The sequence below is a fragment of the Lygodium microphyllum genome, chromosome 26 (assembly GCF_053477565.2).
Source record: "Lygodium microphyllum isolate KBCC chromosome 26, Lygodium_microphyllum_v1.1.10, whole genome shotgun sequence".
NCBI classification, from domain to species: domain Eukaryota; kingdom Viridiplantae; phylum Streptophyta; class Polypodiopsida; order Schizaeales; family Lygodiaceae; genus Lygodium; species Lygodium microphyllum.
Genome location: NC_141160.1, coordinates 71023306 through 71311663, shown reverse-complemented (window position 1 = coordinate 71311663; position 288358 = coordinate 71023306). Strand labels below are relative to the sequence as shown.

Below are 288358 nucleotides of genomic sequence, written 5' to 3'. Positions count from 1 at the left end.
AATTCATGAAAGGTTTTTTTTTTCGTTACTCAAATTACTAGGAAGTTATCATTGCTAATTGCATATCTTAGCAAGGAAAAGATTGTTATTTGGCATGGGTTTCGTTTGCAAGGAAAAAGGAAGATTAAATTGAATTTACCAACTGAAAAATCAATTGTCACAAGGATAACAAATCGTGACGAGGTGATCAATATTACCTTCCAAAACATAACTAAACCAATCTAAACTTAGAAATACCATGATGCAAAAAAAAAAGCCTCGGAAATGATTTAAAGACCAAAGAAACTTTTATACTTTAAGCACTTGACTACTTTCCCTGATTGTAGGGTCAATAAATTCGTAAAGATAAAAGAGCTAGGGTTTATTCCTGAGGTTCTTAAAAAGAGACCCTAGATCCGACATACATCAGCTTAAAGAAGCTAAAACGGATTATTTCATTGCAGGACTTGCGCAGCAAGTACGAAGTCATATAGTCTTGTGATTAATTCACAAGAAGAAAGGGTAAATACCCTCAACAAGGATGGCAGAACCTTACGCAAGTTATCTTGCAAAAGGATGTATTGTTGGATATCCTTCTAAATAAGGAAAGTTATAAACCGGAAACTAAAGTACCCAATGAAAGTACGCCCTAACCCGGAATATAAAGGATATTGTCAAGTTGCAAGACACCTTGGAATGAGTGCTGATACATTCGAATGGAAAGAATAATCCCTTAGCAGTTTGCCAAACAACAAGGTCGATTAATGGAAATGATTGTGCTTGCTAGAGATTTTAGAGCACTATTTGATTTTATGAATTACAAATTAAATAAATACCTAAACTTCAGGTTGAAGGCCTGAAGGGAGAGGCAGTTTCAGTTACCCCCGACTGTCTGCCTAACCCTAACCAAGGGGGTTGTTGACCGCGCCGGGAGCGTGCACCAAACCCGTCGCGAGAGGTCTCTCCGTTGAGCTCTACTTGGAGCAGGAGGACACTTGGGTGCCAGGGGGGCTCTGGCCGTAAATCCCTCGCCTTCCGGGTCCTGCACAAGAGGCTAACGTGACTCAGGATTGGATCTCGAGGCCCGCATACTAGTTTACGGGCGGAAGCTTGGAATAGTGATCCTTGTGGTTTACTGGATAGCCTTCGGGCGGATTATGGACAAGCCTACGGGCAGAACTCCTTGTATTTCAAAGATAAAATGATGAAATGTTAATAAAGAACTTGTTTGATATTGTTTTTCTATGTCACGTGATAAGATTACGTGAAGGAACCAGTGCTTAACGGTTTAATTAAAGAAGCTGGTTGTTACATGTCCAAATTAATGTGTTAGATAATTACATAACTAAAAACAAATTGAGGAAAGTGCAGAGGATGGGCCATGGGCCGTCCTACGGTAGGGTGGTCCCGGTTAGCCGGGAACTTTTCTCAAAAATCTCGAAGAACAGCGGGATGATCGTCAAAACGAATAACGAAAGCGATGACCTAGAGTTATGTCTTACCCGATCTACACTGTTTTAGGGGAACAGAATGGGACTATGCCTAATGGCAGAGAGGTTGAGCTTTGCATCCCTCTTGTTTCCCATTCTCCTTGAACCAAGTGTAGCATGAATCCGCTTCGGACCTGGCGTTTCTGCGTAAAGTAGTTCGCTTGGGTCCGATGCTAGTTGCTGTTAGGTAATGACCAATCAAGAAAACCCTAATTCTAGTCGATCCTAAGTGGGAATGGCCAGGATACTTTCGCTACGTGGCAGACGCGGGAAGACCTAGATCGCATGTCCCGTATCATTCCATGGGAGTGCCGAGCTGAGCTTTCTAGACATCCTTTTCGATGGACTGCTAAGACGTGTCCTGGATGATACTAGCGGACACGTTAGAGGTGAATTCGATTAGTTAAACCAATTCACCAATTAGCCAAAGGAAGTGGACAATATCATAGATGGATATATGCTCAATCTGCTACAATGAGAAATATGTTCCCTTATGTAGAGAATGCTACTATTGCCAAAGTCCTAAGCAAGGATATGGTTAAAAATGCATGGAAAAATCTTAAATTCAAGGACATTGTAGATGTGTCACAAGTGAATATCTTAGGGATGTGAGCAACTTGTTTACTGCTGCAGATGCTCAAGGATTATGTGACAAGGTGGAAATGAGTTCTAAGTCATACAATATACTATATCAACAATTGGATATAGGTTTTAAGCAAGTCTTCAAAACTAAGCGAGTAATGACTCTGCCAAAACCATTTGACGTGAAGAAGGCTCAAAAACAACTAAATGAGAAAGTTTTAGAACTAATTAGCGAGCCTATGCATTTGGAACACACACATATTGATGTGTGGTTCCAAAGAAGTTGCCTTTGTATTGAATGCATCCAACAACTTTTTATTGGATATATGTAGGGTTCAGATTGCCATGGTCAAGTTCTACAATATGTCTATGGAAGAATGTAGAGGCAAGCTTAAGTTTGTCCTCAAACTTGATGAGAGTGAGATTATCAAGGGGTCAAAACTTGAACGTATGAGTATAACACTTATGAATCGAGCATTGGATCTCAACATCGATGAAGACCATCATTTATACTTCAGTGTGCAATCAGAGAATGAAATATGGTTGCTTGCAATATTTGAAGTATCAAAGGAGGACCATGAAGTACTTAAATTTTTTTAAACCTTAGTAATATACCCAGTGTTATTCAACAACAAAATAATGGAGCAATTTTACACATTGAGGCATTTGGGGACTATCAAGTGGAGTGGCATCTTGTAGGTGATTTAAAAACATTGAAGTGTGTTTAGTTTATCAAATGCAGCGAATGCAAAATTTCTGTGCATATACTGCATGCAAACTAGGAAGAAAGAGAAAGATGGAAATAAAGAATGGCTTGCCAAGGTAGGACAACAAGGTGCTCCAACACATGATCAAAGAGTCATGAGAAATGGAATGCTAGTTCCAGTGGATCCAAATTGGCGCCTATTTTGGAAATGCTACTAATAAGGGTTCACTTTTGCACATTGCATTGTTTGGTTAGAATAATTGAGAAGCTAGTATATGAATATATATTCTTTGCATACAAGACATAGCCCGTGTCAGAAGCTAATGCTACATGCAAGAAGATAGAACAAGTCCTCTCTGAAGTTGGATTGCACGAGGGCCAAGTAGAAATAAAAAGGGCAAGAAAAAATCGGGGCAAGAGTGGAAATATCTCTTGTAAACCATGCTTTAGCAGACCCAAGGCTAGGAAGTTTATATCTTCACCTCGACATGAGGAAGGAAATATACTTGTAAAACAACGAGAGAAGTATGAAGCATGGAAAAAGTTGCACCTTGCTGTTCTGGATTGGAGCAATGGGGGATGAATGAGAATTGTGAAGGCAAAAGTGTGGATGCACCTAGATAGATTAGTAGCAGCTCTCCTACAAAAGTTGAGGTTTAGGGATGGTGATGCCAACACATTTAAAGAGACAGTTGCTAAATTTCATAATGAGGCAATTATTCCAATGGTGGTATAGGAGATTAGAGATATGATACAAGGAAAAAGAAAAGAAATCCAAAACCTCTCAAGCAGAACTTATAAGTAGGGAAATATATAAAGTGAGAAAAGCAAGATATGAAAACATCATAGCTAGACAACACCACACTGAATGGTGAGAGAGAGATGGCAAGAAATGGAGACCTAGATAAAGATAACAATTTTGATGCATTTAAAGTCCATGAGAGAGCACAGGAAAAAAGGATATGACACATCAATAATCCTATCTTTAACATGAGATGTCTTTCAAATTTTGTTTAAAATTTCGAAGGTTTGTCACTATGTTTTCAAAGTCAATTTCAAACTATGTTTTTAAATTATGAAAAGTCGATTTCAAAATCCTAAGACAAAGATATGAAAATTCCAAACCTTGGAACATTCACTGGCCTAGAGAGAGAGGGGCATGAGGGGGGTGGCAAGAAGCAAAGAGAGGTAGGGATGGGGTGGAGAAATGAAATGAAATGATAATTTTAAAGTTCATTTACACCACAATAAGTTTAAAAGTTTCATATTTAAGTCAAGTCTCTCCTTTTATTTTTTTTCCCATTATTCTTTACTCTACCCTCCACCTTTTTATCCTTCATCATCACAACCATGGCACATTCCAAGCTTTCTATCAAGAAAGTGCCTACAAGAGCAATAGCTCAACACTCTTCCGAATCTAGTGAGCGTATTGTGAGTGACAAATGTACCATGGTGTGGCCGACAACAATGGCCCTACTATAGCTAATAATGGTGGCACTACTATGGCCAACAATGGTGGCCCTAGTGTGGTCAATAATGATGGCTCACCATTGTCCAGAAATAGTGATCCACATGCTCTAGTTGCTCCACCTCCCACTACTAGTCTAGCTAGTAATACACATCCTCCAACACATAAGAAGTGAAGATGGAGACCAAGCATAGCTGTGCTACATGAGATAAGGAAATTCGAGAAGAGTGCCAACTTGATTATTCCTAAGGCATCATTCTCTAGGTTGGTGTGAGAAATACTACAAGATTTGTAGTCAGGGCATCATCACAAGTTCTTTAAGGAACCATGCAAGGAATGTGGGGCGATGGTCAAGCCAAGTCTTGCTTACTCTTGAAGAAGCAGCTGAAAGCTACTTGATTAATCTAATGAGTGATTGTCAACTTTTAGACATTCATGCATGACGTATCACTATTAAGCCCATAGATCTGGTTCTTATTCGTAGGATCTGCAAACAACAAGGATGCATTTAATCTTAATGTCAACAATATGCTTTGAGAAGCTATCTTGTAATTGGATCTATATTTTTAGCTCAGGTTTGGTTGTAGATTGTAAGGAGCTTAGTTTCGGGTTATCTTTCCAATAGACCTTCAAGTGTTTGATAGCAGTGGCTTGCAAAATGGAGCTAAATTTTGCCTAGCTCTAGTTGTACTTGGTGCAATGCACTATCTACCGTGTATTTCATGGTTTTGTTGTGATATTCTATTTTGACCATGATTTGCATTGTGCGAATTTTCAAGTTTCTAATTTTGTAAGTAGTTTCATTGAGGATAAATTCAATGCATAATCAGGCATACGCCAGATCAGTTGTACATGAGCCAATGCACTATATCTTTATTGTATTTAGTGGTTTGGCAACACTGTATCCGATATGTGATATTCCATTTTTTCCATGTTTTATTTTTTGTGAATATTAAAGTTTCCAATGTTTCACGCAGTTTGGTTTTGACAATACATTTAATATGCAATTGCGCACACTCGTTTGTTGGTGAGTTTTTTTTATTATCAGTGAAGTATAATCCAATTAATACATTTTCATAAAAAGATTGAACCATCAATTTTATAAATTGAAATCTATTGAGACTTCACCCACATGTGGGGCATCATAAAAAATCGTGTATGTTAAAAATGTTGTCCCATTAGAAGTCTCTGGGTGTAACGTGCCCGCTGTCTATTGGCTGTCCAAGCACGTTTTTGGCAGTCCATCGAGAAACGAATCTAAGTGTCGCCGCTCGGCACTCCCACGAAATGTCACGGGGTTTGTCGCCTCAGGTTTCCCAAGTTTGCCTCGCAATGGAATGCTCGTGGCCAAACCCACTAGGATCGATTTGAATCTTGAATCCCTAGTGGTCAAGGTTTCCTAGTCATTCTACTAGATATGCAGAGTTACCCAATCCAAAGCAAGTCCATACCCCACTTGGTTCAAGTAGAAGTAGGAACGAGAGGGATGCGTCACTCCACCTCTCTGCCCATAGGGCATAATCCCCATTCCAGTCCCAAAAACAGTATGAATTCGGGTATTAACCTGCGCTGCCCAAAGGTCGAATGACGGTAAAATCTTGTGAGAAGCCTCCTAGTTCTCTGGGACCACCCTACCATAGGATAAACCCATCGAGGGTTCCACCCACCCGCTTCCTTGAATAGGCGTACTTTAGTTATCTAATAAGCCCTATCACATTTATGTGCAACACGTAAAAGCAACTTCCTTAATTAAGCCTCTTAGGGAACATGGTTTGTTTACATAACCTTGTGGCATTGACACGAAAACAAATTCACACTAGTTCCTTGGAAGTGAACTAAATATTAGCATTTTATTGGAGATACAAGTCTTTTTCAAACGAACAATATCCGCAATCCGTGAGGATGCACTTTATTTCCTCCAAGATTCTGCCTTGCACTAGTAACAAGGACCCTTGAGAATCTATCTCGAGTCACGCAGATCATTTGAGTAGGACCCGAAGGCAAGGAATTTACAGCCAGAGCCCCCTGGCATCCAAGCATCCTTCCACGTTCCCATCACGGCTATTTAGAACCCCATTGGCTAGCTAGGGTTGGCGGCCAGCTAGGGGTGGTTTGGCGTGCCCTCCAAAAAATCAACCTGATTTATTATTCCCATTTTTTTATGAGTTTGGGTTTATACAATCTTTTACAAGTGGTGTTCCTAAACTTACAAGCACAAACAATGGTGCAGGCGAGTGCTTGGGACATCTCTTAAGGTGGGGTCCCTATCTTTGATGCTTGGCATTGGTCCTTCTTGCCTTGGTGGAAATTCCCAATATCCTCCGAGGAATAGGGAATACCTTCTTTCCTACCTCGCTCCTGTGTGATAGGAGCGAGCAATTATGCAATTGGTTCTATATCCGATAGTTCTTAGATGGTAGTTGTCTTAACTTGCAAGTCTCTAATCCAAGATTCTTGTCTTTGGAAGAAACGACACTCGAACTTTCTTGTATTAATGACAGATTGCGTCATGGTTAAAGGTGATATCTTCAAGGTTGTTTCAGCTTTATCGAGGCCAGAATTAGAATAAAGACCAGTGAGTGTTTTACTTGTCTCATGGTCCCCCTATGAACTAACAATAGATTGGCTCAATTATCTTTAATCCCTAAATAAGTCGAGTTAAGCCCTATATAGGATTTATCTCATTGAACTACATGAGCAATTAAGGTTAACGCTTCATATGCATGTCTTATAACTATCTTTAAGATGGATCGCTAGGAGTGTAGCTGAAACCGTTCGTGATACCACGTAATCTAAATGCGAGTCCTTCTAAGGACAATGATGCAATGCGGAGTTCTACTCTTGGGAATTTCTTTTCAATGCACTTATGCAAATCATAAATAGAGGCTTGTATTTTTCTTTTGTACAAGGAACACGAAGTCATCAGGCCTAATGCATGTGCGAGCTACATCTCTCTAAAGGATTATAGGAGCCCAATACCCGGCTTATTGTTGCAATGACCTAAACATACTTAACCCATTATTGTAGCACTCACGATTCTCATGGACTTGATTCAAGCTTTCACTCCTACCTTTTCAATTTAACCAATTTCGTGATGCAAAAAAAAAGTATGATTTCCACTTATGGATGGGTATGCTTTATCATCCTGATAACCCATTTTTCAGTTTCTTTTACCTCTTATGCATGCCAAATGCTAGTGCATAAATCTAATGCACTACGAGTTCAAACAATAAAGTTCTTGATTTCAATGTGCACAAATGCAAAATCTTTAGTGCAAGTTGTTTGTTCTAAGTCATGCCAGAGTGCAATAAACACTATTTTTCAACATGCTTGAGTAATGCAACCTAATTGGTGGTTAGTTAACATAGATTTTTACCAGAACACTTCCCCCTTCCCAAAGAAGTTGGTCCATATTTTTTTAAGAGTTCCCACCAAAGTAGGATTTATGGGGCACACCTGGTTACCAAGTGACGCGGTTCCTTGACCCGCAGCTCCATCAATTGAAGCAGGATTCGTGCTTGATTGGACCTTGCTTTGCTTGGGAGGCATTGTATAATTTGGCTTTTGCTTCACGGCTACGCACCTAGGCTACAAGAGAGATGATTCCTCATGGGAGGAGATTGTTCATGAGAACCCTCTCTAAGAGGGGGGAAAGAAAGACGGCAAGCTTGGAAGCCTTCAAAGAGGGAAAAACTCCCTCCCTCTCTCTCTCTCTCTCTCTCTCTCTCTCTCTCTCTCCCTCTTTTCTCTTACTCTCTTTTTCCTCCCTCTCTCTCTCTCCCTCTTTTCTCTTATTCTCCCTTCCCCCCCCCTCTCTCTCTCTCTCTCTCTCTCTTTTCTCTTACTCTCCCTTCCCCCCCTCTCTCTCTCTTTTCTCTTACTCTCTCTCTTTTCTCTCACTCTCCCTCTTTTCTCTTACACTCCCCCCTCTCCCCTCTCTCTCCATTAGGGGAGTTTTGAGGTCTCGAAAATGCCCTGTAAGAGATCCTAGAGAGAGAAAATAATTTACGAAATAAAATCATTTTATAGAATTTTTAAAAGGTTTATATTTTGGTAAGTTAAAATATCAAAATTCGTTAATAAGTCATTGTCGTGATATTCTCGTGGTCACATCAAACCTAGAAATCTAGGTCGCCATGAAGTTGGCAAGGTTGTCATAATGAAGATCTTACCTCTCCTCATTAAAGTGAAAAGTAATATTCAATTTGAATTTTGGTGGATACTCGATTGCCTCCCTCCATCGTTTCTCCATCGTTTCTCTCTTCTTTTTTTCTCCTCCTTATTAGTCTCTTCTTTGTTTTCGTTCTTGCTTCTAATCATATCCTTAGCTATGGATCAATCACCCAATGATCTCTGTAACTCAGCTATGGATCAATCATCTAATGATCTCTGTAGCTCTCATAAAAGACCTCTCTATCATCTTCATATTGAGTTGGACAGTGAGTATGAACCGATAAGAAAGAGAACAAAATCTATCACGGTTACAGAGTCTATGAAACATATACTGAGGTTTGAAGGAAAGAAGAATATTGATCTTTGGTTAGATGGAAAGCTATATCCCAAAGATCCTAGCAGAAATAGCACTCCTCCTTTCTATAATAGCTCGTCATTAATGAGGTTTATTGGTGATGGCTACAATGGATTTTTAGGTTATACACTTAATCTTGTTGCAGAAAAGGATATCCTTGGACTAGAGAATCATCTTTTGATGAAACACAATATAGAGTTGTTGCAGAAGCTAGAGGATTGTCAACAAAAAATTCATTCATCGGAAAAGCGTATCAAAGCTTATCAACAAAAGCAAACTTTATTAGGCCTTCGAAATCGACAAAGAGCTCTTAAAAATATTGAGAATCTCAAACGAGGAGGAGGAGGCTGTGGTAAAAGAATCCAAGTAGCAAGGTATATTTTTTTTCACTTGAAAAATCTTAAATATGGCTTTATTTAAACTACTTGCATTGATTTGTGATGTTAATTTTGCTTAGATCTCTTCTACAACCAAATGCAAGTGAAAGAGATTCTTTAAAAGCAGCTCAGTTTTATTATCATCTTCTTCCTTCAGTGGTTTCAAAGGATATTTTAGAGAAGAAGAAATTTAAAAAGGCAAAGAAACAATGCTTGGAGTCATTTGTGAAGGATCATTCTTTGGATTCTGAGTTAGTACAGAAGACACTGGATAGTATTGGTATCAGTCGAGATGCTTATATGCAACTTTTCCAACTTTTACAATCAAATATGAAGCAAGGACAGGTACACAATTGTATACTTCCGAAACCATTTGTGGTTAGAACTATCAGACAGAGAGTTAATAACAAAGTGATGGAGATTCTAGGTGAGCCTTTTTATATCAAGGCTAGCTTCAAGGGCAAGAAAAAGGAGGTTACATTCAATGAATTTAACAATATTTTCCTTGACTTGCCCACCCTACAATGCTTAATGATCAAATACTTCCTTGGGCATGGCATCTCTATCAACACTCTTTAACTCCCTCTACTACAACAAAGATGCAATATAATCATCATTACTTCTCTAGGTTTCCAAAGCACAATCTAGTTTAGCATTCAATTCCATACATGTAGTCTCTAGTTCATGAACTTTATGTGTCAAAGCTTCCTTCTCCTATACCAAAGAAGCATCAACAATTGAAACAAAGGAATATTTGAGCATCTCATAAGGCTGAGAGATGACTCCAATAAATTTCTATGCCATGGTCTCCGAAGCATTCTTTACCTTAGCTAATAAGGCATTCCTCGTATCACGAAGCTTTGATTTAAATAGAAGAGTTTCATCCACCTCCACTTCAATATTCTCCAAAATCTTCTTCTCCACAACCAGCAATGGCTAGAATATCTCAAGCAACAACCTATGCTCAACCTATAGTTGAACATATTTATCCATAAATGCATGAATTTTAGCCATACATTTCATTTGAAGCTCATTAGTCTGCTTCTCAAAGAGAACTGCACGAATCTTATCCTTCTCAATTACATAATGCAACTCTACAATCTTCTCAGCACATTGCAACTTTAATGCTTAACTTGTAACTATTGTGCTAGACTATCAAACCTCTATTGCTGTAGAACCAACTGAGCCTATAAACTCTTGTCAAATGTATGTTTCATGACACTACCTCTATCATATTACTATAAATACCCCAAGAGTTTATGCATTACTTCCAATATGTCTGACATACTAGTCAATGTCAAGTCTTGAACCATAGAATTCACAGAGGCAAAAAAGGAACATTGCTCATAGTGGCATCCACATGAGTATCCATACAAGTTTCACATCAAGCATGAAAATCACTAGCTTTTGAACCACAATGTTGCAATGTATCCTTCTCATGTATGTTATCAATCTAAATTTTGCCAATTTTAACCTTCTTCCTTGCATGAAGCTCATCACCCTATTTACCCTCATGCAAGTTGTACTCTTTCATAATATCCATGAAGGTATCCAATGCAAACTCGAAAGCAATTTTCTTAGTATACATTGCATCATATCCCACTTGTACAAGATTCCTATAGATGGCTTGCTTGGCTTGATCCCAATCAAACATATCCTCTACTGCATCAACATGTCATTCCTATTCTTTTGATCATCCACACTAGCATCCATATCAATCACATTACCCTTCATATCATTATAAGTGATCGCAAGAGAAATTCAGGAGTAAGCTTGGGATATAGAGATCTAACATACTTATAAAGAGCAGCCAAGAAACAACCCATCCTTGATTTTTGAAACAACTTTCTTGATTTAGACACTTTAATCTCTCCCATAAGCCTATGCAACAAAAATCCTAACTAATTTGGCATGGCCACATGCTCAGCATAGTATATAATCCCATAAGTTTCTTATCCAATGTTATTAGTCTTGATAAACAACATAAACCTCTCCATAAACCAATGAAGTTGCAACTTATGAATTTAATCAATCTTTTTCATGACATAAATATCTCTTGGCCCTGTGGGATCCCCAAATACCTCGTGCGTTTGCTCCTCAAAACATCTCCAACTGGTCGGATTAGAATTCAAAGGTAAAGCAAATACCTTGCATAATTTCCATTGTCAAGTCTATCTTGCCTACAATCCGACCATTGGTTTGCCTAAGAATATCCAACTTGATGGATGCATGGATATTCATTGACCATTTTGCCCATGGAAAACAAGCATATGAAAATAGCCCAACTTTCTCCAACCATTCACGGTTCATGCTGATTACAAGTGTTGAATCAACAAATGCAGTTACCATCTTGGTTGTGCTAGGAAGAATATTGGCATTATTTGGTGTTACTTTGCCTTTCTTGAGATATCCCTACATCACCAAAATCATCATCTTCTTCATTATCAAAGTCAGCTCTGGCATGTTTAGACATAGCCAGCTTATGCGCAGATGATCTCTTGGTATATGTGTCATGGCGTCAACAATACTGCGGACCTCCAAAGGTGATGTGAGAAGGAGAAACAAGAACTCTCATGATCCATTTTCTTTGCCAAGTCCAAGTCTAACTGAAAGTTTTCCCCCTTTGTGCCAAATGTCACTTCACTTTCATAGTCTTGTGCCTCTTCACCCAAGTGTATGTCCTTGTTTGAACCATGACCCCAACTAGGAATAATGAGATGAAAAGGGATATAATATGCTTGTACCATTCTTTTCAATCTAAACCCATTAATAGCAAGTTTAAGGATATTACCCTTCAAATCCTTCAACAAAAATGTTCCTTGATCCAAATCTTTAAACATGGTAAATGGTCAATTTTAGTTTACTAGGAAAATTTCAAAGTCTTGAGTTATACACCACACTAACACTTGGTCCTCTTCCAACTTCAGGAGCTCTTCTAGCTTATGTTTCATTGATCTTTCAGGATCCATCTTATGCTTTACAACAATCCTTAAGCAGGAAACTACAAACTCCATGGGCACAACAACCTCTATGCCATACACCAACCTTAAGGGTGTGAGTCTAGTTGTAACCTTATATGCAATCCTAAATGCCCATAATGTAGAGTCCAACTTTGCATCCCAATCCTTTCTATTATCCTCAACTATTTTCTTCAAGATACAAAGCAGAATCTTATAGGAACTCTTTGTCTGCCCATTAGCCTATAGATGGTTTGGGGTATACTTCTTGTGTAAAATCATGTGTATGGCTGTCAATTCCTGAATGACCTGATTCAAAAAGTACTTGCCCCTATCACTAACTAGGGCATCTAAACCTAGTCATGAAGTATAAATATATAAAACCTGGCTACACTAACTACCTAATTGTCTTTTACAGCCTAGGATTCTACCCATTTTGTATAGTAGTCAGTGCTATACCCCAAAATATACTAATTACATGTCCTCTTTGCAACTTGCTTGATAGGTCCAAAAAAATCTATCTCCCATTTTTGAAATGGCTCAAATAGTAACATAAGATGATCCTACATCCTATCCCTATCAAGAGGTTGACTCTCCTTCAAACATTGCAGACACTCTTTACCATATTGGTGGACATCCTTTAAGACAAATTTAGGCCACCACAAACCTTCCTGTAAAATTTTCTTGCATGTAATCTCTCAAAAAATGTGACCTCATGATAGTCTCTAGCGGCATGGGCCTCATGAAGGACTACTAGCTGTTCATACTTAGCCACACACCTCTTTGGTACATTGTCAACACCTCTTTTGTACAACGTATTCATGATAAGTGGTAAGGGGAGAACAGATATGTGATAAATAGTTCAAGTATCTACTATGTCACTTCACCTAGCCAACAAATCTCATGACTTCCTACACATTTGATAGAGCTTTGGTCTTCTCTATTGCTATTATATTTTTGGGATCTACTAACATACCTTCTTCAAACATGATATGGCCCAAGAGCCCTTCCTTCTTGTTGCAAAAGCTGACTTGAAAGGATTTAGGGACATGCCAAACTTCTTGACCTCTCAAAGCAAAGCCTAAGATGCTTCAAGTGCTCATTCCTCTTGCCAAAGTCACAAAATTTGTCTATAAACACTGTCATGAAGGTCGTCAAGTATGGGTCAAATGTCTTGTGTGCAACTCCTTGGAACTTTGAAGGTCCATTCTTAAGGCCAAAATTCATTACAACACCAACATAGGCTCCCCATTCGATGATGAAAATAGCCTTATCCATGTCATCTAGATGCATCTTGATTTGATTATATCTTAAAAATCCATCTAAAAAACTATACCTCTCACATCCTGCTACACCATCAAGCAAAGAGTCAATAAACAGTATCAAGAAAGGATCTAAAGTTGTGGCTTCATTTAGCTTCTTGTAGTCCACACATAGTCTAATCTTCCCATTCTTCTTAGGTACCACAACAATAGGAGATAACCATATCACTTCATTAATTAGCTTGATGAAACCAACCCTCAACAACTTCTCAAACTCTTCCTTGACTTGCTTAGCATAGTTTGGGTTCATTCTATACTTCTTTTGGATGATTGGCTTTGTGTGATATCCCGACTTTAATTTAAAATCTTCCGACTTCTCGCAGACTGGACTTAAAGGACTCCAGAATCATTAAATAGAGAAGATCTTGAGCAAAAAGACCCAAGGATCCTAACTTGAAATTTTCTTGAATTAACAAAGACGGTAGCCATCCATCACAGAAGTGACCGCGTGAACGAGAGTTAGGAGCTATAAGTCTAATTTGACTACACACATTTAAAACTTGGTAAGTAGAGATAAATCACAAAAGCTTTAAGCCTCAAAGCTTAAAAATCTTGAGAAAATAGAAGAAAGAGAGGAAGATGACGACGATCTGTCCCCCCCCCCCCCTTTTTTTAAATGAAAAAACGGTGCACTATCCCCCCACCCCCCCTCCCCCCCCAATTTGGCATCTCCGATTCTGTATCTAAAAGCTTGAATTCAGCTCTAGAGATTTAGCAATTAACTCCAGCAATCTCCCCCTCTTCTCAGTTCGACGAGAGGCTTGGGGATGAAGCAAGATCATCTGAGAGCCAGGTGAATCAGTCATGGCATCTCTAGCAACCTCTTTGGACCTCAAAAATCAAATCACCACCAACATCAGATTGCATCTTAAAAGCTTCATATTGCTGATTTTGCCAAGATCCCTTCCATAAGGAGCTCTTCTTCTTAGCCACAACCCTTCTTCTTCAATTTAGCTATAAATACGAGGCATGGGGAGCCATTGAGGGCAGTCCGAGCAAGAGGGAAGAGGCCCTTCTCAAGAGTATAGAGCAAGAGGGAGTGGGGTAAGAGAAGCATGAGCATGGGAATTTCTTGTCAAGAAGATAAGGATGATACTCCATGAGCTCTCAAATTCAATTTTTCCATCCCTTTTATCCTATTCCCCTGTGGAATCAAGACTCTTCTCAATTTCTCAAAATTCTTGGTGATCGCCTTCCCCTGCTGTCAATCTAATTACCCCCAAGGTCCTTCACCAGATTTCCCTTTTGTGATCTCACAATTAAAGACCATGGCCTCAAACAAGAAAGTTACGAAGGTCCCAGAAGTAGGAGTTTTCAATAATGATGCGAACACAATTACTACAAACGGAATGGCGAGTATGGGGATTACAAACAAAGCTGTGAATACCATCAACCAAGCACCTGTCACATGGATCCTCAAGTACTATTTTTCTTAAATAAAAATAGTTAGCATGCCTTTATCCCATGAACAGGCAACAAAAGTTGCATACGTAAAATAAGATTTTTATTTTATTCCCATATATAATCTCTTTGAGGAATTCTTAACTGTGAATTCCAAGGGGTAACTTGGGTTTGTACAAAATGAACCTAAGCGAGTACAAGGAAGGTACTGTGTCCCTAAAATATTTAATATTTTTAATTTTTGTGTTGATCAAATGAAATCTCTGATGGATAATCACAGACACTAATCCTTGGTATATAAGAGACCTTGAGATGAAATTACCAAAGGATATTTTTCCAAGATTTTCTTTTATTGTGGGCAAGGACCCACAAAAATCCAAGGGATTTATTCTCAAGTATGAAATTCTTGTTTAGATTCAATCCAAACTAGTCCCCAGGGAAGGGGAAATCGAGGAACACTATTGTAAGGTATTGCCACTTACGCTAATTTTGTCACTTATGCTAATTTATCTCGATGTTATTAAGTATTGCCACTTACACTAATTTGTCTTGATGTTATTAAGTATTGCCACTTATGCTAATTTGTCCCGATGTTATTCATTAGGGGAGTTTTGAGGTCTCGAAAATGCCTTTTAGGATGTGGAGAGAGAGTGCTCTAGACTAATAAGAGCAAAGCCTCCGTAACGGAACTTCTATTTAAAAAAATTAAAAAATCATTTTACAAAAATATATAAATATGATAATATTACGAATTTGTATTTTTATTATGTATTTTTAGTCTCTTATATTCGTGATTATGACATCTTTTGCATTAATGGCATAGAGTCTCGGCTACTTTTATTTAATGATGTTTCTAGATTAATGATAATGACTGATGTAATCGAAATTCAAATTGGTGAAAAGCATGGCGCTCAGTTTTTTCCCTCCTTTCTTTTATTCCTCTATTGTTTTTCCCTCCGTTATGATAGCCTAGTCCTCTGTGTGTGTGTGTGTGTGTGTGTGTGTGTGTGTGTGTGTGTGTGTGTGTGTGCATGTATCTCTCTCTTCTACCATGGATACAAAAATTCGACCTTCAACAAGGCGTCCAAGCTCCCAAATCACATCCATATCAGTGTTTAACTCATTCCAAACTGATGGAAGATGGATTCCTACTATCATTATCAAAGGTAGTTGGATCACCATGCAACAAGCAAAACGTGGAAAAAGGCAAAGACATGAGAGCTCGTTTATCTCTGCTTGGAAGGGCAGAATCTGAGATTTTAAGCTTGGAGCAAATAAGAATAGTATCAAAGAGGTACTAGTGCAACATGTGTTCATGCATAGAGAGCTGTGTTTGAAACCTGGATCTTCAAAGCTTCCAATGCATAGACCAAATTGTAAGAATTTGATTCTTAAAGTTTTTCCTTTCTTAAACATGGTTTAGGTTTTTCCATTATAATATTTGTTTGTCTTGTAGATGTCTATCCCTCTAATCTTGAGGAATGGCAACCAGTGGAATCTATTATTGATGTTATTGATGTTATACATGGTTCAATTGGAGAAGAAATGTATAGAGGTAGAAAGAAGACAGAGCTTGCAGAGAATGGAATATTCTTTTATGACCATTCTTATGTTATTCCTATGCGGCGTTGCCAATGGGGATCAATAAAACTCCTTCCTTTGCCAGATTTTTCAAGCTTTGAGTGGCCTTTGCCAAGTCCAGCTACTAGTGAGGGCTATAGATGTAAGATATTTTCTGAGATCCAGAAAGCACTAAAATCTAATATCTCAAGTAGGCTAAGCAAAGATACTTTATTTATGCCTATTAATATATTTATTGATTTCTTCTCTAATATGGAGATAAGAATAACAAAAACCATGCTTTCAGTGAAGAGACTAACATATGATCATATCATACAATTTGTTGATGAAGGATGGGATACAAGGACAGAAGGAAAAATTATATGTAAGATAGATCAAGACTCTATAGCTTGTAAATATATGATTGCTACTCAAAATTTTATCCGTAGCTTTTACTATAGTCGATGGCATTTTGTTGGTAGTAGTCTAGTTGCTTTAGACCAGAATCTTAATGATTTCAGCAAGGATCCTATTGTGGATCTTGATATTTGGTTCAACGAGGATATTATTGCAATCTTAAAGATCAAAAAATCATGTACGCTACATCAAGTGAGGATGGATTTACAAAATGAAGACATTGAACTACCATGCTCCTTTGTATTCCAACTTGACAAGAAACGAGTAAGTTTTCACATCATATTATATCTACTTAGATGTACATCAAGATCTCACTTTCTAACTAACAAACATTTGTAATTTATTTTTTGCAGATATCGAAAAGGAGAGAAAATAAAATACACTGCAATGACATTCAAGAAAAGATATCTTTACTATCAATATAAAATACATGTACAAATTTTGTAGCAGATGTCTATCTGCCATCTCTATGAGATATACAAGGGCTGAAGGGCAAATTTCTATATATGAAGGCCTACAAGGCGATATGGCAAAGCTATTTCTTTTTTGGAGAACTATCCTTTCTAGGAGTCCTTTTGCCTTTCTTTGATGTCTTCGGTATAGAAGGTGTTGAAGCTGTGGATTTGCCTTCCGTGGTTATAGGCACCGCATCTCCTTCATGGTGCAAATCCCCACCAATCTCTGTTGTTGGTTGTATACAATTGACCATCATATACTTCAAGAGCTTTGCTCTGATGTACCAAATATGCTCAGATGTATAGCAATCCTTCGAAAACTGTCACACATTTATAGAAAAAAGAGTTTTAGTTCATTATTGTTCTTACAATAGACTACATTTTTATCATCAATGGACTATTTGCAATTAATATCTATCTTAAAGTTTAGCATCTTTCATATTACCTTTACATGTTTATCATCATTAAGATAAACAAAGTTAACCATTCTTCTAGCATTTGCAATCACCCTCCAGCCACAAGAATGGCTATCATCATGATGGGGACACTGCAACCACCAACACAAAGTAAAACTATAAAGAGGACGAATGGTAGTTCATAGAATAAACTCATGTTTCAATTATTTTAATGAATAACTTACCGCAACTTGTCTATATTGCATTGTTGCAAGCAAATCAGATGGCATAGGGGGTCTTTTCTCTAGCTCTTCAATTAATCTTTTGGCACCTCTGTATATAAAATATGTTGAAATTTAGAGTACTTACAAAAAAAAGAATTGAAATATCAAGGAGCCCTTGGATAATATAACTTACCATTTAGCATTTCCATGGCTTCCTTTCATAGAGTTGATTAAAAAGCATTGCTTATCCACAAGGTCTATTGCAATCAAGCTCCAATGAGAACTAAAAGCAATCATATCTCAACAAATTAGTAGGATAAAATCTCAAAAACTCTAATAGAATATTGAATCACTTACTTTTCATTATATGGAATTATAAGCAGCTCCAAAGTATCGAAGTCAATCAAATTGAGCCAGTGCTCAATAAAACTTGCATCAAGCTCATTCCTCATAAAGAATGAGATAGATGGATCAAAAACCTCAATTTTTTGTTGTATATCCAAAGGAAACTCATGCATTATACACCTAGAAAAGGCATAGAAATAGTGAGTATAAACAAGAAAAATCTTATTGCTAAAAAAATATCAAAAAGTATAAGTAATTATGGATGGACATACCTTAGGCCAGCAAGAATAAGACTGTCATTTACTTCTCTTCTTTTATCCTTAAGAATCTGAACACATGCAGCATCAGAGATAACCTCAGTTCTTTTGCCTAAGTCACCAGGTAAGAAACAAAACACACTGAATCCTTTTGGATTAGTTGCTTCAAGAAGGGTGGCTAGCTCATTTTCAAAGGACTCTCGTTGCTCTATTTCCCTTTCTTCAACCCTTTGCCTCCTATACTCTCTCCATTTATCTGCTTGTTCCTCTTTAGCCTTCTCCTCTTTTTCATGTTGCCTTGTATCCTTCTCATGGGTGACATCCTCAACCCTGACACCAGAATCATCTTTCTTTCTTCTAGCTGGGGGCACATTAAGGATATTAAATGTCTTCATATCAGTGAGGGGAATTGGCTCAAGGACCTTTGAAAATCTATATCTTAGCCTCCTAAGAATTACCATGCCCTTGTCCATGAGTGTGAGCCTATGAGCATGAGCAGCACAAATGTAGGCATCTTGGAAAAACTCAATTAGAAAATCCTCTATGGCTTCTTGTATACAGTTAAGAGCTGTTCTTGTCCATCTGAAACTATCCAAACTATATCTGTCACAAATTTCCCTGACAAGCCTCTGAAAAGACAACTTTGGAATTGCATTTCAAGAGCATTTACTGCCTTCCTAATCTCCCTTAGACACCTGACATTTTGAGAAAACCTTCTCCTTGGCTTTGACTTTCTAGAGAGCTTCTGAGGCTTTGAAGACTGATGAATCTTTGATGCTAAATCCCTAGGATCAATCTTCTCTTTTCTTGCTGTTGCCTTAGTCCTAGCCATCTGCCAAAAAAACATATGTTACTTCTTCTCCAGCATGTAAAGCAAAACGCGAGTCCCAGACAAGAGTTATCTATGCTGCATGGCGTTTTCTCGTATCAGCTGAATTTTTCTCGAGCTGTCTAGTGAAACGCGAGTGTCAAGCAAGGCGCCTCCTTGCAGCTGCTTCTTTTCGTGTTTCACCGGACTTGTTGTCCATTGTGTCCAGTGAAACGCGAATTTAAGCCAGGAAACCTGCTTGAAGTACCTTATTTTCGCGTTTCACCGGACAGCTCATGAATAGCATAAAAATTGACAAAACCAAGAAAAAAGAGCTTTGATCCAAGGAAAGCTTTTAAGATTACATAAAATATCCACAGAATTAGGGAGGAAATTTGAAGATTTCCTTAAATATCCACAATATTAAGGAATGCTTTTACTGTGGAAAAAATTCTTTTGTAGTGGTCATAAGCTAATAATAACATAAAGGATTAAGGAAAAGTATCAAAACAATGCATTGAATGGAGCTTGTTATTGAAAAGCAAGATGCAGAAACCATACCTTCTTTTTAGCTTGTTCTTCACAATCTCAGCCTAAAGATGACAATATGCTCGAATGTTTGCTTTGTTGGGGAAGCAGTGAAATGCTTGGAGATTGGAAGGAAATGCTTGGAGACTGGAAGGAACACCAAAAACAAAGATGGAGTAGCGATGAAATGCGATGAAATGTGAAGGCGGTGAATTTGCATGGACTCAACGTTCTTTGCAAAGTGTTAATAACACACGTGTGACGTACTCTCGCTTACCGGAAATTTTTATTTACTTGGAAAAGGATTATTTAACACACGTGTGACATATTTTTGGAAAAAGAGAATGCGCACGTCTTCTGAGGAGTTTATTACGCTGTGTTAAGTCAGACACGTGTACACATATTTTTCCATTATTACACAAACTTTTTCATTGGAACTATCACCACATGCTTAACGGTCGATATAAAAGCATTTCAAACCCATTTCTTTGACATTGTCTTCTTCTCTGCCAAAATTTCGTCTCGACTTCCCTTCAAGGTCCTTGCTTCCTGTGTGGAGAGCAGTTCAACAATCTTTGATAGGTAATAATTTTTTTTATTACAAGCATTTTAACAAAATAAATTTGATTAATATAGAAAGAATGTTTTATAACACTTGAACAATTAAAGATGTTATGTGCTTTCTATCTTTCAAAAGCAGCATAGCTTTTCCAAAAATGATTTTATCATCAATTTGTGTGTTTCGATAGAATTTATTTATTGTTCATGTTTCTTTTCTTCATTTGCAATTTTTGACCAGTGAAATGCGAAACAATGTCTCTGTTGATGATATTTTGCTTAGTATCGCGTTTCACCGGCCACATATTAGAATAATTTTTGTCTTCAAGCTAGTGTCCGATGAAACGCGATTCCTTCACAGACATTTGCCTTACACACTTGAATTTTCGTGTTTCACCGGTCAACTAAAAAAATTCTCATTTTTTGATTTTTTTGTCTTGGAAAATCAATGTTGGGGCCTCTTTCCATGGTTCCATCTTGTTTTATTGGATATTGGTTCTATTCTGCTTTTTTTTTCAGGGATAAATATTTTTCTGGTCAAGATGACAAAGAGGAAGCTATCTCTGGAAGGAATGGATGAGGAGGAGATAATTGAGACATCTGATGATAGGCTCTTTGATTTTTTACACACCACTGGAAATTCTTCCAAGTTTTGCTATATCAGGGAAATTTTCAATGTTCCTTTTGATTTGAAGGAGTTATTGGAGGATCTTGATGATAAACTTAAGGAGTACAGATGTTTTTATGATAGACATGTGCAAGGTTTGGAAGTCAATGGATTTGTTCATTATAGTGATGTCATGGGAGCCACCAATACATCCAGGTCAACTTTGCTCGGCAGGTTCAACCTCATTGATGAGGAATTCAGAAAGAAAGAAACATGTTGCCCTTTCCATAGGTACCAACACCAATGCCTTCTGATCCACAAGGACGTTGGATTTATTGTGTATCTTCAGTACATGGAAAATTCTTCTCCAGATATAGACCAACAGAGAAAGCTGAGGATATTGCAAGTATGGATAAGGAGGTCGAAGAGAAGGAGGAGATGTTCCAAGAAGATGTTGAGAATCAACTTGTCCAAGGTTTTGATGTAGGTTTATTCAAGAGTGACAATATCACAATGGTGGAAGAAAAGGAGATTGAGCCAAGTGCACAGGTTGATGAAGAAGGTCCTCTTGCCTGTGTTCCAACATTTCCCGCTTATCTTATCAACAAGAAGAGATATGTGTTGCTAAATGATATTCAACATCTTTTTGATCTTAGAGAAGATTATTGCTTAGCAATCCTTGCAGGTTGGGGCAAAAATGACATGAATTTTATAGGTTATGAACAAGAACCACTAGCAAGTCTTGATGTTGAGGGAGAGAATTTCCAAGATAGCTCTATAGCCTTACATACATGTATTAATCAGATCATAGAATACGAAAAGGGGGGCTACCTACAGAAGAAGAGTTCTTGCAGGTCCAGAAGAAACTTCATATTGATGATGTAGGGTATGAAGAGAGATTGAAGTCTCCATCAGATGAGAAGCCCAAGAGTTCAATAAATCTTTATGATGATAGTCTTCTTGAAGAAGATGAACACCCTAAGGTATGAAATATAATTCGAAGTTACCCATTGAGTTTATGTTAGACTTTATTATGCATTATAGATAAATATCTTATATCTTGTACTGTTGTGGTTTGTTCTATAGATTGAGATTGAAGATCTGGACAACTTTCTTGGAAGGGTCAAGGGCTCTAGGCCAATGAAGCTTGGAAAAAATCAAAGCCTTGGCCATTATATTGGAAACTTAAACAATCAAACAATTGTAATATATCATAGTAGATTGTCAAGCTCTCCAAGTCTACCAATGATGGCTTTGAGAGCTATCTCAAAGGTAATTGGATCTCAAGTTTTCAGCAGAGGTTTGGACAAGATCATTTTGGTGGAGAAGGAAGAAGCCATAAGAGTTTTTGGCTTTATGCCTGGATGTAGTGGATCTAGAGCTGGATATTTTGGAGTTCTTGGCTCCTATTTGCTCTCTTATGTAGGAGATAGTAAGAATTTGAAGCTTCTTCCAGGCTATCGGAAACAAGAGTTTTTGAAATACAGAGGTCTTATTGAGTGGGATGAAACAAAAGATTCCTCTAGAGGCCCTGTCGAGCTACCTGAAACCAAGGACTCCACTGAAGGCCCTGTTGAGGTGCTTGAAACTAAGGACTCTTCTGCAACACAATCAGACTAGAAGATGCCAAAGATTAAGGGTTTCTTGAAACCCATCTTTTCCTAACTCTTTGTTTGGTTTGTAACCATTCTGTAAATCTTTGCTTTGCGCAAGAATTTAAATATCTATCTTTTCTTCTTTGGGTAACAATTTGTATAGTCCTTGCTAAAGATGATGTATTGCTTGATGTGGTTGTATCTTTAAGCTTGAATTTATGCCAAATTTGTCGATAGAACCATTGAAAGACCTCTAATAAACTGTTGGCTTTGTGTCTTCCACCTCCATGTCTTGTCTATCTGAAATATTTTGTTCTTGCTTGATAATGTGATTTTTCCATACCTTGGGTTGACCAGATAGATAGAGATCCATATTGTTTAATAAAGTATGGAGCATGGTTGTATAGAATATGCTGCATAGTCAACAAATAAGGAAAGTTATTAAAAAACATTATATGAGTTCGACAATGAAGAAACAAACATATACAAACTTCTTACCATATAGTGAATAAAGTGTTGATCACCCCAAGCTTCTGTCATCGCCTTTTTGAAAAGGTTCAATTGGTTTTTAAAGTCTTTGAGATCATCATCATTCCATTCAGTCTTATCACAATAAAAAAACACTTTGTCTAGTGTTTCCCAAACTTTAGCTTTTCTATTTCGAGCTTGTCCATTATCAGTGTGATCCTTAACTGCATTATGTAGGGATTTCCACTGATTAAATTTAATAGTTGAGCCACCATTTCTCGAGTTTATCTTGCCAAGTCTCCCATGAAAGCCTAGAAACCTTCTAGCCTTCACTCCACCAATAGATGGTTTTTTTGGGACACAATTACCATCCTTAGACTTTTGAAGATCTGGTTCAATAACAACATTGCCACCATGCAAACCAATTGCAGAGAGAACTTTTTCAACCTTTGTTATAGCATCTGTTCTAGTTGATAATGGCTTCAACTTCCATGCAAATCCTATATAGAGATGAACAAGCTTTTCGATTATCCTGCAAAGTGCATGAAGTGTACAAATATGGGCATTCGCTAAAGGAATGTCCAAGACTGGTTTAAACTGTGGATCCTTATTGTGCCTAGAGGGAGCTCTATTCCAATTGCTTGAGTTTAACTCTACAGCTGGTGACATGCAGTATAAGCAAGGAGATCTCGAGTTAGCTCCCTTTGATACATTATACATACATTTGAGTGTCTTTAGGTCACCAGCTATGTGCCACTCAATCCTGTAGTTCCCTAATCCTTCAACAAATAGCTCTTCTCCTGCTTGTTGCCTTTGAATAACATTAGGTATTGATGTTTGATGAAAAACCCAATATAGTATATCAAAATTCTCAGTATCTACCTCAAATGCTCCTAGCCACCAGATGTTATATTCAGATTGAACACTAAATGATGTTGAGTGATTGCAATGACTTGACGAAAGTGCTCTACTCATCAAGGTGATAGAGATTCTCTCCAATTTTTTACATTTCAGAATCTCACTTTCATCAAGTTTAATCACAAATCTAGCCACTCCCTGTGCCTCTGCTACTGACAAGTCATAAAATTTGATCATTAAGCATTGTAGGGTGGGCAAGTCAAGGAAAATATTGTTAAATTCATTGAATGTAACCTCCTTTTTCTTGCCCTTGAAGCTAGCCTTGATATGAAAAGGCTCACCTAGAATCTCCATCACTTTGTTATTAACTCTCTGTCTGATAGTCCTAACCACAAATGGTTTCGGAAGTATGCAATTGTGTACCTGTCCTTGCTTCATATTTGATTGTAAAAGTTGGAAAAGTTGCATATAAGCATCTCGACTGATACCAATACTATCCAGTGTCTTCTGTACTAACTCAGAATCCAAAGAATGATCCTTCACAAATGACTCCAAGCATTGTTTCTTTGCCTTTTTAAATTTCTTCTTCTCCAAAATATCCTTTGAAACCACTGAAGGAAGAAGATGATAATAAAACTGAGCTGCTTTTAAAGAATCTCTTTCACTTGCATTTGGTTGTAGAAGAGATCTAAGCAAAATTAACATCACAAATCAATGCAAGTAGTTTAAATAAAGCCATATTTAAGATTTTTCAAGTGAAAAAAAATATACCTTGTTGCTTGGATTCTTTTACCACAGCCTCCTCCTCCTCGTTTGAGATTCTCAATATTTTTAAGAGCTCTTTGTCGATTTCGAAGGCCTAATAAAGTTTGCTTTTGTTGATAAGCTTTGATACACTTTTCCAATGAATGAATTTTTTGTTGACAATCCTCTAGCTTCTGTAACAACTCTATATTGTGTTTCATCAAAAGATGTTTCTCTAGTCCAAGGATATCCTTTTCTGCAACAAGATTAAGTGTATAACCTAAAAATCCATTGTAGCCATCACCAATAAACCTCATTAATGACGAGCTATTATAGAAAGGAGGAGTGCTATTTCTGCTAGGATCTTTGGGATATAGCTTTTCATCTAACCAAAGATCAATATTCTTCTTTCCTTCAAACCTCAGTATATGTTTCATAGACTCTGTAACCGTGATAGATTTTGTTCTCTTTCTTATCGGTTCATACTCACTGTCCAACTCAATATGAAGATGATAGAGAGGTCTTTTATGAGAGCTACAGAGATCATTAGATGATTGATCCATAGCTGAGTTACAGAGATCATTGGGTGATTGATCCATAGCTAAGGATATGATTAGAAGCAAGAACGAAAACAAAGAAGAGACTAATAAGGAGGAGAAAAAAAGAAGACAGAAACGATGGAGGGAGGCAATCGAGTATCCACCAAAATTCAAATTGAATATTACTTTTCACTTTAATGAGGAGAGGTAAGATCTTCATTATGACAACCTTGCCAACTTTATGGCGACCTAGATTTCTAGGTTTGATGTGACCACGAGAATATCGCGACAATGACTTATTAACGAATTTTGATATTTTAACTTACCAAAATATAAACCTTTTAAAATTTCTATAAAATGATTTTATTTCGTAAATTTTTTTCTCTCTCTAGGATCTCTTACAGGGCATTTTCGAGACCTCAAAACTCCCCTAATGAATTTTTGGAAAGAAAAGATTTTTCTTGGAAATAAACCTATTAGAAGTTTAGGTATAATGCATTCGAAATAAAGATCTTTGTGATTGCATGCTAGGTACTGATCTTTTCTAAAATCATTAGGCTAAAAGATGGATGACTGAGTATAGATCACCGACTGAGGCAATATTCGAGTGAGCACAAAATGCCGACTGAGGCAGTGTTCCTAATGGCACTAGACCTCCCCAAGGCCAGCATGAATAAAACCTACTCCAAGGGGTTTTTCTCTTTTGTTTTGCATTAGTGAGAATAGACCAATCATGACGTGGAAGGTCTTGTCGTAGGGAACTCTAGTCGGCAGGAGGAGGAGGTGAGGATACCAAGGGGCTCTAGTTACAAACTCCTTAGGCTCTTACAAACTACCAACCACCCTTCAATTCCCAGACTGTGTCTTGGAAGTTCCAATATTAGTTAGGGAACGAAACTTGGAGAGAATAATACTTTGAACAGAAAACATTGTAAAGGTCTTTATTTTTCTTTTTGAAAAGAACTATTAAGAAGAAATTGTTTTACTCTGTTTTTGTGTCGTGAATTAAAAGCGTGCAATAAATTTGTATCAGGAGATAATTCAAAGAAGATGTTTTTATATGTTGAACCTAAAGTGGTAGGTAATTAGATAACTAAAACTACTCTCTCGAGGGAAGTGGGAGGATGGACCCCTGACGGCGGCAGATCTAGACCTATGGTTAGGCGGTCTCGGTAAGCCAAGAGCTTTCCTAAGAAGGAATAAAAATCGCACTTGATGAACCATTAGAAACCAGAAAGCTAGACTCGCATCACTTTAGAATCCTCTTATACTAATTAGCTAGTAGTAATAGATTTGACTAGAAAAAATCAGGTCAATCCTCGTGGGAGCGGCTGGAACTTCCACTACTGCGGGGTAGACTCAAGCAAGCCTAGTTAGCAAACTCCAAGGGTTTTATCAAAATCTCAGACGATGCTTCCTAAGACATCTCTTGATGGGCTACTAAGAACATACCGCCAAGGAAAGCTCGGGCGTGGCACGTTACACTTAGCATCCTTCTTTAGATCGATTCTTCATATCCATATAGTTCCATGCAGAGATATCCTGAAACTCTTTGCATAGCTTAATGAGATCTTCCTTGAAGCTCTAATCCGCATGTATGCTGACCTTGATATGTTTAGGCTCTCCTTCCAAATTTAGGTTAACTTCCTACATTTCATCCTTCACCACTCTTGCATACTTACTCATGATGTGTTCATATCTTTGCTTAGTTTGAATAATATCCCTCTATTCTTCTTCATCTTGTACATTAGAATTGTCCATACATTAGTTCTCCTCAGCTTGCTGAGTAGGTTTCCCTTGCTACCTAGATCTAGGATGGCTAGTTCTAGGGTCTTGAACCACCATAAACTCCTCACTTCTTGACCTATCTTGAAACTTTGATAGCTCTTCACCTACAAAAAAACCTTCAAGCTGTTGTACTCATAATTGGATTTGATCAATAGGTTGAATAGTGTGATGTTCAAAAAGTGTAGTTCTAGCAATTCTAAGGTGTGGCTAATACCCCTGAATGATGCTCTCAGCATCTATCTCAAATACTAGTACTAATAGTTCCTCCTCCTCATCTTCCACTTCTTCAACAAGATTGATGTTCTAAGCTGCCATAGGTGTAGAAGTATTCCTCAACATTACTTTATTAATAGTGGATAATATGATCTCTTTGGGTCCTTTGGGATGCATACATAATCATCCCCTCAGTCCTACCTCAACTTGGAAAGTTTGAACCATGGTCTTCCTGGGAGTATGTGGTAAGAATCTTCAATTTTTTACATTCTCAATACAACAAACCTTACCATGAACTTCAGGCCATCCTTTGGTCTGCCACCTTCACACCTAGAATGAGGCTGGTAACAATTCTCCCTACTTGCTGACTAAATATGTCTCTTTAGGAAGTATCTTCGATGTAAAACGACCATCAAGAAGGACATCAACATGCCTCTTTTCTACTTATTCAACTTGGATAGTGGGAGCTTGATAGTCCATAACTTCCTTTTGTGTGGCTATTATTGCCTGACATTCAGGAATTGTTTGATCCTGAAACAATTTGCCTTCAAGAATCTCTTGTTGCTTTTGTCAGATTTTAAGGAGTAGATTTTATTTAACCCAAGGATCAAATCTAAGATCTAATCTAGAGTTACTACAAAGAACATCTTGCTAGTGCCTGAAATAACTCTTCCAAACCTACTTCATGAATCTTTCCTGAATTCCTATCTTCAGGATGTTGATTGTCCTAACCAGGATTCAGGGTACCTTGCCACTCTTGATGACCATCAATCTCCTCAAGTACTACTTTTCCATCCACTTGACTTGTTGAGTTGCCCTTTTCTTGGCTTTCTCTTATTCTCACCAATCAAGTTTCAAACCAACTTGACTTCTAGTAATAGCTAGTACCATAGCTTCTTTAGGACAATCTTCCACTTTAATGCAATTAGAACGGTCACATTGAACATGCATACTTACAACACTTAGGTTACTTGACAACTTTTTTGCCCTTTCTTGATCTTACACTTGAGTTGAGGAGGTTTCCTTTGCTCATCTTGGTTAGGTAGCTTTATGAGGAGTACTCCTACTAGGGCAAGTGGATGTTGTTGATGAGGTGCTCTTGCAAGTCTTCCCTCATTGCGGGTCCTTGCTAAACTGGCATTCCTCTCTCAATCCTATGCCTTGCCCATACTTCATAGTTTGGCTCTACGAAGTGTCATTGATCTCCACAATAATGGCATGCTCCTATTTGAGTAGTTTGTTGTTGTGCTTGACAATTTCCCCATGGCTATCTTGCTGGCATTCTTCTAGGTACCCTAAAGGGTCTTTCATGCATTGTGTCAATAATTACCTAATTAACTACCGTAGGCTGCATAACTCTTAGCCTAGGCTACATCACTAACACTTGTTGTGCCATAAAAAATTGGGGTAAGTTCTAGCTTCATGACCATTCCTCTAACATATTTCATAGTACTTCTCCTTCCTCTTAATGTCAGAAAGACTTAAGTCTTTTTGTGCTTAATCTTCTTATCCAATCTATTGTCATTTGGCTTTGTCTTATTTCTCTCCTTTGCTATCCTCTCCTTGCTCTTTTCTAAGTTTGTTTTCTTCTTCTTAGGCCTTTTCCTACTCCTCTCTTCATAATCCAAATCATTGGAATCATTTTTTGATTTTGAATTTGAATCACTATCTGCATCCTCATTATCATTGTTTGAGTCTGCATCTATACCTTATTAAAGAATATTCATTCTTCTTGCTCCTTGAATGAGAAGTACCAATCCTTCTTTCCACACTTATAGTAGCTTTGATCATGGTATCCAATATGTCATAGGTGCTAACTCCACATTAGCTATAGGGCCTCTAATCCTTCTCTTCAAGCCCTTTATGAAATAAGAAACCTGCATCTCTACTAATGGTGTATTTTCCTGATTCAGTCATTTCATCAGATTCCTAAACTTTTGAGCATAGTCTTCAACTAGCACATTCTTTTGTTTGATATCTTTAATATTCCCTAATATATCCCCTTGAGTTTTATATTTCCTAAACCTTTCCAAAAATGCCACCTTTAGATCATGATATGTATTGAAAGTAGCCATATTATATTTCCTTAACCTTCCCAAAAATGCAACCTTAGATCATGATATGTATTTAAAGTATCCATACCATAATTGCTAAACCAATCCATGTCTTTACCTTGAAAAGTTGTTGCAAATGGTTGTTTCTTAACCTAAACTCCATATAGTTGATGGAAACCACTAGCTGTCCACCTTGTTTCAAATTGGGAAACATGGCAAATCAGGATTTTCCTTCTTTTTACCTAAAAACTACTGGCTGAACCTTAGGGTTTGTGGTGGTGGTATTTGAGTTGACATCTTCTTCTTTGTTTTAGCACCAAGTCCCAACGGATTAAATGACAACTACCTCTATGCAAGCAGACCAAAAAGAGAAATTCCTACTAGGAGGACATCCGGTACTTTCCTTTGAAATCATCAAGGGTGTCTGAACATCTAGATCCAATTCAAGATTGGCACCAGCCCCCTTGATGATGTACTTATCGAGGGAACATCTTTAGGAGCAAAGTCTTCATGTGTTGCTTGATACTCCATATCTTCATCAACTTGCACCTCTACTTCTACCTACACTCCATCCACTTGTACTTCAACTTCTACCTCATTTTCCCTCCTCAAATACTCTGTGAATTGATGGGGTCTTGCTCTTGTTACAATCCAATCCCCTTGGTTGCTGAGAGTATTGCCTTGACATAAATGCTCCAACTCCAAAGCACTTTTGTCATGATCATTCTTGAACTTGACTTTATCGAGTCCTAATGCCTAAATCATGAGTAGTATACACATGAAACTAGTAGGAGTGCAAAAGTGTAATGGTCCTTCATGACCAAAGAACACAACAATCTGCCTACAACAATCCTAGTACAACATACAACTTCCTGAATTGATTTACAGCCACAATTAACATTTTATTTTTAAGATTGATATATGAACATATAGTATACATCATAATCATTCATAGAATACCAATTTCTTGAAAAATATCAATGAGATTATTCCTAAATAGATAACTCAATCATAGACATCATTAAATTTCATGAAACAAGAACAGAATGATAGAACTAGACATTAGCGACCCCGGTGGGTGCTATCCTAAAGATCTTTTCATTTCAGATAATGATAGATATGAAAAGATACAAGTGAAGTAATAAAAAAAGTTTCCACCTTTCAAGTGAAGTCACATGACATATAAGGGTAACTTTGCATATGCTGATTCCATGTAACTATATGCATGCATACATACTAAGGTAAAAGTACTAAAGAAATGGTGTAATCCGAGCCCTAACATTCACTAATGAATAACAAGGTTAAATATTCTTTGTAATTTGAAACCATTGACATAAAGATTCAAATTATTCTTGGGGGGATGCACCTATAATAAATCATCTATATAACATGTGTTCGAAGGGTATTAAGAAATACCCTTTCTTTACGTGCTCTAAAGCCATAAAATGTCCCCTTTTACTTTATTAAACTTATGGATTTTTTTCAAAATTATAATTAAAAAATATATATATTAAATATTATCTTGTAAATTTTACTAAATAAAATACCCTTTCTTTTTAATTCACATGGTATCTTACATGTTTCGTAAGGTGCATCTTCGAGAAATTATTATCCTTGAGGTCTTTCAAAAGGAATGTTCCCTTGTCCCAAGTCTTTGAACATTTCAAATAGGCAAGCATACCTCAACTTTAATTTTCCAATAAATTCACATAATTTGGAATTGTAGAACATAATTTAGTCCCCCATTTTAAAATTTTCTTCTTAATATGCCTATTCACCTAGGCTTGTTTCTAGGTTGATGCTACTCCTAAAACATAAGTTACCAACACTCTATCTTCTTCAAGCTTTAGTGGCTGTTCTAATCGGTATTGCATAGACTTTTGAGGATATAGCTTGTGTTCTAATATACTTCTTAGACTAGGTACCACAAACTCCATCGAAACTACAGCTTCAAGTCCATACACCAACCCGAAAGATGTTAAACCTATAGTTACTTTGAGAGCTATCTGAAAGACCGCTATGTGGAGTTGAGCTTTACATCCTACTCTCTCTTATTATCTTCCACAATTATTTTTAAGATTTTGAGCAAGATCTTGTTGGAAACCTTCACTTGACCAGATCATATGCTTAGAGGTCACACTACTTGGCCTCACTACTTATTGTATTGACCATCAAAGCTTGTTCCTCCACCCATTTTGTGCAATAATCCATGCAAATCAAGATTTATTTGTTTCTTGTCCTTTGAGCAATAGGTTTAATGGGTCCAATAAAGTCTACTTCCCACTTTTGGAATGGTTCCAATGGTAAAACAGGGTGTTCTTGCACTCTATATTCGTCCAATAGTTGACCCTTCTTCAAGCACTATAGATATTCCTTAGCATATTGGTGGGCATCCTTCAGGACCATTAGCCACCACAATCTAGCATACATCATCTTCCTCATGATTTAACTAAAAAAATGACCACCTAATAAACCAACATGGGCTTCATGAAGTATAGTTGGTGGCTGCTCACACCCAAGGACACACCTTTAAGGATGTTATCCAGCTAAGAAAGCTATGTGATTTGGAGAGATGGAGGTTGAAGACCACTCACTAAGCAAGAAGTTGGAAAGTGCTATGCAATAAAAAAGACATAATGAAGAATATGTTATGTAGTTATTGCAGCAAAGAGTGTGCTAAAGAAGATGGAAAAGATGATTAAGTCAAGGAAGTTATTTTGGCTATCCAAAATGAAGTCTTGGATGCAAAGTATGGGCATAATGGTACAACAATTCATGTTGCAAGGGTATAGCTGTAGATATTAATCTATCATGGTTCTTCTTCATTAGTTGCAAATCACTTGGATGTGGTTTAGTCACATTCTCTTTCACTTTTATGTATAGCTATAGTGCCATTTTCTCCATCTTAATTTATATGATTAGCAAACTATCTCTTGTAGCTTTTTGATTTTAGTTAATTCATAGCATCATAGTTTCTATAGATTGTCACTTCATTGTTCTGTATATTGACTTCTAGAGCCTATTATGCAACTAGATTGAGACTAGATTAGAGGGTCATGAGCATCCTAGAGGGGCTCTACTCATGATTACTCAATGTGGCTTGTTGTGGGGTGAAAGGCCATTGGCAAGGCATAATGGTGTTCTTTAAGTTAGTTTCCACCATCAGGTCATCATAGCTAGCTATATGTGGGTTCAAGTCTTGACTCTATCCCAATCATCCACTAGACTATGCTAAGTATTGATGTTTGAATCACACACTTTAGAACCTTAATACTTATGCTTATGTATGGTTTTTGTAAAGTAGCTCTTTATTTTTAGCAAAAAGGTGCCTTTCCAAATGCAATTTGTAACGTGTCCACCTATCAGCTGTCCAGGCACATTTTTAGAGGTCCATCGAGAGACGAGTCTAAACAACCCCGATTGGCACTCCCATGGAATGTCACGGGGTTTTTCGCCTAGGGTTTCTTGAATCCGCCTCGCAACGGAACGTTCGCGGCAAACCCACTGGGATTGACCTGAAATCTGGGTTCCTAGTGGTCAATCTCTCCTGATAGCATTCTAGCGTTGGGTCCTAGACACCCTACTTCATGTAGAGATACCCAAACCAAAGCAGATCCATGCCGCACTTGGTTCAAAGAGAATGGGAAGTAAGAGGGATGCTCCGCTTAAGGTCTCTGCCAGTAGGGCATAGTCCCATTCTGATCCGCTAAAATGGCATGAATTGGATTCTAACCTAACACTTTCTAAGGGTTGCGACAAAACCTTGTAAGAAGCCTTTCAGTTCTCTAGGACCATCTTGCTGTAGAACAAACCCGTCGGGGTTCCATCCACCCACTTCCCTTGATAGCTTTATTTTTCTAATTAGGTCCTATCACATTTATGTGTGACATTCAAAATCAACTTTCTTAATTAAGCCTTTTAGGGAACAGGGTTCGTTCGCGTAACTTAAAGTATTGACACAAAAATAGAGCAAGCAGTCCTTTTTTATAAACAAGTTCCTTAACTTATCTTCAAGTTAATCTTTGTCTCTTGCCCATACAAGAGAAATTATATATCCCTTCTGCCTTGTAGAAGTACCCGGTCCAAATCACATGGCACTATAATTTCCATCATTTATCTAGAATGGGATCTTCCAACGCCTTAGATGTTGGGCTCACGACAGTCTTCAACTCCATTCCAGACTAGGCAAGGGGTGTCTAGAGCTCCACCTGACCCCAAGCGGCCTAGGAGTGAGACACAATTTCCGTGGTTGGCCTTTTCACCACTCGACCTTCGACCTGTGAATCAAGCAGTGCCCTCTCAGATTAATCCACAGTGCGAACTTGGAGACAATCCACCCATGCAAACTATCATTTCCTTAATTAATTCATTTAAAAATCAAGCACAAACAAGGCATTCAACCCAATATCATTTTCCAAGAAAACATTCATTTATTCCCATGGAAACTTGTCATCACAGACCCCTGCCATGAATTTACCATCAATCACAAGCACTTGGAATAATCATCCAAACCACAATCCAACAATCAGTTGAATGTAAAAGCATTTAGGGTGTTGTTCGACCAACCAACAACCAATTGTATCTCTTCCAAACAATGTAATAAATAGTTGCGATAACATTTTCATCGCATATCCACTCTCCCCCTTGGGGTCAAGAGTGACACCATGCAAAATTTTACTTGACACTCCCTTCCTTTGGCTAAGGCATATGTTAAGGGTTCAAATATTGTACACGGCATAGGTTCCATAGGTCACTCACATTGGTCGATAACCCAACCTTATTTCCAAAGGGTATAAAAGTATTGGTCTTTACTTTGTCTCGGGTTTTCCTAATCCTTGAGCTCTCCACTTGCCCCCACTGAGACCTAGAGTTGTTGTTCGTGTCTACTCTAACCCTGAATTGACTTGATGAAAGTAGTAGTTTCAAACATATTTCAAGATATCTTAGCTTTAATCTTATGATTAATTTCGTGTACTAGCTCTTAGTCAAGCCATGAAGCAAATAGGAAATTATTCCCGTATATCAAGCATGTTATATGCATAACGTCTAAACACTTGATAAGATAAGTGCTAGATGATCTCAAGTAACTAGACTCTAACAAGCCTTGCATTGAGCTAGAATCTAGGTTTTCTCAATATTTGGGCTCTTGGGCTAAGTACTTTTGAAGTATCCAAACTTTAAATTAGGACTTTTTAGTCACGATTCTTAATGTTATATTCCTTTAGCAATTGTGATATTTGTAACCCTTGACTATGCTTTAACCTAGCACTTGTATGCACAATCTTTTAATGTCGTTCTTTTAATGAATATACCATTCATAACCCTTGACTAATTCTTCATTGTAATTGCTCTATCATCAAATAAGCCATATGCAACTAAGTGGGGTTAAAAGGAACAATCAAAATGCCAAATAATAACAATAGGAATGAATTCAAGCTACTCCTTTACATGAATTCATGTGCATGCTCAAGTGATATAGCCTATGACTCACGAATAGGGAAGATGGCAATTTGTATCTAGGTATTCGGGGATGGCTTAACCATACCCAACCTTGCATTCATATTGATGGTAATGCCCTGACTGGTGGCTCCACTGCTGGACGTGAGATTTACATTGGTGCGTGTCACCCTCTGTTTTGGGGCCATACTTTTAGCTTGTAAATCTCTTTCTCCCTTCCTCTCGTTGGAGAGATGGCGTGCCAGCGACTTCCTTCTATCGCGATGGAAGGGTTAAGCTCGGAGATAGGAGGGAAATGATAAACGCATGTGGCCACCCTCTAAGGAGGGGAAGGGAAGGAGAACCTTTTGGAGGTTTCTCTCTATCACTCTCTCCCTCTCTCTTTTTGCGTGTTGAGCCCTTCGAGCCCTCTTATTTACATTGCGATTGGGGGGGGGGATATAACGGGGAGGGAGGTTATTATTGGGGTTCTCCCCACCTCCACTTGGGCAGGCAGGAATGCCCTGCCACCATGTAGTCAGCATGGGGAGGGGGGTATTTAGCCATGTGGCCTCCCCCTCCATCAACGACGTCATCATCTTCATCTTCTCCATCGTCACCATCTTCTTCCTCCACTTCGTCTTCCACTTCTTCTTCGACTTCTACCTCCATTTCAGTGACCTCTTCCTCATCATCAACTTCCTTCCCCCCTACGTCATCCGCCACTCCCTCTTTCTATTGGCAACGATAGGGGGGAGGAGAATTTTTAAAAAATGATTTAATTTAACTAGTTTGGGGGGGTGGAATATTACACACTTCATTTTGATTTGACATTTGGATTCTCAACATTATACAATATTCAAGATAGCGACTCTTTTGGGCTTTCAATGATGCAACTTGAAAATTTGTGCCAATTTCTTGAAGATTAGTTGCTATTTTTCAATTGATTTTTGATTCAAAAAGTGTACATGCTTATTTAATGTAGATGTCCTTGTGTATTCAAGTATGGATCTATTTTGTTGTTCTTAATTAAAGAAAGCATGCATGGGAAATGATTCATAAGTGGCCTAGGTTACTTCCTTATGCTTTATGGAATGATTTTACTGCACATAGTACAACTACTAGATATATGTGTCCTAAATCAATGTATGGTCATAGACCTATCATGCCCATTGAGGATGTTACTGCCACTTGAAATGTGTGGCCTTGGAAAGGAGACATGAGTAGGGAAGACCTTCTTGCATTGCAGTTCAATAATTAGGAAGAAGACCTGAAGCTACTAAAATTATACTAATGTGGTTTAGAAAAGACAAGTTGAAAAACAAGGATAGGTTTAACAAGAAGCACAAGCTTTGTTCTAGACTATTGGAAGAAGGAAATTGGTGCTAGTTTATGATAGTAGTCTTGATAAGGCACTATCAAGTTTGTTTCAAAGAGTTGGTTTGGACCATGCACTATGAAGCATGTACATGATAATGTTATATACTCTCTATATGAACTTGATGGTACTAAGTTGAAGGTTCTTATTGTAGGAAAAGGAATTAGGTTGTTCAAAAGAAGGAATGCCAATGAATCCTATGAAGAAGAGTAGCAAGACCTTGAGGATGTTCATAACATCCTGGAAGATGAAGAAGACAATGAGGATAAGGAACTCAATCTTGCTTAAGACTAAAAGATATAGCATGTGGGTGCTGAAGGATATATAGATTTAGACAGGGTGGATGTTGTATAGTTTTGAAGGTAGGACATGAAAAATCAATGAGCAAACATATTTGGAAGATTTATCATGCTTGAATGATGTTGATCTTGTTTGGTGTACATTGCTTTTGGCATTGTTGTTGACGTACAGGACTTTGGCTTATACATATTTGGACTCTTTTTATGTGTGAAAGTGTGCCCATTTTCAAAGATGCGATGGTTGAAACTTTTTAAAAAATAGTCAATTGAAGGATAGTAAGAGGGGAAGATATAATTATAAGAGAAAGTGTGAATTGAAGATGGAAAGAAATCATGTTGTAGGACATCAATTTTTTCAGTCAGCAACACAAATTGTGAGAGCTAGAAACATAGGGGAAAAATGGAACAATTATGCCTTCTATAGTGAGGAGTCTATGGTGTGATGAAGGAAGGAAGATCAAAATAAACAAATTTGAGATATATAGGCATGATCAAAGGGGCTAGATTATTATGAATAAGAGACCTACAATGATGAATTTAATCAAAAAGGGGCTAAGCTATTATAAAAAGAAGGACATGCTTGAACTATTAAGAAGGTGATATACATTGCTATCCTGAATCAAGAGGATCAGTGGATTAATCTAGAATAAGAGTATTCTACTTTGTCTTGAAACAAAAGATGGATGTATTGGGCTAATCAAGAGGGTTACTCTTGATCAAGTGCAAGGTAAAACAAGATAATAAGAGCAAAACAAGAGCAAGTATATTCATAGACAAGAACAAGGTTCTTCTTGAACAATACAAGCATATATGATTGTCCATAAACACATAGGTTGTTCATAAATAATCAAGCTATCATAGCATGGGATTTGTTGTACATAAGCCTTAAAAAGCCAAAACATATGCTTTTTTTTTTGGATACATTTGTGATTCTAAACTCTTTTATCTTCTCTTCTTCATACCCTAAAATCTAGCTCTTCCTAAGTTGGACTTTCATAGTCTGAGACCCAATGTCCCAAGGTATTAATAGATGGGATACTTGACTCTCATCGTTGATTTGCTCTAGCATAAGAAACTCTACAAGAATATTAACATAGAGGTGAGAGGATTGATGAAGGGGTGCATTCCTCTCCTCTGTAAGGACAAATGTAGATGGTGGTCTACCTTAGCTCATTACAATGGTAACAAACTATTGGGTCTATATGTAGCTCCTTCCCTCTGCAATAGATGCCTTGATGCCTAAGGATTTGGCTAGTAAAGTAAGATTTAGCTTGAGAATCTCTAGATTGTGATTCAATTTCTCTATCATATTGGATAAGAGTTCTCCATTGGGAGTTGGTGAAGAACTAATTAGGTGAACACTGGATGAAACCACCACTACCATAGTTGTATTTTTTTTTGTAACTCCAAACTAACAACTAAGGCAATTATCCTATAACATTCATCATAAATTCTAAGCTTTTGGTCTTAGCACCTTGTAATTTGAAGAAGATAGCTTCTTCTTTTGCAAGAAATTTTCTCCTTAAGGGTGGGTTCAGGACCTCCTCTAGAAAACTTCGTTTAATTGCCTCAGGATCCATCTATTCCAAATATATTGGAATCGCCTTCAAACTTCGTGAAAGACTCATTCAAACATAAAAAAGAATTCCATGGGTATTTTACCTTCTCAAATTGTTTAAATTTCACTAAGAATTCCCCTTGAAGGCTAGCAAGATCCTCATCACTATAGCATGTACCTTCTTGTACCTAATAATAGCTTCACTAATGAGAACATACTCAAAAAGAGGTAGTCATTCTACAACAAAATCATTATCCTTGAGGACACATTCAAGTCAGAATGATTCAAAAAAGTGCTTCATGTCCTTTTAGTATTTCTTTGCAAATTTCTCAAAAGTTTTGGCATCTTCAACCACGCCACGATCACTTTCAAAGGTCTTCACTATGTAGCAAAATTGTTTATGCACTTGTTCTATGGAGGCACCAATTTTGTGACTCCAGTTATCTAGAATAACAACCACACCATGGGCCACAAAAAATAACAAAGTATGTAAGTCAATACACCAAATGCACATACAAAATGACCTTATTGGATTTGAAGACTATCTCCATGTAAAACATAGATGTTGATTGCCAACCACCAACTCATAGATGATAAGCCGAAAAAAAAATCCATGGAAAAAAAAAACTTATGAGTAAGATTGATATTATAGAATGGAGGTTCATTGGTTTTATGAATTCATGGACAAGAGAGGGCTATAATGAAAGCTCTCTAGTTATGTAAGGGATTGCAAGAGCTCATTTAAAACTAAAAGAGCACAAGGTGTAGATTAATGCTACAAGAGAAGAGAGTGGAATGATATGGCTATAAGTGCTAAGGACAAAATTATATTCATTGAATCTAGCACTCTCCTATATAGGCATATGAATGTGTGCCTTAAGGCACAATCTGTGGCATTAGGATTAATGTGCCTTCATTGACAAGTTTGAAGTCATCGATCTTCATCAACATAATTGCTCTATCTTTGGAATCTTTATCTCCAAGGTTTGTACTTATGGAAATTGTGTCATTGTCCAAACATAAACAATAGGTAGATTGTGGGGCCCACAAATGATATTAAAAATCATGGAATTCATGTTGATTACATCGATGTTGCAACACGGAAAAATTCTAATGAACAAAACCATGGGGCCACCTTCGAAGTTTGAGTTTTCCTCCTGGCACTGTGTCATATGTCTTGGGACTTGTAAAGTATGACCAAACCACAAGGCCAACCTATTGTCCATAAATGTAGTCTAATGTTGTCTATGCATGTTTGGATATCATTATATGTGTGCTAAATAGGATAATGTCACACTAGAAACCTACATCATATCCATCATCCATTAGCAAAAAAAAACACATATATAGACTCATAAGTGCATGCAAACTAGAATCCAACATATATGTATGATCATGCTCTATGTGCAATAAACTTGTGGTTTTGAAGTAGATTTCATGATCAAAACTTTGGACAAAAATTTGAAGGTCAAATGACTAGAAATGTAAACCTTATGCAACCACTTTCTTCTCTTATTTTATACAAGTTGCTTATCGATTGGTGAATGTCCCTTAATGATTGTATTGACCAAAGTGGACCTTATCGAATAACAACACTAAAGACCTGTATCATTTATGCATCTATACTATTAGTTAAGGAGAGGTGGGGGGTGGGTGCCACGTGGCAGCCCCCCACCTCCCCCACAAAAAAAAGAGAACGTGGGGGCGGGTGCCACGCGTCCAGCACCCCCCCCCCCCAAAATCGCGCCCGCTCTGGCGCGAAGCCGGGGCGAGTCTAGGCGCGGAGTGCCTAGTAGTAAATTAAAGCCTAGGATGGCCATCCACTTTGACAATAAGGGAAGGCACCTCTTGTATGTTTGTAAAATCCTTGAGAGAATATCACGTGCAACACCAACATTTTCATATTTTTCTATCAGCTTTATTTTGTTTATTGAAGCGAATGCACTTAGTTCCAATCTATCATGTAAGGGTGATCATGATTTAACATAACATTAAATAGAGCAAGATCCTCATAGCACTACTAAAGCACTCTTATAACACAAACGTAAGTCTTACAAGTGTCCCTACAAAACACTTGTCATTCACCAATCATACTAGAAATGTCTCACGCATCTCTCATGTACACATAATAAAGTTGAGATTCAATGCCCAATATATGAAGTCCCTAGGGACTCAACCTTTTAGGCATATAAGTTAACAAAAAACTAGGGGGAAAAGCAACTACTTTTGTAAGGTGATATGGGGGTCTTATGCGCTCAAACAAATCAAATGGTGGGAGGTGTTATTTGGTTGGTATAGGAGGCCTAGAAGTTGTTCTAAGTTTCATCGAAATGGAGGTGGAGCGTTCGTGAAAGAACGTGCGGGGTCGTGAGGGGGGCGCTAGGGGAGAAGAAGTAATCGTACCCACTTATAATGAACGCTTCCTTCTCACCCACTTATAATGAACGCTTCCTTCTCCAGGCTTGAGCAAATCCATTCATCAGACAAATTCCGTGAGGCGAACTAACCTCGCTTCAACATCTGCGTCGAGTGGTGGATTGAGAAGATAGTGGTGGTCCAGAGGGGGAGGGGGATCTGTCTGTGTGTCTGTGTGTGATATATATATCAGGTGAATCCTCGTCATCCTGAGAGAGGCATGATGATGAGGCGCAGTATGGATGCTGCGGCGGCGGCCATGGCAGCTGTGATGATAACAGGCTGCCTCCTGCAGGCGAGTGTGGTGTTGGTGGCGGAGGGGGCTCAGTATCCCGTGGGAGGCAACGATGGCTGGACGTTTCAGAACACCGCCACTTACTACACCGACTGGGCGCAAAGCAAGAAGCTGGTGGTGGGCGACTCCTTGTGTAAGTAAACTTACCTCATTTGGTATGTTACCAGCCTTAAAACCGCTTCTAAAGTCTTATGCGAATGAACGTTTACTTTTGTGCAGACTTCCTCTACGAGGCAGGCCTGCACTCGGTGATGGAGGTGAGCGAGGCCGACTACCAGACCTGCACCGTCAGCAGCCCCCTGCAGACGTGGAGCGAAGGCAACGCCGAGGTCACCCTCACCTTGCCAGGCTGGCACTACTACATCTGTGGCTTTCCCGGCCACTGCCAGGCAGGCATGGCGCTCGCCGTCAATGTGCTGCCAGCTGGCGGTGCCCAATCCCCATCGTCTTCTGCCACGTCACCGCCTCTTTCGACCACGGCCTCTCCTCCCATCAACACGCCACTTGCACCACCCCCATCAACAACCACGGCCTCCTCCCCCTTGTCGTGGCTGCCGCCATCGTCCTCCACGTGGCTGCCACCCGCATCCAACGCCCCGAGCGCGTCTGCGCCCTCCTCGCCGGCGTACGCCCCTGCGCGTCCCGAATATTCACCCGTACGCGCCCCCGTATATTCGCCCTCCGCGTACGCGCCGGTATATTCTCCGGAGTACGCCCCCGTATATGCTCCCGAGTATGCGCCCGTATACTCTCCGGAATATGCTCCCGAATATGCGCCCGCGTCAGCCCCTCCTGCGCCCCCACCAATGTCTCCGGCCCTTTCTCCTGCCGATGACGTCACCTCCGCAGCCCCCGCCCTCTCTCCCATTCTCTCCTTCCTCTTAGCTTCAGTCGCGGTGCTCGTCTCTTCCTTTCTCTAAAAGACACTCATTCACATTCATTCACACGCCTTTCCCAAACGCATCCATTCTTTATTCCTCCTCTCTACTCGAGGGAATTCAACAACACACAATAAAGGACCTAGGCTTGTTCTTTTTCCACCCAATAAATACATATTCATAGTGACACTAGTCTTAGTGTGTGTCCGCGTGACTCTAAACAAAGTCGAGACATCAACACCACCAACTAAGACACATTACCCTCATTACTTAAGTTCATATGCCACGACACGAAACAACTTCCTTCACTTTACTGGCCTCCCTTGTTGTGCAATGATTGGTGGGTTCAATCGCTTACAATGGCCTTCATCAAGTTTGGTGTGAATGGCAAGTTAAATCTCATCTTATATAATCAATCAATTGTCATTTTCCATTGAGAGGTTTCTTAGAAATCATGATCTTGCATTCCTAACTTTATATTAAAAAACAAACTATTTGGTATTTCAATATTTAAAACATAACAAACTAAGGTACCACCAACCAACTTTGGACATTTGGCCATTGACAAAGGGTCAAGTCCTACTTTTGGGAAGTCGTTGGTATGTTACCTTAAGAAAGGTTAAATGCCTTCTCCATGCCATACAACAACATCGATGTCCTTGTTAGCCATCCTCCCATTAATCCCTAGAACTGTATAACCACCTATATAGTTTTGTCTCATCATTGCCTTTATGTATAAGTTCAGGAACCTTGACTCACCTCTATCTACCAAGTGTAAAAGCATGCGGGTAGTAGAGTAGTGTTCTTCTCTTGTTCTTGGCTTCTCTACTATTAAGTGATCCTTCTTTATGCGAGTTGCACTAAAATGAGCTAATAAATATTATCCTCCCCCCCACCCCATTGTATATCATCTCTTTAAAGGGATTTTGTTGGTCTCAAAATATAATTTTGCAATTGCTTTGTAAAGCTCTCTTTGCTTTTATATTGTTAGCACAAGACCAAAGATAGTTACATGATTAGAGGTCCTAAGCATCTAGATTTATATGTTAGCATTGATGTGTGGTTGATGTTGACACTTTGTAGTGTTTTTTCTACATAGATAAAAAATATATATATTTATTGATGAGGCTAGTTTATGTGCATGTTGTGTCAACATAGAAGATGCGACATGCACATTCTAAATTATAGCTCGCTTATTAGTTGGACATAAATATCTTCTTGCAATTAATGCATGCATGCATTACAATTTCAAATCCAAAACGATCGATGTCAATTCAAAGAAGGGATTAAAAAATTATGTGATCATGTACGGGCAAAACTTTTTATGTTAATATTTTTGTGTTATTAAGACCTTCATCACAAATCAATTGACAGTGACCTAATGGCATACAAATAGTTCACATGGAATGTTCAATTTCTCGCTAGAAGGTTAAGGGTTTAGAGATCAATTTTGATCCATTGTCATATTTTCAACAAATTGGGTTGTATGGTCTCTTCTAGGATAATATAATTATTGTAGTTGTCTAATCATTTTTAATATATTAGTGTGAACTACAATAAGTAAAATTAAAATAATTAGTAAAAAGTGGGTTAAATGTTTGGATCCATGTTGTTTATTCTTAGTATGATGAGTCATTCCTCTAACTTATTAAAAAACATTATTCTGACTCTAAATTGATAATAATAGTAATCTGATTTCATGATTTTTGCATAATATGTCATCTAAAAGATCAAAGTGAGTGAGGCCATATGCATATGATGGCAATGTTTTGGAATTTTGTAGTTAATTTGGCTAGGGTTTAGACATATGAGCTTGGCACATTTTACTATGTATGTCGTCCCCCCCCCCCGCCCCACTTCTTACATCTTTGCATTCACTTTCTTTACATGCGTGCACGTGTGCACACACACACGAGCGCGTGCATGCTCTCTCTCTCTCTCTCTCTCTCTCTCTCTCTAGTTTCTCTCTTCTAGTGCACTATGTATAGGCTTTAGGGGCTCTTTACATGTGCACACTCTCTTCTAGTGCACTCTCTATTGTTATATACACGCTCTTTACACTCACAATCCATTTACACTGCACTTTCTATCTATGTGCACACTCTCTTTACACTTTCTTAGTTTGTGCATTCTCTATCTCTATGTTTTCTCTACTCTCAGTAAGAGTGATTTTGTAGTTATCGTAAAAGCATGGTACTTGCAAACATTGCTACCTTAAACTTATGCAAGGAGGAACAATTAAAGATCTTGGTGAGAATACAAAGCTTCCAAAGAAGGAGTTGGCAAGGTAACATGGATTTTTGAATCACACCAATCATTCATGCTTTACTAGACAATATGGTGGTCACTCACACAACCAGGATCATACATTGTGATCTACATGGTGAGAATATAGTGCTTGACTTCACAAGAAACCATAATCCTAGAGTTAAAATGATCAATTGAAGCCTTATGTTAAAGGTGAGTGAGACTAGAACACATTGTAACTATATCTATAGGCTAAAGTGATGTTAGAGGCTTTATATGATGTGAGAAAAATCCAAAAAGTTCAAAGAGGGCGATTTAGGAAGTGAGTAGCTCCAAAGATGGTGGATCCCAAATGTATTAACACCTACTCTAAATCCTTTACTCCCTTAGTTTTCTAATAAATAAAATATTTACTTTTTGAAAAGATATATTGGATGTGTACTTGAAAATCAATCATTGTAGGTATGCTGAGTTCATTTGGATTTCTTACATCATTGTATATCCGAGTTTATGTTGATGAGAATAATGATATCAATGCTCGATTATCAATGACTAGGCAAGTCATAGAGCCAAGCATTGAAACGTATCCAGAGATCTTATATGTTTTTATATCACTCATTTGTAAATGAAGTTATCCTCATTGTATTAAGCATTGTTGAATTTATCCTTGCAATGATCCTTGTTCACTTCATGGGCTCTAGTTTCTCATTTCTATATTTGATCTATTGTAATTATTAGTTCTTGTTTCATTGAAGTTATCCTTGGAGTGGGTGTATTTATGAAGTGTTTCTATCAAAGTAATGACATTCTTGAAGCTTGTGTATTTACAAAGTTGTTTCTTACTATCTAATTCTAGTTTTTAAGGTCATGTGTGCCAAAATATTTTTTATGTCATAAATACCTTGTTATTTCATTATGTAGATGAATGGGTTCACCAAATTAAGCTTAGATATGTATTAATATGATTGATCAATAAGATTAGAATAAAAACAAAGATAGAGGCAAGAGATTTGTGTATGAGAATAGAGATGAGCATAAGATACCAATGACCAAAGAGGAAGAGGAAGAGGAAAGTATAGCAAAGGAGAAAGCTAATGTTTGTTAGAAAGAATGTGATTGTTAGGTTCTAGAAATGGGCCAAATAAAAGCATAGCTAAAAAAGGTTTGGAAAGAATGTGATTCTTGGTCCTAGGAATGGGCTAAATGGAAGCATCTCATGTCACTACCAAGTCTAGCAAGTGGGAGTACTGTGCTTCCCTTTAGTAGAAATAGGTTTTTAAAAAAATATATACAAAAAATATCCATGCAATATGGGTAGCTCCTACTAGTGAATCATGAAAGAGATTATTGAAGGTTTAGAAATGCACCAATGCATATATAAAGGTAAATGTAGAGAAGATTTAACTATAGGTGTTTAGACACCCTCTTCATCATATTGGCTGTTCTTTGTTCTTCACCAAAATTCATTGCTTGCAATTTATTTGAGGAAACCATATTGGTTTCAACTCTAAGGAGATAGTAAAAGATTTCTACTTCATGAAAAGAGGCATGTGCTTAAACAAGCCTCTTAGAGTTCAAATGTGTCCTGGTTCTTTCCACACCATTAGATGAGGGATAGTGACTTTCACAAGAGAAGAGCTCAATCTTGTCCTTTAATAAGCCTCTTAGATTTTAAATACATCCTAATTATTTTCTTGTAGAGATTGAGTCAACATGAAATTCAAGTAAAGAGATAGCATGATTTTTCTTGAGATTCAAACTACAAAACACCCCTTCCTAGTCTACATAAGTCCAGTGGAGTAATAATGTCAAGGATAGAGAGATTGTGCCCCAATAGCATAGATAAAAAGCATCATGATATGATATCATGAGATACATTCTTCTACTTCTTCTTAATAAATTTCTAAGCCAATGGAGTCATGGCATAGTGCTTTGGGTGTGGGTTGAGTTAATAAGGGTGTGTGAGTTCAAACCTTGTGCATCACATCCCCAAAGGCAAAATAAAATATCTATTTGCTTCTAAATTTTTAAGCTCATTTTGCACACTCTCTTTTTAGACTTCCTCCTTTTGATATGGAGCGCAACTTGCATATTATCTTTTAGGGTCAACTTCATCATGTAAAAGTAGCTACAAAACTTGTTTTTTGCCCATAGCTTTAACCTAGGATCCCATGTGGATTTGGTAGATATTTTGGACTTATTTATGGATTGAGCACAAATTTGTCTATCCAATAGAACTCATGAATATGGTCTCTAAGTCATTCGGTGCCATTGCTCTTGTCCTAATCATGCAAAACCAAGTTGACATTGTGTATATTACGAATGCTGGTGTAAATGTTTGGACATACTATTTGTATTTGTTTTCCAACAAAAATACACTTCTTACAATATCCATCACCATCTACATCACTTTTGTTGCCCCCACACTTCCAATTGGTGTAGTTATAATTCTTAGAATATAAACACTATCCTTTATTTGGCAAAAACTATCAACAACTCTCAAAATAGTTATGTTGATAAGTGGCCAATGCTGCACATTGGACCAACCATCACTAATAATAGCACATTGTGAAACATTCAAATTGTTTAAGATCACTTAGTTTAGTTGTACTTGACCGTTCCATAGCATTTCACTTTAAAAAAGATCATCAAGTCATGATAGTATGGTGGAGAGAAGCTAGGGTAGAATTCATACATTTCCTTTGAAGTATGACTGCATTTCTCCCTCTTGATCATTGATAATGATGACCCTATAAAGAATACCGCCTTTGCAAGTGAATATTGAACATCCTCCAACAAGGTTTCGTGAAAGCTTTCATGTAAGGATGTTTACAATAGTTATGGGGGCATTTGAGTTATAGCAAATGCTTTATTCAATTATCGAATTTCAAGTGCATGTGGAGTGGCACTTTGAGAAGGCTTTGTCTCAAATTTTCTTTCAATATTAACTATAAATACTTCATTTTGCATATTTTTCTTTTGTTTTCATAAGCTTTGTCTGTTCGTGTAGCAATAGTATTGAGTCTTGTGCCTTGATGACACCCTTTTTTCTTCTCATCATTATTGTGGTTTCCTCTCTAACACTTTTTTCTAATCTATCTCTAGTGGGATAAATATGTATTCCAATTGAGTTTTTGTGATTGCTTGCCCAAGAAGTGGCCTCTAATGTGTACCCATCATAATACTCTTGCCAAATTACCATGCATGACCTAGCAACTTCTTTTTTGGTTCTCGAATAATGATGATCTAAAGACTTGCAATAAGCATGACAAACTACCTTCTACACTATTACTACCAACACCACCCTCCATCATTTTAGAGAATCAAAACCATTTATCAATCAAGAGTTTATGATTGGCCCACAATCACATTTATAACAAGAAACCATATTTTACATTTCTTACCTTTTACAAGACAACTATCTCTTTTAGCTTAAAAGATTCAAATATTTAACTAATCTTTACAACACCAAATTTTTTTGTTTCATTTCTTAGAAACCATTAGATAAAAAGCTAGGCATGATTTGATACAAAGCTAAAGCTATTACAAATCAAATATCATACAACCACAATGCATGATACCAGTGCTCTCCAAAATCTATCTTAGTTTATATTAAGAGAAGTAATACAAAAACAAACACACATAAAAGACAAGTGCACATCAAATAGGAAACACAAATACAATAATTAGTTTTCCTTAAGGATTTATACTTTCTAAAACAAAGCTACATTCCCAAAAATGAAACCACACTTGACAAAACACAAGTGCAACTAAGACAAATGGATTCCTCAAGGATTATGATTTACTAATCATCTATAGAAGGAAAACTAACCCAATATTTATCCATTGATGACAAATCCTTTGTATCTACATGCAAGCACAGCTCTTGCAACAATAATAGGACTAATAGCCCACATTACACAACAAATAGCACACAATTACATGCCACATATATATCTTGATGAATGTTGAAGGTCCATGCAATATTACATATCAAGGATTATTTTTTTCCAAATGAATGACAAATATGCAAATATCTACAATAGAGTAAGTCTCAACAACACATGCCCAAAGAAAAGTCTATATCAAGGATCAACCAAGCCCAAGAGTAAGATGAACAACCTAATCAACAAATCATTTTTGAGGTCTTTGCTAAGGACAATGAACAAAGTGTTAAAAAGGGTGTGCTCCCCTAGATTTGGAAGGCGTGTTCTTTCATAAAAGATTAACCTCATTGGGGCTATGCTATTATATTGTTGGGCTTGTTAAGTTGTAGTAATACCTCATGAGGTATGTCAAGCTCTCTTCATACCCTATAGGGCTTGGCAAGATATGAAAATAAATTGGCAATATACATTAGCATAATCACCAATAAATTTTTATACATGGTATAATAATATTGGCAAATCCTAACATTTTCAAGATGAGTCATCAATGCAATTGCTCAATATTGATGTAAAATAATCAACTGCACACAATTAATTAACTTGTTAATGCTTCCCCACACACACATGCGATAACATGATACATGTTCGTAAATCATGCACATGCATCCTAATATGAATACATGCACAATTGCATATAGATTTGCATACATATGCACATAGCTAGTACTTAGTTTTACTTTATATCTATGCATATAGGTAGATACATACGCACACACATGCATACCTTTCTCGAAGACCCTAGTTGTATCACCAATGCATGTACATACTTATCTTAAGGACCCCAAATGTATTGTCAATGTAGATACCTCTTTCTTATATATGCATTATTGACTAGGAAAAAATCTAGGACTATTTATCTCAACCACAAACCTTGCATTAAAACACACTAATCACCCCATACTTGGTATTTTCAATAAGTGTGAAATCGGGTCAACAAAAATTTGCTCCATAAAGAACAAGATTTGCATGTGAATCCTCAACACCAAGAACATCATCCTTGGTGATATAGTATGTTTTTTGAAGTGTGCTTTGTAGAATGGCATGCACTTTGGGCAATGAGGCACAACAAGACCTTTGTTAATTTTCTCAAATAGAGAGATTTGTGCCCTGTACTCTTTGTATGCACTTCTAGAAGCACATCATATATATGATATGTTATTTTATGTTAAGCTTACAATTTCAAAATTGCAATAATTTGTCATGTTTTTAAAGTCTTAATAAGCATAGAAGGGCATCATCATCTCAAGGGGTGTATTGTTAAAAAACTATCCATATAATGTGCATTCAACAGGTATTTAAAAAAAACCATCTACTTACATATTATAAGGTAAGAGTAACCCCTTTTTATTTAGAAAACAACTTATTTTTCCAAATCACAATTAAAAAATCCCATTTGTAAATATAATCCTATAAATGTAATCCCTTCAAATAACAATTAAAACATCCCTTCCATAAATATGATCTTGTAAAATTAATCTAAATTTTGTTGAATAAAATAACCCATTTTTAAATTGCACATGGTATACTTAACAGTTTTTGAGGTGCACCCTCAAAGATCATCATATTATAATCAATTTTGTCATTGAACTTTTTCAAAGATTAGTTTTTTCCATTGCAAGCATGAGACGAGATGATCATTACCTTAATTTCCTCAGTTGTGATGTACAATTGCATGATGGCAAAGGAGAGTTCTATCTAGTATTAGACTACGTGAAATCTCTACCAAAAGACATTTGTCAATATAATTAGATCATGCATTATGTTAACAACATTTTTTGTAAAATCATCTTCTATATTATCCTAATACAAATGCCCTCACAATAAAGCTCACTTCATATTCAAAATCATGAGCAACTCTCCATTATATGCTACAATATGAACTAGTTTCAACTACCATTCAAACCAAAGACAACACTTCATTGACTATATTCATTAACAAGGAACTTTAAAAACACTCACAACTAGGGAAAAGGGACAACATTGTCACCTCCTAAAATAAACTGTAAAAATAGTCACAACTAGGGAAAAGGGACAACATTGTCAAGTCCTAAAATAAAAGATAAAGGCAAACTAGAAATACTACTTTCTTAAATTCCACATTTACCTAAGCACCATAACCTTGATTAAGCTCTAGATCCATGATAACTCTTTATTCATATTCTTGTGTCTAAAAGACCTATTTTTGTACTAAAAACTAATATCTTTAAGCCATTTTTCAAGCTTAGTACAAAGAGATCTCACCTCCATAAATTCATAGGAAAGATGGGAAATATCTTTTCATGCCTCCCATAGAGTAGGAAAGAAGAGAAACATGTAAGTCATGTCCTTGGGAGGTAGCTTGTATAACTTGATTTTCCATAAAGTTATTTATTTGATAGGATAGATTGTCAAATACTTGACTGTCTAAAATTTCAAGTTCTTAACTTTCCATTGATTTCTTCTAGTGCTCCAAGTTTTTAAAAAGTACTAATTATTTAAGCTCCCAAAATCATACTTATGTTTAGAATGCAACATTGCTTTTCATGCGTGGCTAGTCAAAAACTTGCATGGATGCTCTTTATATGACACTATTGAATGGACAAATAATCCCTTTGTCCCATCACAAACCTCGGCTACTCATCTTGGTGGGATAAAGGCTAATGTGGCTAGCCATGCATCTTACTTACTAACCCTAACTATAAATGTATAAATTCATTATTCTTGGAGTGATAAGGCAATAACATGTCGCTCACAAAAGAGCTATTAAGGCACCCAGAAATAAGTATATTCTCTCTCTCTCTCTTTCTCTCTCTTTGTGCATTCTCCATGCTCCACATAGTTGCATCAACTAGTGTCAGAGTTGTTGGGAGTCTCCAACTAGTGTTGCCAATAGAAATCTTCATGATCTCTATTTTGGATGAGATTCAATATATGAGAAGAGGTCGACAAATTCTTGGGGTTAGCCCATGAGGTCTAATGTGCTCTATTTTTTGATTTGAGGTTGTTTTAGGCTTCTTTTTTTTTATGTATAAGTGTTGCAAAGACTATTTTGTCTTTTTCTACAATTTTACATATCCTGTTGAAAACCTATAAATCACATCACATGCTAGAGTGTCCATTGTATGAACACTATATATGAGTTATTGAATTAAGATAACAAATTACATGTTATTGGATAGAAGCTATATTGAGTTGCAAACTATTTTATAGAGGTATTTTTAGTTTTGGGTTTTGCTATTAGTTGTTGTTATTATATGTTGCCACTATTTATTGGAGAAGAGATTGTGATGCATGTACTATTATAGTGTACCATCTAGATATACTGTTAGTTTTGACATACAATCTATGATTTTCATAGCCTTGAATAGTATTACATTCCTCATTGCTCATGAGAGATTCATTTGGCTTATTCTTAATTTTGGTTATACTAAGCAATTGCTGTAGAACCTTTGTCAGTTTTTTGGTGAGTTTTTTTGACTTTTTGGTTGCTTCTTCTTAAAAGTTAGTTGTAGTTGTAAAAATGGCTTCATCATCCTCTATGCATAGGGAACTCTATAACATCAAGAAGTTTGATGGCACAAACTTTAGTTTATGAAAAGAGAAAATCCAGGACATCCTAATACAAAAGAAGTAATTGAGGCTAATAAGAGGCATAGATGCAAAACTTGTAGATATATCTCAAGATGATTGGATGGAGTTGGATGAATTGGCTAAGTCCACTATAAGATTACACTTGGTAGAATCAATGGAATTTAATGTTGTGAATGAAACCACTATGCATGACTCATGGAAAAGTTATGTGAAGCATATGAGAAGAAGACTATCTCTGTAACATACCCCACCAAACTTTCCTTGGCTTATACGTTCTTAGTAGCCCATCAAGAGATGTCCTAAGGAAGTGATGTCCGGAATTTTGATGAAAACCCTTGGATTTTGCTAACTAGGCTCGCTTGAGTCTACCCCGCAGTGGAAGTTTCGACCATTCCCACAAGGATCGACCTGAGTCTCTCTGGTCAAATGTATTATTAATGGCTGATTAGTATCGACGGTTTGAGATTCCACTCCCTATAGGAATTTGCTAATTGAAATGAACTTACGTTGTGCTGGGTTCAGGTGAATGGGTGAGTATGACATTTTAATCCCTTCTGCTCGGGATTCTAAAGTGATGTGAGTCAGGCTTTCTGGTTTCTAATGGTCTATCAAGTGCGATTTTTATTCCTTCTTAGGAAAGCTCTCGGCTTACCGACCACCTAGCCATAGGTTTGGATCTGTCGGGAATCCATTCTCTCGCTTCCCTCGACAGAGTAGTTTTAGTTACCTAATTACCTACCACTTTAGGTTCAATATATAAAAATAGCTTCTTTGAATTATCTCTTGATACAAATTCATTAGACCCCTTTAATTCACGACTCAAAGACAGATTAAAGTAATTCCTTCTTAATAGTTCCTTTCAAAAAAATGACTTTTACAATGTTTTCTGTTTGAAGTATTATTCTCTCCAAGTTCCGTTCCCCAACTAGTATTGGAACTTCCAGGACACTTTCTAGAAATTGAAGGGGTAGTTGTCAGTTCTTAAAAGACTAAGGGGTTTATGACTGGAGCCCCTTGGTATCCTCACCTCCTCCTCCCGACTAGAGTTCCATACGACAAGACCTTTCGTGTCATGATTGGTCTATTCTCACTAACGTGAAACAAAAGACAAAAACCCCTTGGAGTAGGTGTTAAGCCTCACACAACAAGGTGGAAAAGCAAGAAAATCTAAAGCAGAAGAAATGACCAAGGGAAAAGTGAAATAGAAGATGAAGGCGCGCCAAGAAGAATCTGGAAACACAAGAAGTGCAGAAAAGACCTAAATCAAGGAAAAAGGCGCATGAGAAAAAATGCAAGTCTATATTGCTGTAAAAAAGCGCAAGGTGCACCATGATTTATTTTAAGAGTGCCGGGCTCTCACCCATGCAATTTGTAAATGTAGACGGGCGGTGGAAAGGAAGCTAGGAAGATAGGAGGACAATGGAAAAAAGGGCCTAGGCCATGGCCGGCCATGTAAAAAAGGGGATAAGGGGATGACCGCCCAAAAGGGATTTAGGGTTTTGTATATAAAGTTAAACAGTGAATGAGAAGCTCATTCTTGTGTGTGGCAAAAAGCTTCTTCTTCTTCTTCTCTTCTTCTTGCCTTCTTGCTTGTGCTTGAGAGAGGGAGTGAGTGCGTGTGAGGGAGTAAGTGTGTGAGAGTGAGGGATCGAGGAGAAGAAGCTCCCCATCTCCTCTCTTCATCTTCTTCTCTTCTCTACTCTTCTCTTGTGAGAGTGAGTGTGAGGGAGTGAGTATGTGAGAGTGAGGGATCGAGGAGAAGAAGCTCCCCATCTCCTCTCTTCATCTTCTTCTCTTCTCTACTCTTCTCTTGTCTTGCGTGGCTATGGAGGATGGAGCTTGTTGGAGAGGGATTGAGGCTGCTTGAGCTTGCCTCAAGGATCGTGGAGCTATCGTCGTGCACGAGAGAGGAGGGTACTCGATCGGGCATCAAGGTAAGCTCACTACACCCCATAGGTAGGGAGGGTGCATCCGCTATGTGAGAGGTAGCCATGGCTGCTCGGCTTGAAATGCTTGACCAATAAGCGGTCCGCAGGTCTCGGGGTTGAGCTTGAAGCTCCCTTCATTTTGGTTCTGTTGCTAGGACTGACGGAATCGAGCCTTGAGCGTCGCGTGCTTCGAATCGAGCATAGAAGTAGGGTTTTCATCCCGAACCAGTGCTTGAGATAGATAGGAGATTTAGGTGGTTTGATCTTTCGAACAAGTGAGTATTTTGGTTTTTTGTTGAGTAGGCAAGTAGGTAAATCAAGCTTAGCCACTGTTTTTCATTTTTATTGCGTTAGGCTAGGATTAGGACCAAGGAAACAGGGAGAACAGAAGGGTTTACTGCTATTGAAAACAGGCTGAAAACTGGGAGAAAGGGGCATAAAATCTGAATCTTGAGTAGAGGGTGTAAGAGGGGCAAGCATAAGGTTGAAGGAGACTTAAGTAGGGCAATAAGAGGCTCAAAAGGTCAAGAGAAGCCTCATTTTGCAGTCATACATTGAGAGAGAGAGAAGCTTGAGAGAGTGACTGTGAGTGCAGGTACAGAAGGGATTTGATCCGGTCATTTTGCTGTCGCCTAGCCATCCCAGGTATTCCTTGACCTTCTCTATATTGTACTTGTTTGATCTAGAAAGTTGGAGCTTGTACCAGGACCCCCATGCATGGTATTCACCATTTGCGTCCTCGAGACTCTGTTGTGGCAAACACAGACGGACCAGGCTGCAGGTGTCCGAGTCCCAGAATCGGACACTTGGATTGTCCGACTATACCAGTCGGACCACAGAATCGGATACTCGGACCATCTGACACCACCAGTCGGACCACTCGTCCAGTCAGACCACCCAGTTCTCCGTTCGACTCTGCCAGTCGGACCCTGCCACATGGCAGTAGGACCCATTTTTAGACTCCGACCCGCCCGTTCAATCAGACCAACGTCAGACAGTCAGACCAGGATCAAGACTAGGATCATACCACCCGGTCTAATCAGACAGTCTGACTTAGACAGTCAGACCAACGGTCCAATTTTGGTAATCAAACCTACTGGAGCAAACTTGGATTTTTTTTCAGGTATTGGACCTATAGACCCCGAAACCGACACAGAGGCCATATAGAGCCAAAAGCACATCATAGATCTATTACTAGACTGAAATCTAGAGCAAGTAGTTCAAAACTTGGCTACAAACGGTCCTTCAAATTGCGCATGGTGTTTACCGTAACGGCCCTGCGGGCTGGGGGGGGATTGCCCCCCCTCCCCCCGGACCCCTGCAAAGGGTTTGCCCCCTCCGCACCTCCCCCAAGTAGATTGGAGAGAAAAAATGTGCCGTGACGAGTCCTCTAACTTAGATCCTAGTGTAGTAATGGCCCTTCATAAGCATGGATTCACACTTGCAAAAGAGCAACCAAAAGCCCATACCCAAATAAAGACAAATAGAGATCCTAGAAACCTGAATGGGCCAATCTAGCCAACAAGGGCAAAAAGGCCACACGGCAAAAACACGTATGTGTTGCATTCGGACTGCATCTAATCAAAGCAGAAAGCAACAACATCAAGCTACAACTACGAGGATGACTAGATATGACAGTCCTGACGATAGGTGCACCTTGAATAGCATTGCACTGATGATCCAAGACATGAGTGGAGAATCCACATCTGGTCATGTAGCTGGGGACTCAAGGGCATTTGTCAGAAGGCTTAAAGTTATAATCCAAGACCCGGAAGATGAAGACATAGTACCACCTTCTTATCTTAGGGTCAAACTCACTATAAAAAGGGAGCACCGTGTCGATGCTCTCATCGATGAAGGAGCTGATTTTAATATCTTGACCTATGAAGCATTGACTCAACTAGGCCAACCAGAGCTCACACCGACTAATGCAACTCTTAGTCCTTACGGGGGACACTCACAAGCACTTATAGGGAAGTGCAAAATCCTTGTAACTATTGAAATGGAAAGCTTGCCTATTCTATTCCATGTTCCTCCAAATAGTGCTAATTGCAGAAAAGAAACCCTCCTAGGATGACCCTTCAAAAATGCAATGAAGTGTGAGGCCGATTATGTAGCACAGAAGATACACTTGATGCTACCACAGGTGAGGGTAATCACAACCTTTAGCAAAGGTGACCTCATCAAACCTCGAGGGAAGAACAAGGAACATTCTGACATACTAGGCAAGTCTAGTGATGAGAGCAAGGACTTGTTGAAAGAGTTGATAGAAGCAATGGTTGAACAGAGAGAACTAGTGAGCAAGGCCAGGCTTGAAACAAGAAGGTCAGGAGGCAATGCCAAGGACAGGCTTTGGAATTACAAATATCGTAGAAGAACACAAGAGAAGCCCAAGCCTTATAGATGAAGGCATCGATGGAGAGCCAACACAATGTTGAGATGGATATCCAAAGCAAGGACGTATCAAGAGCGAAGAAGCGCAGGAGGAAGTCTAAACAAAAAAACAAGTCTCTAGTCAAAAACATTGAAGTGGTTGAGCCCCTCACGATTGAAATCAAGAAACCAAATGGGACTATTCGAAAGGTAGATCCTCAGCCTAGCATGCTTAACAAGCGGACATCAGATGTAACTGTTGAGTGTGCATAAAGACCATTGGTGCCCAAGGACCCTTTGTCTTTCCCAGAGGATAATGAGCATCATAGGCAAAACGCTGCTCATGATAAGGCCAATTGCTCAATGAAGCAAATGGCAGAATCATCTAACAACCACGAGCAAATATCCCAACCAGTGTTAAAGCCACTTAGGATTCCCAAGTCTCCTACACCCTCTTTCCCTAAACAGACATAGGAAGCACAGCAGCAGTCATCAAGTGCGGCTGCTCAATCCCAATCTCTATCTCCATCCAAGCTTCCAAATGTCCAAGAGGTGGGACATGACACCACCCGTCGCTCTTGACCCAAGGATATGACTGTGCAATCTAGTGTGACTAGATCAACTAAGGCTCGATCTGCACAAGTGAATGCTCAAAGGGCAACAAAAGACACAACCACTTTTGATCTGCTTGAGGACCTGACACCGCAATCTACTAACAGTAAGCCAGTCCACTGAACTAGTCATTACTACTTCCAATCAGGAATCACAGCCTTTGGCTCTGACGATGCCCCTTACGGAATGTGTCCTTAGCCATTCACCTATGAAAGAGGTGTCACAACCAACATCTTTGACACCCTTGGCACTACCAAAGCACCTGAAGCCTAGGCTTGAGGAGAGATCTCTTGAAGAGGAGGCCAAGGAGAGGGCGCATCTGACCAATCAACCTAGCAAGGCTATTCAACAGGCCATAGCCATGCTCCATAAGGACACACTAGAGAAAGAGAATATTGTGACCCAACCAAATACATGAATGGTTGGCCTGGTTTAGGGTCTTGAGTCCTTAAAAGACGCATTGCAATTTCCCAAGAAAAAGAGGAGAAGAAAATGGCAATTGCTAGTGGTTAAAGATCCCAAGAAGATTGAGATCAAGAGTGCCGAAGAGCTAAGGAATAAAGCATCGAGTCCACCCATGAATGAACCCATTGCCATCTCTCCTAACAGCAGTGAAACCTCAGACATCCGTGTGCTCTGAAAAATCAAAGCAACCATTACCATCAACGGTTGCTTGAAAAAATCAATCCACCGACAACAGAACTCGCATTGACCAATCAATAGTGGATACAACACTGTCACAACAAGATGACAAGACTATACCAGTCACTTGCTAATGGCTAGATACGCCCCGCAGTCAAAGCAGGACAGATATCATCACGAGGGTCGTCCCTCTACAACAAACATTGCATGATGCTGAGCTCACCCCTCCTTGTCATGTGCACTTGATAATCCACTATTTAATCCCTTTCATGCAAATAACTCTATTCTGCTTCAAAGCCTGACCTTGGTTCACATTTTGTAGATTTTCCCACAATAGTCGTCATGGAGCACACAATGCAGATGGCATGCAAGGAAGCTCTCCTTCGTAGAAGGGAGCATAAGGCAATAGTGCCTCCACCAGAACGCTACGTTCCTACTCTAAAGAGGTACGTGCCAAAAAGAGGCCCCAAGAGACATTGCCTAGGATGCAGGACGAAAACTCCCCAATCTAAGAGGACAAAGGCTCAAGGGAGCACCCAGGGTGAAGCAACACCGGACATGCAGGCCCCCACCAGACGCTCGGGCACCATGTGCTCGAAAGAGGAGAAGGTAGCCAGAAACAACCAGGAATTTGATGAATTATTTAAAAGCATTCTTGAAACAACTGCGGCTAGAGGCTACACCATTTGGGTCTCGACTGATATCTTCCTTGCCCAACCTGCTGGGATCCCCTCACTGGCACAGCCCTAGTCACCCGACCACCCGAACTCACCCCGTCTCATACAAATAGAATAGCCCCTATGCTATATAAGCTGCTTTAAAAAGGACATCTTGCCATAACTTTTTGTTATTCTGTGGTTAAAGGGGCAGGCTCCCCAACTGTACAAACCTCCCTTACCGACTACTAATATATGTCACGTCTTTAACAAGCACCGATGATATGCATCGCAGTCAACACCATAGGATTTAGAGAAAGTAATATTTCTTGCGTTGCATTTGTTCATTATAATTGACGCATGTGACTTGCATATACTCTCACGAAGTGTCAAGTGGATGCACGACGACACATGTCTTTGTACGAAAGTGTTCAATGCCCAAGTCACCACAAGACCACCAACCTCACAAAGAGCCCATATGAAGCCACACCGTTGAAAGTGAAAATCACCCTTGTCGATCGTCCACATTGCATGGCCCAAAGCATGATCAGTGTGGCCACTCTCTTCTTCTGGGTCAAACTCGACACCTGGCACTCACAGCAGCCGTTACCTCAATTGTACCAACATCGCATGTTTCAAAGAGGTTTTGCAAAATCTTCAATGTATCTCTCCATCTCAACAACTATTCCTCTAGCAACAAGGCTACGACACAATCATCGCTGTAATATCTAGTTTTGCAACCTTTGAATCTTGATATTCCCCAATCCAATTGAAAGGCTAATAGCCTCAAAGTATTGCAATGGTTGTACTTATGTTATTCTTTAATTTTTTTTAAAAAAAAGAAAAAAAGAAAAAAAGAAGCACTCGTGATCACAGCACAACACCTAGGGGTCCTCCAATTAGGTACACTCAGTGACCTTGGTCGGCTGGCTCGGTCCCTAGTCCCCTAGCCCTCTACACATCCCCCACAATTGTTTAAGGCACATCAAGAGTTGGACATACCTAGGGAGCTTGTCTCGCCTATGGTTAGACTTGTCGCCCTAACCCAATTGCATGATTCCTTTTTGCATCTGCCTTAGTACCATTGCAATCGATCGTGGTAAGCACCGCACGAATGGCCATGAAAAGTACACGATCCTCATCAGGCAAGCCCAATAGCTACCAGCTACCGAAAGTTCAGTGTCCATATGTTCAATTATGCTACATCGTGGTGTCACAACGGAAAGGATGTCTCATACACCTTTAGGTGTACTTCTCCTCAACATGGACAACTTTGCTTCATCCACACATTGTTACGAGAAACCAGCCCATGGTCTTCTAACTACGTAATATCTAAGTATGCATGAGCACTCACATAATATCTGCACCAAAATATATACAGAGTTTGGGTCCTCAAGTGTAGGACAATACTCTTAGCTTGCTTAGAGTTCGACCTGTTTCCCAAACTAATTGAACTGTGTCTTGTGCACGGTAAAGAAGACTAGCACTACCCCGAGGGAGAGACCACATATGCGAGGTTTTCAATTGCAGATATTGCAGACTCCCACGAAAGTGTCATTTTCCCTTCATCACCACTCAACTCTGAATTCCTATTCTTTAGCATCATGCAAGTCCCCCCAAGAATCATTGGTTGCAGAATCCCCAAAACATCAACACTTGTGTCCACCCATGAGTGCGACCCCCAGACCTATCACCACCAACATGCCCCCAATGACCTTCATCCACACCACCACCAAAACTCCACCAGGAAAACCACATATGCCCTTTCCACCCATGTCTTTGGTGCATGCCAAAGCCTGCTACCTACGATGGTGAGTACCAACCTACGATGGTGAGTACCATGGGATTGGCACTTGTCTAGAAGGGGGGTAATGTTAACCCTCAAACAACAAGGTGGAAAAGTAGGAAAATCTAAAGCAGAAGAAAAGGCCAAGGAAAAAGTGAAACAGAAGACGAAGGCGCGCCAAGAAGAATCTGGAAACACAAGAAGTGCAGAAAAGACCTAAATCAAGGAAAAAGGCGCATGAGAAAAAGTGCAAGTCTATACTGCTGTAAAAAAGCGCAAGGCGCACCATGATTTATTTTAAGAGTGCCAGGCTCTCACCCGTGCAATTTGTAAATGTAGACGGGCGATGGAAAGGAAGCTAGGAAGATAGGAGGATAATGGGAAAAAGGGCCTAGGCCAAGACCGGCCATATAAAAAAGGGGGGGATGACCACCCAAAAGGGATTTAGAGTTTTGTATATAAAGTTGAAAAGTGAATGAGAAGCTCATTCTTGTGTGTGGAAAAAAGCTTCTTCTTCTTCTTCTTTTCTTCTTTCGTTCTTGCTTGTGCTTGAGAGAGGGAGTGAGTGAGTGTGTGAGAGTGAGGGATTGAGGGGAAGAAGCTCCCCATCTCCTCTCTTCATCTTCTTCTCTTCTCTATTCTTCTCTTGTCTCGCGGCTATGGAGGATGGAGCTTGTTGGAGAGGGATTGAGTTTGCTTGAGCTTGCCTCAAGGATTGTGGAGCTACTCGCGTGCACAGGAGAGGAGGGTACTCGATCGGGCATCACGATAAGCTCACTACACCCCATAGGTAGGGAGGGTGCATCGGCTGTGTGAGAGGTAGCCATGGTTGCTCGGCTTGAAGCACTTGACCAATAAGCGGTCCATAGGTCTCAGGGGTTGAGCTTGAAGCTCCCTTCAGTAGGTTTTATTCACATTAGCCTTGGAGAGGTCTAGTTCCATTAAGAACGCTACCTCAGTCAGTGTCCTGTGCTCACTGGAATACTGCCTCAGTCGGTGATCTGTACTTAGTCATCCATCTTTTTAGACTGATGATTTTAGAAAATATCAGTACCTAGCTTGCAATCACAAACATCTTATTTCGAATGCATTATACATAAAATTTTAACAAGTTTATTTCCAAGATAAATCTTTTCTTTCCAAAAATTAATAACATCAAGATAATTTAGCATAAGTGGCAAAAATTAGCGTAAGTGGCAATATCTTTCAATAGTCTTCTTGGATTCCCCCTTCTTTGGGGATTAGTTTGGACTGAATCTAAACAAGAATTTCATACTTGAGAATAACTTCCTTGGAGTTTCGTGGGTCCTTGCCTGTGATAAAAGAAAATCTTGGTTAATTTAATTACGAACAACATCCTTTGGCAATTTCATCTCGAGGTCTCTTTTATACCAAGGATTAGCATCCGTGATTATCTATTAGAGATGTTGTTCAATCAACACAAATAAAAAATATTAAATCTTTTAGGGACACATTACCTTTCTTGTACTCACTTAGGTTCATCTTGTACTACATACCCAAGTTACCCCTTGGAATTTGTGGTTTAGAATTCTTTTAAAAAGATTATGTGAAGGAATCAAATAAAATTTTATTTTACAGATTTAGCTTTTGTTGCCTGTTCATGGGATGAAGGCATGCTAGCTGTTTTTATTTCAAAAAATAGTACATGAGGATCCATGACGGGTGCTTGGTTGATGGTATTCGCGGCTTCGTTTGTAATCCTTGTACTCATCATTTCGTTTGTAGTAATTGTGTTCGTAGCGCTATTAGCAGCTCCTGTTTCTGCAACCTTTGTAACTTTCTTCTTTGGGCCATGGTCTTTAATAGCGAGATCACAAAAGGGGATTTTAGCGGAGAAGCTTGGGGGTAATTAGATTGACGGAATTTTGATTGACTAGCAGAAAGGCGATCACCAATAATTTAGAAAAAACTAGAAGAGCCTCGATTCCACAAAGAGAAATAGAATAGAAGGGATGGAGGATTCGAATTCAAGAGCTCACGGAATATCCTCCTTGTCTTCGACGAGAAATTCCCATGCTCGCGCTTCTCTTACCCCATCCCCTCTTGCTCTATATTCTTGAGAAGGGCCTCTCCCCTCTTGCTTAGACTACCCTCAATAGCTCCCCATGCCTCGTATCTATAGCTAAATTGAAGAATAAGGGTTGTGGCCAAGAAGAAGAGATCTTTATGGAAGGGATCTTGGCAAAATCAGCAATCTGAAACTTTCAAGATGCAATATGATGTTGGCGATTTGATCTTTGAGGTCCAAAGAGGCTGTTAGAGATGCCATGATTGATTCGCGTGGCTCTTGGATGATCTTGCTTCGATCCAAGCCTCTCATTGAACTAAGAAGAGGGGGAGATTGCTGGAGTTGATTGCTAAAATACTGGAACTACATTCAGGCTTTTTGTTTTAGAATCGGAGATGCCATATTTGGAAAAAATAGTATACTATTTTTTCCATGAAAAAAGGCAGGGGAGGGGGTGGCGGTTTGTTGTTCATTGTCATCTCCCTCTCAATAATTTTAAACGTGTTTGGTCAATCTTTGACTTATGGCTCACAACTCTCGTTCATGAGGCAACTTTTGTGACAGATGGCTACAGTCCTTGTTAATCCAAAAAAATGTCGGGTTATGATTCTCGGGTCATTTTGCTCGAGATCTTCTCTATTTAATGTTTTAGAGTTCTTCAAGTCCATTTTTGCAAGAAGTTGGGAAGATTTTAAATTAAAGTTAGGATATCACATCCTCTCCCCCTTAGAGGAATCAAGATATCCTCATCTCGAATGAAATCGGGATATTCATCACATAGTGATTCATGGTCAATCCAAGTGGCATCCTCTTCAAGGTAGTCTTTCTACTAGACGAGCTATTCTCTAAGTGTTTTGCTTCTTAGAGTCTTCTCCCGCATGTCGAGTATCTTTTCTAGTTGGATTTCGAGGACTCCTTAACTGGGCATTATAATTTGTTGGTTGTTAAGTACATGGTCTGGGTTAGGAACATAAGCTTTCATCAATAGACTGACATGAAATACATTATGTATTTTCAAGTTACTAGGGAGTTGCAGCTTGTAGGCATTTGGTCCTAGACACTTTAGCACCTTATATGGCCCACAATACCTAGGACTTAGCTTCTTGAATTCCCCTAAAGATAAGGAACTTTTTTTTGGGCGAACTTGTAGGAAAACCATGTTACCTTCTTTGAAGATGCGTTCTTGCCTTCGTTGATCGGCATATGCCTTTTGTCGATCCTTGGTGGCTTGAATATCTTACCTTATAGCTTTCACGTTGCTGATCCATTTCTTCCATCATTTGCCTAGATGCTTCTACTTGTAGAGTAGGATCGGAAAAATTTAATGATGTAAGACAATCTTGCCCATATAGTGCCTGAAAAGGAGTCATTTGAATACTTTGATGGTATGATGCATTGTAGGTGAATTCAACTAAGGGTAGGTATTGGATCCACCCTTTGGGTTCCCTATTACAATAAGCTCTCAGTATATTTTCAATTAGTTGGTTGATCCCCTCTGTTTGACCATTGGTTTGGGGATGGTAAGGAGTACTGAAGCAAAGCTGGGTTCCTAGAGCTTCAAACAAACTCTCCCAAAAGTTTGAGGTGAAAAGAGAATCGTGGTTGCTGATGATTCTTTGGGGTAGTCCATACACTTGAAAATTTCCTTGATGAAAAGCCTAGCGATATCAAAAGCCTGTGGTTTTTATAGGAATAAGGTGGGTAACTTTTGTTAGCATATCAATGACTACAATTATAGAGTTATATCCTTGTGTCGGGGGGGTAATCCAACTATGAAGTCCATGTTGATATTCTCCCATTTTATTTGAGAGATGTCAAGTGGCTAGAGTTTTCTTGGCAGCTTGACATGCTCGGTCTTAATCCGTTGTTAGCAGTTTAGGCCCCGTGACATACTTGAGTACATCACCCTTGAGTCTTTCCCAGTAGAAGCTTCTTCTAAATGTATTAAGAGTCTTAGCATAACCAGGATGACCCAAAAATGGAGAATCGTGAGCTTCCAAGAGTATTTTCCTTTTGAGTTCATGACTTGCAGGAATACATAGTCTTATCCTGTAATAGGAAAGTTTCTCATTTATGGAAAAATCCTAATACTTAGTCTTGAGTTTTGGATGTCTTGTCCTGTAATAGGCAAATTTCTTGTTTGTAGAAAAATCTTGATACTTAATCTTGAGTTTTAGATGTCTTGTCCTGTGATATGCAAGTTTCTCGTTTATGGAAAAATCCTGATACTTAGTCTTGAGTTTTGGATTTGAATCCTTAACAAAAATTTCTCTTAACAAGTTCTGATAGATTGGATCCTTCACTGCCTCTTCTTTAGCCATTTCTATGAGAGGGTTAGTGGGCATTGAAATCATCATGACAAGAGTTCCAGCCCTAGAGGGTTCTTCTAGGATTAGAGTATTAAGGAATGATTTACGGCTTAGGGCATCTGCAATCACATTCTCCTTCCCTGGTCTATACTTGATTTCAAAGTCAAATTCTTGCAAGGTCTCAATCCATTGGCATTGTCTCATATTGAGATCCGACTGAGTAAAAATCCACTTTAGGCTTTTATGATCAATGACTAGAGAAAACCTATTACAAAGCAGGTAAGGTCTCCATAGTCTAAAGGCATGAATCACATGAAGTAATTCTAGATCATGTGTAGCATAGTTTCTTTCGTGGATCTTTAATTTTCTTGAAGCATTGGGGAATGGATATCCTTCTTGCATAAGCACAAAATCCAAAGAAAGAGAGATTGCATCAGTTATATGACTTCGAATTCTTTGCTTAGGTTGGGTAGCCTTAAGATCGGGGCGGTTACCAAACTCTACTTAAGCTTCTCAAAGCTAGATTGTTCGTTGGATGTCCATGTAATGGAAACCTACTTTTTGAGAAGGTTGGTTTTGAGAGGTGCAACGATTGAGGCATAGTCTTTAATAAAGACTCTATACCAGCCCGTTAGTTCTAGAAATCTATACACTTTCTTGACCGTTGTTGGGGATGGTCAGTCTTGTACATCTTGGACCTTGATAGGATCCACTGAAATGCCATCTATCGATACTATGAATCCTAGATATTCAATCTACTTCTTGAAGAAGGCACATTTCCTTTTTTTAGCATACAGTTTGTGGGCCCTCATTGTTTCAAGAACTATTCGCAGCTATGGTCAATGGTCTTCTTCATTCTTGGAATATGTTAAGATATCATCAAAGAAGACGAGAACGAAGTCGTCAAGGTAGGGTTGGAAAATGTCTTGCATCAATCTGTTGAAGGTGGCAGGAGCATTTGTTAACCCAAATGACATCACAATAAACTCATAATGACCATACCTTGTGTTAAAAGTAGTTTTAGGGATATCATCCTCCCTAATTCTTATTTAATAATATCCTGATCTAAGATCGATCTTTGAAAAAAACTTTGCTCCTTGGAGTCGGTCAAGTAAGTTATCTATCTTGGGAATTTGATATTTGTTTTTCACTATCACCTGGTTTAATCCACGGTAATCGATACAAACACGTAGTGTTCCGTCTTTCTTTTTCTAAAATAGAACATGGGCTCCCCACGGTGAATTACTTGGTCAGATGTATCCCTGGTCTAATAGCTGCTTGAGTTGTTCTTTTACCTTAATGGATTTAGGAATTGACATTCAGTAGGGCCGTTTGGCGACAGGGGTAGTGCTTGGAATGAGTTGAATTTCGTGATCTACTTTCCTTGCGAGTGGAAGCTCTGTCAAGTCTTCTGAAAAAACATCCACATATTCTTTTAGCCAAGATGGTTGATCCTTGGCTTACTATTGTGCTTGGCCTTGTTGAGTTTAATTAGATAGACAGGTAATCCTTTCTTCAATCCCTTTACTATTCGGGAGGCTTTAGCTAGCTTGAACCTTAGGGTTTCCTGCTTCTCCCTGAGTGGTTACTTGTTCTCCCTTTGAGTTTTGGAATGTGATTTGACCCTTTCTATTAAAAAATCCATTCCTAGCACGCATTTATAAGTCCCAAGGTTCATAATTTGGAGGTCTATTTTAGAAGAATTGCCACCCAAGCTAAATTCTACCTTGCTAGTTTGTTGTGTTGATAGAACTTCTTTGCCATTTGTTAATCCCACAAGCAATCTAGGTGCAAGAATAGTGTTTATGCCTAGCCTTTTTGCACATTTTGGTGATACGAAAGAGTGTGTACTTCCACAGTCGACTAAAATTCGAAAGAGTTTACCTTGATAATCTGTTGGTGTTTGAATTACTAAGAATTGGCGATTTGGACCCTTCTTATTGCGAGTGGCATGTACTGTAGCTCTTTCCATATCCGATTCCATTGTGGGATATTTATCCTTATTGATTTCCTTTAGGTTTATTCTAGTGACCTTTCCCCCGGCATCTTGGCTTTGCCCTCGAAATTGACCTGGGGCACTGCCTCTTGAAATGTCATGGTTCCTTGCAATAGAAGCATCTTGGAGTCTCATTGCCCCTTCTGGTGGATATAAAGCTTCCCACTGCATTTGATTTGGCCTTCTTTGTCATGTTTGGTTGGTACTGTCCTTGGGCTCTTTTTACATAACCTTGGAAGTTGCTCTTATTCTGATTGTTTATGTTGCAAATTTTTGCATTCCTTGGCCTTTGTTTGATCTCCTAAACTATAGGAGATGCTCGAATTAATGCATCTTGTAAATTCAATGGTCTCATTAATTCAAGACGTGTATTCATGGGCAGATTTAGACCATTGTAAAATTTGGATACTTGCTATGAAACATCCATCGTGGGTGCATATTTTAGAAGTGTTATGAATTTAGAGTAGTAGGCTTCTAGGGTTAGGCTTAACTGCTTTAGATTGAAGAAATCGTTCATCTTCTAGGCTTGATATGTGGGCGAAAGATATCTCCCACGTACCGTGTCCTTAATCTTGTCCCAAGTGATAGCGCTTTCAGATGTTCTTTGGTCCTTCCACCATTGTTTTCACCAAAGACGTGCATCTCTTGTGAGTTTTAGTTTGGTGATCATGGCTTGATTTGATGGTGCAGTCCATGCAACAGTGAAATAGTCTTCCATAGATTCTATCCATGTTTCTACTTCAAATGGAATGTCCCTCCCTTTACCATCAAAATCCGGTGGCTTATACTGCTTGAGAAGAAACTTCTTCTCTTGCCGTAGTATTGAGATTCGAGGTGGCATTCTAAGGAATTATGTAGTTTTATGATCAATTTTCTCTCCAACCATATTCGAAAAAAAAAGTTTACTTGCTTACTCTATCTCATTAATTTAGAAAGGAAATTATATACTACTTGTCCTTCCAATAATGATCAGGGTTTATACTTCAAAAGAGAGTTTTTTTTAAATCATAAAAATCTAATCAAATAGATAATATCTTTTCGCTATTTTTTATTATCAAGAAGACAAACGGATGGGCAAAAATAATCCTTTATGTCAATAGGAAGGGTATACATTATTCGAGTAGTTCGGGAGCTCATATTATTCCTAGAAAAGATTTTTATACCACAATCTAGGCATGGCATTGCGATACATCCATTGCATAGTAATTAGGATTCTGAGAATATATATCCAGAAAACTATATTTTAGAGGAAGATTAGGTAATTCGTCTTTCTTGTAGTTGCGGCAACTGGAGCATCCTACAACCATGACTCGATCAGTCGGTATAACCCTTGTAACCTCCTCATAGATGTACCGGTTTAGTTTGACATGTCACCCTCTAGTAAACATGTTTGAGTTTACTCTGGCCTCATAGAAGAGATAAATCTTGGCAACCTTAAGGGATTCCATCCACCTTAACCTCTTTAAATTATTATGGAGGTAAGCAAGATGGTTTGCATCAATGTAACAATACCCTCCACTAAACATCCATCACCTTTCCTAATACAGGGGTGAAGGATTGTATATCTAATCTAATATCCACATCATCTAATTTCTCCAGTTGAAGCTAAAGGAGTGCATTGCTGACAAAAACATAACTTGGAAAATCAAGAATCTTTTCCAAGGCTCATATTTCTCCCATGAATCAAGAACATATATCAACAAGAGAAGATTTCACTATTTAAGGGAAAGATATTTTATGCTGTAAATATAACTACATTTATTTACTTGTGTCATATCCTACATCAATGTGTGCTTTTGTACCAGCTGTAACGTACCCACCCCCTGAACTTTCCTTGGCATATACATTCTTAGTAGCTCATCAAGAGATCTCCTAGGGAGTGCTGTCCGAAATTTTGATAAAAACCCTCGAAGTTTGCTAACTAGGCTCACTTGAGTTTACCATGTAGTGGAAGTTTTGATTGTTCCCACAAGGATCAACCTGAGTCTTTCTGGTCAAACCTATTACTAAGGCTGATTAGTATTAGCGATTTGAGATTCCACTCCCTATAGGAATTTGCTGACTGAAATGGGCTTATGTTGTGCTGGGTTCAAGTGAATGGGTGAAGCACGAATCTTTAATCCCTTCTGCCCAAGGTTCTAAAGTGATGTGAGTCGGGGGCTTTCTGGTTTCTAATAGTCCATCAAGTGCGATTTTTATTCCTTCTTTCTCCTCTCCGCTTACTGAGATCACCTAGCCATAGGTCTGGATCCGGTCCATCCTCTCGGTTTTTTTGAGAGAGTAGTTTTAGTTACCTAATTACCTACCACTTTAGGTTCAACATATAAAAATAGCTTCTTTGAATTATCTCTTGATACAAATTCGTTACACGCTTTTAATTCACGACACAAAAATAGAGTAAAGCAATTTCTTCTTAATAGTTCCTTTCAGAAAAATGACTTTTACAATGTTTTCTATTTGAAGTATTATTCTCTCCAACTAGTATTGGAACTTCCAAGACATAGTCTAGAAAAAGAAGGGATAGTTGGGAGTTCGTAAGAGCCTAAGGAGTTTATGACGAGTGCTCTATGGTATCCTCACCTCCTCCTGCCAACTAGAGTTCCCTATGACAAGACCTTTCGCATCATGATTAGTCTATTCTCACTAACGTGAAACAAAATATAAAAACCTCTTGGAGTAAGTTTATTCACGCTAGTCTTGGGGAGGTCTAGCGCCATTAAGAACACTACCTTAGTCGGCGTTCTGTGGTCATTGGAATATTACCTCAGTCGGTGATCTGTACTTAGTCATCCATCTTTTTAGCTTGATGATTTTGGAAATGATGAACCTAGCTTGCAATCACAAACATATTATTTCGAATGCATTATACATAAAATTTTAATAAGTTTATTTCCAAGACAAATATTTTCTTTTCAAAAATTAATAACATCAATATAATTTAGCATAAGTGGCAAAAATTAGCGTAAGTGGTAATACCTTTCAATAGTCTTCCTGGATTCCCCCTTCTCTCAAAATTAGTTTGGACTGAATCTAAACAAGAATTTCATACTTGAGAATAACTCCCTTGGAGTTTCGTGGGTCCTTGCCTGTGATAAAAGAAAATATTGGTTAGTTTAATTACGAACAACATCCTTTGGCAATTTCATCTCAAGGTTGAGGATTAGCATCCGTGATTACCTATTAGAGATTTTTTTCGATCAATACAAATTAAAAATATTAAATCTTTTAGGGACACAGTACCTTCCTTGTACTCACTTAGGTTCATCTTGTACAAATCCAACTTACCCCTTGAAATTTGTGGTTAAGAATTCTTTTAAAAAGATTATACGAAGGAATCAAATAAAATCTTATTTTACGGATGGAACTTTTGTTGCTTGTTCATGGAATGAAGGCATGCCAGCTATTTTTATTTAAAGAAATAGTACATGAGGATCCATGATGGGTGCTTGGTTGATGGTATTCGGAGCTTCGTTTGTAATCCTCGTACTCATCATTCCGTTTGTAGTGATTGTGTCCATAGCATTATTGGTAGCTCCTGCTTTTGTGACCTTCATAACTTTCTTCTTTGGGGCCATGGTCTTTAATAGTGAGATTGCAAAAGGGAATTTTGGTGGAGGATCTTGGGGGTAATTAGATTGACGGAATTTTGATTGACAGGGGGAAAGGCGATCACCAATAATTTAGAAAAATCGAGAAGAGCCTTGATTCCATAAAGAGAAATAGAATAGAAGGGATGGAGGATTCGAATTCAAGAGCTCGCAGAATATCCTCCTTATCTTCAACGAGAAATTCCCATGCTCATGCTTCTCTTGCCCCATTCCCTCTTGCTCTATATTCTTGAGAAGGGCCTCTCCCCTCTTGCTTGGATTGCCCCCAATGGCTCCCCATGCCTCGTATTTATAACTAAATAGAAGAGGGGTTGTGGCCAAGAAGAAGATCTCTTTATGAAAGGGATCTTGGCAAAATCAACAATCTGAAGCTTTCAAGATGCAATTTGATGTTGGTGATTTGATCTTTGAGGTCTAGAGAGGTTGCCAGAGATGCCATGACTGATTCACCCTGCTCTCAGATGATCTTGCTTCGATCCAAGCCTCTCATTGAACTGAAAAGACGGGGAGATTCCTAGAATTCATTGTTGAATTACTGGAATTGAATTCTGGCTTTTTGGTTCAGAATCAAAGATGCCATGTTTGGCAAAAATAATGCGCCATTTTTTCCATTAAAAAAGGGAGGGGTGAGGCCATGTTCGTCGTCATCTCCCTCTCAATGTTATTATTATTATTATTTAAAGCATTAATCTTTAAAGCTTAAAGATTTTGTAACTTACCTTACTTGCCAAGTTTTAAAAGTGTTTGGTCAATCTTCCACTTATTGCTCACAACTCTTGTTCACGCGGTAACTTCTGCGATATATGACTATAGTCTTTGTTAATCCGAGAAAATGTCAGGTTACGATCCTCGGGTCATTTTTCTCGAGATCTTTTCTATTTAATGTTTTAGAGTTCTTTAAGTGCATTCTTGCAAGAAGTCAAAAAAATTTTAAATTAAAGTCAGGATATCACAATCTTAAACAAAGTGTACCTAATGAAGCGACTGTTTGAGTTACAAATGGAGGGTGCCAGTATTGCCTCCCATCTCAATGAATTCAACATAATATTCGGACAAATGCAATTCTAATAATTTAATTTTGAAGATGAGGCTAAGGTGATCTTTTTGTTATGTTTCTTACCTACATCATGGCATGCCTTTAGGACAACCATTAGTAATTTAGCTCCAAATGGTGAGTTGAAGTTTAATGATATTGAGGGTAGTTTATTGACTGAAGAAATACATAGGATATCCATGGACCAAGGCAAAAATGGTAATGTATTGGCAATTTAGGAAGAAAGAGGCAAAAACACTATAAAGGCAAGAGCTAGACTGGGGGTGGTTACCCAGTAAATTTGGGTCTAAGAAATATATTAAATGCTTTCATTGTGGTGAAATAGGTTATATATTAAGAACGACTACTATAAATGGAAGTGAGAGCAAAAGGACACGAAGAAGGATGGAAAATATACTAACAAGAAAGAGAGTAAATGCAAAGTAAAGATCAAGGAAGTGAATGCAGTGAAGATTGAGGAATTGAATATAGTAACTATGCATGAAGATGATGGTGAAGTGATATTTACTTCTAGTATTCCTACAAATGTGTTAATTACACCAAATCACAACACTTGAGCCAAGATTCCCACCTTGAAAGTAATTGTGTGTGACATAGTTGGTGCAGGAGATGTGTAGTTTTCATTTCATAATGGCTCTAACTTCACTCTTAAGAATGCACGATATGTACCGAAGATCATGCAAGATTTACTTGCCTACCCTTTATTGCTATACTTCATCATTGAGAACAAAAACAAAATCTTTCTTTATATACGAGAGAGCTTGATTTTTACTAGTATGCTTGATGACTTGGGGTATTCCACTACCTTTGGCAATCATTCATGGAGAAGTCTACAAGGGCTCATTTGTTGTAGCTAGAGGAGCCAAATGTGAAACCTTATATCTGCTTCATGTATCCACTGTAAAAGATCATGTAATCGTAGTGATTGATTAGCCAAGTGTATACTTGTGGCATTGCCAATTATGTCATATGTCTAAGAAAGAAATAGAAATGATATTTCGTTTGGGTTTCTTGTCAATTTTTCATTTTTTTGATTTTTCTATATGTGAGCATTGCATACATGGTAAGCATGCTCATTCAACTCATAAAAAGCACTTAAACAAGAAAAAGAGTGAGTCACTTGACTTACAATAGGAAAGATGATGCATTGTCTTGTTTCCATACATTTTTGACACTTCAAAAAACTAGTTTGGAAAGAGACTAAATTTCGGACTAATGATGATTGAGTGTAAAATATAGAAACTTTTGTCAAGCATGTGGCATCGAGAGGGAGCTCACTATACCTAGTAGTCTAGCAAAAAAATCATGTGGCAAAACACATGAATAGGGCGATTAATGAAAGGGTATTAAGTGTGCTTTCAAATGCTAGTCTTACTCAAGGTCTTTGAGCTGAAGTTATGGTGATCATTGTATATTTGGTAAATAGGTCACCAAATACTACACTAGATAGTGGTACTCTTAAGGAGGCTTGGACAAGAAAGAAATCTTCATATGATCATTTAGGACAATTTAATTATTAAGCTTATGTGCATGTGCCAAAAGATAAGCACAATAAGTTGGAGCCTAAGTCAAGAAAATGCATCTTTATAGGCTGTGCACATAGTAGAAAAATGGGTTCTTACCTTTGGGATCCAAAAGATAGGAAGATCATATGTAGTAATGATGTGACCTTCAATGAGAAACGGATGCATAAATAGCTCCTCAAGGAAGTGAAAAAAAAATAAGGGTTACTTTTCATGATGCATTGCTATTTGTTGTATTGCCAAAAAGAGCAAATGCTAGTATACCAAGTGTGTGGAGAGAGGGCTTAAGTTGTGCTTTTGCTAGTGAGCAAGAAGCATGTAGATTTGGTGAGCAATAGATTTAGAGCCCTATGGTGTCTCATGATGAGGAAAGAGTGGAGGCTAAAACTCCCACTCAAAGTCAATCCATTGTGTTACGGAGATCTACTTGTGTCTCTTGTCTCCTTGAGAGATTTGAGCCTAGGGTTGACTATGTGATGCTAACAAATTGTGGGGAGCAATCTTGCCATGACTCATGATGAAAGCTTAAGTGGGAGCTAACTATGTAGTCATAAATGGATTCTATCATGAATAATACAACTAGGGTGTAGTGGGAGCTCACGCTCATCCACCAAGACCCACGGACTGAGCATTTCAAGCAAGCACAAATGGCTATCTCTCACCTAGGCGACATTCCTTTAATCCTACGGGGTGTAGTGAGCTTACCTTGATACTCGAATGAGTAGCCTCCTCCCTCAAGCAAACCGGTAGCTCACAATTCGAGATGCAAGCTCAAGCAACCTCAAGCCTCCACCTCCAAACTCCATCCTCCATAGCCATGCATGAGACAAGAGAAGAGAAGAGACAAAGAAGAGAGGAGATGATGGAGAGCTTCTTCTCAAGATCCCTTGTTGAGGGTTAAAATGACGATTTCTTGGTTGATTTTTGTTGTTTTTGTGGACTAAATAGCTAATTTTGATGGATTTTGAATGATTTTTAGTTGTTTTAGAAGTGTTTGAGAGTGTTTTGGATGAGGTTGATTAGGTTTGAGAAGACTATGATGTTTTATAGTAGAGATATGATGTTTTGATATGTTCTGTTGATGTCTTGTTAATGTCTGATTAGTTCTATTTAAGTCTATTGAGCTTATATTTTGCTCTGTTTTCCTTATGTATGAGGGGTTAGAATAATGATTGATGAAATTTGAGAGTGTTTTGAAGCTTATTGATTGATTCTTGATGGTTTTGAGTGATTTAAGTGAGCTCAAGGCTTTTTGATGACCTTTTGTATGGTTCTGTAAACCCTCTGTTGAGTGTCTGTAGAGCTTCTGTTTCTGTTCTGTTCTATTCTGTAAGGGTGATGATGGATGAATGTGTAGTTTGGGAAAGTTTTCCAATCTTGGAAAGAGATGAGTATAAGTTCAAGCCTTTGGATCATTATGTGAATGCCTATGCATATAAACTAGGTACCAAGCAAAGTGAGCCGTCAATCTCATTGAAGGATATGTAGACTTAGAATGTTATTGAGCAAAATGGAGATAATTTTGATACACTTGACTGGCAGTCATTCACTCCCCTGGAATTAATGGCCAATTAATCTAAGGTCCAATAAGAGAATTATCTTAGCTCCATCCTTGTCTTCTAGGAATCTTTTGATCAAACATTGCATATCCACTAACCAACTGAGGGGGATGAGGAATAGAAGTGGTAGGAGATGGAAGAGGAACTGGCAAAAGAGGATGAAGAGATGGGTAGGAAAAATCATAAAATGAGTAATGAGCTAAAGAGGGATTAGCTGAAAATTTAGGAGAATTTTTTTAAAAAAATGTTAATTGATAGGTAGGAAAAGTGGAATGAATATATATAGACAGGGAAGGACAAGAGGGAGAAAGGGAAAAGACACGATCTTCAATGAAAGAACAATAATTAAAGATCCGAATTTGAGAGGCACCCTGAGGTTGAAAAAGGAGAGGTAAAATAACTTTTGAGTTGGATTTATAAAGGAAAAAATAAGCATAATATATATGGGCCATTTGTTGATAATAAGATAAGCTAGGAATTGATGGACCTAAAGCGGATCATCTATGGTAAGCATCAAAGAAAGATGAATCAAATGGATGTTGTTGGAAAGATAGGCTAAACGATCCACCCTCAATTGGTTAATGTTCTTCACATGAATAGAGGCTTTGTTTTTTCTTTGATTCAGGATCACAAAGTCAATCATTGTATGCCATGAAGTTTCAGGGCACTTAGCCACTTTGGAGAAATAACACTGAAACATCTCATCTATCCACAACTCCAAATTTTGGACATACAAAGTAGCTTGTAATGCCACATACCCAACATACCAAGCTAAATATTCATCATCTGGAATCAGCAAATCACCTCTCAAATACAAGTCTGCAGGGGAAAAAGAAAGAATTGACTGCATAGTAGGACTCTGTTAAGAAGAACGTGACTGAACCAAGTGATAATTAAGTTACTGAATTTGAATGTTGCTTTGTTCTAGGGTAGTGTTAGCTAATTTAAGCTCCTCTGTTTGGACAGCTATCAAAGCTTGAAGCTCTTGAGATTTCTTCAACAATCTATCCCTCTCATCAATCACATTAACCACTTGGGATTTAGTGTCAGCCAATTGAGATTGCAAACTAGAAATTTCCATTTTCTAAGCATCAATGATCTTAGTCAGTTGCTCCATATGGGTACAAAGATCATAAAATCTTTCTTGAGAAGATGCTAGCTCATCATTTGCTTTATTTAGCTCTTCTTTGGTCTGTTGAACTTTGTCATAGCAAGAAGAATAGCTTTGCTGGATACAGGTAGCCACTGAGAGCTCAATAGAACTCTGGATATCTTTGCATAAGAAGGGAATTGCATCTTCTGCTACCAAGTGTTGTACAAAAGGAATGGATATCTCCAGAGTACCATAATGATGCGCTCAAAAAAGATTCAGTGTTGTGAGGAAAGCTGGTGGTTGACTACTAGATTGAACAGGATTGGAGACTAGAGGAGGAACTGGGACTGCTTTAGCCACTTGTTTAAGGCATTTCATCTAAATTACCACATGAGGGATGGGATCAAAATCCTCAATGAGAACATCAATGCTTTTAGTAGGAGGAAGAACTTCTGGTGGATCAACGCAAGGTAGGAACTTCCTTTGGAGGGGCAGCATATGCCAAGAAGATAGAAAGGTAGGAACCAAATGTAACATTAGTTACCTTACCCCTTGTAGCTCTGGCAAAGTGTTGATCCATCTTTGACAAAATATAGGAATTCTAATCAATAGTTATGCCTTTCAACACCATTTTGGAAGCTGTGAACAACTCTGAAAGGTAGTTAGAGGGTGTCTCGGTAGGCATAAACATGTCCTGAAGAAATTGGCATACCTGCTTCTACACAAGATTAGAGATCGTAGAGACAATGATGCCTGAGGTAGTAATAACCCTCTTAGGGTCCAACACATCTTGTGGTTGTTTCTGCAACAACTTAAATGTATCCTTGGTTCGAGAACAATTATTGAGTAGTAGGGAAAGAGTCTCCTCAATAAGGTAAAGATAGAGCCTTGACCAAGCTTTTAGGTATCAGTTGGATAATTGTTCCTCTTACAAGACCAGACCTCTTACTATAAGAGGCTAGAAACTAATCACATATATCAGTATCCTTCGAGATAAGCGGCAATGAAAGTGCTACGAACTTGGCTAAGTCGGCTTTGCTGATAAGATCCGAATCCAGTAATAAAGAGTAGTCATGAGATACCAACGAAACATACTGAATTGGGGGAGGAGTATGAGGTGCCATTCAGATGGTTTACACATGCACCACACACACAGACAATCACAACAAATGCTTTCAAAACAATAGGATAGGAATAAGATATCAATTAGAATAACTCACATGAACTTGATCAACTAACTAACCACCCCAAGTAGTCCACATCCTAAGAAAAATCCGGCATGACCTCTACACACATGCGACTGAAAGCTTCATGTGATGTAGATAAACAGACACCTTGAATCCCCATATCAGGAAGAAAAGAAAAAGAAAAATACATACCGTACCCTAACTCGTCAACACGAGCAAAAAAAAGAGAGAATCTCATAAGGACTGGTCATATCGACATGCCACTCAAACTATTTACCACCATCGACAAAAGGGACTAGACAAGACTCCTCCATTTCCATCCCCATGAATCACGTTTATTAAAAAGGAAATGCGTAATGTAGTGAAATTAAATATAATGAAGTATTCATTTTAATAAAGTTATTAATAATGGGTGAAATTTTATTAGGTTATAAACATTTAAAAGAAAACAATAGTTCCTTGTTATCCTTTAGTTAAAAATTATTAAGTGTGAAACGATGCTTTTTAACATACCTCGAACTTCAAACCTTGAGTGGAGGTCTTTAAATGCAAATTCATTTATTAAAAATTATGTGTTTAGTACTTTTTATTTAGTGCGTGCACTTGTGACTTGTTATCCTTTAGTTAAAAATTATTAAGTGTGAAACGATGCTTTTTAACATACCTCGAACTTCAAACCTTGAGTGGAGGTCTTTAAATGCAAATTCATTTATTAAAAATTATGTGTTTAGTACTTTTTATTTAGTGCGTGCACTTGTGACGTCAGGTTCATTTTTAAATAAACTTAGATGTATATGTAGCGTACGAAGTGCATGCTTAAGTGAACGATGGGTTTACTTTAATCTAAAAATATGTGTGTTTAGTGAGGACGCGTGTAAAAATGTGTGTGGATTAAAGTTTCTTTTAATAATTAATCATGGTTTTGGAAAAAGTAAAAAAAAAAACTTGGCAAGGGTGTGCATGCAACTAAAAACTTGGCACACTTGTCCACTGATGTGATGCTAGCACTGATTGAATGCAACCATAATGAAAGCCAACAAGCAGGTCAATTGGCTGAAAAATTGAGGACATAAGCTAAAAAAATGAAACACCATGTAAAATATTCAACATGTGTTTAATGTGGTAATTAGATTTTCAATGACGGATCCATGGATGTGGTATAAAATGTGTAGACTTAGATTTGGGTTTGATGTTGTTGTTACAATTATTGGTTTGCTTATTTGTTTGTTTGTTTTTTATTTTTTAAGGTTTTTAAATTTCTAAATTAACTTTTTAATAAATATTAACTAATGTGGTTGATGTAGGTATATTTGTGTGGAAGTTGGAAGCTTTTCATTTGTTTGAATAGCAAAAGTATGGTTAAAATTTAAAAAAAGATCCACTTGATTTTTCATAAATTTTGAAAAAATTTCAACTATTTTTTGGATTGTTAAAAGAATTTTGTGAAAAATAGACTCATTTAGGAGTTAATTTCTAATGGAAATAATAGGCTTTCAATGTGTTTTGAAGGTTTCAGTTCATCTCAACTGACCATAATGAAAGAGGGAATTTTATGAAATTTATGAAAATTTCTTGGGATTTTTTGCTAAATTTTAGCATTTTTAAGGATTTTATGCCATTTTTATGAAATTATATGGTTCAATGAGATTTTTTTTATTTTTTCTATTTATTTAATGGCATTATAAGCTGTTGGAAATTGTACGAATTTTCAAAAACATTTTCAAGATTTTCTAGCTATTTCTATGGAAATTTTCTCATTTATTTTTTATTTTTGAAATTTTCTATATGTTTGAAATGGTAAAAAACATGAATAAATTTGTGTTATGGGATTAAAATAATCAAAGTTGGGACAACAAGGTACTTGAGAGTAGTTGCGTATGAATGGCAGCTCCGCGGCAGCGGCAAAACGAGACCCGTGTCCTCGCGCGCGAACAAGTGCTTCCAGATGCAGAAAATCCAAAACACTCACTTGCATGCAAACGATCGCAAGAATGACGCCACGGAAGATCAACATAGAAGCAGGAGGTGAAATGCGGGGTCAAGAGGATACACGGTATGAAAGGGGGCCTGCAGAGGGGTGTGGCGTTGTGTTATTCTTTTTTTGTCTTTGGCTTTGTGGTTTTGGTGGGAAAGGGGGCAGGGTAGGTTTCTGTGGGGGGTGATGGAGGGTTGTGAAGAGGTGGTGGAGGGAGGAGGAAGAAGGTGGAGGTGAAGGAGGTGGAGGCAGAGGAGCATGGAGGCGAGGGACGTGGAGGCGAGTTCACAGCAGCGGCGAGGCGGGCATGCATCAACGGAGGTGGAGTGGGGAGGAAGCGACAGAAGTGGAGTGTGGAGGAGGGCTCGCAGGCTATGGTGGAGGGTGCAAAGGCATTAGACGATAGGGAGGTGTGGCCACAATTGGTGGCAGGGAAGGAGATGGAAGAGGAGGAGGAGGAGGAAAGAAGGAAGGAGAAGGGGAGCGAGGAAGAGGAGGAGGAGGAGGAGGGAGGAAGCAATAGCAAGTGGAGGAGGGTGGGGAAGGAGGAGGGGAGAGAGAGGGGTCAAGGAGAGAGAAAGAACAAGGGGGAGAGGGAAAGAAAGAGAGAAAGGAGAGAGAAGAGGGAAATGGGGAGGATGAGGGGACGTGGGAGGGATAGTTGGGGGGGATTTTTGTTTTAAAAATGTAATTAACAAGGGTTGTGTGTTTTTTAAAATAAACTATAATAATAATAAATAAAAGACAAACGTCCCCCCATAAAATTTACATGGATGAGAACGAGAGAGGATGCGGGAATGTGCATGGATGGAGGACAGTATGACGAACGTGACACGCATGTCAAAAGATGGAAAAGAGGGCATTTGTGCGCAAACTTGCAGACGTCGGGAAGCAAAATTAGACGAAAATTAATTTTGAAAAATTTGTTAGTTGGAATGAAGGGTGGAAAGAAGGAAAAATATGCGGAACAAGATGCCAAACATGCCTATCACATCAAAATGCCATTCCAATAGAGATAGGACCTGTTCACGTGGAAAAAACTAGAAAAACATACCCGAAATGAGAAAGAAAAATTAATATGGAAAGATCCTATGGTCAAAACCCGATGAACTAAACACGAAAAATATCTGCAAGAACAGAGCGGACAGGATGGGAAAGGTCGAACGTGGTGTCGGGGATGGTAAGGCGTATTTACATGGGAAAAATCACAAAAACACAAATAAAAGCGGGGTTGAAAATTAATACAGAGAAATCAATGCATCGGAACGAAGGGCAACAAAAAGGAAAAAACGGATGGGTGGGTGGGAAAAGAACCCAATCAAAGTAAAATAAGGGTATGGCATATATGCATGATCAGATCATGGTAGATGCATAAGGGTATGCAACATAAATGTAGAGGAGCGTATCCCCATACTTAAGACCTTAATGGAAAGGGTGAACCGAGCAACATAAACGCAGAAGAGCGTATCCCCATACTTAAGACCTTAACGGAAAGGGTATGCAACATAAACATAGAGGAGCATATCCCCATACTTAAGACCTTAACGGAAAGGGTGAATCGAGCAACAAGGACTAAGGCCACACATCAAACCAACTGCTGATGCCCCCACACTTAAAACATGACTATCATTGAAAAGAAACAAAAGATGTAGGATTAGAAAAACTTAGAAAAACTTAGTCCATGTTGCCGAGAATTGAAGTTGATTGTCAATATCACGTGTTGTGTCACAGTCAGTTGCAAGAGGTACCAAAGTGTCTTCACAGCACATGTCCAGCGTGGTAGGGACTACACAACAACACCCAAGAAGACGACTCTGCTGAGGGAATCGTGGAAAATCGTCGATGGCGAAGGCTATTTCTCTCGACTGATAGTCACTCAAATGGAATGAAAGAACAGTCACTCGCCCCACAACGGACATCGCTTGATTGAATAATGATGGATACCCACACCCGGCTTAGAAATCGACAAGGGAGATGGTTCAAAGGGAGTATGCAAGTGTGTACAATTGATGGTGCATTAGTGCATCCAATCCCATTTGGCATAGGTGCAAGTAGGAAAGCCAGGAAGCCTCGTAGTGCACTGTACAGAACAAGGGGACATGTTAGGTGGTGATAGCAGAGACCCATCCCATGTGTGCATAGGAAAACGAGAACGTACCTGACACCATAACATCCCTCAATCCATGCTTTTCAATAAGTCTTTGAGGAAACATTAGCCATGCTCAACCTCCCCCTCTGTCTCACACTTTGTTGATAGATATAGGAGGGCAGCCCATTCCTGAAACCCATTGATGTTATCCTCACTGTCACTTGTGTAGAGAGTATTTGCCTTCTTGTGCATAGTTGATGGTGCAACAGTGCATCCTGCCATGTGTTGACATATGGTGCAAGAAGAAAGGCTAAGGAGCCTTATAGTGCCATACACAAGAACATGAACAATATTGTGCTTTGTGCATTGAGAGGTCCATCCTGTACATGCAACTCTCCATTCACACAGCTTACCTCTCTATTGGATATAAAGGGTAAGGATTGGGGTCACTCACCCCACCCTGTGTCTCACACTCTATTGATGAATATAGAGGGTACCGCATACTCCCATCCCCATCCGGTTAGGATACAATCTCACATTACTCAAGGTTTGTTGATGAAGATCGGTGTCAATAGGTTGCTAATGTCACTTAGATCGATCGATGAAGAGGTATACCCAAGGAAGTAGCCAACAAGGTTGGTACTTGAATTGCATGTTGGAAACTTAGTCTATTGTAGGAATTAGAAGAAGTGATGAGGTTACAAGATCCAGCGCACCAAGGGAGGCGACTCAAAAACTTCTTCTGCAAGTGATTTGCTAGAGATTCGAATGCCCTGGACTATGGGGTGTTACCACATTTTCCATAACCAACTTTCCATCCAAGGGTGTGTGTCACCTTTTCTTGGAACGAGGCCTATTATGACAGGAAAAATTTTCCTTTACTCCCATAACAGTTTTATTTATTATTATTATTATTATTATTTATTTTCTTTTGCCCTAATCCCGAGGGTGTTTTCACATTTTCTCGAAGAATAGGTCGACATGATAGGGATTGAAGTCCTTTTCTCCCATGACCGATATATATATATATATTTTTAAAGAGTAGAATGGCAGGAACACCATGTATCAGAACCATCCTCGCCACCTCTGATGCATCAGATAGAAAGGAAGCCAAGGAGGAGGGGAAGGTGGCTGTGATGGGCTAACAGAACGAAGCCACATCATCAAGATCAACAAGAGGGTTATCTCATCGTTATTATCTTCTCTTAGGAAGGGTAACTTTGGGCGATAAGAGCCACTACTAAAGGAAGGCCTATTCTTCTTAATCCATTTCTTGTAGAGGCTTTTCTTATGACGTGACTCATTAATTAGTCCAAAGCGTACCATAGTCATTTTTTCAAATAGAAAGGGATCTTCTGCTTTTGAGGCTTTATGAACTTCTCGAACTTCTTCCTCATCTCTACCATCTGCAAGTAGGATAGACTCTTCTAGCTTGCTTTCATAATCTTCTTCTGCATTATCACCTTTGTCCTCTTTAGATTTTGTTTCTACCTCTGTGGGGGCTCTGTAAGAGAAGAACAAGCTCTTTATTATGTTCTCTACTTTTGTTTTTGCTTCTGTCGCTGTCTCTGTCTTTGCTACTACCATGTAACAAGGAGAACAGTACATCCACGCTTCTATCTCACTATCAAAGGTAATTTTAGAAGTCAATTTGGATTTAGGCAGCAAATATTCACCCATTGACAAAGACTTTGCTTCCTTCAAGAGTTGGCTTACAATGCCCAATGTCAGGGACTGTGTCTCTGTTTTCTTGGGAAAGATATGTTTGACAGCCTCTTCGTGTCTTGATGTATCATTTGTTACTTCATTGGAGGAGTATGTTACAACTTCAATGGATGTGGATCCATTGCCTTTTTGCGATCCATACAACTTCAGCACCACCTTATTAGGTACTCTGCCTAGGGTTAGGGTTCCTTTGAACCAATCCATCCTTGCTCTTACTTCAAAAAGCCAAGGCCTTTCCAACAGCAGAGGATATAAGGTCCCGTAGGAATTTGGTTTCACCACCAGATATGTCAACCAATAATCTCATCTTGCAAGGGTTGTTCTCACGTACGAAAGAACTAACAGTTTGATTCTACTTTGGTTTGCCAATATGATAAGCCACTGTGTAGGATGCATTCCTTGCAATCCTAGATCCTTCATTGTTACATCCGTCATTATATTTACTGATGAGTCTTCATCAATCAATGTGTTTGCTATAAAGCATCCTTCAATCCACACGCCAATCTCTGGGGCTCCAAGATCCATGAAGGCCTTAGCCATATCCACTTCCTTCATAGATCCTGGGGCTCTATTGGACTTGGTTGATACGGAGAGAGCAATTCTTAGGTCTCTTCTTCTTATCAGTATGCTTTTGAATTTTTTTCGATAGCTAGGAGACAACATCAACAACTATCGGTATATTAAGTTTGGTTTAAAAGTGTCAAGGTCCTTGACCAAGTCATATTCTTTAATAAGGTCCACAGGCTTCTCCAATCAGCTAGGGAATGGGGCCACGCCCACTTTTATCTTCCCTTTTTCTTCTATGAGTGGCAATATCTATGCTTCTTCTCCCTAAGGAGGTACTTCAACATCCTCTATCTCCTGGACCTCTGGTCCTATCTTTGTAACTATCTCTATGCCTATGTACTATATTGTTCTGTGCTGCACTATTCTGATTGTCCCTAGAAATGTTGAACTTCACTGTCTTGGCAAAGGGAACATTCACTTTTGGAAATGTGGATTCTCCTTTTTTTACATATGTTATTGCGATCACTTCCAATTCCACTAATTTGGAAGTAGGTTCTTAGGCCTTCTATTGGGTCTCGGAGGTAGCTTTCACAAGAGCTGGGGACTTGGACAGTCTTTTGCAGTGTGGCCTTCTTCTTTGCATTGATTGCATAAGGACTTGTAGTCCATAGACCTTCTAGGGTTTGGACAGTTTGGTGAGATATGACCCTTTTCTCTACATTTCTAACACTTTACTTCTGATCTTTGGCTATTGTCAGACTGCCATCCTCTATAACACTAAGAGGGAAACCTCCTTGGACCAAAATTAGGACCGAACTCCCTAGGCTTTGGTCCAATGTCATTCGTTGTCATTTTGGATTCCAGCAAGTTGAATCTTACTTCTTCATCTTTCTTTCTTCTTTTACGCATCTCTTTCAAAGAGCAGTTATTCTCTGTATGGTTCTTCCTCAAATAGTATGAGTAGAAGGCCCCAGGAATGGTTGTTTTTTGGGTACATTCAGTGGCTAAATGTCCCCCTTGATGGCACTTTCCACACCATGTATTAGGCCGCATTACATCTCTCCCACCCCCTAGAGGAGTGGATATATTGGTGGTATTCACCTTCATCGTATGTAGATGTTTTGTAATCACATCCATTAGCTCTTTCTTGATACTTGCACGATTGAATTTGACAAGTAGTCCTTCAAATTTTCACCGCATGGAGTACTTGTAGTAGGGTTTTGAGAATCTTTTGTAATCACTGCATATACTGGTTGGGTTGACCTAAAGGGTCATCTATTCTAGTTCTGATTCAAATCTCCTGTTGAGACTTGGGGTTGTTGATTCCAGTGGGTAGGATTCCACTGTTGTTGAGTCGCCATTGGGGGAACTGTTTGAGGCCTCTGCTATTGTAATTGAACAATCATTTGAGGCACTGTCATCTGCGGCCACTGTGGATTAGATGCACAATAATGCGGCACTATTTGCATTTGGGGGTAGGGGTAGGGAACTATCCTTGGGACTGCATTTGGTGGATATACCATTCCTGGCATGGAGGAAGTAAGACTCCTCTTCCTGAGGTCATTCACAACCTTGCTTAAACTTTATCTTACAGTCTTGCACCTTTCACTCCAGCTTCCAGATTGACTAGTCTTCTCAATTCCACAAACTTACGAACTTCTAGTTGTAGGCCTCTAAGAAAAACTCCCTTTTGGATGCCTTCATCCAAGTGATGGTTGGTCCATCTCTTCAATATGGATTCCATTCACAAGACATAGGCTTCTACTTATTCACCAGAGGACTGACTTAGGTTCAGAAACTCCTCTCGTATCCGCTCTTCAAAACCTTCACATCTGAATTTAGTGAGGAAGGCCAACTTCAAGTCATCCCATGTGCCAAAAGTTGCTCCTACTTGTCTCTCATACCATTGAAACGCCCCACCTTTGAAGGTGGTGAGGAATATTGCTAACCAATGCTCGGGGATTCTGGCATTGTTAGCCACAGATGCTACCATAAACTCTACTACATGAAGATCAGGATATTCATTGTACTCTCCTTTAAAAATAGAAAATGGGACTACATTTGTTGGCCTGCCATCAATATTTCTAGGACGAATCTACTGATTAGAAAGGGGACCTTGAGTTTCCATGGGGCTTCTATAAAGAGCACTGTTAGGGCATCAAAGGAGGCTTCTACTGCAAGCTGGTTCTCCACCTTGGTTTTTTCCTTCTCTCTTCTCACGTACCTCTGGACTCCTTCTAGTGCTTGCCTCTTGATTGCATCATTCATCAGGGAGTTGGCTCCACCGAGTTGGTATGTACTCAATCAAAATAGAATCAGAGAGGACTTCAGTCTTTGGAGGACTCTCTAGCCAACATTTCTTCTACTTCTTGCTTTTCTACATCTCTAAATTTAGCTTTCAAACCGCTACAGAGGAGAAGATATTCCGTTCTAAAGGTATCAAAACTCATTCTTCTGAGGATCATTATGGTGCCATTATCATAGTAATGCTGACTTCTGATGGTTTTAACAGTGTATGTTGTGAAGAACACTCTATCTACCAACTTCCAGTGGGTTGCTAATTGGACAAATAGGAGATTTTCAGTACACTATGCGTCCCACATGTCTTGCTATTGAGCATCCATGAACAAATTCCAACTCTTTTCTTTCTTGTTTTCGTGAACTTCCACTAACCACAACTCCTAAAGCTTCTTCATAATCTCCCACCTGATAATATCGAGAAACTTCTTAATAAATTCCAAATCTCCTATGGATGATCATTCTCTCTATTTTTGCACTTCAATTTGTTCCCAAACAGTTTGCTACCAAGATTCATACCTTTGTTACGTCAATAGAGAGGGGAAATAGTCCACCATATAGAGCATGCATCAAGATGGTGATATTTTTTTGCCATTGTGGGATGAACTTCTTGTGAAAAGTGGCTTTGGCAGCAATAAGAATCTCTAAGTTTTTAGTGGTAGAAGGAACTTTGTAAGCATCCATTGAATTCTTCTCTTCTTGACAATGCAATTTCCTTCATTTTGAGCCTCTTCTTATGCTTGTTGATGGTAGTTTTTCCCAACTGCACATAAAAAACATGGACCCCAAAAGGAACACCAAGGAAACATGGTTTTTACTGCAAGAAAATATATCTTGTATAATCAAAAATCATCTTTTTAATCTTTTATGTGATCATAACAAGGAAAACAACACCAAGAACAAAAAATCTTCATGCAGCTTCATAGAAATAAAAAATCCATCATTCTCTTCGTATTCTTCATAGAATTCATTGATAGATATTTAAAAAAAAAAAGAATACTCCACTTTGAATGGAAAGATATCACATATAATTCATCTTTAAAGTTTTCATAGCTTTCTTTCACAATCTCTCATAGATAGATACATTGTTTGGCATAGAATTGACTATCTGCAAAAGTGAAACACCATGAGCATGCATTGAATGGTCTTAATCCTTCAACCTCTAATCCTAGGAAGGATTTTCTCATTTCCAAAGGGGGAGGGGGTAAGGTGGAAAAACATACTTTAAGAAAATTCTCATGGACCTTCATTGGATTGTGTGAATTGTTTATAGGATTGTGCAAATTATGAAGAAAAAATCTATTTATGTACTTAAGCTTTTCATTTTTATATAAGTGCAAAATCACTCTCTACTCGTTATCTTAAGAAAACTAATGGTGAGCCATGGTGTTATGACAGGGATCACAATGGCAGGTCAAGAGAAGAGCAACAAGCTTCCCTTCTCAGAAGAGGAACAAGCTAAATATGGCCTCTCAGTGGAGGCAATGGCCTTCAACTAGTTCAGGTTTAGGCATGTATTGAACTTGGAGGATATGCCCATGGAAGAACAGGTCGTAAAACAGATTATGGAGCAGTGCAATCTGCATAAGTACCTCCGAACAAATAGGAACTGCGACATCGTAAGGGTGCATTAAGAAAATGAAACCCGCTCTAGATGGAGATTGAGCTGAGCCCCGAGTTGGTGTAGAGAGCATTGGGCCTACCCAATAAGGTCGAGACACGGCCCAAAAGAGAGATATATGATATGATGAGGATGGACAAGATCCTAGTCCACACCAACGACGACATTAGTCTTGTCGACATCCCGGATCTAGGAGTCCAGCTGCAAGCAAAGATGGTCCATGTGTCATTCTCCAGTCATAGGTACAATGCACTGATGATCCGGATCAACATGCCTATGTTGGAGAGCATTGCAGCCAAATCCCTAGACAAAGTAAACCTAAACGGCTTCATGCAAAAGACAATAGAAACTTTAGCAAAAGCACTGACCACAGGTGAAAGACCCGCGGGTGGAGAATACTTGGCCTCCAAAAAGCAAGGAAGAAGTCGTCATCAAAGGCCTCAACCATTGGGTCTGGAGGGGTATTGAGATGACCATTGTCAAAGAGGATTTGGGGGAAGCACAAGAAGAGGAGGGAGTTGGCGAGACACTAGACAAATCCCCTCCCCACCAAGAACAGGAACAATCCATTGAGAGGATGGAGAGTGATGAACAAGAGAGCAGGAAGAAAGAGAGAACAGACCTGCAGAGAGCCCGAAAAGAGAGTCCAAAAATGCCAAAGACAGAAGAAAGAGAAAAGAAAAGGAGGAGGCGAAAATGATAAAATAATAATCCAAGAGGGGTGAAGAGGAGAGCAGGAAAGTAGAGGAAGAAGTCGAGAAGTTGAGGAGAGAAGAAGATGACATAGCCTTGGCCATTCGCTTATTAATGGAGCAACCCTAATGGGAAGAAGAGTTGGCTACCATGAGCCCACCTAGATACGAAGGCCCAAATTCTAGCATCCAAGTGCTAGAAGAGTTGTAGCACCGCCATTTACGAAGGGCAAGGGTAAAGGCCTATTGCACCCACTTCTAGCCTGCCTAGTGCCGACCACCCAAACAACCACAACCAACCAGGGCTCTACACCTAAAGTCAATGCCAGTAACATCATGGCATGGGTGCAATTTTTGGTCAACAAAGAAATGGCCCATGAGGGAGTTGAAGGAGTTCTAGTGATGGGGATGAAGAGACCAGCAGCAACAATAGATGTTGAGTCGAGGCATGATCCTAAAAGGCAGAAAATTTAAACATCCACAACCACTACCCCCACCACACTGCCGTCATCCATGAACTATGATAACTATGTTAAGGAACTTTTGTCACAGCTTGAGAGAGCAAAAGAAGAAAAGAAAATAAATGTTGTTAAGTTAGAGGCTAAAAAGGAAACTATGGTATCCTTTCAACTAGAAAGAACCCGCTAAGTGGCCATGTGTCAAAGAGAAATAAATGACCTAAAGGAGGAGCTCAAGGCCAAGGAAGGAGGAGAAGAAAGGTGGCAAGAAAAGCTTGCTAAAGAAGCTAGTAGTGTTGTATGAAGAGCTGCAAGGGGAGATGAAAAATGTCCAAGAGGATGCCATGGAGTTGTTGGAAGCAATGATAGAGGAGAAAGCACGAAGGTATCAAAATGACATAGAAAATTTTAAGAAGAAGGTTGCCTTAGAGCTAGAAGAGTAAAAGAGATTAGAAATGGAAATTGAGGAACAAGAGTAGAGACCGATGATCCTAGCTCAAAGGCAAGGAGAAAGCTTTGAAGAAATGAAAAAGAAGGCAGAAGAATAAACACCCAGAAGTGAAAGGAGAGTAAAAGACTTAGCGCGCCATTTGGCTCCTGCAGAAGGGGACAAGGTGCTCACAAAGAGCAGAGCAGAGGCCGCACAAGTGAGCTTAGAGACCCAACAACATGCCTTCCTCAACACTTTCATGGATGTCACCCAAACATAAGAAGGGGAGGTCGTTGATTCATTGAAAAGCAAGCTGGGGATTGCTCACAGGGCATTGAGACAGGGAGGCCGTTGATTCATTGAAAAGCAAGCTGGGGATTGCTCACAGGGCATTGAGACAGGGGCTGCATATGCCATCACAAGCAATAGGAGTTAGCTTAAGCCTACAAGACTAGAGGAACTATTTGCTGAGGGCAAGCTTGATGATGCAAGAACTGGATGCCTTGGGATTCACCGAAGGAGCACCACAGGAACACAGGGAGAAAGAGGCAGAACACTTTGAAATGGGACAACAAGAGGAGGAGCTAGTCCCACAACCTACTTCTCCACGACCTGAAGAGTTACTACATGTGGACACCCCTATTGCCAAGAAATTCAAGCTAAAAAAAAAGAGAAATTGAATGCTAGAGCAAGCACGAAGAAGGTTGAATGCTCAACTGGCAGTAATGCCAGCAGTGCCCATCCCGCCGAGAGAAGACTACTTCCTAGTAAACTACAATGTTGAACTCATATTCTAGGAGCAAAGAGAGAATAACTGTGAACTGTTCAACTTTGATTTTCAATTCCCCACTGCATTGAGCAAGGCATTATCAACCAAGGTGGTGGAAGAGATGATCAATGTTGAAAGGAGGTTAGAAGATAGGTGGACCTCTGAGAGAGAGAAGAATCCTGCCCAATGGGGAATTGAGCCTCCAGACTACTGGGAGAACAAAGTCTAAGAAGTGCCAAAAATAGTGAAGGCCTATGAGTGTCGCTGAACTAGAGGAGGCACATCTGGGAAGGCAACATAGATGCCTGGATGTCGTTTTGTAACACCCTACCCTTTGAAAGAAATAACCCTACTTTCATGCCATATCTAAGAAGGGTAGGAGTGGATTACAATCTAGACATCCACGATCGATATGACTTCCCCAAAATATACAATGTCAATGCCACCAAGCCTAAGGAAGCCCTCACTTTCAGACTGCAAGATCTATACGACTCCATAGCCCACTTCCTTAACAAATTCACTTCATGCCCAGACCTAGACTTCCTAACTATGTGTAATTATATTAGATTACTTAGGATACTATTAAAGCAAGAGCCTATATCACAAGAGTACTGCCTATCGCCACTCTTTTTTTATCCAAATGGCATAGACAATTGCCCTATGACTAGGTTAATGATGCGAGCTACCCTCATTCCCTCTTTTTACTTAGCTCTCTTAGAAGATATGAATAATAGCCACTTCACTTGTTGTAATCATCCATTTCTTTCCACTAATCCTCTCTAGGCATGAATGAACCTCAAAGAATACATGCAAAGTTGGAGATTCCTTAACAAATCCCTTAAGCCCCCAACTCCTCCCTCTCATGAATTTGATGATGACGAAGACTAGATTTTCATCTATTTCAAAAAAAGAGGAAAAAGAGAAAAGAAAAGAAAAGAATAAGAGATCATGAGAAGAAAATCATAGGAGAAAGCAAACGAATCATCTCACTACATGTAGGCCACAATCACTACACCTAGGGGTTCTCAAGTTAGGTGTGTCTGGTGGCTTCGGTTGGCCAGCTCCATTCCTAATCCCCTAGCCCATTTTGATTCCCCACATCACGCTTAGGGCACATGCAGGGTAGGACATACCTAGGGAGGTTACCCTCGCCTATGGTTAGACCTGTCTCCCTAAGCCACACTCACCGCACCCCCTTAGGCAATAACTGGGTCCTCAAGTGTGGGACAACACCCAATCTTGCTTGTGGTTTGACCCAACTCCTAGTTCCACTAGCATGAGCACAATGCACTATACGATAAGGTAGACATACCCCCTAGGTAGTGCACCTTTCTTTTCTTTATATGTGAATATACAAATAATGTAAACCATTAACTTTGGAGGCCCCTTCATCATCTCAATTCAGTCTCGGCCTCCACCACCTTAATCATGCTATCATCTTCTCCCCATAGGACCAATCCCCATGAGGCCCCATCATCATTCGACTCACATGACCACCCTTCAAAATCATCGAACCCTCATTAGCTCAAATCCGTAAGTGCCATGGGACCGGCACTTGCCTAGGAGGGGGCAATGTTACAAACATGTTATATGGACCATACAGCCCAAAAAGAAGCAGAGGAAGACCAAAGAAGCCCAAGTCAAAAAGTGAATAGAGAAGCTTGTTCTGCCCATGTGAGAAAAGGGGAAGTAAAGGCAAGCTCAGAAAAAACGTAGAAGAGCACTGAATATTCTAGCAAGGTGCACCGAATATTCTAGCCAGATGTATAGAATGCTCTGGCAAGAAAATCGTAGGGCACAATGTAATTTATTTTATAAAAAAGTGTCAGACTCTCTCTTGGAAAAATTGTAAAGTCTAAATGGACATAGGTGAAGGGATAAGGCAACTAGAAGGGAATAGGGAAAGAGGACCTTGGCAAGATGCCCGGTCATGTAAAAAAGAGGATGGGTGCCCAAGGGATTTAGGGCTTGTATATAAACTCAATAAGGGAATGAGAAGCTCATTATTTTGGTGTGTGGCAAAAGTGGTCTCTTCTTCTTTCATTCTTGCTTGCTTATGTGTACTTGAGAGAGTGAGTGTGAGAGTATGAGGGAGTGAGTGTGTGAGGGGGAAATGGATGGAGACCCAAGAGGAGCACCAAGGAAATGGGGAATATACTATAGGAAAATCTATCTTGTATCATCAACAAATATATTTTTCATATTTGGTATGTCCACAATAAGGAAAAGAACACCAAGAACAAGAAATCTTCACACAGCTTCATAGAAACAATTCTCCCACGACTTTAACTTGAACCAAATTGATTAGAAACCACAAAGACACAAGAGATCATCACATAGTATTTTTTTTCAAAAATTCCATAGCCTTCTCTCACAATCTCTCACTCATAGATACATTATTTTGCATAGATTTGGCTTTCTCTCTCTCTCTCTCTCTCTCTCTCTCTCTCTCTCTCTCTCTCTCTCTCTCTTAAATATATAATGAGATAATCAAGAATAATCATTCGTAACCCCTATTAGGTTGTGGATACCCCTCCCAAGAGGTGTGTCTAATATGAAAGGTCACTAGAGCCACTATAGTGTCTCTTCGTAGCTCATCAATGCCACTGTCACTTCAATCTTTAGTTCAAGTCTTCAACAGCTACTTCTTCAACTTCTTTGAGCTATTTTGAACTTATATTCATCTCTTTCTATGATTGGAAAACTTTCATTGAGCTCACTTAAATCACTCAAAACCATCAAGAATCAATCAATAAGCTTCAAAACACTCTCAAACGTCATCAATCATTATTCCAATCCCTCATACATAAGAAAAATAGAGTAAAACAAAAACTGAACATACTTAAATAGAACCAATACATTAAAAGACATCAACAAAACATATCAAAACATCATATCTCTACTATAGAACATCATGGTCTTCTCAAACCTAATCAACCTCATTCAAAATACTCTTCCAAAACAACTAAACAACATTCAAAATCCATAAAAAATCAACCATTAAATCCACAAAAACAACAAAAATCAACCAAGAAATCAAGTCATTTCAACCCTCAACATATCCCCATAATTAATCAAGAAGCGTCCTCGTGACCTAGGAAAAAAAAGATTATAAGTCCAAAATATAGCTCAACTTGATCTTCTTTAGCATCTTCAAGAAACACCATCCAAACACACGACTCCATCTTATAACAGGTATCTAATAAAGAATTGCAATGAAAGGAAAACACCTCAATCCATTATCACAGCTTATAAATATAAAATCATGACAAATTGCTAAAGGATATAAGAGGTTTGTTTTCTTCTGCCATAAGCATCCATCTCATAGATAAAATCATGAAAAACCATGAATCATCTTCTCAATCAACTTCATCTTCATCTTTAACTCCACGAAAGAGGGATAAAACACCATATATATATACCAAAAATATATACACAACTCACATGGACATAAGACAATGTAGTCTAAATGGCACATGCTCCTAAAAACTGAAGAACAATGAGAAATATTTTCATTAAAAATGATCAATACATCCAAGAGAGTGTCCACATGCTATGTAGGATGAAGATATTTTTTCTTGAACTTCATACTCAGCTTGAGACCTTCCAGACTCTTCTTCTCATCCACAAAATGTAGAGGCACATTTTGAAGAAATTGTAAGCAACACATCCTTTCCAATAGGATAATGAATCTAGTAGGAAAAGCTTGTGCAAAATAATACAGAACAACCATTTGAGCAACAGTCACATCCTCATTTGGAATAATCATCAAGTGTGGAATATTCTTTCTAGTATTCAGGTGAGAGTGCTAATGCATAAAAGCAAGATACCAACAAAAATGAGATGCCAAGTGTACCAAAGTATGTTCAAAAGAAGCATGTGCTCTACCAAACTACAGATAAGAAGTGGAACATTGCACCAAAGTATCCTAGGAACTAGGAATGATTGGCCCATTAAACATTGGTCCTATCAAAGAATCTTTCAATGTCCACAGCCATCAACAAAGGATATCACTGTTATACCTAGGAGGGTAATTGATTGGGGAGAAAGATTAATATAATGGGACGGAGATGGTAAAGGGATAATAGGAGAATAGTGAAGAGGGGGGTAAGATAAATTATAGAACGAAGATATCAGATGGGATAATGAGGGTGGAAAAGAAGGGAAATAAAGTAGGAACTTCTGAAGGGATTCCGCTGGAAAAACAGAAGGAATAGGTTGAATAACAGAAGTTGTTTCAATAAGACTAGGTGAGAATATAGGATCGGCAATAAATGGACATGCAATAAAAATTGGAATGTGAGGGAAAATAGCAAGGGTAAAAGATAAAAGAGGGATACTATTTGGATTAGATGGGAGAATAGCAATATACAATGGTAATCGATAGGATATTAAGGAATACGATAGAATATCATGAGGATCATAAGGATAGATGGAACAACGAAAATCAAAAGTTGAGAAGAAATCTTCATTGAATAAAGGGTTGTTAGCAATATGGTTTAACAGTTGGGATCTCAAGGGCTGATATCTGACTTGTGAAATACACTCCGTCAACAACGAGGCTCTAGAACATCATCCCTCAAAGGAGGATGCCAAGCATAGCCTTTACACCACAATGTTTGCTGCTGATAAGTCTTTAGGCCATCAACCAAATTCATTTCAGTAGCTGAATGGACATACATGACTACTTGCAAAATCACATCTCCTACATAAAGGTTCATATCCTCCTCATCAGGGATGTGTAGATCTCCTCAAAGATACATAAAAGATAATAGTTGAGCTTCATGAGAGATCAAGTCAGCAATAAATTTATCAAATATTGCTTTGAGTAAATATGCTAACTACATATTCTGCCACCCATCCCTCTGGAGATTCTAAATCGACATTACTCAAGGAGATATACAACACAAAGAAATGTTGCTAATATTGAATCCAAAAGGATGATGGAGGTGATGCCAATTCAACATAATGGACAAAATCCTCCTAGACACAATTCATGCGCTATTGAAGGTGTTCGACCTTTATAGAAAATCCATCACATAGTTTAGTCTTTTGTTGCAAATGATCTAGTTCTTCCTTGGACAAGAAAGAAGACATCATGGGGAATGGAGGAGGAACATAAAGGGTGGCAACTTTCTGATTAATTTTGTCACAATAAACTTCTTTTGTGACTCTACAATCTCGAGAATGCTGCAACTGACCCTCACAAATACCAAGCTTGCCAGTTGATTCAATCATTTCCTCAAGGGTGGCATCCTTCTCTTTGGTTAAGGACACATTTGCTTCCTCTAAAGTGGCAACCTTAGCTTTGAACTCCTTAATCATGGCCCGATGTGAATCCATCGAAGTCATAGCTACACTCATTTGGGTATGGATATCACTCAAAGCAGTCTTTTCCGAAACTAAATGTGCAAGAGCTTTACTAAGCTGACTAGTCAAAGAATCCACCTTGTCTTGCAACAATACAGTATACACTCCCATATAAATGGTCTGAAGACATGAAATCATGGAAGTCTCCAAAGCATTTTGAACACTAGAAACTAGCTATGACAACATAGATCCAGACAATACTATTTGCAAGGAAGAAGGAATCTGTGGATCCAATTTTCCTTCCCTTTGTGTGGTAAAAAGATTGGTACAAGACAAGAACAAAGGAAGGGAGATACCAGACACCTCAAGGATCGGAATTTGTACCACATGGGTTGGAACAGGTAGAGGATCAAAAGGACTCTATGTGCGGTGCTTCTTTTGAATGATTCTGGTAGGGGATTCATTCGCTAGATTTGAATTGACTTCCATAGGAGGAGAAGGAACAGGTGAAGGAGACTACTGTGGAAGGGGAACACGATTGGGCACGGGAATGCCACATAGGGGAGGTGCCAATTGAATGATTTTCTGTAGAAAAACTCCATAGGACACATTAATGGAGTTGACCTTTTGTGACTCACTGAAAGTGTTGATCCATCTTGGCCAAAAAAAGGTTGTCCAATTAAGCTTAAACCCTTCCAAGGTCCTGATGACAAAGGCCATGAAGAGTTCTGTAGACAAACACTTTGAAATAGGCTTGCCTGACATGAAGCGGTCCTAGAGGAATTGGCATAATTGCTTCCATAAAGGAGAGGTAATATGTGCCACTGATACTCCAGAACTAGTGATAACTTTATGTGCTACCAAAGGAGTAGAGGTTTCCTTTTGCAACAAGGCAAGGACCTCTGTAGTGGATAATAAGTGATTACTACTAGGCACAGGAAAAGCTGCAAAAGGTAAGAATAAGGCCTCATTGACAGTAACAAGGGATAGACAAAATCGAGGGCCATAAACCAAGCATGATTGCTTCTTGTAAGTCTCCAAGAAAGAATAACAAAGCTTTGCATCCACACTGGAGGGAACTTCAAGACCACAAAAAGATGAAGGCTAACCTTTTGAATACATCCAGCATCCAAGAGAAGAGAATAGTCATGAATCGGTAACGATACATGTTGGATAACAAGTGTGAAAGAAGATGCCGTTTAGACCACACTAGAGTACCCACACACACACAAAACCAAGAAAAGAGGAAGGATTCCATTGCGGATGCATGCAAAGTTGTAATCGTCGGTACCACGGCTCACCAAGTCACACTTATTCACCATGGCAGGGACCACATAGCAGCACCCAAGGAGGTAGCTTTGTTGATGAAATGTTAGTTAGGTTATCGGTGGCAAGGTATACATCACTCAATCTCGATTGTCACTCATGTTGGAATGGTAGATTAGTCGCTCACCCCATGACTCATCACTTGAAAAATGATAATTGAAACCCATAACTCACATCCGATTTAGAGATTGACAATAAGAATGGTTGAGAGAGAGTATGCCAATGTGCACAGTTGATAGTGCATCAATATGCCCCACCCATTTGGCATAGGTGCAAGAAGGAAGACCAAGGAGCCTTAATGTGTAGTGCGCCAAACAAAATGAGGTGTATAGCAATGGCAGAGAAGGCCCATCTCATGTGTGCATAAGGAAATCTGAACGTACCTATCTCCAATTGTCAAAACGTTCCTTAATCCTCACCTCTTAGTTGATGAAGGAGAAATAAATGACACTCAGTTTCCCCTCTATCTCACGCTTTGTTGATGATTATAGGAGAGCAACACGTTTCTTACACCCCGTTGATTGAATCCTCACTGTCACTTGTGCAAAGGTTGTATGCATTGTTTGCAAGTGAGGGTGCAATAGTGCATCCCGCCTTGTGCCGGCATCATACGGTGTGAGAAGGAAGGCCAGGGAGCCTTGTAGTGTTGTGCACATGAACATTTTGTACTTTGTGCATTGAGAGGCCCATCCTGTGCATGCAACACTCCATTCACATATCTCACCTCTCTGTTGGATATAAAGGGCAAGGACTGGTCATTCACCCCACCCTATGTTGCACACTTGATTAATGAATACAAAAAGGGTAGCCTATACTCACATCTCCATCCGGTTAGGATGATAGATCTCATTGCTCAAGGTTTGTCGATCAAGATCGGCTTTGTCTGGTTGATGATATCAACTTTGTATCAGTTGATAAAGAGGCTTACCCAGGGAGGTAGCCAATAAGTTTGGTACTTGAATTTGCACATGGAAAATATTGTATGTTGTAGGAATCAAAAGCATTGATAGGATTGCAAGATTCGGCGCACCAAGGGAGGCAACTTTAAAAATTCTTTTGGAAGGGTTCTGCTAGTAATTCAACTAGCCTAGATTGCAGGGTGTTACCACCTTTTCCACAGCTAACTTTGCGTCCAAGGGTGTGTGTCACCTTTTCTTGGAACGAGGATTGTTATGATAGGGAATTTCTTCCTTTTCTTCCATAATAGTTTGGATTTTTTTTCCTTTCCTTTTTTTTCTCTTTTCCCTATTCTCGAGGGTGTCTCCACCTTTTCTCGAAGAATAGGTCGACATGACAGCGACCAAAGTCTTTTTCTTCCATTATCGATATATGTTTTTTTTCCTTTTTTTTTCTTCTTTTAAAAGAGGAGAATGGTAGGAGTACCATGTATTAGAACCATCCATGCCACCTTTGTTGGATTAGATGGAACAGAAGCACTATTGGAGTGGAAGGTAGCTGTGCGGGGTTAACAGAACGAGGCCGCCTCATTAGAATTAGCATGAGGGCTATCATGAGCAATAGGTAAAGTTATATCGATCCACATGAAAAGAATGAGGGAGCTATCAGTGGTGATTGTCAAGATCTCCAGGGAGGATAATACTTCTTGAGACAATAGCCATTAATCTGGAAGGAATCATCAAAAGTATCGACTGTCTGTACTGGACAGAGCCATTAGGATTGACAACAAGTACCTTATAGGGGATCATCCATCTTTGTTGAAGCTTTCCTAGAAACTTGCCAAATCTCAAATCATAAGCAAAGATTAAGTCACCTTCCTTGAACTCCTTCTACTTGATGAAGCTATCATGATAGGCCTTTCTGCGAGCTTGCGTGGCTTCCATGCACTGTAGGGGGCAATCCTACAAGTCTCATCTAGACATTCCAAGTGCAAGAGATGGCGTTGTAGGGACTCATCATCTCCCAAGCATTCTTTGATAGCCACACGTAACGAGGGTAGCTCGAGTTCAACAGGAAATATGGCTTCTATACCATACACCGACAACTGGAAAGGGGTCTATCTTATAGCAGCCTTATGGGAGGATCTGTACGCCTAGAGGGCCTCTGTAAGTTGATCATCCCAATCACGACAATGTGTGGCAATCTTCCTTATCAGGATTGAGCAGAGAATGCGATTGGTAACTTTGACTTGGTCGTTGGCACTGGGGTAATAGGGTGTGGATTTGCGATTGCGGATCTTGTACAGCTCTATCAATTCATCCATAATCTTGTTGAGAAAGTGTGTACCTCGATCACTTATGAGCTCTAGGTGGCTGCCAAAATGAGTGATGATGTTCTTGTACAGGAATAGGGCCACGCTGTTGCAATCATCTTGCACTTAAGAGCTTTGGTTTCACACCACTTTGTCACATAGTCTGTACAGACCAAGATGTGTTTGTTCAGTTTTCTTCTGGTTGGTGGATTGATGGGACCCACAAAGTCAATTCTCCACTTCTCGAACAGATTTAGGGGAATGATGGGTTGTAGTGGCATGGCGCTAGATTTCGTAGGCTTTCCCATTCATTGACAAGTATCACAACATTTGTAGTAGTCATAGGCATCCTTGTGGAGAGTCGATCGCCAATATTCTATGTATAAAGCCTTTTTGGCTGTCGCTTCTCCCGTGAAGTGTCCTCCTACAACACATCTTCACAGGACTTCATCTTTGCATTTCTTGTATAGATCATCACCTAACATGGTGTAGGGGGCTGATTCCAATAGAAGCTTATTCTTCTCATGGCTAGAGATACCAAGGGGATATTGTTGGGTTACCAAGAGGTTGGCTATGTCTGCGTACCATTAAGTAACAGTTTCGACTAGAAACAGGGAAGCATCCAGAAGGTCTGGGTCATCCTGCTTTTCTTCATCTCTTTGAGGGATTCGTGATAGATGATTAGCTGCCACGACATGGGAGCGACCGGGTTTGGTAACCATTTCAAAGTCGACGAACTCCTAAAACAAAAGAAGCCATCTTATCATTCTTCCCTTCACATCCATTGTGTTCATTAGGAAGGATAGGGCCTCATGATCCACGTAGAATTTAAAATGCATCGATAACAAGTAGTGTCAAAACTTCTCCAATGTGAACACCATTTCCAGGCACTCAAGCTCTGTCACCATATAGTTCGTTTCTCGATCTGAGACCTTTTGGCTTACATAATAGATAGGTTGATCTAACAGGGCCTTTTTGGCAAAAGACTGTACCTAGGCCTTCAACTAATGCATCAGTGTGCACATGGAACTCCTTTGTCCAATCAGGAGGCTGCAAGATGGGTGCTTCAATAAGGCACTGCTTCAGGATGTTGAATGCCTCGTCACAATCATTGGTCCATGTGAACTCTGCATCTTTGTTGAATGCTGAAGTGACTTGATTTTTTGATTGATTTTTGTTGTTTTTGAGGCCTGAATGGTTGATTTTTGATGGATTTTGAACGATATCTAGTTGTTTTGGAAGTGTTTGAGAGTGTTTTGGATGAGGTTTATTATTTTTTAGAAGCTCATAATGTTTTATAGTAGAGATATGAGGCTCTTTGGTGTTCTGATAGGTTCTGTTGAGGTTCTCATAGCTTTTGTTTAGCTTTTATTTTGTTATGTTTTTCATGTATGAAGCATGGAGTAATGGTTGATGAAATTTGAGATTTTTCGAAAGCTCATTGAATGGTTTTTGATTGCAATGTTAGGTTGGGTCGGTTTGGAGTCAGCAACCTGCGGTTTTGGCCTATAGACTCATGGAGATTGTATAGGCTTAACAGTGTTTAGCTCTATAAGCTTCGCTTTGTGTGGTCGAGTTTGAGGGTGGCGTTTGAATAGTGTCGCTGGCCCTCTTGGTTTTAGGCACCCATATTCAGGCATTGCCCTCATAATAGCCTTGCACTTGTAATAGGGTATTGGGATCCATCTCGGCTTAACCGTTCGTCGGTATCCATATGTTCTTTGTTGCCTCCTAGGTTTGGAATACGAGTTCCTAGACTTGTGAGGTCGTGGTTGCATGCTCCTATGTAGTAGTCCTTAATGTTTAGGCACCCAATTGAACTGTGGTTCAGGGGCCTTAGCTTTGATCTCAACAGTGTGCTAGTGGTGTGGTGTAGCGGGTTGTGACAAGTCTCGACCCCCCTCCTTAGACTTGGTGGTGGGTTTCTCTACCAGTGGCCTCGCAAGCTCGGACCCTTCACAGGGGACTCTAGCATGGGAGGTTCGTGTAGTGAATGTGTGGGAGGGTAGTACTTTTTCATGCGGCTACCATTGAAGAAGCCTTTGCCATCTCCGTCTAAGGTCTCGAGTTCTATATTACCGGTTTGGTTGATAGTGCAGACTCAGAAAGGCCCTAATCCCCTAAACTTCATCTTTTGTTTATGGCCTTTTATTGAGTACAACAACACTAAGTCACCCTGCTCGAATTCTCATTGCTTGACGTGCTTGTTAAACCAACTCTTATGGTGTGCATTTTCACAAGTCAATGCATGGGTGGCTAAAAGTCAAGTTTCTGATGATAAGCATTCTAGCTCGATTAGGTGCTCTATCCATGCCTCCTTTCTATCCTATCTGTCTTGGATGGCTACTCTCATGCTCGGATAAAGAACTCTACAGGTAGAATGGATTCAGTCCTATAGGTTAACTTGAAGGGATTCTATCCTACTACTATTTTATAGGCTGTTTGATAGGCCCATAAGGTTGCCATCAGTTTCTTGTCCAAGTCCCTGTATGAGGTAGAGGCTACTTTGGTTAGGATGTTCACTCAAATCTTATTAGTAGACTCAGCATGCTGGCCATTCATTTGAGGGTAGTAGGAAGAGGATTTTTTATGGATGATCAGAAAGGTCTGACAAGGGGTGAGTGATCACTTCCTTAATGAAGTGTGTGCCTTGATCACTAACTAGTTCAATGGGGCAGCCGAATCGTGAGATCACCTGCAATGATGATGATAGTCTATCCACTTTATGAGATAGTTCAATGGGGCTTCTATCCACTTTATGAGATAGTCTGTAGCAATGATGATGTACTTGGCCTGTGAATACTGTGCCGTAGGGCTAATTGGCACAATGAAGTCAATTTCCCATTTCTCGAATGGTTATCTTACAATGATCAGACTTAGCTCCCCATTTTGACCTTGCGAACGGGTACCTTGGTGCGTTGGCACTCGTCACAGTGATTTATAAATCGTGCTGTATCTTGAAAAAGCTAGTTGAGACTACAGCACCTTGTGGCCCGTCGTGTCTCCATTGAAGTGCGCTCCTGCGATTTCGTTGTGTGCTTCTATAAGTACGTCATGCATCTCATGTTCGCACACGCATCTACACCAACAAGTGGTATTGCCCTAACCTATAGAGTTATCTTGCTATCAACTAATATGGTTGTATTTTAAGGATGAGTCACCTAAGTCAGAGGCCTTCTCGATGTGTCTTTCAAGTAGTCCATACTCAAGCACTTAGACTATGTCATCTGCCCAGTATGGCATCAAGTTAGCACTAAACAAGTCCCTTTCACTAGACAAGTTAAACAGATATGTGTCATGCAAGTCATATGTGATGCCTTGTCCAGCAGCTTCTCCTGTGGGTATGCGAGACATATGGTCGGCCATGTAGTGTTGCTTCCCTTTGCACACAACCATAGAGAAGTCAAACTCTAGAAGCAGAAGTAACCATTGAGCAATGCATCCCGTAGCAAAAAGGTTTGTTAACAAGATAAAGCAAGGCTTGATGGTCAACAAAGAAGATAAAAGGTGTAGCCAAAAGGTAATGCCAAAATTTCCTTACAGTAAACACCATGGAAAACCCTTCCCTCTCTGTAGTAGAGTAGTTCATTTCAACATCTGTGAGTTGTCTGCTAGCAAAGCTCATTGGATAGTTTAAATTGTGTAACCTAGGCTGGCACAACACAACTCTTATGGCATACTTTGAGACGTCAATGTGAACGTGGAAAGTCATGGTCCAGTTTAGGGCTCTTAGGATTGGTGTTGTGGTTAGAGCCTTCTTCAACTCTTCGTATGCGTGTTGGCATTCCTCGGTCCATTCAAATATCACCAACAATTTGTATAGAGGTCTAGTAATTAATGCATAGTTCAACACAAATCATTGATAGTACCCTGTATGGCCTAAGAAGTATTGAACTCCCTTGTAATCAGTTGGTGGTGGAAGATCAACGATGATAATCCTAACTTTTGAGAAGTCACTGGCAATGCCATTCTTTGACACCACATGCCCTAGGATGCATCAATGATTTACCCAAAACTAGCACTTCAAGGGGTTCAACGAGATGATACAATCTACATATTTCAAAGACTGCTCTCGAAGCTTATCTAGGTGTTTCTTCCAATTAGAGTAAACATATAAATCATCAATGAATACCTCTAACTCTTGCATGAGCATATCTTTGAAAATTGGCACACATGAGTCTTTGGAATGTGGCTGGTGTGTTCGTCAACCCGAAGGGCATGGCTATGTAGACAAAGATGCCCCACTCAATAGTGAATGTTGTCTTATGCCTATCATCAAGATGCACTGGCACCTGATTGTATCTAGAGAAGCCATCCAAAAAACTATAAGTGTCTTTACCAGCCACCCTCTCGAGCATATGCTCAATGTATGGCAGTGGATAATGATCTCTCTTCGTGGCAATGTTGACTTTCTTGTAATTGAAGCACACTCTGATCTTTCCATTCTTCTTTATTTACGATCACTATGGGTGATATCCAATCAGTGTGCTTGATTTCATAAATGAATCCTGCTCTTAATAATTGATCGATTTCCTCTTTGATAGTGTGAGTATGTTTGGGATTCATTAGATACGGTCACTGCTTGATCGGCGTTACATCGGGTGTCATCGGGATGTTATGAGTCACTACACTCAGATCTACCCCTTTCAGTTTATCAAGGGACCAAGCAAATACATCTATGCACTCTCACAAGAGAGCAATAAGAGTTGCATCCTCTTCCTCGATCAAGTCGTCGGTCATAAAAACATGTCGGGGCATCTCAAGCCTCTACCTCTCCCTCTTCCTAATGCCATCACCGACACTAGTCGATAGTCCATGAGAATTAGATTGCTCTCTTTGCCGTACGAGATGTAAGGGTTTATATAAGACTCCTCATCATTGGGCTCCTCCACATAGTGGTTTGGAGCATCGCTCTCGGTGGATGGGTTACGTAATGTCTACGTGGCCTAGGTATGCTTGTGGGATAGATCTCCATCCTAGGGATAACTAGCCTTGCATCGTTAGGTGTCAGAAGGGCCAATGGGATTTCTCTCCCAAAGAAATTCAGAGGCCTATTCCCTAGGTAAGACTGGTTGTAAGGCTACGAGTATGGGAATCTTCTCGGTAATCTACAGTGTATGGTATCTTGGCTGAACTTACCGCAGTTGGTGCAAGGTCGGGACCTAGAGTTCCAACACTCAGCTAGAAGATGGTTTCTGCCACAATACACACATTGGACATGTGGGTGCGTAGGTCTTTTCATCATCTCTTATAGTCTCGGTAGCTCCATTTTCATTTCTGCTAGCTCCTTGCTTGGGTCAACACCCTTCCCTTTGTCTTGGTTGCTTGGGCCTAATTGTCTCTGGGAAGTTACTGTATGTATATCCTCTACATCACATGCATTCAATGCCTATTTATAAATATTCTTATCTGTGAAATTTTCCTAAATAACACATAACCCTTTTCTATTCAATTTGTAAATAATCCCTTTATATTACACCCTTCTATATGTAAAAAATATATAAAAATGGTATTTTAAAAATACATTATTTTAAACCCACATGATACACACATATATTCAGGAGTAACTTACATAAGCTGATTGTTCGCTAGATGTTGTTGCCCTTTCTAGGGTTCTAGAGTTGACTTCGTCTTGATTCGAGCTCTTGGAGCTTCTCTCCTTGAGTTGGTCGTCCACTCGTATTGCCTCTTCAAAGACCCTAGCTAGTGCGTCTCTGTGCAAGTTTAAGTTGCTTGCCAAGGCCTTGTAGAGTTCCTCATTGCGTATTCCATTGATAAACACGGTGAACACTGTTCTCTCAGTGGGTAATTCGTTAGTTGGGATCCTCTTATTATAGAGACTCTGCACGTGAATAACGTAGTCTCTGATGTCCTCTTTGTCCCCTTGGTCGGTATTCAACAGCTGCACTATAAGATTATCTGAGTACCCCGGCCTACGAGAATCTCTTAATGAAAAGACTCGTGAGGTCATTGAATTTGTTGTACTTCGCAACGTCTAAGCTTGTGTACCACATCCTATCCTTATTGCCCAAGCATAGACCAAAAGCTTATGAGCACTGAGCAACATCGATAAGGCAGTTAGCCTCGCAAACCTGCTACTCAAATTGCGCTACGAAACTATATGGCTCGGCTGGTACTTGTCTAGCTATTTCACAACTACGAGGATTCTCAATTGGCTCTTGGAGCCATAGGTAACTCCTAATCCTACAAGTGAGAAGCTCGATCAGCGTTAAATCTGTCTCTAGCACTCTTTTCCTCTTTGTGTTTGGTCATGTTCGATTTCTATTTGCTAGGGCTAGCACACGTTGGACTTTTTACATTTTTATATCTTTCCTCTCTGCATTTGGTCATGTTCGATTTCTATTTGCTAGGGCTAGCACACGTTGGATTTCTCGCATTTTTATGTCTAGCTGCAATCTCCTAGTTTGTTGCTACTGGTTGTATGCCGCCATGCTTTGCAAATCTTTTCGCGCCAGCTCTCTTTTCTCCTCAAGGTTCACTATGATGTTTTCTCTGACAATCTGCTATGGTGGTCTAGCTTGGTTTGTGTGTCATATTCATTCACCATCTGCTGGATTTCAATTAGGAAATCCCCCAAGTTTAGCTCTTCGTTTCCACGGTTTATACTGGGTTCTACCATATCTCCCATCTCTTGCTCCACCAAGTTGTCGATGAGGTTGATCAAGTCAGGCAGTGTCGCACTCCCAATGGTGTCGCTCCTATATGTCTAGCTTTCCATGTTGCGTCTCTCACTTGGTCCTACCAATTGAGGTTCTTGATCACCCGTCTAGGTTTGAGGGTCGTCTCCTATTGGTGGGTTCGTTCTATTTATTAAATCAAAGTGTGTTCCTTCTTATTTACAGACAATCCTAAATTTACGTTCACTTTGTGTACGTGTAGTACTCTTTTTCATACACTGTACGAAATCAGACTTTCAGTTTCTTCAAGTGTTGAAAACAATGTGGGTGCGAATACGAGATAATACATGTAGCTTCCCCACTTCGATCTATGTTTTTGACCGAATAGGGTTTTAGGCTCACTCAGGCCACCCTCAATGGTCCCTAGGGTTTGTGCTATGTTATTCCGCTCGATCAAGGTCCATTGGAGTATGCAGGTCAATTTATGGCTCTAAAAGGGGCTAAAAGCTGACATGACTGTCGGCGGTCGTGTCTAGCCATCTAGCTGTGACTTCTAAGGTCAATTGCACCTGTAAGGCTTTCGAAGCCTTCCCTCATTATGAGAGGTGTTTTGCTTTGTCCCCGGGATAAACTAAATTTGTTAATTTTTCTCCTATCGAAATTTTTGTCCGATTTTGCAATGTCCAATTTTGGAGTGTGTCCGGTCCCCAGAATCCGAAGTTTGATTTTCAATTGTCTAATTTCCATGTGTCAGATTCAGACTTGTCCAATTCTAGCATCCCATTGTGATGTGTCCAATTTAAACTGGTTTGATTATTGTTTGTCCGAGTGGCCGATAGGGTTGAGCGTTCGAATCTGATTTTGAAGGTGTCCAATATTGTAGGCCATTTGAGCATCCCATTGCCTCGAATCAAACATTCGTTGAACCCTATAAGCCCCGTTCGATTTCGGCAATGCGAAAACAACAATGTCAAAAAATCGTATCATTGCAATGATTTTGATTACACAAATACGCAATGAGTTCCAGAACACAAGAATGAACACCAAGAAAAATCTCTATATACCTAGTATGTGCAAAAAACTCATTAAAAACCCTAAATCCCCTATCTATATCAAGCATTGGTTCGTAAATGAAACCCTACTTCGATGCTCGATTTGAGGTGCGCAAGTGCTTAAGCTTGAATCCGTGGTCCTGGCAATGGAACCAAAATGTAGTAAGAGCTCGCGCTCATCCGCCAAGACCCACGGACCACTTATTGGTTCAAGCATTTTAAGCAGGCACAAATGGCTCTCTCTCACCAAGTAACCGATGCACCTTCGATTCTACGTGGATGTAGTGAGCTTACCTTGATACCCGAACGAGTAGCCTCCTCCCTCAAGTAAACCGATAGCTCCATGATTCGAAATGCGAGCTCAAGTAACCTCAAGCTTTCACCTCCAAGCTCCATCCTCTATAGCCGTGTATGAGACAAGAAAAGACAAGATAAGAAGAAGAGAGGAGAAGATGAAGAGCTTTTTCTTCAAGATTCCTCACCCTCACACACTCCCTCTCAAGCACACACAAGCAAGTAAGAAGAGATATTCCCTTTTTGAGTTTATATATAAGCCCTAAATCCCTAGGGCACCCATTCCCTTTTTTACATGATTGGGCATCTTGCTAAGGTCCTCTTTTTCTATTCCCTTCTAGTTGCCTTATCCCTTCACCTATATCCATTTAGACTTTACAATTTGCACAAGAGGGAGCTTGGCCCTTTTTTATAAAATGAATTACATTGTGCCCTATGCTTTCCTTACTAGAGCATTTTGTGCACCTTGCTAAAATATTCAGTGCACCTTGCTAGAACATTCGATACTCTCCTACGTTTTTTCTAAGCTTGCATTCTCTCCTACTTTTCTCGCCTGGGCAGAATAAGCTTCTCTATTCACTTTTTGACTTGGGCTTCCTTGATCTTCCTCAACTTCTTTTTGGGATGTATGGTTCATAACATATTTGTATCATAAGGAGTTAGTTCCTTTGTAAAAGGGCAAGAATGGTTTGCTATGTAAAGGAGTTTACAAATTGAAGGTTATAAATGATAATGCTCAATCAAAGTATAATGTATGTTTGATAGCCAAAGGCTTCGAGCAGCAACAAGACAAAGATATAGATGTTGATGAGATCTTTTTACATGTGGTAAAGATGACTAATTTTCACATTGTGCTTATCTTAATGGATAAGATGTGAAACTTATGCAATGAGATATCAATATGACACTCTTACATTGTGATCTTCATGATGAGATCTATATTCAATAGTTAGAGGGATTTATGAAAAATGACAAAGAAAAGCTTGTTTGCAAAATAAAAAAGAGTCTTTCTGGCTTAAAGCATATCCATAGAAATGATACAATAAACTTGATTCCTTTATGCAATCTCATGGTTACAAGAGAAGCGAGATAGATCATTGTTTATACACTAGAAAGGCTAAGGATGGTAGCTTGATAGTGTTAATCCTTTATATGGATGATATGTTAATAGCTTGTTTGCAAATTAAAGAAGTCTTTATGGCTTAAAGCACGCCCACGGGAATGATATAAGTATTTTTTAATTTAAGTCTATTATTCAATAACACTTTTGACCATATGAATTTGATTCTGTAAGCTAGAACCTTAGCCATGTTATTCAATAATGCTTTTGACAATATGAATTTGTAAACTAGAACCTTAGCCATTAGCTTGTTAAAGGGCACACTCAATTGGGGGCACTCTTAGGCACAAGCAATCATGTTGAGCACTCTTATGCATGCAAGCAAGCTTATGTAGGTAGTCTTGGAAGAGCAAGTTGAGGACACTGTTAGGCAAAAGCTTAGAGGTAGCCAACTTAAATGCATGCAAGCCTAGTTAGGCTAAGCAATAGAGAGATCTTAGTAATAGGTACTCTTGAGCATGCAAGCAAGTTTATGTGGGGCTTAGAAGTAAGCAAGTTGAGGGCACTCTTAGGCAAGCTTAGATGTAGGCAGCTTGATTACTTGTAAGCCTAGTTAGGCTGAGTAGTAGAGTGATCTTAGTAATATGTACTCTTGAGCTTAGCTTAGGGTAGGCTTAGGTAAGCTTAATGGCTAACTTACTGGCTTGGCTTCTTCCTTTATAAAGACTTGGGCTCCCATAGCTTGTATTATTCTCTTCTAGACTATGGAATCGATTAAGATCTCATTAAGAATTGTTAGTATGCTACTAACCATAATTGGAAGTGTCAATGAATTCCAGCTCTTCCTTGCCAATGAAACTTAAGAACAAAAATGTTGCTTCACGACTTGAGGAAATCTGTTAAGATTTTTTATCATACCTTGGACCACAAGTAGGCATGATCATTGTAGAACCCTCCCTTCTAACTTAAGTAACTTCCTCATCTGAAGTGACTTGATTGCATAGTGCAAACAAACAATTTGCACAACATAATTACCGAGACTATTGGTCTTAATGCCACATAGATATAGTCTCTCTTCTCTGCTTTGTCTTCATAGGGTTGAAATAAACCTTTTTAGGGGTGAGTTCGACAAGGCACACATTCATTGGTTGCTCATGATTTAGTAAGCATGCACAATAAGCATGGACTTTCTATCTTTACATCTTAAAAAATATGCCCACTGACTCGGCTGATGTTTGAATGGTACGCTTCAAAAACCCATTTTATGTGGCAATTTGGCCAACCTATCCACTGCTGGTGTGGCAGTTTGGATAGTGCTAGCTTGAGCCCACCATACTAGCTATAGTGTCTTGCAACTTGGCCACCGTGTCCACTGCTGACTTTGCAAACCAGCTAATACCTACCTTCAATCTGTGTTCATTTGTTGGAAGTCTGTACAAGTACGCCAGTTTCCGAGCTACATAAATTGCAGAAACAGCACTCTATCATGTTCATAGGGAGGGTCAGAACTTAGAAGAACCCAAAAAGAAAATAAGCTCAATACAATCTTGAAAGAAACCATTACTCCTCTCACTTACTACTCTACAATCATACCTGTGTGTGCAATGGGTCCATCCAGTGTAAGGCCATCAATGAAACTCAGACTTACAGCAGCATCATTCTTTCCTAGAGTCATCATTTCCCCTAGGTTTTGAAACCTGAAACTTAAAAAGTTTAAGCCTTATAATCTACTGACAACACATGCATTCTCAAATTTCCATCAAGAAAGTCATTTCCAACCATGAGAAGGATTGAACTTTAATCTCGGACCTGAAAGGTAAGAGAGGTCTATTATTGATCCCAGCCCATAAATTCCACCCTACATAATCTGCTTCTTGCAAAGCAACCTGCAATATGAAGAGAGACTTTTCAATGTGTGTTTGCCAAACAATCTTTGTGAGTACTGCTAACAACAAAGGTACATGGGCAAGTTGAGATTTGTGAAAATATCAAAGATGCCTCAAGCCTGAGGTTGGATGCCTATCCTGGCATGCTGCATACCTGGGCCGTTGAAGGCAGTAGCATGCCTGAACTATCCCTCAGGCAAGCTGAGTCACCAATCGCAAATACCCTTGAATGCCCCTTCACTCTCAAGGTTTCACAAGTCTCCACCCGTCCACGACCATTCAAAGGAAGCGGTTGAATATCCATGTTCAGCAATTCTGAAGGTAGGGCAGGCTTAGTACCAATAGTCCATAGGATTAAATCAGCATGTAATGTAATGTCACTAGGACCACTGCGTTTATGGCTCTTATTTGCAGGCCTCAGATCGAGTATGTAGGGGCCTATTTGGGGCCCTCCAGAAGGGTCCTCCTGTAGGGCCTCCTTACGTATGCTGCTTGCCAAAAACCCAAGAATAAGCTGGACATTTCTGGATGCAAGAACCTGTAAAAAGCTGAGTAATCACTATCTGATATAAATGTAACAGGCACAGAAATCCAAGACAAGCAAAAGTCAATTGAACAATATGGGCAACTGTATAATGCTTGCCTTGTCATGCGGCATAACCAGTAACCTCTTGTACCACTAGAACATGTACTAAGAATTTGTTTCTAATAATATCTGTTACCTCAGCTGCATATTCGTGCAAACTATCATGCTTCTTTGTTTATGAAGGCCCAAACTTAATCTATCAGGGCTTGTAAGATACGAGATAAAGCAAAGGTAAAACCCAGGTCAAACTTTTATGATGCTGCATAGGTACTGCTTTAAATTCTTGTGGTAGCGAATCAGTGATCATGTTTAAATAAGATTTAAATAAGATTGACCCGTCTCTCACAAAAAGCTTTTACGAGAACAGAAATTAAAAAGCCTCCACAAGAAAGTAGACTCATATATGTGTACAAGAACCTGCTGGTTACTGTCTAAAATATCTGGAAAGGCTACCATGACAGGAACTATGCACATCCACAGTGGATTGTCTGAGGTGAGGTTCTCCGAGCTTGTCAGACAGTGATGGGATATGGCAGCCCATACCCTCAGATAATCTAGCACCAAGAGCCTAGAGTGGGGCCTTCTAGCTGCACACAGCTTTGTGATTCTATCAACGGACACCCAGGTGGTCCTCCACTCAGTGAGGTAGGTTGTCACCAGAATGTGTTTTTCCCTATCTCAGGATTAACAGTTGATTAACTCCTAGCTCTAAAGCAAGACATTGCATAAGAGTAAAAGTAACAGACTGACGAGCATGATGACTGACACTGAAGACGCCCAAATACTTTAAGCTAGTTTCTTTTCATTCTTCTATACATGAGAATTTTGTAAATGCCAAGATTGACATAAATCATGTTGCTTGATGGCTTAAAGCAACATATATGTAACCTGACAGAATACAAGTTCAACCTTCTGCATGAATTTTGCACAGAAAATGATCCGCAGTAAAACCTTTCTTCATGCGTGTATTTGCTTACCAATATCTAAAGCAAAAAACTCGTACACACATGCAAACTGCTAGTGAATGTCAGAGATTTTGGAAGCACTCACTCCAACTTCTCAAATAAATTTGATCCCACACCATTATAATTGCCTTGGGCTGACAGTGCTATCATAGTGTTTCAAGACACCACATCCGTTTCCTAGCTCCTAGAAAAGACTTCAAAAGCTGACTTTGAACAGGGGCATTTGGCATACATGCTTACTAGAGTAGTAGCCACATGCTCCTCAATGCCAACAGTTTATTTTTCAAAAAATGCAGCTCAACAAGCTGGGGATATTAGAAGCATCTTGGAAAGACTTCAGCTCCAAATGTGTACCATCAAACCAGAGGTAGAAACCAAACTGCTGAACATGATTCCTTCTGTCCATTGAAATGAGTCTTAGTATAGAGTTTGATATTCACTGAGAAATGGGAGATGATTTTGATGAAAAGAACATTCTGATTAGAACATCCAAATTTCTTGCAAGTGAGGTGGGAAAATGAAGTTGGGGGGGTGCAGAGAAAGAAGAGTAGAGAGGAAGGTGAAGGCTGAGAATGGAGGAAAAGGAAGACATCATGTGGAAGATGATAAGGAGAGAGAAGAGGAAGCTGCAAGCACGGATGAGAAGGAAAGGGATCGAAGGGAAGCGAGCAAACAAGGGGGAGATAGTGCAAAGCAAGCTCAGGTAGACTAGGATATCAAGGAGATAATGCAAAGGCAGAGAGCATCAAGTAGACAAAGGTATCCCACACATGCACAGTCTACCTGTCACAAGCACAAGACACATTATCCTAGATATGATGAGCCAAAACATCATAAGTGTCCCTACCTATGGTAGTGGGGAACTTAGAGGATCCCATGCATACATTTTTACTTTATGTATGCAAATGTTCAATTTTAAAAGCCCCCAAACAAGGATATTTCATCATGCATGGCACAAAATTGTCCTATCAGATCGACGTTCATAAGTTGCTCACGCATCAACAACCTCCTCCCATCCCCAGGCAATCTCCTCACGCCCGCCCTGCTGACCACCAGGAAACCCCTGTGCAGCCCCACGCCCCACCTACATGTTCGTGTCAAGAGCTGGCCATCCGTCGAGTCCAGCACCTCCCCCAGCCCCGAAAAACAGCACCCCCCCATTGCTCCCTTCATTTGCAGCAACACTCCCCCCTTCGGCAACACAGCAGCAAGATTGGTAGGTTCTCACTAGGGATGCGCAATGTAAACCTCTGGTTAGACGGCGGTGCATTCTACCAGTGCCCCCCAATCAAACACCTTGTGCGTCGTCCTCTTTGAGGAACAACTCTTAGCCGTCCATGCCACAGAGCTGGAGCTAAAAGAAACAATGATCTTTGGTCAGGTCATAGGATACTCCCCATCCAGCTTCGGGATTGGCTTCACTCCACATTGTGCATTGGCATGACAGAGATCGTGGAGCCGGTTCTCATGGGTCAAGGGATCTTCATGGTATGACACCTCGGCAGATGCAACCCGTGAGATAGTGGCTAGCTCACCCTATGCTTCCAAGAAGGGGGTCATCTACATGGTTCCTTGGTAGAGTGGCTTCATAGTGGAGGCATTCACCCTCCACAACAAATTCCTTAGATATTTGATCACCCTACTCTTCCCTGGACTAGCGGCAGAGTATGGTCAGTTAGTGGAGGACTTTAGACGGCTCTTCGGCGCTGTCCTTCCCTCCTTCGCAGACGCAGTGACAGCCAAAGGAGTCCCAAAGGTATGGCTGGCAGTGAAAGAGACGAAGAATATACCATAGTCTCTGGAGATTGAGACAGGTGGACACTCTTTCAAGCAGCAGGTTATTGTGACTAGGCAGCCAGGGCAGTGCCTGCGTTGCCATGACTTTGGGCATCAGGTAGCAGATTGCATGTGCTTCGAAGCCAAGGCGGCTTTGACAACAGGCCCACAGGTGGACGCGAATGGCTTTACACGTGTCCAGAGACGATAGAGAGGGAGACGGCAGGGGGGTTGCAATCACCCACTCAGACAGCCACGGCAGCAAGGAGCAGGAGGGCGAGCGTCGCCCCCTCAGCAGAGCACCACACGGCCCCCCCCCCTCCTCGTCCCACCCAGCAAGACCAAAGGACTCCACATCCACCTCCCACGAAGACGTCACAGGCTACCTCACCAGAGAGAGCAATTGTGGCCACTCTTTTACCTTCTCTCCACATGCTTTTGCCAATGCCTTTACAATAGGTGGATGACCTATTTTACTTTTTCCATTTCCTTCACGGTTATAGACTGAAGTTAAAGCAAGCTTTATTCCCAACCGTGCAAAGAAATCATGAGCTTCATCTGCATCCAGCTCACCCCTATCTGCAGTAATTTTTCCCACACGGCCATACCTACAAAAGATCTCTTCTAAGAGAAAAGTACACACAACATTTGTTGTCTTAGTACGTAAAGCTCTCCCTTCCACTTGATTAGTCAAGTCTTCACGGGAAAGCACAAGATACCTCATTTGCCAAAGACCTGTAGACATTGTGACCAAATCCACCACCCACTTAAAATGAAGAGACAATGGATATGTGGACTGCAATCCATCCCGATGTCTCACAAATGAATACATTTGACATATCGTACATGTTTTCACAAAGTGAGCAACATCCTTATACATACCCTACCACCAATATCTTTCTTTGATCTTTGCAAAAGTACCCCAAACACCTCTATGACCAGCCCATAAGCTTTCATGAAATTCTTGCATAACATTTACTTGTGAAGCTCTGTCACCCAAAACTCCCAATGGCATACTCTATTTCTTTTTAGCATGTTTCCATAAGTATCCATCTTTTAAGGAAAACCCATACGCTTTCCTATTGATTTTCTTAAACTCCTCATCTGACCATTCATCTCTCTTTGTTAATGTACTGAGGTATTGACCAATTCTCAGCCACTCTCTTGCATATTTGTCTTCCAGAAACACTTCTACACAAGATACAAAACATCTAAAGTGTCTTCTCTTTGTTGTCCAAGCTTCTGTTAATACTGTAGCAACACCTTGCATTGCTAAATTCACTCTTGCAACATCATTTTCAACCATAAGAAAGTCATCTTCTTCATCCTCATCCGTCATCCCATCTTCATTCTCATAGCGCGCCCGAGATAACATGTCTGCCACTGGGTTATGTCTTCTTGCAATATGCTGAAAATCAGGGTTCAAAGATTTGATGTATGCAATCCACCAGAGCATAGCAATGTCCGGGGTAGCACAACTAGTAATCATACCCAATACCAGCAAACAATTAGTCTCAATGACTACATGAGCACCCATAAAATACTCCTTATCACATTTAAGGGCTGTCACAATTCCCCATAATTCTCTTTTTACCTCTGGATATCTTCTCTGTCGTTCAATCAATACTTTAGCATCAAAGCCTCTTGCATATATTTGCCCTTCCTCATCATCTTGCCCAATTTCCCATCCAATCCCGATTGGGCTTGTATCAACAGTAATAATGATAGGCTTTCCATGTGAATAGTCAGCCTTTCTCAATGTAGGAGCAGATTTTAAGAGTTGCTTCAATTTCTTTATTGCTTTCTAATGTTTTCTTTCCCAATGAAATCTCTGACCTTTCCTCAGAAGTTGATAGAGCATCGGCTACATGTGCAAAAGTGAGGAATCCATATCAAATAGAACACACATGCTCCCAAGAATCTATGCACCTCTGATACATTCGTGCATACATTTTGCATTCTATCAATCCCATCTATTTTTGCATTCTATCAATCCTCTTACAATCCACAATATGGTCTGCAACAAACTGTCTCCATCCATGAGCATCCATCTCTTCATTCTTTTCATCCACTGCATAACCTTTTATTGGAATATCATCCAAGAAGGGTATAGTCAATTGTGGTATGAAGTCCCTGAGTACCCTATTCATAGCATTTTTCATGTGTGCCGCTCAGTTTGTTGCACCCTGTGCCAGAGTACACATCCGAACTAACCCCAAGGGAGTCTTCATGGTTGTGATATCCCTGCTTTCAATTGCAAGTTGAAACTTATTATACCCCGAGTAAAGATCACCCAAAGAATAGATCGCTCTGCCTGCAAAAGCCTTTGCAAATTCATCAACCATAGGACCCGCACCCACATTTTTTATGGTCACTTTATTGACCGGTTGTATGTCTTGAATAAATCTCAAAGCCCCATTCTTTTTAAGCACAGTGAACCAACGATTTGAGTACGGGGCTGAAGAAGGCTTCAAGATCATGCGAATCTTTCCATTTAGCAAATCCATCAGCTTTGGCAAGTAAGCTTTAGGCACTAGAATAAGTTCCATGGTACATGTGGCACAGTAAATATGGCCATAGGAGAGACAACATTTGGATCCACACAACCTATTTCACTTGGCTGAAATGCAAATGCCTTTCCATGTCTAGCCAACATCCGTATAAAACAGTCTCTCTCAGCAGGCAAAAGAAACCCTTCTCCACCAACTTTCAATTCCTGTAATGTTTCAGATGTAAATTGATGATCTATATCTTTAGGATCCCGTAAGCCTGGATTTAGCTCAATCTACACGTTGCGTTGTTGTCCCCCCGCCCAACACGCGCGTCCGACTGGTTGCCCGTTCAATCGCGCCTTCTGCTTCGACTCGCCCACTATCGCGCCTTCCCGCCCAACACGCGCGTCCGACTAGTTGTCCGTTTGATCGCGCCTTCCGCTTCGACTCGCCCATTGTCCGACGATCGCACCATCCAACTGGTCGTGGTTGCTGTCCGATTGTCCTGCATGCTGCCCGACTGATCGTGGCCGTCTCTACTCGGCTCCCGCAGCCTTGCCCCCAAGGTGTGTAACGGCCGCCTATTCCCCCTCTTGCCTGGCTGTCCCCCGGGTTGACCGTCTCCGCGCTGAGCATTGGCTCGGCGCAGATCATGGAGGCGGTCCTGTTGGGCCAAGGGATCTTCATGGTCCGCCTCAGCTCGGCAGACGCAGCTTGCGAGCTACTCGCCAGTTCACCTTATGCATCCACGAAGGGGGTCATATACATGGTCCCTTGGTAGAGTGGCTTCACGGTGGAGGCGTTTGCACTCCACAACAGGTTTCTTCGGCACCCGGTCACCCTCCTCTTCCCCGGCCTGGCGATTGAGTACCGCTAGTTAGTGGAAGACTTCGGGAGGCTCTTCGGTACTGTCCTTCCCGCGTCCTTCGCGGATGCAGTGACAGCGGTAGGGGTCCCAAAGGTACGGGTGGCAGTGAAGGAGATCAAGAATATCCCATAGTTCCTAGAGATTGAGGCAGGCGGGCATTCCTTTAGGCAACAAGTCATTGTGATTGGGCAACCAGGGCAGTGCTTGCGCTGCCACAACTTTGGGCATCATGCAGCAGTTTGCACACGGTTTGGAGCCAAGGCGGCTTCGCCTACAGGTCCGCAGGTGGATGCTGATGGTTTCACAAGGGTCCAGAGGCGACAGAGAGGGAGACGGCAAGGGGGGGCGCAGCCAGCCTCTCAAGCCCAGCCTCGTCAGCAAGGTGATGGCGGACGAGCGTCCCCCCTCTTGGCAGAGCACTCCACAGCCCCCCCTACCCGCCCCACTCGGCAGGACCAATCCCCCCCATTTTACCCACATGAGCCACAGACTGCCTCGCCAGACCCCCCACAAGCCCCCCCCCCCCCCCCCCCCCATCCCATCCCCTCCCTCCCTCCACTGACCATGGCCCACAGCCCCCCCTTGCCAGGGTTACCACCCCCTCCCCACACCCACCATGCATCTCTAGCCACTCCACCATAGCGCGATCCAATCCACCCCCATCCCCCCCCCCTACCGAGCACTCCCCCTGATCCGCACCCAGGTCAGGTGAGCCCTCCCAACCCACTCCCCCTCCTCCCACAGGAGGAGATGAGCCACTCACACCTACCTCCTCTGCATACCAGCAGTCCCCCCCGTCCACACAGCCACCAGCTCATCTGCCCCTGTCACCCGCCTTGCCTTCCCGAGACAGGCACAGCTACTGCCACAAGAGTTTTTCGGCAGTGGCCCATGGTCTTACCTGCGAGTTGCGGAGCGCAGAGAGTCCCCACTACCTCTAGAGGTGGGGATCTTCATGGTTCGTAAGTCAAGGAGGGGCAAGGTCCATCTACTAGCACCACCGGATGGACCAAACTACGCTTTCTTCTTCCAGTCATCCTTCTCAGAGGAGTGGACGACTACACAGATTGAGGAGAAATTGAAGAGTCAGGTGGGAAATCACATCTCCCAGTGGATGGGAGATAAGGGACTAGCACTGTTTGCACAACAGTAGCCAGGCTGCATGATGGACATTAATTGGTGGGCTGGCGCTGACGTCCCGCATTTGAGCATTATCTTTCGAGCCCCCCCACAGTGGGAAGCACCGAGGGATGTGATTGCGTGGCCCCCGGCACAGGCGGCCCGCTTCTACCAGTGTACAGAGTCGCGGTTTTCAGCATGGCTAAAAGATGCATTGATAGTACCACCTAGAGCATCTATCACCCCTATGGTCTGGCCAAGCGCCACCATGGGGGACTGGAGCTCACCATCCATGCCAGCGGCAAAACGTACCTGCACGCTTCGCAGTCTCTCCTCCTGATCTGCAACTTCCACGCCGAATAGATGCCTGTTCGGTCAGTCACAAGTTTTCCCATGAGCCTACATCTTGCATCCTGGAATGTGAACAGTCTCCACTACAGTGGGACGCGTGGCTCGAGGAAGTTGATTGTCCAACAAGAGCTGCAGCCTGCCCTCGCCAGACGGATAGATATCTTGCTACTGCAGGAGCACAAGCTCACCCTCGCCCAGGCTCAGCGGGTTGGGAAGGTACTGCCAGGCAGCTCGCATACGTATTGGGAGCAAGCCATAGGTGCCCACGGCAGGAGCGGAGGCGTATGCACATCTATTGGTCCGAGTCTCACCACCTGAGAACGAGACCATCGGACGATAGTGGCAGGAAGGGCTCTATGGATCAGACTGGATATGGGGGACTCATGTGTTGGAGTCCTCAATGTCTATGCCCCTACGGAGGTTAGGGCACGCAGCAGGTTTTGGGGGGAAATTGTAAATGGCCTCCCTGAGGTGGACTCCTGGATTGTTGGAGGAGATTTCAACAATCTGGAGGCTTTGGAGGACCAGCAGGGCAGGGGAAGAAACTACCAGGGCATGGCCGGGGAGGAGCAGGAGGCATGGGAGGTCTTTTTGCTTGCAGTTGGAGCACGGGATGCCTGGAAAGACCCTGCCTTCCACAAGAGGGAGAGGTCATTGGACTTCTCTTGGGGATACAGGTGACTAGGCGGAGCCTTGCTGGAGCGGTTGGACAGGTTTTATGTGGGAGAGTGGGGAGGTTCTCGCGGAGGCCAGATTGAGCAGTTGGCAGATACCACACTATCCGATCACTGCCCGGTTCTCCTCGCACTTGATCCCCCAGCATCCGCCCTAGATACACGATCCTGTCGGATCCCTGACTCAATCTATAGGAGGGAGGAGGTGTCGAGACAGATAGAGCAGATCTGGACCAGAGAGTGGGAGAGGAGGAACAGGATAGCAGAGGAGGTCGCAAAGGTCCTAGCCGAGTCAAGTAGAATTTGCCAAGAAGCAGCCCTACAGGCCAGGCAGCACTGCTGGGAGAAGGAGAAAGCACTCCGGCGGGACTTGGCACCTACGCAGAGATTATTGCAGGAGGCACCAGGGGACCCCATCCTCCACGCACAAGAAGTGCGTGCGCGTGCAGCCATTGCTGGCCTAGAGAACAAGCGTTTGGAGTTCTCTTTCCACAATTCAGCAGCTTTTTGGGCGCGGAAGGGAGACACATGTGTAAGGAGTTCTTCCAGGTGCACTAGCCCCGCACCGTGGGAGAGCAAATACGCAGCCTTAGGGATCAATATGGGAGGACCCGTTCTAGCCTTGATGAGGTGATGGAGATTGCCACCGACTATTACACACGCCTCTTCCAGCAGGAGACTGCTTCAATTAGAGAAAAGAGATGCAGACAACAAGTATGGGATCACATCCCGTCCCTCATCATAGAGGAGATAGGACACGCCCTCCTAGTCCCCTTCACAGAGAAGGAACTAGAGGAGGCTTTCCATACACAGGATGGGCAAAAATGCCCGGGGGAGGATGGCCTCTCTAAGGCCTTCTTCACTACATACTGGGAGGTGGTGAAGGACCCCCTACTGAGGACGTTCCAAGAGATATTCTCCTCAGGACAGATGCCAGGGAGACTATCGGTAGGCCTTATCAGTCTCCTCCCCAAAGTGGGAGACCGGTTGGAGCTATCCCAGTGGAGACCGATCACCTTATTGTCAGTGGCCTATAAGGCTCTAGCAAAGATGATTGGTAGACGATTAAGCCATGTGCTTCCAGACATCATTCATGACACATAGACAGGCTTTATACAAGATAGGAGCATCCTAGACAATGTATTTAAATTCTTTGAGGCGACAGAGTGGGCTCAGCACAGTGGGCAAAGACTCGCAGTACTACTATTGGACTTCGAGAAAGCCTACGACAGGGTGGACTGGGATTTCCTAGAGGGTACCATGGTAAACTTAGGATTTCTCCACGCTTGGATTTGCGGGGTCTCCGGCCTGTACAGCCACCAGTAGGGTTCTCATAGGAGGAAGGCGAGCGGAGGAGGTTCGAATGGAGAGATCGGTCCGAGAAGGTTGCCCCCTAGCCCCATACCTGTTCCTATTTGTCGCAGAGGCGATGTCCCACTTCCTCAAGTCACGTGTGAGTGGACTACGCAGCCTCCGACTTCCAGTGAGAGAGGAGACTCAGTTGCTAGACTCAGAGTACGCAGATGACACAGGACTCTACATAGAGGACGATGAGGTGATGCTGGAAAGAATGAGGTTGGCTCTTGAGGTGTTCTGTGTTGCAGCGGATGCGAAAATTAACTGGCGAAAGTCGGTTGGCTTCCTCACAGACCCGGAATCCAGCACGGAGGGGAGTCCACTTGGGATTTAGATGGGTGAGCAGAGGGCAAACCGTCCGATACCTAGGGTTCCAAGTGGGACTTGATATCACTCCTGCCCAACAGTTTCTTCCGGTTCTAGAGTCTATTAGGAGGAAACTGACATATTGGAGCACGGCTCGCCTCTCACTAGCCGGTCGAGCCCTGGTGGTTAACCAGGTCCTCCTAGCGACGGCCTGGTACATCACCTCGTGTTGGTGTTTCTCCTCATCATGTGCAGGGCAGCTTCGCCGCCTAGTGCGGAATTTCCTTTGGTCAGGGTCTGATGGCTCCAGAGACTCCAAGGCCAAGGTGGCGTGGGCGACCATCATACGACATCGATCAGAGGGAGGGCTTGGGATCATAGACCCAGAATATCAGAGTAGGGCCCTCTTGGGCAAGTTAGTTGTCCGCAGTCTCACACTAGGAGGGCAAACCTAGAAGGTCTTACTGCAGGAGGGCCTTCAGGATTGTAAACCGAGGCTTGGCAGAGAATGGAGGCCGTCCCTGAGATGGATTTTCACTTCAGCCCAGATTACCCCGCCTAGATCACCTTTCTTGCAGAGCCTACTCCGTGTGTGGCAGGGCCTCCGTAAGGCCCTAATCCAGAGCCCCCCAGGCTGCCAAGAGGAAATAGACCGTCAGCCGGTGATCTGGAACCTCCAGGTCAAAGATAGGGAAATATATAAAATACATGCTTTGTGGAGCGCTCACACAAGGCATAGGGGGAGATTGCATCTAATTGGTCTCTTGTTCATGTCGTGCAAGCTTTCTTCATTGGTTTTTGTGTAAAAAGTAGAGTTCTTTTATTCTTGGGGACCTTCTGACGCTCACTACGCGCGCATACGGCGACCCATCTGTGCACCAACATACCATATATATATGCACACATGCATGCATCTTGTATGTATGAGAGAGACATATGAGAGAGAGAGAGAGAGAGAGAGAGAGAGAGAGAGAGATCATTTTCAAATGTACCACATCCAGTGGGCTGGGTGGGAGGCCGGCCTGGCTCGCTCCATCAGGACATGGCGGGAGGTGTACAAGATGGCAGACAAGGAGGTGCTACAGTGAGTATCAAGGTGCTTGAGAGGAGTGGAGTTGAGGAGAAGAGAGATAGATACAACAATACCTCCGGAGTGGCTTGTCCCCCCCCCCCCCCCCCCCGATACAAGAACCGATAGAGACCGGGGAGGTATGGGCAGCCAGGTTCTCTCCAGTAGGCATCCCTCTTCAGGTGGCAAGTAGAGTGGGCGGCGCCCCCCAAGGGACCCTCTTTACCGTTCAGGAAGGGGGACGTCTGGCCCTTGACAGAGGGCAACAGGATGAGGGGATTGCCACCCTCTCATGGAGGAGGATTCGGGTGGTGGGCCTTCAGGGAAAGACATGGCAACTGGACCCCTATGTCTTCTGGATGGAGCTTAAGGAGTGGCGCCTTTGGATCTGGGAGGGTAGACCACTTGATGAGCTGGAGTGGGACCCAGGAGAGTGGCTATGGCCGGCCTCTGCGGTTGCAAAAAAGCCACCTAGGCTCCTAGAATACACTGCCAAGATTGGCAGACATGTACTGATGCAGGAGGATATGGATTGGGCATCATCACACAGCAGACACTGGGCAGAGCACAGCATCACGGAGCCCTTCCGACGGACCTTCTGGCGCTGCTTATGGGATAGCTGGAGGCCGAGGAGGGTGTCGTATTTTTTATGGTTGGTGACACATGGAGGTTTGGCAGTGGGAAGCTGGCTTGCCTAGATGCAGAAGGAAGGAGATTGTAAGCGCTGCACACAGCAGCCTCTAGAAACCCCAAAGCATTGCCTTTGGTCTTGTGAGGAGGTGCAGCTTGTATGGAGAGGAGCATGCCGTATCCTTCGACGTATAGCCCCCAGCCTTGGGTGTATTTCATGGGGAGCTTGCCGTTGGCAGGCAGTTAGCCAGGGATGTCACCTTTTGTATGAGGCCGGGATGCAGGACAAGATTTTCATGATCGAGGCAGGGTCATGTGCAGTGGTTGGTCTGGAGGCTTTACCCATCCGCCAGGTACTAGAGTCCACAGCAGACCGCTCAAAGATGTGGAAGATCATAGGGAGTCTTACTGGATGGCATATTTGGAAGGCGCGATGCCAGGTGGCCTTCGGCGGAGAGAGACTTTCAGCACTTGCGACCTTGGCAGAGCTATGGACCTCTATCATTCACTCCCTCCGCGGCTGATAGGAGCAGGTGCAAGGTGAGTCCAGGGCACGTCAAGAACTCCGTGGACACTTCATGCGTACCTGGGGTGGCCAAGGTCTATTCTTCATGCTGCAGGCAGGCAATCCCGTTTGGCAATATACCCCTCCCCCATGGCTCCTTGCTCCCATCCCCCCTAGACTGCCCTAAGAGGCTTGTATGCATGTAGTGGTGACTTTGCATCAGCTCCAGTTTAATCTGTTGAGCTTGAGCACTTTGTTGTAATCAGCTTTTTGAGTAATATAATTAGCCACATTTTCTTGGAAAAAAAAAGGATCCTGTAAGCTTGCCTGTCTTGACACTTTTTCATACAAACCCTCACTCTCTGGTGGAAGTAGCAAAGCAATTGGTTTCACCTTTTTGTGAACTGTCTTATACTTTGTCTCCACAAGTGCTTCAACCCATTGTAATCCTTCGTGATGAGCAAACAATGCTATAACATCATACATATCCAAAGAACATATTGACAACACTCTGTTTTCAGCCTCATTTTCTGCAAGTATAGTTGCTGAAATTTCAGCCATAGTGTCATTAATATTCAGCCCATAAAAGATACTTGAAATGCCATCATTTTCAGCTAACAACCCCAATGCTCTCAGTTCCTTAGTAGCCCATTTCATAGATATGCGTTCAGCCTTGTACATAGCTTCCATAGGCTTAAGCCAACATGAACTGTTTTCTGTAAACTGAGAATAACCAATAGGAAATACATGCTTCATTTTATCAAGAGGCGAGTACACCCTCTAAACAACACTACTGTAGCCGCATTACAACAATGATTAATGAAAATCCAGGTCTTTGAATTCCCTTGCATTTGGAGCCAAAGGAGACTCTCGAAGTGTATCCCGATTTCTAGGATGATTAACACAAACACTAAGAAATTGGACTGCTTTCCTCCCATCCTTGCTTCTGACTCTTGCATAACCAGAACCATCATCAAGCACCTTTGTTTCCATACGCACTCCTATAATATAGGGCTGTTCCAAAATCACTGTATATGAGGAATTATCTTGTACAAAGAAGTGTTACTCTTCTTGTGCATCACCAATTGTCACTTTTACATTAGGACATGCAGCACAAAGCTCTCCCGAAGAATTATTTGCAGCCCTAATACGCTAACCATGATCAGTATCTACAGGCCATGCACTATTTTCATACAATCCACACTCAATGACATTTATCTTAGACCCATGGTCAAGTAAAGCAACATAAGGAGTTTCACGTTTCCCTATTTCCACTACCGTTTCAGTGGTAGCCCTAGCCCAATGATTTCTTGTGTAGTGACTTCGAGGAATAAATCTTAGAGTCTCTTCCCCATATTGTTGCATCTGCCTTACTCCATCATGCATATTGCTACAAGACAATGCATTTTCAGCCACTTTCTTCTCTTTTTCATATGTTGTCCACTGATTAGTAGCATCGTGCATAGATAACCCAGTACTTACTTCATGCTCATATTCAGCCCAAATACCCAACAAGCCAGTTTCCTCTTCAAATTGCAGCAATGCACTAGTGGTATCACCAAGAAACTGATGCTTCCTCTTAATTGTGTCAATGATTTCATCATGAAATTCTAGCTTGGCAATGCCAAGCATCTCTCCCAAGGTGAATTCCACCCAACTGTTTAAGATCCGTTCTTCAAGAACCTTCTTAAGATCTATGGCTGTCTCAATGTCAGATTGCAACTTATATCTTGGCTGCTTGCCCTTCTTTTTACCCTCTTATTTGTTATCCTATTTTTGCTCCTAACTGACCTCTTCCATAACATGCTCAGGAGGTGGCTGATTTGTAGCTTTAGACTGATCCACACTTCTTGTCATTCTTTTAGATGTCCCTGCAATATCTTCATCTCTTTTTCGTTTTTCTTCCACAAGTACATCCATGTTTTGTACCTTTGCTAAATATGCATACACTGAATATGCATCTACCGGTGATTCCCAACCAGTTATGCCACGAATGTCTTGCTCTGCATGAGACATTTCACTATCAGTGACCTTTCTCTTTTCAACTGCATGCAAAGCATGTGTCCATATTTCAGCCTTTGGACCAACCATCACTTGGTCATGTATTCTATCCAACTGTAGACCAAAAGTAGAAGTATGTACTGCCACATAAGCATTTCGGATAGCCAAGTCTTCCAACAACTTCTGCATACCTCCCTTTCCAAAATTCAAAGCAAGAGACAATCACGTTTCTTGTGCATGGATCTTGCCATCTTTCCAAAAGATGAGCTGTTGTGCCAAGGCCTCCTGATAGGCAGCACAATCCTTTCTCTCACGCTGCAAACTGTCACACTACATACATATTTTTCCTGGCTTAGAAGCTGCTGTCCGTCCCCTTTCCTCTTGTCCGTTTTCATCCAATTTTGCAACCTTCAATTGAAGATCCCGTATGCCTTTGACCAATTCATCTTAGACATCTTCCCTAACAGAGGGAACAATAGCAGGTACAGCCATAGGGTTAGCCACAGAAGTAGGTGGCTTACTGAATACATGAACTGTCTTGCCTGTAACAATGGGCAAGCTAGAGACATGCAGTCTTTCTCTTCTTCTATGCTTCTTCACAAGTGCAGTAACAGCTTCCTTGACATGTCTCCACTCTATTTTCAAACCTGTCTCTGTAGTCTGATCCTCCAGCAAATCATCAAGCTTCTCTTGAAGCTCGGGATCAGCTACCTGTAGAAACAATTCAGTTTTCTAGCTTGCAAGAGCTTGCTATTCTCCAAGATCCAACTACTCAAATCGACTTTCAAATTCTCTTAAAAATTCTGTAGCCACAAGACCCTTATTGAGTTGTAAAACCCACTCTTGAAAAGTCTTGCGCGTAATCATGTAAAATTTTTCCCTTAGTGTCTTCTTGAAAGCTATCCAATCAGTATTTTGCAAGTATAATTCAGTAATCCGTGCTTTCAGTTCATGTACAGTAACACGTACAAAATACCGGCTTCATGCAGGTTGAGCCACTCCAAAGAATTCCATCTTCTAAGCATAGATATGTACATATGCAGATACATTCCTGCCATTAAATAACTTCACCTCACGCTCAACTGCTTGCAAAGCATTCATCACAACAATTTCTATTTGAGCAGAAACTTATATCACCTATTGTTGTTATTGTACCTGCATAAGTATATTCATATTTTGCACCAACTGTTGCAAGACATCACTGGAGATTGTGTTCGAAGGTTCTCCCATCTTGACTTTCCTTCTTCTAACAACCTTTCACGTCAGGTTCACGAATGTCAAAGGGGTTTTTGTCGAAAGGTTGAATCCAGCGGGGATCAGAGATAGAAGGAAGTAGAGATAGGAGATGGAAGAGAAGAAAGAGAATACACAAGTGGTAAACACGACAAAGACAAATCACAATGAATTGAATCAATATGTATTGAAAAAACTTACTACTCAGAAGCAATCTCCACACATTAAATCTCCTGGAGCCTCTTCGTAGAACAAAACGTGCATCAAAATTACAGCTCCTTGTCTGCTGCTCGGAACCCAAATCTAATGGCTCCGTTGGCTCCGAAAGGGGGGCAAAACTTCAGGACACCTCCTCACGAATCTCCCTGATCACTTCTTCCTCTTCTTTCAATTCAAAATGCAATTTTCAATCTGTTTACAGTGATCGCGACGCGCGCGATTTCGTCAATCTGTCTTTTTTATGAAAATCCCATAACTAGCTGAAAAAGCAACTTGCTTTTTGCATGCCATCCTAATCTAGAAGCTTTTCTAACTTTTTCAGACTTTTACAATAAATAATATAAAAAATAAGCTAAAATTATCCAAAAATCTAGTATTTTTGGATAATCCATGCCACAGACACTAGCACTAATGACTTAGATCACATTGACTCTCTTGATTAATAAGGAAGTCAGATGAGGATGCATTCCATGTTTTTTTAACATTGTGTCCACATAGCATCACGACAACGCTCTAAGGCCTTCTTCACTACCTACTAGGAGGTGGTGAAGGACCCCCTACTCCTGGCCTTCCAGGAGATTTTCACCTCAAGACAGATGCCAGGGAGTCTATCGGCAGGTCTTATCAGTCTCCTCCCCAAAGGCGGAGACCGGTTGAAGCTATTCCAATGAAGACCGATCACCCTATTGTCAATGGCCTATAAGACATTGGCCAAGATGATTGGTAGGCGACTTCGCCCTGTGCTTCCAAACATCATTCATGACACACAGACAGGCTTTGTCCAGGATAGGAGCATCCTAGACAATGTCTTTACCTTCCTTGAGGCGATAGAGTGGGCCTAACATAGTGGTCAGGGATTGGCGATACTACTCAATTTCGAGAAAGCCTATGGCAGGGTCGACTGGGATTTCTTAGAGGGCACCATGGTGAGGTTGGGCTTCCCCGGCATGGATCCGCAGGGTCTCTGCACTTTACAAATCGGCTACCAGCAGAGTTTTCATAGGTAGTTGGCGAGGGGAGGAGTTTTGGCTAGAGAGATTGGTCTGGTAGGGCTGTCCTCTGGCCCTATATCTGTTCCTACTCTTTGCAGAGGCGATATCTAACCATCTCACTTCCTCAAGTCACGTGTGAGAGGGTTACGTGGCCTCCAACTTTCAGTGAGAGAGGAGACGGAGTTGTTAGACCCAGAGTAGGCAAATGATATAGCACTCTACATTGAGGACGATGAGCTAATGCTAGAGAGAGTGAGACTAGCTCTCGAGGTGTTTTGCATTGCAGCAGGAGCGAAAATCAACTCGGAAAGTTGGTTGGTTTCCTTATACGGATGCAGACTCTAGCACGGAGTGGGGCGTCCACTTGGGATTTAGAAGGATGTGCAGAGGGCACGAACCGTCCGTTACCTTGGGTTCCAAGTGGGACTCGACATCACTCCTGCCTAGCAGTTTCTTCCAGTCCTCGAGTCTCTTCGACGGAAGCTAGCCTACTGGAGTACTGCTCGCCTTTCCTTAGTGGGCCAAGCCCTAGTGGTTAACCAGGTCCTCCTAGCGACGGCTTGGTACATCGCCTCGTGTTGGTGCTTTTCCTCGTCCAGTGTAGTTCAGCTTCGCTGCCTAGTGCGGAATTTTCTTTGGGCCGGGTCAGACGGTTCCAGGGACTCTCAGGCCAAGGTGGCATGGGCAACCATCATCCGGTATCGGTCAGAGGAAGGGCTTGGGATCATAAACCCAAAGCATCAGAGTCCTACCCTTTTGGGCAAGCTACTAGTCCGTGGTCTCACACCAAGAGGGCAGACACGGAAGGTTCTATTGCATGAGGGTCTCCAAGAGTGTAGACCTAGGCTTGGCGATGATTGGAGGCCATCCTTGAGATGGATCTTCACAATGGCCTAGATCACGCCCCCCAGATCCTCCCTCCGCAACCTACTTCGTATGTGGCAAGGCCTCTCTAAGGTCCTAATTCAAATCCCCCTAGGTTGTCAGGAGGAGATAGATCGCCAGCCGATGATTTGGAATCCCCAGGTCAACAATCGGGATGGGGTACACATTGGCGAGCGTCCCCACATCCATTGTGCCGGCCCAGACTTGTACCATTAGGACATGGCGGGAGGTGTATAGGATGGTGGACTAGGAGGTGTTACAGCGGGCATCAAGTTGCCAGAGAGGAGTTGAGTTGACGATAAGGGAGATTGACACAATACCTTAGGAGTGGCTTGACCCCCCGATAGGAGAGCCGGTAGAGCTTGGTGAGGTATGGGCCGCTAGGTTTTCACCAACAAGTATCCGCCTACAAGTGGCAAGTAGAGTGGGTGGTGCCCCACATGGGACTTTCTTCACTGTGCAGGAGGGGGTGTGTCTGGTCCTTGACAGAGGGCAGCAGGATGAGGGGATAGTTATCCTTTCATGGAGAACGATTCGGGTGGTTGGCCTTCAGGGGAAAGACATGGCGTCTGGATCCTTATGTGTTCTGGGAGGAGTTCCGGGAGTGGCGCCTCTAGATATGGGAGAGCACGCCACTTGATGAGCTGGAGTGGAACCCTGGAGAGTAGCTATGGCCAGCCACTGCGGTCGCCAAGAAGCCACCGAGGTTTCTAGAGTACACAACCAGGATTGGCAAACACGTGCTGATGCAGCAGCACATGGACTGGGCGCCTTCGCATAGCAGGTACTGGGCGGAACACATCATCACGGATGCTTTCTGGCGGACTTTCTAGTGCCGCCTATGGAACAGCTTGAGATCGAGGAGGGTATCGTATTTCTTATGGCTGCTGGCACATGGAGGCTTGGCAGTGGGGAGTTGGCTAGACCAAATGCAGAAGGATGGAGGTTGTAAAAGTTGCACACAACAGCTTCTAGAAACGCCAAAGCACTGCCTTTGGTCGTGTGAGGCGGCGCAGCTTATGTGGAGAGGAGCATGCCGCATTCTCCGTTGTATAGCACCCAGGCTTGGATATATCTCATGGGGAGCTTTCTCTTGGCAGGCAGTCAGCCAGGGCCGTCACCTTTTGTATGAGGCTGGAATGCAGAACATGATCTTCATCATTGAGGTTGGGTCGTGCACAGTGGTTGGCTTCGAGGCTCTATCCATCCGCCAGGGACTGAAGCCCACGACAAACCGCTCTGAGGTATGGGAGATCGTAGGGAATCTTACTGGATGGCACATCTGGAAGGCGCAGTGTCAGGAGGCTTTTGGCGGGGAGAGACCTTCAGTACAAGCGACTTTGGCAAAGCTCTGCACCTCCATCATCCACTCTCTCCGTGGCCGATGGGACCAAGTGCAGGGCAAGTCTCGAGCTCGTCAGGAGCTCCGTTTTCACTTCATGCACACTTGGGGCGGCCAGGACCTGTTCTTCATGATGCAGGCAGGCAGCCCCAAATGGCAATACATTCCCCCCCCCCCAATGGCTTCTTGCCCCCATCCCCCAAACCAGCTTGAGAGGCTTGTACACATGATTTATCTATGACCTTGCACCAGCTCCAGCTAGCCTGTCGAGCATGAGCATTCCATTGTAATCAGTCTTTTCGAGTAATATAATCAGCCACATTTTACTTGCAAAAGAAATTTGTCCTATCAAGTGCAAAGGGTTCGAGGGAAAGATGGAGACATTGCTGGCCTGTTTGTGGGCATTTGGGTAAAAGCCCAGCCCCCAGTATGGAAGGGGGGTAGACCAGATCTTTCATGATTCACTGAAAGTAATAAAACTATCAGTTGCAAAGGCTTCAAGGAGAATGTGAAAACATTTTTGGCATGTCTGTTATAGCTTTTTTTTTTCTCTAATACAACTTTGTGTTAAAACAAAATAATCTTCCAATGAGATTTTCATGCTGTAGTGAGACATTATAGCACGCAATAACTGAGAACTAACCTAAATTTTCAGGATGATAAGTCTACCTTGTAAGCGGTCTCTCTATTCCCAGCTGGGGCAGAAGGGCAAATCTCTGATGCCACATCAACGACCTGCACTTTGCCTTGCTCACCAAGCCTTTCAGCCAATGTTGCAGCAAGTTCAACACCAGAGTAACCAGCACCAACAACAACTACTCTAATAGAAGAGTTCTTCAATCCGAACTTCTGTCGCTCCAAGTGCTTCAACTGCTGATCTACCTCCTGCAACGATGCCACATTCTCATCCAGTGATTTCTACCCAGAAACTATAGAGAAACCACACAATTTTGCTTATAATCCAGTAATTCCACATGGGGAAAGAAAGTATTTCTACATATCCATGAACAAATAAAACAAAATTTTACTTATATTTCAAGAGAAAGCAGAGATTTTACTTGCATATCAAAGCTTACACAAACATCATCCTATCACATTATCATCCACATATTCACGGCATCAAGATGACAAGCAAACATTTACATGTCCGTACTGGAATTAGAAGTTACAAGAGACGAGCATCATCCTTTTAGGCTCACAAAGGTTGTCACCAAAGTATATGAGACATTAGAGGCAGAACCAAAACTCACGAGTGCATCAGTCCACGAAGAGAATGGTAATGCATGTTCTATGGCCCCTGGTACAATGTCCCTCCTGCTTTCAGCACCCAAAGACAGGACCAGCCTGATCCATCTACCAGTTCATCAGAAGTTTGAAATCTTGTTGCACATTCATCTTAACTAATTAAGTGTTCTAAATGAATTCAATCAAACAATTTTGTAATTAATGGACACATCGATTGTGTTGAGCCTTCTTGACACAATAAAAGCAAAAACAGAAATGGGGAAAAGCTGTTGCAATCTGGGCATGGATACCAGAAAAATTTATATCTTCAAGCTCTGTACACATTAGATTGAGCTTAGGATATTCAGAATCAGAAGCCAGATCTAGCATGTAGTACATTATATGCCACCCTAAACTTTGAAGCTTCAATAGTTTGGTATTTGTGAGAGAAGGTATACCTGACAATATTTGCAAAAACAAGTAAACAGAACCATTCCAAGGCTACAATTGCAAATGGACATAATGGTAGAGCACAAAGTTACAAATTCCAAGTCCTCATGTCACCAAGTATTTTGTACTTGAATCTGATTAGGTCTCTGATATGATTTCTGGGACCCAGAACCCCACAGAAAAGCTGGCTGAGTTGGGGAGTGGGTGGTTTTTTTTTCGGTTTCTTTTTGGAGAAAGAGAGAGAGAGAGAGAGAGAGAGAGTTTCTCGGATTTACGAAAGAAAAAAAAGAGAGTTTCTTGGATGACCTGATGGTCTGATGTAACAGAAAGTAAGAGATACAGAGAGATTGCTGACCTGATGGTCTGATGTAAATATTTATTACTTAATTCAATTATCTTCACGAAAAAGAGAGAGAGAGAGAGAGAGAGAGAGGAGAGAGGATCGTGGTCGCGATGGCTCCGCCTGTTCGTTCCGTCCTGCCGTCTGGCGTCTGACCTGTCGGCTCTGCCCGTCGGTCCTGGTCGTCTCGGGCCTCTGCCTGCCCCGCCTTTTCTGCGCCTTGACAGATAACGCCTCCGCGGGTCCCCGTTTCTGTGCGCCCGTCTGGCCCCTGCCGTCGCCTAGACCTGCACAACCTGTCAGCCCGCCCCGTCGACGCCTGATGATTGCCCGCCTGATCCGCCTGTGTTCGCGTGTGCCCGCCTGATCCGCCTGTGCTCGCCTGACGACTGCCCGCCTGATCCGCCTGTGGCCGCTTACTCTGCGTCAAAATACTAGATTTTTGGATAATTTTAGCCTATATTTGATATTATTTATTGTAAAAATCTGAAAAAGTTAAAAAAGCTTCTAGATTAAGATGGCATGCAAAAAGCAAGTTGCTTTTTCAGCCGATTAGGAGATTTTTCATAAAAAAGACAGATTGACAAAATCGCGCGCATCGCGATCGCTATAAACAGGCTGAAAACTGCAGATTGAACTGAAGAATAAGAAGAAGTAATCTGGGAGATCCGTGAACAAGTGTCTTGGGATTTGACCTCCCTTTCGGAGCCAACGAGCCATCAGATTTGGGTACTGGGCAGCAGAGAAAGAGCTGATTTTTCTTATCCACGTTTTTGGTCTACGAAGGAGCTCCAAGAGAACTAATGCCTAGAGATTGCTTCTGAGTAGTGCAAAGATTCCAGGTTCTTTCAATACATATTGATTCAATTCATTTGATTTGTTTTTGTCGTGTTTTCCACTTGGGTATTCTCTATCTTCTCTTCCATCCCCTATCTCTACTTCCTTCTACTTCTGATCCCCGATGAATTCGACCTTTCGACAAAAACCCCTCCGACATTGGTGAACCCGACGTGAAAGGTCGTCACAGAAGAAGGAAAGATAAGATGGGAGAACCTTTGAATACAATCTCCAATGATGTTTTGCAACAATTTGTGCAAAATATGAATATGCTTATGCAGGTACAATAGCAGGTGATGCAAGCTTCACCTCAAACAAAAAGTGTTGTAATGAATGCTTTGCAAGCAATTGAGCGTGAGGTGAAGTTATTCAATAGCAGAAATGTATCTGCATATGTACATATCTATGCTCACAAGACGGAATTCTTTGGAGTGGCTCAATCTGCATATGGAGCCGGTATTTTGTACATGTTATTGTTCATGAACTGAAAGCACGGATTACTGAATTATACTTGCACGATACTGACTGGGTAGCCTTCAAGAAGACACTTAGGGAAGAATTTTACATTGAGAACACCAGTTTGATTACGCGTGTTAACCCTCAAACGAACGAAGGTGGAAAATCCAGAAAAGCTAAATCAGAAGACAAAGACAAAGGCCAAGGCAAAGAGAAATAGAAGACAAAGACGCACAAGGAAAAGAGTCCTAAATAAGGGAGAAAGGCGCACAAGGAAAAGCACAAGTCAAAACTTTTGTAAAAGAGCGCAAGCGCATCATGGTTTAATTCAAGGAGCGCCGCGCTCTCACCCGTGCAATTTGTAAATGTAGACGGGCGGTGGAAAGGAAGCTAGGAAGATAGAAGGACAATGGAAAAAAGGGCCTAGGATACGGCCGGCCATGTAAAAAAAGGGAAAAGGGGATGACCGCCCAAAAGGGATTTAGGGTTTTGTATATAAAGTTAAAAAGTGAATGAAAAGCTCATTCTTGTGTGTGGCCAAAAGTAGCTCTCCTCTTCTTCTTCTTCTTCTTGTTCTTGCTTGCTTGAGCTTGTGCTTGAGAGAGGGAGTGTGAGAGTGTGAGGGAGTGAGTGTGTGAGGGTGAGGGACCGTGGGGTAGAGAAGCTCTCCATCTTCTCCTCTCTTCTTCTCTTCTCTTCTCTTCTCTTGTCTTGCTCGCGGCAATGGAGCTTGGAGCTTGAAGCGGGAGGATCGAGCTTGCTTGAAGCTTGCACTTGGATCGTGGAGCTACCGGAGTGCGCAGGTAGCTCGAACGGCACGGAGGTAAGCTCACTACACCCGTAGATATGGATGGCGCGTCGGTTATGTGAGAGGTAGCCATTAGTGCTCGGCTTGGAACGCTTGAAGCAATAAGAGGTCCGTGGGTCTTGGCGGTTGAGTGAAAGCTCCCACATTTTGGTTCCGTTGCCAGGACCAACGGATTCAAGCCTTGAGCGCTTGCGCGCTTCGAAACGAGCATCAAAGTAAGGGTTTTCCCGAACCGGTGCTTGAGATAGGTAGGAAGTGAGGGGGTTGAAGATGGTATTTGATCTCCTTGGCAAGTAGGTTTTTTGTTTTGTTTGAAGTTTATGTTGTGAGATGGAGTAGTGTAGGTATTTACTTTGTGATTTGGATGCATTAGAGTAGGAGAAAACAAAGAAAAACAAAGAAAATCAGCATTAGGGTTTCTGTTGTCAAAACAGGGAAAGAGGGTTTGATTTGCTTGCCGATTTGCATTTTGGAGTTTATTGGCTATTCCAGGTATATACAACTCTTCCCCTCCATCCATAGCTTTGATCTGGAGATATGTATGACAGGCTGTAACCTGAATCGTGTGATTCGGGCGATTTACCATCGCGCCGACAAAAAATGCGCCGTACTCGGCGTGTCCGAGTGACGGCGATTCTGGGCCGAGTCCCAAAATCGGCCCTTGGCCCACTACCACTCGGACCACTTGACTCGACCCACCTGATTCGGCCCTCGGCCCCGGCCGACTCGACCCAAAAACTCGGCCCGTCCGAGCGACCTACTCGGCCCGGCCGACTCGGCCCTCGGACATCTAGACTCGGACTGGCCGAATTTGACATTCGGACCAGTCACATTCGGCCCTTCCTACTCGGCCCTCGGACGGTCCGAATCGGGCATTCGGCCCCTGTAATTCGGTCCTATTGGGCCAAATTTAGATTTTCTCAAATTTTAACCTGAAGACAGTGAAATTAACCGAGAAACCATACATAGCCGAAACCATATCATAGATCAATCACAGGGCTGAAACTTAGAGCAAGTAGTTCAAAATTGGCTATAAACGGTCCTCCAAATTGCGCATGGTGTTTACCGTAACGGCCCTGCGGGCCGGGGGGGACTGGCTCCCCCCCCCCCCCCCTCTTGGACCCCCGCAGAGGGGGCTCTGCCCCCTCTGTCCCCTCCACACCTCCCCCAAGTAGGTTGGAGAGAAAACGCGCGCCGTAACAGGTCTTCCAAATTGGATCCTAGTGAAGTAATGGCTCTACACAAGCATGGATTCTCACTTGCAAAAGAGCAGCCAAAAGCCCATACCCGAATAGAGACAAACAGAGACCCTAGAACCTCAATGGGCCCATCTAGCCAACAAGGGCAAAAAGGTCACACTGCAAAAATACATAGGTGTTGCATTCGGACTGTATCTAGTCAAAGCGGAAAGCAACAACATCAAGCTACAATAGCGAGAATGACTAGATATGACAGTCCTGATGATAGATGCTCCTTGAATAGCACTACACTGACGATCCAAGGCACCAGTGGAGGATCCACATCTGGTCGTACAGTTGGGGACTCAAGGGCATTTGTCAGAAGGCTTAAATTTACAAGCCAAGACCCGGAAGATGAAGAGATAGTACCAGCTGCTTATCTTAGGGTCAAACTCACCGCAGGAAGAGAGCATAGTGTTGATGATCTCATTGATGAAGGAGCGGATTTCAATATCTTGATTTACGAAGCATGGACTCTACTAGGTCAACTAGAGCTCAAACCGACTGATGCAACTCTTAACCCTTACGGGGAACACCCACGAGCACTTCTAGGGAAGTGCAGAATCCTTGTAACTATTGAAACAGAAAGCTTGCCAGTCCTGTTCTATGTTCCTCCAAATAGCGAGAATTGTGGAAAGGAAATCCTCCTAGGAAGGCCCTTCAAAAAGGCAACGAAGTGTGAAGCCGACTATATAGCACAGAGAATACACCTAACACTACCAGGTGTGAGGATAATCACAACTTTTAGCAAGGGTGACCTCACCAAACCTCGAGGGAAGGGAAAGGAGCATTCTGACATACCAAGCAAGCCTAGTAATGAGAGCAAGGAGTTGTTGAAAGAGTTGATACAAGCGCAGGTTGAACGAAGAGAACCAGTGAGTGAAGCCATACTTGAAACTAAAAGGTTAGGAGACAAGGCCAGGGATAGGGTTTGGACTTACAAATATCGTAGAAGACCACGAAAGAAGCCCAAGCCTTATAGACGCAGGCATCGATGGAGAGTCAATGCAACGCCGCAATGGATATCCAAAGCGTTGCTACGTGCTCAAGGATATTATGCAGGTAACCGATGGATTTGGATACCAAAACCCCCTGTTAAACCTCCTTTGTCGACTGAAGGCCAGATCGTATCAAGAGCCAAGAAGCGTAAGAGGAGATCTAAACGAACAACCAAGGCTCAAGTCAAAAGCAGTGGAGTGACCGAGCCCCTCATGGTCGAAATCAAAAAACCCAACGGGACCAATTGGAGGGTAGATCCTCAGCCTAGCGTACTTGACAAGCAGACATCAGGTGTAATCGTTGAGGATATGCAAAAGTCATTAGTGCCCAAAGAGCCTTTGACTTCCCAAGAGGATAACAGGCATTATAGGCACAACATTGCTCATGGCAAGGCTGATCGCTCAACAAAGAAAATGGCACAATCGTCTAATAGCCTCAAGCAAATCATTCAGCCAGTGCCAAGTCCACCCAAGAGTCCTAGATCTCCTACATCCTCTTTTTCCAAACGGACACAGGAAGCACAACAGCAGTTGTCAATGGCGGTTGCTCACTCCCAATCTCTATCTCCATCGAGGCTTCCAAATATCCAAGAGGGGGGACATGACACTAGCCGTAGCTCTCGGCCCAAGAATATGCCTGTGCAACCCAATGTGACCAGATCAACTCATGCTCGATCTACACAGATGAATGCTCAAAGGGCAACAGAGGATGCGACCACTTCCGATCGCCCTAGGGACCTAACACCGCAATCCACCAAGGGTAGCCAACCCACTAAGCTAGCTACTACTACTTCAAATTAGGGATCACAGCAGTCACAGCCCTTGGCCGTGACAAGACCCCTTGCGGAATGTGTCCTTAGAAGTTTACCTGTGGAGGAGGTGTCACACCCAACTTCATTAACAACTCCAACCCTTCCTAAGCACCTAAAGCCTAGGCTTGAGGAGAAACCTCTCAAAGATGTGGTCAAGGAGGTGGCGCATCGAACCACTCAACCTGACAAGGCTATTCCGCAGGCCACGACTAGGTCCCATGAGGACACACTAGAGAAGGGAAATGCTGAGGCCCAACCAAGCACATCAGTGGTCGACCTAGCCCAAGGTCCTGAGCCATTAGATGCACCTGCGCTGACCAAGAAAAAGAGGAGAAAACAACGAAAACAACAACAGTTGCAGGTGGTTGTGGACCCCAAGAACATTGAGACCAAAAGCGCTGGAGAGCTGGGGAATAAAGCATCAAGTCCATCCACCAGTGAGTCCATTGATGTCTCTCCTAATAGCGGTGAAACCTCAGACACATCCATGTGCTCTGAAAAATCAAAGCAGTTGTTGCCATCAACAGTTGCTTTCAACACTCAATCCACCGACAATAGAACTCACATCGACCAATCAAGAGTGGATACAACACTGTCACGACAGGATGACGAATTCACACCAGTCATACCCAAGGAGAACCATGACGCAATATCGAAGCCTCAAGAGAAACATGGAAACCCCAAGAGCATGAGCAATCCTAGCGTTGACCAATCTTGCTCAATTAGGCCTGAACCCCCAGCTATGCTAAAGCCTAGACAAACTCCTAGAACCTTGCATGAGATGGCAACCGAGCAAGCCCTCGTTGAACATAGAAGTATTGCAGAATGCTTAGCTGAGTTGGATGCTAAGCTCAAGGTGTTCGCACGAGTCTACATCCTTGCGGACGTGGGCACAATCCCCAAGGAGCAACTTGGAGATTACTTGCCCTTTCCTCTATCCTGGGAAGAGCAAGAACATCTTAACGAGCACTATGACAAGCTCCTGCATGAACGCATGCGACTCATCTCTGACGAGGAAGCCGACGAACTGCGCTTAACTGTCACGTTCAATGATGTGCTCTGCCAACCAAATCTCTTAGAGATAGAGCAACTAAAGCGACTAACAGAGGGCCGAAGTCAATTTGAACAGCGTTGGTGTGAGAACCATGTTGTAATGGTCGAACTAGGGGCTCACATCATGATAGTCTCTGAGGAGAGATTGGCCAAATGGCGATCTCAAAGAGACACAACCTATGTGGCACCTTGGAGTGCTGACTGCCATTCGAGGTACGGACTTGGCTGAACCTAGCCAAGAAAACTCTCTGTTTGATAAGGTTCTCACTGAGGAGGAGTTACATGTTGCCAGTAGACTCGGACAAGGGTCCATGCTGCTCGATGTCGCAAAATATCTATCGGTACTAAGTAAGCTGCCACGAGTGCTGGATGCATGCGCCACGCTCCAGTACAACCCCGAGTTCTACAATTGGTTCTTATCCTCGTGAAGTGACATGGATTCATAAGTATGTATATAAATAAACACGGATTTTTGTGTCACCGTGTATAAACAATATCAACACACACAAGCAATGATTGTCAAGCGCAGGGAGAAGAGTTGGGTCTGACAGGCTAAGCTTCTCAAGTCCTCCTCTCATCACGCATTTAAAAGCCGTGTGACCATCCCCACCTCCAAGTGAAGGGCATGCAACCCACATTGCCGCCATAGGAAGCCTTGACCAACAACTTTGATGATGTAGACAGGGTGTAGTCCCTTTCTATACACCTTCTTCCCTTTCCAGTCTATCCTTCCGAGGAGGAGCCCTGCCTAAATCCATGACTGCCAGCCGACGTAACTCGGCATGAACCAAGATCTGCTAATGGCAGAAGGCTAAATATACATCACGGGAGCCATCCCTCTACAACAAGCACTGCATGCCCCACCCCTCCTCTTCTCGTCCTATGCACTTGATAACCTGCACTATAATCCCTTACATATAAATGGTCTTATCATGTGACAAATCCTAATCCTTGATTCGCATCTTACAGGCCCCCCGCGAGGAAAACATGGAGAACCAAGGACAGCTAGCTTGCAAGAACTCTCTCCGCAGTCGACGGGAACATGCAGCACACGCCCCTCCGCCGGTGCGCTACGTGCCCACTCTTAAAAGGTACGCCAAGAAACACGGCCCTAAGCGACACAGCCCCGGACAAAGGCCGAAGAATCCACAGGCCAAGGGAGCGGACGCTCAAGGAGGCGCACACAATGTGGCAACACCAGTGGCACAAACCCCCAACGCCACGCTCGGGCACCAGATGCTCAAGGGCAGAAAAGGCGGCCCGAGACAGGGAAGAATTTAATGAACTGTTTAAAGACATTTTGGAAACGCTTGCGACCCGGGACTACACCATTCATGTCCCGGCCAACATGTTTCCTGCCCAACCTCACGGGAGCCCCGCACTAGCATCGGCCCGGTCGCCTAGCCAACCGGACTCACCCCGCCTAGTACCTATCAACTAAGCCCCTATGCTGTACAAGTAGCTTGGTAAGTCATCATACCATAACTTTTTGTTTTTGATAAGTAAAGGGGCAAGATCCCCACTTGTACATACTTCCTTCACCTACCGTTAATGTATGCGACCTTAACAAGTAATGGGATAGGCATCATAGCATTCTGAAAAATTATGTCTTAACATGATTGCATTGGTCCGATGTACTTAACGCAAGCGAGCATGTACTCTCACGAAGTGACAAGTTGATGCAGAATGACACAGGTCAATGTCTAGAAGCATTTAATATCCAAGTCACCACAAGACCACCAACCCCACAAAGAACCATTATGGAGGAAGTGACAGGAATACCAAGAAACAAAAGCCATGACGGAAACGCCACTGGATGAGAACCCAAGGACACCTCTACAGAAAAAGCACATATTGCAACTGAGCATGGCCAAAGCATAATCATCGATTACCTCCTTCTTCTTGGCCAAACTCTATGTTCGGGCAGGAGCCACGCTCTCAACAAGGGCAAACGTCTCTTCATCATCCAGGATTCAATTCGCAAGATGCTCTGCCCTTATCCATGGACAGCTCACTCCAAGTGCTACCTCAATTGTTCGATGTCTCACATGTTACAAAGAGATTTGCAAAATCTCAAGTGTTTCTCTTCATCTCAACAATAGTTCCTCTAGCATCAAGGCTGGCGACACAATCATCTCTGTACTATCAATTCTTCATAGCCTTTGAATCCCAATATTTCTCAATCCAAATGAAAGGCTAACAGTCTCAATGTATGGCATTGATTGTATTCACTTTTCCCACCAAAAAAAAAAGGAGAAAAGAAAAGAAAAGAAAAGAAAAGAAAAGAAAAGAAAAGAAAAGAAAAGAAAAGAAAAAGAAAGAAAGAAAGAAAGAAAAAAAGAAAAACGCACACAATCACAGCACCACACCTAGGGGTCCTCAAATTAGGTATGCCCAGTGACCTTGGTCGGCTGGCTCTGTCCCTAATTCCCTAGCCCTTTGTACATCCCCCACAATTGTTCAGGGCACATCAAGGGCAAGACATACCTAGGGAGCTCGCCTCGCCTATGGTTAGACCTGTCACCCTGAACCACTTGCCATTTCTTTTGCACTCCATCTCAATGCCATTACAATCAACAGTGGTAAGCAAGGCATGAAAGACAATGGAAAAGTACACCATACTTTTTAAGCACTACAAGTAGTCACTAGCCACCAAGAGCTAGACATCAAGGAGCTCAATTATGCTACATGGCCTTGACAAGACCATAATGATGTCTCAAGCAATCTTCAAGTGTACTCCCCGTCTTCATCGACAAAATTTTCCATCAACTTAGCCCCTTGCTTCACTGACCCATTCCTATACAAGGAACCAGGCTGACAGTCTTCTAACTAAGTAATATCTAAGTATGCACAAGCACTCACATAATACCTGCACTGAAGTATGTACCCAGTTTGGGTCCTCAAGTGCAAGACAATACTCTCAGCTTGCTTAGAGTTCGACCTGTCTCCCAAACTAATTGCACTATGTCTTGTGCACAATAGAGAAGACTAGCACTATCCTTAGGGAGAGACCACATGAGAGGTTTTCAATTGCAGGTGTTGAAGACTCCAACGAAAGTGTCGTTCTCTCTTCATCAACACCCAACTCTGAATGCTTATCCCTTACCATCCGACAAGCTCGCAAAGAATCGTCATGTGCAAAATCCCCAACAAACCAACACTTGTACTGGCCATCAATGCAATCCGAAACACAGAATAGCCCTACCACCAACTCCAACAACCTTCCACCAGCCACCTTGGCCACCAACAGGTCCCCCAGGACCTTCTGCCACACCACCACCAACACTCCTCCACGGAAACCACAGGCGTCCTTGTCACCCACGTCTTCGGTGCATGCTACAGCCTGCTACCTACGACGGTGAGTGCCATGGGACTGGCACTCATTTAGGAGGGGGGTAATGTTAACCCTCAAACGAACGAAGGTGGAAAATCTGGAAAAGCTAAAGCATAAGACAAAGACAAAGACAAAGGCCAAGGCAAAGAGAAACGGAAGACAAAGACGCACAAGGAGAAGAGTCCTAAATAAGGGAGAAAGGCGCACAAGGAAAAGCGCAACTCAAAACTTTTGTAAAAGAGCGCAAGCGCATCATGGTTTAATTCAAGGAGCGCCGGCTCTCACCCGTGCAATTTGTAAATGTAGACGGGCGGTGGAAAGGAAGCTAGGAAGATAGAAGGACAATGGGAAAAAGGGCCTAGGCTACGGCCGGCCATGTAAAAAAAGGAAAAAGGGGATGACCGCCCAAAAGGGATTTAGGGTTTTGTATATAAAGTTAAAAAGTGAATGAAAAGCTCATTCTTGTGTATGGCCAAAAGTAGCTCTCCTCTTCTTCTTCTTCTTCTTGTTCTTGCTTGCTTGAGCTTGTGCTTGAGAGAGGGAGTGTGAGAGTGTGAGGGAGTAAGTGTGTGAGGGTGAGGGACCGTGGGGTGGAGAAGCTCTCCATCTTCTCCTCTCTTCTTCTCTTCTCTTCTCTTGCTCGCAGCAATGGAGCTTGGAGCTTGGAGCGGGAGGATCGAGCTTGCTTGAAGCTTGCACTTGGATCGTGAAGCTACCGGAGTGCACGGGAGAGGAGGTAACTTGAACAGCACGGAGGTAAGCTCACTACACCCGTAGATATGGATGGCGCGTCGGTTATGTGAGAGGTAGCCATTAGTGCTCGGCTTGGAACGCTTGAAGCAATAAGCGGTCCGTGGGTCTTGGCGGTTGAGTGAAAGCTCCCACAACACGCAAGACTTTTAAGGAGTGGGTTATACAATCCAATAAGGGTCTTATGGTTACAGAATTGTTAAGAGAATTTGAAAGTAGATTTGAGCAGTTGGATCTTGCAGAACAGCAAACTCTTGCAAGTCAGAAAATTGAATTGTTTCTACAGGCAGCTAATCCTAAGCTTCAAGAGAAGCTTGATGATTTACTGGAGAATCAGACTACAGAGACAGGTTTGAAAACAGAGTGGAGACATGTCAAGGAAGCTGTTACTGCACTTGTGAAGAAGCATAGAAGAAGAGAAAGATTGCATGTCTCTAGCTTGCCCACTGTTACGGGTAAGACAGTTGAAGTATCTTGTAAGCCACCCTTTCTATGGCTAACCCTATGGCTGTTGTACCTGCTATTGTTCCCTCTGTTAGGGAAGATGTCTTAGATGAATTGATCAAAGGGATGCGGGATCTTCAATTGAAGGTTGCAAAATTGGATGAAAAAGGACAAGAGAAAAGGGGAAGAGCAACAGCCCCTAAGCCTGGAAAAAGATGTATGTGGTGTGACAGTTTGCAACACAAGAGAAAGGATTGTGCTGCCTATCAGGAGACCTTGGCACGACAGCTCATCTTTTGGAAAGACGGCAAGATCCATGCACAAGAAACGGGATTGCCTCTTGCTTTGAATTTTGGAAAGGGAGGTATGCAGAAGTTGTTGGAAGACTTGGCTGTCCGAAATGCTTACGCGGCGGTACACGCTTCTACTTTTGGTTTACAGTTGGATAGAATGCATGGCCAATGGTCCAAAAGCTGAAATATGGACACATGCTTTACATGCAGCTAAAAAGAGAAAGGTCACTGATAGTGAAATGTCTCATGCAAGGCAAGACATTCGTGGCATAACTGGTTGGGAATCACCGGTAGATGCATATTCAGTGTATGCATATTTAGCAAAGGTACAAAACACGGATGTACTTGTGGAAGAAAAATGAAAAAGAGATGAAGATATTGCAGGGACATCTAAAAGAATGACAAGAAGAAGTGTGGATCAGTCTAAAGTTGCAAATCAGCCATCTCCCGAGCATGTCATGGAAGAGGTCAGTCAGGAGCAAAAACAGGATAACAAACAAGAGGGAAAAAATAAGGGCAAGCAGCCAGGATATAAGTTGCAATCTGACATTGAGACAACCACAGATCTTAAGAAGGTTCTTGAAGAACGGATTTTAAACAGTCAGGTGGAATTTACCTTGGGAGAGGTGCTTGGCATTGCCAAGCGAGAATTTCATGATGAGATCATTGACATAATTAAAAGGAAGCGTTAGTTTCTTAGTGATACCACTAGTGCATTGCTGCAATTTGAAGAGGAAACTGGTTTGTTGGGTATTCGGGCTGAATATAAGCATGAAGTAAGTACAGGATTGTCTATGCAAGATGCTACTAATCAATGGACAGCATGTGGAAAAGAGAAGAAAGTGACTGAAAATGCATTGTTTTGAAGCAATATGCATGGTGGAGTAAGGCAAATGCAACAATATGGAGAAGAGACTCTAGGATTTATTCCTCGAAGTCACTACACAAGAAATCATTGGGCTAGAGCTACCACTAAAACGATAGAGAAAATAGGGAAACGTGAAACTCCTTGTGTTTTTTTACTTGACCATGGGTCTGAGATAAATGTCATTGAGCGGGGATTGTATGAAAATGGTGCATGGCCTGTGGACATTGATCATGGTTGGCATATGAGGGCTGCAAATAATTCTTCAGGGGAGCTCTATGCTGCATGTCCTAATATAAAAGTGACAATTAGTGATGTACAGGAAGAGCAACACTTCTTTGTGCAAGATAATTCCTCATATGCAGTGATTTTGAGACAACCCTATATTACAGGAGTGCGTATGGAAACAAAGGTACTTGATGATAGTTCTGCTTATGCAAGAGTCAGAAGCAAAGATGGGAGGAAAGCAGTCCAATTTATTACCGTTTGTGTTAATCATCCTAGAAATCGTGATAAGCTTCAAGAGTCTCCTTTGGTTCCAGATGCAAGGGAATTCAAAGACCTGGATTTTCATTAAGCACTGCTGTAATGCGGGGCTACAGTAGTGCTGTTCATTGGGTGTACTCCCCTCTTGATGAAATGAAGCATGTATTTACTATTGGTAATTCTCAGTTTACAGCAAACAGTTCATGTTGGTTTAAGCCTATGGAAGCTATGTGTAGGGCTGAACGCATATCCATGAAACGGGCTATTAAGAAACTGAGAGCATTCGGACTGTTAGCTAAAAATGATGGCATTTCAGGCATCTTTTATGGGCTAAATATTACTGACACTATGGCTGAAATTTCAGCAACTATGCATGCAGAAAATGAGGCTGAAAACAGAGTGTTGTCAGTATGTTCTTTGGATATGTATGATGTTATGGCATTCTTTGCTCAGCAAGAAGGATTACAATGGGCTGAAGCACTTGTGGAGACAAAGTATAAGACAGTTGACAAAAAGGTGAAACCAATTGCTATGCCACTTCCACCAGAGAGCGAGGGTATGTATGAAAAAGTGTCAAGGCAGCCAAGCTTATGGGATCCTAAAGATATAGGTCATCAGTTTACATCTGAAACATTACAAGAATTGAAAGTTGGTGCAGAAGGGTTTCTTTTGCCTGCTGAGAGAAACTGTTTTATGCAGATGTTGGCTAGACATGGGAAGGCATTTGCATTTCAACCAAGTGAAATAGGTTGTGTAGATCCAAATGTTGCCTCTCCTATGGTCATATTTATTGTGCCACATGTACCATGGAACTTGAGGCCTATTCCAGTGCCTAAAGCTTACTTGCCAAAGCTCATGGATTTGCTAAATGAAAAGATTCGCATGAACATCTTGGAGCCTTCTTCAACCCTGTACTCAAATCATTGGTTTACTGTGCCCAAAAAGAATAGGGCTTTGAGATTTATTCAAGACATGCAACCGGTCAACAAAGTGACTATAAGAAATATGGGTGCAAGTCCTGTGGTTGATGAATTTGCAGAGGCTTTTGCAGGCAGAGCAATCTATTCTTTGGGTGATCTTTACTCGGGTTATGATCAGTTTCAGCTTGCAATTGAAAGCAGGGATATCACAACCATGAAGACTCCTTTAGGGTTAGTACGGATGTGTACTCTCCCACAGGGTGCAACAAACTCAGTGGCACACATGACAAATGCTATGAATGGGGTACTCAGGGATTTTATAGCAATTGACTATGCCCTTCTTGGATGATGTTCCAATCAAAGGGTGTGCAGTGGATGAAAAGAATGAAGAGATGGATGCTCATGGATGCAGACAGTTTGTTGCAAATCATATTGTGGATTGTGAGAGGATTTTGACACGTCTAGAAGAGGTGCATTTAACTCTTTCTGGACAAAAGTCTGTCTTTGAAGTTGAAGAGGTTTTGATTTTTGGGCATATGTGTGGGCCTTATGGGCAAAGACCATCACTAGCAAAAATAGATGTGATTGATAGAATGCAAGATGTATGCACGAATGTATAAGAGGTGCCTAGATTATTGGGTGCATGTGTGTTCTATTTGATATGGATTCCTCACTTTGCACATGTAGTCGATGCTCTTTATCAGCTTCTAAGGAAATGTCAAAATTTTCATTGGGAAAGGAAGCATCAAAAAGCAATGAAGAAATTGAAGCAACTCTTAAAATCTGCTCCTACGTTGAGAAAGGCTAACTATTCACATGGAAAGCCTATCATTATTACTGTTGATACAAACCCAATCGGGATTGGATGGGCAATTGGGCAAGATGATGAGGAAGGGCAAATATATGCAAAACGCTTTGGTACAAAAGTATTGACTGAACGACAGAGAAGATATCCACAGGTAAAAAGAGAATTATGGGGAATTGTAACAGCCCTTAAATGTGATGAGTATTTTATGGGTGCTCATGTAGTCATTGAGACTGATTGTTTGCCGATATTGGGTATGATTACTAGTTGTGCTACCCCAGACATTGCTATGCTCTGGTGGATTGCATACATCAAATCTTTGAACCCTGAATTTCAGCATATTGCAGGAAGAGATAACCCTGTGGCCGACATGTTATCTCGAGCATGCTATGAAAATAAAGATGGGATGATGGATGAGGAGGAAGAAGATGACTTTCTTATGGCTGAAAATGATGTTGCAAGAGTGAATTTAGCAATGCAAGGTGTTGCTATAGCATTAACAGAAGCTTGGACAACAAAGAGAAGACACTTTAGATGTTTTACATCTTGTGTAGAAGTGTTTCTGGAAGACAAATATGTAGGAGAGTGGCTGAGAATTGGTCAATATCTCAGTACATTAACAAAGAGAGATGAATGGTCAGATGAGGAGTTTAAGAAGATCAAGAGGAAAGCCTATGGATTTTTCTTAAAAGATGGATACTTATGGAAACATACTAAAAAGAAACAGGGTATGCCATTGCGAGTTTTGGGTGACAGAGTTTCACAAGTAAAAGTAATGCAAGAATTTCATGAAAGCTTGTGGGCTGGTCATAGAGGTGTTTGGGGTACTTTTACAAAGATCAAAGAAAGATATTGGTGGCAGGGTATGTATAAGGATGTTGCTCACTTTGTGGAATCATGTACGACATGTCAAATGTATTCAACTATGAGACATCGGGATGAATTGCAACCCACATATCCATTGTCTCTTCATTTTAAGTGGGTGGTGGATTTGGTCACAATGCCTACAGGTCTTTGGCAAATGAGGTATCTTGTGCTTGCTCGTAAAGACTTGACTAATCAAGTGAAAGGAAGAGCTCTATGTACTAAGACGACAAATGTCGTATGTACTTTTCTCTTAGAAGAGATCTTTTGTCGATATGGCTGTGGGGAAAAAATTACAGCAGATAGAGGTGAGCTGGATGCAAATGAAGCTCATGATTTCTTTGCACGGTTGGGGATAAAGCTTGCTTTAACTTCAGCCTATAACCCTGAAGGAAATGGCAAAAGTGAAAGAGGTCATCCACCTATTGTGAAGGCATTGGCAAAAGCATGTGGAGAGAAGGTAAAGGAGTGGCCACAATTGCTCCCTTATGCTTTGTGGGCTGACAGAACAACTCATAGTGCTGTTACAGGATATATGCCTGCAGAATTGATGTATGGTCAAAAACCTATCATGCCAATAGAAGAGATGACTATCACATGGAGTGTATTACCTTGGGAGGAGGAGTTGAATCGAGAGGAATTGTTGGCCTTACGCATTAGACAGTTGGAAAGAAAGTCAGAAGACATAGAGGCAGCAACTACAAAGTTAAGGGCAGCAAGGATACAGAACAAGAAACGGTTTGACAAAAGACATAGATTGAGACCAAGAACCATACAAGATGGGGATTGGGTATTGGTTTATAATAGCAGTTTAGATAATCAGCATAGTGCCATGCGTAAAGTTTCCAAAAGATGGTTTGGACCCTATGTGGTAAGACAGGTGTTTGATAATGCTACTTATGCATTAAATGAGCTGGATGGGACAGCCATAAAACTTCCGGTAGCAAGAAAAAGAATCAATTTATTCAAAAGGCGGGAATCTACTGCCTATGAGTTGCCAGAATTGGAAGAAAATAGTGGCCATGATACAGGGGCTAGCTAGGAAGATATTGAAGATGAAGAAGCAAAGGATATGGTTACAGAGGATGAGGAGGACTCAGAATCCGGTGACAACTAGGATTTTGGCACATACCGGAGGATGTGCAAGTTCATAGGGGGTGGATGTCATGATGTTTTGAGGACACAGTGTGAAAAAGTATGGAATGCATCATCATCCGACTTCTTTATTGATCTAGAGAGTCAATGTGATCTGAGTCATTAGTATTAGTGTAAGTTGCATGGATTATCCAAAAACACTAGATTTTTGGATAATTTTAGCCTATATTTGATATTATTTATTGTAAAAATCCGAAAAAGTTAAAAAAGCTTCAAGATTAGGATGACATGCAAAAAGCAAGTTGCTTTTTCACCCAATTAGGAGATTTTTCATAAAAAAGACAGATTGACGAAATCCCGCGCATCGCAATCGCTGTAAAGAGGCTGAAAACTACAAACGGAGCCATCAGATTTGGGTTCCGCGCAGCAAAGAAAGAGCTGATTTTTCTGATCCACGTTTTTGGTCTACGAAGGAGCTCCAGGAGAACTAATGCCTGGAGATTGCTTTTGAGTAGTGCGAAGATTCCAGATTCTTTCAATACATATTGATTCAATTCATTGTGATTTGTTTTTGCAGTGTTTTTCACTTGGGTATTCTCTATCTTCTCTTCCATCCCCTATCTCTACTTCCTTCTACTTCTGATCCCCGGTGGATTCGACCTTTCGACAAAAACCCCTCTGACAATGCAAAACCCGAGACTAAGTGGTTTAAGGAAAATAATGCGATTTTTGGGTTTCTGGTGTGCATTTGCCATTCCCATGGAATAAAATATGCTAAGAAAATTATTTTCTATAAGAGTATTTATTCTACATCTGAAAATAAGTAATTATTTGTAATTTTCTATAAATAAATAAAAAAATCAAAAGAAAATGGAAAATTTTAAGTTTTTTCCATCATAAAAATAAGAAAAAATAAGATTAATGTGTGTGATCATATCATGGAGCTGAAGCATAAGGTTTAGCCTCAATTCAGCCGCATTTCTTTATTAAAGTGTGTTTTTACTACTTTCCATAAAGAAAAATACATAAAAAACCATGCATACACCTATCAATGCATGCAAATTCTTAAACGGTAAGGGATAGGGGGTTGTTGAGGATTGAAGTACATTAAATTCTGATCTTTGATGTCGCATTTCATATAGATTTTGCGGTTGTTTAAATTTAAAGGGACTAGTAACACGAGGAAGCTCGGTGCTAGCTCCAAGCAACGAAGCACTCGCGTAAAGAAGGAAATCATGAAAAGAATTGTCTTTTCACTTTCACGTTGCTGATTTTCAATGAATATTTGTTTGAGCATGATAGTCATATTCACTTTTGCATTGATGCACCACATGGTATCGTATCCTGGATACATAGCACCTGTTTGTATGAGTGATGACCCGACACCGAGAGTATGAGGTATCCCAAGCCGTAGAGCTAGATATTCGGTTCCTCGGGAGTTATTTCGTAAGGTTTATATATCATCTTCCGGATCGTTTTACTAAAAGAGTGGACTTTGTTTCGAAATGGTTTTATGTTCATGGCGTATCTTGGGGCCAATCCCTGAGGTGTAGGAGAGCCGCAGTGGAGCCGTGGTGATTAACCGAGGGGTGCTCCCTATGTGCGTGTTACATGGTGTATAACACCAGCATGTTTAGGGACTCCCTTTGAGGAGTGGGGGAAAGAGTTATTTGTTGGACTACGAAAAATGTACAAACACAGTCTTAGACGCTCTTGGCCGCAAGGCTGTGTGGGATGGTTTAACATGAGTAGTGAGGTCTGGCTAGTGCCTTACCCGTTTAAAGTCCCGACACCATGCCAACCCAAGGCCTGCAAATCATTCTCCGTACAAGAAAGCACTGTAGATCTCTAAGCATTAATATGACAACTTGATGCCAAAGCAAAAAGATTCCACGCAACCATTGTCCGATTAACATTATTGCAATCAGCCTTAAGAAACATAAAGAAATCATCAGCCAAAGATTGACCCACAAGTTGGGCACCACTGGGAAGAGACAAACCAACAATCTCACCTTGATCAGACAACTTATCCAACAATGAGAGCATTTGGTGAGTAACTAAAGCAAATAGCAAAGGGCTGAGAGAGCAGCCTTGTCGAAGAGACTGAGACAAGACAATTTCCTCTGTGATCCCTCCATTAAGTGCAATACAAGCCACAACACCCTGACTAATGATATCAACAAGAGAAATCATGCAAGGACCAAATCCCATGGTAGACATTAGCTGTTGCAAAAAAGACCAACTAATATGATCAAATGCCTTTTCAATATCAAGCTAAAGCATAACAGCCTGCTGGCCTAAAGCTTTGGCATAATCAATCATTAGTTAAACATTCAAAATGTTATGCATTATATTCTGACCCTTAATAAAACCATATTGACATGGATGAACCAAGTGCAGAAACACTTTCTGCAATCTGTTGGCAATGATTTTAGAGAAGATTTTATATAAAGAACCCATAACAGAAATGGGTCTTCATTGTTTCAAAGAGGTCAGAGAGGGAACCTTAGGCAATAACTGAATGACAGCAATTTTCCAGTCTGAAGGCATCATACAAGAATTCCACACTTGCTAACACAAGCGAGTTAATGAGTCCTTAAGCTGCTCAACATGGGCTGAAAACAACTCATTAGGAAGCCCATCCAAGCTAGCGCTTTTCCTTCGAGGCAAATGGGACATCACATCTTCCACTTCCTCTAAAATATCAGCCTCCATCAAAACAACCCATTCTGGTTTAACCTAGTTACTAACCAAATCGCAAATGTATTGACAGGCAGAATGGATAGAATCAGAAAGAATCGTGGACCCAACAAAGATTTATAAAAGTCAATGCACATTTGAATTATAGAAGCAGGATCAGTCACCATAACACCTTGCTCATCCATCAAACGCACAATATTTCCCCAAGCATATTTCTGGCGTAAACAAGCAAAGAACTGATGAGATTGACAATTATTATCATGTAAAGCTTCCGCTCTGGCCAACAATTTGTATTTAGCATATCCCTCTTCTTGAAGAGATTAAACTCTACATTTCAACCATTCAATGCATGTGAGCAAGTCATGAGTGTTATCCCCTCACTAATACAGAGAATGAGTGGGCCAATAAAGATTGTGCATGCTACAATTCAGCTCGCAAAGAGGAAGCATGCTGAATACCATACTGTCGAGACAACGCTCGTGCATTATCCCTAAAAACAACCCATGCTTCCATCCCTCGAGATAAGATTGGTTGAAACGAAGAGGCAAATGAGCAAGGAGAGCCTTAAAGTCATGAACAAGTCTCTGGATCAATTCCAAAACCAAAGGATAGTGGTCTAACAGAACATTTGTCGCTCCACCCACATATCAATGACTACAGGAAGAAAAGAATCACTCTGACCAATGTAGATCCTATCAAGTCTGGCCTAGGTGTCAGGATGCTAAAGAGAATGATAAGTATATCCAAACTGTGAAGGATGCATCCAGGACCACATGTCCTCTTTTAAAGACACAGATGCCAAAGCATCCCAAGCCTGTTGCTCAGGGCCATCCATAACCGAATGCAGTGAAGTCGCCTGATCCGCAAATACACATGCATTAAAATCACCCATAACAAAGCCTTGACGAGCCATGGCAAGGCAATGTAAGTCATCCCAAAGCTAACGACGTTCTCGAGCAGTAGGAGCATACATGACCACCAGCCACAAAACCTCTCCCTCATATAAGATTTCCAGTACCACAAATCTGCCGCGAGGGTCATGAGAATCCAAGTATGGTTGCAGGGAAGATCTAATGGCCACCATTAACTCTAGATTTATGTAGAACCCGACCACAAAAACAAAACTATATAATCCTTATATACATAAGATCCTGCCAAAGCATGTTATTTGTGCTCCACAGCACAAAAAACATTCCAATTCCCAGCTAACACAACTTTCCACAGCCGATATTATTTACTGCCCGAAGAAATGTCTTTAATATTCCATAAAGCAAGTCTCATGATAAATCAAAAAAAAAGAAAAGAGCTGACTCACCACTTACCCTTTCCCTTTAATATCAATAACTTTAGCTGCCTGAAATCTCTCCATCTCACTTTGCATCACATCTACAAGATCTGCCCTCTGCAAATTAGCAATCAAAGCACGAGTAGGAAATTGTTGTTGTTGAGAATAGAAAACATCCTGAGGAGGCACAAGCCTTCTACGTGCATCAAAGCGTAAAGCAGAATTAGAAGCCCTTTTATTATCTGCACCTATTGCAGGAACACATGAAGATTGTGGTTTCATATAAAACCCCTTACCTTTGCATTGAAAATTTTGAGTGATAGGGTGTGGAGGTGGGGGTAGGAGTCGAACGAGAATCCTGTCTAGCATTACGGCTAACCACAATGACCCAAAAATCATCTTGAGGAGGCAAATTCTGACCAACCGAAAGCAATGCACACTCAATACCAGCTTGGGAAACATCCTTCTTTCCATCATCATGTCCATGCTCGACAAGAGGCACAGGATCAGCTTCTGGCTGCTAAACCATCTGTAGGGCATGATGCTCTTGCACATCCATGTCAGGATCCAGAGAACATTGCAATACCTCAGGGTTTCTATCACATTCTAAAATGAAATGGCCCAATTGGCCACATCTAAAATAGTGTCTAGCAAATGTTCCCCATTTAAGCTCATAAACCAATGTTTGCAACCTAGGAACCTCAAAACGAATTTTGGTTGGGTGAGATTTCCTTGTATCCCAAAGCATATAGGCCGTGTTCCTATTGTGGGAGGCCAACTGAGGCTCCACCAACACCTCACCAAGGGTTCTCAAAACCAAAGGAAGAAGTCGCCAAAGATGTGCAGGAAAATCAACCACCTCCACCCAAATTGGGCATGCCTACTTAAGTACCTCCTGAAACTCAGCCATAGGCTTCCATGGGACCATATATACTATCTAACCATCCATGAACAAAGGAATACGTTACATAATGTGAGCACGCACTTCCAGGGAATGAAAAAGGAGCTCAAAAAACCCCCTTGGTCCATCATAGAACAAGAGGGACCTGCACTTTCCCTAAAGTATCATCTTGACACACCTCAAAACTAATAAGCATGGACTGCAACCAAGCACAAATCCTAGTAATCAAAGGAGTCCTTCCCGTAAAGTGAAAGATGGCTACCCTCTCATGGAAAGCAACAATCTGATGTAAGACCAGGTCAGTTCCCATGACAGCAACCACAGGATCCCCTTCCGGTAAAGAGCTCACTTTATCCTCATTGGCATGAACATAATCTGACATAAGATTATTGGCAATGGCAAGCATAAATTGAAGAGACCCATCAGTCAGTTAGCATGAAGCATGAGCATCTTGTTGAGGCAAATTCGGGGCCCATAAAACCGATTCATCAACCGACATCTTGTGACATTTATCCATCTCATCCCCATCCATTAATTGCCTAGAATCCTCAGCCAACAAGTCACCATCTGATTCCGTCAAACTTTATCATCCCCATGCCCTATATGCTGGTTGAGAAAGGCCACATCAATACCATTTGACACCTGCAGATTCGCCATAACAGAAATCTCTCTGTCTCTTTCTCTTTCTTTCTCTCTCTTTGCACAACAGTTTACGACAAACGCTCTGTCATGCCATGAACTGATCCCTGTTCCCCAAGCTGTCTGCGTTAGTATTGAAGCCTGCGCTTGTTGGTGAGAAGGCTGGAATAGACATCGTGGCTGACAGTGGAAACCCTAATCTGCAGGTCTACAACCGTAATTTTGGAGGCACACACGCAGGTAGGTCGATTAGAACACGTTAGATCAGGTCACAACTCAAGGTAGGTCGCCACCCAAGACAAGTCGCACGGCACAGAAGAGAGTCTATTTGTCTCTCTCTCAAGTCTCTCTCTCTCTCTCTCTCTTTTTTTCGTAAAAGGTAATTGTATTAATTACGAAAAAAATACAAGATTACTTGATTACAAGATACATGACGACAATCCAAGCCATCATGTGAAGAGGTGCTAAGTACTACAAGTTACAATTTCATGGCAAGGATGCGGAGGAAATTGCCATATGCCAAGGACGGAAGTCCTCCGTAGAGAGCAAATCAGAACGATGGAGAAGAGCTAACTGCCAATACAAGAGGCCCTTAAGCCTCACAATATGCCGCTGAACATTATGGGCGGAGTCAAACAGAAAAGCATTCCGAATGGTCCAGTTATGCCAACAGCCCCAGTATCGAAGAAAGTGATACATGAGCTTCATATGTGGCTGTGCGGGAGTAGGGTATTTGGGCTGGCCCAAAACCCAATCAAAGGGGCGCAGTGTGATACCAACCACCCCTCGCCAAACGGCCGACAAAAATAACCAGACTTTCTTAGCGACGGGGCAAGAAATAAATCGGCGGCGGGCGGATTCCATAGTAGTGGTGCAAAAGAAACAGATGCCATTGGAGATTCGTCGCTTGGAAAGAGCGGAAGCAAGCGGAAGACCCCCAATCATCACTCTCCAAAGAAAGACTTTGTATTTAAAGGGTGTCTTGTTGACCCAGCCCTCCATCACAGTTGCCCTCCACCATGACCGGGATTTACGCAATCCCCATAAAGCATTCGCTTTAGTAACTAGCCATTGATTATCTTTAATAAGAAGATGATACACTTGGTTAGCAGAAGCTTTGCTCAAATGCAGCCGGCCTTGTAGGTCCCAATCCTGCCAGGGATGATCCAAAGCAAGAGCAGGAAAGGGTTGTCTGCTCTGGAGCACCGTCAAAAGCTGTTCCCACAAAGGCCTATATCCACGAGGGATCCTGAAAAGCCTCCTAGCAGTACGAAACGATATAAGCACATTGCGACTGGCAAGGGTGGCATCCGCAACTGAAGACAAGCCCAAACGTGCCATCCGGTTGAATTGTGGTCTAAGCTCATGTTTACCTTCCCACGAAAGTAAACGCGAGACTACCAGTAATTCCAATTGAAAAGAGTTAGTAGCCAAGCGATCCTCCGTTGGGTGCCACTGAGCCTTTTGAAGGACGTGTTTCCAGGAACACACCAAATGAGTAAGCAGCGATGAAGAAGAACTGGAAAACCGCGAATCAGCATTAAGAACGTGCCACCAAGAACTCCGGAGTTGGGTATTGCCATGCCGAAGCCCATGGCCCTCGAGGAAATAACGGGCGATAGCGACCCACGGATGATGATCATCCGAGCACATGGCGCAGAACAGGGACCAACGAAGTGCCCGCATGTGAGTTTAGGCATCTAAAATAGCTCCGCCACCCATGCGTTTGGGGGTGCACGCATGCGACCACGAGATCCAGGAAATACCTGCATGCAATGAGTCCTTCTTCCATAGCATGAAGCGAATAGACTGAGTGAGAGCATTCAAAGTCGTAGGAGTCCAAGGCAACAATGGCAAGAAATATGTGAGCATTGGCAACATAATTATCTGAGCTACTTTGAGGCGGACATGAAAAGGCCAGGCCTGAGACTTCCAATACATAAACTTGGCCACCATTTTCAGAGAAATCCACTGCAGAAGCTGCTTTGGGGGAACATCAACACCCAAAGGGTATCCAAGATGCCTGACAATGGAACCTCGAGGAACAACCAGACCCTGCCAATCCAAGGACTGCAAATCCGACTCCGTGCAGCTTAGAATGGCTGATTTGAGGACATTGATACGAAGGCCTGACGCCTGCCCAAAGAGACCCCAAACATCCAATGCTTTTCGAAGGTTATCCTTGTCCGCACGCAAAATCATAAAAGTATCATCCGCCAGGGATTGGCTAATGAAGTGTTGTCCTGTAGGAAGCGACAGTCCGGCCAACTGGGAAGAGGCGGCCATATGTGATAACATGGAAAGAACTGGATGTGTCGCAAGGGCAAAGAATAAAGGGCTCAAAGGGCACCCCTGTCTGACAGAACGGACAAGGACAAATGGCTCAATAACGCCTCCGTTCAGCATGACTCGCGAAGACGCCGCAGCACTAATGGTGTAGATCAGACGAGACATCCGAGCACCAAAGCCCATAGCAGACATAAGGTCAGCAACGAAAGACCAGTCCAGATAGTCAAAAGCCTTTTCCAGGTCCAGTTGAATCAGTACCACCTCCTGATTAGAATGCCGGGCATAATCAATGGCCAATTGGGCATTCAAAACATTGTGTAGAATATTTCGGCCCTTAATGAAACCATACTGGAGAGGGTACACAAGGGCAGGGAGATGCTTATGGAGCCGATTCGCCATTACTTTGGAAAAGATTTTGTACATTGAACCCATCAAAGAAATGGGGCGCCACTGTGTCAACTTAGATGGCGAAGGAACTTTTGGAAGTAGTTTAATAAGTCCTTGTTTCCATGAGGGAGGCATGATCCCCGTTTCCCACACCTGCTGAAACAAAGCCTGCAATGGTTTCGCCAGTTGGGTAGCAAAGGCTTCAAAGAACTCATTGGTGAGACCATCCCAACCCGGACTTTTATCTTTGGGCAAGTGTAACAAGACATCCATAACCTCTGCTTCACCAATATCTGACTCCAGAGTAGCTTGCATGTCCTACGGGAGCTGATTGCGGACCAGGTCATAAAAAACCGAACGGGCCTGAGTAATTTGGGCTGAAGGTGGAGAAGCGGAACCGAGAAGGTCACGGAAATAATTCCTGCACATATGCACAATAGTCTGTGGATCCAGGATAAGGTGGCCTTGTGCATCCTCGAGTCGGGTCATATTCTCTCGAGCAGGAGAGGCATGGAGAGCTCGAAAGAACTTATGGGTCTGACATGCACTATCTTGCAAAGTCTCTGTCAGATGTTGCAATTTGGCCTGCTGATACGATTTTAACTGGAATTCTTTAATAAGATCGGCCACCCGCATGGCCAGTGCAAGCAAAAATGCATCATCCAGAGTGTCCACCAGCAGGGAGCGAACCAAAACCAGCAGGTCCTCCGCTGCCTGTCGACGGCGCCGACAAAGAGAGGCATGATAGATCCCATATTGCCGAGCAACCCGCTGCACATTAGAGAGCAATCTTTCAAATGACGCAGTGCCCTGAGAGGAAAAGTCCAAGAAGAATCTGTCAAGCAATTGCTGCATATAGCCCTGAAAAATTGTATGCTTTAAGTAGGACGAGTTGAAACGCAAAGGGAGTCTCTCCAGAAATTTCTTGAAAGGGGCAATGGGTTGTGCAAGCAACTCGAACTGCAGAGGGAAATGGTCCGACAAGACATATTGCTGCAACACTTTTATTTCGAGCATCTCAGGCAGAAAATCATCATTCTGCATGATATATATACGGTCCAACCGCGACCATGTTGTGGCATACTGGGCCGAATGGAAAGTAAAGCCTGGAGAAGACGGGTGTAGCCAGGACCAAAGATCTTGCTTAAGAACAGCAAGAGCCAACTCTTGCCACATACGACTTTCCGGCGCATCCATGATCGAGTGCTCCGATGTAGACTGGGAAGAATCAACACACATATTGAAATCCCCCATAAAGAAGCCCCGTCTGCCAAGTGACAAGGAAGTCTGCAAAGTCTGCCAAAGCTCCCGGCGAGATAACGAATCATTCGGAGCATAGAGGCCAAGTAACCATAGGATTTCCCTTTCGAATAAGATTTCAACCACCAAAAAGCGGCCATGAACATCATTTTTAATAAGAACAGGCTGGTATTTGGCATGTACAATCATGAGCACACCCGAATAATGCATGGCCTGTGTTCCTGCATAGAATAAACAAAAGCCATGGCAATCCACAACTTTACCGGCGTCACCGTGACTCTTGTGCTCAACAGCGCACAGGACATCCCACTGATTCTCATACAATGCAGTCCACATGGCATGTTGCTTGTGGCGAGAACAAATTCCTCGCACATTCCACGTGGCTATCTTCATGTGTATACAAAACACAATCAGGTACGAGGCACAGCTTGCCTCGATTTGACTTTGTCGGCGAGAATGTCCAACACTCCCTCATCCAAGAAATCCGCCAACACCGTAAAAGAGTTCTGAGGACCAGATTTGGAAGTAGACGGCATATCTGCTTGCTTGGGGTTGGAACGTGGGTAACGACGGTCCACGGAGTAATGACGTTGCCTCTGGTATCAAAAGCCAGCTGTGCAGGTGGACCCTTTAGACGATCCGAATACATTTTCCTGGCGGGCTGATGACGGGGAGCTGAAGAAACCATAGCAGGAGCAGAGCGCTCGGAAGACATCATTTCCTTCCTGCGCATATATGTTCGCATGGAATCTTGTGAGGTAGTAGGCACAGTACTCTCCATGCCAGCACCAATCCTGTTGCCTTTTTTGGCACGTACTTCAACCCAATCAGTGGCACGGGAATCCAGACCCGAAACCTGTTGTTTACCTTTGGCCAGAACTTGGGGCGGGTGGATAGTATCCCGCGATGGAGCATCACACACCATATCTTCCATGGGCAGAGCAACATGACCCGCATCTGAAACGTGTTGTTGCTCTGGGCATTCAGCCATAAAGTGCCCCAACTGTCCACAGGAAAAGCAATGGCCTGCAAAATTGCCCCATTTCAAACGAAAGTGTAACGGATGCATGCCAGAGCAATTGAGGCGTAACCAAGCAGGCCGTTTCCTTGCAGTATCCCACAACATGCACAAGCGGTTGCGATTCACAGCCCTGAGACTGGGAGGGACCAGAACCATGCCCACAGCGGCCATAGCATCCTTCAATAGCGGCCAATAAACAGCCGGACAATTTTCCACTTCTACCCACACAGGGCATTCACGTTGCAGGAGGCGCTGGAAATCTGCCATCGGGCGCCATGGAACCACATGAACCAACCGACGATCAAAAAACAAAGGCAGTTTAGACAGGAGAGCAGTACGGTGCGTCTCTGTTTTCAAGAGGACCTCAAAAAAACCTCGGGATCCAACAAAAATCTCTTCAACACATTCCCCTTGTAGCAGACTCTGCAGCCATTGGCGAATACGGGAAAGCAGCAGGATGCGACCAGTGAAGAAGAGTATCACCGCGCGATCATAAAATACCGAAAAGGAGCGTAGGACAGTTTTTGGGTCAACGGTAGCTTCCAGAACATCGTCTGGAGCAGAGTCAGAGAAGGCTTCCTGATTATGTTGAACATATTCACCAAGCAGAGTGTTGGCAAATTCCAACAGATGCTCCCAGTCCACCTCCTGAGAGTCCACAGAATCTGAAGCAACCTGCGCATAGGAACGATCCAGAGTAACACCTATCTCTTCCGGGGTATGCTTGGTACGTTTACCCGCAGGCTGGATGTCAGGACCCGGGGGCAATTCTTCAGTGCACGGAACCATATCCTCCGGTTCCTCAGCATCAAAGTCCGGGCCAAGTGCTGCCACCGTTTGGTCTATGAAATCCAGATCCAAACCAGCCATCGTGTATGACGAGCTGATCTCGAAGAAGGACTGACCGACAGTGCAGATCAGTGTCGGCTGCGTTAGAAAGCTGCACCCCTATAAGCTGGTTGCGCACACGGCGGAGGACGACCCGCAGGACGTCACACGGACAGGTTGCAGGCGTTAAAAGTCGGGGGCGACCACCACGGTGGCTGACGGGCGAGGGCAGCGTCTCTCTCTCTCTCGCTCTCTCTCTCGCGCCTTCTCAAGCAAAACAAGACATGCACTGGAGAAGCGGCTTCAGGCGTAGCCTGTCCCAATATCGCGAGTGACAGGGCACAACCCTGACAGTGCACGTGCAAGAGGGCGAACCACAGGGGGGGCAGAGGGCGGCAGGGCTGGAACCAAGGCAGGGGCGGCGACGTTCAACAGGGCCCAGGTCCGACTGCAGGACGGGCGAGGCAGCAACGGCGCAGGGCAGGGATCAGGCGCGGGCAGAAACCCTGACGCGCAGGGCGGACGGGCGCAAGCCAGGCGCGGAGCCCGTAGGGTAAGCGGACGACAGCGACTGCTGACGAGCAGGAGCCCGACGGGCCAGACGGGCGCAGGAGGAAGCGGAGGGCGAAACAGCGAAGCGTGACGGACAGGGCCGACAGGTCAGACGACCGTCGGCAGGGCGGCAGGGGCAGGCGGCGCCATCACGATCCTTCTTCCCGCCATCGCGATCCGACTCTCTCTCTCTCTCTCTCTCTCTCTCTCTCTCTCTCTCTCTCTCTCTCTCTCTCTCTCTCTCTCTCTCTCTCTCTCTCTCTCTCTCTCTCTCTCTCTCTCTCTCTCTCTCTCTCTCTCTCTCTCTCTCTCTCTCTCTCTCTCTCTCTCTCTCTCTCTCTCTTTTTCATAAAAGGTAATTGTATTAATTACGAAAAAAAGGTACAAGTTTACATGATTACAAGATACACGATGGCTCTAAGCCATCGTGTGTAATCTCTCTCTCTCTCTCTTTCTCCCTCACAAGTTACATGATTACAAGATACACGAGGGCTCTAAGCCAACGTGTGTAAAATCCCAATACTACGCCACAAAAAAGTTACGCAAGTCATGGCAAAGACCCAGAGGAAATTGCCATATTCTAGGGAAGCAAGTCCTCCCGAGGGAGCAAGTCCGAGTGCCGAATGAGATCTATCTGCCAATGCAAGAGACCTTTAAGCCGGGCAATGTGTCTTGGTACACTAGAGGCCGAATCAAAAAGAAAGGCATTCCGAGTGGTCCAATTGTGCTAGCATCCCCAGTATCTGAAAAAGTGGAATAAGATCTTCATATGCAACTGTGGCGGTGTGGGGTATTTTGGCCACACAAAAACCCAATCGAAAGGGGTTAGAGAGGACCCCCACCACTTCACGCCAAACCTGTGACAAGAGCGACCAAATATTATTGGCGAGCGGGCAAGAAATAAATCGATGTCGGGCCGATTCCACAGTAGTGGTACACAGAAGAAACAATTGCCATTCGAGATTTGACGCTTGGAAAGGGCCGAGGCAAGAGGAAGACCAATCATCACCCGCCAAAGAAAGACCTTACATTTGAAAGGTGTCTTATTCAACCAACCCTCCATCACAGTTGCCTTCCACCATAACTGCGATTTCCGCAATCCCCATACAGTATTAGCTTTAACACCCAGCCATTGATGATCTTTAATCAGAAGATGATACACCTGATTAGCAGAGGCCTTTTCCAGACTCAACCGGCCTGCAAGGTCCCAGTCCTGCCAAGGACGATCCACAGCAAGGGCAAGAAAGGGTTGTCTGCCCTGAAGCACTAACAAAAGCTGCTCCCATAAATCATGGTATCCACGCGGGATTCTGAAAAGTCTCCTGGCAGTATGAAACGATGCGAAGACATTACGACTGGCAAGGGTGGCATCCGCAACTGAAGTCACACCCAGACGGGCCATGCGATTAAATTTTGGTCTCAGCTCATGTTTGTCTTCCCATGAAAGTAATCTGGAGACTGCCAAAAATTCCAGTTGAAAGGAGTTAGTATGCAAGCGGTCCTCCGCTGGATGCCAACGCGCCTTTTGGAGCACAACTTTCCAGGAGCCGACCAAATGCAGTAACAAAGAGGAGGAGGGACTGGAAAACCGAGAGTCTGCATTAAGGACATGCCACCAAGAGCCCCAAAGTTGTGTATTACCATGCCAAAGCCCGTTGTCCTCAAGAAAATAACGGGCTATAATGGTCCACGGGTGATGATCCACGCACATAGCGTGAAAAAGAGACCAACGAAGAGCCAGCATATGAGTTTCAGCATCCAAAATAGCTCCACCACCCAAGCGTTTGGGGGTACATGTATGTGACCACGAAATCCACGAAATACCTGCGTGCAATGAATCCTTCTTCCATAACATGAAATGAATGGGGCGAGTGAGAGCCTTCAAAGAAGTAGGAGTCCATGGCAGCAATGGCAAGAAATATATGAGCATTGGCAGCATAATTGTCTGAGCCACTTTGAGGCGGACATGGAAGGGCCACGCTTGCGACTTCCAATACATAAACTTAGCTTCCAATTTCTGTGAAATCCACTCCAGTAGTTGCTTTGGCCGAACATCAACACCCAACGGGTACCCAAGATGCCTGACAATGGAGCCACAGGGAACAACCTGGCCCTGCCAGCCCAATGACTGTAAATCAGATTCCGTGCAGCTGAGAATGGCTGATTTGAAGGCATTGATGCGAAGACCCGAAGCATGACCAAAGAGCATCCAAACATCTAATGCCTTGCGAATGTTGTCCTTGTCTGCACGCAAAATCATAAAGCTATCATCAGCCAAAGATTGGCTAATGAAGTGATGTCCCAAAGGAAGAGACAATCCGGCCAGTTGAGCAGAAGCTGCCATTGAAGATAACATTGAAAGAACCGGGTGGGTCGCCAGGGCAAAGAAGAGAGGACTCAAAGGGCAACCCTGTCTCACCGAGCGTGCAAGGACAAATGGCTCTGTAACCCCACCATTGAGCATAACACGTGAAGAAGCCGCAACACTAATGGTGTAGATCAATCGGGACATCCGAGTACCAAAACCCATACCAGACATAAGTTCTGCAATGAAAGACCAGTCTAAATAGTCAAAATCCTTCTCCAGATCCAATTGAATCAATACCACTTCCTGACTAGAGTACCTTGCATAGTCAATGGCCATTTGCACATTTAAGATATTATGCCAAATGTTGCGGCCCTTAATGAAACCATATTGAAGAGGATGCACAATAGCTGGAAGGTACTTGTGGAGCCGATTCGCCAGCACTTTGGAAAAGATTTTATACATCGGGCCCATCAAATTAATTGGTCTCCATTGTTGCAACATTAACGGCGAAGGACTTTGGAAGCAGTTTGATAAGGCCTTCTTTCCATGAGGAAGGCATGACCCCTGTTTCCTAGACCTGCTGAAACATAGCTGCCAATGGCTTCACCAGTTGGGTAGCCGAGCTCTCAAAGAATTCATTAGTGAGACCGTCCCAGCCAGGGCTTTTATCCTTAGGTAGGTGTAACAAAACATCCATAACCTCCTCCTCACAAATATCTGCCTCCAAAGTAGCTTGCATATCAAGTGGAACCAGATGGCCCTTGAGTCCTCCAAGAAGCTTGCCAAAGAGGGTGATACTTCATGTCTGTATGCGTAGATGTTGGCCAGGTTTGAGCTACATGGCTTTAGCATGGACAAGTTACCCCCCTTCCAGTACTCCCTTGATGCACCATCTCTTAATCTGAGCAGGTTAGAGATTCGCAAGATCATCAGAATGGATCTTACCCAATTGGATATCAGGCGGACATGGTTGATGCCAAGGCAAGAGCTAGGAACAAAGATCGCTTTCTACCACGAGCATTTCCTTCATACTACAGATGATGGATTTATTGCTCGCCCGAGATACATGGACACCCACCTTTCCCATGGGATCAAATGTACTATTGGCAAGTTGCGCACCTACTCACATCAGCTAGAGATTGAGACTAGCAGATATATAGATCCATCCCATCAAAGGAGCGCATATGCCAAATATGCCAATTAGAGCCAGAGACAGAGGAGCATTATATCTGCCGCTGCCCAGCGTATTATGAGGTCCGTGGTCATTTCCACTGTCTCTTTAGAGACGGATTTGGACCACTATCCAGAATCATGGATTTTACCGATCACAGATGCCTTGGCCTCTTTCTTCTTGAGATACGACAGCTTCGTGACATGTGCCTCAAGAGTACAGCTGCTCCAGGACACCAAGACCCTCCATAGAGGTAGCTCACAGACTTCTTTGCAAAGGAGACTCGGAAGACTTCAATACAGTTACAACCACAACCCACACAAGAGCCTCTCTCACCACCACAGTCCACACTACTGATTGATCGAGCCGTTTAGCTTAGTCGATCCAGACGTCCTAGGCCTCAACACAGACACCGACGACACCTTCATAGGCGAATACAGAGGATTATTGCTCGGGCTAGAGCTAGGCCCTCCATACCCACATAAGATTGTACCATTTGGAGCTCATTGTTACTAGATAGAGCTCTATATTTTACACATAGCCATAGTTAGTTTCCTTTCTTATTTTGGGGTTAATGCTAAATGTAAGCCATACATTGTGCATTATTCATGAGATGCAGTATTCAACTGTACAATAGAAAATGTACATTGCTTCAAAAAACATTCTAAGTCACTGTAGATTCCAGTAAGAAAGCTTCTCAGTAAAGTTGCAATAACTGAGGCGAATCTTCCAATTTAGCCTCTTCCATCCATTTGGCATCCATTGGTGAATACTTCTTGAACTTCACCAAAACTCTTCTTATAACTCTACCTTTCACTTTCCTATACTTATGTGCCAGGTTCTGCTCAGGAACTAGAATCTCATCTAATTCCTCTACTTCAAGCCGTTCCTCTTGAACCATATCTTCTAGCACTTCACCAATAAAAGGCCTCAATAGGCTCACATGGAATGCATTTCGAATTTTCCAATTCTCTGGCAATTTCAGCCTATATGCTACGTCATTGATCTTCTCTGAGACTTCAAAAGGGCCATAGTAACGCATACTCAGCTTTGGAAACAAACATTCCTTGCCCTTCTCTTTTCTCAAATGTACCTTTTCAAAACGCAATAAGATCCAATCATTCTTTTTGAACAAGAGCTCCCGATGATGACTATCAGCAGCTCTTTTCTGTTTAGCTTGTGACTTTTCTGGGGCGTACTTGACCTTTTTATATGCTTCTTCCCAATCTTTTACATAACGATCTGCTTCAAAGATGTTATCTTTTGTCTGCAAAATGGGAGGCAATTTCTTTCCACCTTCCACAGTCTCAAAAGGTGCTTTGCTAGTAGATGAGTGCATTCTATTATTGTATGCATACTCAACCAATGGCAAGTAGTGTTCCCAAGAAGTCTTATGATTTGAAACATAACACTTCAGTAGATCTAAAACAATCAAATTTGCTTCTTCGGACTGTCTATCAGTTTGTGGATGGAAAGAAGATGAAAATTTTAGAGTAGTGCCCATGTTTTCAAACAATGCTTTCCAAAACAAGCTAGTTATTCTTGGGTCTCTATCACTCACAATTGACCGTGGCATTCCATGGTACTTGAAGATATTTTGCATAAATATATTTACCATGTGTTCTGACATAATCTTTTTCCTTACAGGAATGAAATGTGTTTGTTTGCTGAATCTGCAAATGATAGTCCAGATTCCATCATTCCTTGAAGATGTTCTTGGAAGATCAAAAATGAAATCCATGGCAATACTTTCCAATAGCCTTTCTAGAATAGGAAGTGGTTGCAAAAATCCTAGTGCCTTCTATCTATCAAATTTGACCTTTTGGCATACAAGGCAAGATCTGACATATGCATCAACATTAGATCTCAAGGCTGGCCAATAGAAGAAAGTCTCTACCGCTTTGATTGTAGCATCAATATCACAATATCCTATATATGGTGGAGCATGACTTTCCAATAAAACTTTTGGCCTTAACAATTTTAGTAATGCATAGTCTTCCATACATCATGATAAGGCCTTCTTTAAACACATAATGATCATGATGGAAATCTTCATCATTAGCATACTGCTCTTTCATATCATCCAATTCATGGTGATAAGGAATTGAAACAGCTTACACCTGTGGTTTGTGAGATAAAGCATCTACAACTACATTCTTCTTGCCTTCCACATGCACTATCTGAAAATGAAACATAGATAGGAAATTTGCCCAACACGTGTTTCTCTGACCATTTAGCCTGTGTGAGAAAGTATCTAAGTGTTTGATGATCCGTTTGGACTACAAAATCAGCACCAAGCAAATAGTGCTTCCAATTAGAGAGTGCATGGATCACAGCCAATAATTCTTTCTCATAAATTTGGTAAGTCCTTTCAATGACAGAAAGTACTCTACTCTCGTATGCCACAACTCGGTCATTCTGCATTAATACAGCACCAATTCTGTTTCTACATGCATCACACTGCGCTACAAATGGCTTGGACAGATCTGGAAAAATAAGTACTGGATCTGTAGTCATTTTCCCCTTCAAACATCTAAATGTTGATTTCTCTTTGTCAGTCCATTGCCATTTGACATCCTTCTTTTCAAACGCATGTAAAGGAGAAGCAATCTCTGCAAAGTGTCTTACAAATCTTCTATAGTAAGAGCATAGGCCAAGAAAACTGCAGACATCATGAATGGTTTGCAAGTCTGGCCAAGAGACAATTGCTTCTATCTTTGCAGGATCCATCTTTAGAAACTATGTGCCCAAGGAAGTGAATCTCTTCCAAAAAGAATTCACTCTTCTTACCATTAATGAGCAATCTGTTACGCTTAAGCTCATTAAAGACTGCAACTAGGTGTTTTCTATGCTCCTCTTCATTCTTTGAAAAGATAATCATATCATCAAAGAATATGCCAACGAAACTTCGATAAGGGCGGAAAATTCTATCCATCATCCTGTTAAACATAACAAGAGTATTGGTCAATCCAAACGGCAAGACTAAAAATTCATAGAGACCAAATGTCGTTCTAAAAGCAATCTTATGGATATCCTCTAGCTTGATTCTAATTTGATGGTACCCACTTTTCAAATCTATGTTGCTAAACATTCATGCTCCTTGTAATTGATCAAGAATGTCATCTATTCTCAGAATCGGAAACCTATTCTTGATCGTGTTCTTATTCAAGGCTTTGTAGTCAATACACATTCGCGAAGAGCCATCCTTTTCTGAACGAACAACACAGGTGAACAAAACGGAGAACAACTGGGCTGAATTAGTCCCTTCTCTAAAAGCTCATTAACCTGTGTCATAATCTCTTTCTGCTGCGCCGCACTGACCCTGTACAGTGGCCTATTGGGCAAACTAGTCCCTGGAATAAGATCTATGGTATGATCTTCAGGCCTCTTAGGGGGTAACTCTCCTAGTAATGAATCTAAGAAATAGTCACTGAATTTATCCGAGAAAGCCCTTCTACATTCATCTAGTACAAACATATTACTATCAACTTCATTTACTTCCTTTGCAAAAACCAAGTACGCAAAAATATGATTTTCCATTACAGAAGTAATTGCAGAAGCAGAAACAACTAGGACAAACTCTCCTTTAAGCTTCACATCTAACACATGAGTCTTGCCCCTATGTACAAGAGTAATCGTTCTATTGTAAGTATCCAAGATAACATGCTTCCTATGGCACCATGGGATACCCAACAAAACATCACAGCCCTCTAAAGGCATAATATGGAACTCCTCTGTGTCCACATAGCTCTGAATATGCATACGAAGTTTGCCAAGAATGGGGGTGACAGGTTCAGTATGTCCTGGGCATGCCAAATCAGCCTGTCCAATAGGTCCCATTTCCTCGGGACGTATACCCAGCTTAACAGCCAATGCCAGTGAGATAAAGTTTGCACAAGCTCCAGGATCAAAGAAAATAAGCACTCTGGAATCTCTGATCTTTCCCCAAGCTCTGCACAATTCTATAGCATCATCAACTGATTGATCTCCCACCATATCACGCACTAAGACAATCCTGGGCTTCTTTTTACTTGGCGCATCTTTATCCTCCGCATCTTTAGAAGATTGCTGTGGACACTTAGAAGCAATATGGCCTTTCTGTTCACATATAAAGCATTTACTAGTCATCAGTAAAGCCTTTCTTTCTTCAAATGATTTGCCAAAAAGTGGCATCTTCTGTCCTTTACCCTGTTTAAAAGAAGTTTGAGGTTGCTGCTGAAATCTTTTCTTCCAAAAAGACTTCTTTGTAAAGCTGGTCTTTTGTGGGAATTGTTTCTTCTTCTTGCCAAGATCCTGTTTAAACTGAGAATCCTTCTTTTCAGTGCCTTTAAAGCTGTCATCTTTTCCTTTCAACAATGCATTTGCCACACCAACGTTTTCAATTAACTGTACCATATTTGTAACCCTAGTCTTGGTACAATAATCCCTAATGGCTTCACGCAAGCTGCAACAGTACTTTTCAATTTGTTCTGACAGGGGTACTCTCCTGTAAGAACTCACGGGCAAAAGTGCTTCCCAAAATTTTTTATTGTACTCTTCTAAATCCATACAATTTGCCGCGTCCAATTTATGCCATACAGTCATGACATCTACTTCAAACGCGTTAGTAAACCATGAGGCTGCAAACAACTGTTTAAAATGGACCCAAGTGGCAGGTGCATATCCTTGCATCAACAATATGTTCCACCACTGCAAAGCATTACCTTTCAAAAAAGTTACAGCCTTCCGCACCTTAGAAGTCTCAGTAAAATTCCCTCTTGTGTAAGCTGCATCAAACTGCTGTATAAATGTCAAAGCTTTCAGCTTATCTTGCATACCCTTGAAGGTTTCAAACTTTATTGCCTGACCACCCAAAAACTTTGGCATCCGAGGATTCTTTACGAGCTGTTCGAAAGAGCCAACCATACTGAGAAGTTGTGCCATAAACAAGTCCTCCTGTTCTTGCTCCTCATCCTGTGGTTCAATGTCGGTTCTAAAAGGTGCTGACACCTGTGTACCAATACTCTCTCTTCGCTGTCTACGAGCAGAAGGACTCTCTTCTTCACGAGGGAGTTTTCTTTTGCCTTTATCCATGTCTGCCATCTCTCTAGTCCTGTAATCTGTGTAAAACTTGTGTATGGCCTTTTCACCCAAAACTATCGGGAGCTTAAATTCTTACAGAAAAGATTTCAAATCCCAAGGATGGAACCATGAAACTGGTCTATGACTCACATAAAGCGGTAGTTCCTTCAATTAACGCCTGGTCTTTACACACACACACATAAGCAGAGACCTCACCGGTGCCCCTCTCGGTATTTCTTTATCAATTAAAAGATGGAAAATTACAAAAATGATAATGTTCCAAAATACATAACTTGTGAACAGTTGGTTTTCATCTCTTCCAAGTAAATCCCAGCTGCATAAGAACAGTACAGCATGTCCAGATCAACATCCCTTTTAGGAAAGCATGTTCTGTGACTAAAACTCAATGATTCCTGTGCAGAATTGCAGTCTGCAGATCTCTGAATTCACTGTTCTTACTATCCAATATGTTCTGAATTCACTATTATTACTATCCAGCATGTGCAAAATTCACTGTTCTTACTGTCTAGCACACTGTTCTTATTGTCCAGCATGTGCATAATTCATTGTTCTTACTGTTCAGCATGTAGCCAAAACTCAATGATTCGTGTGCAGAATTACAGTCTACAGATCTCTGAATTCACTGTTCTTACTGTCTAGCATGTCCTGCATTTTCTGTGACCAATACTCAATGATTCATACGCAAAATTTCAGAGAAAACACAAAATTGTACCTTCGATGGAATTAGCCCATCATGCGAAGCATTTCCTCTGAGAATAGAGAGAGAATTGATCAGAGGGAGCAAGCTTTACCTTCGTACTTGAGTCAGAGACATAGAAGTACTCTCCATGGCTGATTTTCTTGCACCAATCTGCCCTCAGCTCCTCAAAACTTCATTCTTCCCTCTGCCCCTTATGCCTATTACGTTTTTTTTAATGCTTTCTCTCTCTCTCTCTCTCTCTCTCTCTCTCTCTCTCTCTCTCTCTCTCTCTCTCTCTCTCTCTCTCTCTCTCTCAGAAATTTGTGCCACATGGCATACATGTAACAATTTTCCCGTTTAAACCTTCTGGTCTAGAATTCTCCATGATCTGTGCAAAATTTGATCTCGGCACTGACCAAAGAATTAATCCTCATGCAAAAACAAAGATAATGACGCGAACAGATTCTGGGATCCAAAAATAGTAACTCCCTAAATTTTAAGGATGGTGACCCCTGCATTCCTCAAGTTGTTTTGAGCAACTTTTATCATTGTGACCACATCAAAAAGTGTAATGTGGCTCAATTACAATGACTTTTATTCCATGAGCATTCTCACATGTGCATCTTCTGTCTTGGCCACGCTCATTATCCTGCACCATCTCCAGTAGCTAAGCACACAGTCCCAAACCACTGGCATTCTATTTTTCAGTGCCCGTTCAATATGGAACCGGTCCTAAGGCTCAGACAAACCATTAGTCCAATTTGTCCCAATGGCTGCCTCTTCTGGCCATGCAAAGATCCTGGCTTATTCCAAGAGAACTCTGGGGGTAAGAAGCAACAACAACAAAAGAAAAGAAAAATAAAATATTTATATAAGTAAATAAGAAAAGCAACCGTAAAAAGTATCACCACTTGGTGACATACAGTGTTAGCCATAACAAGGAATCGACCATTAAAAGATAATATCATGCTTCATCCATACTTGGATAGAATCCTAATGGAGGAGGAACTCCACATTGCAAGCCAACTCAACTCCAATGACCTCTTGACTGATGTATTAACTTATATCATGCAAGTGGGCATTCACCCATAGGATATGGACCATTACGTGACTCTAGAATATAGCCTCAAGTTCTACGACTGGCTCTTGAGAAAGTAAGGCATAACACGGATGCATAAATGCCCATACACCTTGATTCCCACAATTCTAGGAAGGATTTTCATTCTTTCCAAGGGGGAGGGAGTGAAAGTGTAAAATGGATTAGTAGATGAGCCAAAGAATAGGCCAAAGAGAGATGTATACGGGATGCTGGGGATGGACAAAAAAAAGGTCTACACAAACGATGGGTTCAACCTGGCTGACATTCCTGACCCCACCATCCGACTACAGGTAAAAATGGTCCATACCCTCTTCTCAAGCCAAAGATATAATGCTCTCATGAATAGAATAGGCATGCCATTGCTGGAGAGCCTTACAACAAACGCCCTAGATTAGGTGAATTGGAACGTCTCTGTACTAGCCACAGCACCAAGGGCACCAGCGGAGGGGAGTCTCTAGCTACAACAGAATCAAAAAGGAAAAAACCTGCTTCCAAGGCTTCAACCATAGGATTTGGAGGAGTACTAATGGCCATAATTCAGAAAGCCCTAGGGGAGGCGAAAATAGAAGTAGTAGAGAGAAGACCCCGCAACCATCACCTATCCAAGAGGAGCATCGCTCCCCCACCCCAACAAGCCTAACTATTTCACTTTCCATAAGGAACAGCAAGACAAAATAGAAAGAGCTACTAATGAAAAGGAGGCTGACCAACCCACTCAACAACAAGGAACCTCGAGTGAGAGGACAGTCGGTGAGCAGCAAGACTCTAAGTTGTCGAGCCAAGGGGGGAGAAAAAAGATCACACTTAAAATCCTCATAAGAAAAACCCAATCCACCTCTGAAGAAAACAGTGAGCTGAAAAGGGTGGAGGAGGAATCGAAAAGCTTTGAAGAAGAGCATGGGAAAAAACAAGAAGAGGAGAAAGAGTGATTGAGGCAACACAAGGAGGAGAAGATAGCCCCTGCCATTCGGAGATCAATGGAGCAGCCCTCCTGATCTCAAGGATTAGCGATGATGAGCTCAATACTAGATGATATGCCAAGCACAAGCCCAGCAAACGGAAGAGGCAAGACCAAGACTAGTGATGGAAGGCAAGGATAATCCCCCCTTGCATGCAATTTCACTAGTCGTGGCTACCTTGACACAAGAAACTACTAAAGGGGCGATCAATAAGAGCAACATCATGGCAGGGGGATAGTACTTAGTGAGCAAAGTGCAAGAAATTGCACCTGCACCTTGTGAAGAAGCTCCCCTTGCACGAACAAAGAGGCCAGCAGCAGCCGACACAAAATCGCGCCAAAGGCCGAAGATACCCCGTTTGGAAGTGTCAACTACCTCAGTGCCTTCAGCCATGCGCAACACTGAAGATCATGACAAATTGGTAAAAGAGCTTCAAAGTCAACTTGACAAGATGACAAAGAAAAAAAAGGCCGCACTTGCAGAGCTAAAAGAGGAGAAGATTGCATTTGCAACCTACAGGGTGGAAAAAACGAGAATGATGACCATCATCAATAGGGGAATGGTTGCATTGAAAGAGGCCTTAAAGGCAAGACAGGGAGAGGAAAGCTTGAAATATCTGTATAAGAAGGAAACTGCAAAAGGAGAAGTTGAAGAGGCAAAGAGAGGAGGCAAGGAAAGAGCTACAACAGGCGGCAAGGACCCAAAGAGATGAGGAGACCATGATGGGCCATTGCGTGTGTTGTGCTACCCCCCCGCCATTGTACGTGTTCCCCCCCTCGCCGATCCGTGGCCGCCCTAGTGCTCTCCCCTCGGTGGCATAGCATTCTCCACCCCTCCCCCCCACCTATCACTTCAACACTGCCCCGCCTATCTCCCCGCGCGTTTTGGCCCATTACACTTCCCTCGCCTGTCTGCGTTCACCCACCCACCTTCCACCTTCAGTTCCGTCCCCCAACGCCAACTCCATTTCCCTCGCCGCTACCCGCCAACTGAGTACTGTTGTATACGCCCCCCCCCCTCTGCTACGCCCCCCTAGCGCTATCTCTGCCTCAAAACCCCCCCCCCCCTTGCCTCCTCCGCCTGACTCACCACCTCTCCCACACTTGTGGCCCCGGCCCCACCCGACAAGCCCAAACTCGCGTTGTGTCCATTCAGAGCCGACCTCCAGCAGTATCCAACACCCTCCCCACCACGACAAAAGAGAAAACCCCCCCCCCCCCAGTTGCTCCCTCCCTCTTCAGCAACCTCCCCCCCTGGTAGCACAGCAGCAAGATTGGTACGTCCTTAGCAGGAACACGCAATGGAAACCTCTGGTCAAACGCCGGTGCATTCTACGAGTGCCCCCTAGTCAAACACCTTGCGCATCATCCTATCTGAGAAACAACTCTTAGCCGTTCGTGCAACAGAGTTGCACCTTAAAGAAACAACGACCTTTGGTCAGGTAGTAGGACATTCCCCATCCAGGGCCCAGCTTTGGGATTGGCTTCACTCCACGCTGCACATCGGCACAACAAGATAGCAGAGGCAATTCTAATGGGTCAAGGAATCTTCATGGTACAACTTACCTCGGTAGACGCAGCACATGAGCTACAAGCTACCTCACTCTATGCCTCCACGAGGGGGGTCATCCATATGGTCTCCTGGTACAATGGCTTCACAGTGGAGGCATTTGCACTCCACAACAGCTTCCTTAGACATCTGGTCACCCTACTATTCCCCGACGGACTGGCGTTAGAGTATCGCTTGAAAAAATTTGAAAAAAAAGGACAAGAAAAATAAAAAGGACAAGAAGAATAAGAAATGGGAAGAAAAGAAACACAACAATGAAATTAACCCATCTGTACTCTACGAGCGTCACAAGCACTACACCTAGGAATCACCCTGGCCCCTCCCCCACTTCATGACTTAATGCACATTAAGAGCAGGACATGATTGATAGACCTATCTCCCCAAGTCACTCACAGCACTCCCATTTCCACGAACTAGGTCCTCAAGAGTGGGACAATACCTTAGGCTTGGTCGACCATCTCCCAGTTCCACCATCACTTACGGAGCGCACTACATGGTAAGGTAGACACAACCCCCTAGGAAGTGCACTCTTTTTCTTTTTAGAAACATTGTACGGCAATGCGGCAAACCAACACCTACGAAGGCCTTCTTCGACCAATCATCTATCTTCGCTATCGGCAACCTCCCGAACTCACTTCACAGAGCATGCCTAATGTAGCCCATCTCCCCAACAACCCCAAGAACCATTCCTTATCAATCCTCTACAAATTCAGCCTATACCATCAGATGCCATGGGACTAACACCCAACTAGGAGGGGGGTAATGTTACATCCTCGAAAGACCAAGACAAAAAAGCTGAAAAATCAGAAATGGAGGACAATTCCAAGGCGAGAGAGAAACGAAAGAGAAAGGCACACTCGAAAAAAATCTGAAGATATGAAATGCAGGAAAAAGCCTCAAATGTAAAAGAAAGCACACAATAATAAGCGCACCGTGATATGCTAGCAAGAAAAGCGCTGGGTGTATTGCAATTCATTTTGTAAAAGAGTGTTGGGCTCTCTCCCATAAAAATTGTAAAGAATGGGAGGTGCGGGTTGAGGCCTATGCTAACAGGAAGGAAAAGAAAAGAGAGCAGAGGAATGAACAAAGGCTACATCATAAAGGGGATGGCCGCCCAAGGAAGGGATAAGAGCATGTATGAAAGTCAAGAAATGAATGAAGAAGCTCATTCTTGTGTGTGGCCAAACTTGCTCTCTTCTTGCTTCTTGCTCTTGCTTCCTTCTTGTCCATGAGAAGGAGAGAGGGAGAGAGTGTGTGTGAGGGAGTTAGGAACCGTGGAGAAGCTCTTCTTCTCCTCTCTTCATCTTCTTCCCCCTTCTTGCACATGGGGCTATGGAGGTTGAAGCTCCGGAGCTTGGAGATGGAGCTTGCTTGAGAGCGCATCTTAAATCATGGAGCCATTGACAAATTCGTGGGAGGAGATACTCAATCAGATTCGAAGGTAAGCTCACTACATTGATGTGTGGAAAAGTGTGCACGGCTATGTGAGAGGTAGCCATAGCTCTCGGCTTGAAACGCTTGAAGCAATAAGCGGTCCGTGGGTCTTGATGGTTTGCTCGCGAGGGCGATGATAAATTCTAATTATGTCTTTATAAGAATTTCTCTTCCTTGAAACTCTACTTGCTCAAGAAAACATTGTGCTTGTTAAGCCTTACCATAGAGGTTGAAGTGGAATATGTTCATTGCATCTCCTTGTAGAAAAGGCCCAAGATGGCCTACCAAAATGAGACTTTAAGCACTTACGTGGAGGATCTGAAAGCACAATTATCCAAGAGTCGAGGACAGTTTCAGTGTTGGCCGACAGCTTCTAACAAGATTTTGAAGAACCAGTCTCTTTGCAGCTACAACATAGGGTTAATGACTTTATGCTCAGCAGAAATAGGACAGCAAAAAAAAAGTTTCCTTCCAATAACTTTGGTGTCATTCTGCCCGAGTCTAACAAAATGTGAGCCTGATCTAACATAACTTAATTTCTGTCCCTTCCAAGTGTAGATCTAGCAGATTTTCTAACCAGTCGACATGCAATTTCAACATTACTATTCACTCTTGTTTTTAAGTCCAATCCAGGATTACCCTTCTGAAAAAAAACAGAGATGGTTTGAAATAGCAAGCTCAAAAAGTCCAAACTAGTTGTTTGTGGGCAGGTTTTGCCACGCAATAGATTTCTAGAAGACAGAAAAGTAAAGAATTGAACCCTGCCTAAGGGCTTACCAGTCATATTCAATCACAAGTCCACTTTCCAAAAAAACTTCTCCACCAGCACCTTCCAGTTTTGAAGCTTTTTTATTTGACCCTCTCAAACTGTCGAGAGGTGTGAGGGTCTTTACTGTATCTTTCTGAAACATGATACTTGTACCAGCAAGAAGATCTTTAAAAAGAGGAGCCACCTCCCATAACTCAACTTCTGTCAAAATAGATCTCTTGTAAATGCATAAAAATCTTCGCAATAATCCTGGAACGTGGGATTTAATGCAAACAACAGAGCTTAAAACCTATAAATAGTGACCTTTGGACAGCAGTTCGTACATCATAGGTTTGAAAACAAATCTCTCTGATTGGTCAACAATTAGTACCTGCACATGATTCCATAACTTGAATAATGGAACATCCACCATTGCATAACACAGCAAGAGAAGGAAATATAGCTTTGTTCAAGAAAAGCATACACCTTAAATGAAGTATTTAAAACACAGCCTAATACAAAGAAGACTCCAAAACTAGGATGCTCACCAGTCCATGCTGATACACACAAACAAAAACCATAGAGTCTAAATTTCCGGTATAAGACATTTTGAGAATCTAGATTACTCAGGAGTAAGATAAATGCACAAGAGTTCGCACTGCATACATCTAAAATATAAACAAAACCCTGGTATACTAGTCTACTGAAGACAATTAAAGTTCTATAGAGAAGGGGAACAAGAGAGGCCAGGATGCAGACATGGGTTAAAAGACAAAAACGAGCAAGAACAGAAATGATGACAATAACAGCAGCTGCAGCAGGAGGAGGAGGACTGAAAATTTGTTATGCCCATGAGAAATCAACTTACAGAATCATACATGGAGCAAAAATGTAGCTCACCATGTCAAGGGTGTTGGAGTCTGTAGAGCTAAGCTGAACACCATCTCCGCCAGCCTGTGAGGCTGCTTAAGGCTGCCTTCCCCAGCCTTCTGGCCACCACCCTGCCTTGTTCTTCCTCCTCCAGCCAGCAAACTGCCTCCCAGGTCTTCTGTGCTCGGCTTCCCAGCACCATCACTCATCTCCAGCCTCCCCTCATCTCAGTGAGCTTTCTCGCACTTCTCTCCAGCAGTCCACCATGACAGCCGCCTCCTTCCTTTCCTCTTCAACCCCCATGGCCTCTACTCCTACCCTGCTACCAGACCTCTTCTAAGTCCTCTCCATTGCCTCTGCCCTTTCCTTTTCTATTCTTCCCTCCCCTCTGGCCATGGCACAAGCTCAGCAAAGGCTCTAAAACTCAGGTAGTGTGAGAAATATCACAACAGGAAAATGAAGGAGAAAACTTGTCGCAAGATCATCCAATCCCTCATCTTCTCTAGATGACTCCATTGCAGCCCTGACCATTTCCAAAGCTCATGCTTTCCTACCTAGATGCTCAATCCTAACACGGAGCTCAACACCAAGGACAGAATGGCGGTCATGAAGGCATCATCTCTGGCCTATAGATTGGTGGGTAACCCCCACCTACATACACTTTTAATTAGTTTAAGGGACATGATCTGGGCTGCTCTTTATCATTAGACTCTCTTCCTCAAACCATGAAGATCCCCTTTGTGCATGGGGGATCCTCAATTCAATAGGACTAATATGTTGGCCTCCCATGGCAACCAAAGAGAGGTTGCTCAATGGGTCTCCTACCAAGATGAGGGGCAACACAGACCCCAGCCCTATAGGGCAAGTAGGACAGCCACAAGGAGACACGTTACTAGACAGAGGAGACAGGAATAGACAGGCACTAGCATGGACAAGGACAAGAAAGAAACTGAGGAGCAAGTTGAGAGTCCTTAGAGACCTTAGGCCTGCCCCCTGCATGCAGATAATCAGAATTGTCTCCTCACCTCACCCTATGGCATCCCAAGAACCTGAGATAGATTCACATCTTCCTCCCAACCACCAGCAGTAGCCAAGTTAGAGGCACCTAAACTTGCACCTGCAGCTCAACCTATAAACAACTCCTCATGCAACTACTGCAACCCATCAATTATTGCAGCTTACAGCTTTTGCAAATACAAAGAATATGGTTTAACACTCTCACACGGTGAGGGGATTCCCCCTTGCAGAAGGGAGAGAGATACTCAAGCACCAAAGTTAAACACAATTGTACAACAACACACAAAGAGGCAACAATAGAACATAGAGGTAAAGTATAACTCATGAACAGTGAAGAATGAATCATACTCAATGCAATAAACACAGCATGCAAGAGTGAATACAAAACCTCGAACTCCCATGCCTCAAAATGGACCAGGGCAGAGATGCGCTAGAGAGTGTGTCCTACTTAGAGCAGATCCCAAAACACAGCAGGCAGCCTCTAAAACCTATCAGCACCTGCAAATGTAGGTCTAAGTGTCTAGATCAGACTCACAAAAGCAAGGGCAGCAGGGCAACCTACACATAGTTAAAACGCCGAGGCAGCAGCTACAAATGCGAGTCTGGTAGCTAGTGACTGCTCCTACACAAAACGCATTGGGCCTGAAAGGGGGTGTTAAGCTAAAAATGGTGCACTACAAGCTTAAAACTCTTTAAAACAGCTCCACATCACAAAATTACCAAACTTTAGAAGAGATTACAAAAGTGTTTGTGTCCCATAAGCCAAACACCTAAGACTTTGAGAGGATCCACATCTATAAATAGAAGGCTGCCTAGCCACTTCTGTCAATCCTTGTTTTGTAGATTGTTGGAGCTGAGTCTCCATTTTTGTCTACACCCCTTGGTGGATGCTTCAAGTCCTTGTGCCGCTAGTCCTTGTCTAGCCTCATGCGCCCCTTCTGTAAGCTGTTGCTGTCTATTGGAACCTAGAAGGGACTGCAAAGCATAGCTCAGCCCATAAAACCCCGAGGTGTCCCACTCAAAGTAGACAAGCCATCAAGGGTGCACAATAGCTACCCAAGAACCTACCAAGACCATAGAGGTGATGATTGTCTTACCTTAGGAGCCCAAAGGGCCATCCTAAAGAGACCAAGGTATCAGATAAAGGGTGCTCCTCAACTGCCTAGTGGCCTACCAGGACTTGCAAAGGAAATGAAACCGTCTTTTTTTTAAGTATTTCTGCCCATGGGAGAAAAGGGATGCTCGGATCCAACACCACAAAACACAAAGCTATCTCAACCACCCATCTAAGGTATTGGTGAGATGAAGCAAATGTTGAAGTATGTGTCGTATGCTGCCATTGGGGGAAATAGTACCATAGAGACTAACATGGGAGCTACCCTGAATAGGGTCGATCCAAGTTGGCCACACTTTGATGAAAGAAAAGGGATAAATATGCAAAGATACATGTTCACAAAAACACAATGCCAATACACGAGGTAATGCAAAGAAACATGCTCAAACAAAATGCCATGCAACAATGCCACTTGGACAATGCCCTCATAGGGGAATTGTTCACTTGCCCAAGCGCCCTTTTACAATCATGATCATCAAGATACAAATGCATGATGATATAAAGTACATATGTCATTAAAGAAATGATGACCAAATCTTGTAAGCACCAAGAGAAGAAGCCATCCCACTCTCACCATCAGACAAAGCTATGGGGACTCTCTCTCCCCATCATGCTAAAGTAGAAGAGGGAGCACCCACGCCAATCTGTTGAAGCAAATATTGAAGAATCGCCTATTGACTAGCTTGGTCAAAATATCTCCAAAATTGTTGGATGATGCTACAAACTCTAGATGGATGGTACCTAGTTGTTGTGTCCCTGAACATCCGGATGGGCTCTAGTAGCATTGATCACGGTGGCGACGAAGTGACTTAGTGCGAATGCACTAAGGGCACTTCGGGTTTAGGGCAGCTGTGTCCTATTTATAGGACTTAAGGCCCTATTGTGCACATTCATTGTGTGATCACCACTCTTAGACTCTTGGCCCATTGGCCGATGCATCCATACACTGGGATGGTATGGGGTGGTGGTATGGGATGCCAACTCTTGGGATGTGGTCATGATCTGAAGTGCGCTAGCTCCCAGGCTCGAGGTTGAGCCAATTTGACTCTATGGCTAGGAGGTGAGCGTAATGTCCAACCCCTTTTATGGTGAGTGGCTTGCATCGTGTCTCATGTGCAAGTTGGATCTTAGGGGCATGTTTCACTAGCTCTACTTGCTCTCTAATAAAATAGTAGTGCACGTCAACATGTCTAGTCTTCAGAATAATGATTGGATTACTAGCTAGTGCTATTGCACTCTAGTTGCCACAAAAGATAACAATTGGCATACTATATGGAAAGTTCAATGATGCCAGCAAGCTCCTTAGATAGATGGCCTATATGGCATCATCATAAAGAGCCTGATATCCAGCCTGAGCAGTGGAGACAGCCATCATCTCCTGTTTGCAATTGGACCAAACAATGGGAGCCATATCTAGGGAGAAGATGTAACCATCATGTGAATGCCAAGATTCAAGATTTTCTACCCAATCGGAGTGTGTACCCCTGCAAAACCAAACCTTTATCATAATGTAAGCCATATGAATAAGTACACTTAACATATCTCAACACACGCATGACATAAATGAAACTAAGTAGGCTAAATTTTATCTAGAGTGAATCAACCAAAGAAGTTTTTTACCAAAAATCTTCAGGTGCTTATTAAATAGCTCACCATGAGGACCCTTACAAGGCTTCACGATAGGCTCATTAAAGTTTCCTATCCCAAGAATAGCTGATAGAAGTAGTGCTCCAATCTAGATAGATATGCCTTCTTCTTCCGCCACACTAGGCAAGATGAAAAATCAAGCGTGTCTCCTTATGTATGTAGACCCCTCGTGCTTTGCCTTGCTAAAGATGAAGACGGGTTTGCTTGCACTCCTCGTCATACCAAATTGTTACCGGGTTTCCCACAGCACAGAGGAGCGGAAAATGGAAAAACTAAGGAAATAGCAAAAAAGGCGCAAGATAAAAGCAGAAAAAGGCGCCTTGACCGGTAACCAGACCCTGAAAAATTTAAATGTTCGGGCACGACCCTCAGAAAGTCTCGAGGTTTCAGCTTTCTTAAGTGTACTTCAAGTGCGGAAATTCAATGTGAGTGCCGCAAGCAATTCCTCAGCGTCTTACACACTCTCGCTTGTTTCGGGCCTGATAAGCTTCGTTGCTCAAGTCCTGGCCGTTCTAGCGGGTTCTAGGGTCTGCGCTGCTTCTTGCCATTCACTAGGGGGTCGATCACAGGTCCTCCGATTGGATTTCCGTTCTCAATGCGTTAGGTCGCTGGGGAGTGCTCCAGCACTGTCCCCCTGTCCCTTGGTCTTGACTTCTATGTCAGGAACTGCCTACAAGGCGTTCGCCATGTTGTCCTGGAGCGGATTGCGCTTCCAGTCAATCGTGGGGGTCAATTTTTTATGTCCCCCCCCCCTTTTTTTTTTTTTTTGGCCTAAGGGTGTGTCTGACTTTGAGAATTGGACATCCGATTTACCAGTGGTCCGATTTACCGGTGGTTCGATTCTAGGAATCGGACCAGGTGGATCCGAGTTTGAGCCGTCCAAGTCTCAAAATTGGACGGAGGTTAAGTGTCCGATTTTCGAAAATCGGACAAGTGGTCCAATCGGACTAGGCGTCCGGTCTAATTGCTAACGTGTCCTAATTCGTGAGTCCGATTTCCTTGATCGGACGATCGGGCTAAAAGTTCGATCGGGCGGGGTTGGTCCGAGTCCGAGTGGTCCGAGTGCCCAAATCGGATGGGTTGGTCCGATTGGACGGTTGTCCGAACGTCCGATTCTCAGAATCGGACACTAAATCGGGTGTCCGATTCCGCCGACCCGAACGCACTTTCGAGTATAAATTCGTCCAAAATCTTAAGATATCGATTATTATAGACTACAAGATTCACCAGGAATGATGTTGGAGTGATGGGGGAGAGATCTATATACCTGGGGATCGCCGATAGTAATGTCACTTCTTGCCCGGATCGATTGAACGGGTCGCTCAAGCTCTCTCTCTCTCTTTTTTTTTCGTAAAAGGTAATTATATTAATTACGAAAAAAATACACGATTACTGGATTACAAGGTACATGATGACACAAAGCCATCATGTGAAGAGGTTTTCTCTTTCTCTCTCTCTCTCTTTTTTCTGATTACAAGATACACGAGGGCCCTCGGCCAACATGTGGGGAAGCCCCGGAGTAATGCACTGAAAAAGTTACACCAATCATGGCAACGACCCAGAGGCAATTGCCATATGCCACGGATGCAAATCCTCTCGAGGGAGCAAGTCGGAGTGTCGGATGATATCCAGCTGCCAATGCAAGAGCCCTTTAAGCCTGGCAATATGTCGGGGTACATTAGAGGCCGAATCAAAGAGAAAAGAATTGCGCGTGGTCCAAATGTGCCAGCATCCCCAATATCTGAAAAAGTGAAATAAGATCTTCTCATGCAACTGTGGCGGTGCGGAATACTTCGGGCGCACAAAAACCCAATCGAAAGGAGTTAGCGAGGATCCCACCACCGCGCGCCAAATGAGCGACAAGAGTGACCAGATATTCTTGGCGAGCGGGCAAGAGAGAAAACGATGTCGGGCCGATTCCGCCGGTGTGGTACAGAAGAAACAATTGCCATTCGAGATGCGACGCTTGGCAAGGGCCGAGGCCAGAGGAAGACCACCAATCATTACCCGCCAAAGAAAAACCTTGCATTTGAAAGGTGTCTTATTTTGCCAGCCCTCCATCAGCGTTTTGTGCCACCATGACAGCGATTTCCGCAGTCCCCAAACAGTGTTAGCTTTCTCTCCCAGCCATTGGTGATCTTGAACAAGAAGATGGTACACCTGATTAGTGGAGGCCTTTTCCAGACTCAGGCGGCCTGCAAGATCCCAGTCCTGCCAAGGGCGATCCACCGTCAAGGCAGGAAAGGGTTGCCGACCCTGAAGCTTCGACGAAAGCTGCTCCCACAAATCACGGTATCCACGCGGGATCTTAAAGAGTCGCCGAGCAGTCCGAAATGAGACGAGGACATTGCGAGTAGCAAGGGTAGCATCCGCAACCGACATCACACCTAAACGGGCCATGCGATTAAATCTTGGTCTGAGTTGATGTTTATCTTCCCATGAAAGGAGTCTCGATACTGCCAACAATTCCAGCTGAAAGGAGTTAGTCTGCAAGCGGTCCCCCACTGGGTGCCAGCGGGCCTTTTGGAGCACCACTTTCCAAGAGCCGACCAAGTGCAGTAACAAAGAGGACGAGGGACTGGAAACACGAGAGTCAGCATTAAGGACATGCCACCAGGAGGCCCGAAGCCGTGTGTTGCCATGGCGGAGCCCGCTGTCCTCAAGAAAATAACGGGCTATGATGGACCAAGGGTGGTGATCCACACACATGGCACGAAAAAGGGACCAACGGAGAGCTAACATATGAGTGTGTGCATCCAAAATCGCTCCGCCACCCATGCGCTTAGGGGTACATGCGTGTGACCAAGAAATCCAGGAAATGCCGGCCTGCAGTGAGTCCTTCTTCCATAGCATGAAACGGATGGGATGAGTGAGGGCCTTCAAAGTAGTAGGAGTCCATGGCAACAATGGCAGGAAATACGTTAGCATTGGAAGCATGATTGTTTGGGCCACTTTGAGGCGGACATGGAATGGCCACGCTTGCGACTTCCAATACATAAACTTTGCTGCCAATTTTTGTGAAATCCACTCCAGCAGGGCTTTTGGCCGTACATCCACCCCCAATGGGTATCCAAGATGCCTGACAATGGAGCCACGGGAAACCACCTGGCCTTGCCAGCCTAAGGACTGCAAATCAGGCTCCGTACAACTGAGAAGGGCTGACTTAAGGGCATTGATGCGAAGCCCAGAGGCCTGACCAAAGAGTGTCCAAACATCTAATGCCCTTCGAATGTTGTCCCTGTCCGCCTGCAAAATCATAAAGGTGTCATCCGCCAAGGATTGGCTAACGAAGTGCTGACCCAACGGAAGAGACAGACCGGCCAGCTGGGCAGAGGCTGCCATGGAGGATAACATTGAAAGGACCGGGTGAGTCGCCAGGGCAAAGAAGAGGGGGCTCAAAGGACAACCCTGTCGGACCGAGCGTGCAAGGACAAATGGCTCTGTAACTCCACCATTAAGCATAACTCTGGAGGAAGCCTCAGCACTGATGGTGTAGATCAATCGGGACATTCGGGTACCAAAGCCCATGGCCGACATGAGGTCTGCAATGAAAGACCAGTCCACATAATCAAATGCCTTTTCCAAGTCCAATTGGATCAATACCACTTCCTGACCGGAGTGCCGCGCATAGTCAATGGCCATTTGCACATTTAAGATATTATGCAGAATGTTGCGGCCCTTAATGAAACCATATTGGAAAGGATGCACAATAGCTGGAAGGTGCTTGTGGAGCCGATTCGCCAGCACTTTGGAGTAGATTTTATACATGGAGCCCATCAAAGAGATTGGTCGCCAGTGTTGCAACTTTGACGGCGAAGGGACCTTTGGAATTAGTTTGATAAGGCCTTCTTTCCATGAGGAGGGCATGACCCCCGTTTCCCACACCTGCTGAAACATGGCCACCAATGGCTTCGCCAACTGCGTGGCCGAGGTCTGAAAGAATTCATTAGTGAGACCATCCCAGCCAGGGCTTTTATCATTCGGCAGGTGCAACAAAACGTCCATAACCTCGTCCTCGCAAATATCCGTCTCCAAAGCGGCTTGCATATCAACTGGAACCTGCTGGCGGACCAGATGATAGAAGACCGCACGGGCATGCGTAACCTGGCTAGAAGGCGAGGAAGAGGAACCAAGAAGATCCATAAAATAGTTTCTGCACATAGTGACAATGGTCTGCGGATCCGTGACCATGCGACCTTCCGAATCCTGGAGTCTGGTCATATTTTCGCGGGGCGGAGATGCATGCAAGGCGCGAAAGAACTTATGAGACTGGCAGGTGCTATCTTGCATTGTGTCCATCAAGTTGTGCAGCTTGGCCTGTTGATAAGATTTCAACTGAAACACTTGAATAAGATGGGCCAACCGCCTCTCCAGAGACAGCAGAAAATCATCATCAGGGGAATCCAGGAGCAAGGAACGGACCAAGGCCAGTAAGTCTTCTGCTGCATGTCGACGCCGGCGGCAAAGCGAGGCATGATGGATCCCATACTGGCGAGCAACCCGCTGCACATTAGAGAGCAGCCTTGCAAATGAAGGCCAGCCCTCAGAGGCGAAGTCCAATAAGAACCTCTCAATCAACTGCTGTATATAGCCCTGGAAAACTGAATGCTTCAGATAAGAGGAGTTGAAGCGTAAAGGGAGCCTATCCAGGAATTGCACAAAAGGTGCAATAGAGTGTGCCCGCATCTCAAGCTGGAGGGGGAAATGGTCCGACAACGCATATTGCCGCAAGACCTTCATTTCCAGCATGTCGGGAAGAAAGTCATCGCCCTGCATGATATACATTCGGTCCAGCCGCGACCAGGTAGTTGCATATTGTGCGGAATGAAAAGTCAATCCTGAAAAAGAAGGGTGAAGCCACGACCAAAGATCTTGCTTGAGCACGTGCAAAGCAAAAGAACTCCACACCCGGCTTTCCGGCGTATCCATTACCGAATGCCCTGAAGTGGACTGAGAAGAGTCGACACACATATTGAAATCTCCCATCAAGAATCCCCTTCGGCCGAGTGACATGGAGCCCTGCAAAGTGGACCAAAGATCCCGCCGGGATGCGGGATCATTCGGAGCGTAGAGGCCCAACAGCCATAAAATCTCGCCTTCAAATAAGACTTCGATCACCAGAAAGCGGCCCTGCACATCATTTTTAACAAGGACAGGCTGATATTTCTCATGGACAATCATCAGCACGCCCGAATAGTGCGTAGCATGGGTCCCTGCATAAAACAGGCGGAATCCATGACAATCCATCACTTTTCCTGCTTCACCGTGACTTTTGTGCTCAACTGCACACAATACATCCCACTGGTTCTCGTGCAAGACGGTCCACATGGCATGTTGCTTATGGCGAGAGCAAATGCCTCGCACATTCCACGTGGCTATCTTCATGTATCCTCAAAGACGGAAATCAGGAACGAGGCACCTGCTGCCTCGATTTCACCTTTTCCGCGAGAGCATCCAGGACACCCTCATCCAGAAAATCAGCCAATACTGCAAAAGAATTCTGGCGACCTGCGTTGGAGGTAGAAGGGCAATCCACTGCCTTGGGAGAGGGGCGGGGATAACGCCGATCCCAGGGTGTAATAACATTTCCTTTGCATCGAACGCCAGCTTGGCAGGTGGGCCTCTGGGGCTGTCGGTATAGGCTCTCCTTGGAGACTGATTGCGGGGGCCCGACGGGGCCCTAGGACGCGGAGCCTGCTGTGAAGTGGCCATTTCTTTCCGGCGCGTATACGTGCGCACGGAATCCTGGGAAGCGGGAGGCCCAGGATCCGCCAAGCTTGTATCCAACTTTTTACCTTTTTGAGGACGTGCCTCAATCCAGTCAGTACGACGGGAATCCACACTTCGGACCTATTGTTTGCCTTTGTCCATGACATGAGGAGACTGAAGGGCTTCCTGGGGCGTGGCATCAAGCACCATGTCGTCCTTGGGCAGCACAACCTGCGCATCATCCGAAGACGAGTGCTTTTCAGGGCATTCGGCCATGAAATGCCCCAATTTTCCACATGAAAAGCAGTGGCCCGCAAAGTTGCCCCATTTTAAGCGAAAATACAAAGGATGCATGCCCGAACAATTTAGGCGAAGCCACGCGGGCCTTTTCCTGGCCGTGTCCCATAGCATGCATAAACGGTTGCGGTTCATCGCCCTGAGGCTTGGGGGAACCAGCACTGTTCCCACAACTGCCATCGCATCCTTCAACATAGGCCAATAGACCGCCGGGCAGTTTTCCACCTCTACCCACACCGGGCATTCGCGTTGGAGCAGACGCTGGAAGTCGGCCATGGGGCGCCATGGCACAACATGAACCAGGCGGCGATCAAAGAATAGCGGCAACTTGGACAGGAGCTCAGCGCGATGCGTTTCCGATTTCAGCAGGACCTCATAAAACCCGCGAGGTCCAAGGAAAATCTCCTCAACCGACTCCCCTTGCAATAGATGGTGCAGCCACTGGCGAATATGCGAAAGCATTGGGATCCTGCCAGTGAAGAAAAGAATAACTGCACGGTCATAGAACACCGAGAAAGATCGCAAGACTGATTTGGGGTCCACCGTGGCTTCCAGCACATCATCCGTTCCCGCAACAGAAAAAGATTCGGTATTATGTTGGACATAATCGCCAAGCAGAGTATTGGCGAAGTCCAGCAAATGCTCCCAGTCGATTTCCTGCGAATCCACCGGATCAGAGACCACTTGCGCATAGGAGCGTTCCGGAGGACTCATTGGCTCATCAGGCGTAGGCTTGGAGCGTTTGCCGGCAGTTGGCTGTTCAGAACTCGGCGGCAACTCCTCCGTGCATGGCACCATATCTTCCGGCTCCTCTGCATCGGAATCAGGGCCAAGGGCTGCCACTGTCCGGTCAAGAAAGTCCAAATCCAGGCCAGCCATACTGCTGTCTTCACACAGAGGACGAACTCTCTCTCTCTCTCTCTCTCTCTCCCTCTCGTTGTCTCTCTCTCTCTCACGCGCTGTGCAGGTCCCGCAGTCCTGCAAAATCAGTGCACCACCCGGCCGCAGCAACAGGACTGCAACGACGAACAGGACAGATACGCGCCGATGAACCGGGGCGCCGTGTAACGGGTCAAACACAGGAGGCGTAAACGGGGCTGCGTCAGCCCTGCACGCTGACGCAGAGCGGTCAACCACAGGCGGCGCACTCTGCACAGGTCAGACGTCGACAGGGCAGGTGCCACGGGGTCAGGCCCAGGGCAGGCGTCGATGGTGCAGCAGGGCAGACGTCAGACGTCGACGAAGGCGGGCACACCCAGGCGCAGCCGACGTCCGGCGAGCAGGCGTGAGACGTGGATGAAGGCGGGCGCAGGTCCAGACGACGGGCAGAGACAGGCGTGGCGACGGCTGGAACGGGCGGGCGTACCTACGACAAGCGTGGCGACGGCTGGAACAGGCGGGCGCAGCCGCGGCAGGTACCGACGGGCGCAGCAGCGGCAGGCACGGACAGGTATCGACGGGCGCAGCACGGCAGGCAGCGGCAGGCACGGCAGGCACGGACAGGTCCCGACGGGCGCAGCACGGCAGGCAGCGACAGGCGCGAGGGTCGCTAGGTCACGGGGGTTGCAGGCCCGCCATCCATGGTCGCTCTCTCTCTCTCTTCTCTCTCTCTCTCTCTCTCTGGAGCTCTCTCTCTCTCTCTCTCTCTCTCTCTCTCTCTCTCTCTCTCTCTCTCTTTTTTTCGTAAAAGGTAATTGTATTAATTACGAAAAAAAATACAAGATTACTTGATTACAAGATACATGACGACAATGCAAGTCGTCATGCGACGAGGTGCTAAGTACTACAAGTTACAATTTCATGGCAAGGATGCGGAGGAAATTGCCATATGCCAAGGACGGAAGTCCTCCGTAGAGAGCAAATCAGAACGATGGAGAAGAGCTAACTGCCAATACAAGAGGCCCTTAAGCCTCACAATATGTCGCTGAACATTATGGGCTGAGTCAAACAGAAAAGCATTCCTAATGGTCCAGTTATGCCAACAGCCCCAGTATCGAAGAAAGTGATACATGAGCTTCATATGTGGCTGTGCGGGAGAAGGGTATTTGGGCTGGCCCAAAACCCAATCAAAGGGGCGCAGTGTGATACCAACCACCCCCCGCCACACAGCCGACAAAAACAACCAGACCTTCTTAGCAACGGGGCAGGAAATAAATCGGTGGCGAGCGGTTTCCATAGTAGTGGTGCAAAAGAAACAGATGCCATTGGAGATTCGTCGCTTGGAAAGAGCCGAAGCAAGCGGAAGACCCCCAATGATCACTCTCCAAAGAAAGACTTTATATTTAAAGGGTGTCTTGTTGACACAGCCCTCCATCACCGTGACCCTCCACCAGGAGCAGGATTTACGCAATCCCCATAAAGCATTCGCTTTAGTAACCAGCCATTGATTATCTTTAATCAGGAGATGATACACTTGATTAGCAGAGGCTTTGCTCAAAGGAAGCCGGCCTTGTAGGTCCCAATCCTGCCAGGGATGATCCAAAGCAAGAGCAGGAAAGGGTTGTCTGTTCTGGAGCACCGTGACGAGCTGTTCCCATAAAGGCCTATATCCACGAGGGATCCGGAAAATCCTCCTAGCAGTACGAAAGGAGATAAGCACATTGCGACTGGCAAGGGTGGCATCCGCAACTGAAGACAAGCCCAACCGTGCCATCTGGTTGAATTGTGGTCTAAGCTCATGTTTACCTTCCCACGAAAGTAGACGCGAGACCGCCAGTAATTCCAATTGAAAAGAGTTAGTAGCCAGGCGATCCTCCGTTGGGTGCCACTGAGCCTTTCGAAGGACGTGTTTCCAGGAACACACCAAATGAGTAAGCAGCGATGAAGAAGAACTAGAAAACCGCGAATCCGCATTAAGAACGTGCCACCAAGAACTCCGGAGTCGGGTATTGCCATGCCGAAGCCCATGATCCTCAAGGAAAGAACGGGCGATAGCGACCCACGGATGATGATCATCCGAGCACATGGCGCGGAAAAGGGACCAACGGAGTGCCTGCATGTGAGTTTGGGCATCTAAAATAGCTCCGCCACCCATGCTTTTGGGGGTGCACGCATGCGACCACGAGATCCAGGAAATACCTGCCTTCAATGAGTCCTTTTTCCAGAGCATGAAGCGAATAGCCTGAGTGAGAGCATTCAGGGTCGTAGGAGTCCAAGGCAACAATGGCAAGAAATATGTGATCATTGGCAACATAATTATCTGAGCTACTTTGAGGCGGACATGAAAAGGCCAGGCCTGAGACTTCCAGTACATAAACCTGGCCATCATCTTCTGAGAAATCCACTGCAGAAGCTGCTTTGGGGGAACATCAACCCCCAATGGGTATCCAAGATGCCTGACAATAGAACCTCGAGGAACAACCAGACCTTGCCAGTCCAAGGACTGCAAGTCCGACTCCGTGCAACTTAGAATGGCTGATTTGAGCGGATTGATACGAAGGCCTGACGCCTGGCCAAAGAGACCCCAAACATCCAATGCTTTTCGAAGGTTATCCTTGTCCGCACGCAAAATCATAAAAGTATCATCTGCCAGGGATTGGCTAATGAAATGTTGCCCTGTAGGAAGCGACAGTCCGGTCAACTGGGAAGAGGCGGCCATATGTGATAACATGGAAAGAACTGGATGTGTCGCAACGGCAAAGAATAAAGGGCTCAAAGGGCACCCCTGTCTGACAGAACGGGAAAGGACAAATGGCTCAGTAACACCTCCGTTCAGCATGACTCGCGAAGACGCCGCAGCACTAATGGTGTAGATCAAGCGAGACATCCGAGCACCAAAGCCCATAGCAGACATAAGGTCAGCAACAAAAGACCAATCCAGATAGTCAAAAGCCTTTTCCAGGTCCAGTTGAATCAACACCACCTCCTGATTAGAAGGCCGGGCATAATCAATGGCCAATTGGGCATTCAAAACATTGTGTAGAATATTTCGGCCCTTAATGAAACCGTACTGGAGAGGGTGCACAAGGGCAGGGAGATGCTGATGGAGCCGATTCGCCATTACTTTGGAAAAGATTTTGTACATGGAACCCATCAAAGAAATGGGGCGCCAGTGTGTCAACTTGGATGGAGAAGGAACTTTTGGAAGTAGTTTAATAAGGCCTTGTTTCCATGAGGGAGGCATGATCCCCGTTTCCCACACCTGCTGAAACAGAGCCTGCAATGGTTTCGCCAGTTGGGTAGCGAAAGCTTCAAAGAACTCATTGGTGAGACCATCCCACCCGGACTTTTATCTTTGGGCAAGTGTAACAAGACATCCATAACCTCTGCTTCACCAATATCTGACTCCAGAGTAGCTTGCATGTCCTGGGGTAACTGATTGCGGACCAGGTCATAAAAGACCGAACGGGCCTGAGTAATTTGGGCTGAAGGAGGAGAAGCGGAACCGAGAAGGTCACGGAAATAATTCCTGCACATATGCACAATAGTCTGTGGATCCAGGATAAGGTGGCCTTGTGCATCCTCGAGTCTGGTCAAATTCTCTCGAGCAGGAGAGGCATGGAGGGCTCGAAAGAACTTGTGGGTCTGACATGCACTGTCTTGCAAAGTCTCTGTTAGATGTTGCAATTTGGCCTGCTGATACGATTTTAACTGGAATTCTTTAACAAGATCGGCCACTCGCAGGGCCAGTGCAAGCAGAAATGCATCATCCGGAGTGTCCATCAGCAGGGAGCAAACTAAAAGCAGCAGGTCCTCCGCTGCCTGTCGACGGCGCCGACAAAGAGAGGCATGATAGATCCCATATTGCCGAGCAACCCGCTGCACATTAGAGAGCAATCTTTCAAATGACGCAGTGCCCTGAGAGGAAAAGTCCAAGCAGAATCTGTCAAGCATTTGCTGCATATAGCCCTGAAAAATTGTATGCTTTAAGTAGGAGGAGTTGAAACGCAAAGGGAGTCTCTCCAGAAATTGCTTGAAGGGGGCAATGGGTTGTGCAAGCAACTCGAACTGCAGAGGGAAATGGTCCGACAAGACATATTGCTGCAACACTTTTATTTCAAGCATCTCAGGCAGAAAATCATCATTCTGCATGATATATATGCGGTCCAACCGCGACCATGTTGTGGCATACTGGGCCGAATGTAAAGTAAAGCCTGGAGAAGACGGGTGTAGCCAGGACCAAAGATCTTGCTTAAGAACAGCAAGAGTCAAGTCGTGCCACATACGACTTTCTGGCGCATCCATGACCGAGTGCTCCGATGTCGACTGGGAAGAATTAACACACATATTGAAATCCCCCATGAAGAAGCCGCGTCTGCCAAGTGACAAGGAAGTCTGCAAAGTCTGCCAAAGCTCCCGGCGAGATAACGAATCATTCGGAGCATAGAGGCCAAGTAACCATAGGATTTCCCCTTCAAATAAGATTTCGACCACCAAAAAGCGGCCATGAACATCATTTTTAATAAGAACCGGCTGATATTTGGCATGTACAATCATGAGCACACCCGAATAATGCATGGCCTGTGTTCTTGCATAGAACAAACGAAAGCCATGGCAATCCACAACTTTACCGGCGTCACTGTGACTCTTGTGCTCAACAGCACACAGGACATCCCACTGATTCTCATACAATGCAGTCCACATGGCATGTTGCTTGTGGCGAGAACAAATTCCTCGCACATTCCACGTGGCTATCTTCATGTGTATACAAAACACAATCAGGTACGAGGCACAGCTTGCCTCGATTTGACTTTGTCGGCGAGAATGTCCAGGACTCCCTCGTCCAAGAAATCTGCCAACACCGCAAAAGAGTTCTGAGGACCAGATTTGGAGGTCGAGGGCATATCGGCTTGCTTGGGGTTGGAACGTGGGTAACGACGGTCCCACGGAGTAATGACGTTGCCTCTTGTATCAAAAGCCAGCTGTGCTGGTGGACCCTTGAGACGATCCGAATACATTTTCCTGGCGGGCTGGTGGCGGGGAGCTGAAGAAACCATAGCAGGAGCAGAGCGCTCTGACGACATCATTTCCTTCCTGCGCATATATGTTCGCATGGAATCGTGTGAGGTAGAAGGCCCAGTACTCTCCATGCCAGCACCAATCCTGTTGCCTTTTTTGGCGCGTACTTCAACCCAATCAGTAGCACGGGAATCCAGACCCGAAACCTGTTGTTTACCTTTGGCCAGAACTTGGGGCGGGTGGGTAGGATCCAGCGGCTGAGCATCACACACCATATCTTCCATGGGCGGAGCAACATGGGCTGTATCTGAAACCTGTTGTTGCTCGGGGCATTCAGCCATAAAGTGCCCCAACTGTCCACAGGAAAAGCAATGGCCAGCAAAATTGCCCCATGTCAAACGAAAGTGTAACGGATGCATGCCAGAGCAATTGAGGCGTAACCATGCAGGCCGTTTCCGTGCAGTATCCCATAACATGCACAAGCGGTTGCGATTCACAGCCCTGAGACTAGGAGGGACTAGAACCGTGCCCACAGCGGCCATAGCATCCTTTAATAGCGGCCAATAAACAGCCGGACAATTTTCCACTTCTACCCACACAGGGCATTCACGTTGCAGGAGGCGCTGGAAATCTGCCATCGGGCGCCATGGAACCACATGAACCAAGCGACGATCAAAAAACAAAGGCAGTTTAGACAGAAGAGCAGCACGGTGCGTCTCTGTTTTCAAGAGGACCTCAAAAAAACCCCGGGATCCAACAAAAATCTCTTCAACACAGTCCCCTTGTAGCAGACTCTGCAGCCATTGGCGAATACGGGAAAGCAGCGGGATGCGACCGGTGAAGAAAAGTATCACCGCGCGATCATAAAATACCGAAAAGGAGCGTAGGACAGTTTTTGGCTCGACGGTAGCTTCCAGAACATCGTCTGGAGCAGAGGCAGAGAAGGCTTCCTGGTTGTGTTGAACATATTCACCAAGCAGCGTGTTAGCAAATTCCAACAGATGCTCCCAGTCCACCTCCTGAGAGTCCGCCGGATCCGAAGCAACCTGCACATAGGAACGATCGGGAGTAACGCCTATCTCTTCCGGGGTGAGCTTGGAACGTTTGCCCGCAGGCTGGATGTCAGGACCCGGGGGCAATTCTTCAGTGCACGGAACCATATCCTCGGGTTCCTCAGCATCACAGTCCGGGCCAAGTGCTGCCACCGTTTGGTCTAGGAAATCCAGATCCAAACCAGCCATCGTGTGTGACGAACTGATCTCACAGAAGGACTGACCGACACACTCTCTCGCTCTCTCTCTTTTCCTGTGTACAGAGCAGAGGGCACGCGATTTCGGACGCTGCCTCTCTGACGAAGGTCAGGTTTAGGGTTTCACAGGAGCTGGGAAACAGGGCGTCTGGACAGCTCCGGGAGCAGGCGCGACAGTCAGCAACAGACGTCGATGCAGCCCTCGACGATGGTGGACAGAGGCGACTTGTAAAGAGGCGGAAATCTGGCAAGACGCACCTCTGCAGGATGTGCGGGCGGAGCTGGAGCAGGGGGGGGCACACGGGCGAGGTGGTTTCGGCGGGACCTTCAGGCGGCAGCGGCGGGGCCTGCAGGCGACGGCGGCGGGGCCTGCAGGCGCAGGCGACGGCGACGGGGCCTGCAGGCGCAGGCGAGGGCGACGGGGCCTGCAGGCGCAGGCGAGGGCGGCGGGGCCTGCAGGCACGGGCGATGGCGAACAGGTCCGTCGCGTCTCTGCTCCAAACTCTCTCTCTCTCTCTCTCTCTCTCTCTCTCTCTCTCTCTCTCTCCCCCAGTGACTCTCTCTCCTCTCTCTCTCTCTCTCTCTCCTCTCTCTCTCTCTCTCTCTCTCTCTCTCTCTCTCTCTCTCTCTCTCTCTCTCTCTCACTCTCAGCTGGTTGCAAATGAGGATTCCCTTGCCCTTCAAGAACTTATAACCCTACTGGACATTACCCGGATGTTACCGATCACTGTCCTTGCGATTCCTACACATTCAAATGCGCATTTCCTCCATTTTCCCCCTGTTTTCCCTGATTTTCTCCCTGTTTTACAGCAGCAAACCCTATGCCTCTCGGGTGCGATTTCCTACTGTTAACCTACTCTAAACACAACACAAATCGAAAGCAAAAAACTGAACTAATTTCTCCATGTTTTCCAATCATCAAACAACCAGAATATCCCAAAATACTTACCTGTTTTGAAGATAAAAAACACCCAAACTTCCTACCTATCTCAAGCTCCGTTTCGGGGATGAATACCCTACTTCGATGCTCGATATGAGGCGCGCAAGTGCTCAAGCTTGAATCCGTTGGTCCTGGCAACGGAACCAAAATGTGGGAGCTTTCGCTCAACCGCCAAGACCCACGGACCGCTTATTGTTTCAAGCGTTCCAAGCGAGCTCTAATGGCTATCTCTCACCTAGCCGACGCGCCGTCGATCCTATGAGTGTAGTGAGCTTACCTTGATGCTTGATCGAGTACCCTCCTCTCTCTTGCACTCCGGTAGCTCCACGATTCTTGATGCTAGCTCAAGCATCCTCAAGCCTCCTCCATCTCCACGCTCCATCCTCCATAGCCGCGCGCGCAAGAGAAGAGAGGAGAAGAGAAGAGAAGAGGAGAAGAGGAGATGGTGAAGAGCTTCACCCTCTTGATCCCTCACTCCCACACACACTCACTCCCTCACACTCTCACACTCCCTCTCTCAAGAGCACACACAAGCAAGAAGGAGAGAAGAAGAGAGGAAGAAGAAGACTCTTTTTGCCACACACCAAAAGAGTGAGCTTCTCATTCACTTTTTAACTTTATATACAAAGCCCTAAATCCTTTTTGGGCGGTCATCCCCTTTTCCCTTTTTTACATGGCCGCCGGCCGTAGCCTAGGCCCTTTTTCCCATTTCCCACCATTCTAATTTATCCTATTCCCAACTAATGCGTACACTTTGCACAGGAGCGAGCCTGGCGCTCTTTTACAAGGATTCGGAGGCGCTTCCACATTTTAATGGTGTGCCCTTTTACTAGCCTGATTGGGCACAAGTGCATGAGAAACGACACACTCACCGAGTGACCATAAATTGAGGTTTGTATTCAATAACCAAAGGAACTCACTCAGATAAACCACTCAAGGAACCCACCAATAAGAGAGGACTCAAGACAGACAAACCATCGAAGCGCAGGGTAGGACCAAGCAAGGAGCGCCACAACGAGGATCTGTCAAGTCTATTCACCCTGATCGACAGCGTAGTGGAGCGCAAGAACTCAACCATGACGGAAGAGAGCTCTGACCATCGGTCTAGTGAGGAGCTTGATTTGAACACATTCCCAGATGCTATTCAACAGCTGGTGAGCAGTTACGACGCGCATGCCCGGTACGAGCACCGCGGCAGAACAGCAAACGCAATCATTGCAGATCTAGAGGAGGAGAGAAGGCTAGCCCGCAAGGCATTGCAGGGCATAGCAGAGTACAATAGGGATCAGCAGGCTAGGAGCCAAAGGCAAAGCATGGAGCTGCATGAGGTGCAGCGAGTGTTAAACTTGGCTGGCCGAAACCGAACGGACCATGAGAGAGCACTGGAGGGAGACTTAACGTTGAGCGAGCTCCTCATGAAATGGCTGCTCGATAATACCGCAGTAGAGCAGAGTGCCACCGCACTAGCGACGTCGCTGCTCACAAGATTAGGGGCAAACCAAGGCTCAAAGAGCCAGGCCAAAATACCCATTGTTGCCAAGCAACTCGATAAGTACCAACCTCAGGACGACCCATACAGCTTTGTTGAGCAGTTTGAGCAAGTTTGCGAAGCCAACAGCCTCAACGACCAAACTCAACGTTCGCAAGCATTCGGGCTTTGCCTAGGCGACAAGGGTAGGACGTGGTATACAAGCCTGGATGCCGTAGAGCGAGCCAACTTCAATAGTCTCAAGGATCTCTTCGTCAAGAGATTCGCCGAGCCCGGAAAACTCCAATAACCTGCTGGTGCGCTTGATGAACGTCAAGCAGAAAGAGAAGGAGGACATCCGCGACTACATGACCCATGTAAGGAGTCTCTTCAAGAGAATCCCTCTAGGCGAGCGACCGACTGACAGAGCAGTTTCAACTGTATTCATCAGCAGAATTCGAGACGAGGAGTTGTATAAGGCTTTGGCAGGCAATTCAAGCTTGCAGCGGGACGCGGTTGCCAGAGTGTTTGAGGAAGCCATCAGAGTTGATGATACTGAAAGAGCGGGGCTCCAGGAGCTCAAGTCTCAAGGAGACCAACTCGCGAAGCTCAGAGAGAACATCAGCCTCTAGTGAGCGGTCAATCCCATCATCCCAAGATAAGGGGAAGGCCACCGAGACAGACCAGGGCTTGGCTGAGGTCAAGATGGAATTAGCCAAGTTACAAGACATGTTGAGAAGACCAACGCACCCACACGTCCAATACATGTACTGTGGCGGAAACCACTTGCCGGCCGAGTGTCAAGACCTTGCGCCAACTGCGGTAGGTTCGGCCATGATGTCGCGCATTGTAGATTACCAAGAAGACTTCCATACTCGCAACCCTACGGCCAGCCTTATCTAGCAAATAGGCCGCAGTCATTCTTCGGAAGGGGAGCCCCATTGACTCTTCCCGCGCCTAATGATATGAAACCAGCCGTCCCTAGAATGGACATAAATCCTACAGGCATTCCTAGACCACCTGGTCCTTACGTGACCCACCCACCGAGCGACGCTCCAGTACACTACGTGGAGGAGCCGAATGATGAAGAGACCTACATATACCCTTACATCTCGCACGACGATAAGGGCAACACGGTCCTCATGGATTATCGACCCGTGCCGGTGATGGCGTTAGGACGAGGACGAGGTAGAGCCCTAGGAGGGCAGCCGCAGAATCCAATCACCTGTTGGACTTGCGGTCACCCCGGTCATGTTCCATCACGCTGCCTAAAAGAGAGCAGCAAAACAGAGATAAGGCCGACCAAAGGTGCGCAGAGTGCGGAATCACCCACCTTTTCATAGATTGCCCAAAGCAAAAGCCATCCTCTAGCTCAGCCAACTTGCCATCTGTCCCATTGGGACTGTTTGGTGTCGAAAACCTCGATGGGGAGGCCACGTCTATCCCATTGCGGGTCATTACCTGAGCCCAAACGAAGCAGGCCGGCATCTCTCTGCTAGGACCTAGCAATCTTGACGCAACCTCCATAGAGAAGAAAAGCCGCAGGCGGAAAAAGAAGAGATCGGAAGCTAAAGTCGCACTAAAAACCGAGAGTGCTACGACTCTGCCTGCGGGAAGAAAGGTTTCAGATGCAGAGGCAGAGACTTTAGCCCCTAAGACGGCCGAAAAGGGAAGCACTAAGATAGGGGAATACCCGCATCCAAAGCGACAGTTAGAGGCCATAGAAAAGGTGAAGGAATGGGTAAAGGAGGCCCAACAGCACCTCAAAGACGTTGAGCCCATCATAGAGGACGCAATCGATGACCTCTCCAACGTAAGCACGCCAATATCACCGCCTCAACCTAAGTCGGCAAAAGCAACTGTGCCACAAGCAGTGCCGCTAAGACCAAGCCTAGACGTGACAGAGCCGCAGATCAGCCGCGGCCATTGGCCCGAACAGTCTAGGCTAGGGGAAGGACGAGTATCTAATGATCTCCTGACCACGCTAGTGACCACCCTTGTAACACTTAGCCTGGGAGATCTGCTTAAGCAGCACCCTACCCTATGGCAAGACCTTAAGCAGTGGGTCGAGGGATCACAGGAGCAGGTCACGGCAGACCCTCGAGACCAGGATGCAGAAACGCAATTGCCAAGTTTGACGCTGCACTCCGTGCCTAAATCCTTGCATGTCAATGCCTTTTGGGAAAGCTCTGAGATGCACGCTATCCTGCCGGTCCTAGCCCTGGGTGACACAACAAGAAAGGGAATCGTAGACACGGGAGCTGGGTTTAGTGTGCTTAGCCACGCAGTGCTTCAGACTTGGGGAAACCCGCCTGTCGAAGCTGCTAGGTTTAATGTCACGCTAGCAAACGGTATGAGAGTGAAGCCATTCGGGGCACTGAAGAATTGGCCAGTGAAGATCGCAGGTGTCCAGTTCTCTGTCAACTTTATAGTCATGAAGGGAGTGGACTACGATGTCCTATTAGGCCAACCCTGGATGCGCAACGCTAGAGTCATCGAAGATTGGGGTAACATCTTGATCTTCCTTGGGAATAGAACCGACGCCGTAAGAATAGAGATGGACACTTGGAAGACCTCACCAATCGACCTAGATGCCATCTCTGCTATGCTCAAAGGGAACACTCAGGTCAAGAAGCCCTATGGGCCCTTAACCAAGTATATCCCATGCCCAGAGGATGAGCGGGATTGGATACACGTTCTCGCTACAATCGACCTGCCATTCTCAGACCATGAGGCGTACAAGCAAGCCATCAAAACGATCGGCAAGACCAACAAAGCACTCTCTACACCAGTCTGCATGATGGCAGCAAGCCTCCATGGAAAGCCTAAGCCTGTCACCTTCCACGTACCTTCCAACAAAAGGAAACTCCAGGGGATACTGGAATACCTAACGAACCAGCTAGCCAGCAACCCAGCTGCAAATTTCAAACACTCCAGGATCTCTTAGAGGAATCCAAGTGGCAATGGACCAGGGTGCACGATTTAAACCTCATGTATAAATGGGCCCTAGTTCCTGACCAACGACACGAGGCATACCAAGCCCTAGGAGATAACGAGCAGTCGGATGACAAAGATTCCAGCGACGAATACGAAGACTGCCAATCCTTCAGTGATGAGAGCGAGGGTGAAGTAGATACCGTAGAATACGACATTGAAGGACGAGAAATTGAGCGGATACGAGCAGACGCCAAACCGCAGGGAAGGCAGGCCCTTAGAGTAGAGCGAGGAGTCATGCGCATGGAATGTGATCGCGCTTGGTTGGAATGCATAGGAGCCATACACCTTGAGCAAGCAGGCCTAGCCCACCCAGGAACGACATCAATACTTAGGACCGAATCGCCATCTGAACTGCAGCCACCAAGAAAGACCACCTCTTCTAGCGAAGATGGAGGGTTTGACTCTGAATCGGAAGTTACTTCGGACAGTGATCCAGAGATCCCTAGGCTGCCCATAACCAGACGCACCAAGGGGGACCTACCCGTCCACCTGAGGCGCAGACAGTTAAGGCGGGAAAAGGCAAAGCAACCCAAGGATACACGATCAGAAGAACAACGAAAGCCGCGCGACCTCCCTAAACGCTTCACGAAATTCAAAAAAGAGGATAGGGTAGTAGTTCTGTTAAGCGCCAAACGTCAAGGGCAGACGAGCGAACCAATCGAAGGACCAGCCAAGATCAAGGAGGTAGACCTAGCCCAGGATGGGGAAACACCCCGACCAGTATTCATTGCCGACGACTTGACTGGTGAAGAAGAAACAAGTCTTGTCACTCTCTTGCGAGAGTATGTAGACGTGTTTGCCTGGTCCTTAGAAGAGCTACAGGGGGTAGATCCGAGTGTTGTGACTCACAACATACCCATCACATCGGACGCAACACCGGTCAAGCAGCGACCGTACCCTATGAATCCAAAACACGCTCATGCTGTCAAAGAGGAAATTGACAAGCTGATGAGAGCTGGATTCATTTAAGAAATTGAGCACACAGACTGGGTATCACCCATAGTCATCGTGATGATGAAGAACGGAAAAATCCGAGTGTGCGTCAATTACAAGAAAGTGAACGCTGCTACAAAGAGAGACAACTATCCATTGCCGAACACCGAGCACATGCTTGAGAGGGTGGCAAGCAAGGAAGCCTACAGTTTTCTGGATGGCTTCTCACGGTACATAGTCATGCCCTTCGGGTTGACCAATGCCCCTGCCACTTTTCAAAGTCTCATGTGCACTATCTTTAAGGACATGCTTCGCAAGGAGTTAGAGGCGGTGTCGCTTATATCATCTCTCCTTGAACCCCTTGAAGTGTCAGTTTTGGGTAAAGCACGGATGCATCTTAGGACACGTGGTATCGAAGAACGGCATTGCCACTGACTTCTCAAAGGTCAAGGTTATTGTTGACCTTCCACCCCCAATTAATTACAAGGGAGTTCAATGCTTCTTAGGCCATACAGGATACTATCAGCGGTTTGTACTGAACTACGCACTGATCGCCAAACCATTGTACAAGCTGCTGATTGTCTTCGAGTGGACCGAGGCATGCCAACAAGCATACGAAGAATTGAAAAAGGCTCTAACAACAGCACCAATTCTACGAGCCCCAGATTGGACCATTACCTTCCACGTGCACATCGATGCTTCTAAGTTTGCCGTGGAGGCACTGTTGTGCCAACCTGGTGAGCACAACTTAGATTACCCAGTGAGCTTTGCTAGCAGACAACTCACTGAGACGGAGATGAATTACTCGACAACAAAAAGGGAGGGATTAGCCATGGTGTTCGCTGTGAAGAAATTCCGGCATTATCTATTGGCCACACCCTTCATCTTTTTCATGGACCATCAAGCCCTGCTCTATTTAGTAAACAAACCTTGTGCTACAGGACGCATAGCTCGATGGCTCCTCCTACTTCTGGAGTTTGATTTCTCCGTGGTAGTACGAAGAGGAAAATAGCATTGCATGGCTGATCACATGTCACGCATCCCCACAGGAGAAGCCGCTGGACAAGGCATCGTTGACGAGTTACCTGACGCCCACTTATTCCACCTGTCCAACGAGAGATTTATTTAAGGCTGATCTAACACCATATTGGGCGGACGACATAGTCCAAGTGCTCGAGCACGGACTACCTGAGCGACCAATAGAAAATGTACGACTTAGGCACTTGATCCTAAAGATCCAGCCCTACCAGCTGATTGCAGGCCAACTCTATAGGCTAGGGCAAGACAGATTGCACAGCGGCATTGCGGGAGGACACTTTAATAGAGACACGACAGTACGGAAGATGCTGCAGTCTCAACTATGGTGGCCCACACTTTTCCACAACGCCAAGCGATTCGTCAAGCATTGTAACGAGTACCAATAGACAAAAGTCCCGATTCGTAAAGATCAAATGGAATTGACCCCAATTATTGCTCGCCAACCCTTCGAAAAATGGGAAATTGACTTTGTAGGACCCATCACTCCTGCGGCGCAGTACTCACAAGCCAAGTACATCGTCGTGGCCACAGATTGCCTCATGAAATGTGCAGAGGCAAGAGCCACACGAAAAAAACGACGCCAGGATGACTGCCAAGTTCTTATGGGAGCAAGTGATCTCGCGCTTCGGTTGCCCCATCGAACTGGTTAGCGACCAAGGCACACACTTCATCAACGAAGTGGTAGCACACCTCCTATCCACCTTTCTCATCATCCATCGCAAATCCTCACCATACTACCCTTAGGCTAATGGCCAGGCAAAATCAACTAACAAGATTCTTATCAACGTCCTGACTAAAGTAGTCTCAGCCTCACGAAGCGACTGGGACAACAAGCTGATGGCAGCCTTATGGGCCTACTGCACAGCTTATAAAACAGCTATCGGCAAACCCCCTTTAGGCTGACCTATGGAACTGAGGCAATTCTACCGTTAGAATTCTTCGTTCCTAGCCTAAGAATAGCACTCCAAGAACGATAGGAAGGGAAGGAGGCATGGACGCAACGCCTGGTCGAGCTAGAACGCCTATCAGAAACTCGTCTTCTAGCCACCCACGCGCTTATCTGTGAGAAAGCCCGACGCAAGAGCTGGTTTGACAAGCATGTCAAGCAGTGCGAGTTTGAACAGGGTGACTTAGTGCTCCTTTACTCAGTTAAAGGGCATAAGCAAAAAATGAAATTCAGAGGTCTCGGACCCTTTAAGGTTCGTGCAATCAGCTGAACCGGCAATGTCGAGCTTGAGACACTAGACAGTGAGGGAATAGGCTTTTTCAATGGCAGTCATGTCAAGAAGTACTTCCCTCCCACGCATCCTTTGCATGAGCCACCATTGTTAGAACCGCCGGTTAAATTACGAGTGGCTACAATCACTGAAATCAACGAAGATGATGAGGAAGCTGTAGAACCCGCTTACCTCCGTGTCACGGTCACTGCCAAGCAAACATGCGCTTTCAACGCCTTGATCGACGAGGGAGCAGACTTCAATGTCTTAACCCACAAGCATTGGATCCAACTTGGCAAACCACTACTTCAACCCACAACTGCTAAATTAAACCCATATGGGGCTCAATCATACGCACTTCTCGGCAAGTGCAGAGTCGCCGTTTCTATCCAATCTGAGACTGTCCCAATGCTTTTTTACGTGTCGCCAAGTGCTTCAGACGCAGGCACGGAGTCACTGCTGGGGCGAACCTTCAAAAAGCAGACTCGTTGCAATGTTAATTATGAGTTGCAGTGTAGCAATAGGCAACGTGCGCATTGTCACAGCTTTCAGCAAGGGCTGCGCGACACCATCACTGTCCCCAAAGCCACCGGTAGAAACATCCGTCAACAAGACTAAGGAGGGGAGTAGTGCGCGGCTGCCACTCCCCGACTTCCATAAACCGCAGCGCGCAGAGACCAAAGCGAAGGCCCAACAGCCTTGCTTCCAATGGGTGCCTAAACAACCGCAACAACCGCCTAGGAGTCGACACGCCTATCCTCATAAGACCCAGAACTCTAAACCTAGGAGGCCAAGACGCAACCATAGGAAGCGCCGCGTGATCAAGCAAAGATGGGTCCCTAAAGCCATCTTGCAGGCGCAAGGCTACTACGAGGGAAATACCTGGCTATGGATCCCTAAGGTCCCCACGGCCAAGGGCACTATTCATACGCCACCCTCAAGCTTGATCAGCCCACGTCCCCCAACGCCTCAAAACCATAGGCCGCAGTGCTCTCCAGAGCCCCAGTCATCCGGCTCATCTACGCTTCGGCCCAAGAGAGTCGCACAAACCTATCAGCCCAAGCAACAGCCACCATCACAGGCGGCATCACCCAACCAAGTTAAGCCGACTCCCCACGGCAAAGCTGATTGCAGCAGCCCACCCGTTGTGGCTGACCCTAATCTACCCATATTCCAAACAGCCCAACTGCAAGCTTAAGGAAACTCCCAACCGCAACTACGTATTGTCAAGGCCTCTACTTCTAGCAAACCTCGACCGCCCGTCGGCCTTACGCCCTCCTATGAACGAAAATCATTTCTAGCGCTAGCCGCTGACCTTGCCGAGGACACCGGCGATGATGTGGTGGACTGCATTAAACGACTCAATGCCACCTTCGTGTCACTAGCCCTCAGCTATGACCGCTTGGACTTGGGTCTATTAGAAGAACCCTTTGCAACGGAAGTGCGCAATATGCCTTGCTCTTGGGAGACTTTTGAATTCGCATTTGCAAAAGCTTCTCGCTCTGCTGCTGAGTTGCTCAACAGCGAGATCTCCAAAGAGCAAGCCATTAAACAACGTCTCATCACATCCTACGATCAGCGCACCACTTCTGCTATCACTGATCAGGAAATCACTGAGTTATCCAAGCTCATCGATACGGACTCCACGTTTTTGAAGCGTTGGTACACTCTTAGGCTGCAATGGGAAGTTGAGGGGTGCCGCATAATGACCAACGCTGAGCAGCACCGCGCAATCAAAACACCAGAGTACGACCCCACCTACGTCGCGCCAACCTCGTATCGAGTATTAACCACTCTTCGTGGCCAACCCATGGAATAGCACATCAAGGGGCATCCCTACCTTGACCGCCTCTTCACAGAGGAAGAGCTCCACATTGCAAGTCGGGTCGATTCTGGCGATCTCCTAACCGATGTTCTGACATACATCACGCACGTCGATATCCGCCCATTAGAATTAGACAGGGAAGCCCAACTAGAGTATAACCCCAACTTCTATGCTTGGCTCCTGCACAAATAGACCCACACCCGTTATGCTGAACGCCCTTGGCCTCTCAACCTCCAATCCTGGGATGGATTCTTCTCGTTCCAAAGGGGGAGGGGGTAAGGTGGAATCTAAAAAGTAAACCAAGTATGAAACGTCAATAAAATTTGAAATGCAATGCTAAGATGTAATGGTAAAAGTCTGAAAAAAAAAGTTAAGGCTATACTCAATAAAATCTGCTACGCTTTTCTTCTTTCAGCAAGTTATTTGTCAAAAACACTAATAGTGGAAACGGCTGAACTTGCAGGTAGCGATCATGGCAAGCCAGGACAAAGCGGACAAGCTCCCCTTCTCGGAGGAGGAGCAAGCGAAGTACGGCCTCACGGTGCAGACGAGAGCCTTCAACCAGTTAAAGTTTCGTCAACCTTGAAGACGTGGCCATCGAAGAGCTGGCAGTGCGCCAAATCATAGATCAGTGCCATCTGCAGAAATACCTAGACGCAATGGGCCGGAGGGTGGACTACACCCAGTGCGCCGACTTCTTGTGCACCTTTAACAGGAACAGAGGCACCATCACGGTGCGCGAGAATGAAGCCACCAGGCAAGTACAGATCGAGCTGACCCCAGAGTTGGTGGAAAGGGCGCTAGGGCTGCCGAATAAGGTGGAAAGAAAGCCGAAGAGGGACATCTACGCCATGTTGGGAATGGACAAGGTGAAGGTCCATACTAATGATGGGATTAGTCTGGCAGACATCCCAAACCTAGAAATCCAGCTGCAAGCAAAAAAATGGTGCACGCTTTGCTCTCAAGCCAGAGGTGCAACAGCATAATGAGTCGGATCAACGTACCTCTGCTCGACAGCATTGCGGCACAATCGCTGGACGAGGTGAACCTTAATGGGTTTGTGAGGAGAACCATAGAGGCTTCGGCTAAGGCCCTAGCAACAGGAGGAAGAGCCGCTGGAGGGGAATCCCCATCGTCCCGATCAACCCGCAAGGCATCATCCTCCAAAGCCGCAACCATAGGGTTTGGAGGCGTCCTTACGGCCATAATCCAAGAAGCACTAGGGCAAGGATGAGAAAAAGAAGACAAGAAGGGAGGCGACGAAGAAAGTGACGAGTCACCGTCACAATCCCCACCTCACACAGAAGAGCAACATAGGTCTTCAGACGAAACGGAGACTGACAAAGACGAAGAGGGAGAGTCCCAGGGCAGCCCACAGAGGCACGCAGACCAACGAACCAAAGCCCTGCATGGAAAGAGGGAAGAGGAGCGCAAGAAGAAAGAGAAGGAAGATCTGGAGAGGGCTCGAAGGGAGTCAATCAAGGATGAGGAGGAGAGAAAAAAGAAGACTGAAGAGGAGCTGAGAAGGAAGGAAGAGAAAGAAATAGCGCTGGCCACCCGTCGCTCCATTAAGGAGCAACACAAAAGAGACGAGGAAGGCGCAGAGAGCCCACACCAAACAGAGGCACCTAGTTCCAGTACCAGTGTGCCGGAAATCACACCCCCGCCCCCGGCAAAGGGAAAAGGCAAAGAACCGATGATGCCAAACCCCCCCCCCTCTTCATACCTTCCACGCTAGCCACTCTTATCATGACAACACCCACTGCCACCGCCACCTGAGGCTCCACCCCAAAAGTCAATGAGAGCAACGTGGTCACTTGGCTGCAATTCCTGGTGGAACGGGAGTTGGCAAGAGAAATGGGCGTGGCCACCCCAACATCAGGAGTCAAAAGGACAGCCACGGCTGATCTGGAGCCAAGGCCGGAGCTAAAGAGGCAGAAAACAGAAGTCGCTGTCACCACCGCCACCATGTCCCACCCCCCACCTCCAGCAGGCCAATACGACAAATATGTTAAGGAGCTGCTCTCGCAGCTAAAAAGGGCCAGGGAAGAAAGGAGAACAGCCAGGGAGGAGCTGGCAACAGAACGAGAATCAGGAGCCGCTCTCCAGCTGGGAAAAACAAAGCAGATAACAGAATACCAAAGGGAGATCGCTGCGCTCAGGGAGGAAGCCAGCAATAAGGATGCAGAGGAATCAAAAGCCCTGAAGGAACGTAACGCTGCTTGGGAAGGAAGGAGAAAAATCTGGATGGAGCCCCTCAACGGAGAAAGGGAGACCAATGCTCACCTGCAGCGTAGGAACGACCAGCTCTCTGCAGTCAACCTGAAAGCACAAAACCAGCTTGACAAGATCAGACAGGAGGCTGCAGAGCTGGACCAGTTAAGAGAAGAGCAGGTGCGAAGGATGCAGGCGAAGCTGGACCAGCTCAACGCACAGATCGCCGATGAACGCCAGGAGCAGTCCCGCTTGCACCGCGAGCTCGAGGACCAGCAGCAACAACTCATGGCTATGACCCTCCATCAGGGGGAGAGCCTGGAAGATATGGAAAAAAGAGCAAAAGAATGGGCTGATCATAATGAGGGGAGAATACGAGACTTGGCACGCCGGCTGGCCAAAGCCGAAGGAGATAGGGTGCTGGCTGAGAATCAGACAAAGGCGGCCCAGCTCTCCATGATAGCCCAGCAGCACACCTTCCTCAATGCACTGCTCCACTCCACCAAACCAGAAGGAAACGAACCCAATGATTAGCTGCGGAAGAAGCTAGCCATTGCACGCAGAGCCCTAACAGCAGGCCTGCATCTGCCACTGCAGCTAGGAGGCACGCCGCAGAGCCTGGAGGAGCAAAGAAGATATCTTGCACAAGTAAGCCTGACGGCGCAGGAAATAGACGAACTTGGCTTCACAGAGGCGAAGGCGTAGGAAGACGTGCAAGCAGAAGGGGGTGAACCAGAGTTTGATCTGGGACCTCAGGAGGAGGACTACGTCCCACCACCCCCTCCGCCACAACAAGAGGAAGTGCAGCCCCCTGACACATCTGCTGAGAGGAAAGTAGCCCAGGCTAACCGCAAGAAAGAAATGGTAGAGAAGGCAAGGAAAAAGCTGAACGTAAGACCTGTTCCAAGACAATCGGCCCCTCTCCTACCGCGTCCTGAAGATCTCCCTGCTGAATTCCATGCCGAGTTGATTATCTGGGAACAGCAGGAATGTACTCGCGATCCCTTCGACTTGAGCTTTGAGTTTCCCGCTACATTAAACAGAGTAATGCCCATTTAACTTATAAACGACGTGATTGCCATGGGTGCAAGGCTCAAGGCCAAGTGGATAGCGGAGCGAGAGGCCAACCCAACTGCTTGGGGAGCCGAGGACCGCAAATTTTGGTAGGATAAAGTCCTCCAGGTGCCTAGATCGGTGGAAGGCTATAATTGCCAACCCACCTAGAGACGATGCATTTTTTACGTCAACCTTGACGCATGGATGGCATTTTGTAACACCCTCCCTTCTGAGAGAAACGACCCCACTTTCATGCCGTATCCTCGAAGGGTAGGGGTCGACTTTAATCCGTCCATCCACGGCAGGTTCGACTTTCCCATTATCTATAACGCCAATAGCACCTCCCATAAGGATGCCCTTCTCTTTACCCTCTTTACCCTCCCTGATTTGTACAGCTCTATAGATAGATTTCTTAGTGAGTTCACCTCCTGTCCTGACCCCGCCTTCATAACCACTTGTAATTATCTTAGACTAATTAGGGTCCTAGTCCACCAAGAGTCCGCACCTCAAGAACGCCACCTCCCACCCCTCTACTTCGACTCCAACGCTATAGATAGCAACACCATGACTCGCCTCATGATGCGCGCTACTCTTTTGCCATCCTTCTGTATTGCACTGCTCGAAGATATGAGCGATAGCAAATTCACCCAGTGCAACCACCCCTTCCTTTCCACCACCACTCTCAAAACCCGCCTCAACCTCAAGGGCACTTGTTGAGTCGCAGTTTTCTTAACAAGGCCCCCCGCCCTCCACCATCCCCTACCCGCCATTCTGATGACGAGGAGTAAACTCCCGTCATGCCCTTGTATCACATGTATCCATGTATAAGCCTCTTTATTTATTATTTTTAAATTTTTCTTTTTTAAAAACCCCTTCGCCTCGTCGTGTACCGCCGTCATTGCACCTAGGGTTCTTCCTAGCCCCTTCCCCACTTCACGCTTAGGGCACATCAAGGGCAGGACTTTCAGACCTGTCACCCTAAGACCTGCACCGCACCTCCAACGACACACTAACTGGATCCTCAAGTATGGGACATTACCAAGGGCTTGCCCAAGGTTAGACCCATCTCCCAGTCCCACTGCCACGGACACCACACACTACACGGAGAGGCAGACACGCCCCTTAGGGAGTGCACAACTTTTCTTGCAGGTTATGTTCAAGTTTCAAGAAATGGCTACTCCGCTAAAGAGGATCACCCACGGCATCCTTTACTGACCAAAACTTTTTCCATGTGCCGGTGTCCAGCCATCTGCCTGCTGATTGCTACCATGATTGAACCAAGTCACGATAGATCTGCCATTGGCATAGATCTTGGAACCTCATCTTCCAAAGATGCATGCCCAACGCCTCAAGATCTACGGATCGCTTATTGATTCCACAAGCCTGAAGAATTTCAATGCAGAGTTGAAGATTTTCAACGTAGTACTGAAGACCTTCAACTCAAAGACGAAGACCTTTAACTCAAAGACAAAGATCTTCAAATCAAAGACACAAATTTTCCATGGAACGATAAACCATATCTTTGTCAAGACAGAGTTCGGGGGGCCTTCTCCAAAATAAATCCCTCCAATACCATCCTCCTAAGGGATTGCTTATTGCTTCAAGCGTTTCTGATGCTCGAGGGACGACCGGCTACATAACGGATACCACAACTATGTGAAAGATGCCGAGCATCTTCATGGAGCCTAAAGCACGCCGGAATCTCTCCTGATCATCGTCATTAAACTCCATCACCTGTCATTCACACAACCCCCTTGGAAGCAGTGTCATCCACCTACTTGTTCCGCCTAGCAGCCAACCTAACTAACCACTACATCCCACCGCAGTGCCATGAGACTGGCACTTGGCTAGGAGGGGGGTAATGTTACCGGGTTTCCCGCAGCACAGAGGAGCGGAAAATGGAAAAACTAAGGAAATAGCAAAAAAAAACGCAGGATAAAAGCAGAAAAAGGCGCCTTGACCGGTAACCAGACTCTGAAAAATTTAAATGTTCAGGCACGACCCTCAGAAAGTCTCGGTGTCGCCCCGACACAACAAAAGAGTAAAAGGGTGCACCATTAAAATGTGGAAGCACCCCCGAATCCTTGTAAAAGAGCGTCAAGCTCGCTCCTGTGCAAAGTGTACGCATTAGTTGGGAATAGGATAAATTAGAATGGTGGGAAATAGGAAAAATGGCCTAGGCTACGGCCGGCCATGTAAAAAAGGAAAAAGGGGATGACCGTCCAAAAAGGATTTAGGGCTTTGTATATAAAGTTGAAAAGTGAATGAGAAGCTCATTCTTTTGGTGTGTGGCAAAAAGAGTCTTCTTCTTCCTCTCTTTTTCTCTCCTTCTTGCTTGTGTGTGCTCTTGAGAGAGGGAGTGCGAGTGTGAGGGAGTGAGTGTGTGTGGGAGTGAGGGATCAAGAGGGTGAAGCTCTTCACCATCTCCTCTTCTCTTCTCTTCTCCTCTCTTCTCTTGCACGCGCGGCTATGGAGGATGGAGCGTGGAGATGGAGGAGGCTTGAGGATGCTTGAGCTAGCATCAAGAATCGTGGAGCTACCGGAGTGCAAGAGAGAGGAGGATACTCGATCAAGCATCAAGGTAAGCTCACTACACTCGTAGGATCGACGGCGCGTCGGCTAGGTGAGAGATAGCCATTAGAGCTCGCTTGGAACGCTTGAAACAATAAGCGGTCCATGGGTCTTGACGGTTGAGCGAAAGCTCCCACACAAATATTCTGTGGGGCATTCTTGCCCAGAGGGGTGGAATGGGGGGATACGTGGGGAAAATACACAGCAGCTAAGGCGTGAAGTGCTCCAGCAAGCTATACTATAACTTCTCCCAAGGGCAAAGGGGGATCCATCTCCAGCAAGCTCCAATAGAGATTATCTAAATAGGCACTCGCTGTCAATCTGGTGAAGTGGTACCTTGGGAATCTCGGTTGGCTGTTCGCTAGAGGGATCACATCATGTCTGCAAGTGATGGTAAATTGTATGTAAGCATGGTTGGCTGTAAAGTTCTCCAAGGGCATCTGGGGATCCATCTCCTACAAGCTCCAATAGAGATGATTTGAATAGGCACTCGTTGTCAATCTCGTGAAGTGGTATTCGGGGAATCTCAAGTGGTTGTTCACTAGAGGGATCACATCATGTCTACAGGTGATGGAAAACTGTAAGTAAGCATCATTGGCTACCACCGCTAGTGGACGAGGGGACGCTCTAAAAGATTATGTCAAGGATGAGAGATAAGGACCCTAAGAGATAGTCCACCATGCTCACTCCTTGTCTTTGTATAAATCCTTGAGAGGGGCCTCCTCCTATACATCTGAATGCATGCTTATGTGGAAAGCATGTGAAAGCATTGGATCCATTCATCTATCCAAGCTACTAAGGATGGATAATCCATGTGCACCTCCCAAGGCTAGGTGATGGTCACCATCAACTGTGCACCTGGGTGTGTCCTCTTATGTCTGGCTAAGCCCCATCTCCTCTAGTGCTCTCTCTCTGTACATGTGGTCCTCACTCTTGAAGGGAACCTATCTCCATGTTGTGCAAATATTGAAGTCCCCAACCAATAGGACATCTCCGATACTGGAATAGATAACAATATCCTCATGGAGTGGTAAATATGGTGACTCTCCCCACTATCGTGCATATGGGAGTTCGCTAGAGTAAAGTAGCACACTGTCATGTATATATCACAGGGGCGATTTGTATGTATCTGGATCCACATAAAGCAAGCCTCCTCATCCCTCTATGTGCCCTACACCATATGTTGTAGCTCCTCCCTATATAGTACAGCCACTCCTCCAAACCCTTTGGTCCCCATTCATGATTAGGCTCTAGGGCAGTGTGCCGTTTCCCATTTGTAGCTTCTCACCTCTGGCAAGTGCATGCCCGAACTCTAGTATGTCTTTATATATAAGATGATAAACCTGTCAGTAAAGGTGTCCTGGAGTAGTCCTACATCACTCCTCATGGCTCCATTACAGTTCCACATTGCAAACTTCAAGTTTAGAGAGAGAGATATATATATTAACGTCTACATAAGGCCAATGTGGCCTATGAGACAAAATCCAAAGTACATCCATGTCTTATGTCATCTCATCAGTAAGGTAAAGATAACATTACAAATAAGTGGGTGGCTTATGAAACAATACTGAAAATAACTATACGATGGGACTATACTAGGGTTGAACCATGTGTAGGGTTGTTCCATCCATAGGAAAGAAAGGAAAGGAAAGGAGAAAACCATGTACAAAAGTGTGGTGGAGACTATGGGCTGTAGCTGATCTCAATATCTGCACATGATCTCAGCTATGATCCAGTCCCAGCTGCTTCACTGATATGCCTGGTGGTGAGTCTTCGGTGTCTCGTGATAATGGCTCTAATCTGCCGACTGTGATGTGGCCTCCTCAGACGTAGTCTTGGTAGACAGGGTCGTCGTGCTCGACGAAGGGAAATGGCTCTATCCAACGTGACTCCATGGTGTGGCCTGTAAGGTGTCTGGCGGGGTGGCTGTCTCTGCTAGGCTGGTAGTGTCAGTAGGGTCGGCTCAGTAGAAGAAGTCTGTCACTGCTCTCTATGTGTGTCCCTCTGGATGAGCTGGCCTCCTATCTCACAGTAGTGCAGTTCGGCGCCTCTCGAGATCCAAGAGAAAAAGACCTAGGTGTCTCTGGTCCTCGTACTCCATGACGCGACAAAGGGGTCCAAACCCATCACGGAAGAGGTAGTGGTACCGTCCTCGTATGTCATAGTATACTGTGCATATGCATATGTAGTGCTCCTCCGTCTCAGGCTCTCAACCACAAAGCTGGCGAGTCCTATCCTCTGCTAGGTTATTTGTCCATCTGCACGTCTCCATTTGAAGCCTATGTAAGAAGGTGCGAATCTCTCCGATAGCAACCCGTACGCTATGGGAGAGATGGGTGTCCATATATGCTGGCCAAATAGTGAAACCATCATCAGAGAGACACAAGAAATGACTCCTGTAGAACTCCATCCTCGATCCTAGAGGGAGTGGTGGATGGATCCATGTCCTTGCTATCTCAATCCTCAAGATATCAGCTCTGATCACCTGGTTCAACTCTAATTGGCTGAGAGAAAGTGTAGGGCAGTCAAGGCTATAATCCAAAGGTGAAAGACAAACCATGTAGGCTCATCCAAATAGCCATTTGTGAAAACCAACAGTTCTTCTCGTCTCCTGCTGCTAGTTGTCTAGATGAGATGAGTGCCAATCTAGAGTATCTATCGCGTGGAAGTTCCCATAGTCTGTGCCAAAAGGTCACTGCCCTGAAGAGTGCCTCCATAACTATAGGTGCTGCCCTTAGCTCTGCTCTAACAATGGGATGTGGGGTGGAGGGCTTACTCCTAATCATGCGTGCTATCATCATGATCAATGGCATTTCCATGCTATCCCAACCATCATAATAATCCCTCTCTACTCCAATCTGATCAGTGAGTGAGCTAAGATGCCTGTGGTACAAGCTACAACCCCATGCCTCTGCTCCATATAGTAATGTAGGTGTGACTAGGGTGTCAAACAACCAGAGTTTGGTGCAGGGCTCCTGGAACTGTATGTGAGCACATTGACTCTCGGGTATCCCTAGTGCTACGTATCCACATGCCAAACGTGCCTCTGATGCCCCTCAACGAAAAACGTGGGCCAGAGAAGGTGACTCCCAAATAGACATATTCCCTCACATGCTCCAGTATGTCTCCCCCAAATGTGAACTGGTACATAGATCTAGTCACCCTGCTGCTGAAGTATTGAAAACCATGGTTTTAGTCTTCCCAAGGTTCACTGTGAGGTCTTTATCTCTATAGAAGATGTGCAAAGCATCTAGATGGCACTGCAATCCCTCCGGTGAATCTGAAATGAGAACAATATCATCTGCATACAGTAATATCGGTATCAACACCCCTGCCAAGCTGGCTCCAGCTCTTAAATAGAGAGAGAGAGAGAGAGAGAGAGTAGGCTAGAAAACCACATGGAAATGGGAAGAAAACAATTGCCTAATTTGTCACTTTTTGAACTCCAACTGTCACTTTTGGACTCCGCGCAACAATGGATGGGCAGCCATCAGACGAGCTGGGTGAACATGCTGGATAGTACTAGACAGATCAGACTAACTGTAAGATCCATGAGACTGACTTGGGATGTTATCATTCAGCCACAATCTAAATGCAGTTTTGGGGTATAGATCAACATTATCAGAACAAATTCCTCTTGGTCTGGAAGCTCGTTGTGTGGGGTCTTTTTCTTGGTGAGTCATGGCAAAAATTAGTGCTATGAATTCTAGAGATCATCATTCCTGCTCACAAGGGTCTCTGGCAGCCTAGCATTCAGTCAATTCTAAAGTAAATCAAAGCTACAAAGCATGGGGAGGTCTTGATGTCAGATTCACAGTTGCTATTAATTCAGCCTGGATATCCATATCTTTAGGACCTCATCAAATTGCTCCAACCACTTTTGAAGAGAAGATGAGGCAGCCACTTCTCTTCAAGCATCTTTTGAGGATAGAGTCAAACCACACCACCAGACATAAAACATGACTTCTTTTGGGGAGGTTCTCTATACATCCCTCTATTACAGGGGAGTGGTCCACTTTTCTACATTTACCAGTTGATACACAAGGACAAAGACTTCAAGGTATTGAAGGAGGGCACAACCACTATGGAGACCATTATTGAGAGTGTAGCCCTAAAGTGGACAACAGCTACAAACACATACCTTGTCATATGGGTCTATTTACAATAGGAGACAATGGACATTCTTTTTGAAGCCGTCACTACCGGTTTATGTTAGAGTGACTGAAAAGTTGGACAATGTCACAAATGATGACGGATGAATATCTCAATATGTGTCGTGCCCATTTTATTACCGGCCATTCCATTATACATGACCAAAAGTGGGGAGGGGAGAGGAGGGGGGGAGAGTATTAACTATTTTATTGTAAGAGGATGGTAGCATCATGAAAGAAGATCTCAATCAATCAAAGTTCTCCATATGCTCTTGCCAAAGGATCTAAGTGGTGGCTCATCATGAAAAGAGATGGTAATTGGACCCTAATCCAATCACATGCATGATGGATTGTACGATATACTAGGCCTATCGTAGAAGCAACTTCTTCAAAGACTACAATGGAACCTATGGGAGTGGGTTTGGAGAGATTCCTTTGAAGTGAGCCCTAGGATGTTCATTTTTTTATTGTAAAACTAGCTTAGGGAGGAGGATTGTAATGACCAAGATTAGAGTGGTTTCATGGCTACCCAACATTGGATTGGACAAGGCATCGTGCCAACACTCTTGACTTGTGTGGAGCTTTAGGCCCAAGTAGATTACACTATTTCAATGGTTGATAGCACCCAAAGGCTTACTAGTGTTAGAATTTGCCGATTCTATGGGCAGCGCCCAATGTAATGTGTGGTATGGACACTTCTTAAAGTGTCAATGTAAGGTGTGTACACCTAGTGTCTTAGAAACTTAAAGTAGTGACACTAGGCTCTAGAGTAAAAGAAACCTAACTCTAGATAGTTGGTGGAAGGCTGGTTAGGTCAACCCTTGACCTAAACATAAGTTGTACTTTCCCTCTATCTTTCATTCTAGCAACTACACTCTACTCTTTTTGCTTCAGCTCACACTCTTGCTGTCATTGTCTCTCCCCTCTCTCTCCATAGTTGGCTGCCATTTTCCAACCTTTGATATTAGAGCAGCTTCTATGCATGATAGTGAAGAGATGTCTGATGTTGCAGTTTACAGCCAGCTGTCTTATTTATCTTTACAACACACACCCTAACATTCAATATGCAGTATCTCAAGTGAGCAGGTATATGCATAGCCCACGGACCATACATTGGCAAGCTGTTAAGCGGATCTTCAGATATTTGCAAGGTACTCAGTCACATGCATTATTATTTCCTAGGGGGAAGACTTGCAATTACAAGCTTAGAGTGATTCAAATTGGGCTGGTGATACAAACACTAGATAGTCTACTAGTGGACACTTTCTTTCTAGGCCGTTCATGCATTTCATGGCTAAGTAAGAAATAGCCTACAGTGGCTACCTCGTCTTGTGAGGCTGAGTACAGGGCAACCTTCATGGCAACAATGGAATGTGTATGGTTGCGCAGATTGTTAGTTGATCTACATTTACCATTGGAGAGTCCTACACCCATTCTTTCTGATAGTCAAAATGCTATTGCAGTAGCACGAAATCCTGTGTTTTATGCTCGCACGAAACACATAGAGGTGCATTACCATTATGTCAAAGAGAGATGCTATGCAGGAGAGATCAACTTGATGTATGTACCCACACAAAAAAATGTTGCAGACATTTTCACCAAGGCACTACCACGCGAGAAGTTTGAGGCTTTTCAAAGTCCTTAAACTTGTTACCCTTTGGTGATTGATCATCCTTGTACTTCATCACATTGGCACTACAGGGGGGTGTTAGAATTTTCCGATTCTATGGGCACCGCCCAATGTAATTTGTGTGGTGTGGACACTTATTAAAGTGTCCATGTAAAGTGTGTACACCTAGTGTCTTAGAAACTTAAAGTAGTGACACTAGGATCTAGAGTAAAATAAACCTAACTCTAGTTAGTTGGTGGATGGCTGGTTAGGTCAACCCTTGACCTAAACATAAGTTGTACTGTCACTCTATCTTTCATTCTAGCAGGTACACTACTCTTTTTGCTTCAGCTCACTCTCTTGCTGTCATTGTCTCTCCTCTCTCTCTCCATAGCTGGCTGCCATTTTCCAACAACTAGTTGGCACCTGGCTTGGTATGGTAGGTTCCCATTTGCTTGTGCCATATGTGGCGAGTCAGGGGAGACTTAGAGGTGTTGCTTATGGGACTATGCTAGAGCTCAAGAGGTACGGAGGAGAGCCCTCAAGGTAGTCCCTCATGGGACAGTAGAGACTATGACTGTAATGTGGGGACATTAGCGTGGGCCACGTATAGTAAACACAAGTTGTACTTTCACTCTATCTTTCATTCTAGCAGGTACACTACTCTTTTTGCTTCAGCTCACTCTCTTGCTGTCATTGTCTCTCCTCTCTCTCTCCATAGCTGGCTGCCATTTTCCAACAACTAGTTGGCACCTGGCTTGGTATGGTAGGTTCCCATTTGCTTGTGCCATATGTGGCGAGTCACAGGAGACTTAGAGATGTTGCTTATGGGACTATGCTAGAGCTCAAGAGGTACAAAGGAGAGCCCTCAAGGTAGTCCCTCATGGGACAGTAGAGACTGATTGTAATGTGGGGACAGTAGCGTGGGCCACATACAGAGCCACCATCTAGGGTTATGAGGATGCTCAAGGGTTTAGTCCAATCTCATTTTGGGTCAAATCTTAAGCAAGATAACTGCACCAAACGTCTCACAAACAAAATGGACCAAGGGAGATCGTCACATATGGGAACAATAGCTAGTATCATGCTTAGTACATTTTGACCACCTAGCTACACTTAGAATTATTGGATATATCTACTCAAGAGAGACTCTCCAAGACATAGCAAAAGATTGTCCACACTCTCAAAGAGATATGGAGAGATTACAACATGATTCAAAGACTATGAGGAGCAAAGATGCTTTCCTTAGCATAGTCAATTCTGGTATTTTCTTTCATTTTGAATCATTGACTGTTTGGCAGTTATTCACTCAAGCCTTGTACTAGACTTTCATTCTAAACTTATATTGGTTAAATCTTGGAAGTCCATTACAAGACTAATCTTGTACCTTGCCTTAAGATATTTTATTCTAAGGACATCATTAATTTGCAAGCAAAAAGAAATCTAAGCTCAATGAATAAAGTCTGAGCCGGTGGATCTAGGAGCATCCCTCTAAATGCACGTCTAAATCCCATGCATGATCAAATCTAGTGCTATATTGGACTAGAGTAACCTACCTAGAGTGCACAGTTGGACCACATCTTCTTCCAAAACCCTAACAATAAAAGTAGTGGCGCGCTCTATTAATGTCAAAGTCACTTCATTCCAAGGCTTTGCCCTGCATAGGACAAGAGGAGGAATGGTAGAAGCTTACAGAAGCTAAGATATCAAAAGTATATAAAAATGAGGCATGTAGGTTCTCATTGCTATCAATTAGCTATTCTGCCAGAAAAATGACCTAACTTGAAGCCATCATTGTAAATTGTGCAAGCTTATCAAACGCTTTATAAGTAAACATAAGTAATGGTGAGCACTTTCTTACACACCAAATATATTCAATAAGATTTATCACAATCACCTCAATTTGATAAAGTCATGAGACAACCCATAAATCCTGGTAATACAACAAGCCACAGAAATCTGCACAGGATCAAGACAACCTGATAATCATAGTATAGGTAAGGCTTATCTTAACTTCCATCAAAGAACCCAGATTATGGGCATACTTATTGTGTCAACCTCATGTCACATGCATGTGTCCTACAAGGTTAATGTAAGTTGAAAGGAAGAAAGCTTTGAGATGCCTGAGAGCAGCTCGAAAGGCTAAACTTGCATGAATCATGTCAATTGACAAATTATTTCTTATTAAATCAATGATACATGGAGACAAAAAGAATGTAGATAAATCTACCATAAAACATTATCGCAATAACCTTTCTTGAGTGTCAAGCAACAGGATACATACCTGTGGCTTTGCATCTGCAGGCCACACAAGGGACTCCAAGCGCAAGGCTGTGTATAGTCCACCAAAACCACCTCCTAAAATGCAAACTCTTGGTTTCTGAAAGTTCCAAACAATTTTTCATTTATACAAGCATCAATTTATCTACCATATCTTGCGAACAATAAAAAAGAAAAGAATTTTGAGAGCAATTTTTGTGAGAGAGACATTTAAGGTGAAGCAATAGGGGAATGGTTAACCAGAAAGTCCTGGATAAGTTTGTAAGGGAGACATTTATGGTGCAGCAATAAGGAAATGGTTGACTAAAAAGTTGCCTGGAATAATTTTGCAAGTAAGACATTTAAGGTGCAGCAAAAAGGGAATGCTTAACTGAAAAGTCTCTTGGTCCAACAGAAGTAGCTTATAACAAGCAAGTTTGATATTTGGATCAAAATTTGGATTTCCTATGTTTCAGTTGAGTTGGCAGCTTCTGCACTTGCATCCCCTGTGCACTTGTTGTGAATCCTTCGTTTAACCTATGGTTTTTGCTCACTCCCCTCTTCACCTTTCCATTGCCCTTCTCTTCCACCAGAGCTGTCCACAGCCACCCCATCCATCACTATCAACGCTACACTCCAGCCTTTAGCATGCCCTGCCTCCTGCCTCTTAAATTATGCACATGCATTCTCTCACCTCTTCCGCCTGCCCAAATCTGTTGGTGCTCCCAAATGGTGGCCCACAATCACCTTGCCACCTCCCTAAAATAGACGATGCACCCCTATATCCTCTCCATCTCTTGATGACTTCTGAATTCCTGTTCTGACTGAAACTCTTAAATGAAGTACATTACTACTTGCATCATTGGTTGGCAAAAGTTTCATCAAACACGTGTTTCCTAAAAAAAGTGGAAATGCTTCGTGGGAAACTTAACAGTAATAGTCTTTTCATTATGAAACTCACCATGGAAAACCTTCCTAAGGAGTAACTAAGTAAAACAAAAATGTAATCAAACAACTGAAGGACAGTAACACGGAATTGAAAGTACTGAGGAACCACTAGAAAGGCTCTGCTATGATGATTGTATCAAAAACCAAGAGATATTCTGCCTCCCTTTACAACAAACTTCAAAACCCCCACTACACCCCATAGGAGCCCAACGCCACAACATGTGTGTTGTACATAGTGACAGGAAACAGCCGGAACCGCCCCCCGGCACGAAGCCGTCATGGGACGCGTTGTGAATTGGTACGTGGCACCAACTTACCTTCAGCCAGCTGCTGCTCCCGCCCAGATCGTCTGCAACTGTGCGTTTCGCCCGGCTCCTGCGTGCTACTCCTGCCCGAGATCGTCTGCCCGTTCTTGCCCCCGTGACCAGTCCGCAGCATCCCTTGTTCCCTATTGCGCCGTGCCAGTCCCCCGTCTCCTCCCGCCTCCAACCTCTCTTCTTTCTTCTTCCTTCTCTTCCTTCCCCCTTCTCTTCTTCCTTCTTCCTTCTTCCTTCTCTTCACTTCTCCCTTCTCTTCTTCTTTCTTCCTTGGACCTTCTCCCTTCTCTTCCTTCTTCTCCTCTTCTCTTGAGTCTTCCTTCTTCTCCAAGTTCCAAGTTCTCCATTCTTCTCCTCTTCTCTTCTTCTTCTCCCTTCTCTCCTTTTCCCTTCTCTCTCGACTCTTGAGTGAGTCTTGACTCTTGAGCCTTGGCCCTTCTCCCTTCTCTCAAGACTCGAGTTCTCACTTCTCTCTAGCCATTTTTATTTCAATTTTCAACCTGAAATGGCTTCATCTTCCCGCCCCGCTCGTCAGGTTGGTGGTCGAGGAAGAAGGTCCGATGATTGGTCATGGTGGGAATAAATAAATGCCGACTGCCCATTGAGTGGTGGAGGATCTCAACCATGGACTTGCAAGCTTTGCCCATACAAGCGAACTAGTGGAGCAAACAAGCTAATCCATTGAGCCGAGCATTTGTATTTCGAATTTTTATTGATTTTAGTTTTTCAAAGCTACTTAAATATTAGAATATGGAATACCAATTGCGACTTGTTCCGTTTTAATATTTATACATAATCAGGTCCGAGCTCATCTCCTACATGAGCCAAAGTTTTGTCTCAATATGACCTTGGAGAAGTAAAGGGAGCTTCGTGACCGTGTAGTAAGTCAACAAGCTTATCTTGCATCTAGACCACGACGTGTTGCAATTGACCCTGCAACTTTTGTGACACCATTCCCATCAGATGTATCTAGAGCAGGGTCAGTATCAAGAAGTGCTACCTCCACACCTACTGTAGGCATTGCATCGGCCATGGCATCAACAGCACCACATGTTGCACGTAGACAGAGCACACTCGATGCTAGTTGGGATCCCAAGAAGAAGGAAGAGGTGGATACATCAGTGGCACGTTTTTTTTTATCATGACCACAATCAATTTCGTGCAGCCAGGTCAAAGTATTTTAAATTAATGTGCAAGAAGATTGGTGAGTATGGCCATTCGTATGTACCTCCATCATCAGAGACCTTACACACAACTTTGCTCAACAAGGAAAAGCGCCTTGTTGAGCAAACAGCAGTGACTAGAAAGAGCATGTGGGCTAAAAATAGAGTTTCCTTGATTGCTGATGGTTGGAGTGCTACATGCAAGCGATCCATTCATGGTATGGTTGCTTATTCTTGTGGAAAAATGTATTTCATATCTTCACATGATGCAGCGGGGACACCAAAGTCAGTAGATGTACTTGCAGCAGAGTAAGTTACAGGTATTGAGCTTATTGGCCCAGAGCATGTTGTGGGATTTGTTGCGGATGGAGAGCCAGCAAATAGGGCAACAGGTGCTATTATCCAAGGATATTATCCGCATATCACAGTTTCATATTGTATAGCTCATTGCTTGAACAACCTACTAAAGGATATTGGTAGCCTGTCATGGATTGCACCTCTCATAGAGCAAGGAGCTCAAATGGTTAGCTTTGTTTTGAATCACCAATTTCTTCGCCATCACTTCTCTTTGCGGTCAAAGAATACACTTTTAAAATACTCTGATACCAGATTTGCCTTTAACTTCTTGATGCTAGGCAAGTTAAGAGAATACAATGGTGCCTTGAGGCAGTTATTTCTTAGTGATGAGTTTACCTCATTAACATTGGCAAATACTCCTACAGGTCTCTTACGCTTGGAGAAAGCAAATAACTCCACTTTTTGGGATGATGTAAAGCGGATAGATACTATGATATCACCTATTGTACATTTATTGAGGATTATGGATGTTATGCAACCTTGCATTGGCAAGGTATATGAGGCTATGGATAGGCTGAATGAAAAGTTGCAGGAGTTGGCACCAAATGATGAGGCGTATGAGGAGATACACCATTTAGTTGTGACGAGGTGGAACTCCTATAGCATACCCATGCATGCAGCTGCATTTGTTGTGGATCCTAAGTTCCAGGGCAAGGGTCAGGAGAATGACACTGAGGTTATGGATGCATGGAGACTTATATTGTCTTGTCTAGTGCCTGATCATGACACTAGACGAAAGATCAGAGATCAGCTTTTATGTTATAGAACCAAGACTATGGTTCAGATGGTCCTGAGTTGCAGCAACTAGCCATCTGTATTTTGAGTCAGTCAGTTAGCTCCTCTTGTTCGGAGCAATTGTGGAGTACATACACTCGCATTGCTTCAAAGAAGAGAAACCGTCTTGGTGTGGAGAGGGCAAACGATCTAGTATTTGTTAGTACTAATTTGAGGATGTTATGTAACAGTATGACAACAAAGCCCAATCCATTCGCAGAGTGGGAGATGCAGCAAGAAGAGGAGACACATGCTGATATTGAGGGAGATGCAGCAATTCATGGTACACATGATGATGAGGCTGGCACTTCAGGAGTAGCTAGAGCAGCCTCAGATCATGATGATGATCTTTGATTTAGTTTACTTATCATGAGTCTCATGATACATGACACATGTACATTGTATATGATATTATGATCATTGATGACAATGTGACACTTGGGCTATTGACAGTTGTGCCATGCCGATATTATATTTGTACTTGAGTCTTGCAGTTGCCCTTTGGCCTATTTTGGCATGCCGCATTCTACTTCAGTCTAGAGATTAGACTTTATATTTGTAGTCTTTTTGGGGGCAATGCGTATGTTCTTTCAAAGATTAGACTTCATATTTGTAATCTTTTAAGTTTTTGGGCAATGGGACCATAGGCATGTTCTTTCAGTTTAGACTTTAAAGTTTAGTTCATTGTTCATTGTTTTATCATTTATGGCATATGTATTATGCATTTTATTATTTATAATTGAATAGCTTACCTCTTGAGCCTTGTAAGTTGCAATTCAATTTCTAATGAGTAGTTTTAGAATGATGCATGATATCTTAAAGTTAAACCTTAAAATGATTTGTCCTTGTGGATTATATACCTTGGTTTTAAGTTTTAACACTCCAGATTCCACATGGATTATGAGTGAAATATTAATTTTTTTTCATGAATTTTAATTTTTTAAATGCCGTTCCAGTTCCCACGTCACCATTCCCTAGGTTTGGAGTCCCTGTCCCCGTCCCCGTTCCCCATTTCATGTTTCTATGGTGTTGTAATAGGTTCACTAGGGATCAAGCATCACTCATCAACAACGCTCTCTCTAAAGCACATCCTACACTGCACTATGCTCTGTATTCTCTCTAACTCAATCGATTGTCTGGTTGGAAAGCTGCCAGGATAATCCATCTTATTTTCTCAAGACTGCCTACAGATAACCTTGATGGCTTTCCTTTTCCTAATAACTCCTGCTGATTTGAAGTAACCTTTTAGTAGGCCTTCTTCTGTGCTTCTTGTGCAAGTGGTGAGCATAATGGTGATCTCCAGAGTAGAGGTGTTGATGGTAGACCTCCAAACCAGCTTGGACAAAATCATTGGAACTGCATTGGGCAAGCATCAGGTGAGTTCACCTTTTGTTTGAAGCTCTTCCATTCAGACTTTCGCTGCTTCCATTACTCTATCTATGACAAGAGGATTGCACAACTACACAAGACTCAAGTACCTCTACTACCAACAACCTCAAATCCTGCCACACCTAGTAAAGATCATATATCTCACCCTGGCAGAACCAGTCATCTTAGTTTAGTCACATAAGCTTCAAAACTTATATCCAATCCAAGAACATCTGTATCATATAGCAGCTACCATCAATTGGTTATGAAACCAAGTAACAGTAAGCAAAGAAACCAATGAAATCCCTGTATGGGCCTTAATGCATGATTTCAGTCCTGTTTTACTATAAATAACAGCAGCAAAAAACCACCTGTATGTTGCCCCAAAATCAGCCTAGAGTGGGCTCTTCATATACCTTTCATTTTTAAGAATTTCACTGCATTTACATACCCATACACATTTGCATTATTGCACTTGTTCATTCAGTTAATTTTCCATTTCTGTTTTGTTTTGTTTTTCTAGAGCATCTCACTACTGACCTCTGCGATTGTAGATCTTGCTCTCTTTTGCAGAATTTGTTTTTAGTGCAAGGCTAACATGCAGGTTTGTCTAGTCCTACATGAGCTAGAGACATGGGATGTGCGCCGTTCCCTTCATGGTTTCATCTTCCTAGGAGTTTTGCTCTTCTAGGAGCATGGAGGCTTCCCCTCCCGAGGCGGATCGTCTCACTTGATGCTATCATGGTGGTGACTTCTACCTAGCTCTTCTAGTTGGAATGATTCGTTTTATCATGGTTCTCGACGCCGTACAATGACCAGTATTTGGTTCCTCTTCCTCCTTCGGCATTGACCTTCAAGGTTGAGAGAGGATTCCTACTCTTCTTGGTATTCTACAGGTTTCGGCACTTGTCTTCAACATCAACCTTCCCCCCTGTTGTACCTTTACCCTTTGCATTGTATGACTTCATCATCTTTGTACTAGGGCGCTTGGGCAAGTGAACAATTTCCCCACAAGGGACATTGTCCAAGTGACACCTAGTGCATTGTATTTCACAGCATGTAGCATACTCATTGTGCAAAGCACCACTGGATGGATCCTAAACTATTTCCACCAACGGTTTGTACACCACACCACCCTTCATCACCATTTCCTCGCCATGGACATCCTTGAGTGGATGGATAGCTTGTCTATTTTGTGATGGGCTGGCCTAACCATCCCTTCTCATTCTCCCATTTTCTCGTGTTACTCAATCAAGCACAAACCATCTCTCACTTAAACCCAAAAAAAAAAACAAAACAAAACAAAACAAATCAAAGTTGATTATAGTTCCATCTTCCTTTGTAGGACTTGGTAGGCCACTTGGCAGCCGAGCACCCTTTGTCCGATGCCTTGTCCTCTTTGGGGTGACTACTTGGACTCCCTCGGTAAAATAACCATTGCCTCTATAGTCGTCGTAGGCCTTTGCGTAGCCACCGTGCACCCTTTGTCCGATGCCCTGGCTAGTTTGGGGTGGGACGCCTTGGAAAAAATGGGTTGTCCTTCCTTTCTCACCCTATTTTGAGCCTGAGAGGGAGCATTGAGCTAAGAAATGCATTCCATGTTGATTAGCCACTTAAATAGCCCCAAGCAAGCTTAATTTTATGAAAACTCTAAAACAAGACGTGGTTCGAGAGAGTTCAATGAAACCCTAATGTGGAAGGGTCCATCCTCATCTATAAATAGATAGGCTGCCCCCATTCAGTCTAATCCCTTTTTGTGCAGGTTTCTCACCCTTGTGTGCAAATTTCAGCCATGGGCCCCCACAAACATGGCTATCCAGCCCCATTGATTGCTGCCACACCTTCGCTCCTCCATCAGCATTGCAACACTTTCTAGCCCTCTTTTGCTTGCATTTGGAGCTGCCACATCTCGGTGACTGCATACACAGCTTTGCATCAGCCTTCCACAGCTTGCAACAACCTCTCCTCATCAGTGATAGGCTCTCCTCATTAGGCGACAAAATATCTTCATCAGGCAGCTCCTCATTGGCTGTGTTTACAGCCTTTGACTATCACCAACCCTCTTTCACACTCCCTCTTCTTGCATTTAGGTGTTCAGCATCAACTGACACTTGCATTTACAACATCCCCTTCTTCCTATATGCCAACTAGTGGTCACAAACTTGGGATCCGTCTCTAGTGGACGTCACTCTCTGAAACACTACTCTACCATTGAGCACACTCCACACTCTTACATTCATTTACAACATTCATTCACTTCAAAATTGTGCTCTCTCTCTCCCTTCTTCTGTTTGTGTTTGAGTTTCTATATTTGAGTTTTGAGTTTTGTGTTTAGGGTTTGAGTCTTGCTTTCTGTGTCTGAGTTTGTCTCCTTGTGCTTCTATCGTGGTCGTACACTCTGTGTTTCCTCAATGCAAACCCTCGCAGTGACTCCACAGACTTCTTCACAACCAATGTTGCTTAACCATGCTAATGCCAAAGACTTGCTGAAAATTTTCAGCCAGCATACATAAAACATAAGACTCAAAACGAATCCAATATGCATGAGAGTTGTCCATCACTAGAGGAGTGGAACTACTACCTCCCCTTATCAGGTAATGCTCTGGACCCTTGCTCTATTGAACCTAACTAAGCCTGGTCTAAATTCTACTTTAATTGAAAGCCTCGACATAAGCTGCAACAACCGAGGGTGGTCTGCTAAGTCATCCTCTTCCATCCACTTAGCATCCAATGGTGAGTAGTTCTGAAACTTCACCCAATACCTTCTAGAAACTTTACCTCTGATATTTCTCTCTTTATGTACCAAAATCTCATCTAGATCCTCAACCTCTAGCTGAATTTCAGCGGATACATCCTCAGGCACATCACCTTGAAAAGGCCTCAATAAGCTCACATGAAAGGCATTGTGTATCTACTAGTGTGGAGGCAATTTCAGCCTATAAGCAATATCACTAACCCCCCCCCAACACCTGAAAGAGCCCATAGTATCTCATACTCAACTCTGGATAATATCTCTATGTATCTTTTATCTTTTTCAGCCTTGCCTTTTCAAAATGCAGTAACATTAATTTTCTTCTGCAAACAATAAAGCATGTCTATGGCAATCAGTCGCCTTCTTGTGCTTTTCTTAAGGCGTTTGAAGAGCATACTTAACCTTTGCACAAGCTACATCCATGTTTTCTACATGCCTCAAAGATCTTATCCTTTATGCAAAATAGGAGGCACTTTCTTACTACCTTCCACAACCTCAAATGGAGCTTTGCTAGTGGAACTATGCACCGTATTATCCTATGCAAACTCTATCAAAGACAAATATTGCTCCTAGTGTGACTTATGCTCAGATACATAGCATCTCAAGAGATCAAGCACCATAGAATTTGCCTTTGCTGACCATCTATTTGTAGATGGAAGGACAAAGAAAATTTCAGTGTGGTACCCATATTTTCAAAGAGCCCCTTCCAAAATAAACCACTCATCCAAGGGTCTCAATTATTGATGATCAACTCTGACATGCCATAATACTTAAATATGTGCTGCAAAAATAAGTGTGTCATATAATCAACCTTTATCTTCTTTCTTACCAGAATGAAATGGCCTTGCTTATTGAACTTACAAATGATTGTCCATATCCCATCATTCCCTATAGGTGTTCTAGAAAGCTCAAAGATAAAGTCCATAGCAATGCTCTGCCAAGGCCTATCTAGAATAGGCAAGGGCTGCAATAAACCCAGCATCTTTTACCTATCATACTTCACTTTTCAACATTACTCAATATCGTGTCTCAAAGAAGGCCAATGAAATTAATGCTCCACTGCTCTAACTATAGCATCAATCCCTCTATGTCCTACATAAGGAAGAGCATGACTCCACTCATCAATTTAGACCTCAATTGCTTTGTGACATACAGCTATCCATGCATCATCAGAAACGATCTCTAAGCACAAAGTACCCATGCCTCTCGCCATTGCAAAGCTGATCATATACATTCAACAGCATACTAATCTTTCATGACACTCAACTCAGTGTGATGTATCATAGTGACAATTGAAATCTGAGCCTTACATGACAATGCATCAGCCAGCACATTCTTTTTTTCATCTATGTGAACAATTTGAAAGTGAAACATATGTAAGAAGTTGGCCCATCTCATGTGCTTCTCAAACAACTTAGTTTGAGTCAAAAAATAGTGCAATGTCTGATGATCTATCTGCAGTATGAAATCAGCCCCTAAAAGATAGTGTTTCCATGTCAAAAGTGCATAAATTACAGCATGCAATTCTTTCTCGTAAACCTACAAATTCCTCTCTACATCATGGAGAACATGACTCTCATATGTCATAACTCAGCCATCTTGCATTAAAACAGCTCCTATATTGTTCCTACATGCATCACACTAAACAACAAATCACTTCCTTAGATCTGGCAACACAAGCATAAGATCTAGTCTTTTTTTTTTTAACTTTTCCATTGCCTAAATTTCCACTACTATCCACTTAAAAGGCACACCATTCTTCTACAAAGCATGCAATGGAGATGCAATTTCAGCAAAACTATGTATGTACATCATGTAACTAGAGTATAGACCGAAAAATTCACAAATCTCATGTACATTTCTCAAAGGTGGCCATGAACGTATTGCCTCAACCTTTGCAAGGACCATATAAATACCATTAATTAACACACTGTGTCCCAAAAAGTGGATCTCATACAAGAAAATTTCACTTTTCTTGTCGTTAATAACTAGTCTATGCTTGCATAGCTCATTGAACACAATGTTCAAATGCTTTCTATGCTCTACCTCATTCTTTGAGTAGACAATCATGTCATTAAAGAAGGTGTCCACAAATTCGCTATGTGGCCTAAAAATGCAATCCATCATTCAATTAAAAGTGACACGAGCATTCATAAGTCCAAGAGGCATGATAAAAAACTCATACAATCCAAAAGATGTCCTAAAAGTTGTCTTGAGCACATTCTCCGATCTAATGCATATCTGATGATATCCACTTTTCAAATCTATATGGCCAAATATGGCTGCCCCTTCCAATCTATCCATAACATCATCAATCCGAGGGGTCGAGAATCAATTCTTTATCGTGATTTTATTTAAAGTGCAATAGTCAATGCACATATGCCATGAACCTTCTTTTTCCTACATCAAAAGTACTTGAGTACAAAAGGGAGATGAGCTAGGTTGAATCAGCCCTTTTTCAAACAGCTCACTCACTTGATTCACTATCTTCTCCTACTAGATTGCACTTACCCTGTAGGGTGGCTTATTAGATGGGCTACTTCTAGGGATAAGATCTATGCCATGATCTTTTGGCCTTTCAAGCAGTACCTACCCCAGAAGTGATAAGAGAAGCAATCAGCACACATTTCTAGAAATGAAATGCAATTCTTCTCTAACTTTGACATGTTGCCAACATTTTCATTATCAACCTTATCCTTAGTAAAGACCAAGTATGTTGAAAGGTAATTTTTCATTACTTTGGAAATGGCAACAATTGATACAACAGGGACAAATTAACCTCTGAACTTTACATCCAAAGTATGGGTCTTGCCCTTATGCTAAATAGTGATCATTTTACCAAGTGAATCAATCATTACATGCATACAATGGCACCAAGGCATACCAAGCAAGACATCACAACCCTCAAGTGGAGTAATAAAGAACTCTTCCCAGTCCACATATCCCTGAATGTGCAAAATGAAGCTTTCCGATGAGCTCTGTGACAAGCTTTAGATGGCCCTTGCATGCCATACCAACTTCTTCCATGGATCCTATCTCATCATCTCTGATGCCTAGATGGGATACCATATCTCTGGAGATAAAATTGGCTCGTGCTTCATTATCAAAAAAATTGAAGCATACTCATATTTGATTTTACCCCATGCTCCATATAACTCAGTAGCATCATCATTGGGCTGGTCACTAACAACATCTAGCATCAATCCAACTAATATTTTAGGCTTCTTATGTGGTCTATTAGGATAGTCCTTTGCCATGTGACCCTCCTGTTCACAAACAAAGCATTTATTTGTCTACGTTGTGCAACTCATTTCCAACCCTTTCCTTGCTATTTTGACATCTTTTCAAGCTGATTTTCGAATTTGCCCCTTTTCTCAAGTTTTGACTTCTCTCCACTTTCTTGGAAGCCCGAATCTTTCCCATACAACAATGCATCAGCTGATCTTTATAGATTTGCTGACATTTAATGGTATGAGGGAGTTTCCAATGCCTGTTTATGGCTAACTCATGAACCCCAAGTATACTTTTCCACTTGCTCATGAAGAGAAACTCTACGATAAGAAGTTATTGACAGCAAGGCATCCCAAAACTTATTATGATACTATTCCAAGTTCTTGCATTGCGTTGCATCAAGTTTGTTCCAAGTTGTCGTGATGTCCTCAACAACAGTACCGGTCAACCAATTTGATGCAACCATTTTGACGGTGCTCTACATTGCATTAAGAGCGTGCACCACCATTGCAATGCATTCCCCCTCAAGAAAGTGGCTGCCTTTGGTGAAGTTTTCCCCCAAATAGACTACATCAAACTACTGAATAGAAGTAAAGGCTTCAATCTATCTTGTGCACCACTAAAGGAATCAAACTTCACCCCTTTTCCACCCTCATCATAGTCTTTTGCTGCCCCTTGGGAGTCAAGTTGTCATACACCAATTGCTGCAAAAAGGGTGCATTTACTGTATTTGCATCATGACCGACACAAAAGAAGAATTTGCATGACCAGCACTCATTCCTTGAGTCCCATAAGCATTTATGGGATGCACATGCATTATCAAACATGTCACTTTGTGCCCTAAGCAGTATGTCAATGCTGCCATACATAGAGCTATACATATTACCAGCCATACCTAGATACATTGGGCCTTGCACACCATGTGTTGGTTACTACATACTATAAAAAGTTGTGCCATACATTTCCATATGCCGTCCTTGATCCACCATAGCATGGAAAATAGTGCCACCACCAAAGTATCATGGCTGCCCCATCATTACATGCATGCCCAACTATCCAAAACCCATTGAATTGGTGTTGCCGTTAGTATCTTGTGGCATTGGTAAAGGCCTACTTTTTGGTCAACAACCACATTTTCTCCTTGCTGCCCATGCTATAAGCATGTTTCAAGATTAGGCACTACATTTTCCCCTTCATTATGTGCATTTCCACAATGAGATCCATCATCACTACTTGATCCATCTCACTATAAGATGACATGCTTGCTATAAATGCTTAGCTAAACACAATTTCAGTACTTGGACAAAACTTATGGCCTTCAATCAAGTGCCTTAGGTCCACCAAGTCAAGGGATTTAATGGTATCCCTGCAATGGAACCACGAAACTAGCCTCCCTCGGATAGGGTGGTACTAATTTGATGTAAGACTAGTTACAAGAAGTAATACATTCGCATAAATTAAAAATGCACACTTTAGCACTTTAATCTTGGACAATGGACAGACTATTGGCCCGGGGGACCATTGGGCTATTCATCAAGTTTTGTGGGAATCTCCTCCAACATGACTATCTCTAACCACTTCCTTGTCATCCTGCATCTCTGAGCCCCCACCTCCTTGAGGTAAATGAATTCCAGATCCTGATAACCTTGGTATTGGATAAGAATGAAGTGATATCAAGAAGGTTGCATTGGAATTCTTACACAACCTGACCACTTTCCAAAAATTCTACCCTCATTCAGTCCACTCCTATAGATAGCCTAAAAGACACATCCCTAATGCCCTTATTGATGACTTGGACAAATGTCATTGTGGAACCTCTTTGTTGCGCCCTTGATTTTCAGTTAGACAAACAGTACACACCTTTGGCTAAGGCTCTTCACAAGCCAGCAAAAGACTCTGCAAGAAAGATCATTCCATCACTCTGCACCCAAAGTCTATATTACTATTTCCTGACTACCCTTGAGTGGCCATGCAGCAAGATGTAGCCAACTCAAACTACTGTTCAATAAGGAGAGCATGAGAAGTCCAAATACCATTACTCTTCTTTTGTTCCCGAGAAGGTGAGGAAGATTCTAAAGTGTGATGCAGATATGAAAAGGTCTCATGTTTCTGGAGAATGCTTGGAGGAAAGAGTTTCTAAGTTGAGCAGAGAAAACAAGCTCTTCAATACAATCTCAGCATACCCTCTCAGAAAGAACAGCAATCAAGAGTTAAAATAAATTACAACAAACTTTTTACACCAAAGCTTTGTTATATACTTGTCTAGTGTGTATGTGGTCTGGAAATTTGGGGAAATTTCGTTAGATTGTACTTTTTGAAAATGGAGGTGTTTGGAAATGATTTGTCATCTCCAAACATACGCATGTATCTAACATAGGCAAGTCTGACAGTTGTCTGTCAAGTACTTGTGTGACAATGCATATGTTGCTTGCTTAGCCACTCCTCAATCTCTTCCCCTTCAAGTTCCTCATAAAACCCTTAAACAATAGGGCATCCAGGTGGATGAAAAAGGGAAAGGCAAGGTAGATTTGTAACATCCTCTCTTTTCTTTTTTCCCCCGTAATGGGTGATTATAGTAATTACGAAAAAAAAATTACAGGATAACAAGATTACAAAGTGCAGGATGGCTCTAGGCCATCATGTATGAATCAGATACAACAGATTCAGCAAGCACAAAAGGACGAGAGTGCAAGAGGCACCCTGCAACTAGACAACACAAAGGATCGAGAGTTTTGACAGGATTTTTTTTTTCGTAAAAGGTAAGTGTATTAATTACGGAAAAAAGTACAAGATTACATGATTACATGAGTACAAGAGACACGAGGGCCCTAGGCCAACGTGTGGGAAATCCCTGGACTAATACACTAAAAAGGTTACACCAATCATGGCAAGGACCCAGAGGCAATTGCCAAATGCCAGGAATGCAAATCCTCCCGAGGGAGCAAGTCAGAGTGCCTGATGAGATCTAGCTGCCAATGCAAGAGCCCTTTAAGCCTTGCAATATGTCGCGGTACATTAGAGGCCGAATCAAAGAGAAAAGCATTGCGGGTGGTCCAAATGTGCCAGCATCCCCAGTATCTGAAAAAGTGAAATAAGATCTTCATATGTAACGGTGGCGGTGTGGGATACTTTGGGCGCACAAAAACCCAATCGAAAGGGGTCAGTGAGGACCCCACCACTGCGCGCCAGATTTGCGACAAGAGTGACCAGATATTCTTGGCGAGCGGGCAAGAAAGAAAACGATGTCGGGCCGATTCCGCCGTAGTGGTACAGAAGAAACAATTGCCATTCGAGATTCGACGCTTGGAAAGGGCCGAGGCAAGAGGAAGACCACCAATCATTACCCACCAAAGAAAGACCTTGCATTTGAAAGGTGCCTTATTCCGCCATCCCTCCATCAGCGTTGCCTGTTACCATGACAGTGATTTCCGCAGGCCCCAAACAGTATTAGCTTTCACACCCAGCCATTGGTTTAATGAGAAGATGATACACCTGATTAGTAGAGGCCTTTTCCAGACTCAACCGGCCTGCAAGGTCCCAGTCTTGCCAAGGGCGATCCATAGCCAGGGCAGGAAAGGGTTGCCTACCCTGAAGTTTCGACGAAAGCTTCCCCCATAAATCACGGTATCCGCGCGGGATCCTGAAAAGTCTCCTAGCAGTCCGAAACGATGCGAGGACATTGCGAGTAGCAAGGGTAGCATCCGCAATCGAAGTCACACCCAAACGGACCATGCGATTAAATCTTGGTCTGAGCTGATGTTTATCTTCCCATGAAAGTAATCTGGATACTGCCAACAATTCCAGCTGAAAGGAATTAGTCTGCAAGCGGTCCCCTACAAGATGCCAACGGGCCTTTTGGAGCACCACTTTCCACGAGCCGACCAAGTGCAGTAACAAAGAGGAAGAGGGACTGGAAAATCGAGAGTCAGCATTAAGGACGTGCCACCATGAGGCCCGAAGCCGTGTGTTACCCTGGCGGAGCCCGCTGTCCTCAAGAAAATAACGGGCTATGATGGTCCACGGGTGATGATCCACACACATGGCACGAAAAAGAGGCCAACGAAGAGCCAGCATATGAGTTTCCGCATCCAAAATAGCTCCACCACCCATGTGCTTAGGGGTACATGCATGTGACCATGAAATCCAGGAAATGCCTGCCTGCAGTGAATCTTTCTTCCATAGCATGAAACGAATGGGATGAGTGAGAGCCTTCAAAGTAGTAGGCGTCCATGGCAGTAATGGCAGGAAATACATTAGCATTGGTAGCATAATTGTCTGAGCCACTTTGAGGCGGACATGGAACGGCCAGGCTTGCAACTTCCAATACATAAACTTCGCGGCCAGTTTTTGTGAAATCCACTCCAGCAGGTCCTTTGGCTGTACATCCACCCCTAATGGGTATCCAAGATGCCTGACAATGGAGCCACGGGAAACCACCTGGCCCTGCCAGCCTAATGACTGTAAATCACGCTCCATGCAACTGAGAATGGCTGACTTAAAGGCATTGATGCGAAGACCAGAGGCTTGACCAAAGAGCGTCCAAACATCTAATGCCTTGCGAATGTTGTCCCGGTCCGCCTGCAAAATCATAAAGGAGTCATCAGCCAAAGATTGGCTAATGAAGTGCTGCCCCAAAGGAAGAGACAACCCTGCCAGCTGGGCAGAAGCCGCCATGGAGGACAACATTGAAAGGACCGGGTGAGTCACCAGGGCAAAGAAGAGAGGACTCAAAGGGCAACCCTGTCGGACCGAGCGTGCAAGGACAAATGGCTCTGTAACCCCACCATTAAGCATAACTCTTGAAGAAGCCGCAGTACTAATGGTGTAGATCAATCGGGACATCCGGATACCAAAGCCCATAGCAGACATGAGATCTGCAATGAAAGACCAGTCCACACAGTCAAACGCCTTTTCCAGGTCCAATTGAATCAAGACCACTTGCTGATTGGAGTGCCGCGCATAGTCAATAGCCATTTGCACATTTAAGATATTATGCAAAATGTTGCGGCCCTTAATGAAACCATATTGGAGAGGGTGCACAATAGCTGGAAGGTGCTTGTGAAGCCGATTTGCCAGCACTTTGGAGAAGATTTTATACATCGCGCCCATCAACGAAATTGGTCTCCAGTGTTGCAGCTTTGACGGCGAAGGGACCTTTGGAATCAGTTTGATAAGGCCTTCTTTCCATGAAGAAGGCATGACCCCTGTTTCCCAAACGTGCTGAAACATGACCACCAATGGCTTTACCAACTGCGTGGCCGAGTGCTCAAAAAATTCATTAGTGAGACCATCCCAACCAGGACTTTTATCCTTAGGCAAGTGCAACAAAACATCCATAACCTCCTCTTCGCAAATATCCGCCTCCAAAGTGGCTTGCATATCAAATGGAACCTGCTGGCGGACCAGATGATAGAAGACCGAGCGGGCATGTGTAACCTGGCTAGAAGGCAAGGGAGAAGAACCAAAAAGATCCATAAAATAATTTCTACACATATTGATAATGGTCTGCGGATCAGTGACCATGCGACCTTCCGAATCCTGGAGTCGAGTCATATTTTCGCGAGCCGGAGAAGCATGCAAGGCACGAAAGAACTTATGAGACTGGCAGGCACTATCTTGCAATGTGTCAGTCAAGTTATGCAGCTTGGCCTGCTGATAAGATTTCAAGCTAAATACTTGGATAAGATGGGCCAAACGCCGCTCCAGTGACAACAGAAAATCATCATCTGGGGAGTCCAGGAGCAAGGAACGGACCAAGGCCAATAAGTCCTCTGCTGCATGTCGACGTCGGCGACAAAGAGAGGCATAATGAATCCCATACTGCCGAGCAACCCGCTGCACATTAGAGAGCAGGCGTGCAAATGAAGCCAAGCCCTCAGAGGCGAAGTCCAATAAGAACCTCTCAATCAATTGCTGCATATAGCCCTGAAAAATTGGATGCTTCAAATAAGAGGAGTTGAAGCGTAAAGGGAGCCTATCAAGCAACTGCATAAAAGGTGCAATAGATTGTGCCCGCATCTCAAGCTGGAGGGGGAAATGGTCCGACAACGCATATTGCTGCAAGACCATCTCCAGCATCTCGGGAAGAAAATCATCCCCCTGCATGATATACATTCTGTCCAACCGCGACCAAGTAGTTGCATATTGTGCGGAATGAAAAGTAAAACCTGAAACAGAAGGGTGAAGCCACGACCAAAGATCTTGCTTAAGTACGTGCAAAGCAAAGGAGTTCCACACCCGGCTTTCCGGCGTATCCATTACCGAATGCCCTGAAGTGGACTGAGAAGAGTCAACACATATATTGAAATCTCCCATCAAAAACCCCCTGCGGCCAAGTGACATGGAGCCCTGCAAAGTCGACCATAGATCCCGTCAATATGCGGGATCATTCGGAGCATAGAGTCCCAGCAACCATAAAATCTCTCCTTCAAATAAGACTTCGATTACCAGAAAGCGGCCCTGCACATCATTTTTAACAAGAACAGGCTGGTATTTCTCATGGACAATCATCAGCACGCCCGAATAGTGCGTAGCATGTGTCCCTGCATAAAACAGACGGAATCCATGACAATCCACAACTTTTCCTGCTTCACCGTGACTTTTATGCTCCACTGCACACAATACATCCCACTGGTTCTCATGCAAGACAGTCCACATGGTATGTTGCTTATGGCGAGAGCAAATGCCTCGCACATTCCACGTGGCTATCTTCATATATTTTCAAAAAAGGAAGTCAAGAACGAGGCACCTGTTGCCTCGATTGCACCTTTTCCGCGAGAGCATCCAGGACACCCTCATCCAGAAAATCAGCCAATACTGCAAACGAATTCAGGCGACCTGCTTTAGAGGTAAAAGGAAAATCCACTGCCTTGGGAGTGGGGCGGGGATAACGCCGATCCCAAGGTGTAATCACATTACCTTTTGCATCAAACGCCAGCTTAGCAGGTGGGCCCTTGGGGCCATCTGAATAGACTTTCCTTGAAGACGGATTACGGAGGGCAGACGGGGCCATAGTACGCGCAGCCTGCTATGAGGTGACCATGTCTTTCCTGCGCGTATACGTGCGCACGGAATCCTGGGAAGCATTAGGCCCAGGATCCGCCAGGCCTGCATCCAACTTTTTACCTTTTTTTTGTCGTGCCTCAATCCAATCAGTGCTAGGGGAATCCAAACCCCGGACCTGTTGTTTGCCTTTATCCATGACAGTAGGTGGCTGAAGGGTCTCCTGTGTCGGGGCATCAAGCACCATGTCATCCTTGGGCAGCACAACCTGCGCCTCCTCAGAAGACGGTTGCCGTTCCGGGCATTCGGCCATAAAATGCCCTAATTTACCACATGAAAAGCAGTGTCCGGCAAAGTTGCCCCATTTCAGGCGAAAATGCAAAGGATGCATGCCAGAACAATTGAGGCAAAGCCACGCATGCCTTTTCCTGGCCGTATCCCATAACATGCATAAACGGTTTCGGTTCATAGCCCTGAGGCTTGGGGGAACCAGCACTGTTCCCACAACCGCCATCGCATCCTTCAACAATGGCCAATAGACCGCTGGACAATTTTCCACTTCCACCCACACCGGGCATTCTCGTTGAAGCAGACGCTGGAAGTCAGCCATAGGGCGCCATGGTACAACATGGACCAAGCGGCGATCAAAGAATAGTGGCAACCTGGACAGGAGCTCAGCTCGATGCGTTTCCGATTTCAACAGCACCTCATAAAAGCCGCGAGGTCCAAGGGGCAGGAGCCGAATCCTGGTTGACGCGCTGCCCTAGACGAGCAGAACGAGCAGGGAAAAGCGCAGCAGCAAGAACGTCCCGTCGCAGCCAGTTCCGCCATCGCTCCTCGCCATCACGCTCTTCTCTCTCTCTCTCTCTCATAAATGCTCTCTCTCTCTCCAGTTTTGACGGGATTTTGTCTCTCTCTCTCTAATTACTTTGACAAAGTGGCTGAACAAGAAGATCAACCTGAGAAGCAGGTCAATTGCAGAGTCAAGTTCACCATCATTCTCATGGAGATCATGAAAGGCAGCTGTACAGAAAGAGACTTTGATAGCCAGTGCCTGCACCATCTCTAGTTCACTGTTCCAGATCACCAGAACTAGGAGCCTACTGGTTGAGCAAGCATGTTCGAAAAGCAACTAGATGATGAATACTGGTTGAAATAACAGCTGTACCAATGTAATCTGCATCTAGAAGCTTTCAACTGTTTGCTGTCATGAGAAAAGCTGGCTTTGTGGTATGTTCCACAATTAACCCTTGCCCTTTTATGTGAGCGGGCTTTTCAAATTTTCAAATTTTTGTACTTCGTGTTGGGTTTTAAGTGGATCAATACTATGAAGTGACTGCACAGAAATCTACAACATAATTTGCCTCCATGAAGAGTCCTAACTTGCCTTCATAAGAAAAACTTCTGCGCTAGTAATAACGTCTAAACTCGCTTGAGGATGAAAAAAACTAAGGTTAGCTTTGAGCAAAGGCTGCAAAGATGAATGCTGAATGGATACTGAAGCATTTCTGAGCATTTGAGGATCAAGCAGTGACCACTGAACAATCATGAGTTAAACCATTGTAGGAACAAAACTGGGTTGTTATTGATCTGAAAACTTTCTTACAAGCAGCCCATTGGACAGGAGAAATTAAGAGTTGAATGGCCAGATGCATCTGCACATTGATGATTATGCACACACATGCAGAAAATTCAGATAAGCTGATATTTATCATGTAAAAGCACGTGTTTGCCATATTGGATACAATTCCATGAGTTAAGGGCTAGATTATCCTAAATGGCAGGAAAAGATGCATCCACATTGCTGAGAAATCCATTCATTAAGTTCATTTAATTACCTTAATTCTTATTTTGATTTCCATTTACAAAGCCCCAAAAAGGCTTTCTTTGTATCAATAGTTAGTGTCTTGGCACCACCCAAGAGAGCCAAGGCACCACACTAGACACTTCAGTGAGCGCCATGACCCAAGAGAGTTCAATGGCTCATGTGCCTATAAATAGGGCATGGGCATTCATCCGTTCTTTACTCCACTCCACTCCACTCCACACTTACTGTCTCATTCATTCTTCATCATTCCTCATCACACCTTTAGCCTTAGCCCTCTACCACTGCTGTCCACACCCCTACCTTGGCAGATACTAGCACATGATTTCATTCTAGAGGTCTTCTTCACATCACCGTCAGACACTCCAGATTGCTGTGTTTTCAGCTTGGCAACCTGTTCTTCATCATCCCTACTGCTGCATTTGCTAGTTTCACTCCTCCCTAAACTGGTACAGCAGATTATCTTCATTATTATTGTGTGTTTTTAGCTCCTACTGCCACTGCAACCCCCAGACAATGGTTCCCAGCCATCAACCACTCTATGAAGGCTTCATTTGCAGCAGATGCAGGCCGTTTACAGCAGGTTACATGCTCTTTATCAGTCCTACATCAAATACATGCGTTTTGTGTTTTCTTCACCCTTGAGGACTGTGTTTTGCTCCCTACACTGTTGTCCTTCATCTTTCAGCATCTATTTCAATATTCTACTGCCCGGAGGACTGCGTTTTGCTCCCTTCACTGTGCACATTCCCTACAGGTATGCTGCCACCAAATCAGCTAGGATACTGCAGTCATCTTCAAGCTTTTGCTCCATTGTACACCTATGAATGCTAGCTATAGGTGGATTTGATCTTGGTGACGTGCAGGTGCGCCGGATGAGGCAGCACATGACGTGTAGATACGACGGATGAGGCAGCACGTGAAATTGTAATTTTTCTCCTGTATGGGCGGGAGAACACACATTATGGAAAATAATCAATCAACTTGTTTTATTCTAATTGTATGTCCGTGAGTAAATTATGTAAACGAACAACTGTGCATATAAGGATATTAATTAATAAAGCTGTTTCCCTTTATAACTCTTTCACCTCTACCAGGTTGAAATCCTTTTGCCACAGCAGAACTAAGTGGGTTAGAGCTTATTTGATAGTCGTAACTTATTAAGCAAAAAAACACTTAACTGAGTGATTTAAAAAAGTAGATTAAATTTCTTACCCACCTGTCCATCAGGCCAAGTAAATTTTTTGAGGGAAGTATCTTCACTGCTGTCCACTCGAAGCCCTTCTGTTTTAGATGCATACACTATAACATTACTCTTAGGTGAGCATGTGCTCCTAAATCGGTCTTCTTTTCTTGAGGGCATGTAACTTTTGCAATAGCACTTTGTTGATGTGCCTTCAGCCTTTGAACAGTGGTTCAAAGATGAAGTTTGTAAGTTTAAAACTGGACTGCCACCGAATTGAACCACCTCATGATGGCTACATGAGAGCCCTGCAAAATTTCAGAACTAAGTATAACAGCCTGAACCTTATGATATCCCTAAACCAACTTATTAATTGACCACAACCAACAAATGCTTGAAAATAATCACTGCTCCCCCAGGGAACTTAAAACCAAAGCTAAGAACAGCCATAGGAACTAAGCTAAGCATTCCAAATGTAACCAAGTCTGACAATTTTGATGACCCTGATCCACCTCTTCAGCTAATCTCTGTATTCCAGGATATATTTCAAAGATGCATATGCTCCCTACCATTGAAAGAGTTGATGGAGCTGTCACCAAATTAAACTAACATTCTTGACACTTGGAGAGAGGATGTGAAACTCAATCGATTAGGTACATCTATTCATTGTTAACGTGATACAGGCACTACAAATACTGTGTAAAAACCTTCAACACTTGACGAGTTATTGGAGGCCCTATGTGTAATATTTCCACTTCAAAATATTACTAGACTGACTTTCCACACCCCGCGTGAAACTCATGCAAAGGTTATTTTCGGTATTGGAGTTATCGGCAGTGTAACCTGTAAACTGTACGCGAGGAATCAAGGCCTCCGCATTGGCAAACCGGGACCAGGGTTCAAAACCGCATAAACCGCGGGAAAACTCCCTCTTGGGAGGAGGTTAACTGGATCAAGGGAAAATTTACTGCAATTTTTTTTACTTATTTTCCCCCAGCCGATGCGTGGCTGAGGGAAGGGGATGGCTAGGTGGGAGAGGTGGTAACCAAGGGGGAGTCGTGGGCTGCATGCACAGCCCACGTGGGGGAGGTCCCCTCGGGGGGGTAACAAGGTAGAGGGAGGCTGCGTAACGCTGCAGGAGGACAGTCGTGAGAGAGGAGAGGAAGCTGAGAAGCTGCGTGCCGTGGTCAAAGGGAGAGGTCGTGTTGGAGAAGCCACCACGCTGAAAGCAAGAGCTGCTGCTGCCATGCGAGCCAAGCCGCCTTCGGACGCCAACGCCGGTTGCTGCCGTCGACGCCACAGACTGACGTTGGGTCCACGTGCCACCTTCAAGCCTTCCGAATCATTCTTCATCCATCCCACTTTACTATTATCCTCCCTCTTCCACGTGGTTATTATCCTTCCCCTTTCCACGTAGTGTTCTGCACACCCCAGAAGCTTCTTAGAACCTTCTTTAAGAAGCTTCTAAGGGGGCTTCCCTAAGCCCCCTTCCCACCAATCACTCAATAAGCCCATCCCGGGACTTTAAAGAAGAGGAAGCTATAAAGCCCCTTCCCACCAATCATCCCTAGCCCGGGATTTTGAAGACGAAGAGACGAAGTCTATAAAGGCCCTTCCCCCCAATCACCCACAAGCCCATCCCTACCCCCGGTCCTTGAAGAGAAGAAGAGGGGCTTCCTTAAACCCCCTTCCCGCTAGATCTTCCCCCCCCACCCCCCCCGGAATTTTTATGAAGGGAATAAGAAGTTCATAGGCCTCCCTTTTCCGCAAGGCCCCCATAAAACCATTCCTAGCCCCGGAATTTTAAGAGAAGAAGAAGAAGAACTCTCAAGCCTCCGATTCCCGCAAGGCCCTTCACAAGAACCCTTTCGCGAACCCCCTCTTTTCCAAAATAAAGACGGCCCAAGCTTCAAACCCTAAGGCCTTCCATAAGCCAAATTCCGCAAGTCGGCACTTTTGTCAAGCATCCGTACTTCAAAGGGAATTTCCGCATACGAGGGAGACGGACAAAGATCTTAAAGCTGCATACCAAGGCGAGTAATTCGTAGACCGCGAAGGCTAACCAGAAGCCGAAATCACGTCTACGATGGCCCCTAAAAAGTCACAAGGCGCACCTGCATGAGGATCATCTCCTAGTATTCATGTGGATGTTTCACCGAGCCCACAAGGCCAGGTTTTCTTCCTATTTTTGATTTACGTAGAAGTATTGCAATTATGCATGGTTATTTCATGGAACTAGGATACACTTATGCTTGTCAAATCCACCTAGCTAATTGCGATTGAAATAAATTTGCTATTTGAAATTTACTTGAAGTAACTCACGATACGAAGTTGGTCATGTGTACTTTCAATGGAATGAACGAAAAAGAACATAAGGTGTCTATGCATTTTAGTACCTTATTAGCAAGTTGCCTTTTGTGCATTGCAAAGTGACGAGTCTAGAACAACTAATGACTATCATTACAAAGCCGAAACTTTTGTAGTACACCTTCGATTATGCATGGAAAGATTAAATCGCATGTCGCATTTTTAGACAAATCTTCTTCGTAATGATTCATTAAGAAAGTCGTTATCAACCGTAGGAAATTGCAAAGCATGGAAAAGATTCTAAGGGTTGCATGAAATTGGTTAACTCTAGCTTCAAATTGGCATGAATCTCATTTAACTACCTAGTAGTTAGGAAAAGGTTGCATGTTGCACATTCGACGTACGCAAGAAATTCATTCATCAAGTGTACACTTAGGGAAAGGCTGCATGGTTCATTTAAGTGTAAAATCTTAAAAGCTTAGTGGCATGATTCGTGAATGCAAGTCCTAGTAGGATCAATGAAAATTATGCCGTAATTTAACATGTGCTTTGGTCTTAACAAGAAAAGTTAGGAATTGTGAATCTAGTCGTACGTAGAGACAATGAATCGCGTGCTTACGTGAATTCCGACGTAATGCAACTAGTTTTCCCCTTTTAGATCAAATTAACATCCCTAGGATTGGTTTGTCCTCGTCGTAAGACAAGTAAACTAGATTACCTAAAACACCTAAACCGCAAAGGATTCGCATAGGATGGTTAAATGGATACAATAAATACTCGAAGAGCTAACTATGATTTAGCACGTGAGGACTTGACCTAGTTTCGCACTTGTTGCCTAGTTGAAACCCTCATACCCAAAGGTCCTACCCACATTCACGGAATGTAGGGACAATTGGACACGCTTGCAAGAAGCGATCTAGGGTTTCTACCCTAAGGATCACTCGATCAAATGTTGAAACTCGGATTGAGTTGAAACCCCTAGGACCGAACATTGTTGGCCTAGTGCAATTGGGAATGGATTGGATAAGAAGACACCCTAAACCCTGCTTCTTATCTAATCATGATTCCGTGACCAGAAGACGCCGTTAGATGGGTCTTGCATCCCTCTCGTTTTCCATTCTCCTTGAACCAAGTGCAACGTGAATCCGCTTCGGCCCTGGCGTTTTTGCATAAAATAGTTCGCTTGGGATTCGACACTAGTTGCCGTTTAGGAAAATGGCCATTAGGGGAAAACCTGATTCAGGTCGGTCCTAAGTGGGAACGGGGGGAATACTTCCGCTACGTGGTAGACACGGAAAGTCCTAGATCGCAGACCCCGTAACATTCCATGGAAGTGCCAGGTGGAGCTTTCTAGACTCTCTTTCCAATGGACTGCTAAGACATGTCCTGAAAGGGAAGAGGTGGACACGTTACAGTTGGTATTAGAGCGAACCAACGAAGGATTTGTTTTTATAAGAAATCTTAATAAGAAGAAGTAAAGCAAACGTTGCTATTAAGAACATTTCCTGGCTTTCGATGCTGTCTTGTAGAATTATGAAGCATGGAACAGGTTCTTAGTGTTCCGAGTCATGTTTATGACCGCGATGCATTCCTCGGATTATCGACAAAGGATCGATATAATAAACATCCTAGACCGTATTTATAATCCATCGCCTTTGTACGTGGAATGGAGGTGGACGGGTGACTCACGAATCTACTACATAGCTGCCCACCGGTTTGCGTACCTTCGAACCAATCTAAAGAGGATCAAGTGGTTGGAGGACTTGAAGATCGTAAAGCTATTCATTTTTGTGGAGGCTCACGTAAACTCAACTTTACATATCGAAGGTCGGAGGGTTGAACTGAACTCATATGTATACGAGGAAGTGACCCACATAATCCCCGCCGACAGGATCAAGGTGTTGGGACGCTACGAGAAGAATGGGTACCAAAGAAAAGGATACCCTAATCTTCGGATGACTTATCGATTCCTAAAGATCCATGACCCGAAACCATACTATTATCCAGTTCCCGTAGCTAAATGTAACACAACATTATTCTCCCCGAACTAATGTAACAGTTGCTCTATCATCCCAGGAATTATTGTACTCCGAAAGGGTTATGCCCATATAAATGAAATAAGACTTCTTTTTATCAATGTTTATCTTGTCTATGAGAATTGATAAAAAGTTAAGTGGCTTGGTTTCTTGGCTGAAAGCTGAATTGGGTATAAGATATAATCATAACGATTAGCGAGTTATAACGTTAAGAATCCTCTATCCAAGCACAACCCCAGGTACAGATTCCTAGTCCGCCCCCTACATCAAGTACGGCCGTGATCCGGGAGAAGAAGTTTCTTCTCAAGCAAATCAAGCCGCCGGAATTTGACGGGAAAGGAAGGACTGTCCAAGCTGATGCTGAGATTTGGATAGAGTCCATGGAAGATTACTTTGAAGCGGCCGGTACTGCACCCGCCAACCAGGCTATGCTCGCCAAGCTAAAGCTCACCGGCGAAGCCAGGCTCTTGTGAAAGCAGCGGTGCAGAGATCAAGGGATCTCGGAAGTATCTATTATCTGGGAAAAGCTGAAGAAAGCTGTGCAAGGAAGATACTTATCACTTGCATATCGCACGCAGAAAATGAATGAGTTCTACGAGCTGAAACAGTTGGGTCTCACTCTTGACGCATACTACTCAAAATTCGTCTCACTTCTGAAGTATGTGCCATAGATGGACATGACACAGCAGGTGTCGAAATTTTGTGCCGGTTTAAACCCACCTGTGAATATCCGTCTCGAATCTATGCGCCCAACAGACCTATAGGACGCACTCATTCGAGCTGCGCCCATAATTCAGGAGGTGCAGGCTAGGCTAAGAAGTAACAAAACTTGGTCTTATAATGACCAGAACAGAGGAGCATATAGGCCCCAAGCGAAGAGAGTTCAAGGTCAAAACCGGGAACAAAGAAAGAAAGCAAGGACTAATAATGTCAATAACTTTGTCCCTACCCAAAGCAATGGCCGAAATCTCCGTTATTTCCACTGCAACGAGCCCGCTCATTTCAAAAGGCAATGTCCCAAGCTTGGCGGAGGACATCGTCAAGCACCTTTCCAAGGAACTGGCCGTGGCCAAGGAGCCGCCACCCGAGGCAGAGGAAGAACCGTCTGTGTTGCCAACAGGGAATTGTGCGAAGAAGAAGACCCGACCATGGAAGCAGAGGTTGAAAGGGCAACAGTCCATGACGCCCTTCACAAGAAAGGCCCGAATCGCCAGTTTTCGGTGATTCAGACATCATCGAACTATCAAGGTAAAGGTTTCAAAACCTTGATTGATTGTGGCAATACACATTCCTTTATCTCACTAGCTTGTGCAAGAAGATTAGGAATAGCCACAGTAGAAGCATCTACCTTGCTTGTGGAATTAGCAAATGGTCGTGAGGTCACTTGTACCAGGCAAACTGCTAAGGTGGAACTCTTTCTGGAAGGAAAGACGACTTCGGTCAAATTCAGGGTCATTAACTTAGGTATCCATGAGTGTTTACTCGGAATGGATTGGCTTAAACCTAAGGATGCCCACATTCATTATGGAAAGGGTCAAGTTTCCTTTCGAAACTCTGAAGGGGAATTGGTCACAACTCAAGGAGAGGCTGGAAAGCTGAAAATTCAATTAGCTAAAGCATCTCGGATTATAAAGGGAGTTAGAAAGGGACTGCCTGTCTACTTGATTAAGCTTAATAAGCTAGATCAGAAGCAGGAGTCTAGTGAAGAACCTTTATGGCTAAAGGAGTACGCAGATGTATTTCCTGAAGAGCTGACAGAACTCTCGCCTCAAAGAGAAGTGGATCATGAGATCAAGCTAGTGCCGGGAGCTACGCCAATTGCAAAGAGGCCTTATAGAATATCCATCCCGGAAGCAATTGGGCTGAAGGAGCAACTCAAGCAACTGCTAGATCAGGGCTACATCCGTCCTAGCAGTTCACCATGGGGAGCTCCTGTGCTGTTCCAGAAAAAGAAAGATGGAACGCTTCGACTGTGTATTGATTACATAGGGTTGAATCAATCAACTGTTAAGAACAAGTGCCCTATTCCTAGAATAGATGAGCTTCTTGACCGTCTTCAGGGTGCGAAGATTCTCTCCAAGATTGATCTCAGATCTGGTTACTATCAGATAAGGATCAAGGAAGAAGATATCCCAAAGACGGCCTTCAACACAAGATATGGACGCTTTGAGTTCCTAGTTATGTCATTCGGGCTCACGGATGCGCCTGCCACCTTCAACAGGTTAATGCAGGATATCTTTAGGCCATATCTTGATGACTTCGTACTCATCTTCTTCGACGATACCCTAGTCTATTCCAAACAAAAAGAAGATCATGAACCCCAGCTTCGCATTGTCCTTGAGACAATGAGGGCACACAAACTCTATGCTAAGATGAAGAAGTGTGCATTCTTCAAACGTCAGATTGAATATCTGGGATTCATCGTATCAACGGAAGGAATCTCAGTGGACCCGGCCAAAGTCAGAGATGTTCTAGAATGGCCAATACTAACAACTGTCAAAGAAATACGCAGTTTTCTTGGATTGACAGGATGGTATAGGGTCTTTATAAAAAACTATGCTTTAATTGCAGCACCTCTGACGGATCTGCTGAAGAAGCAAACATCCATTGCATGGTCAGTTGCCCAACAATCTAGCTTTGATAGATTAAAGCAAAGTTTGGTATCAGCACCTATCCTGAAACTTCCAGACCTCAGTAAGGAGTTCGAAGTAGTAACTGATACTAGCACGCTTGCCTTAGGATGTGTGCTCATGCAAGAAGGTCATCCTGTAGCGTACTCTTCAAGGAAACTGAAGAGCCATGAGAAGAATTATGCTACCCATGATCTAGAACTGTTAGCTGTCATCCATACTCTAAAGCTTTGGAGACACTACCTGTTGAGTAACAAGTTTACTCTAGTGACGGATCATAAAAGTCTCAAGTGGATCTTTACCCAGAACGAGCTCAACATGAGGCAACGTCGGTGGATTGAAGTGCTGGAGGAGTATGATTTTGAAATCAAATACCGACCTGGAAAGGAAAATGTAGTTGCCGATGCACTCAGTCACAAGGCATTCCTTAATTCTCTAATCTTGCAAAATCCATCAACAGCTAGATCTCTAGCCATAAAGGTATCCATGCCAAACAACCCAATACTTGAGCTAGCCAGAGAAGAAGCATGCCACGATCCAACCTATCAAAAGATGCTAAGGGAGATCCCTATCAAGGATCAGGACCAGAAGCTACAGGCTAAGTATCATGAATTCTCTATAAATAGTGGACTTGTATACTATAGAACGAGATTATATATACCGACAAGCCAGTCACTCAAGCAGAAGATACTATGGGAAGCTCATGATTCCCCTTTCTCAGGACATCCTGGCTATGCCAAGACTCTCAATGCAGTTAGGAAGAGCTACTATTGGGAGAGGCTTAAAGGTGACATTCTCAAATATGTCACTGAGTGTTTGTCTTGTCAACGTATCAAAGCCGAACACGTCAAAATGCCAGGAAAGTTGCAACCACTTAATATTCCCCAAATGAAATGGAAATTCATCAGTATGGACTTTGTTGTTGGCCTACCCCAAGTTCAGGGAGGATACAACTCCATCATGGTTGTGGTTGACATGCTTACTAAGGTTGCACATCTTATTCCTGTTAAGACAAACTATAAAGCCTCAGACATTGCGAGGTTGTTTATCAAGGAGATATTCAAGCTATATGGGTTGCCCAGAAGAATCATTAGTGATCGTGATTCTCTCTTCATATCTCAGTTCTGGAGAGCTATCTTTGAAGCCATTGGGACTCAACTCTATTTTAGTACAGCTTACCATCCCCAAACTGATGGCCAAACGGAGCGAGTAAATCAAGTCATCGAGGATATGCTAAGGGCAATTCAATACTTGTCTTTGGTTGAATTTGCCTACAATGCTTCTTACCAACAAAGCATTCAGATGTCCCCTTTCCAAGCATTGTATGGGCATGACTGTCGAAGTCCCCTAAACTTCTCAGATCCAACCTTGAGGGTTGAAGCTTCAAGGCAGATGCTGGAAGAGATGGATGACCAAATGAAGTCAATAAGACAGGATATCCAAGCCGCCAAGGATAGACAGAAGACACACGCGGATTTGGAGCATCAAGATAGAACCTTCGAGAAAGGAGACATGGTTTTCATTCGCGTACGGCCAAAGAAGAGTTCCCTATCCTTTGGAGATTGCAACAAGCTAAGTCCAAGGTATTGTGGGCCATACAAGGTCTTCAAGTGCCTAGAACCCAATGCTTATAAACTGCAACTCCCTGAGAACCTAAAGGTTCATAATGTATTCCATATCAGCCTATTGAAGAAGTATGTATCTAATCCTAGCCATGTACTTGATGACCAACAAGTTGTAATGCCTAGCCAAGGAGTCCTTGAGCTACGGCCTGACAGGATCTTAGATGTTAGGGAGAGACAACTGAGATCCAGAACCTTGAGAGAATGCGTCGGCCAGTGGAAAGATTATCCCGAGGAGGATGCCACCTGGATGGATGAAAGCACTCTCATCCAACAACATCCCCAGTTCATCTCAACATGAGGACATCTCGATTCCTCCAAGGGGGAGAGTATGTAATATTTCCACTTAAAAATATTACTAGACCGACTTTCCACACCCCGCATGAAACTCATACAAAGGTTATTTTTGGTATTGGAGTTATCGGCAGTGTAACCTGTAAACCGTATGCCAGGAATTAAGGCCTCCGCATTGGCAAACCCGGACCGGGTTCAAAACCGCATAAACCGCGGGAAAACTCCCTCTTGGGAGGAGGTTAAGTGGATAAAGGGAAAATTTACTGCAAATTTTTTTTCTTATTTTCCCCCAGCCGATGCGTGGCTGAGGGAAGGGGATGGCTACGTGGGAGAGGTGGTAACCAAGGGGGAGTCGTGGGCTACATGCACAGCCCACGTGGGGGAGGTCCCCTCTCCCTCCCTTGACCTATAAACCCCCCCCCCCCCCAGGGGGATAACAAGGTAGAGGGAGGCTGCGTAAGGCTGCAGGAGGACAGTCGTGAGAGAGGAGAGGAAGCTGAGAAGCTGCGTGCCGTGGTCAAAGGGAGAGGTCCTGTTGGAGAAGCCGCCACGCTGAAAGCAAGAGCCGCTGCTGCCGTGCGAGCCAAGCCGCCTTCAAAAACCAACGCCGGGTTGCTGCCGTCAACGCCATAGACTGACGTTGGCCCCACGTGCCGCCTTCAAGCCTTCCGAATCGTTCTTCATCCATCCCACTTCACTATTATCCTCCCTCTTCCACGTGGTTATTATCCTTCCCCTTTCCATGTAGTATTCTACACACCCCAGAAGCTTCTTAGGGGGCTTCCCTAAGCCCCCCTTCCCACCAATCACTCAATAAGCCCATCCCGGGACTTTGAAGAAGAGGAAGCTACAAAGCCCCTTCCCACCAATCATCCCTAGCCCGGGATTTTGAAGACGAAGAGAGGAAGCCTATAAAGGCCCTTCCCACAAATCACCCACAAGCCCATCCCTACCCCCAGGTCTTTGAAGAGAAGAAGAGAGGCTTCCTTAAACCCCCTTCTAGCTAGATCTTTCCCCCCCCCGGGATTTTTATGAAGGGAATAAGAAGTTCATAGGCCTCCCTTTTCCGCAAGGACCCATAAAACCATTCCTAGCCCCGGAATTTTAAGAGAATAAGAAGAAGAACTCTCAAGCCTCCGATTCCCGCAAGGCCCTTCACAAGAACCCTTTCGCGAACCCCCTCTTTTCCAAAATAAAGACGGCCCAAGCTTCAAACCCTAAGGCCTTCCATAAGCCAAATTCCGCAAGTCGGCACTTTTGTCAAGCATCCGTACTTCAAAGGGAATTTCCGCATACGAGGGAGACGGACAAAGATCTTAAAGCTGCATACCAAGGCGAGTAATTCGTAGACCGCGAAGGCTAACCAGAAGCCGAAATCACGTCTACGATGGCCCCTAAAAAGTCACAAGGCGCACTTGCAGGAGGATCATCTCCTAGTATTCATGTGGATATTTCACGGAGCCCACAAGTCCAGGTTTTCTTCCTATTTTTGATTTACGTAGAAGTATTACAATTATGCATGGTTATTTCATGGAACTAGGATACACTTATGCTTGTCAAATCCACCTAGCTAATTGCGATTGAAATAAATTTGCTATTTGAAATTTACTTGAAGTAACTCACGATACGAAGTTGGTCATATGTACTTTCAATGGAATGAACGAAAAAGAACATAAGGTGTCTATACATTTTAGTACCTTATTAGCAAGTTGCCTTTTATGCATTGCAAAGTGACGAGTCTAGAACAACTAATGACTATCATTACAAAGTCGAAACTATTGTAGTACACCTTCGATTATGCATGGAAAGATTAAATCACATGTCGCATTTTTAGACAAATCTTCTTCATAATGATTCATTAAGAAAGTCGTTATCAACCGTAGGAAATTGCAAAGCATGGAAAAGATTCTAAGGGTTGCATGAAATAGGTTAACTCTAGCTTCAAATTGGCATGAATCTCATTTAACTACCTAGTAGTTAGGAAAAGGTTGCATGTTGCACATTCGACGTACGCAAGAAATTCATTCATCAAGTGTACACTTAGGAAAAGGCTGCATGGTTCATTTAAGTGTAAAATCTTAAAAGCTTAGTGGCATGATTCGTGAATGCAAGTCCTAGTAGGATCAATGAAAATTATGCCGTAATTTAACATGTGCTTTGGTCTTAACAAGAAAAGTTAGGAATTGTGAATCTAGTCGTACGTAGAGGCAATGAATCGCGTGCTTACGTGAATTGCGACGTAATGCGACTAGTTTTCCCCTTTTAGATCAAATTAACATCCCTAGGATTGGTTTGTCCTCGTCGTAAGACAAGTAAACTGGATTACCTAAAACACCTAAACCGCAAAGGATTCGCATAGGATGGTTAAATGGATACAATAAATACTCGAAGTGCTAACTATGATTTAGCACGTGAGGACTTGACCTAGTTTCGCACTTGTTGCCAAGTTGAAACCCTCATACCCAAAGGTCCTACCCACATTCACGGAATGTAGGGACAATTGGACACGCTTGCAAGAAACGATCTAGGGTTTCTACCCTAAGGATCACTCGATCAAATGTTGAAACTCGGATTGAGTTGAAACCCCTAGGACCGAACGTTGTTGGCCTAGTGCAATTGGGAATGGATTGGATAAGAAGACACCCTAAACCCTGCTTCTTATCTAATCATGATTCCGTGACTAGAAGACGCCGTTAGATGGGTGAAATGATCCCATGGAATAGATGCGAAACTTGTGCAACAAGTTGCAATGTCGCATGATCTTGTGGTTTGTTCACAAGAGAGTTGCCAATTCCTTGGAATGAGATTGGCAGATTCTTGCGCAAGTTTAACTTGCAAGAGGATGAGTAGCCGTTCTGCTACAACACCTTTCTTGGTGAAAAATTGCCAAGATAAGGGAATTAGGTATTTGCTTGGAAGCAAAGGATCAGTCAACAATTTGGAGCGACATGGTCGCCAGGATTTATTGTTAATGTATAAAACCTAAAGGTATTGGTTAAGTTGGATTAATAGGGTATGGCCCTAACCCACGGACAAAAGGGCTAACAAACAAACCCTTTGGGAATCTTGCCAAGTCGCAATTGATCCCGGATCGAATGTTGGATGCATTCGGAGAGAAGGATTCACTTCTTAGCAATTGGCCAAATAACGACCACTGAAAATGATTGTGCTTGTAACAGTTTAGGGAGCACTGTTTGCTTTGTTTGCTCAAGGAACTAAAGGATGGAAAGATATCTAATGCTTCAGGTTGAAGGCCTGAAGGGAGAGGCAGCCTCAATTACCCCTGACTGTTTGCCCGACCCTAACCAAGGGGGTTGTTAGCCGCACCGGGAACGTGGACCAAAACCACCGCGTGAGGTCTCTCCGTTGGGCACTACTTGGAGCAGGAGGACGCTTGGGTGCTAGGGGGGCTCTGGCCATAAATCCCTTGCCTTTCGGTCCCTGCACAAGAGGCCAACATGACTCGAGATTGGATCTCGAGGCCCGCATACTGGTCTACGAGCGGAATCTTGGATTAGTAATCCCTGTGGATTGCTGGATAGCCTATGGGCGGATTATGGATGAGCCTGCGGGCTGGACTTTTGGAATGTATTCCAAAGATAAATATGATAACCTGTTGAAAAGGAACTTATTTGACATTGCTTTTCTATGTCAAGTGCTAAGATTACGTGAAGGAACCGGTGTCTAACGGACTAATTAAGGAAGCTGATTGATGCATGTCCAACTAAATGTGGTAGGTAATTAGAGAACTAAAGCAACCTTGAGGAAAGTGCGGTGGATGTGGCCATGGGTCCGTCCTACGGATGGTGTTAGCGGATCAAAGACTGGCCGTACAGTCGGACTGCCACGTGGCAGTCCGACATGTACCAATATAGTTGGCTGCATTTAATACAGCCGACTTGCCTATTTCTTGCGCCCAGATTTTGGCTATTTATAGCCGAGTTTTCAGCTGTCTGCCCACTGACTTCTGTACGCAGATTCCAGGCTGGAGATACGTGCAGATTCCGTCTCTGTTCGCAGGTTGCATCGTCAAGGTGGAGACACGCAGTCCAGCGCACTACGCCCATGTACATATCTGCATATCTTTGTATACAGCACACTTTATACAGCAAATCTTCATCTTCCACTGTCTCTTTCTCTCTCTTCTCTCTGCGTTCACTCTCTCTCAGTCCTACGCTTCCGCACCGTTGCACTCTGACATGGTATCAGAGCAGTGTAGAAGGGCTGGCTGAGTGAAGAACCAACCTGAAGAAGAGTTTCCATCGCGACACAAGGCTGCGTTTTCAGCATTTGAGGGCAAGCAGGAGGGCTGCGCCTCGGAACTAGGCTGAAACGAGCGTGGGCGCGCGAGAAAGGAGTCCAAGTGGTGGATTTGCTGCTGTTTACTGCTGTTTGATGAGGAGGAAGTTTGAGTTTTCAGCTTTCAAATGCAGGTTTTGCTTTTTCATCCCCTCCGGCGGGTGAAGAAGTTTCGGGACACGGAAGAGCCCTGGCAGGCTGCGTTTTCACAGTCAGAGGGGGCTGCTTTTGCGTTTGTAAAGGCATTACAGGTGAAGATATCTACAGAGATTGACTTGGAGTTCCAAACGATCATGGACTGGAAGGTGCCTGTCTTACCGGCTCTTCCCACAGATTAGAAGCTCGATGGCGACAATTACCGCATCTGGCGTGTGATGATGTTGGCCATCCTTGAGTCCTATGATTTGGCGGAGCTTGTACAGGAGGAGATCGACCGGCCCTCGGTGAGAGATGAGTCCTCTCTTCCGATGCTCGTGCGGAGTTGGCCAAGGCACAGTCTCACTGGGACAAACTGAATGCCCGAATTCGTTCCTTTCTTTTTCTGTCTTGTACTACAGCCGTGATAGCCCACATCGAGCACTTGACGGTGGCTCGGGAGATATGGCTGGAGCTTGATCAGATGTATAACCGGATGACCCTTATGAAGCGGGTTTCTTTGGAGGTGCAGATGCGGACCTTGTCCGTGAACAATTCTTCCTCGTTGCAGGAGCACATCAACAAGCTTAGACAACTTCAGATGCAGGTTCAGAATGCGGGAAAGCCGATTTCCTCCGAAGACATAGCGATCACACTATTGTCCCAGTTGCCACCACGATTCGGTGCTTTCTACTCCGCCCTTATTGCTTCAGGGCGTGAGTCTACTCTTCGGTGGGAAGAGTTGGTTCCTATGGTCTTGGACCAAGAGGAACAACTGAAGGGACAGAATGCTTCCAAATCGGAGGCATTGACAGGTCAAGCCTCTCAAAAGAAGGGGAAGGACCAAAAGAAGAAGAAGGGGGACAACAAGTCAAAGAAGGACAAGGACAAAGAATCCACATGCCATATTTGTGGAAAGACAAGGACACCAACAAGAAGGACACGAAGGATTCTGGAGTGGTGGCTGCACCCTCATCAGCTGCGTTTCTTCATCTAGCTGTCATTGAGGACTCTACACTGAATGCTTCTGATGCTGCGATGACAGCTCCCCAGGCTCGCGAGTGGATCGTTGACAATGGTGCCTCCTGGCACATGACTCCTTCATCAGTTGGTGTTGCCCAGTTGCGACCTTCGCGTGGGCAGATTCTCATTGGAGATAGCTCTTCGGTGTCTATTGCACGACGGGGTGAGATGCAGCTTATTCCAGATGGACGTGGTGGCACCCATACCTCAGAGGTCTTGCATGTACCAGGTTTAGGGTATCATCTACTGTCAGTTCATAAGATTTGTTCCCTTGGACTTTTGGTGGAGTTTGACAGTGATTCGGTGCGAGTCCTGATCGTGGGTCAAGGAAGGTTCTCTCATCAGGATATGAGGAGAACGGCATCTACAAATTGAAGTCTTCTACCACTCTCTCTACTCTTCTTCTTACCTCTCAGACACAGTCAGAGCTATGGCATGCTCGGTTTGGTCACCTCAACTATGATTATCTTTGGAGGGCGTCACGTGGACAGCTTGTTCGAGGATTGCCAGACATAGTGGTGAGCCAGCAGCCATGCGTCTCTTGCATTCGTGGGAAACTGCATAGGGATGCGATTCCCAACAAAACTTCGCAACGGTCTTCATCCCCGATGGAGCTTGTATCCACAGATCTTTGTGGCCCTATGAGGAACGAGTCCTTGAGAGGGAGCTCGTACTTCATGTTGATCGTAGATGACTACAGCAGGATGACATGGGCCTATTTCTTGGCGTTGAAGTCGGAGGCATTCTCCCACTTCAAGGATTGGCTTATCTTTGAGGAGAACCGATCGGGCCGGAGATTGAAGACCTTGTGATCCAACAAGGGTGGTGAATTTGTCTCTAATGAGTTTTCTCATTTTTGTGCGGATAAAGGTATTCACCAGGAGTTTGCTAATACCAACACTCCTCAAGAAAATGGCATTCTTGAACGGAAGAACCGAAGTGTGATCGAGATGGCGCGTACCATGATGGAGCACTGACAGACACCTCAGTTTCTGTGGGCCAAGGCTGTGGCTACTGCAATCCACATCCTTAACCGATCCCCCACTTCGGCCGTTGATGGGATGACACCTTTTGAGGCTTACTTTGGGACTAAGCCCGATGTTTCTTATTTTAGGGTTTTTGGGTGTAATGCCTATGTTCACATTCCCAAGGCTCATCGTGATAAATTTAAAGCAGCTTCCCGAAGACAGGTGTTTGTTGGCTACAGCACTCAGTCCCAAGGCTATCGTTTGTATGATCCCATGAAGCGGGATGTGTACACCAGTCGAGATGTGCGGTTCGTGGAGGTTCCGGCCATAGCAGCGGGTGAGGAGCATCCCGTTCTTGGAGATCCAGGGGAAAGTTGGGATCCTGTGACCGTTCCTTTGGAGCCCGCGCCTTTTGATTCCGATTCTGTTTCTAAGACAGAGTCTATTGTTCCACCGGTCACCTCCGAGGCGTTACCACCGGTGGATATCCTAGAGTCTTCCGCTGATGGAGAGAGACGAGGAGAGGTCCGGCCTCCTCCTCGTTGGGCCCGTGATACACTCTGTGATTCAGGGATCGAGGGGGTCCCTGAGGAGTGGGGACCGCAAGATGGTCCGCGGCGGTCACGGAGGCACCAGGCACATTCTACGGAGCTTGTTTGCTCTAACTATTGTTTGATGACCCGTGTTATGAAGGATCGAGAGCCCACCTCCGTGAAGGAGGCTTTACAGTCCGCACCATGGAAGAAAGCTATGGAAGCCGAGTTGCTATTGAGAGGAATGGCACTTGGTATCTCGTGCCTCGCCCCCCGAATCAGAAGGTGATTGGCGTCAAGTGGGTCTACAAGACCAAGTACCTTAGCGATGGTTCTTTGGACAAGCACAAGGCTCGCCTTGTTGCTAAAGGTTTTGCACAGCGCCCAGGGATTGATTGTCATGACACTTTTGCCCCAACTGCTCGTATGGCGACTATGCGAGCTGTTCTTGCCTTGGCTGGCCATAGGAGATGGCCTATCTACCAGTTGGATGTGAAGTCGGCCTTCCTCAATGGTGATTTGAAGGAGGAGATCTATGTAGAGCAGCCTTCTGGCTTTGGATCTTCAAATGGGAAAGTCTACAGGTTGCAAAAGGCCTTGTATGGCCTCAAGCAGGCTCCGCGTGCATGGAACGAAAAGATTGATTTGTTCCTACAGTCACAGTTGGGATATCGGCGTTCCAAGGCCGATCCGCAGTTTTATGTACACACTTCCAAGGCTGGTTGTGTGCTTTTTTTATTGTATGTTGATGATTTGATTGTCACAGGTGATCATGCACAGAAGATCAAAGAGACGAAGGCAGCTTTACATCGGACGTTCGAGATGACGGATTTGGATCTACTCCATTTCTTCTTGGGCCATGAGATTTATCAGTCTCAGAGGGGGATTTTCATCTCTCAGCAGAGATATGTACAGGAGCTCTTGGTTTCTTTTGTGATGGAGGATTGTCGGACCATTTCTACTCCTATGGATCCGAACTGGAAGGCCACTTCACATTCAGCTTCTCCAGTTGATTGGCTCATTGATTTGGCTCCTCAACACTCGTGTTGATCTTTGTTTTGTTGTTGGGCTCTTGGCAGGGTTCATGAGTGAACCTCAGACGGTACATTGGCAAGCTGCCCAGAGGATACTTCGGTATTTGAGGGGGACATCTGATTTAGGGATTCATTATCCAGCAGGCACTGGTGGTTCAAATCTTGTACTTGCAGGTTGGAGCGACTCGGATTGGGCCGGTGATGTGGACCACAGGCGGTCTACAACAGGTTATTGTTTTACCTTAGGTGCAGGTGTTATCTCATGGAGTAGCAAGAAGCAACCCACGGTAGCCCTTCCGTCTACTGAGGCGGAATATCGGGCCGCGTCTTCCACCACATGTGAGGCTGTCTGGCTTCGGAGATTGTTGGAGGAGCTTGGCTGCCCCCAGCCTCGTGCTACTTTACTGCAATGCGACAATGAGAGTTGCATTGCCTTGGCACGGAATCCTGTTTTCCATGCCCGGACGAAGCACATAGAAATCCAGTACCACTTCATCAGAGAGAAGCTTCTGGATGAGACTATCGCTGTGGAGTACTGTAAGACGGAGGACAATCTTGCAGACTTGTTTACGAAGGTGCTTCCCCTGGCTCTACTTCAGAGACATTCTAGATCCCTCAGGCTTCAACCCCGCCCAAGCTCTGAGAGGGGGTGTTAGCGGATCAGAGACTGGCCGTACAGTCGGACTGTACAGTCGGACTCCACGTGGCAGTCCGACCTGTACTAGTATAGTCGGCTGCATTTAATGCAGCCAACCTGCCTATTTCTTGCGCCCAAATTTTGGCTATTTATAGCCGAGTTTTCAACAGTCTGCCCACTGACTTCTGTACGCAGATTCCAGGCTGGAGATACGTGCAGATTCCGTCTCTGTTCGCAAATTTCAGACACGAGATCGTGCAGACTGCAGCGGACTTCGAGATGAACAGCAGGTTGCATCGTCAAGGTGGAGACACGCAGTCCAGCGCACTGCGCCCGTGTACATATCTGCATATCTTTGTATACAGCACACTTTATACAGCAAATCTTCATCTTCCACTATCTCTTTCTCTCTCTTCTCTCTGCGTTCACTCTCTCTCAGTCCTACGCTTCAGCACCGTTGCACTCTGACAGATGGGTGGTCTTGGTTGGCCGGGAACTTTTCTCAATCGTAATGGACAGCAAGGAGATCTTCTCAAAGGAAATGAATAGCAAGGGCGCTGACCTAGAGTCTAGGTTACAATAACCCCGGTTTATGCTGTTTTAGGGGAACGGAATGGGACTATGTCTTATGGAAGAGAGGTCAAGCCTTGCATCCCTCTCGTTTCCCATTCTTCTAGAACCAAGTGCAGCGTGAATCCGCTTTGGCCCTGGCATTTCTGTGTAAAATAGTTCGCTTGGGGTTCGATGCTAGTTGCCGTTTAGGAAAATGACCAGTAAGGGAAAATCTGATTCAGGTTGGTCCTAAGTGGGAACGGCCGGAATACTTCCGCTAAGTGGCACACGCGGAAAGTCCTAGATCGCAAACCCCGTAACATTCCATGGGAGTGCCGGGTGGAGCTTTCTAGACTCTCTTTCCAATGGACTGCTAAGACGTGTCCTGAAAGGGGAGAGGTGGACACGTTACACTATGGTGGGGTGATGCTATGGAAAAACTTAAAAGAGATGGAGTCTACTGAAAATCAAGCTTGGCTCTTAATGAAAAGGCCCACAAGCAGAAAGGTAAAAGATACATAGTGTATCTTCAAGGCTAAGTTTCACTTTAGATGATAAAAAAGCAACCAACATGACTATAACAGAGTGAACTCAAACAAGAATACAAAAGGAAAGATCAAGAAAGTAACGAATGAAGGAAGCAAGGAAGGAATGTGATACAAATGTAGGGAGCTCATGGAGTGGAGAATATACAATGATCAATGTTTCTTATGGGAGCGACGTGTGGGAGAGTGTCAAAGATAGTTTTCATCAAAGAAACGATCCCGAGTGCAACAAAATTACCAAAATCAATGTTGACACAGTAGGTTGGAGCTTAGGATCAAAAACCTAAGCTCCAATCTAAGGGACCTAAGGAAGAGTGTCAAAGATAGTTTTCATCAAGAATTGGAGCAAGAAAGTGTCAAAGATAGTTTTCATCAAAGAATGGATCCCAAGTGCAGCAAAATCACCAAGAACGATGTTGACACAATAGATTGGAGCTTAGGGTGATGAAACATAACAGCCAAGGGCAAGTCAATGCAATAGATGATGTCATGGAGCAATTGGCAGCCAAAAAGCCACTTGGAGATGAGCTAGAAGAAGGTGGCTATTGTAGTGGATGATGTTGACATTGAACACCATCCTAAACAAAACAAGGCAGCCTCCAATGTGACCTAATAGTAGATGGTAGAAGCTTTAAAAATGTTGAAGACGAAATGCAGCAGCTGGCCATGTACTAAATGATGGTGACAGCAAGGAGGTGTTGAGCTAAAAAATATATTACATATTGATTAGCTCTTTAAAACAGCCCAAAACATGTAATTACCAAAAGTTTCATTGAACGGGAAGGGGGTTCTAGAGAGTTTCTATGTCTCACATGCAAAACTCTAATTTGTGAGGATCCTTCTACATCCATAAATAGAAAGGCTTCCCACCATTCAGCCACATCCTTGTGTGCAGGTTTCTCACTCTACTGTGCAAATTTCAGCCATTAGCCACCTACCATCTATTTTCCAACCTCTCCCAACTGCAACACTACCCTCTCTAGCACTTGGCACTGTGATTCTAGCTATTGCTTTGCTGCCTAGACCTTCCACTCAGCTCCTTTCCGGTCCTGCTGCCATCGCCAGTTGTTTTCCTATCTCCAACACCTTCCCAAGTTGCATTTACACCTCCTGCTACTCCTCATCAACTGGTTGTTGCCCCTCTCCGACACCTGTTGCAGTTGTGTTTTGCTGTCCAGCAAACCAACTTCATCAATACACCTCTCCTACAACTGTCATCCTACTGTCTACAACTCCAATGCATAGTTTCCATCTTCCCATCGATAATATACTACTAAGTTTACTAGTTTCCAGCCTCCAAACTACTATCTTTTAGTGACCATCCTATTGCCCTTCATTATTCAGTACTCCTACTGTTGTGACGGGCAATTACAGCACTTGGGATCCATCTCCAATGGATGTCATCACTCACTACTCTATGCTTGAGCATCTTGTACATTCTCTCATTCATTTACCCCATTGATTCATTCACTTCAGCGTTCTCCTTCTTCTCTATTTATGCTTGTGTTTTTGCGCTTTGAGTTTTAAGCTTGCGTTTCGCATTTAGGGTTTGTGTCTATTGTGTTACTCTCTGAGTTATTGTGTTTTAGTTGTGTTCGTACATAATGTGTTTTCTCAGTGCAAACCCTAGAATATCTTCACATGGTATCAAAGCTGGTGCTCTTTTAAAGAGTATCCTATGATATTGTGGAGACTTGGTTTTGTGCGAGATACACAAATGACACATAACCCAAGGTTGTTAGGTACGATATGGTACGATATGATAAAATATGATACTAATTGGTACCTTAGGATTTTATAAGGTACAATACGAAAAAAAAACAAAAACTTGGTTATTTTGGTTTACAAATAATAGAACACATTTTTAGAGCTAAATAGCAATGTCACTTGAGTTAATAAGATGAATATATGATGGTAACCAAGCAAAACCTCATGCGTAACATGCTACCAGAAGACAGATGGGAGTGTGTATGTAATACATCATACAATATACAACAAAGCAAAGTGTAGGGTGGATGGACAAAGACTCTTCCTTCTTTTGTGTGTGTGTGTGTGTGTGTGTGTGTGTGTGAAAGAGAGAGAGAGAGAGAGAGGAGGGGATGGGGATGGGGATGGGGATGGGGATGGGGATGGGGATGGGGGGAGGGATGCGCTTGGAATTGCACATTCATCTTTGAAGTTGGGAGAGAGAGAGTGAGAGAGGCTTGAAATTATGATAATAAACATAAGGCTTGGGAGTTGGAAGATATTGTGGGGTCTAGTCTTCATAGGCCAAAAATAGCTTGTTTTTTGGTACTGATACATACTATACGATACGAAACAAACCATACAGAACAAACTAGCCCGTACGTAGTATGAATGCAACTCTGCAATGTCTCACACTCCTTCTTGGGATCCTACTATGTCTTATCACGCTTCTCCATCACTGGAGGCCTTGAAGAGGCATTACAGAGGACTAGACGAGGAAGACGACACTTCACCTTCACCTTCGCTTTCTTCTCCTTTCCTTGACTTCATGGAGAGATGAGGAGTTTGAAAAGTTTATGCATAACAAGTACGGTCCACCTTACCTCCCTCCTACTAGCTTTTCTACTACATCCAAACCGGTTGGTGAGGCTGGCCACCTCTCCAATCAAGGAGGACATACGGCATTTGGGATGACCGATGAACCATCTTCTTCATCTCAACCAAGCCAAATGTCAAGTCTATATAACCCCTTTGAGCCACATGAATCAAAACCCTCCCCTACTTCTTTTGGTGTGTAGGATCCAAATAATTTTCAATATGTCAATTTTAATAGAGGAGGCTCTAGACACAAATATAGATCTACAAGTGTTGGGTGTAAAGTCCCTTCATCTCCATGTAAAGTTATACGAGTGTGAACACACCCTTATTTGTACCCTAACATATAAATACATTTTATATTCTTTGTGCACCGTAACAAATCTAGTACACTCACCTTGGGATTTACTCTCTCACACTCAACATTGCTGCTCCACTCCTGACTCGCACTTCCATTGTGCGCTCATCCCTTCAAATTGGTATCAGAGCTCCCGCTAAAGTGTGCATGCTTCCCGAAGTCTGTGCGTGTCAGATTCAACTTGTTCATGCAAAGAAATGTTAGCTTCAGGCACGTGTGTGTGCTCAACAAGACAAGTGACAGATCAGAAACCCTAAATCTGTGTAGGCAACACTTCCTGGGTTACAAGCAATAGTTCCCACGTTGCAGGCGATTGTTCCCAGGTCAGCATGGACCAGGTGCAAGCTCATGGCACAACTGGTAGCAATTAGTCTAAAATAGCAAGACCCAATCAACAGCTCGTTTCACACCCGACAATCAGCAAGACCCAAGGGATAGCTCGGAACAACACTGTCAGCTGCATTTGCACCTCACAACTGTTGTGCAGATTTTCTCTCTCCTTAGGTACTTGCATTTTGTCTTTCTCTCTCCTGCACTGCCATCTCCATCGGATCCATCTTCCATCTTCGCTCCTAACACCTTCTCATTCTCCCTCCCACCATCTACCCTTCATTCACTCCTCTCATTGGTGCATCATTAGGGGGGAATGCCACCCTTTAACACTATACCTTCTGCCTAACCCCCACTTTACCACATCCTTCCACTTTGGGACGATTGTGATGGGCATCCCCCTCACTACCCTCGAACACTCACAAACCCCCCACACAACCTTTCAAACACAAGGATATCCATCCTCTACTTATGGATTGTCAGTATACATCCCTTCATTCACTCCTCTCGTTGGTGCATCATTAGGGGGGAATGCCACCCTTTAACATTGTACCTTCCGCCTAACCCCCACTTTGCCACATTCTTCCACTTTGGGACGACTGTGATGGGCATCCCCCTCACTACCCTCGAACACTCACAAACCCCCCACACAACCTTTCAAACACAAGGATTTCCATTCTCTGCTCCTTGTGTCCCTATCCCTCCACCATGGGCTTCTCAAGCAGTTACCATGCCCCTACCCAATCTGCCCTTGCCCACATTTGGATCCGTTATACACACTTCTCATTTGCATGGTGGGCACTCTAGGATTACTTCCCAAGTGTACTCCACTCCATCTCCCTATCCTCCCTGTCCACCCTACCCCCATTACACATCTCCATCTCCTAGCACTACCACTCCTATTGCAATGACCAAGAATGCCTTCACGGATAAGACTCATTTTAACAGGTCCGAACTTCATACAACAAGTGCTCGAATCTCAGGGACTTTGGAACCTCATCTTTGGTATCGAGCATCAAACCCTCGATTAGCTCACCTTGATCACATATGTCAATGGAGAGCCCGCAATGCCACAGCCAATGTTGAGTTAATGTAGGGGTTGCTTCCTGAGTTCCACTCTCAATTAGAGCATTTTTCCCTCGCATCTAAGCGTTGAACTTATCTCATTGACCACTTTGCGGCTCGAGATCGCACTCCACGTATCAATCTTGATTTTGAGCTTCACGAGTTTTCCATTAAGGAAGGGGATGATTTGAAAGTCAAGTTGGCCGAATATCAACAATTACTCACAAAGTTTGCTGCTATTGGCTTCCTGAAGTCAGACGACGATCAAGTCACATTCTCCTTGAATAAGTTGCACAACAAATACTTCCATTTTATCCAACACATTATCTCACTATTTAGATTACCAAACTTCTACGAGTTCGAGTGTTAGTTCTTGCGTTACGTGAGGCTGGATGATTAAGTCCACAAGAAATCCTCCGCAAACATCCATTCAGAGGAGTAAGGGTTGGTTGCCTCTTCTTCGGGAGCGAAAATCAACAATGGCAAGAACTCACAAGATGCAAAGGCGAGCCAAAACAAGGGTGACAAAGAAACACGACCCCTTTGGCAACAAATTCCTAAGAAAAATAGATTTTGCACACATTGCAAGAGGTCAGGCCACGTGGACGAGAAGTGTCGTACCAAGGCCCAAGGTCTTTCTCCTAGAAAACTAGAGCACATTGCTACGACTACCTCCACTCTGGCTAGCTAGTCCAGTGGAGCTACGTCTCCCGCTGCTATGCCATCTACTTCATTTGCCCCAACAGCTACTCTATATATGGCACGCGGACAACCTCAGTAGCCTATCTCCTTCACTATTCCTAAAGGATTGGCTGATTGGTCTGCTAGTGACTCACCTATTGCACTTTACACATCCATTCCTAAGACATCCACTCAACCTTCTAGGACTACTTCTCCACCTCGCCGTATGCTATCGTGCCCATACACTTAGCCTTTCCTTTTTTAGACTTCCGCTGCATACTTACATACTCATTGCATTGCACTTAGCTTTGCTTTCTTTTATTTTCAGATTTGTTTTTTGGAGCGTCTCACTACTCACCTTTGTGCCTACAAATTTTTTTCTCTCTTTTGCAGGGTTTTGTATTTCAGTGTAGGAAAGCTTGCACCAGTCCTTTCTGAGCTAGAGACATGAGAAGCCCGCCGTTCATTTCATGGTTCCATGAACTTGGAGTTTTGCTCTTCTACCAGCATGGAGGCTTTTCCTCCCACTGCAAATCTTACAGCATCTCTCTTAATGCTATCATGGTGGTGACTTCTATCCTTTCTCTTCCAATAGGGATGTTGTAAAGAAATACCCTAACAAAGAAACACAAACAGAAACCGTATGACAAAGCACAAACTGATAAAAGAACACAATTAGGGTTAGGGTAACTCAGAGACAATGAACACGAAAAATAAATGAAGTGATATGACTGCTGAATATACAATGCTCATGCAGCAAACACACTATGCAGTGAATGAATATTGAACCTCGAACTCCTGTATCTCAAGGATCATGGCAAGGGTAATGAGCTGGAGAGTGTGTCATACTCTGAACCAATCCTGAATCACGGCAAGGCAGCCTCCGAATGTCAAGCAACAGTAAACACAGCCTGTGATGGCTGGACTTGAAGCAGACGGCAATCTAGAGAGAGTGTGTGTAGTAAACGCAAACTATAGAGAGAGAAAAACAGCAAACGCAAGTTGTGGAGAGAGAATTAGCTGAACGCAGGCGGAGGAGAGAGAAAATCTGCAAACGTAGGCAATGGAGAGAGAAAATCTGCTATGATAGGCTAGGGAGAGAGAAAATCTGCTGCGACAGAAGGGAGGAGAGAGAAAACTAAGCAGGCGGCTGGAAAGTGATTAGCAACAGTCGCTCTACTGTGAACAATTGCAAACTGCAAGTGGAAGAATGGAAACAGGCGCCAAATTATAGACGACAACAAGGGACATCTGAGATTGCGATGTCCTCCACGAAAGGGGTGTGGGAACCTACAAAAAACAAGATATTAGCTGAATGGAGAGTTGTTAGCCTGCTCTATTTCAGTGTCAGTCTGTCATCTCCTAGTTGTGAGCTCCTGTCACAGTCTGGCAGGAGACACAGGAGCTCTGTCAGTTTAGGTGTAGCTGTTTTTTGTGGCAGTCAGCCTTTAGTGGCTGCTTTTTGGTGCAGTCGGCCAGTTTTATGGCTGGGGGGCTATATATAGCAGTCCCCCCCCATCAGCCATACACATTGTTTTTCGCAGGTTCAGCACACTCTCTCTCCTCTCCCACTCCGGCATTGGTTCTGCCTTTGTTTCCAGCCTGATCTAGTGCCCTCACTGACGCTTCGGGCTGCGTGCAGGGACTGATCAGTCCATTTCAGTGTATTCAGCGTTCATTTCAGTCAGTGCAGATTTTCTTCATTCTCTGCTTTCTCTCTCTCTCTCCTCTGTGTTCGTGTTTCTTCTTCCGTTGCACACTCTCACATGGTATCATCGCCTACCTGAGAGCACGGAGGATCTTCCCCGACGGAGAGACACCATCCCCTTCTTCTATTGCTGTCAATTCCTTCCCAACAGCCAAGGCGGCTCATACTAGCGGCTCCAACTCTTGCGTTTGCTGCAGACGGCTGTTTCTGAGGCTGCCACGTCATCAACACTCCCCTCCTGGGTGCGTTTTTTGCCAGGTGGCCATCCCTACAGCTAGGCGACACTACTCCAGGCTGCGTTTTGCTGTTCTGGAGGTTGTTCCACCTTCTGTGGGCCCTTTGCTTGCAGGCGCCAATCTCCCGGGCTGCGTTTTGTGTTCGTCGGTTTCTGTCTAGGTGATCTTCATCAAACATCATTGCGTTTTGCAGCTCCAAGTGTTTGTAGGCCTCCATAGCTTGCGTTTTGGGTTGGTGGCCCTTCTGTTGGTCATCCTTCGGCATCAGCAAAGATTTCTTTGGTGTATTTGGTGTTTGCAGATTTGGAAGATGTCTTATCAGTTTTCAGGCTTTGACGACTCAGAGGATGAGCTTCTTTCACATCATTCCTCTGAGCGGAGACGGGATTATCAAGAGTTTCGTGATCGACGATGGGAGGAGTCTCCTCGCACCCGTCCTTCTTCAGTCCATGCATCTCAGAGGGTTCCATCTACAGTGAAGGTTCCATCGGTGAAGACTTCTTCAGATGTCCGGATGCCTTCCTTGATTCCCTCGATACAGGTGCCCATACTCCCTTCCTTTCCGAAGGAAGACAAGTTGGATGGTTCCAACTATTCCCTCTGGTCGTGCAAGGTGGAGTGCATCCTCGATACATTCGACCTATGGGAGCTTGTTTCTTCACCCATCGACCGTCCCCCCGTGGATTCGTCTGATGGAGGTTCTATGGACCGTGCAGCCTTGTGGGATAGGCTCAACTCTAGAGCCCGTTCCTTTCTCGTTATGAGTCTTCACAACTCGGTTCTTGTTCATGTTCACAGGTTAAAGACGGCGGCGGAAGTGTGGAAGAAGCTTGTGCCCACAAGATTTCTTTGGAGAAGAAGTTGCGGATGCTCAGTCTTGATGATTCTTCTTCCATGAAGGAGCACATCACGAAGATGGAGGATATGCGAGGCGAGCTAGCCTCTCTTGGTCGGGTGATTTCATCCGAGGATATGGCGATGATTCTCTTGACTCAGCTGCCACCTCCCCAGTATGATGTCTTCTACACCAGCCTCATCACCTCGAGGACCCACGCTTGTCTTGGAGCATGACGAGCGTCTCAGAGAGGTGGGTGCCAATGGCTCCACCAAGGCTTTTACTGCAGGTACCAGTGGCGGAAAGAAGAAGAAGCAACAAAAGGCGAAGGCCAAGGACAAGAAGGAGGAGGACAAGAAGGATGCGAAGGAGAAGAAGCCCAAGTGCCCACACTGTGGGAAGGGTACTCATCCCGAGGAGAAGTGTTGGCAAAAGTACCCCCATCTGAAGCCCAAGGAGAAGGACTCCAAGGCGGCCCCAACCACGATAGAGTCTACTTTTGTGCATGTATTTGTTGAGGAGGATACAGCCCTAGCTTCTACCACTCAGGAGAAGCCTTGGCTCGTGGACAGCGGAGCATCTTCTCATATGACCTTTAGACAGGATTGGCTTCAGGATCTTCGTTCAAGAGGGGGCACTGTCACCATTGGTAACAACTCTACAATTCCTGTTCAAGGCGTGGGGACTTTACCTATGTTTTCTAACAGGCGGTCTTCTTCCGCCAAAGTTCTTTATGTACCTGATTTGGGTTTTAACCTATTGTCTGTGCATGGTCTTACTCAGCTAGGTACCCGAGTCATCTTTACGCAGGATGCAGTCACAGTGGAGGATGCTTCTACAGGTGATGTTCTTTGGACAGGTACACAAGAGGGTGGGCTCTACCAGCTCACAGCCTTGGCTGCGAGGGCTTCCCACGAGCTTGGGCTGCTTTGGCATGCTCCTTATGGGCATCTGAACCTTGATTCTCTTCGACGGGCTTCTCGGAGGAAGATGGTGGAGGGACTTCCCAATTTCCCTCCTCTCCACACTTTATGCCCCAGCTGCTTGAGGGGCAAGCAGCATAGGCAGCCTCTCCACAGGTTGCTTCCAGGAGGGCTTCTTCTCCACTTGAGTTGGTTCACACCGACCTTTGCGGACCTATGGGCACAGTCTCCCTTGGGAAGGCCAAGTATTTGATGCTGATTGTGGATGATTTCAGTCGTTATGTGTGGCCTTATTTCTTGGAGTACAAGAGTGAGGCGTACTCCCGTTTCTGCGAGTGGAAGGTGTTTGTGGAGACACAAACAACTTCCAAAGTTCGTGGTGTACAAGCTGATCACGGTGGCGAGTTCACTTCTCACCTTTTCTCTTAGTTTTGCAGGGATCACGGCATTCGGGTGGAGTATTCCCATCCGAATACACCATCAAAGAATAGTGTTGTGGAGCATGCGAATCGGACCATGGTGGAGATGGCCCGATCCATGCTAGAGCATCGGAGTCTTCCTCATTTCCTTTGGGGTGAGGCAGTGGCTACAGCGATGCATATTCGCAACCGCTCTCCGACTTCGGCATTGCAGGACATGACTCCTTATGAGGCTTTCTTTGGGAGGAAGCCTTCCGTGTCCCACTTTCGCATCTTTGGCTATGTTGCTTTTGTCCATATGGACAAGAAGAAGAGGAAGTCAAAGCTCGACTCTAAGTTGCGACAGCTTATCTTCGTGGGCTATAGCACGACCACGAAGGGATATCGACTCTACGACCCGACTACACGGAAGATTGAGGTGAATAGGGATGTGATCTTCGATGAGGCTTCAGCCTCCGAGGATCCAATTGATAGTTCTCTTCCAGGTGCTTCTTCGACATCGACGGACCCTCTCCCACCTTCTCTCCCTTCACTTCCTTCCAGGATACCTCTTAGCACCCCTCCTTCTTCTTCGGCTCCTCCCCCACTCATTCCTCCTTCTACTTCGGCTTCCCCTTCCCCTTTGGCGGATGTGACTCCTTCTTCGAGTACTTCCACCCCTTCAGCCTCCCCTTTGGAGTCTTCTAGGGATCCACAGCCATCCAATGGGGAGCCTTCTTCCAATGAGGAGGATCTACCTTACCCTAGTGCGGGGGAGTCCCTTTCTGAAACAGATGCTTTACAAGTTCCGGAGGCTACTCAATCTCCCTCGCAGCAGGAGGAGTCTCTTAGGATTCCTTTGTGATATCGCCGGCTTATGCAGGATTCAGGTGTTGCTCACTTTCCTGCTTCTTCTACAGGTCCACGCAGATCAGCCCGCTTACAGGCCCAGCGGGATAGTTCACTCTGTGTGAACTATGCTCTTATGTCACAGATTCTTCAGGATTCTGAGCCTTCCACAATGGAGGAGGCTCTTGCACAGGATATTTGGCGTCAGGCTATGTAGGCAAAGCTCGATTCCATCGAGCGGAACCATACTTGGGAGCTTCTACCGCGTCCCAAGAAACGGAAGGTGATAGATGTGAAATGGGTCTTTAAGACCAAGTATCTTGCAGATGGCTCCTTGGACAAGCATAAAGCTAGGCTTGTTGCCAAGGGCTTTGCACAGAGAGCACGTTTGGATTACTTTGAGACTTTTGCTCCTACAGCTCGGATGTCTACCATTCGAGTTATTTTGGCTCTTGCCACTCACCACAGTTGGCTTGTTTATCAGATGGACGTCAAGTCAGCCTTTCTGAATGGCGTCCTTGAAGAGGAGATCTATGTTTCATAGCCTCCCGGTTTTCTTGTGCAAGGGAAGGAGGATCATGTCTACAGGCTGCGGAAGGCCCTTTATGGCCTGAAGCAGGCTCCTCGTGCTTGGTACCAGCGGATTGACCGCTTCTTTCTTCAGAGTGGTTTTCAGCGCTCCGATCGTGACCCCAACCTCTACTTTAGGGTTGCGGGTTCTCTTTGTGTTTTGCTTATCTTGTATGTAGATGATCTTATTATTACAGGGAGCGACACTCCGCCGGTGGAGCATACTCGGTCTATTCTACGACAGGAGTTTGACATGACGGGTCTAGGGATCCTTCACTTCTTTCTAGGACTGGAGATCTATCAGATGGCACGAGGCATCTTTATCTCGCAGCACCGGTACATCTCCGAGCTTCTTTCGGAGTTTGGTATGGCCGAGAGTCGGCCTATTTCATGCCCCATAGACCCTGAGTCCAAACTTTTGGCAAATGGCGTTCCCCTTTCTGATGCCACCCATTACAGGTACCTTGTTGGTTCACTTATCTGGCTTCTTCACACTCGGCCAGATATCTCTTTTGTGGTGGCTTTGTTGTCTTCTTTTATGAAGACTCCTACACAGGACCACTGGAGGGCTGCTTTGCGTATTCTTCAGTATTTATAGGGGCCTCGATCCTACGGGATCATGTATGGCGATGGGATCGCTCTTTTTGGATGGAGTGATTCTGACTGGGCAGGTGATGTGATTCTCGACGATCCACTACAGGTTATGCTTTCACCCTTGGCTCTGGTGTTGTCTCTTGGAGCAGCAAGAAGCAGCCTACTGTGGCACTTTCTTCTACAGAGGCTGAGTATCGGGCCTTATGTTCGACCGCTATGGAGACCATTTGGCTCCGTTGCTTGATGGCGGAGATTGGCTTTTCCCCGACAGGACCTACAGAGCTGCGCGTGGACAACCAGAGTGCCCTTGCTCTGGCAAAGAACCCGGTGTTTCATGCTCGCACGAAGCACATTGAGGTTCAATACCACTATATTCGAGAGTAGATCGTGGATTCGGAGCTGGCGGTGGACTATTGTCCCACGGCGGACAATGCGGCTGATTTCTTCACGAAGCCCTTACCTCAGGCTTCTTTGCTTCATCACATGCGGTTGTTGGGTCTTCAGACCCTCCCAGGATCTGAGAGGGGGTGTTAGCCTGCTCTATTTCAGTGACAGTCTGTCATCTCCTAGTTGTGAGCTCCTGTCACAGTCTGGCAGGAGACACAGGAGCTCTGTCAGTTTAGGTGTAGCTGTTTTTTGTGGCAGTCAGCCTTTAGTGGCTGCTTTTTGGTGCAATCGGCCAGTTTTATGGCTAGGGGGCTATATATAGCAGCCCCCCCCATCAGCCATACACATTGTTTTTCGCAGGTTTAGCACACTCTCTCTCCTCTCCCACTCCGGCATTGGTTCTGCCTTTGTTTCCAGCCTGATTTGGTGCCCTCACTGACGCTTCGGGCTGCGTGCAGGGACTGATCAGTCCATTTCAGTGTATTCAGCATTCATTTCAGTCAGTGCAGGTTTTCTTCCTTCATTCTCTGCTTTCTCTCTCTCTCTCTCTCCTCTGTGTTCGTGTTTCTTCTTCCGTTGCGCACTCTCACAAGAGTAGCATACCTATTTATAGAAAGTTTGGGCCCTCCCAAGTGGGTTTGTGCTTATGGGACATAGACACTCTCTAGGAACGCATTTCTTTTAAATAAACAAGGTTACTTCATTAATTAAGCATGTTTTGGGGCTGTTTAAGTGAAACTAATGCATTTTTAGCTCAACAGATGCTTCATCATTTTCATCCACATGGTTCTCAGCACCACATGAAGACCGACATCCTCAGGCTCCTCTTCTTGCTTGAGCATCGACATCCACGTTGAGAGGAGGTTCCTACCCTTCTTGGTATTCTACAGGCTTCGGCACTTGTCTTCGATATCGACCTTCCCCCCCCCCCCCAGTTGTACCTTCCCATATTCATTGCATGATTTCATCATCTTTGTACTAAAGCACTTGGGCAAGTGAACAATTTTCCCACGAGAGACACTATCCAAGTGGCACCTGCTACATGAGCATTCTTCAATATGTAGCATACTATGAATCCCATTGTGTAGGATGGATCCTAAGCTATTTCCACTGGCAAATTATACCACCATTCTTCTTCACATGATACTTCATCACCTTTCCCTCGTCATCAACATCCTCAAGTGGTTAGGTAAGCTTGTACTGTTTTGTGATGTGTTGGGTGTACCATCCCTACTCCGTCTTTTGGGTCACTATTACTTAATCAGCCGCCACGCCTAAAACTGACTTTCCACCAACAAAAAAAAAGTTCAATGTGGTTTCATCTGCCTTTGTAGGGCTTGGTAGGCAACTAGGTAGCTGAAAAGCACCCTTTGTCTGATGCCCTCTCCTCTCTAGGATGACTACTTGGACTCCCTTGGTAAGATAACCATCGCCTCTATAGTCTTAGTAGGCCACTAGGTAGCCGACGTGCACCCTTTGTTCGATGCCCTAGCTGCTTTGGGGTGGGACACCTTGGAGTCAACACTGCAAGCCTTCCCTTTTAGGCTTAGTTTAAGGCTTGAGAGAGGGTATGAGCTAAAACACACTTTACAATTGATTAGCATTTTTAAACAGCCCCAAAATACGCTTAATTAATGAAAAACACAAATTTGGTACGTGGTTTGAGAGAGTTTTAGTAGTCCCCCAAAATCCTAATTTTTTTGGGGCACCCTTCAACATCTATAAATAGACAGACTGCCCACCATTCAGCCTTTTTTTTGGTGCAGGTTTCTCACTCTACCATGCAAATTTTAGTCATCAGCCACCTACCATCTACTGTCCAGCCATCACCAACTACAACCCATCACTATCCAACCCTAGACGCCTATTTTTAGCCATCACCCTGTTGTTTGGATATCTCCATCTGTTGCGTCATCATAGCACCTAATCAACTTGCGTTTTCAACATCCGGTGTGCCAAGCAACCAAGGCTGTTGCCATCTCTCCCACCGGGCAACTATTGTAGTACCTGCGTTTTTGTTATCTAGCAAGCCGTCTACATCAGCAAACACTTCTCCTACTATCGCCTCAATTCCCTAACACTCTAGTGATTAGCATTCGGTGTTTCCTGCACTCAACTGGTGGTCATAGCACTTGGGATCCGTCTATGATGCATGTCACTTTCCAATACTGCATTGCTCTGCCCTTGGGCATTCTATACACTCTTACATTCATTCACTTCAGAGTTTCTTCTCTTTGTCTTTGTCTCTGTGTTTGAGTTTTTGTGTTTTGCGTTTTGCGTTTAGGGTTTGAGTTTTGCTTGTCTTTGTCTGAGTCTTTGTGTTTCAATCTTGATTGTACATGTGTTTCCTTAGTGCAAACCCTAGCATATCTTCACACCCCTCCCACCGACTGTAGCATGACCCTCTCTAGCACTTAGCACCCTGATTCCAGCTATTGCCTTACTACTTGGACCTTCCCCTCAAGTGTGTTTGCGGTCTTGCTACCATCATCATGCTATTTTCCTCTCTCTAGCACCTTCTCTGCCTGCGTTTACACCTCCTACTACTAGTCAACTGGTTGCTGCCCCTCTCCGACGCTACATCTGTGTGTTGCTATCCAACATGCCACCTTCATTAGTACACCTCTCCTATAGTTGTTGCCCTACTATCAAGACTAGCCTGCTGCCCTTCATTATTCAGCACTCCTACTGCTCTCACTGGTGGTTACAACACCAAGGATCCCGCCTTCAATGGACACCATCACTCACCTCTCTTCCCTTGAGCATTCTCTACATTCTCATTCATTTACAGCATTGATTCATTCACTTCAAATTTCTCTTTCTTCTTTGTTTGTGTTTGAGTTTTTGCATTTTGAGTTTTGAGTTTGCGTTCTGCATCTAGGGTTTGTATTTATTGCATTGCTGTTTGAGTAGTTGTGTTTTGGTTGTGTTTATACATTCTATGTTTTCTCACTGCAAACCCTAGCATATCTTCACAAGAGGAGCCTCCAAACAAGCTAACAACAGCTCACGCAGCAAGCACGCAACAAGGGCGGGACATTTTAGAGAGTGGGCAGCAGCACCAAGGACAAGGTGGCAGCCTGCAGTCACCGATGGGTGGACAGCCGGTTGGAGAGGGTAATGATGACAGTGATCAGAGCTTCACCCCTTCATGCATTGCAAAAGAAGGGAGTTCTGTTTACATGGGCTGAGAAGGAAATTGCAGCATTTAATAAGCCAAATGAGAAGCCTGCTTCAGATCTAGTGTTGATCTTTCCGAATCTCTGAAAAGCTTTTCTTGTTCAGTGTGATGATTGTGGGAACATTGGTGCAATTCTAATGCAAGAAGGCCATGTTGTGGCACATGAGAGTAGAATTTTACAAGGTGCTGAGAAAATTTTGTAGGTGTATGCAAAGAGTTGCGTGCCATAATTCATTCTCTTTCCACTTGGAAACACTTCGACTATGGGCTGATTTTGTTGTTTAAACAAATCATCAACATCTACGATATTTTGTTACTCAGACTTCATGACAACAAAAGTCGTTTCTAAGGGTGCATTTAATGTCTAGAGCCAAGATTCAATACCAAGCACCCATTGGCACCTATCTACCACAACTTCTACCAATGAGGGACTACCAAAGCTAGGGTTTGCATGTCTCTGTGTCAACAATTTAACTTACATTCACATGTGCAAAAGTAAATTATTCCAAAGAAATAAGTTCAAAATTCACATCCCAATGACAGCAACACTCTAACCATTGCCATGTAGGAATCGAACCAGTTTTGCTACGTGACAAGCAAGCTAGCTAGCCAACAATTTGGCAATGAACTAGTTTTGGTGCAGCATTTCATAGGCAATCACACACACCCACAGCATACAGTTAAATAAGAGATTAGAGATAGACTATTAAGAGCTGTGAAAATGGTCAGACAAGGACATTAAGAGCTCTGACATTCTATTTGTAAATCATGTCATGTGTTTTGACAGAGGAGACATCTTGATTAGAGCATGAATTTCTTTTTCAGTCAGTATTTTAGTGTGTTAACACTGACTGAGGACAGTTTCCAGCCCTTTGCATTTCTTTTTCAGTGGGGTTGGAGGGTCTATTCACACTTGATAGGCAGTGATCAGCTGTTTTATGTGGCAATCAGCATTTTTTGGAGGTGCCTGCATCATTACATTCATTTTTATGCAGGTCAGATAGTTTTTGGATATGCTTAGACAGCAGTTGGCCAGTTTTGGCACTCTATGGCTATATATAGCCATCCTCCACTTGCCTGGCCATCATTCAGCTTTGCAGGTTTTTAGCACACTCCCACATTCAGGACTCTCCACCATCATCCAGTGCTGCCATTTGTCATCCGCCTAATCAAATGCCCTCATTGACACTTTGGGCTGCATGCAGGGACTAATCAGTCCACATTGTATTCAGCATTCTTTTGGAGTCTAATGCAGATTTATCACTTCCATTCTCTTCTTTCATTGCACTCTTTCTCTTCCATTCTCTCTCCATGTTCATGTTCCTCTTCTGTTGCACACTCTCACATATATTATCTATTTATTGCCTTACATTTTTAAAGTTACTAGGAGGGTGGAGTCTTCTCTTCCAAATAGCGACCACACAAACAGCACCAAAACAAAGGGGGGTGATAGTCTAGAGAGCGGAGAACACAACAGTATGCCAACCACGGATGCAAGGGTACCAAACACGGAGGCTACACCAAAGAGAGATGAGGGAGATCCCCCAGTGACATGAGTGATACTTAACAGAGCTAAGGGATCAATCCAGATGCTACCCCCATACTACTTCATCACGGATGTACGGCATCATATTTAGCCACATAGCCAAATGTCTATTGCTTCATCCTCTTGTAGTGCCCCTACATGGGTGTTGTCTTGTCTTACACATCACCTTAGCTTCTTTTCACAGTATATCACTGATTATCACATCTTTTAGCACATCACACCTTGATGTCTAGTGACAATCATCATTGTACATAGCGTTGTCTCATAGACTGATTTTGGCCATAGAGAACGTTAATCTCCCTTTTCTTTTCATAATGGTAGTTGTATTAATCACATAAGAAGTACAACAGTCACGGCAATGCAATAGAAGAGACTGTTGTATGCCAAGGGACTAAATCCTCCTTAGGGAGAAGATCAGCTTGCTAAACCAAATCCAGCTACCAATCATTTCCTTTCAGCCTTGCAAGATGGCTTTGAACCTCGAACATAGAATCAAATATGAAAGCATTCCAAGTGACCCAATTGTGCCAACAGCCCCAAAATCTAAGAAAGTGAAATAAAATTTTCATATGTGGCTATGTAGGAGTAGGATCTTTTGTCTTGCTGAAGACCCAATCCAATGGAAGGAGCAAAGGGTCCACTACCGCCCTCCAAATGTCAAATAGCATGGACCGAATCTTCCTAGCCAATGGACAAGAGACAAATCTATGGCAAGAAGATTCCACACTAGTAGTACAAAAAGGTAATTACCATTCAAAATATGGCACCTGGAGAGGGCGGAGGCAAGAGGCAGGCCACCTATCAATAATCACCAAAGAAAGAACTTGCATTTGAACAGGGTAAAGCCAGCCTTCCATTACAGATGATTTCCACCATGCCTTGCTTTTGTGTAAGCCCCAAACAGCATTGGCCTTGACCACCAACCAAGAGCGGTCTCCAATCAAGAGATGATAGATCTGATGGGCCCACCACCGCCCTCCAAATGTCAAATAGCATGGACCGAATCTTCCTAGCCAATGGACAAGAGATAAGTCTATGGCAGGAAGATTCCACACTGGTAGTACAAAAAGGCAATTCTCTTTCAAAATATGGCACCTAGAGAGGCCAGAGGAAAGAGGCAGGCCACCTATCAACACTCACCAAAGAAAGATCTTGCATTTGAAAAGGGTGAATCCACCCTTCCATAACAGTTGATTTCCACCATGCCTTGCTTTTGTGTAAGCCCCAAACAACATTGGCCTTGGCCACCAACCAAGTGCAGTCTTTGATCAAGAGATGATAGATCTGATTGAAAGCACGACCTATGAGCAATTAACATGCAAGTCTCCAATATTTACGAAGGATGATCCAAATCATTCACGGGCAAGGGGTACCAATCTTGTAAATGCATGGAGATCATGTCCCATGGATCACGATATCCACAAGAGACCCAAAAAACCCGTTTGCCTGTGTGGAAAGAAATAAGCATGCTATACAACGATAGGGTTGCATTTGCAATAGAGACCATGCCCTAAGGTGCCGTTCAACTAAACTTGGAACAATCCTCCTGTTTGCCTTCCCATGAGAGTAAGCGAGATACATCCAATACTTCCAATTGCAAGGAATCAAGGTGTGATCTATCCTTGGGTGAAAGACAATTCACATTTCGAAGAACTATCTTCCATAAGCATATCAAATGGGTTAAAAGAACCGAGGACGAAATCAAGGGCTAGGAGTCATTATTGAGTATGTGCCACCATGATCCCTACAATTTAGTATTATCATGAACAATTCCGCCGTCTTCCAAAAATCAAATGGGTTAAAAGAACAGAGGACGAAATCAAAGGTTGGGAGTCATTATTGAGTATGTGCCACCATGATCCCTACATTTTAGTAATATCATGAACAATTCCGCGGTCTTCCAGAAAAAAGCATGCAGCTAAGACCCAAGGCTGATTATCTACACACATGGCTTGAAACAATGACCAACATAGAGCAACCATGTGAGCCTCAACCTCCGAGATAGACCCTCCACCCATACTCTTCGAAGTATAGACATGGCTCTAGGAACTCCAAGAAATACCACTATGCATCGGATCTTTTTTCCATAGCATCAAATGGATAGGCTTGGTAAGGTCATGCAAGCTACTCTTGGGCCAAGGCAAGATGGGCAAATGATAAGAAAGCATTGGCAGTATAATAGCCTATGACACTTTAAATGAATGTGGAAAGGCCAGGCCTGATATATCCAATAAAGGAACTTGGCTGCCGACTTCTCAGAGATCCATTGCAGCAATCATTTAGCCTGTATATCAACACCCAAAGGGTAGCCCAAATGCCTTGAAATATGACCATGTCACCTTGCCATCCCAATGCCTACAAATTTGATTCAGTGCAGCTAATCAATGACGATTTGGTGGCATTAATATGAATGCCCGAAGCATGCCCAAACAAATCCCAAACATCCAAGGCTTTGCGAAGGTTGTCCCTATCAACTTTCAATATCATAAACGTGTCATCAACCAATGCCTGCCCAAAAAAATACTGATTAAAAGGGACAGACCAGCCAACTACTCAGTCTCAACAAGATGGGATAGCATAGTGAGAATTAGATGGGTAGCAATATTTCGGCCCCAAATTTCAGGTTGGCCAGATTTGGGGGTATTTGTCTACTTATAGCCTTTCCCACTTAGTTGGCAAATCATTCATTCATCTTCCTCCTTCCTTGGCAGGTTCGCACTTTGGTTGTGTCATCTTCCTCCATCTCTAATGTGGCCCTCATCATCGACCTGATCTAGCACCCTCACCAACCCTGTGGCCTGCGTGCAGGGACCAATTAGTCCTCCTTCTGTACTCAGCATTCTTTCCTTATTCAATGCAGATTTCTTATTTTCTTGCAGTCTCTCTCTGTTCCTTTGTCTCTATGTTCGTGTTCCTTCTTCCATTGTGCACTCACATGGTATCATCGCCTAAGAGAGACACGGAGCTGTCTTCTCGCAGAGCAGACCATCCCACACTACCAGGCAACCTTTCCACATCAGCGTTTTGCTGAAAATGTGGCTGCCTTATTGAAGGCAACAGCTTCTTTGTGCAGGCAGCAGTATTATTCCACTGGATAGACCCTCTACATCAACTTTGCCATGTGTAGAAACTATGTCAGACCCTTAGTATTTCATTTTTCCCAGTTATCTCTTATTCCTAGCTAGATGTTTTCTTTTGCCAATCACGTTCTATTTATTCTACTTGGGATACGTGATAGTTCCTTGAGTTCAGATGTATGCATTTCGCCTCATAGGCCAATTTGGCCCCGTAGATGTTGATGCAGCTTCATTTTCTTTTCTTTCCTCCCTCTTACAGTAATGCCATAAGATTATCCCGATTATTCCTAGGTGAGAGGTATATGAAGCGGCCTAGTATCAGTCTAACGATGCAGAGGGACCATAACAGTATGGGTGTTATGACTCATAATGGACACACTGTGCTAATTAAGTGGCAAGACATTCCTATGAGAGACGCCATGTGGTTCATCACTTTCAGAGTGTCGTTATAGAATATCTTGACCAGCCTCAGTTTAATGCATTGGAGATACGCAATCGGAGCGAAGGCCTCCAGTCACAGAATTAAACATACAAAGCCAAAATTTATCACGACCAACGGCAATTTTTGTTTTATTGGACTTGTTATATTAATACTCAAAGTGGCTGTCTGTTAGGTCAAGGAGATGGACTATACTAAAGGAGGACTTGGCTGGAAGGTATGGGGCACTGCTTTGCTACTTTCCTGGAGACTCGTGGAAATGCAGAAAGATTTTACAGGAAAACGTGTGCTAGAACTTGGCAGTGGTTGTGGTCTTTGTGGTCTGACGTAGGCTTGCTGAGGAATTCTCGTCATCGCCTGGTAAAACTGTTTGCCAACGGAATGAATGCACGGACGCACGTAAGAGAGAGAGAGAGTGAGTGAGAGTGAGTGTGTGTGTGTGTGTGTGTGTGTGTGTGTGTGTGTGTGAACGAGTGAGAATTACCTGGCTGCATGGACATCGATAAGACGGGAGGATCCATGACAGACGAAGGCGCCATCACTGGGAGGCTACAGCATTGGCTGGTATTTGGCCAACGAATATCTGGAAAAACAAAATTGAAAGTTAGAAGTGCACACTGTCCCACGTCATCTTCATTAAATGACTGACAAGTTTTCCTCCTCAGCTATACTCAGCGTTAGGACCGCTAGACTGGCAATTTCGGTTCTTTCATTTCTTTCTCCACACATTGCAAGCTTGGGGGGTTTGTTGTTCTAGTGTGATGTTTGAGTCAAAAACACCTATATAGAGAGTAGTAGTGACTCTTAGCTCTGCTTAGTTTTCACTCTACATGTGATTCTTTATGCTCAGTGGTGAACCCTCACATGTGCAGCATCATGAGGGTGTAGTTTTGAGATGTGCCTCAATGTTATGTCTTTCGATATCATGAATACAAAAGATTCCTATTGATATATCTTGTGTGCCTTTCTATTATGCCATTTTGTGCCTCATGATAGGTTATGACTGGAAGTTTTGTGAAGGTCCGTAACACTTGATATCAGAGTAACTCTAGCACAAAGCATACTAGCTCAAGAGGAGAGCATGTTCACAGACACATAGGAGATTATACCATAACACGGCATGCAATGCAACGTGACGACCCTGACACAATATGATACAATGCAACATGACAGATGCGATGTCCCCTTGGGTGTTACGGACCTTCATGGGACTTCGAGTCACAACTTGTGTGTGCGCTCACTACAAGTCGAGCACTATATGAGATACTACAAAGCGCTTGTACGTGTGTCCTACCCACCTGTATTGACCTTCACGGGACGACTTCAAGTCATAATCTGTCACATGAGACACAAAATGGCACAACAAAAAGGCACATAAGATATATCAATAAGGAATCCTTTGTATTCATGATATCAAAAGATACAACGGTGAGGCATATCTCAGGACTACACCTTCGTGAGATCACAATCGTGAGGTTCACCACTGAGTATAGGGAATCACATGTAGAGTGGAAACCAAGCATAGCTCAGAGTCACTACTACTCCCTATATAGGTGCTTCTAACTCCAATGCCACGGTATAGCTACAAAGCCCATACCCTTACACTCACCCCCCTTTAATGGATTGATGTCCTCAACAATCTAATAGTAGTTTTCTTGACTCATTCCGGGGTTTTAACACAGCTTATGCTATCAAGCTAGTTAGTGTCTATTGGACTTGACTCAGTAGTAGCGGGGTCTTAACACAGCCTATACTATCAAGCTGGTCAGTGTTGTCTACCCCACTACGACTTGGGGATCTTAACACAACTTATTCTACCAAGTTAGCCAAGGTCTACCTATCTAGACTTAGTTTTCTTTATTCTTTTGCATTCCAGTCCACCCTTGACTCTAGTACATTTAAGGAGTGGAGGCTTCATAGTCCTAACTTGATGTGACTTGGCATGCCAAGCTTGGTAGGTGCAATCCCAAGTTGTCACATTATTGGGGTTAAGATGTGGTGGCATGGTTGTAGCCATGTTGTGCCATACCTTAAGGGAGGCAGTCCATTGAGTTGCTCCGTGCGCCATTCCTCCCTTTTTTCATGCCATCGCCTTGGGTCTTGGGGACTTGGGTCTCTTGGTTCGTTTGCCAAGATACTTTGCCATCATCGCTAAGTCAAGAACTTGGGTTGTTTTCCTTGGCCTCTTTTCCGGATCTTTCTTGCTTGACTGGAACTTAGACAAACTGGTTGGTTCAGCTTGCGTTCTCACACAGAAGGTGCGATCTTGGTGCACGGCACCTCTTTGGCTCTTCTTAGCCTCATTTAAAGTTGAAGTTCTTAGAGAGGGATAGACTAAGTCGTCACACTTAGCTCGGAATTCAGATGGTGGAAGTAGAGGTATCATTGAAGTTTGTGGGGTGACACCCAAGTTTGGAGTACCTGGTGTGTCACGGATCCATAGGATCAAGATGACAACTCCTTACACCGCTTGTGGCCTAAATGCCAAGATCTCAATCTTTACTAGCATTGAGCATGGTTCCAACGGGTTCCATAGTTTCTGAAGTACACTCGATTGCTATACTTTGATCCACCTTTGTTGACATGGGATGCGGCCTTGGATTGAAAGCTTGGTTTGCTTCATTCTTAGCCATGAGTTTAGCTTGGGAGTTTTGGAGGTATCTTTATTCTCATAGCTCATTTTGGCTCTAATGGCCTACCTCCATTTCTTGGCGTTTGGTTTCGCCTTTTTTTCTTCTCATTCTTGTTCTCTTCTTTCTCTATCTTTCCTTCCTTTTTTGGGCCTTCTTTCCCTAGGTCTATCTTTTGTCCCTCTTCTTCCTTCTAGTTCTTGCATGAGTCTAAGTCATCTTCTATCCCTTCTTCTTTGGCCTTCATGCCTTGATCTATCTTTTCTTGCTCTCCTTGTTCTAGCCTATTTTTTTCCTTTGGCTTCCCAATTCTCCATACTCTTTCTTCTAGCTTAGCTCCTTTACCTCTTTCTACTTGCTCAATCTTTTTCTTAACTTTCTTCTTCTTGTTTTCTTCTACTTGATTCCTCATATCCCTCTTCTAGCTTCTTGCTAGCTAACTCTACTTGCTCTTCTATTTTTTTTCTTATTTCATCTCTTCCTTGATATTCTCTATGGCTCTATCTAATAAGTATTTTTCTTCTTCTATCCTATCATCTTATTCTATCTCATCTATATTTGCATGATTCTCTCCTTCAACTCTCTTCCTAGCCTATCATCATTGAATCTTGTGGGTGTCATCGGTTGTTGGGGTTGGGATTGTTGGGTTCGAGGTGTTCCAAGATCTAAGCTAAGCTTGACATTGCCTTTCGCTTCTTCTTTGGGTTTTTGGGATAGAGGTGTTCCAAGATCAGGATCAAGTTCATCCTCCCCCTTATCTTCTTCTAACACTAGTTCTTCTTTCAGTTGGGTTGCAAGCTATGGGTGTAAGGGTTCATCCTTCTGACATGTCCACCTATCTTCCTCTTCTTGCTTGTATCCTAACTCCCTCATAACATTTTCTACCTTGACACATATCCATTCTCCATCCTTCTCTCTTCACATAATACTCTATCATTTTTCCTTCTTCTTGAACTCCTTCGAGTTGACATACTTCAAGATAGGGATAGTTGGTGTAGAGATATTCTCCTCTAGGTGGTAATTGATGGGATAATCTTTCGGGTAGTAGTATCCATCTCCTTCAAGAGGGTATTCATTGTAGAGGTATTGGTCTTTAAGGTAGCCTTCTTGGTAGTAGTATTCAATATCGTAGTTGTGGTAGTAGCAGTCTGTTCTTTCTTGTTGGGGACGAGGTGTTCCAAGATCTAGGTTGAGCTTATCCTCTCCCTTGTCTTTATCTAACCATAACTCTTCTTCTTCCTTCACCTATTTCTTCTTTTCTTGGCTCCTTGGTTCTTCTTTGGTTGGCTTCACTCCATTCTTTAGCTCTTGGACCCTTTTGGCTCTCATCTGCTTCAATACAGTTTGGCCCCCTCTTTGGCTTCTTCATATCTAGAGGCAATCTCTTAGTTCCACCTCAACATGATTTCTTCTTACAGTTCTATGTCGAGGTCTCATGCCATCTTTACTTGCCACGACCTAGCTCTCTCTCGCACCATGATCAACTAGTAGTCAACCTCCTCCAAGTCTTCATCTAGCTCTTCAGTCTTCTCTTTGAGATTGCACAACACATTTGTTCCTTTGTGTATCTTCTCCAGTGTTTTGATGGTCTTCTTTGTCTATTCGATCAATTTGAGCCGCATCTCTTTCTTCTTGTATGTGATTTTGAGTCAGTAACATAGCTCACCTTCCTTTTGAAAGAAAGTGTCCTTCCACAGCTTCAGCTCTATCCAAGACATTTTTGAATTGTATGTTGTGTGTCCCTATCAAGCCATGACTCCCTCTCAACTTTATTGGCACATTAGGTTCTCTTCCAAATTTTAGCAAATAACACGCCCAGTGTAAGGGTATGGGCTTGGTAGCTATACCATGGCGTTGGAGCCAGAAACACATACATAGGGAGTAGTAGAGTGACTCTGAGCTCAACTTGGTTTCCACTCTACATGTGATTCTCTATACTTAGTGGTGAACCCTCACATGTGTGGCGTCACAAGGATGTAGTCCTAAGATGTGCCTCAATGTTTTTTTCGATATCATGAATACAAAGGACTCCTTATTGATATATCTTGTGTGCCTTTTTGCTGTGCCATTTTATGCCTCATGACAAGTTATGGCTTGAAGTCCTGTGAAGGTTCGTAACAGGTGGGTAGGACACATGTGTGCACACACACACTCCCTCATATAGTGCTCACCTTTAGATCCTTAGAGATAGGTGTAGTATCTACATATCATGTACATACAATTCTTAGACTTAGAGTTTTTTAGATAATAGCCTCATATTAGGATTTATTGTGCCCACTTTCACGATGAGATGACATGAGACAAGGATGTACTTCAATTTTGACTCATAGGCCACATTTAGCTTTTGTAGACATTAATCTCTCTCTCTAATTGTATTAATTATGAAAAATGTACAGGAGTCATATGACTACTAAGTATCACCCAAAGTGACTAAAGAGATGGCAACACACTAGGGAGCTAGATCATCCCTAGTAAGAAGACCCACGTACTTGATCATTCTCAATTGCCACTATAAGAGACCTCACAAATGATTGATATGGCTATGTGCACCAAAGTTGAATTAGAAATGAAAGCATTACAAATAGTCTAATTATGCCAACATTCCCAAAAGCATAAAAAGTGAAAAACCACCAATACATGTGGCTACACAAATCTTGTAACTTTGGGGTTTCCAAAAACCTTGTCCTACGAATGCATGGAGCTTCTCGAAACTGAATGCCAAACTCAAGACATGAGAGATCATATGCATTGAGTGATCAAGTAAGCCAAAAACCTATGACGAGAGGTCTCCTCGACTATAACATGAGCCATTTGCAATGATGCGTCTCAAGAGGGCCACAGTGAGGGGAGACAACCCTCCAACATTTTCCAAATGAAGAGCTTTGTATTCAAAAGGGGTTGTATCAAGCTAACCCACCATCACTATAGATTTCCATCAAGCTCTACCCTTGAAAAGACCCCTACAAAATTGACATTATTCATTAACCATGCATGATCATTGATAAGCAAATGATCTACATGATTTGTACATGCTCACTGTTGTAAGATCAATTGGTTGTTAATTTCTAATCTTGCTAGGGGTATTCCAAGTCCATGGAAGGGAAGGGTTTCCAAACAAGCAGGGAACTCGAAATTTTTGCCCATAGATTGCAATATCCCTCTATGCACATGAAAGTTCATTCATATGGAACGGAACTACAAAGTAGTGCTTGAGGGCTCCAACGCATTTGAAATAGACTTTAGGCCAAGTTTGGCCAATTTTGTATCCAAGAAGTAATTCTAGAAATAGCCATAAATTTAGTTTGTAAGAATTGGTTGACATTCCATTTTTTGGGGATGCTAAGAGGACTTCTTGAGGACCACTTGCCAAGGGTGGATAAGATAAGTCAACAATAGGGACAATTTCAATCATATGGGTCAATAGTGGGGATGATTTCAATCATATAGGCTTATCAACACTAAGCACATGCCACCATGGGGCCTAAATTCAAGTGTTGCCATGAAAAATACCCATGTCTTTTAGACAAAATCCAACCAACGGAAACCCACGACGATTACCCAGCACACATGGCATTGAACAAAGTCCATTGGAGGGTTGTCCAGTGTCTCTTTGTATCTGAAATTGCACCATTCCCATTCATTTAGTTGTACATATGAGATCCTAGAAATTCAAGTAATGCTAGAATGGATGGTTGTCTTATGTCTCTTTGTATGTGAAGTTGCACCATTCCCATTCATTTAGTTGTACATATGAGATCCTAGAAATTCAAGTAATGATAGAATGTGAAGAGTCTTTTTTCCATAACGTGAAGTAGATGGATTACATCCTTTTTTACATAGCAATGGTAAATTGTATGAGATCGTGGGCAACATAATTGCCTAAGAAACTTTGAGGTACACATAAAAAGGCCATGCATGTGATTTCCAATAAACAAATTTATCTAAAACAAAAGCTAAAATCCAATCACACAATTGCTAAGGTAGGACATGTATACGCATGGGATAGCCTAAGTATCTCATAACGTGTTCTTGTGTTACCACCTTCCCCTACCACCTAATGCTAGTAAGTCTTGTTTCTTGCAACTTTTGAAATATAATTTGTATTGCACATACTATGTAGTTTTGAAGTTATAGCAAATAATTCCCATATGTCCATGGCTCTATGAATATTGTCCTTGTTGGTCTTTAGGAACATAAAGGTGTCATTTGCCAAGGCTTTTGGCAACTAACATTTATTGCAAAGGGAGAGATAAGCCAAAACGGCCTCACAATTTTTTGCCAAATGGATAATGTCATGAGAATGGTATGGCTTGCTAGAGTAAATAATAAAGGAATCAAATGATACCCTTACTTAACATATCATGGAAGGTTACAACAACTCCATAATGCCTCGATGCAACATCACTTATGCAAATGAGCCTTGATGATAGCATAGAGAAAAATTGAGATTTTGGCTCCAAAATCCATCTTCTTCATGTGTGGGTCATAAAAGACCTATCAAAATTACCAAAAGCTTTCTCCAAGTATAAATGAACCACCATAATATCTTAATTTGTATACCAAGTCTTCCATTAGATGAGTAAGCCATCTTTCTTCTTTGCATGCCTCTGTGGCTGCAATATACTTGACTTTAGTGGTGCTAAGTAATGTCATGTATTTCTGCAAGCGAGACGTATGAGATTGCACAACTTACAAGGTAAAAACATATCTTGTGGTCAACTTTTTATTGTCAACATTCCTTGCATAGTATGCATCTATGTATCCAAGTATATCATCGCTACTTCTCCCAAAGCATATGCACATATCTCTTGTACCGCTCAAGTACCTCAAGTTGCCATTAACTACTTCCCAATGCTTCTTGTTAGGATTTGACATGTACCTACTCACTACTCCCACCGCAAATGGAATGTCTAAGCAAGTGGTAATCATAGCATACATGAGACTACCCACACATGATGAATATGGGACCTTGGCCATTTTAGACTTCTTCTCATCACATTTGGGACAATCATTAGCACTAAGTTTCACATATGGAGGCAATGGAGTAGTAATTGCCTTCCCTCCCTCCATATTGAAATGTTGCAACACTACTAACCTAATCATTTTGGGATAGATAGAGCAATCTATTTGTTCTATCATTGGTTATGTGCATGCAAAGAATGTGATTTTCATATCCCAAATCCTTCATTTTAAAGATTTTCATTAATTTTTCTTCAAGGCATCAATCTCACACTTGTTTTTCCCAATTATCAACATATCATCCACAAAAAGGATCAATAGTATCAAGTTGGCATCTTTAGCCTTTCTAGTGTATAAGTAGTGATTTGTCTCACTTCCCTTATAGCCATGAGATTGCATAAAGGCATCACACTTATTGTGCCATTACTGTGGGGCTTGCTTTAATCCACAGAGACCTTTTTAAAGCTTGCAGACAAGTTTTTTTTTGCCATGTTCCACAAAACCCTCTAGTTGTTGCATCTAGATTTCATCATGAAGATCACCATGTAGAAATGTTGTTTTGATATCTAATTATACAATATCCATATTATTCTTAGCTACTAAGGCAAGCGCAGTGTGAAGAGTAGTCAATTTCACCATAGGTAAAAAGATCTCATCAAAAGCCACACCTTTTTCTTACTTAAAACCTTTGGCTACTAACCTTACCTTGTACTTTAGTTTAGTATCACCTATAACCTTCAACTTATAGATCCACTTAGATAGCAAAGCATTTTTACCCTTGGGCAAAGGAACCGATTCCCAAGTTTGATTCTTTATAATGGAATTCATTTCATATTGTATAGCTAGCTCCCACTTAAGCGTATCATCTCACAAGTCATGGCCTCTTTATAACAAGATGGCTCTCCACAATCTATCAACATCACATAGTCAACCCAGGCTGAAATGTCTCATGGGGACAATAGATACGAGTAGATTTGTATAGCATAATGGGCTGATTTAGAGTGGAAATTTCAGCTTCCACTCTTTCTTCATGAGGCATCATAGGGCTCTCAACCTATTGCTCAATAAATCTTCCTACTTCCTATTCACTAGCTCAAGCATCACTTGTACCCTTTATCTGCACACTTGGTGCACTAGTGCTTGTCCTATGTGACAAAATAATAGGTGGCATTATATCCTAGAAAGTAGCCTTTCTTTTTTCCACTCCCTTAAGAGGTTGCTTATGTATATTCTTCTTACTGAAGATCGCATCATTACGATGGACAATCTTTCTACCTTTTGGATCTCAAAGGCAATAATCCATCTTCCCACTCTATCTATAGCCCAAAAAGATGCACTTAGTTGATTTTGATTACAGCATATTGTGTTTTTGTTTTGGCACATTCATATAGGCTTCACAAAGAGGGCTTCTAGCCCAACCATGCCTCTTTAGAAATGCCACCATTCAAGGTAGTACTAGGTGACCTACTTATCAAATGCACAATAGTTTTAGCATAGCCTCAACCCAAAATCCTTGAGTAAGACCAACATTAGATACTTAACATACTTTTACTTATTGTCCTATTCGTACGCTCTCCAATACCATTTTGGACAGGATTACTAGGTGTAGTGAGTTCTCTTTTTATCACATGCACTTCACAAAATTTTCTGAACTCATAAGAGATAATTTTCCTTTGGTACATGCACATAGTATTCATAACCAAATACTCTTAAGTGATCATAAGAGGGCTTCTTGACCATGCCTATTTAGAAATTCCACCATTCAAAGTAGTATTAGGTGGCTAGTTTATCAAATGTATATCATTTGCCATAGTCACAACCCAAAATCCTTGAGTAAGACGAGCATTAGATAAGATACTCAAAATCCTTTCATTTGTTATCCTATTCATATACTCTACAATACCAGTTTGGGCAGGATTACTAGGTGCAGTGAATTCTCTTTTTATCCCATGTGCTTCATAACAATTTATGAACTCATGAGAGACATATTCTCCACCATTATTTGTGTTGAGACACTTATGTCTCTTGCCAAATACCAGTTTAGGCAGGATTACTAGGTGCAGTGAATTCTCTTTTTATCCCATGTGCTTCATAACAATTTATGAACTCATGAGAGACATATTCTCCACCATTATTTGTGTTGAGACACTTATGTCTCTATCCAGATTGACTTTTTGCAAGTGCCAAAATTTTTTGAAAACAAGGCAAAGCCTCATCTTTCCTACCCATAGTGCAAGCCCATACTTTTCTAGTTGCATCATCTATGAATGTCATAAAATGGGATGCCCCTCTATAGACTTTGTATGTATAGGTCCACATATATTGCTATGTACTAAGTTAAGAGACTCACTTATAAACTTGTTTAAGTCTTTTTTTTGTCTATATAATGCTTATAAAACAGAAAGACCAGAAATATCAAGAGAATGCAAGCAACCCAAATGAGATAGTATTTCCATTCCTTTTCTAGACATATGTCCTAATGACGATGCCACAAAGATACATTTGGCTGCTTGGTTATGTTGGGGTAACAGTCCCTTGGGCCTGCCCATGTACAGTGATCGCCCATATTCTTTATTCATATATATGAGATAGTGCAATAAGGCTGTCATATCATTCTTGACAGCACCTACATTGTGTGTGCTCTTCTCTCCTGCATCTTCCTCTTCTCCTTCTCCACTGCCATTGCATTCCCTTCAACTAGTATCAGAGTGGGTCCTTCACGAGTGCTTCCCAGCCTCTTCCTGACCTTTCCCACACAAGGTATGAGATCTTCACTTTAGCCATTTTCATGGACAACAGGGTTTTGAAGAGGGCAGCCATTGTTGAGCTTGTCGGTGAAGCTTGAAGCTTCCCCTCCATCTTTGGCTTGATTAGTGGCCTTCTTTGGCCCCTTGGACCCCCACCACTTGCAAGCTTTGTAGCAGCCCCCCAGCCCCATATCTACAGCTGGCACAATCAAGCCATGCTGACAGATATTTTTTTCCCGCATGATAGAGATCTACAACAGCTCCTCACCCATGTGGCACTTGTTTATGGTTTATTGAGACCCCCCGACAGTTGGTATTGAGCTTAGGCACTTACATTTGACTTGGGGTTTTGATCTTGATCTCCTCTTGGCTGTATAAACAACAGTAGCTTGTCCTAGACATTTACAGTAGCCTCGAGCTCATTTACTTTATCTGGCACTTGGTTATGGCTTGTTGAAGCCTCCAACACTTGGCTTTTGGTTTGGACATTGATATCTATGGTCGGCATTGATCTTGGAGCTGATTTAGCTCAGTCATGGTCTGTTTGAATAGTCCCAAGACTGTCATAAATAAGGCAACACCCTGTCATTGATCTTTACAGGTACATGTGATGGTCATTTGATGCCTGATTATCCTCGGATGATGCCTGTATATAAGGGAATGTATGGCTATGATGTGAGATGCTTCTAGGGCTGAATTTTCTCAGCCATTGACTATTTTACATAGTCCACAAGCAGGCCAAAATAGGGCAGCCCCTGTCATTACATTTTATGCTTATGCTACATGGTCATTTGATGCACAATTATGTGCGAATGGTGCCTATACATATGGGAATGTATGCCTATGGTTTGCCTATCGATTTGAGCTTGGTTTGAGCATTAATTTGCTCAATTTACAGAGGTTGTTTACTACTGGAAGATTGAGGACTGATGCTATTTATGCTACAGTTGGGTTATGTGTATCGGTCACGGGGTGCTCCCGGCTATTTGGGGTTATGTATTGATGTATTTGATGATGCCACAGGGTTCTTTTTGCTCCCGAAATGCTTTTGATCAAGAAGTAGAGCTCAATTTTATGGTTCACTGTCATATTTTATTTGCAGATGGCATTCCACTTATGGCTACTTATGCCTAGGCTACCCATGTAGGTTTATATCTTGGTGGATGCTTTTGGGTTTGGCTACAGTATGGTAGATGTTTGGGATTGACAAGATTTGCATTTGAGGACTTTTGTGGAGTAGTTGGACATTGATTGGCTTTTTCCGTTATGACCTTGGATGCTACTTGACCTTATGCTCCAATGTTATGGATCCCTAGATGTTTGGTTGATGCAAACATGTATTGAGCAGAGTTGCTTCATTGTCTTGGCAGAGTTTTATTGAGCTTTGTATGCTCATTGGTACTTGGATTTATTGCGGGTTATTTGGTCAATTAGTGGACTTTACAATGCTTGGGATGCAATTATGGCTTCTTTGTTGCCTAGTCTCTATGGTAGTTGGGCTCTTGTTGCCCATACATGTCAGAGAGCAGATGCTATGCATGCTTACCTGGCTATGCACTTTGTCTACTATCTTGTACCTTATAGAGCCGCTTATTTGGATGTTGTTGTATAGATGTTTGGGCTTCTCCTAGAGCTTGACTCTTGCAGGATGCTTTGCTACTTTACTTGACTTGGATGTTCCTAGGTGGCATGATGTACTGCAGAGCTATGCATATGCATATGTTTATGGGCTGATTTCATGGCTGAATACCATATGCTATTATGACAGATGTCTTATGCTTTACCGTATTGTGGTTGGTTATGTAATGTAGTTGGCTACAACTCTCCTTCATGTGGGAGCTTTTGCATCCTTGGTTGATGCCTTTATGTCCTCCTGTCTCTTGAGGTTTCATGAGTCTTTGCAGCATGCTTCTACCACTGATGTACTTGCAGATGATTGTCTTTATGAGCAGGTTCCCTTTGTTGGGCGACTCCTTGAGCTCCTTGGATGTTATGGATAGCCCTATTCATGATGACTTGGATTCCTTGTCGTCTTCTATAGGTTCTTCTGTTACAAATGCTGTATGATTTCATTGTGGAAAGCTTGGGCATATTAAAAGAAAATGTTTTAGAGAGATTAGAGAGCAATAGAGACAGAGATGTGGACTCGACATGAGCAGAGAGTCAGCAATGCAGCAGTAGGTGTTACCACTCTTTCTAATGGTGAGGTACATGTGGTTACCCATGATGATGCAGTAGATCATGTACTCTTGTCATTTTGTTTCCCTAAAAATTACTTGCTTAGTGATCAGGCCTATGCCTTTGATTGGCTTTTGGGCTCTATGGCATCTTGTCATGTTACCCCTCATAGAGCATGGTTTTCTTCTTACACGGAGGTTGACGGATGTATTGATTTGGGCCTTGAGTAGTCTTATGCTATTGTTGGTACAAGGAATATATACCTAGCTTTTCCTGATGGGACTTCTCTTATGCTCAAGGATGTTTTACATGTTCCCATGCTCAATAAGAGCTTGATTTATGCCAGTTAGTTGCATAATGTAGGATATACTATTTCTCTTTAGGATAGGTCATAGAAGATCTATCGTGGTTGCTTGGTTTTGGTTGGAGGTTCTAGAGATGGTTCTCATTACTACCTAGTGCATATCTCTCATGTGGGAGATTCTATGGTTGCAGTTATTCGGATACCACATGCATTGTTATGGCATTATTGCCTAGGCCATATGCACCAAAGAGAGATGAAGCTATTATCTTGTATGGGCTCCTTGCTGCCTCCTATGTCACATGCAGATATTGATGCTTGCTTGGATTGTACTCTTGGTCCTTGCAGGGCCTCTTTGGCTTATGGCGATCATGTGAGGCATGCTCCTCTAGATCTTGTCCATGTTGTAATATATGGGCCTATGCCTTCCTAGTCACTTGGTGGAGCATCGTACTTTATGACCTTTGTGGATCATGTTACCCATCATGTTTGGGCTTTTCCCTTGGTACGGATTGAGGATGCCATAGTTATGCTTGACAGGTTTATGGATTCTATTGGTTGCAGGTCTAGGTGCTTGCAGATGGATTATGAGAGTCATGCTATCTCTCCTAGCTTTCAGTCCTATTGTCAGCAGTTTGTTGGCATTGATTTCTTATGCCCACGGTATTATAGGATTGCTCATGGTATGTGCCTGACTTTACAGGCAAAGGCTGCTTCTATGCTTACCACATCTAGGTTATCTTATGGCTTTTATGACGACATGCCGTGTCTGACTTTGGATGGTATTACACCACACGAGGCACAGAGTGGCATGAGACCCTCCTATGATTACTTGAGGATGTTTGGCTGCAAGGCATTTGTATGTATGCTAGATATGCTTATGTCACACAGATGTATCCTCCTTGGTTATGGAGATGGTGACTTTTAGGCTTATAAGTTATGGGATTTGGATGCCCAGCAGGTTATACGTAGCTGTCATGCTATCTTTTATGAGATACATACATCTCTCAAACCTCTTGATGCGCTTTCAGTGTGCTTTATGGTTGATGCTACAACTGTATGTCAGTCTTCCGCTTCATTGAGGCCGCATACTATCTTGAGACCCCATGGCCCTTCTTCTATGATTGAATTTGGAGAGTCTATGTGCTCTCAGTTGTCTCCTATGTGCCACATTGATGCTATGCACTACTCTGATGCTTATGCATTACAACCTTGCACTCATGAGTTGTGCTTGCTTGATGAGAAGCATTCTCGAATTGCTTCGCTGTATGGAGCTGCAAGATCGCTCGTCTCCTGGATGTCATGGACTCGGCGATGCTTGACAATTCTTTTGCAAAGGTTCTTGCTTATTGCATAGCTCACTTTTCGATTGGGTGTTGGGTGAGATGCCATGATTCCTCACCTTGTCTCTTTTCCTTTTTCTTTGTTTTTTCACTCCTTAGCCCATTGGCCTTTTAGTGGGAGGTTGTTGGGGTAAAAGGCCCTTGGGCGTGCCCATGTACAGTGACCGCCCATATTCTTTATTCATATATATGAGATAGTGCAATAAGGCTATCATATCATTCTTGATAGCACCTACATTGTGTGTGCTCTTCTCTCCCGCATCTTCCTCTTCTCCTTCTCCACTGCCATTGCATCCCTTTTAAGTTATTGCAATTATATGATTTTTGACAGAAGATGCATGAAGGGGATACAAAGTATCATATTTGTCTCCTTTAACAACAACAAATGTTCCCTTGTAGACTTTCCATGGCTAACTCCCAAAAGCAATAAAGTATCCTAAGTCATCCAACCAACCAAATAGTAGATTTCAAGATCTTAGTAAGCTTAGATAATAGTGTACATTCCGAATAGTAAAGGTAGATCCATTGTGAAAAGTAAATTGTATATCACCTACA

The 288358-nt window shown here is 43.4% G+C and overlaps 2 protein-coding genes and 1 pseudogene across 4 annotated transcripts; 2 read left to right on the top strand and 1 right to left on the bottom strand.

The window, feature by feature from the left end:
• The first annotated feature begins 40348 nt into the window (after positions 1-40348).
• On the top strand, positions 40349-41915 carry LOC148013391 (uncharacterized). Its single transcript, XM_087667938.1, has 2 exons — positions 40349-40737; positions 40824-41915. The coding sequence occupies exons 1-2, from the start codon at positions 40530-40532 to the stop codon at positions 41522-41524; spliced, it is 909 nt and encodes a 302-aa protein (XP_087524064.1). The 5' UTR covers positions 40349-40529; the 3' UTR covers positions 41525-41915.
• Positions 41916-106909: 64994 nt separating this feature from the next.
• NDC1 (NAD(P)H dehydrogenase C1) lies at positions 106910-274381 on the bottom strand. Of its 3 annotated transcripts, none has more exons than XM_087668363.1 (12): positions 274317-274381; positions 274130-274228; positions 235328-235599; positions 214397-214492; positions 172617-172683; positions 172322-172514; positions 128560-128653; positions 127979-128194; positions 108095-108478; positions 107864-107940; positions 107648-107751; positions 106910-107535 (listed from the first exon to the last, which is right to left on the bottom strand). In XM_087668363.1, exons 1-12 carry the CDS (start codon positions 274372-274374, stop codon positions 107471-107473), a joined length of 1725 nt encoding a protein of 574 aa, XP_087524489.1. In that variant the 5' UTR covers positions 274375-274381; the 3' UTR covers positions 106910-107470. The 3 variants fall into 3 exon arrangements, with proteins under 3 accessions (XP_087524489.1, XP_087524488.1, XP_087524490.1); XM_087668362.1 differs by having other exon boundaries at positions 106910-107510; XM_087668364.1 differs by lacking the exon at positions 274317-274381 and adding an exon at positions 274295-274313 and having other exon boundaries at positions 106910-107510.
• Positions 160402-160973, top strand: LOC148013390 (uncharacterized; annotated as a pseudogene).
• Positions 274382-288358: the final 13977 nt, after the last annotated feature.

Excerpts from the sequence above, each read along its gene's own strand:
- LOC148013391 (XM_087667938.1), top strand. The coding sequence starts at position 40,530 with ATGATGATGAGGCGCAGTATGGATGCTGCGGCGGCGGCCATGGCAGCT. Across the intron at positions 40,738-40,823 it reads GGTGGTGGGCGACTCCTTGT|ACTTCCTCTACGAGGCAGGC; the intron begins GTAAGTAAACTT and ends ACTTTTGTGCAG.
- NDC1 (XM_087668362.1), bottom strand. The coding sequence starts at position 274,374 with ATGTGTGGAGAAAGAAATGAAAGAACCGAAATTGCCAGTCTAGCGGTC. Across the intron at positions 172,684-214,396 it reads CTGCAGATGCAAAGCCACAG|GTACTAATTGTTGACCAATC; the intron begins GTATGTATCCTG and ends AATCATGTGCAG. Across the intron at positions 128,195-128,559 it reads CTTCGTGGACTGATGCACTC|GAGGTAGATCAGCAGTTGAA; the intron begins GTGAGTTTTGGT and ends GCATCGTTGCAG.